Below are 287,629 nucleotides of genomic sequence, written 5' to 3' on the forward strand. Positions count from 1 at the left end.
ACGTCATAAAGGAAAACGTCCCTAGCGGGTGGAACAGATATGACAGCTGGTTACACAAAAGAAAAGGGGCTGGGTTTGAGTGAAAGAACAGGAAGACTGAGGAACAAAAGGCAAAGCTGTGCTATCGTAAATACAGTATCTTATGCATTCTAAATTACCACCCATTTGGAAAAGGAAAATGCAATAAATATTTACTCTGAGCTGCGCTTTGGTAGGTTGGTGATAGATGGAAGGCTGTGTTGCCCAACCGAGTCCTTTTGTCCTTTGAAGAATGTCCCTGCTGGTAAATTGAATATGTTGTAGTAACGTCGTTGTGTGGTAGACGGGATACTCTGTCTGTTCCTTCCTAACCCTCGTTTGCAACGGCTGTTGCTAACTCAACGGCTAGGAGGTATCACTTCTGTAGTGAATAAGAGTTCAAAGGTCATACCATTCGCAACCAAAGCTCATGCTGATGTTGGCTTCGTTCTGTAGTTATAATCTGAACCATTCTGACATCGGACCGTCATCCTCACATCCTCGGAATAGGAGGTTATATTGTCGTCAAGGGCTTATATAGGAAGGGAGAGGAGGGAGTGTTTGAAATGTTTTATAGCAGGGGCAGGCCACTGATTGAGCAGAACCATATCTTATGAAAACCCAAATCTCATATTTTAGAAACTAAAATCACATTTCATCCCATCTACACATCAAATATTTCAATTGAACAACAATTCCATGTGAATCCGATAACTCTGATGTGTAGACTTTTCACTGTAGAGTTTATGTCATCTTATCATTGATGAGAATGTCTCAGATGACAACCGAACTGACATCATATTCATTAAGTACCACTGCATATGTTCAATTGTTCGGATCACCAGAATATAGTTCATATCCCCCCACCTTCTGATGTTCCCAGAATCTCTATGTTAACCAAGGGTTTTGCAAATGTAACATCAGTAGGGTAGAGAGAGGAAAAAGGGGGGAAGAGGTATTTATGACTGTCATAAACCTACCCCCAGGCCAACGTCATGACACTGTCAGTCGGTGGCCTGCATTGTGAAAGAGACCGAGAAGAGAGCATCAGTTATGACGGCTTTGATTGACACATGTCACACACGCACACAGGCCCACGAAGAGTCACATACACGCAGAGATTCATACACACACACACACACACACACACACACACACACACACACACACACACACACACACACACACACACACACACACACACACACACACACACACACACACACACACACACACACACACACACAGGCATGCACACTTACAAGCACACCCTCACATGCATGCACGCACACACACACTCCCTTTACACATGCTATTGTAGCCGAGTCACCCGAGGTAACAGCAGAGAGCCGCCTGCCTGCCTGCTGCGTGAATCCGCTCAAGGCCTGAGAGTGGAATCAGAGTGATTTAGTGAAAGATCATCCACTCCCTTGGGGGCCAGGGGGCTGACTCTGGGCAGGGATTGATAAGAATGTCCACTGACGACAGACATATGGCCCTAGAAGATAAAAAAGGACAGAGAGGAGAGAGGAGAGAGAGAGGCCAGATCATTTTTTGTTTTTGTTTTCTAACCAAGCAGCGAGCTCTATCTCTCCTATCTCTCTCCGTTGTCTCTCCTCTGTCCATTTCTACTAAGGGACCCTCCTACCTGACCTGTGAGCCATTGCCACACAGTCACAAACAAACATTTTTTGAATATAATATTTTCTATAGAATCTTAAGATAAGTGAATACTAACATTCATGAGAAATTGTAGAAATGATCAAATGTAGAAAAAAATAAAATATAACACTGAGCTTTGGCTCTGCTGCCTGGTAATTAGTCCAGTCCTCACAATATTATACAATTAGCTTTGTCTATACAATGTAAACATAAGCCCATGGGCTATGGCTGAAGTTATACGTCTTAAAATAGTCAAATAAAACCTATACAGCTGTATGATTAGCTTTGATTCCCTCTACAGCTTGGGCATTGTCAGTATCAGCCTGGGCACCAGTCTTTCTGGACTGTCTGGAAGAAATGGAGAAAGTATGTCACACAGTTAGTTAAGCAGTCATTTATACAAATGCACTTCTGCCATACAATCTTAAATGTTACTAAATGTGTAAAGATTGGAATGTTTGAATTAAAATCTTACCATCAAAATATTCCTCTTCTGCACTTTGAGGCATTACAATGATGTAATGTTACCCCACGTCATGATTTATGCTCATGGCCAGACCACTCAAACGTTCCTGTGACATGGAAGACCTCAGATAGCTTTTGATGAGCATAAATCTCCTCTTTGCCGATGCTACTGTTACTGGTAGGGTGACTGCAATTCTTAGGGCTATCCAAAGGTTAGGATAGAGTTCCTCCAGGTTTTTCTCACAGAGAAAGGACAGCAGCTCAAAGGCAGTCATCGTATCTGATGGCAGATCAGCTAAATTCTGAATCTCGTGTGCCCGATCCATTCCACTGATGTCACAGTCATCTCTGAAGGTTAGAGTGTTTTCAACTTCCATGCAGTGAGCCTTTAAAGATTCACTGGACATCTGAGAGGCAGTGCTGAAGATCAGCAGCACTCCATATTTGGTGTTTCAAATCTCTCATCCATGGATGTCACAGCAGAGTCGACCACAATGTTGAAGTAGTTGACTTCAAGGTTTTTCAGTGCATCAGTCACTGGTACATCGGGAGGCTCGTAGCTGAAATGCCTCTTGCTGATTCTCAGTCTCTTCTCTTTCAGAACAGCCTCCACATTAATTTCTTCACAAATGCTTTTGGCTGTTGTCTGGGCCTCAGAGAATCCAGTTTCCCGGTATGTAGTGAGGGAGGCCTTTGTATTTGAGATTAAATTCACTGTGATATCCAACTGCATTGAGGCGGATTGGAGGAGCTTGTTCACCTTGTTTGTCATTGTCAGTATCTCACACCATACGGCACAGCAAATCAAGAAGCGGTAGGACACAACTTCCTCTGCAAGTGCTCGTGCCTCCACTTTGGCCACAGGATCGTTGATCGTCTGTCTGGCTTCCAGTAATGCCTCTCGATTATCAGAAGTCTGATACCTGATTGCATGAACACTTTGGAGCCTACTCTCCCATCTTGTGTCACTCCATGACTTCACAGTTATGTTCACGTGTTTCTTCAAAACACTCCATCTTTGTTTGTCAGCTGAAAAGAAGGTGAAGAGCTTTTGCACATGCCCCCAAAAAAACAACTGCATCTTTTGAAGATTTGGCAGCATCTGCAATGACAAGGTTTAGAGTGTGTGCTCCACATGGGACGAACACGGCTCTGGGATGTTTTCTTTAGCAGTCTGGCTTGTACTCCTTGGTGCTTACCCTTCATGTTGGCACCATTCGTGTTGCCCTCCATTCATATTGCCCTCTGCAATCTTCAAATGGAATCTTCAGCTCGTTCAGCTTATCTAAGATGACAGTGGACAGATTCAAGCCTGTTGTAACCTCAACATTCACAAAGCCGAGGAAGTGCTCATTGATCTCTGGCTTTCCCTTTAAAGCCATGCTTCTCAGAATAATGGACATTTGCTCCTGGTGACTAATGTCAGGTGTACAGTCCAAGATAATTGAGTCTCTTTCTTGTGTCGCTATTTCCTCCAGAATCTTGTCACTCACAATCTGTATCAGCTCATTCTGTTTGCGCTTCCCAAGGTAATGAGCATGTATCTCTCCATCTTTCATTTTGCTGAGATGATTTTCCATAACGGGGTCAAATTTTGCCAGTAATTAAACCTCTTTTAGGAAGTTTCCATTATTTGGTTGGAAGAGTTTGTCTGATGAACCCCTGAATGCTAGGCTTCTTTTAGCCAGAGACTGGGTGATACTTATTAAACGTGTAAGGACATCCCGCCATCTCTTTCTTACTGTCATACGGATCGGAACAGGTGGACCCAAGAACAGACTCAGACGAGGAGACTAGGCTGAGGTAACCAAGGTATTTATTGAAACACAGGGGGAAGATGGGGTGCAGGCCAGGGGAAGCTTGGGTGGAATGTAGGAAGCCAGGTGCGAAGGCTGAGGCTGGAGCGAGGGGAGTTGGGACTGGGTAAGCAGGTCCGGAGAGGATTCCAAGGAGGCAGTGGAGTTGGGGGTATACAGTAGCAGGACTGACTAGACGTGGGACTGGAGACAGGGGCCAAAGTCAGAGCGGGCAGTAGCGGAGAGGAAAACAGTATCAGGCAAGGGAAAAGGTATTTACTGTAGATACACAGAGTGTACAACACATTACAAAACAGCTCTTTCCATGACATAGACTGACCAGGTGAATCCAGGTGAAAGCTATGATCCTTTATTGATGTCAGTTGTTAAATCCACTTCAATCAGTATAGATGAATGGGAGGAGGCAGGTTAAGAGACAATTGAGACATGGATTGTGTATGTGTGCCATTCAGATGGTGAATGGGCAAAACAAAATATTTAATTGCCTTTGAACGGGATATGGTAGTAGGTGCCAGGCACACTGGTTTGTGTCAAGAACTGCAACGCTGCTGGGTTTTTCACGTTCAACAGTTTCCCATGTGTATCAAGAATGGTCCACTACCTAAAGTACATCCAGACAATTTGACACAACTGTGGGTAACATTGGAGTCAACATTGGCCGGCATCCCTGTGGAACGCTTTCAACACCTTGTAGAGTCCATGACCAGACAAATTGAGGCTGTTCTGAGGGCAAGGGGGGGGTTGTGTATGTGCTGAATGAGATTCGACTCCATCGGTAGACAGAGCAGATACGGTCTTCGCCCCCAGGGGATGGGGAAGGTGTCCGGAAGGCCCTTCTGTGTTTTGCTCGTCTTGTGGGACCTCAGGTTTAAGAACCTCATGAAGATATTGCTTACTTACTCTCTAAATCACACACACACACACACACACACACACACACACACACACACACACACACACACACACACACACACACACACACACACACACACACACACACAGGGCACTGAGTCACACACATGCATGCATTGAGGCTCTTCTAAGGGCAAAAGAGGGGAGGGGTTGTATGTGTGTGTATGTGTGTATGTGCATATGTGCGTGTCTGTGTGGCTACCTGGGTCTAAGCCATCTCTTTACCTTCACACATCACAAAGCGTGAGAACATTTTCGAATTTAGGTAGAAAGTCTGTGAACCCTCTGATTGGCTGGGTTTTGTTGCATCGTCTCCCTGCATCACTTTTCGTCCCAAATGGCACCCTAATCCCCATATACTGCACTACTTTTGACCAGGGCCCACAGGGCCCACCCTCTGATGTTGATGTTGATGTTGATGAAACGGCTATGGACCATGACCATCCGGTGGCACCTTCATGCCTGGCTTCAGCTGCTGTTGTGTTCACTGGAACGATGACAGCAGTTTGAATCATGGCTCAGGAATGGAATGCAATTCACATTTTTATTGCTTTTAACACCCAGAGATAAAAACAAGAACAGGTAATTCTGGGAGATGGAACACTGGTTTCCAACAGCTGGCCAAAATGGAACAGGAACCGAGAGAGACAAATTATTTCAGTGGATTATGACCTTGCTTAGAACACTGATCATCCCTAAAGCCAACACCTCATTTGGCCGCCTTTGGTTCCAGTTCAGTGCTGCCTGTGACTGGAACGAATTGCAAAAATCGCTGAAGTTGGAGACTTTTATCTCCCTCACCAACTTCAAACATCTTCTATCTGAGCAGCTAACCGATCGCTGCAGCTGTACATAGTCTATCGGTATATAGCCCACCCATTTTTACCTACCTCATCCCCATACTGTTTTTATATATTTACTTTTCTGCTCTTTTGCACACCAATATCTCTACCTGTACATGACCATCTGATCATTTATCACTCCAGTGTTAATCTGCAAAATTGTAATTATTCGCCTACCTCCTCATGCCTTTTGCACACAATGTATATAGACTCTCCTTTTTTTCCTACTGTGTTATTGACTTGTTAATTGTTTACTCCATGTATAACTCTGTGTTGTTGTCTGTTCACACTGCTATGCTTTATCTTGGCCAGTTCGCAGTTGCAAATGAGAACTTGTTCTCAACTAGCCTACCTGGTTAAATAAAGGTGAAATAAAAAAATAAAAAAAAGAAATGTCCTAGCAGTAGAAACCTTTGTTTTTGATCTTTTTGCCTCTCAATTTTTAAAAAAAGTACAAAATTACTTTAAAAATATATTTTTTAGTACGGACCCTCTGCACTCCCTTATGAAATGTATATGATAGCATTTTCTTCATACTGTACTGTAGTTATACAGGTACATCTATGGGAAGACATATTAAAGACACCAGACATAACACTACTCAAATATATACAGTATCTCTCTGAAATGTATTTGTGTCTATTATGACATGATAGAGATCAAATGAAAAACCCAGAAAATGTCAGTCAGAAGAAACCTATTGTGGGTTCTCTTATTTTTTCTTCCCTGAAATTTCCCAAAAGGCTTTTGGCTGAATGAGATTCGACTCCAGCGGTAGACAGAGCAGATACGGTCTTCGCCCCCCAGGTGATGGGGAAGGTGTCCGGAAGACGAGGGGGGAGGAGGAGAGGAGCGAAGGAGGGTTAAGGAAGGCCTCTCCGTGTTTTGCTCATCTTGTGGGACCTTATCTCAGCTTTAAGAGCCTCATGAAGATATTGCTCACTTATTCTCTAAATCACAACACACACACACACGCACACACACACACACACACACACACACACACACACACACACACACACACACACACACACACACACACACACACACACACACACACACACACACACACACACACACACACACACACACACACAAAAAAAGGGCACTGTCGCATAACCACCGCCACAGCATTTTCAGTTTCACTCCACTAACTCCCTTCCCCCGCGGCATGGGCCGTATTGAATTGTCTGTAGTGGGTACACACTGTGTAATGTAGTACCAGACTGAATACAACTACTGTCAGAGAGCGAGCGAGGAAATCAAGGAGAGTTTGTTGTATGCCAAGAGGTTTGTCAATCTAGCACATCGTCTCTCACTCCTCTTAGGCAAAATCAGTTCTGAGACCTGGTGCGCGATACACTGCATATGGTCAACTTTATAATTTCCAGCTAATCATTTATACTGAACAAAAATATGAACGCAAAATGCTACGATTTCAGTTACAGTTCATATAAGGAAATCAGTCAATTTAAATAAATTCATTAGGCCCTAATTTATGGATTTCACATGACTGGGCAGGGGCGCAGCCTGGCCCACTGGGGCGCAGCCAGGCAATCAGAATGAGATTTTACCCACAACAGGGCTTTATTACAGACAGAAATACTCCTCAGTACACCCTCCCCCCTCTAACAATCCTGCAGGTGAAGAAGCTGGATGTGGAGCTCCTGGGCTGGCATGGTTACACGTGGTCTGCGGTTGTGAGGCAGGTTGAAAGTACTGCCAAATTCTCTAAAATGATGATGCTTATGGCGGCTTATGGTAGAGAAATGAACATTTAATTCTCTGGCAACAGCTCTGGTGGACATTCCTGTAGTCAGCATGCCAATTGCATGCTCCCTCAAAGCTTGAGACATCTGTGACATTGTGTTGTATGACAAAACTGCACATTTGAGAGTGTTCCAGCAGAAGGTGCACCTGTTTAATGATTATGCTGTTTAGCATATCAGCTTCTTGATATGCCACACTGGTCAGGTGGATGGATTATCTTGACAAATGATAAAATGCTCACCAACAGGGATGTAAACACATTTCTCCACAACATTTAAGAGAAATAATAGTTTTGGGCGTATGGAATATTTCTGGGATCTTTAATTTCAGCTCATGAAACATGGGACCAGCAGTTTACATGAAGTATATACATATATTTTCAGTTTATTTATAGAAGTGTGGTTGTGCTGGTTTCGGCCAACAGAGTGGAGCGCTCGCTCTAGTGGTTACTTCACAAGCTCTCACTGCTGTAGTTCTCGCGCTAAGAAGAGCAACCATATATAAACTCATTGTTTTAAACCTGATTTTCAAGGTGAGTGACTTGTAAAGCACATCATTCTGAAACACTAAGAGGAGCGTAGTTATGTTATTGTTGTGTTGTTTTCATTGTTAAATTAGTTTGTTAGATGTCCGCTAGCATTGAAGCTAACAATAGCTAACGGCAGCTCCAGTGGCAGCGCCATCGTCATCAAGGGGCCAGGGCTCCAGTCTGGAAGCACAGTTTCGATTGCTCCTACAGTTTTGCTCCGGTACTGCAGTTTAACTGACATCCGGCCCAGAAAGCCAATTTTCATAGATGGCCACATAGAGAAGTCCGATTTGTAAATTCCTAATAAGACATCACCTTTGTGCACAAAACATCTTTTGAATTATTAAAATAATTGTCACTGAGGCAATTTTCTACCATCACTCACAGCCGAAGATATTAACATTTTATATTCATCCAATCTCTTCCATGTTTTTGGTTAGTGATGATGTTGCTTGCGCTGCTCCCTGTGCGCACTGAGTGCTAGTGCACATGTGATGTTGGTCTGTATAACCCGGATGCAACTCGGATATAGAAGGTCCATGAATCGGGGGAAATTACCTTGAAAACATTGGTCATACATCTTGGACGCAGTCTCCAGTTCTTATTATACCTCAGTGGTTGTAATGGTAATGGAGGCTCAGTCCAGAGTTGGGCAGAGGATATGAACAAAAGGGGAAACATTGTTTCTTGCTGTGTATTGAGCCCTAGCTGAATAATGAAATTATGAAATGTATTTGTGAGATGATGAAATGTATTTATGAAACTAGATAATTGTATTAGTTGTTTATTCATTGTTTTAATATGTGGGCTGGTTATTTAGTAATTATATAATAATAGAGAAGTCAGTTGAATGAGTGATAAGCCAAAAGTAGCTGTACTACTGACTGAGCAACTAGATATAAACGCATTATTTTAAACTTTATTTCCAAGGTGTCAGGCTCAATCATTCTACTCACCACACCCAATTACAAAAGGGCAACATTGGGATGCAGCCAAAATGTCTCCTGATCCACAGAGCTCTAATCAATCAATCAATGCTTCCACACATTATAGCCTACCACACATCCACAAATCCTTGTCCTGGCAGTTTATCTACACTCACTGGCCAGTTCATTAGGTGTATCCATCTAGTACCGAGTTAGACCCCCCCCTTTGCCTCCATAACAGCATGAATTCTCCCAGAAATGGATTCTACAAGTCGGAAACGTTCCACAGGGATGTTGGTCCATGCTGACGCGATGGCATCACACAGTTGCTGCAGATTGGACCAGCCTGTCCCGTTGCCACCTGGCAGGATGAACTCATGTTGCCTACTCCAAATCCTGACTCTGCCATCAGCATGATGGGACAGGAACTGGGATTCTTCAGACTGTGTGATGTTTTCCCACTCCTACCTTCTACAGTGTTGGTGATCGTATGCCTACTGGGGCTGCTTTTTCTTGTTTTTAGCAGATAGAAGTGGAACCCGGTGTGGTTGTCTGCTGCAGTAGCCCAAGGATCGACGATTGTGCATTCCGAGATGCTGTTCTGCACACCATTGTTGTACTGCACCATTATTGGTCTGTTTGTGGCCCGCCTGTTAGCTTGCACGATTCTTGGCATTCTCCTTCGACCTCTCTCATCAACGGACTGTTTTTGCCCACAGGACTGCCGCTGAATAGATGTTTTTTGTTTGTTGCACAATTCTCTATAAACCCTAGACATTGTTGTGCATGAAAAGCCCAGGAGGGCCGCCATCCTGAGATACTGGATAAGGGCGCGCTTGGCACCGATGATCATGCCACACTCAAAGTCGCTTAGGTCACTAATTTTGCCCCTTCTAACGTTCAATCGAACCGTAACTGAATGCCTCGAAGCCTGTCTGCCTGCTTTATATAGCAAGCCACGGCCACGTGACTCACTGTCTGTAGGAGCGATCCATTTTCATGAATGGACGGGTGTATCTAATAAACTGTCCGTTGAGTGTTTAAGTTATTTTGTCTCTTGTGACGGAGAGATAAGTCAATTTATGTCCTGTGATTGATTTTTTAAGTTGACCCCATCAACTCTGCCCTTCACTGAGGCTACTCTGATGTGAAGGGTGAAGGGTGAAACTCACTGTTTGCTTATGAATGATTTAGGATCAGTTTTGCATTTTAAATGACAATAAATTATATTACATGGACAGGGAGGATCTGATCGTAGACCAGCACTCTTACTCTGAGACCAAACAGCTCCTGAACAGACTGTATTATACATCGTTACAAAGCCTCTGTGGCCATTTGTTTACATACTTACTGAGTACATAGAGTACCACAGTACGAGTGTCACGGCTTTCTTCCTGTGAAGGAGAGGCGGACCAAAACGCAGCGTGGTTGAAGTTGATGGTTCTTTAATATGAGACACTTAACATGAACTAACTACAAAACAACAAACGTGAAAACCATAACAGTCCTAACTGGTGCATAAAACACAAAGACAGGAAACAATCACCCACAAAAGACCCAAAGAATATGGCTGCCTAAATATGGTTCCCAATCAGAGACAACAATAAACGCCTGCCTCTGATTGAGAACCAATCTAGGCAACCATAGACTTACCTAGACAACTAAACTGAACCACATAAATCTACAAAACCCCCTAGACAAGATCAAACACATAAATCACCCATATCACACCCTGGCCTAACCAAAATAATAAAGAAAACAAAGATAACTAAGGCCAGGACGTGACAACGAGTCATAATGCCCATAAAACCTAGCAGTCAAACAGGGAAATGGTTCCAATTGTTTTTCCACCATTCCTTTTTCCCATAGGGGATTTTTTTTTTAGAAACACTTAAAATAAAGGCTATGTTTTGTGTAGGCTTACCCTGACGTGACGTTTTAATAACCGTGTAAATCTCTCTAGGACAAGGTTGGTTTTATCAATATATTTACCTGTATTTACCCCCACAAAATTAAAATCTAATTAGCTACAAATGTCATGATGATCTGGGTGAGACTGCGAATCAAGGCAAAGCTAAGAATCTCTTTATGACATATCTAACCTTAACTAAATGGAATAAATTGGCTATATTTCTTTAAAATGGACAATTCTGTGTCGTGCAAGTTTTAAATTGAAACAATATATGTTAGCAAAGGTGTCAGCTAGAGATGATGTGCAGGAGCTGGCAGGGATTTGTAGTTTTGCGTGATGTCTACTTTAAGGCTAATGATCATTTTTGAATCTGAGAGTAAATAGAGCCGAATATATTGATAAAAGTCACCTTGTTCGAGAGAGATTTACGTGGTTATGAAAACATCACGCCAGGGTAAGCCTACACAAAACACAGCCATTATTTTAAGTGTTTCTAAAATCCTCTATGGGAAAAATGAATGGCGGAAAAACGATTGGAACCATTTCCCTGTTTGACCGCTAGGTTTTATGGGTATTGTGACACCTCATCTCTGGGGCTCTATATTGAGCAGCCGGCAAATTGGACTCACCATGAGTTTAGAAAAAGAATAGAATAAGACGGAAGGAGAGAGAGAGTAGAAGAGAGAGAGAGAGAGAGAGAGAGGAAGAGGAAGAGAAACTGCACTGGCAGAGTGTGTGAAAGAGAAAGAAAGAAAGAAAGAAAGAAAGAAAGAAAGAAAGAAAGAAAGAAAGAAAGAAGGAAAGAGGGAGGGAGGGAGGGAGGGGGAGGGAGGGAGGGAGGGAGGGAGGGAGGGAGGGAGGGAGGGAGGGAGGGAGGGAGGGAGGGAGGGAGGGAGGGAGGGAGGGAGGGAGGGAGGGAGGGAGGGAGGGAGGGAGGGAGGGAGGAGGGAGGGAGGGAGAAAAAATAAAGCAAGTATCCCAGGGTGAGGAGCATCATTACATCCTCAAGCCAGGCCTGAGCACCACTGAAAGCCCATCCCCACACAGTGATAAAGACAATTACTTATTGGTGTTGACTTTATCCCCACCCACAGGCACACATACGGTTGTGAAAACAAAAAAAGCTCTCTCTTACATTCCCAAGTGTGTCCGCTCTCACTACTAACACTGTTAATGCTCTCCATCATGAGAACATCTATTCAGATCACAGTAGAGCAACAGGACAGAGCTAACGTTTTGTGCATATAATACAACATACAATATGAGATTATTTTTTGTCCCCACATTGTTTTGAAGTGTTGTTAAAACCACACACATCTCAGATATGAACATGTTATATTTGATTATGCTTCATGCCTACAGTATGTACAATTTAGTAGAGTCCGCCACAACCTTGTGTTTGGGTATGATAGAATAAAGAGCTAGCACTGTCCCTTCATGACTCACACAAGTAAGTCCCCTTTGGCAAGATGGAAGCATTATGCAGTCAGACATGCACACACCATCTCTCAGTGTGTGCGCGTGTGTGTGTGAGATAATAGACATTCTTCAAGCATGAAGGAGATGGCTTATTCTCTTTAATAACTGTACCTGTCATATGAAAGGTGATGGTAAATAAGACGAGCGTGACTACTCAATACCTCTCAAATCAAATGAAATGTTATTGGTCACATACACATATTTAGCAGATGTTATTGTGGGTGTAGCGAAATTCTTTCCCCTCCTACCATTAGTCACTCAATCCTTTGTCTCTCATCATACAATCTATTCATCTGGGTGAACATTTTTTTTGCGACTGCCAATGAATAATTGGACTGCACCCTGTCTTAATTTCATTTTTTGGATACTGGATTCTAATTTTGTCAGGAGTTTTGCCAGGAGTTTAAGTCTGTTCAAAAATGCCTACCGGGCCCTCTGTGGAAATGGAAAGGTACTCTCTGCATGTTGTGGTGGGATAGTCCAGTTTGATGAGCATGTGACTAGGGCTTATAGGCTTTAAGATATTTATGGTAAGAAAGTTCATTTAAGTGAATGATTTTAGGACATTAGTGAACTTTAGAAAATGTGTAGATCTGTGTGTGTGTGTGTGTGTACAATATACTGTGAATGAATCCAGCTCTAAAATAAAAGTTTTCCTTGCCTAGTTGAATAAAGGTTGAATAAAAATAGAAAATAAATAAACATATGGAATAGGGTGCCAACTAGAGCACTACATATGGAATAGAGTGCTAAATAGAGCATTACGTATGGAAAATGTGTAGGTGTGTGTGTGTGTGTGTGTGTGTGTGTGTGTGTGTGTGTGTGTGTGTGTGTGTGTGTGTGCGTGCGTGCGTGCGTGCGTGCGCAATATACTGTGAATGAATCCAGCTCTAAAATAAAAGTTTTCCTGAAAACTCATTAGATATGTTTCAAATGGTATGCTATTACCTTTATGGTGCACTACATTCTTCAAAACTAGAGCACTACATATGGAATAGAGTGCCAACTAGAGCACTACATATGGAATAGGGTGCCAACTAGACACCTACATAGGGAGTAGGGTGCCAACTAGAGCACTACATATGGAACAGGGTGCCATTTTGGACACATACTAATTCTTTACAAAGTCAGAAATCCCACAGCTGACATTGTAGCTATTTTTTGTTCATTTGTTTCGTTCAAGTTAATTTGAATAAATATGTAATTGGACTCAATGTTTGGCACATTTTGACTTGAGTCCATCTCGCAGTATTAATGCTCACCAGACCAGAGAAAATCCCTGAGTCAAACCTGACAAGAATATTACTGTGAATGCATAAACACTAACACAATACTTTTCATAAAAATGTAGTTGTATTATAGACATGCCTTGGAAGAGTTGCAGTTGGGAACAAGTTATTTTTGTCTGGTACACAAAAACCACAGACAAAAAGGTACCAAAACAAAGAAAAATGTGCCCCTTGAATGTTTACTCCTTCATTCTTAATTATTACAGCTGAAATCCCTGTTTTAATATTTTACCTAGCTAGAGAGATAAGGCACCCTATTCCCAATTGCACTCTATTCCCTATACCCCTTAGGGCCTTGGTCAGTAGTAGTGCACAACATACAGTTGAAGTCGGAAGTTTACATACCCCTTAGCATAATATATTTAAACTCAGTTTTTAACAATTCCTGACATTTTATCCTAGTAAAGATTCCCTATCTTAGGTCAGTTAGGATCACCACTTTATTTTAAGAGTGTGAAATGTCAGAATAATAGAGAGAATTATTTATTTCAGCTTTTATTTCTTTCATCAAATTCATCACAGAAGCTTACATACACTTAATTAGTATTTGGTAGCATTGCCTTAAAATGGTTTAACTTAAGTCAAATTTTTTGGGTAGCCTTCCACAAGCTTCCCCCAATAAGTTGGGTGAATTTTGTCCCATTCCTCCTGACAGAGCTGGTGTAACTGAGTCAGGTTTGTAAGCCTCCTTGCTCGCACACGCTTTTTCAGTTCTGCCCACACATTTTCTATAGGATTGAGGTCAGGGCTTTGTGATGGCCATTCCAAACCTTGACTTTGTTGTCCTTAAGCCATTTTGCCACAACTTTGGAGGTATGCTTGGGGTCATTGTCCATTTGGAAGACCCATTGTGCAATTGCAAACCGAAGTCTGGCTTTTTTTATGGAGGTTTTGGAGCAGTGGCTTCTTCCTTGCTGAGCGGCCTTTCAGGTTATGTCGATATAGGACTTGTTTTACTGTGGATATAGATACTTTTTACCTGTGTCCTCCAGCATCTTCACAATGTCTTTTGCTGTTGTTCTGGGATTGATTCGCACTTTTCGCACCAAAGTCTGTTCATCTCTAGGAGGCAGAACGCGTCTCCTTCCTGAGCGGTATGACGGCTGTGTGGTCCCATGGTGTTTATACTTGCATACTAGTGTTTGTACAGATGAACGTGGCACCATCAGGTGTTTGGAAATTGCTCCCAAGGATAAATCAGACTTGTGGAGGTCTACAATTTTTTTTCTGAGGTCTTTCTTTTGATTTTCCCATGATTTCAAGCAAAGAGTCACTGAGTATGAAGGTAGACCTTGAAATACATCCACAAATTATGTCAATTAGCCTATCAGAAGCTTCTAAAGCCATGACAGACGGCTGCTAGAATCCTGACTAGAACCAAAAACCAAAACATTTGATCATATTACTCCAGTGCTAGCCTCCCTACACTGGCTTCATATTAAGGCAAGGGCTGATTTCAAGGTTTTACTGCTAACCTACAAAGCATTACATGGGCTTGCTCCTACCTTTCTTTCCGATTTGGTCCTGCCGTACATACATACACGTACGCTACGGTCACAAGACGCAGGCCTCCTAATTGTCCCTAGAATTTCTAAGTAAACAGCTGAAGGCAGGGCTTTCTCCTATAGAGCTCTATTTTTATGGAATGGTCTGCCTACCCATGTGGTAGACGCAGACTCGGTCTCAACCTTTAAGTCTTTACTGAAGACTCATCTCTTCAGTAGGTCATATGATTGAGTGTAGTCTGGCCCAGGAGTGTGAAGGTGAATGGAAAGGCTCTGGAGCAACGAACCGCCCTTGCTGTCTCTGCCTGGCCGGTTCCCCTCTCTCCACTGGGATTCTCTGCCTCTAACCCTATTACAGGGGCTGAGTCACTAGCTTACTGGTGCTCTTCCATGCCGTCCCTATGCTGCAGTAGTTTATGTGTCGGGGGGCTAGGGTCAGTCTGTTATATCTGGAGTACTTCTCCTGTCTTATCCGGTATCCTGTGTGAATTTAAGTATGCTCTCTCTAATTCTATCTTTCTCTTTTTCTCTCTCTCTCTCGGAGAACCTGAGCCCTAGGACCATGCCTCAGGACTACCTGGCATGTTGACTCCTTGCTCTCACCAGTCCACCTGGCCATGCTGCTGCTCCAGTTTCAACTGTTCTGCCTGCGACTATGGAACCCTGACCTGTTCACCGGACGTGCTACCTGTCCCAGACCTGCTGTTTTCAACTCTCTAGAGACAGCAGGAGCGGTAGAGATACTCTTATTGATCGGCTATGAAAAGCCAGCTGACATTTTCTCCTGAGGTGCTGACTTGTTGCACACTCAACAACTACTGTGATTATTATTATTTGACCATTCTGGTCATTTATGAACATTTTAACATCTTGGCCATGTTCTGTTATAACCTCCACCTGGCACAGCCAGAAGAGGACTGGCCACCCCTCATACCCTGATTCCTCTCTAGGTTTCTTCCTAGGTTATGGCCTTTCTAGGGAGTTTTTCCTAGCCACTGTGCTTCTACACCTGCATTGTTTGTTGTTTGGGGTTTTAGGCTGGGTTTCTGTACAGCACTTTGAGATATCAGCTGATGTAAGAAGGGCTATATAAATACATTTGATTTGATTTGATTTGGTTCCGCTTGCTGTTTGGTAGCATAGAGAAAAGTCTATGACTAGGGTGACTGGAGTCTTTCTCATTTTTTAGGGCCTTACTCTGACACCGCCTGTTATATAAGATGGCAAGTAGCTTGGCCCCAGTGATGTACTGGGCCATACGTACTGCCCTCGGTAGTGCCTTGTGGTCGGAGGTTAAGATGAGCAGTTGCCATACCAGGCAGTGAATCAACCAGTCAGGATGCTCTCGATGGTGCAGCTGTAGAAACATTTGAGGATCTGAGGACTCATAACAAATCTTTTCAGTCTCCTGAGGGGGAATAGGCTTTGTTGTGCCCTCTTCACGACTGCCTTAGTGTGTTTGGACCATGAAAGTTTATTGGGAATGTGGACACCAAGGAGCTTGAAGCACTCAACCTGCTCCACTGCAGCCCCGTCGATGAGAATGGGGCGTGTCTCGTCCTCCTTTTCCTGTAGTCCACAATCATCTCCTTTGTCTTGATCACGTTGAGGGAGAAGTTGTTGTCCCGGCACCACACGGCTAGGTAGTCTCATCGTTGTTGGTGATCAGGCCTATCACTGTTGTTTCATGTTAATGATGGTGTTGGAGTCACGCCTGGCCGTGCAGTCATGAGTGAACAGGGAGTACAGGAGAGGACTAAGCATGCACCCCTGAGGGGACCCATGTTGAGGATCAGCATGACGGATGTGTTGTTACCTACCCTTACCACCTGGGGGCGGCCCGTCAGGAAGTCCAGGATCCAGTTGCAGAGGGAGGTGTTTAGTCCCAGGGTCCTTAGCTTAGTGATGAGCTTTGAGGGCACTATGGTGTTGAACGCTGAGCTGTGGCGGTCCTCATGAGAGCCAGTTTCATCATAGCGCTGGTTGGTTTTTGCGACTGCACTCAAAGAAACTTTCAAAGTTCTTGAAATATTCCGCATTGACTGACCTTCTTGTCTTAAAGTGATGAGGAACTGTCGTTTCCCTTTGCTTATTTGAGCTCTTACCAAATAGAGCTATCTTCTGTATACCACACCTACCTTGTCACAACACAACTGATTGGCTCAAACGAAGGAAAGAAATTCCACAAATTCACTTTTAAGAAGGCACACCTGTTAATTGAAATGTATTCCAGGTGACTACCTCATGAAGCTGTTTGAGAGAATGCCAAGAGTGTGCTACTCTGAAGAATCTCAAATCTAAAACATATTTTGATTTGTTTAACTTTTTTTTTGTTGGTTACTACATGATTCCATGTGTGTTATTTCATAGTTTTGATGTCTCCACAATTATTATATCATGTAGAAAAGAGTCAAAATAACGAACAACCCTGGAATGAGTAGGTGTGTATAAACAAATATATAATAATAATACAAAGGAATAGGGTGGCGTTTGGGAACCAACCAAGATATATCTCAGAGCACAAAGACCTGAGTCATACCTTGTGAAGAAGCAATGAGCGTAAGATGGAGCACTCTCTAACTGTCCTGCTACTCACTGCAGCGACCCTGATCATTAACACAGCAAGACAACACCAGTACAGAACACTGAGCCATGAGGAGAATAAATACTGTACATTGACATGGCTATCATACATGCCAATGATCAATAAAAGAGGAGGGGAGAACACATTAATGACATAACGAGGCTTGGTGAGCCGGTGGCAAGGGATCCTGTTTTGCTTTGAGAAGCTGTTCAATGGTAATTTGAGAGAGGTTGCATTTGCATACCCCCTATGCCTAGGCTATGTACCAAAATGTGTCAGGGACCCTGTTAAGATGTTGTTGTTTTTTTTATGTGCATATTTTGTACTTTATTGAGGATAGAGACAGTGATAGAAAGATGGGAGTTCCTGCCAGAAGGGCATGGGTCAGAATCAAACCCCCACCGACACGGTATACGTGTGCGTTGAAGGCAGCGGCTCTAACCGCTAGACCAGAATTAGATGTTTTTCAAATCCACGATTGTAGTTTTTTATGTGGAAGAACATTTTATATTAAAAAAAATATGTATTTATAGTTTTTAGTTTACATGTAACACAAGTTTCACAAAAGAGATGTTATCTTTTCCCTCTATATCGCATACTGTCTTTCAAAATGTCCTCTTTTCTTTCTGTTCAAACCAGTTCAAACCCCTCTTCACCTTCTTCAACATGCTCCCGAGGTCAACAACTTGCTCACTTGCTACATTGGCCAAGGTACAAAATCATTGTCCTGAATGCAGGTTTATTATAGAAAGGTGATTAACAAAAACAGATTCTTAATTCAATCCCTGTATACACTGGAGTCTGTCTGCACATTTCCACAATTGTACATGTTGAAAGTCTATGGTGAAGTTTTGATGTCTGAAGAATTGTAGGTTTAGATACATTTTCTTCTGTCCTGCAGCCCTTCATCAATTGTGTTGTTTGCAGGAATCTTGGTTCACACATCATCATTGACTATGAGCATCACTATCTATGCTCTATCACTAAGAGATAAATACTTACAATCACACCATTAACACTATGAAGCATTTTTGTTATATATCTTTTGTAAACGGTTTAGGGCAGGGTTGTCAAACACATTCCATGGAGCGCCTAGTGTCTGCGGGTTTTTGGTTTTTAATTTCAGTTAAGACCTAGACAACCAGGTGAGGGAGTTATTTACTAATTAGTGACCTTAATTCATTAATCAAGTGCAAGGGAGGAGCAAAAACCTGCAGACACTTGACCCTCCGTGGAATGAGTTTGACCCACGTGGTTTAGAGGATGTAAAGAATTCCTCCCTGGGTTGTCCATCTTAACGGCAAACAGGGCTCCTGAAAAGTGAAAAGCAGAAGAGAACTTCACTGGATGAAATTATATTAATGAGTGATTATCGGTTTTAGTTTCACAAAGCTATTGTAGAACTGGATTGGTTTTACAATATCATCTTTATTATTAACAGTAAAATAGAGTAATATCTACTGTAAACAGATTTCACAGTATGTTCAGTAGCCTACGGTGTAGAGTATCTTTAGAGAAAAGCTGAAGCGTGGAGAAGCTATAGTGATAAAGACAGTTGATGATTTACAAGCAAATCTATTAATTTTAATAACTACTGCAAAGTTATATAATTTATGTTTCCATATTAGCTTGCTTTGACAGTATGACTACCGTAGATATCTTCTTTAAGGCAGCGTCTCCCTGTCCATCAGAATTCATGACCATGGGGTAGATTAGATCAACTGAGAACTGACAGTACAGAATGAGGCCCTCAATAAAAAAAGCCTGTAAAATTCTCTAATACCTTTCTGGAGACGAAATTGGGAGATAACCTACCCATCTGGATGATTCTGTAGAAGTCCCAGAGAGAGGGCACGGGATTCTCTGGAAGTCAAACTACAATATAAAGCAAACAAACTTTCTTAGGTAGCTAGCTCAGTTCGAAGCATGATAATACACTACACTACTATTCTTTTGATCACTGTGAAAAGAATAATCAAGATTTTTCAATAATGACAAAAGATTTCAACTCAATTGATGTAGTCTTTCTGCTTGAACATTTTCTTTCTCTATCTCCCTTGCTACTTACTGTAGAGACACAGACAAAAATACACTTGGGCCGAGTTGCCTTGTCATGTTGCCCACATTCTACCAGAGAGAAAATGAGTGCAATAAAGAAAATAAATGGACTCATTAATTTCATGTCTTGCTGTGCGAAGACTCTGTACGAGGTAGGCTAACAGCAATGCCGGGACTTTGTATCACAAACAAGGTGGTTAAGAAGACACACCACCCAGTAAGCTTTAACCCACCAAGCTGAACAATTTGAGGGGTTCCCTGAGGTACCCTTGGCTTCACTTTGAGTTGAAACTGCGGGAATCCAAGTTCAAGATCCATTTTCATACTTACGATGCCTACGGGCAAACAAAGGAAGAGAAGAGAGGTTAAAAGGTAAAGGTAGATAGAGACATCTTAACTTTGTCTCACAAAGGCTTGTTTTGTTCTGTGTAAAAGGAGGAACAATTACCATGAGTTCTTCAAAGCCATTGTGTACAGCAGTCAGGGCTTTTTTGCTCCGAGGGGACCTTCACTCCAAATTGCAGTCATGCAATACTAGAAGTGTATACAGTAGACATCTTAGTGCAGTGTAGAAGCTTCCATAGAGCTTTGAACATGAAAGCATTTCACATTGATTCACATATGGAATTACAGCATCTTTGATGCACAGGATCTCTACTAATCATTTTAAATCATCATGCGATAATTATCACAGCATAATAATCACGTGTCAAGTGATTGTCAGTGGAATGCACTGTACTTTTGCATTGTAAAGGTCTGCCACATCTCAACTGAGCCATTGGATTATGATATACTTTTAAATAATAATTTCAACAGAAAAGCCCATCGTGCTGTGAGTCTGACAACATGTTATTATTTTACTGAAATGTACAGTATGTGAGTGTGAGTGAGAGACTAAGAGTGTGAAGGTGCTTGGGTAACTGTGGGATTCTTTAAGAAGTTTGGCTCATTGGATAGGTCAGTGTATATTTGAAGTTGTTAAGTGGTGTGGAGGTTGTTGGCAATACACTTTTTATTTTTCCTTTATTTAACTAGGCAAGTCAGTTAAGAACAAATTCTTATTTTCAATGACAGCCTAGGAACAGGTGGTTAACTGCCTGTTCAGGGGCAGAACAACAGATTTGTACCTTGTCAGCTCGGGGGTTTGAACTTGCAACCTTCCGGTTACTAGTCCAACGCTCTAACCACTAGGCTACCCGGCCGCCCCACTGTAGATGTATGTGTTCTAAAGTAGAGAAACCCACAGTAGGTACTGTAATTGAAAACTGTCAGTGTCTGCTGTGGCAGGTGGGAAGGTGCAAGTTACCTGAATGTCTTGCATTGTATTTATATTGTATTAGCTTTAAAATATAATTGAGTGGATTATTCTTGTATTTTTTTTTTACAGCATTCTTAGTAGATTTTATCTCTCAATGTCCATCCAAAATGCACCAGATTGATGCATTTAGTTCTTTTTTTCCCTTCTTTTTTTTTTTTGGGGGTTTGACACCCAGACACCCTTATTAGAGTTGCCCCTCTGGCTTTGGGCTAAGCCCCCAATGTGCTCAAATTCCCAGCAATGTTTCTGTTTAGCAGTACAGTGGAAAATAAACACCTTAGTTCCTTTTTTATGTCTTTGTGTTAGGTTGGTCAGTGAGTTGGGGTGGGTAGTCTATGTTCTTTTTTCTATGTTGTTATATTTCTATGTGTTTGGCCTAGTATGGTTCTCAATCAGAGGCAGGTGTCGTTCGTTGTCTCTGATTGAGAATCATACTTAGGTATCCTGTTTTCCCCCATTTTGGTTGTGGGTGTTTGTTTTCTGTCTTTGTGTGTCTGCACCAGACAGAACTGTTTCATTTGTTTCCGCTTTGTTGTTTTTTTGTTCTAGTGTTCAGTTTCTTTATTAAATTGAACACGCACCTTGGTCCTCTTCACCTTCTTCCACCTACGACAGTCGTTACAACACAATTGTACTCAGCAAACAATACAGTACATGTAACATAACTGTATTATGTCATCACTGGAAAAAGTACCCAATTGTCATACTTGAGTAAAAGTGAAGATACCTTAATACAAAATGACTCAAGTAAAAGTGCTAAAAGTCATTTCCGCATGCTTCCACATGGAATTATTACGTTGTCCTTACCTGTATATCTTGTACCTAGACCAGCAGTAGATCAGCAGTAGCGAGTCATTAGACCAGCAGTCGATCCAGAATGAGCCTGACAGGTGGCAGGTAGTTTCTGTGCGTCTTACAACCCCACAGGGAGATACCTGGATGAGGGGATGTTCTTTCTGCATGCAGGGGTGACAGGAGAGGAGAGGTGTGAGATGACATATCCCTACACTGTTCTCAGGGACACTTCAAATTAGACCAGGGAGAATCTCCCCACTGACAGAGACTGTGGCAGTGGATGTGTCCCAAATTGTGCCCTATTCCCTTTATAGTGCACTACTTTTAACCTGGGCCCAAAGGGCTCTGGTCAAAAGTGGTGGACTTTATAGGGCATAGGATAGGATGCCATTTGAGGCGCAACCGGCAACAGTTCCGCCCCAGTGTTGAGGCTGTAGGATTCAGTATGTGGATGTGTGGGGTGGAGAATGTCATGTGCCCTGCCTTGACTGACGTTGTTTTGGCAACGTTGTTCTTGTTTTTTTTAGACCAGGGAATAGTGCTTCTCACAAGCTCTGTAATCCAATATCATCACAGTTACCGTACTATATACAGACATTGATTGGGTACGTTCATGGGAGCCCTTCTCGCTAAAAGCCAATAAAGCCAGAAGGGAAAAGTATCCAACGAAGAAACCCTCAAACAGCTCAAAACCTTTCGTATGCGTACTTACCCTATGGAGGGAACAATGGGAATCGAGAGGCAATTATGGTGAACAGCATGTAACAATGATTATATATGTCTAGATATTGCAAGATAAAGTAGCTGATATATTATTAATCGCTAAGCAACCAGTGCAATTGTAGTAGGACACTGATCCAGCAGCCTTCCACCTACACATTGGGTTCAAAGCTAGACCACAATGGTTATTTGATTTGAACTATATTCATTTTTCCTCTCACTTTTTACATTGATATATGAGATTGCGGGCTCTATTTTCAGCTGGCGTTTAACGCAGAGCTAGTGTCAAACACACACTTGTTGGCAATTTCGACTTATTAAAGCTGATGCTCTGCTATTTTCCAACACTTGCACCAAGGTGGGTAATTTACCTTTCTAACATCAGTTCACTTGTGCCGATGTAGGTGGGGTGGAAATATTTGATGTGTTTCCTTAAAAACCTGCGCCAATGTGCTAATTTTGATCAAAGCAACTAGGAATATTTAAAGACATCCTACAGCGTTTAAAAAAACGTTTACTGTTGAAAAGCGATATCCAATATATAAATACAGCAAAGTACACACACTAAAGAGTAAAATATTTGTTTTGAGCAAAATAGTGTTTTTAAACACAACTACAAACTTCAAGGAGTAGGGCATTCAAGGAGTTGGTCTGATGGGAATCTGTGACGTCCGAGGCCTCCCCTTGCTTGAGGAACAATAGAGAAGCAATATAGAAGAAAAGAGGAAAGGCATCCCCCCCGCCCCCTCCACTTGTGCCATGTCATGACTTACCTGGACTACCTATTGAGATATGCCTTTTAGTAAATCAGGTGTTAAATGAGGTGAAAATGAGTCTGGAGTGCCACTTTAAGACCGACCAAAATCGGGTCATAGCTCTAACACAGGTAATGGATTTGATTTTGAGAGCGAAACCACAGCCTATCTAGCCATGATGCATGGTGCCAATGGAAAGAGAGATGTGCCTTGTACCGGTAAACCTCGTAGCCTATTTAGAAAAACATTTTTTTTAAACAATAGCTCCCCCGCATGTTGTTGAATTTGATTAAAAGCCTCCAAGGTTAATAAGCAGCTTCGCCTAGGTGTGTATTTTTTATCCTAACCAATGCATAAGCCAAGTTGCCTATCAATAAAGGGGTTTTAAATGGTCTACTGAGAGTGGTTTAAAATAGGCAATTTTTTGTTTTTCCTTTTCACAATTCACATACCTGCATACTTAATTTCACTTGTTCAAACTTGAACAAGCTTTAATATTATATGCCCACGGGGAGCAAATGTTTGGCATGCCCATAGCTCAGACATAATGCAAATTACAGTAGGCCTAAAGCCCTTATATCAGTGTGAACGCTATATATTTCGATATTACTGAACAATGTGGACTGCAAACATGTTCAACATATTTAGCAAAGATGGGATAGGCCTACATTTTGTTATTTTGTTTCCGCAGGCTAGTTTTTACAAACTAGGATTTAACGGACTAACAATGGAATTGGAGTTGATGACAAGGAAATACATAAAAGACCGTAAATACACAACTTGAAGCAACCACATATTTAGCCCTGGAGATACGTTCTGAGGGGTGAAGCCTCAACACACCTACAACTTATTTATTCATCAAAAGCCAGCCCTTGCATGCCACAGCCAGCTCTTGTGCTCGTAATTCCCGCTGTGAAAATAGCACAAATATTTCTGACACACCCCTGGACCTATAGTGCCACTGCCAGTGCTAAGATTTACCTTTGCTTTAGGTTTGTTGAAATAGAGCCCTTTATAGCCCCCAACCAGGACAGCCAGTTGCACCATGCCCAAACCAACATGACATTCACTGACTATACAAAACCTTCCTAATATTGACTTGCACCCCCTTTTGCCCTCAGAACAGCCTCAATTCACCGGGGCATGGACACTGGTGTCAAAAGCATTCAACATTTTTATTTGTAATATTGGCCCATCCACCACCCCACCTTTTACGAGGACAAAATTAAACTTTGATTTTACAGCTTTTTATTTTGTTGTTACATTCTATACACATTTGACATACATGCCACTTTTTTCCCCCTCCACAGTAATTGCATAGCAAGAATACAGTTATTTGATATATATTACATCTGGATAGATAGTACGTAAACATGTGGTATACATTTTATATCGTGTACATTATATACTGTGTTTTCAGTCATAACTATTATAGAACATGAGCTTTTAAACCCACCCCTCAGCTACTCTCAGCTCATCCCACCTATCTCCTTAAACCGCCCTCTTATGATTTCCATGTACCATATACTGTGCTGTGATGTTTCACATAAATTCTGAACCTTTCTAATCGCATACAGATTGTAAATGAAAGATTCATAATTTTACTAAATGTATTATATTGTTGATTGTTTGACTATGGCTTTCCAAATCTCCCAACAGAGCTATTAGTAGGGTTCATTTGAGGTAAATGTGATTTTTCAACCATTCCTGAACCTGTGACCAGAAACAAGCTACATAGGGGCCTGTGTTGACTCCAATGCTTCCCACAGTTGTGTCAAGTTGTTTTGATGTCCTTTGGGTGGTGGACCATTCTTGATACACACGGAAAACTGTTGAGTGTGAAAAACCCAGCAGCGTTGCAGTTCTTGACACACTCAAACTGGGGCACCTGGCACCTACTACCATACCCATTCAAAGGCACTTAAATATTCCGTCTTGCCCATTCACCCTCTGAATAGCACGCATACAAAATCCATGTCTCAAATGTCAAAAGTCTTAAAAATGATTCTTCAACCTTTCTACTCCCCTTCATCTACATTGATTGAAGTGGATTTAACAAGTGACATCAATAAGGGATCACAGCATTTAGCTGGATTCACCTGGTCAGTGTATATCATTGAAAGAGCAGAGAGTAAGAGAGGTGGTGCTTGGGTAACTGTGGGATTCTTTAAAAAATAACTCTCCATTTTGTGAGGAAAAACTCGTTCTGATAGGCTGGGCCAGACTCCCCAGTGGGTGGTTCTGGCTGCCAAGGGGGTGGGCCTATGCCCTCCAAGGCCCACCCATGGCTGCACTCCTGCCCAGTCATGCGAAATCCTTAGATTTTGGGTCTTATGAATTTATTGAAATGAACTGTTTCCTTATATGAACTTTAACTCAGTAAAAATATTTGAAATTGTTGCATGTTGCATTGATATTTTTGTTCAGTATATATTTAATGAAGGCAAATTGCCTGGGTTATCAAATTCTCAAGTGCTGTCAGAATAGATTCATGCATATAGCCTATATATGAAAGCAACTTCAGGATATTTTTGTAGAATTGAGAAGATGCCTAAAATTCTTATTTCTGTTGTGAAATATTGTATGACTATGATGACAAAATAGATGTGCTCCATTCAAACAGGCTGACTATTTGTCATGTCCAGCGGCCAAGAAAGAGAGAGGAGGAAAACCTGCACTATTATTCCTGATGCATTTGAGTGAAAAGCCCCAGTGATCAGATAAAAGCAATTTGCTCTCTGCTGATATTTGTAAAGGGCTGTCCTCTGAGTATAATTCACTTCCAGCAATCATCTCTCTCTCTCTCTCCCCCCCCTCCAATCTCTCTATCTATAACAATGAGCCATGGCACACACAAGCCCCAGGCCTAGGGACTCATCAATTAGAGCTGAGGCGGAGTCAAGTCATCCTCCTCAATCTCCCCTCTCGGTTCCTTCTCTGCACATAATATAACACAGGAAACTGAAACAATGTGCCCTCATAGCCTCACAAGCAAAACTGGAGCACTTGTGTAAGAAGCTATTTGGTACAGCCAGATAATCGTGAATAATATAATTAAAATATTACATAATTAATTCAGAAGTTTCTATAGTTCTTTTGGTAATTGTTGCTATCTGTTATAGGTTTGTCTGTGCAGGTATTTTTGAAATTGTTGCTATCTGTGTTTGTTCAGTTATGAGTTGATTCCAAGGTGAACCTGCTGACATTTCAGTAACCAAACACTTCATTTTCCAACTCATGGGGGTCATTGGAGTGTTCTTATCTTGATGTGACTTTAAGGTGTGAAAGTCAAAGGGTATTTTAGGGATTGACAATGAACAGACATAGTAGTATATTTGTCATAGTACTTCAGGGAGACACATTTTATGTGCTGTCATATTTCATCATCACAGTGTAACCCACAAGGTTCTGTGGTTCCTAGTGCAGCAGGTAGCCTAGTGGTTAGAGCGTTGGGCCAGTAATCACAAGGTTGTTAGATTGAATCCCTGAGCTGACAAGGTAAAAATCTGTTGTTCTACCCCTGAACAAGGCATGTAAGCTAGGCTTTCATTGTAAATAAGATGTTGTTCTTTTAACTGACTTGCCTAGTTAAATAAAGGTTAAAAATAAATGTGTACACTGCAAACAAAAATTTAGTTAGGACGTCTGGTCATGGTCTAATTTATCTTATGAAGATAGTGATATTCAGTGATGACTCAAATCGCTACTACAGATGCGTTCTCATGCAGTTAAGTGAATTGTTCAAACTTAAAAGTACCATCCTCTGATCAAACTGTTAAAATCAAATGAAATTGAACTTACTTATGCTGTAAGATGGCGAAGGAGAAGAAGGCAGACGTTTTACGTGACCCCAACCGATTGTGTTTTTTTGCGAGTTTATTTATGTTGTTTGTAACTTTTTAATTTTATTATTTTGTACATAATGTTGCCACTACTGCATCTTATGACCGAAAATAACTTCTGGACATCAGGACTGCCATTACTCACCATGGACTGGCAGAATCCCTTTTTTCTTTTAACGAGTCTGACGAGGCCTATGCGAACGATATACTGCTTTCTCGGGAACAGGCCCAGATCCCCATGATTTATGTTAACCATTTAAAAAGGCTGCCGAAGTTTTATCAACATTTCGACTGTAGTACCCGCGTTGCCAAAACACTTGACCACTGTTACTTCAGCTTGCTAAGGAATATTCAACGCCGGTCTGACCAATCGCAATCCATGCTTCAAGATTGTTTTGATCACCCGGACTGGGATATGTCCCGGGTAGCTTCTGAGAATAATATATATGAATACACTTGTTGACTGAGTTCATCTGGAAGAGTATAGGAGATGTTGTACCAACTTTGACTATTAAAAACTACCCTAACCAGAAACCGTGGATAGATGGCAGCATTCGCGCAAAACTGAAAGGGCCAACCACCACATTTAACCATGGCAAGATGACTGGGAATATGGCAGAATACAATCAGTAGTTATTCCCTCCACAAGGCAATCAAACAGGCAAAACGTCAGTATAGAGATAAAGTGGAGTCGCAAATCAACAGCTCAGACATGAGACGTATGTGGCAGGGTCTACAGACAATCATGGAAAGGAAAACCTTGTGGACACCTTCTTTGCCCGCTTTTAGGATAACACAGTGCCACCCGACTTGGCCCGGTACCAAGGATTGTGGGCTCTCCTTCTCTCTGGCCAATGTGAGTAAAACATTTAAGCATGTTAACCCTCGCAATTGCTGCCGGCCCAGACAGCATCCCTAATCGGGTCCTCAGAGCACGCGCAAACCATCTGGCTGGTGTGTTTACGGACATATTCAATCAATCCCTATCCCAGTCTGCTGTCCCCACATGCTTCAAGATGGCCACCATTGTTCCTGTACCCAAGAAGGTAAAGGTAACTGAACTAAATGACTATCGCCCCGTAGCACTCACTTCTGTCATCATGAAGTGCTTTGAGAGACTACTCAAGGATCATATCACTTCTCATATCATATCATTCTCACTTCATATCACCTCACCTGTCACACTAGACCCACTTCAATTTGCTTACCGCCCCAATAGATCCACAGACGATGCAATCGCCATCACACTGCACACTGCCCTATCCCATCTAGTCAGGATGAATACACATGTAAGAATGCTGTTCATTGACTATAGCTTAGCTTTCAACACCATAGTACCCTCCAAGCTCATCATTAAGCTCGAGGCCATGGGTCTGGACCTTGCCCTGTGCAACTGGGTCCTGGACGTCTTGACATCCCGCCCGCAGATGGTGAGGGTAGGAAACAAAACCTCCAGTTCTCTGATCCGCAACACTGGGAGGGTGGTGCCAGGAAAATAACCTCTCGAACAACGTCAACAAAACAAAGGAGATGATTGTGGACTTTAGGAAACAGCAGAGGGAGCACTCCCCTATCCACATCGATGGGACAGCAGTGGAGAAGGTGGAAAGCTTTAAGTTCCTCGGCGTACATATCACAGACAAACTGAAATGGTCCACTCACACAGACAGTGTGGTGAAGAAGGCACAACAGCGCCTCTTCAACCTAAGGAGACTGAAGACATGTGGCATGTCACCTAAAACCCTCATAAACTTTTACAGATGCACATTTGAGAGCATCCTGTATCACTGCTGTATCACTGCTTGGTATAGTAACTGCATGGCCCGCATTCGCAGAGCTCTCCAGAGGGTAGTGCGGGGGAAAACTACCTGCCCCCCAGGACACCTACATATTACAATGTCACAAGAAGGCCAAAAAGACTTACAACTACCCGAGCCACGGCTTGTTCACCCCGCTATCATCCAGAAGGCGAAGTCAGTACAGGTGCATCAAGCTGAGACCGAGAGACTGAAAAACAGCTTCTATCTCAAGGCCATCAGACTGTTAAATAGCCATCCCTAGCACATAGAGGCTGCTGCCTACTATATACATTGACTTGAAATCACTATCCACTTTAATAAATGGAACGCTATCTTGCATTACCTATCTCATATGTGTATACTGTATCCTATACTATCCTACAGTATCTTATTCTATGCCGCTCTGACATTGCTCTTTCATATATTCTTAATTCCATTCCTTTACTTAGATTTGTGTGTATTGGTTATATTGTCTGTAATTGTTAGATATTACTGCACTGTCGGAGCTAGAAGTACAAGCATTTCGCTACACATGTTATAACATCTGCTAAACATGTATGTGACCAATAAAATTTTATTTGAAAATCAGAATCTCGGAATGTACAGTAAATAGTGGCATTGTTCCAGACAAACAATGGTTGTAGTCTGCCATTGTTCCAGACAAAGGATGTCTGTAGTCTGCCATTGTTCCAGACAAAGGATGGCTGTAGTCTGCCATTGTTCCAGACAAAGGATGGTTGCAGTCTGCCATTGTTGCTCAGACAATCCACTAGCTGTCCATGAAGTAAGCAGACACAACCTCTCAGAGGAGAGGAACTGACAGAGAGGGAGCACTGACGGGCAGAATCAATTTGGACAAAATAAATAGAGTGGCCGGGGTCAATTACATTTAACCCACCTACACACACTCACGCACGAACACACACCACCTGCAAATACTGTATGCTTACACACACACACCCACGCACGCATACACGCACACCCCACCTGCGAACCTGCACACACACACGCACACACACACACACACACACAGTCCTGCCAGAGAGAAAGAGAGAGACAAAGTGAGATAATGAGAGAGAGAGACAGAGTGAGTATGTGTGTGAGAGAGAGAGAAAGAGAGAGAGAGAGCGAGGGTTTGTGTCTGACTACCCATACTTGCTCCCTAAATAGTAGGCTGTTTGAGTATGCGAAAAAATTAAGTTTAATAGTATGCAACATTTTGAAAATCAAGTATACTGTGCCAGGATGTCATACTCATTTAGATTTTGACAAAAGCTGATAAATTAGATATGGGGATGCAGTACTGAAATCAACAAATAGCAAAGATGCATTCTAATAGAATTCAAGGCACACTTTTCCCAAATTCATTGGTAGAGATGGGCTGTGAGTGGAAGACCCGAGATCTATTCAAGTAGAAAACAAAAAAAATAGGCTACTTAATTGGGAAGATGTCGAATAGCGTTTCTTGTTCTCTTGGCCTTCAAATTGGAAATGTGCTGTTATCAGGCTGGTTAATGCGATGCATTTCTGTTGAAATTGGAAAAGTCCACCTGCACTCGGCCTCGCCCCACCTACTTAGCCAGTCAGGAGCCACTACTGTGTTGCGGCAGTTTCATACTACATACTACGTGCATCGATATGTGCTAAATATTATGCGACGATGAGTACATATTATGCCATTGAAGTATGCAGTATGCTACTCAATGAAGATCAGGTTGTGCAGACTGAGGCAGTCAGTCGATAAATGAACTGTCATGCAGGTGCCTCACCTACAACCTTCTCTTAATTGCCATCAGTATTTATAGATAAGGGCCACCATCCTAAGGTGCTGTAGGTTATGCTACAACTGTACCATGTGAAACTGTGCCATCTGTCAGTTATAATACAGGGATTGCTTAAAGGGGGCTGAACTTCCTGATTTGGCCGCGTTTTTCAGCTTGGTCATAATAAAATGCAGGGGTCATGACTTAAGCCATACAAGAGTTGTGTTAGGGGGGGTTTAATGTGGGTGTCTCGTGTGTGTGTGTGTGTGTGTGTTCGCACGTGGCAAGCATTTGCACATTCATTCTACCAAAACACTACACAGTTACAGTCACTCACCTTTCTAGACAATTTGAAACAATATTTTCATGTTGCACATGTTTCAGTTGTCTCATTAAATTATTTAAATATTTGTATATGAATCTCTAAAATGTATAGTTGGTTTGAGGTTTTAAAGTAATTTAAAATTGGATCTATTGACACTTACAAATATTGTCCCATGTACATTGTGTAATTTACTGATGTCCCTAATTAGCCCCATTGGGATATCGCATGTCGAACCAAATTGACCATGGGCATTACGGTCCAGTCACACGCAGCTGCACTCCGAATTGAAGATTACTTGTGTGCTGCTAGCTGTGGGCATGATTGAAATAAACCCAACCCAAGGCAAACTGTTGTGGTACCCTTCATTCCGTGATGTACAATTTTTTTTCTCATCATCTCGCCTATTTCAGTTTTGGACGAGACTGATTTTATGACCAAAATTATCCTATTTACACTTTGTAGTCAATTTAAGTATTTCTGACTCATATTGATGCCACGTAGGCCATTTTCAAAACGAGAAGTTGCTTTTTAGGGGCAGTCGCTCTTCAAATGAATCTCTGCACTGCATAAAGCGAAATCTAAGCAAGAACACATATCTTAAATTCACTGTTAATTGCCTTAAATGTTTTGTTTTTTCTTGTTTTTCTTACCAAGCTAAATTATCTAACGTCATTGGCAGATAAGTTACTTAAAAAAAATTTAAATAAGCTATCTTCTTTCAAAATATTTTCAACATATTTTACTTTAAGATGAGTAGCCCTTTACACTCATTGAAAACTGCAGATTTGATCAAATGTTATAAATGATGACAGCGCTCAGGCTCTGTGCTTCATAGCATTGCATGGGTTTTGACTAACAGACTTTCTGAACTTTAGCACTGCATGCGACAAGTTGGTAATAGAACAAGCTTTCAAATGATGCCCGGCTGACCCAAATAGAGATTTATAATGGGCAGTTTTTGGATTGCATAAACAGCAACAGTAATTGTGTTGTAAGGAAGAGTGGACCAAAGCGCAGCGTGGAAAGTGTTCATGATCTTTATTGTCAAGAATCACTCAAACAAAAATAAGGACCGCGAACAGTTCGGTCATGCAGAGATACTAAACGGAAAACAACACCCCACAAAACCCAAAAGGAAAATAACTTATACATGATCCCCAATCAGAGACAACGATAGACAGCTGCCTATGATTGGGAACCACACTAGGAAAAAACAACAAAGAAAGAGAAAACAGATTCTCCCACCTGAGTCACACCCTGACCTAACCAAACAATAAATAAGGATCTCCAAGATCAGGGCGTGACATGTGTGATGGCAAAATGCAGCGTTGGGTTCTAAACAAAACAACTACAAGTGTGCTCTTGTCCCTCAATGGCACAGCTAGGAAAGTGAAAAAACTAACCTTATTGTTGCAGTCTTATAGTTGAAGACTTACTTGTATTATACGACTGCAATTAAATTAATTAGGAACTGTGCACACTTTGGAGAGGTGTGGCCACTTGCAGACACCAGTTAGTCCTCTTACTCAAACCCTTGTCATTCCTTTGTCTACCCCACATTTTCCCATTAATATTCTTATCATCATGTTATAATGTATTTAGTTTTTTTGTGTGTTATTTCTTACATTACATTATTAGCCCGTAATTCTGTTTCAAATCAAATTTCAAATCAAATCAAATTATATTTGTCACATACACATGGTTAGCAGATGTTAATGCGAGTGTAGCGAAATGCTTGTACTTCTAGTTCTGACCGTGCAGTAATATCTAACAAGTAATATAACAATTTCACAACAACTACCTTATACAGACACAAGTGTAAAGGAATGATTAAGAATATGTACATATAAATATATGGATGAGCGATGGCCGAACAGCCTAGGCAAGATGCAGTAGATGGTATAGAGTACAGTATATACACATATGAGATGAGTAATTTAGGGTATGTAAGCATTATATAAAGTGTCATTGTTTAAGTGACTAGTGATACATTTATTACATTCAATGATTAATTATTTAAGTGGCTAGAGATTGAGTCTGTATGTTGGCAGCAACCACTCAATGTTAGTGATGGCTGTTTAACAGTCTGATGGCCTTGAGATAGAAGCTGTTTTTCAGTCTCTCGGTCCCAGCTTTGATGCACCTGTACTGACCTCGCCTTCTGGATGATAGCGGGGTAAACAGGCAGTGGCTTGGGTGGTTGTTGTCCTTGATCTTTTTGGCCTTCTTGTGACATCGGGTGGTGTAAGTGTCCTGGAGGGCAGGTAGTTTGCCCCCGATGATGCGTTGTGCAGACCTCACTACCCTCTGGAGAGCCTTACGGTTGTGGGCGGAGCAGTTGCTGTACCAGGCCGTGATACAGCCCGACAAGATGCTCTCAATTGTGCATTTCTAAAAGTTTGTGAGTGTTTTTGGCGACAAGTCAAATGTCTTCAGCCTCCTGAGGTTGAAGAGGCGCTGTTGAGCCTTTTCCACCATGCTGTCTGTGTGTGTCAGCGATTGGGTGCAGAGATGTAGCGGAGTCAGGCGCAGGACACAGGTTTGAGCAACACAACTGAGTTTACTCACAAAAATTCAAGCAATATTCCAAATAGGAAAATACATACAAACTAACACCTACAACCACCACTAAGACACCAACAATCACGGACAGAACAGAAATGTATGCCAGAGGGATAAATAAGGAACCTGATATGGGAATTGAAAGGTGTGTGTAATACAGACAAAACAAAACGAAAATGAAACATGGATCGTGGTGACTAGAAAGCCGGTGATGTCGGCCGCTGAGCACCACCCGAACAAGGAGAGGGGCCGACTTCGGCGAAAGTCGTGACAGTGTGGGTGGATCATTTCAGTTTGTCCGTGATGTGTAAAACTTTCCACCAACAGCACCTTGGGTTAAAATTAGCAAATGTATCTGCCAATGACTTTAGATCATTTAGCTTGGGAAGAAATATATATATTTTTAAACACATTTTATGTGAATTATCACTCAACATAAGATATCTAGGCTTGCTTTTTGCAGTGTTCCTGCCTCCATCTGATCGGCCGGCTTTGATAGCTTTGATAGTAATCACTGGTCGTCAAGGGGATCAGGTTTATTGATTAACCGTCACTCAGTGTGTATGTGCATGTGGTCTGGATTTACACTAACACGAGGAAATTGGAGAATATTTCAGGAGCCGTCACTCTTTACCTCAGAGTTGTTTTTTCTCTTCTATGTTCTGGAACAAAGTCCCATTTACAGTCCCTTTTACAGTATGTATATACATTTTATGACACTTTTTCTTGAATAATTTAGGAAATTTGTAGTAACAAATTATTTGTTCAAGTGTTCTGCATTCATGCTGTGTTTTTTCCTGAATGTAAAGGCTAAAGGTGCTCTCTTGTTATGATTTGTACATACAGTATTCTAAATTATACAGGTAAAATACAGGATACTATGAACGTGGCCATATATTTTATGTTACAGTATTTAGCCTTCAGTTAAGCTAAGGACATTCTATTGTAGCAGTTCAGCACATTAAATTAAGCTATTCTCATTCCCTTGGCCTCAAAGTTGTGTCCACTTACACAACAATGCTACCCTTGATGTCTTAGTTCAGTTGATGAAGATTTAAATTGAGCAATCGTTGGATAAATAGGACAAGTCCTACTTATTTGTTTCATCCCTTGACATTCGTAACCGCTGAATGGTTTCTATGGCGATGACTGCGAAAATGTAGTCAGGTTGTCTTGTGAGGAAGGGATCATCTGTTTTTTTTGTATCTCTCTACAATAGCTTGAGGGAGGAGATGATAAATGAGGGAGGGGCAAAAGGGAGAAGAGATGTATAAGCTACAGGGTAATTACATTGAGAGATTGACCGCTTGGCTGGTTTTACCCAATCATTACACAAGAGGAAAGATACTCCTCTTTCCTCTGTCTGTCCCTCTCAGCTTCACTCAATCTCTCCTCTCCCCATCTCTGTGAAGGGTGGATGCTGTAGGAATGGAGAGGAGAGTATTTCATAATTCATATAATATCTTTGTGAAAAAAATGGAATTATAGAAATCTCTAGTCTAATCTTATCAATATTCAAACTCTACAGTGCACAACTCTACTCTACTTTACTCAACTACAGTGCATTCGGACCTTTTCCACATTTTGTTACATTACAGCCTTATTCTAAAAATGGATTTAATTGTTTTTCCCCCTAATCAATCTACATTCAATACCCCATAATGACAAAGCAAAAACAGGTTTCTAGAAATATCACATTTACATAACTATTCAGATCCTTTACTCAGTACTTTATTGAAGCAACTTTGGCCGTGACTACAGCCGCAATTCTTCTTGGGTATGACACAAGCTTGGAACACCTGTATATGGGGAGTTTCTCCGATTCTTCTCTGCAGATCCTCTCAAGCTCTGTCAGGTTGGATGGGGAGCGTCGCTGCACAGCTCTTTTCAGGTCTCTCCAGAGATGTTCGATCGGTTTCAAGTCTGGGCTCTGGCTGCGCCACTCAAGGACATTCAGAGACTTGTCCCAAAGCCACTCCTGCATTGTGTTTTCATCAATAATCTCTCTGTACTTTGTTCTGTTCATCTTTCCCTCAACCCTGAGTAGTCTACCAGTCCCTGCCGCTGAAAATCATCTCCACAGCATGATGCTGCCAGCACCATGCTTCACCGTAGGGCTGGTGCCAGGTTTCCTCCAGACGTGACGCTTGGCACTCAGGCCAAGGAGTTCAATCTTGGTTTCATCAGACCAGAGAATATTTTTTCTTATTCTCTTGAGAGTCTTTAGGTGCATTCTGGCAAACTCCAAGCGGGATGTCATATGCCTTTTACTGAGGAGTGGCTTCCATCTAGCAACTCTACCATAAAAGCTAGATTGGTGGAGTGATGAAGAGATGGTTGTCCTTCTGTAAAGTTCTCCCATCTCCACAGAGGAACTCTGGAGCTCTCTCAGAATAACCATTGGGATCTTGAACACCTCCCTGACCTAGGTCCTTCTCACCCGATTTCTCAGTTTGGCCAGTCGGCCAGCTCCAGGAAGAGTCTTGGTGGTTCCAAACTTTTTCCATTTAATAATATCCTCTTAGGGATCCCATCACCTCCATTCCCATTCGGATCCCGTTAACGGGATTGATTTGACAACATCCAGTGAAATTGCAGTGTGCCAAAATCAAAAACAGAAATACTCATAATAAGAATTCATTAAACATACAAGTGTTGCACATCAAAATACAGCTGAACTTCTTGTTAATCCAGCCACAGTGTCAGATTTCAAAAAGGCTTTACGGCGAAAGCAGAACATGCGATTATCTGAGGACAGCACCCAACATACAAACACAAGAAAATCCTATTTCAACCAGCCAGGTGCGACACAAAAATCAGAAATAAAGATATAATTTATGCCTTACCTTTGAAGATATTCTTTTGTTGGCACACCACACTGTCCCAGAAACATCACAAATATTCCTTTTGTTCGATACAGTTCTTCTTTATATCCCCAAAATGTCCATTTATTTGGTGCGTTTGATTCAGAAATACACCAGTTTCAACTCGCCCAACATGCCTACAAAGTATCTAATAGGTTACCTGTAAACTTGGTCCAAACATTTCAAACAACTTTCCTAATCCAAACTTAGGTATACTAAAATGTAAATAATCGATACAATTTAAGGCGGGATAAACTGTGTTCAATTCCGGACAAAAACAAAGTGAAGCACATTCCAGGTCGCTCGCACCAAAAGACTTGAGTCCCTCTGAGTGACACATGGAAATAACAGGACTACTTCTTCATTTCTCAAAAGAAAAACATCAACCAATTTCTAAAGACTGTTGACATCTAGTGGAAGCCATAGGAACTGCAAGCAAATTCCTATTAAAAAGAGCTTCCCATAGAAACATAATAGAAAACACATTGATCCCAAAAATACATTTCCCTGGATGGATTGTGCTCGGGGTTTTGCCTGCCAAATCAGTTCTGTTATACTCACAGACATTATTCAAACAGTTTTAGAAACATCATTGTGTTTACAATCCAAATCCACTAATATTTTGCAAATCCTTGCTTCTGGGCTTGAGTAGCAGGCAGTTTACTTTGGGCACGCTTTTCATCCGGACGTGACAATACTGCCCCCTAGCCTTAAGATGTTTTAAGAATGATGGAGGCCACCGTGTTCTTTGGGGCCTTCAATGCTGCAGAACATTTTAAGTATCTTTCCCCGGATCTGTGCCTTGACACAATCCTGTCTTGGAGCTCTTCCTTCGACCTCATGGCTTGGTTTTTGCTCTGACATACACTGTCAACTGTGGGACATTATATAGAGGTGTGTGCCTTTCCAAATCATGTCCATTCAATTGAATTCAAGGCAGAGGGATTCCAAACATTAAGGATGGTCAATGGAAACAAGATGCACCTGAGCTCAATTTTGAGTCTCATAGCAAAAGGTCTGAATACTTATGTAAATAAGGTATTTATTTTTAATACATTTGCAAAAATGTAGAAACCTGTTTTCGCTTTGTCATTATGGGGTATTGTTTGTAGATTGATGAGTAAAAAAAGGTATTTAAGCAATATTAGTATAAGGCTGTGGTCTGAATACATTCGGAATGCACTGTATACAGTGGGGCAAAAAAGTATTTAGTCAGCCACCAATTGTGCAAGTTCTCCCACTTAAAAAGATGAGAGAGGCCTGTAATTTTCATCATAGGTACACTTCAACTATGACAGACAAAATGAGGGGAAAAAATCCAGAAAATCACATTGTAGGATTTTTTATGAATTTATTTGCAAATTATGGTGGAAAATAAGTATTTGGTCATCTACAAATAAGCAAGATTTCTGGCTCTCACAGACCTGTAACTTCTTCTTTAAGAGGCTTCTCTGTCCTCCACTCGTTACCTGTATGAATGGCACCTGTTTGAACTTGTTATCAGTATAAAAGACACCTGTCCACAACCTCAAACAGTCACACTCCAAACTCCACTATGGCCAAGACCAAAGAGCTGTCAAAGGACACCAGAAACAAAATTGTAGACCTGCACCAGGCTGGGAAGACTGCATCTGCAATAGGTAAGCAGCTTGGTTTGAAGAAATCAACTGTGGGAGCAATTATTAGGAAATGGAAGACATACAAGACCACTGATAATCTCCCTCGATCTGGGGCTCCACGCAAGGTCTCACCCCGTGGGGTCAAAATGATCACAAGAACGGTGAGCAAAAATCCCAGAACCACACGGGGGGACCTAGTGAATGACCTGCAGAGAGCTGGGACCAAAGTAACAAAGCCTACCTACCATCAGTAACACACTACGCCGCCAGGGACTCAAATCCTGCAGTGCCAGACGTGTCCCCCTGCTTAAGCCAGTACATGTCCAGGCCCTTCTGAAGTTTGCTAGAGAGCATTTGGATGATCCAGAATAAGATTGGGAGAATGTCATATGGTGAGATGAAACCAAGACAGAACTTTTTGGTAAAAACTCAACTCGTCGTGTTTGGAGGACAAAGAATGCTGAGTTGCATCCAAAGAACACCATACCTACTGTGAAGCGTGGGGGTTGAAACATCATGCTTTGGGGCTGTTTTTCTGCAAAGGGACCAGGACGACTGATCCGTGTAAAGGAAAGAATGAATGGGGCCATGTATTGTGAGATTTTGAGTGAAAAACTCCTTCCATCAGCAAGGACATTGAAGATGAAACGTGGCCGGGTCTTTCAGCATGACAATGATCCCAAACACACTGCCCGAGAAATGAAGGAGTGGCTTCGTAAGAAGCATTTCAAGGTCCTGGAGTGGCCTAGCCAGTCTCCAGATCTCAACCCCATAGAAAATCTTTGGAGGGAGTTGAAAGTCCGTGTTGCCCAGCAACAGCCCCAAAACATCACTGCTCTAGAGGAGATCTGCATGGAGGAATGGGCCAAAATACCAGCAACAGTGTGTGAAAACCTTGTGAAGACTTACAGAAAACGTTTGACCTCTGTCATTGCCAACAAAGGATATATAACAAAGTATTGAGATAAACTTTTGTTATTGACCAAATGCTAATTTTCCACCATAATGTGCAAATAAATTCATAAAAAATCCTACAATGTGATTTTCTGTATTTTTTTTCTCATTTTGTCTGTCATAGTTGAAGTGTACCTATGATGAAAATTACAGGCCTCTCTCGTCTTTTTAAGTGGGAGAACTTGCACAATTGGTGGCTGACTAAATACTTTTTTGCCCCACTGTATACACACTACTCTGCTTGGTATAAGTCTATAGTCAATCCCATTCCCAAATCCTCAAAAAAATGGCCCAAGAGTGCCACTGAACTATAGAGGCATAAGTTTATGAAATACGGTTTATTATATTCATCCACCTTCAACAATAGGCTAATTACATTTTTGGAGGATCAAAACAATCTGATGGAAAAACAAAATGTTTTAGATCATATATTTTCTCAGTCTGTACAATAATCAGAAATAGATTACATACTTTTGCATGTTACATTGATTTCCAGAAAGTTTTCGATTTTGTAAATAGGGATATTTTAGCCTATAGTTTGTTAAAGACAGGGGTTGATGGAAAAGTCTCTTTACAAAGTACCAATTGCTTGTGTGCGTGTTAATGAATATCGTACAGTTTGGTTTCCCACACACTCAGGTGTAAAACAACGAGATGCCTTATCCCCGACGTTGTTTGCTTTGTAAATAAATGATTTGGCAAAAGAAAGTAAACAGTTAAATATTGGAGTAAGATATGATGATGAAATGCTAAGTATCCTTTTATATGCTGTTGATATTATTTTGATGGCAGAGACAGAACAAGACCTGCAGAACATGTTATTATGTGCAGTCAATTGGTGTAAAATATGGAGACTCATGATCAAACAGACAAAAAAACAGATAATGCATTTTAGAAGACCAGGTACTAAGAGAAGTGTTTTTCGGTTTTGTTTTTGGTGAAGACATTCTTGAGTTTACTGGCAATTATAAATATTTGGGTCTTTTGTATTGATGAACATATGACCTTTCTCTACGGAACACCTACCCTGGAAAAACAAAAACACTCGAAGATATTGGTTTTGCTACGTATTTCAAACGGTATCAGACACGCGTGTGTCCTGTTCTGGACTATTCAGCAGGAGTGTGGGGTGCTAAGAGGTATTTTAAAAAGAAACCTGTCCATAACAGTATGTTACTTTTTAGGTGTCCACAAGTTTGCACCTACACATGCAATAACTGGGGATATGGGCTGGAAACCCTGTGAGGTGAGATGGAAGGCATGTATGGTGAGACTTTGGAATAGACTGTTGGACATGCCAACTGCCAGAATAGCAAGTACAGTTTTTCAATGGGATCTATCCATAGGGGGAGCCTGGGAAACTGAAATGTCCAACCGTTTTCAAGAGTCTGACTGTGAACATCTGTACGAAAACCAAATTAAGGGAGACATAGATATGATTAAAAAACAGCTGTTGATGCAATATGAAAGAAATGGGTGGAGGAGATTAATCACAAACCCAAATTGAGAACCTTTTGTTTGATTGAGGGTGAATTTGTGTGCGAGAGATGTATTGTGTATAATCTACCTAAAAGCAAGAGATCTCTATGTGCACAGGTAAGGTCATGGATATTGCCTCTGCGTATTGAAACAGGTCAGTATTGCGGTGAAATGGAAGAGGAAAGACTATGTAACTATTGTGACCTCGAAGAAATAGAGAATGTAACTCATTTTATCCTCCATTGCCCTTTCTACCACGATATACGCTTGCTCTTATTCCAGAAAGCCCAACCTGGCATTATGTGGCTGAGTGATGAGGAGAAATTTAAATGTTTTTTTTTGTCCATTGTGTATTTCCGTTTGCGGAATATTTAAATAAAGCCTGGAATAAAAGAAAAAGGCTACCTAAAATTAAATTGTAAAAAAATATATTTTGCTTCTATGCGGTTAATGGCATGTGTATATAGATTGTTTATAGGTTCTTCTCCCATATGAATCTCCTCTTTGTGCCGAACAGTTTTTTGTTGTTGTAAAAAAAAATATTCATGTATTTAATTGAACCTTTATATAACTGGGCAAATCAATTAAGAACAAATTCTTATTTACAATGACGGCCTACACCGGCCAAACCCTGACAACGCAGGGCCAATTGTGCGCCACCCTATGGGACTCCCAATCACGGCCAGTTGTGATACAGCCTGAATTCGAACCAGAGTGTCTGTAGTGACGCCTCAAGCACTGAGATGCAGTGCCTTAGACCGCTGCGCCCAAGTGACTTCTGTTTCTTTTTTTCTCTGTATATGTTATGTTAGGTTTGTATGTATGTATGTATGTATGTATGTATGTATGTATGTATGTATGTATGTATGTATGTATGTATGTATGTATGTATGTATGTATGTATGTATGTATGTATGTATGTATGTATGTATGTATGTATGTATGTATGTATGTATGTATGTATGTATGTATGTATGTATGTATGTATGTTTATTATTTTACTGCTTTAGGGATGTAATTTACTATTATTTATTGAATTGTACTTTTTAAAAATTCACTCTTTATGCAATGTGCAATGCAGAGAACACCAGAATAATAATAATAATAATAATAATGTTAGTTTCAATTAATCCCATAAGTGACGTGTTGCCAATTGGAGATTTGACATGAAAATAATGTTTTATTCATTCATATACTCTACCCTACTCTACTCTAGTCCTACTCTACTTTATACACTACTCTACTCCTACAACATACACCACTCTACTCCTGCTCTACTCTGCTGTACGCTACTCTACTGTACTCCTACCATAATCTATTCTACTCTATACTCTACTTCACTCTACTCTTCTCCTACTATGTTGAACTCCTACTCTACTCTATACACTACAATAATCTACACAATACTATACCCTTCTCCTAGTCTACTCTACTCCTACTCTACTCTACTTTATTCCTACTCTACTCAATACACTGCTCTGCTCTATTCTTCACACTACTATATTTTAGTGCTACTCTACTTTATACACTGGAATACATGACACTACTCCTACTCTACTCTACTCTACTCTACACACTACTCCTACTCTATACACTACATTATTCTATTACTACTCTACTTTATTCACTACTCTAATCTACTCATACTCTACACCTACTACAACTCTATACACAACTCTACTATATACACACACACAACACTACTCTACCCTGTACAGTACTATACACCTACTCTACACTAATCTATACACTACTATTTTCTATACTCTTATCCAGCCCTAATCTACACTACTCTACTCTACACACTACTTTACTCTATTCTACACACTAATCGACTATACACACTACACTACCCTACTCTTACTCAAACTGCTCTATATACACTACTCCACACCTGGTCTACTCTACTCTACCCATATTCTACTCTAACTCTACTCACAACGCTACTCTCCTTCTACTTTATACACTACTCTACTTGACCCTACTCCATTTTATTCACTACTCTAGTCTTACACTATTCTACACACTACTCTACTCCTACTCTTTACACTATTGTACTCTAATCCTACTCTACTCCTACACTACTCTACATCTACTACAACTCTACCCTACTCTAATCACAATTCTACTCGACTATATACACAACACTACTCTACTCTGTACACTACTCGACTCTATACACTACTCGACTCTACTCACATTCTACACTACTCTATACACTACTCACCTCTATATACTACTCTATACACTACATTACGGCTTGGCCCTCCCTTTGGCAGAGGGTAGCTTGGGGAGAGGAAGGACGGGATATGTGAGACTAGGGACGGTGAGGGACAGGCAGAGGTTGATGGAGACTGGCTGGAGCTTGCCGAGGAGTCTTGTTCTGTGCACAGGTCGTGCATGCGGAGACGAACCGCGGAGACCATGGTAGGCCACCAAAAGTGTTGTCGCACAAAGGTCAGGGTCCGCCGGGAGCCTGGGTGGCAGGCAAGCCTGGGGGATTGGAGCAGGAGCAGACTGCGTCAGGAACGAACATCCGGTTGTCTATCCCCTCTATCTAGCCAGGTTGCTGTAACTCCGAATAAATTGGCGATAAAAGTTGGCGAATCACAGAAAACGTTGCAGCTGCACCCTGGACGTAGGCAGGGGGCCAATTCACCACCACTCTCACGTTTCCGTGATCCATCTGTACACTCCCTGCAGAGATGATGTAACCCAGAAAGGGGATGGTGGAGCGACGGAATTCGCATTTGGAGGCGTTGGAGAACCTGTCGGGAAGTTGAGCACGTGTTCTTGGGCGGAGCGGGAGAAGACAAGGATGTCATCGAGGTAGACGAAGATGAACCAGTTCAATGTGTCGCGGAGAACATCATTATCCAGAGCCTGGAACACAGCAAGCGTGTTGGTAAGGCCAAATGGCATGACCAGATACTCATAATGATCGCTGGCCATGTTGAAGGCAGTCTTCCACTTGTCCCCTTCCCGTATCCGCACCAGGTGGTAGGCGTTCCGTAGGTCCAGCTTGGAGAACACAGTGGGCCACGGGAGCGGCTCGAAGGCAGAGGAGATGAGGGGTAGCGGGTAGCGGTTCTTCACCGTGACTTCCCCCGGAAGTCATCTAATCTACTCCATACAATACTCTACTCTACACAGTACTCAACCCTACTCTACCACACATTTACTCCTACACTACACTACACTACTCTATACACTACTTTACTATACTCTACCCTTACTCCTACTCCAACTCTACTTTACTCTACCCTACTATTTTCCTACACAAATTAACTTTACTCTACCCTCTACACTACTCTACCTCACTCCTACCCTACTCTACTCTGTACATAACACTACCTAACCCTACTGTAGTGATACTCTACTGTTTACAATACACTACTTGTACACTACTCTGTTCCTACTCTGCTCAATACTCTATTCTACATCTACTCCTACGCTACTCTAATTTATACACTACGCTACTCTATACACTACTCTATCCTAATCCTACTCTACTCTACACACTACTCTACTCCTCTACTCACTCTTACCCTACAACACCTTACTTCTACATTACTCTAGTCCTACTCTACTCCTACCCTACTATATACACTGATCTTCTATACTCCTACTCTAATCTACACTACTCTACTATAATCCCAATATTCTCCTACTCTACTCACTACTTTACTCCTACTCTTTTCCTAATTTCCCCAATTCCTACTCTACTCACTCTTACCTTACTGTACTCTACTCCATTCCCACCATACTCTATACAATACTCTACGCTTTAAACTACACAATACTCTATACACTACTCTACTGTACTCTACTATGCATTTACTCCTACTCTACTTTGTACACCACGCTACTCTATACACTACTTTACTATACCCTACTCCATCTCTACTTTACTATACTCCAATTCTACTACTCTATTCAATGCACTACTCTATTCTACCCTACTCTTCTCTACCCTAGTCATTTTCCTACTTTACTCTACTCCTATTACTACTCTTCTCAAACTCACTCTTACCCTACTCTACACTACACTTCTCTATACATTACACTACAATACACTACAATACACTACTTGTACACTACTCTATTCTACATCTACTCCTACACTACTCTAATTTATACACTGCACTACTCTACTTCTACTTTACTCCTACTCCACTCCACCTTTCTCTACCCTACTTCTATTCCTACTCTACTCTACACACTACTCTACTCTATTCCTACTATATGTACTACTCTACTCTTACACCAATCTACCATACATCTACTACTACACTACTCTACACTACTCTATTGTACTCTACTCTTACTCTACCTTACCCTTCTCCCACTGCTACTCTACTTTACATACTACTATATTCTACTCAAACTCGACTCGACTCTATTCCTATTCGACTTATACTCTACACATTACTTTACACACTACTCTACTCATATTCTACACAATAATCTACTCTACTCTAATCTCTGCTCTACCACACTACACTATGCTATTCTACTCCTACTGTACTCCTACTCTACCCTAAAAGTAGAGTTAAAAGTAAAGCACTTCAGTAGAGTATGTATAGAGTAGAGTAGAGTATAGTAGGGTAGAGTAGTGTATAGAGTGGAGTAGAGAATATTAGGGTACAGTAGGGTAGTGTATAGAATGGGGTAGGAGTAGGTTTGGAGTAGAGTGTATAGAGTATAGTAGAGTAGAGCAGTGTATAGAGTAAAATAGAGTAGAATATGGTAGAGTAGAGTAGGGTGGAATAGAGTGGTGTAGTGCATTAGTATACACTACTCTTCTTCTACTCTACCCTTTACAGTACTCTACTCATATTCTACTCCACTCTATTTACTATTCTTCCCTACACTATTATCTACCCTACTCTATACATTACTCTGTACACTACTCTATACACTACTCCACTCTACCCTACTGTACCCTAATATACTCTACTCTACTCAACTCTACTCTATACACTACCCTACTCTACTCCTACCGCACCCTACTCATACTCTGCTCTACTCTATACTCTATCCTACATCTACCTCCACACTACTTTGTTATACTTTATACACTAGGCTACTCTACTCTACCCATACTCTAGATTAAGAGTAGAAGTAGGGTAGTTTAGAGTAGAGTAGTTTACAGAGTAGAGCAAAGAAGAGAGGGAAAAAAAGAGAAGAGTATTGTGTAGAGTAGAGTACAGGCATGTCTAGAGTAGAGTAGATTAGGGTACAATAGGTTAGAGTAGAGTCGTGTATAGAGTGGAGTAGGAATAGAGTAGGGTGGAGTAGAATACGGTAGAGTCGGTAGAGTACGGTAGTGTCGGTAGAGTAGGGTAGAGTATAGAGTAAAATAGAGTAGTGATTTGAGTAGAATATAGTAGGGTAGACTAGAGTAGTGAAATATATGAACTCTATTTACCACCCTACTCTACCCTAATATACTCTACTCTATACACTACTCTACTCTGTACTCTACTCTACACTACTCTAGTCTACCCTACTGTACCCTAATCTACTCTACTCTATACACTACTGTACTGTACCCTACTATATTCTATACACTACTCTACTATGCTCCATACACTACTCCACTCTACCCTACTCACATTCCTATTCCTACACTACTTCACTCCATTCCTTTGCTACTCTATACACAAATCTACTCTATACTACTCTACCCTACTCCTACTCTACTTTATTCTGCTCCTACTCTATACACCATTCTACTCTATACACTACACTCCTATACTCTACTCTGTACTCTACTCCACCCTACTCCTAATACTACTTCACTCTACTTCTTTGCTACTCTATAAACTATTTCTACTCCATACCACTCTACTTTACTCTTACTCCTAATCTACTTCTACCATACATCTACTCCTACACTACTCTACACTACTCCACCCTATTCTAACCTACGCATTACACTACTTCACCCTACTCTTCTCACACCCTACTCTACTTCTACTCTACTGTACTCTGTACAATACACCAATCTACTCAACTCCTTTCTTCTCTTATCAAGTCTACTCTACACCGTACACAACTCTGCTCTACTCAACTCAACTCCTATTCCTAATATACTCTACTTAACACCACTCTACTCTTCTATATCCTTCTGTACTCTATACACTACTCTACTTTACACTCTACTCTAAACTACTCTATACAATACTCTACTCTACTCTACTCTATTCTACTCCTACTATCCTCCACTCACTCTTACTCTACTCTACTCCTACTCCACACTACTCCACCCTACACTGCTCTTCACTTCTCTATACATTACACTGCTCTACCCTACTTTTCTCATGCCCTACTCTACTCTACCTCTATACACCACTCTACTCACGCAATACTTTACTCAATACTACTACTCTTTTCACTAGTCTACTCTACTCTATTGTATACTACAATAGATCTACTCCTATACTACTGTAATCTGATTTATACACTACCTAACTCTACATTACTTTACTCTACAAGCGACTCTACACACTACTCTACGATATGCACTTCTCTACTCCTACTCTACTATATACACACACACACACAACTTGACTATAACCCTAATATACTCTACTCCTACTCTCCCCCATTCCTACTCTACTCACTCAACTGCTACTCAACATTACTCTACTATACACACCACATATGCCATAATCTATACACTACTATACTCTTCCACCACTCTACTTTAAACAATGCTCAACTATACTCTTTAAACTACACACCACTCTGCCCTACTTTACCATACATTTACTCCAACACTTCTCTACTTTGTACACTACTACACACTACTCTTCTCTACCGTACTCCTTTCCTACTCTACCCCTACTACAACTCCACACACTACTCTACACCTACTCACTCTCACCCTCCTCTAATCCAGCTATACACCTACTCTACCATTCTCTACACATTACACTACTCACTACTTTACTCTATACAATACACTACTTAATACACTACTCTACTCTACCATATATCTACTCCTACACTACTGTACTCTAATTTATACACTACTCTACTCTATTTCTACTCTACCATACTCCTACTCTGCACACTACCCTACTCTACTATATTCCGACTCTACTATATACACTACACTACTCTAACCCCACTCTACTATACTCCTACACTACAGACTACTCTACTCAACTCTCTACCATACATTTACTCCTACAATACTTTACTTTGTACAATGCGCTACTCTACTCTACTCTACTCTACTCCTTTCCTAGTCTACTCCTACTCTACTCTACTCACTCCTACATTATACTACTCAATCCTACTCTTCTCACACCCTACACCATTCTACTGTACCCTACTCTACTGCAACTATACTCTACACGCTACTCTATACACAACTCTAATCTACTCTACTCTTATCTACCATATATTTACTCCTACACTACTCTAATTTATACACTAATCTAATCTACCATACTCTTCTCTACCGTACTCCTACTCTACTCTAGGTCTACTCTACATTAATCTACTCTGTACACTACACGACAGACTACTCTACTTTACTCCTAATACAGTGCCTTGCAAAAGTATTCAACCCCCTTGGCGTTTTTTCTATTTTGTTCCATTACAACCTGTAATTTAAATTGATTTTTATTTGGATTTCATGTAATGAACATACACAAAATAGTCAAAATTGGTAAAGTGAAATTTAAAAAATGACTTGTTTCAAAAAATAAAATAAAATAATAAAATAATGGAAAAGTGGTGCGTGCACATGTATTCACCCCCTTTGCTATGAATCCCCTAAATAAGATCTGGTGCAACCAATTACCTTTAAAAGTCACATAATTAGTTAAATAAAGTCCACCTGTGTGCAATCTGAGTGTCACATGATCTGTCACATGATCTCAGTATATATATACACCTGTCTGAAAGGCACGGAGTCTGCAACACAACTAACCAAGAGGCACAACCAAGCAAGTGGCACTGAAAACCAAGGAGCTCTCCAAACAGGTCAGGGACAAAGTTGTGGTGAAGTACAGATCAGGGTTGGGTTATAAAAAGATATCCGAAACTTTTAACATTTCACAGAGTACTATTAAATCCATTATTAAAATAATGGAAAGAATATGGAACACAACAAACCTGCCAAGAGAGGGCTGCCCACCAAAACTCACGGACCAGGCATAGAGGGTATTAATCAGAGAGGCAACAAAGAGACCGAAGATAACCCTGAAGGAGCTGCAAAGCTCCACAGCAGAGAGTGGAGTATCGGTCCATAGGACCACTTTAAGTCATACACAGCTTTACGGAAGAGTGGCCAGAAAAAAATAAGCAAATGTGTTTGGTGTTCGCCAAAAGGCATGTGGGAGACTCCCCAAACATATGTAAGAAGGTACTCTGGTCAGATGAGACTAAAATTTAGCTTTTTGGAGATCAAGGAAAATGCTATATCTGGCACAAACCCAACACCTCTCATCACCCGAGAACACCATCCCCACAGTGAAGCATGGTGGTGGCAGCATCATGCTGTGGAGATGTTTTTCACCTGTAGGGACTAGGAAACTGGTCAGAATTGAAGGAATGATGGTGCTAAATATAGGGAAATTATTTCAGTCTTCCAGAGATTTAAGACTGGGACGAAGGTTCACCTTCCATCAGGACAATGACCCTAAGCATACTGCTAAAGCAACACGCGAGTGGTTTAAGCGGAAACATTTAAATGTCTTAGAATGGCCTAGTTAAAGCCCAGACCTCAATCCAATTGAGAATCTGTGGTATGACTTAAAGATTGCTGTACACAGCGGTCCAACTTGAAGGCGCTGGAGCAGTTTTGCCTTGAAAAATGGGCAAACATCCCAGTGGCTTGATGTGCCAAGCTTATAGAGACTTACCCCAAGAGACTTGCAGCTGTAATGTCTGCAAAAGTTGGCTCTACAAAGTATTGACTTTGGGGGGGTAAATAGTTATGCACGCTCAAGTTCTGTGTTTTTGTCTTATTTCTTGTTTGTTTCACAATAAAAATATTTTGCATCTTCATAGTGGTAGGCATGTTGGTAAATCAAATGATACAAACCCCCCAAAAATCTATTTTAATTTCAGGTTCTAAGGCAACAAAATAGGAAAAATGCCAAGGGGGTGAATACTTTCGTAAGCCACTGTATACTCTATACACTACTCTGACACCACTCTACACACTACTCTACCCTACTCCTTTCCTACTCTACTCGACTCTACTCCGACTGCTACACTAAACTCTACTCTACTCGATCCTAACCTACTCTGCTCTACACTTCTCAATACATTACACTACTCCTCTCACACCCTCCTCTACCCCTACACAATACACCATTCTACTCACAACACTACTTTACTTTATTCAATATGCTACCCGTACACTACTCTACTGCTACTCTAATCTACTCTACTCTGCCCTACCATACATCTACACCTACACTACTCAATTGTTATTTATACACTATGCTACTCTACCATTCTCCTACTCTACACACTACTTCAACTCTACTTTACTATGTACACTACTCCACTGTACTCCTACTGTAAAAATATTCTGTACAAAACTCTACTTTTTACACTAATCTAAGTCGGAAGTTTACATACACTTAGGTTGGAGTCATTAAAAACACGTTTTTCAAACACTCCACAAATTTTTGGAAAGTCAGTTAGGACATCTACTTTGTGCATGACAAGTAATTTTTCCAACAATTGTTTACAGACAGATTATTTCACTTATAATTCACTGTATCACAATTGCAGTGGGTCAAAAGTTTACATACCCTAAGTTGACTGTGCCTTTAAACAGCTTGGAAAATTCCAGAAAATGATGTCATGGCGTTAGAAGCTTCTGATAGGCATCATTTCAGTCAATTGGAGGTGTACCTGTGGATGTATTTCAAGGCCTACCTTCAAACTCAGTGCCTCTTTGCATGACATCATGGGAAAATCAAAAGAAATGAGCCAAGACCTCAGAAAACAATTGTAGACCTACACAAGTCTGGTTCATCCTTGGGAGAAATTTCCAAACGCCTGAAGGTACCACGTTCATCTGTACAAACAATAGTATGCAAGTATAAACACCATGGGACCACGCAGCCGCCATACTGCTCAGGAAGGAGATGCGTTCTGTCTCCTAGAGATGAACATACTTTGGTGCGGAAAGTGCAAATCAATCCCAGAACAACAGCAAAGGACCGTGTGAAGATGCTGGAGGAAACAGGTACAAAAGGTTCTATATCCACAGTAAAAACGAGTCCTATATCAATATACCCTGAAAGGCCGCTCAGCAAGGAAGAAGCCACTGCTCCAAAACCGCCATAAAAAAAGCCAGACTTCGGTTTGCAACTGCACATGGGGACAAAGATCGTACTTTTTGGAGAAATGTCCTCTGGTCTGATGAAACAAAAATAGAACTGTTTGGCCATAATGGCCATCGTTATGTTTGGAGGAAAAAGGGGGAGGCTTGCAAGCCGAAGAACACCATCCCAACCGTGAATCATAGGGGTGGCAGCATCAAACATGGGGTTGCTTTGCTGCAGAAGGGACTGTTGCACTTCACAAAATAGATGGCATCATGAGGCAGGAAAATTATGTGGATATATTGAACCAACATCTCAAGACATCAGTCAGGAAGTTAAAACCTGGTCGCAAATAGGTCTTCCAAATGGACAATGACTCCAAGCATACTTCCAAAGATGTGGCAAAATAGCTTAAGGACAACAAAGTCAAGGTATTGGAATGGCCATCACAAAGCCCTGACCTCAATCCTATAGAAGATTTGTGGACAGAACTAAAAAAGCTTGTGCGAGCAAGGAGGCCTACAAACCTGACTCAGTTACACTAGCTCTGTCAGGAGGAATGGGCCAAAATTCACCCAATTTATTGGGGGATGCCTGTGGAAGGCTAACTGAAACGTTTGACCAAAGGTTAAACAATTTAAAGGCGATGCTACCAAATACTAATTGAGTGTATGTAAACTTCTGACCCACTGGGAATGTGATGAAATTATTATTCTGACATTTCATATTCTTAAAATGAAGTGGTGATCCGAACTGACCTAAGACAGGGAATATTTATTAGGATTAAATGTCAGGAATTGTGAAAAACTGAGTTTAAATATATTTGGCTAAGGTATATGTAAACTTCCGACTTCAACTGTATATACACACACACACTACTCTACTCCTACTCTAATTCTACACTACAGACTACTCTACTCTTGCACTACTCTACTCTTACACCACTCTACTCTATACACTCCTCTAATCTACCATACTCCTAATCTACTCTACTTCTTCTCCGACTCTACTCTAACCCCACTCTACTCCTACTCCACACAGTACTCTATTCCTACTCTACTCTACACACTACTGTTCTCTACCATACTCTACCCTTCTCTACCCTACTTCTACTCTACCCTACTCTACTCTATACAAAACACTACCTTACCCTAATCTACTCACACCCTACTCTATACCCGAGTCTTATGGGTCCTGGTTGAAAGTAAGTTGAAAGTGTGTTTTCGGACACAGCCAATATGCGTCTCTGCTGCAGATAATTTATGCATCATAGATTGGAGCTGTATTCTGGTGGTGCTACTCTAAAATGTCTTTTTTTAAACTCTAAACAATACACTACTGCTACACTGCTCTACTCCTACTCTACTCTACTCAGCCAATATGAGACTCAGGCTACTGACTCTGGTGTGTCTCTGCTGCAGGTCATTTATGCATCATGGGTTGGAGCTGTATTCTGGTGGTGCTACTTGAAACGTCATTTTTAACTCACAATTATTCCAGGAGCTGTCACAAATGTCACATTTGTCAGGTGAACTGGCCCATAATGTGGTGCATAAGCAACAGGTGAGAAAGGAAATATTGTTAAAAAAAAAATAATAATACAGATTCTTCATTACTCCCTGTCTGGATCTATTTCATGTTTTGATATGGGTATTAAGTTGTACTTTTGTTTATATTTTTTTCTATTCATAATGAATACAAGACTTACAAAGTTATTACAAACATATGAATAGCTGACTATCTAAAAATGCTCCAATTATAGATAAAATGAATATTGTTTATTCAGTGTAAAACTTTCTGACAGGCATCGTGATTGAACGAGCTGAGACGTGTAAAAACTATTGACCAATGCATACAAGTACAGTAGCTACATCATTGTCCTAAAAAAAAGTGCAATCAATACCATTTTTGCTCTCCATTTCAAATAGGTCTGATACAAACAGGAACAAACAAATCAATTATTTTGAGTTAGATATTTCATTTTGTGTAGGGATAACTGCAATTATGGACATGTTTGTCCTTTCTGGTGTTCCGGAGTGAGAAGCAATCTTGCTTAACAATTATATTCTAATATTTTACCAACTGTTTTCAGTTAATATTGTTATTTTCTTTGGATGAATGTAAAGAGAGTATCAGCATGCATTCATAAAAGTTGTCTTCCCAGAAAATACATTGCCAAGGTAACAAACCCATTTCAAATAATATTGCGATTTCAATCCATTATGTAAAACTGGATTTGAAACACTACCATCAGTGGCAGTTACATAGGCCTAGTCCCAGATTATTGTTTTACATGCTGCACACCTGACCCTTCAGAAAGACTTACTTGATGATTTCATGATATATTCTAGTTCATAATTAAAACATATTCAGCAATCATTAAGCTGCCTATGTCTCTCTCTTTGACCTGGGTTCATATACTATTCAAAATCATATCAAATACACTACATGAAGGTATGTGGACACCTGCTCGCCAAATATCTCATCCCAAAATCATGGGCATTCATATGGAGTTGGTCCCCCCTTTGCTTCTATAAAAGCCTCCACTCTTCTGGGAAGGCTTTCCACTAGATGTTGGAACATTGCTGCGGGAACTTGCTTCCATTCAGCCACAAGAGCATTAATGAGGTCAGGCACGGATGTTGGGCGATTAGGCCTGGCTCGCAGTTGGCTTTCCAATTCACCCCAAAGGTGTTTGATGTGGTTGATGTCAGGGCTCTGTGCAGGCCAGTCAATTTCTTCCACACTGATCTCGACAAACCATTTCTGTATGGACCTCGTCTTGTGCAGGTGGGCATTGTCATGCTGAAACAGGAAAGGGCCTAATTGCTAAAAAGCTGGAAGCACAGGATCATCTAGAATGTCATTGTATGGTGTAGCATTCAGATTTCCCCTTCACTGGAACTAAGGGGCCTAGCCCAAACCATGAAAAACAGCCCCAGACCATTATTCCTCCACCAAACTTTACAGTTGGCACTATGCATTCGGGCAAGTAGCGTTCTCCTGGCATCTGCCAAACCTAGATTAGTCCGTCAGACTGCCAGATGGGGAATTGCAATTCATCACTGTAGAGAACACGTTTCCCCTGCTCCAGAGTCCAATGTCGGCGATCTTTACACTACTCCAGCCGACGCTTGGCATTGTACATGGTGATCTTAGGCTTGTGTGTGGCTGCTCGGCCATGGAAACCCATTTCATAAAGCTCCCGACGAACACTTCTCGTGCTGACGTTGCTTCCAGAGGCAGTTTGGAAGTCAGTAGTGAGTGTTGCAACCGAGGACAGATGATATTTACGCACTACGCACTTCAGTGGTCCCGTTCTGTGAGCTTATCTGGCCTGCCACTTTGCCGGTGAGCCGGTGTTGCTCCTAGACGTTTCCACTTCACAAATACATCACTTACAGTTGACTGGTGCAGCTCTAGCAGGGCAGAGATTTGGCTTGCTGTAAAGGTGACATCCTATGATGGTGCCAGGTTGAAAGTCACTGAGCTCTTCTGTAAGGCCATTCTACTGACAAATTTTGTCTATGGAGATTGCAAAGCTGTTTGCTCAATTTTATACACCTGTTAGCAACAGGTGTGGCTGAAATAGCCAAATCCACTAATTTGAAGGGCTGTCCACATACTTTTGTATATTGTATACTTTAGCTGAGCTTGTTTGAGCTTGCCTGGCGCAATGGAACCAAATCAATAGTCACGCAAATGTGAATACCATTTGAACCCAGGTCTGTTCTGTGTTGGCCTATGGTTTATTTAGTGAGTGCTTCAGAGCTTGTGTCACAACTTGCCTGTTATGCCCTATATAGTGCACTACTTTTGACCACAGCCCAATATGGGCCCTGGTCAGAAGTAAAGCAGTGCACTTTATAGGGAATAGGGTACCATTTGGGACACAGCCTGATTCTATCTTTATTCAAAGCACAGTAATGATGAGTCAAGCCAGGCTGCCAACATCATTAAAGTGTCTGGTGTTGTTGAACATCAACTTTCATGTTATCAGATAATTTATGCATTATTAATCTAACTGAGCTTGGCTTTAGTGTAGAGACCTCCATGCACAACTATTAGACTAGGCGGGGGTCTAAAGTGCGACCAATTTGGTCGCATATGGGACAAATTATTTTGCTATGCGACCTGGAGTTTTATTTTGGGAGCGTCAGTGTGACAGCAACACTCTTCTCTATACTGCTCAAACAAGACAGGCTGAACAAAACACCCAGATAATAATTATTGTAACAATTAGGCTTTGCTTTACCTCAGCCGTCATGTGCCATAGAGTCCTCTCTCTCCCTCTGGTGGCTGCTTGCACAGACCAAGCCCTTCCCCCTGTCACTCAAGTAGGCAGCACACAGTTCCTCCACGCCATGTGTCAAACTCATTCAACGGAGGGCCAAATGTCTGCGATTTTTCTATCCACGCTTGTACTTGATTGATGAATTTCAGGTCATTAATTAGTTAGAAACTCCCCTCACCTGGTTGTCTAGATCTTAATTGAAAGGAAAAAACTAAAACCTCCGTGAAATGAGTTTGACACCCTTGCTCCACGTTGTTTATTATCTCACCATGCTCTCAATTCATGCACTCAACAGATTCTTCCAAAACAAGAACGATGGTGCTTTCCACACTACTTCTAAATATGAATCTGCTTGTTTTCTCTATTATACTATTAATTTGTGTATCTTGCTCTCTGCAAAATGCAAGTTAGTTAGTCTACGGAAGCTGGCATCTACCTAAAATAAGCCAATCGCTAATGCTAATCTCTAACTAGTTAACTAATTGCACTATTTAGGGCAAAGCAAATGTTAGCTCTAATATAGGTTACTACAAGTGGTGGTGTACTGTATATAAGCATGTTTTTAAAATTCTGTATCAGTGCCTATTCTAAAATTGTCTTCTAAATGTAACATTTATTCAAATTTGATTAGGGTCTCCTGGGAAACACTGACCAACACTTTGGTTTCCTACCCTGTCATAACTCATACCTGGCTTTTTCATTGGTTGACATGCCAAAAAGTATCAACCATAGAATTAGAATAATCATTAGATTTCCATAATTCCAACTGTATTAATTTAGAGATAACTGCCAAAAGAAAGAAAACACTTGAGTAAATGAGGCATACTGTCACGTTGGCATTAAGGATCGGGAGACAGGCGCAGGAATGCGTAATAGTTTTTTTATTAAGCCCAAATTACGGCGTGCCGTGGAAAGTACGGGGACAAAGACCAAGCAAACACATAACAAAACACAGGATAGAAACCAAAAACAAAAGAGGAGTACCTCGAATAAATAACACGCACAATGATTAACACATGGGACGAGACCCGTAATCATATGCGCAATCCACAAGGGCACGAAAGCCCAAAACACAGGTACTCACACGCACCAACGGACATAGTAACAATAATCGACAGGACAATGGTAAACCAAGGACACACTTATACAATTACTAATCACTGGGAATAGTGGCCAGGTGTGCGTAATGAAAGTTCCGGAGGGGTCCGTGACACATACAAAGTGTATTGAAAGCAGGTGCTTCCACACAGGTGCGGTTCCTGATTTAATTAAGCAATTCATATCCCATCGTGCTTTGGGTCACTTATAAAAATGTTCAGTTGGCCATTATTTTGGTTACACTCATAGAGTAAAGGTGCTTTCTAGAACCAAAAAGGGTTCTTTGGCTGTCCACATAGGACCACCCTTTGAAGAACCCACTTTTGGCTCCAGGTAGAATCCCTTCCACAGAGGGTTCTACATGTAACCCGAAAGGGATCTTCCACCTGGAACCAAAAATGATTTTCCTATGGGGAAATTCAAACAACCCTTTTGAAATCCTTTTTTCTAAGAGTGTAGCATGGCTAGAATAAGAGATCTCAGTGACTTTGAAAGAGGGGTCTCAAAGGAGCATAGGGGGTTTAAAGGCTGTGTGTGTCTCAGTCACCACATCTCAACCCAATTCAACACTTATGGGAGATTCTGGCGTAGCGCCTGGGGACATATTTTTCCATCGCTTTCAACAAAACACCAAATGATGGAATTCTTGGGGGAAGTTCAGAGTTCCAGACATTTGTAGAATCTATGCCAGGGATACTCAACTAGATTCAGCAGCGGGACAATTTTTTTTGTTGAGTGGATGTTCGGGGTGCCGGAACACAATTACAAATAGTTTGTGATTCAAAAGTAAGTAGGATTCATAAAGGCTCAATCAATGAAAAAAATGTATGTGGTGTTCTTAACTTTTTGAATTTTAGAGCACCAGTGCTACCAATTCCATTGTTTTTTATTTAGAGCCCTGAAACCAGGCCAGGGCAAAAGATTGTCATCCCCATTTTTAACTGAGCAGAAGTCTGTAGAGCAGAAGGGGATCTAGAAAGTGAATACTTGGGTAAAGTCATAGCTAACACCTGCCTGTTCTAAACAGTTATATGAACACAATGGAAGGACACTTTTGTGTTTTGTTTCTAACATACTGTATCTCTGACACTATAATGGCACCAGAAGAGATGGCTGCCATTTTACAGGCTCTTAACCAATTGAGCTATTTTAAGTGGGGTTTTTTTGCGTTGTTTGTAATTCATTTTGTTCATAATGTTTCTTCCACCATCTCTTATGACCAAAAAGAGCTTCTGGATATCAGAACAGCGACTACTCACCTTGAACTGGACAAATATTTTTTATTTAATGAGTCGGATGTGAAGGATTTACTGCAGATACCGGACCAGGCCCAAATCCCCATCATTCACATGAAGAAAAGATGCAGATACAGGGGACGCAGGTCCGGGTGCCTTATGAGAATTAGTTGGCGAGTGGGTAACCCCCCTCCACCATCCTTCCTATTGGCCAACGTACAATCATTGGAAAATAAACTTGATGAGCTCTGTTCAAGACTATCCTACCAACGGGACATTAAAAACTGTAATATCTTTCTTTACCTAGTCGTAGCTGAACGTCGACATGGATAATATACAGTTGGCTGGGTTTTCCGTGCATCGGCAAGACAGAACAACTGCCTCTGGTAAGACAAGTCTGTGTCCATTTGTCAATAACAGCTGGTGCGCGAAATCTAATATTAAGGAAGTCTCAAGGTTTTGCTCACCTGAGGTAGAGTATCTCATGATAAGCTATTTACTCCCTATTTACCAAGGGAGTTTTCATCTATATTTTTTGTAGCTGTCTATTTACCACCGCAAACCGATGCTGGCACTAAGACCGCACTCAACGAGCTGCAAAGGTCTTAAGCAAACAAGAAAATGCTCATCCAGAGGCGGTGCTCCTAGTGGCTGGGGACTTAAATCCATATGACCTAATATTTACCAGCATGTTACAATGTGCAACCAGAGTAAAAAGAAAACTGTAGACCACCTTTACTCCACACACAGAGACACTTTCAAAGCTCTCGCTTGCCCTCCATTTGGCAAATATGACCATAATTATATCCACCTGATTCCTGCTTACAAGCACAAACTAAAGCAGGAAGTACCAGTTACTCGGTCAATAAAGAAGTGGTCAGATAATGCAGATGCTAAGCTACAGGACTGTTTTGCTAGCACAGACTGAAATATGTTCTGGGATTCATCCTATGGCATTGAGGAGTATACCACATCAGTCAGCGGCTTCATCAATAAGTGCAATGATGATGCGTCCCCAGAGTGACTGTACGTACATACCCCAAACAGAATCCATGGATTACCGGCAACATCTGCACTGAGCTGAACGGTAGAGCTGCTGCTTTCATGAAGTGGAACCCGGACGCCTATAAGAAATCCCGCTATGCCCTCCAACAAACCATCAAACAGGCAAAGTGTCAATACAGGACTAAGATTGAATCCTACTACACCGGCGTCGACGCTTGTCGGATGTGGCAGGGAGTGTTAACTATTACGGGCTACAAAGGGAAGCCCAGCCAAGAGCTGCCCAGTGACACGAGCCTACCAGATGAGCTAAATGACTTTTATGCGTGCTTCGAGGCAAGCAGCACTGAAGCATGCATGAGAGTGCCAGCTGTACCTGACAACTGTATGATCACACTCGCTGTAGTCGATGTGAGTAAGACCTTTAAACAGGTCCACATTCACAAGGCCGCATTGACCAACTGGCAAGTGTGTTCACTGACATTTTCAACCTGTCTCTGGCCAAGTCTGTAATACCAACAGGTTTCAAGCAGACCACCATATTCCCTGTGCCCAAGAACACCAAGGTACACAGATGACACAATCTCCATTGCACTCCATACTGCCCTTTCCACCTGGACAAGAGGAACACCTGTGAGAATGCTGTTCATTGACTGCAGCTCAGCGTTCAACACCATAGTCCCCTCGGAGTGTCAAGACCCGATTACGAACTCGGGTCTCCGGTGTGAGAAACAGTCACTTAGCAAACTGCGCCACTAATAGTCGGCAGAACCCAGAAGATGAGGCAGACACAGCAGTACTTGAGACGGTGTTTTAATAAAGTAAAAAGGAAAGTTCAGGCAAAAATATAAATCCACAGTCAAAAGTAATTCCAAGAGAAAAAGGTAATCCTCCAAGTCAAAAGGTAAATCCACAAGGTGGTAGGTACAGCAGAAAAAAGCCTCAAAAGATAATCAAAAATAAATAAACTATAACAAAAACAGAGTACCACAAGAGCGTCCAACTGGCGCAACAAATATTCACAGCATCGCTGAGGCTGGGTGCTAACATTCAAACACAGAGCAAAGAACTGAGGAAAACTAAGGGTTTAAATACATTAAAGGGAAATGAGGCACAGGTGCAAATAATAACTGGAAACAAGGGAAAACAAAAGGGTCAAAAAGCACAATGGGGGCATCTAGTGGCCAAAATCGGAACTATCCTGACCAAATCCTGACACGAAGCTCATCACTAAGCTAAGGACCCTGGAACTAAACACCTACTTCTGCAACTAGATCCCGGACTTCCTGACAGGCCGCCCCCAGGTGGTAAGGGTAGGCAACAACACATATGCCACACTGATCCTCAACACGGGGGCTCCTCAGGCATGCGTGCTTAGTCCCCTCCTGTACTCCCTGTTCACCCATGACTGCCTGGCCAAGCACAACTCTAACACCATCATTAAGTTTGCCGACGACACAACAGTGGTAGGCTTGATCACCAATAACAATGAAACAGCCTATCGGGAAGTGGTCAGATACCTAACTGTGTGGTGCCAGGACAACAACTTCACCCTCAATGTGATAAAGACAAAGGAAATGATCGTGGACTACAGGAAATAGAGGGCCCCGGTTCTCATCGATGGGGCTGTAGTGGAGCAGGTTGAGAGCTTCAAGTTCCTTTGTGTTCACATTGCCAACAAACTATCATGGTCCAAACACACCAATGGAGTTGTGAAGAGGGCACGACAATGCATATTCCCCTCAAAAAAAATTGGCATGGGTCCTCAGCTCCTTAAAATGTTCTAAAGCTGCACCATCGAGAGCATGGTTGCATCATGGTTGCATCACCGCCTGGTATGGCAACCGCAAGGCGCTACAGACGGTAGTGTGTACAGCCCAGTACATCACTGGGGCCAAGTTTCCTGCCATCCAGGACCTCTACACAAGGCGTTGTCAGAGGTAGGCCCTAAAAATGGCCAAAGTGCCCTAGTCATAGACTGTTCTCTCTGCTACTGCACGGCAAGTGGTACGGGAGTGCCAAGTCTAGGTCCAAAAGGCTTCTTTACAGCTTCTACCCCCAAGCCATAAGACTGCTGAACAGCCAATCAAATGGCAACTGAGACTATTTGCATTGACTCCCCCCCTTTTTTACACTGTTGCTGCTCGCTGTTTATTGTCTGTGCATAGTCACTTTACCTCTACCTACATGTACATATTATCTTAATTACCTCAACTAACCTGTCGAGGTACATTGACTCGGTTCCGATACCCCCTGTATATAGCCTCATTGTTCTTTTCTTTTCTTCTTTTTTACTTTAGTTTATTTGGTAAATATTATTTTATTTTAAACTGCATTGTTGTTTAAGCATTTCGGTAAGGCCTAAACCTGTTGTATTCGGTGCATGTGACAAATACAAATGTCTGGATTTTGATTTTAATTTATTAAGCCAGTCCATGCCTGGCTGTGAAGAGGAGATTCTTTGACCTAGTAAAAGTATTTTAGAGTCATAACGTGTTGGGTGTCTAGTAAAATATGAATACATGGGTTAAGCCAAATAACACATGATTGTTTAAAGTTTTCTTCCATTGTGTGCCTAGAACTTAGAAAAGCCTCTGGTGATTGTCAAGCAATAAATGTGAGTTTTACTACCTGAAATATATTGCTTTCAGTGCATTCCTTTATCATAAACATTCAAATGTATCATCACTGTCAAAGTACAATCTATATTTAATCCTTATGCCTATACAACAATACATGATTTATCAGATTGCAAATATCTCTTCCTAAATTCAGTCTTCAGCAGTGTGACAGATAATGTGAGGGGCAGAAAGAGCAGAGACGAGAGAGGGAGGGCAGTGGGGGGTGTTGTGGTGTGGTGTGGTGTATTGCGTTGTGTAGCTGGAAGAGTTGGGCTGTCTAGGATAGCTGGGGAAACACTGTTTTTCTGTAATGTGATGTGTAGGGTTATGTTATGTATGGCCGTGTAGGCTTGCAGGGGAAAACTCTGATCCCTTGGGGCATTGTGTCAGGCACATGCACCAGCTGCCCCCCGCAGACCCAGCCTTTTGTTATGCTGATGGCCGGAACCAGCTTGGCCTTTTGTCCAAGACACAGAGGGAGAGAAGCAGAGACGGAGGGAGGGAGAGAGGCAGGGAGAGACTGAAAGAGAGACACTGAGTAAGATAATGAAAGTAAGGGGACGGAACAATGAGGCAAAGAAGAATTGGTAAGATAATAGGAGGGGAGAGATAGACAGACAGACAGACAGACAGACAGACAGACAGACAGACAGACAGACAGACAGACAGACAGACAGACAGACAGACAGACAGACAGACAGACAGACAGACAGACAGAGAGAGGAGGATACACAAGGTGTCCTACTCTCCTTGACCTATCCCAGCCTCCCAACACAACGTCACAGTCTGAGAGAGACAAAACAAGCAGCCATCAGCTAGGCTCCTCAGTCGCTTTGAACACACACCGCTCGTTTAGAACACACGCATACATACACACTCACACTCACTCATGACCCTGCGCGCCCACGAACTCAGACATACACAGTCAGCGAAACACTCGCCTCAGCTCTCAGAACTCATCCACGTGCTGGTGTGTTGAGAAACACTCTGTCACACATTCCGTCCGTCACTGGCTCCTTGGCTCTGACCGGAGAGAATGCTTCTGCTGTATCGCATATGACTCCATGCCTGCTCTAACTGAAGAGTGCTACAGAACACAGAGCAGAGCGGAAGCAGCAGCTGTGACTGAGGAACAGAGGAGGAGAAATGCTAACCCCCCTCTGAGAGAACAAAAAGCAGCCTGACGTTGTGGCAGCAGCAGAAACAGCCTTTGTCTTGTCCTGCTTGGTTCACATGCTCCCCCCGTAGAAGAAATCAGAAGAGAGGAGACCAGAGGAGAGGAGCCGCACTGACACACTGGCCTACTCTACCAGAGAGAGAAAGGGTTGGCTGTTTGATGTGTGTTATCCTGTTGCTCTTCCCTGTGTGGATTCAGTACTTGGACAGCTCCAGAGCACTAGGTCCGCTCAGCAACACAGTGTGTATTTTTGCTGGTCGTGTCTTACAGTCTATGTGAAGTCTCACTCGTCGAGACTCCATCTCCAGGGAAGCCCTGGACCCCCATTCCCAGCCCTTCATGGCTCTCTCCCTGGCTCCCTGCAGCCCCCTCTCCCTGGGGACAGCAGACAGCATGGCCAGCCTGGAGCACCAGGGGGAGAAGCAGCTCTTTGAGAAGTTCTGGAAGGGGACGTTTAAAGCTGTGGCCACACCGAGACCAGAGAGCATCATCGTGGCAAGCATCACCGCCAGTAGGAAGGTTATCAGGTCAGTTACTGTATCTCGCTACCTCTCCTACTGTAACTCGTTATTTTATCCTTTGTTTTGTATTGAACACATCTATAACTCTCTGAATTCAAGTTATATTTGTGCCTTGGCTTATCTTAGAATAGTGCATATATATGATGATAGCTAGCAAGCAGGTGATTCGATTTTAAATGAAGCAGGTGGTTGGATTTCTTGTAGCTATGTGCACACAGCACTGTCCAACATCAAGAAACACATGAATAATAATCTAACTATTTTGGGGGATTTCAAGGGCATTTTCATTTCATGCATTTAACATATCATATGTAAATAAAGGATTATATCACATAAAGGGAATCCCTCACAGCAGACATGCCATGTAAACATGACAGTGGCTACAGTATAATTGTCCCAGGCAGGCTTTTAAAGGTTACGTGCATGTCTTCTCTTCTCTCTCCGAGCCTCTAATGTCAGCCACGTCCCCTCCAGTGGCATGGTGGCCGTATGTTGCTGCCTCTCTGTGAAGTGCCACCGCCGTGTGTTATGTATTCATGCCCCTTGTCAGTGTGTGTGTGTGTTATCTATTCATGCCCATTTTCATCATTGCAAAGGTTATCCTCTACGATCAGCCCTCAGAGCAGACAGGCAGGCAGGGTGGAAACAGACAGGGAGAGATATGTGACATCAGTGTATCACATTTGATCTATTGTCTCACTCTCCTCCTCTTGTCCCGCTCTTCCTGTTTTCCCCGCTCCCGTCCTCAACAATCAGACACGATCCCCCAGCGCTAACAACTTTATCCCTCACCCTACCGCCCCACCCGACGAAAGGGTTCGTCAAACACTAAGGGCTTTTCACACTACTGAGCCGAACCGAGTCCAGCCAAACCAAGTTGTATTGAGCTGGCCTGGTTATGTTCCAGGTTGCTGAAAAGGCAAAATAGTGAGAAATGGGTATAAATATCTGTAGCAGTGGCTTTTGTGTATGGCCCTAACACACGAGAGAACAGTCACTGTCACAATCAACAGTTCTGAAGTCCCAATCACCTAAGACAACCATTTCCTCTGATAACCTTTGTTGATCTTCGAGTGTGGCTCAGTTGGTTGAGCATAGCGCTTGAAATGTCAGGATTGTGGATTCAATTCCTGCTGGGGCCACCTGTATGAAAATACATGCTTGCACTTCTGTAAATCGCTTTGGATAAAAGTGTCTGCTAAATGGCATATATTACAATAATTATTGTATTGTTTTGACACCCACCATCATAGCTGAATCTTATTTTAATGGGGATTATGATGGTTCATTGCACCTCATATGCAACATGTGTGGGGAACAGGCACATTGAACCATGAAATAGGTCATTGATGGATGTAACATCCTTTTAAGAGGCTATTCCTCATTCACAAAATGAGTGATACTGTATTGCTCTGAGTATTTGGTTTGTCAACCTGTGGGTTATTTTGTGTGTTTGAATATGAAACATACAATGCAACTGACAATGTAACGTCATCATAGCCAGCCAATTCACTGTCTGTCCCAATCAAAATGAGAAAGACAGTTCTCTCACTATTTCTGGATATATATATATATATATATATATATATATATATATATATATTTAAATCCCCCAAATATACCATCACTCATCTAACATGGGCTTATAAGACACAATATATTCAGAAAGGACACAATTCTCTGAGTTGAACTGAGCAGTGTCATTATAATGCCCAGCATTAGAGGAGACTAAAGAGGTTGTCTCTTCTGTTTGAGCCCTTCCATAAAGCACGTCCTCCAGCAGAGTTTCTGCCTCTCCTCTTCTCTCATCTCCTCTGGAGGGGCTGGCTCTGAATGACATTGACATTGACGCAAGCTTCGCACGGAGAGGGGAGATGACAGACAGATTTACAACTAGCTAACTAATGTTGTTAATTCAGCTCCAACCAGCCAGCCAGCTAGAGCCTAGGCTGACACTCGTAATTGTTTTCTCTCTCTTTCTCGCTCTCTCCCTCCCTCTCTCACTCTCCCTCTCCATCTTCCTCCCTATTTTTCCTTACTAGATTCTCCCCAGGTCTATAGCACAGGCAGAGCGAAGTGAAATGGTCTAATGTGCTCTGGCAGAATGTGTAGTGTAATGTAATGAGATAGAACAATGCACAAAGACAACACAAGGAGATTGTAGATGGGTGGAGAAGCATCCTACCTGTGTGCTGTATGTATGCTGATGATGTTCTGACGGTAACTGGGGAATGCTTAACCCGACAGAACACATACCCCCAGGCCCAGGCCTATTTATACACAAATTATTATTCAACATGTCCTCCCCTGGGATTTGAACTCACAACATGGTGTAGCTGGAAGATAGGAATGCTTTGAATCAAGAGGTTGTGAGTTCAAATCCCAGGTGTTGAATAGTAATTACTGTATAAATGAACATGCGCAATGTCATCCTATATGTCAAATATGTAAAAAATACAAATTTAAAAAAGAAGCACTTTGGGTGTCCCTAACCTAAGTTTTCTCCAGTTGCAGCCAACTAAAAATGTTAAGTTCAGGTAATACATTGACTGATCAGTTTAGTAAACTAGAAAAGGCTGTGTAACCAGTTACTGAATAATTATAAGTTGAATCATTAATCTCGCTCTTACCGCCCTCTTCCCCTTCCTCTCTCTCCCTGTCCCTCGCAGAGAAACATCATTATTCACGGTGTATAACCGAGGGGTGATGAACAATCCTAGTCAACTCCAGGGCAGTGACAGTGAGTGTAGAACAGATGGAGACAGGGGGAAGAGGGGAGGCAGATAGAGAGAGATGTTTAAGTTTAATCAGCGTCTTCCCTTCCTCCTCCTTCCCCCCTTTTATTTTCCTTTTATTTTTTCATTCTTCTCTCTGTCTTTTCCTTCTTCCAGCGTTACTGGCGCTTGAGAGTCACAGAGCAGTAATTAGAGCTGGTCATTCCATCTCTTCTCCCCCTCTCTTCTTTCCTCTCTCCTCTCTCTTTTCCCCTCTTCCATTGTCTCCCCTTGCTCCTCCCAGTCTTCCCCTCTTTTTCACACGGGTTGGCAGAGGGAGGGATGAGGTTACTAGCTCTGCAGCTGGAGGGTCACGCCCTTAGCTATTATAGCCCTGCAAGCTGTTTTGTTCAGGAGCTCTCTTCATAAAAAACGCAGGCCGCTGTGGTTTAGAGTTGGGGGTTGTGGTGGTTTTGTGTGTCTGACCTGCATGCCTGTGTGGGCTCGTTTGTGTGTGTTTGCAGGAGTTAACGGACACTTGTCCAGCACTGAGGCAGATGGCAAGCTAGGGGAGCTGTGGGAAGAGTAGCGGGGGGGCAAGACTCTTACCTCAGCCCTCAGCAGATGCTGCCCTAACGAGGAAAGGAAATGAGAGCTAAGGGATTGGGAGAGATTGCATCCAAAGGCATTGGGGATACACTTGCTGACTCACAAAGAAACAGCTACAGCGTAGCCTGTACAGTAAATGAACTAGGAATGAACTGCTGTTGCATCCGAAGGCATAGGGGAAACACTCTGACACAGAGGCATATACACGTGAATGGACATTGATACAGAGGTGGGATAGGAACACTTCTCTCAGCTCTAGACCAGTGGAACTACTCCCTCTTGCATCGAAAAACATAGAGAGGGGATACACTTTCTAACACGCATGGATGCAGTCTCAGTGTAGCTGTAAATGAACAGGGAATACGCCCTGTCTCAGATGTAGCTAGACCAGAGGCAGTAGTACTTTCTGGGGAGAAGCTGCTCTAGTCTGAACAACATGACAAAGATGATTCAATGATGTACGAGGTGGTGCTGCCGGAGTCAAGCCCTGGCTCTGTATATGCGTCCCAAATGACACCCATATGGGCCTTGGTCGAAAGTAGTGCACTATGTAGAGAATAGGGGTGTCATTTGGGACAAAGTCTGTATCATGTACAGTTCTTTCAACAGACGGGATTCGATTCCATTATTGATTTTTTACATGGCCTTTAACATTGAATCAAATCAAGCTGGGGTCTCTTCCCTAACACATTATTTAACATGGCTGTGAATTTGGAGGTTGTTCAGATTATCATTGAATATCATGCTACATTGAAGCATTTAATGGTAACTGTGGAACACAGCTTGCTCGTGTCTGTGCATATAGATGCTGCTGAATCTATACATGTACATACATTGACTCGTTGACATTCTCCTTATGTTATGACTCTGAGGCCACTGTGGTGCTAAACCACTCTGTGCAGTATTGCTGGGACAGGTTGGATTTCCATGGTGTTGGGCTGGAATGCTCCTGGCTGTGCTGCTATGGTACAGTACAGAGCTGTAGAGTGGCTGATACCCAGGCCCTGTATTTTCTCCTCTGTGGACTCTCTCAAAGTACAGAAATGCTCAGGGTTGAGCTGCTATGCTACAGAGCTGTAGAGCAGCTGATACGCTCGTCCCCAGGGGGGTTCTCCGCAGTAATTCCTCCATAATCTAACAGCAGTATTTCACAGGATGAGAGGAGAGGAGAGAGACACATTTAACCCTTTCAGTAGACCACAATGTCACAACATTTTTAGACTATGTTCAATAAATGTATATTGTGGAGTTGTCTCTTGAGTCTATGATTGGTTTTGTTTGAGTATATTTATTATTATTTTTTTAATAGATATATTATGGTTCCACTTAGCTACTGTAGTCCACCCACTTTTTAACCATGGTCTAATTTGGCCTTGATTTCCCAATATTTCAATTCTGCTTTCAAGTGATGCTGTGGGCTCTTGAGTGAAATGTTTCATTCATACATATCAAGCTCCTTGTGAAAGGAAAACACGAGGAAAACGAGTGTGAAGTCTTTGTGAAGAGTGACTGACGTAGCCGATGGGGCTGAGTGTTTTAAATGGGCCCTCTGCAATAATTCTGACAAAGCTTTGACAACTATATTTAATTTGGAGATATGTAAAAAAAAAAAAAAAAAATCATAATAATAATTATGGGCTGGTGAGGTCGCCATTTGTCAGCTCACAGTGCACTTTTGTGTAAAAATCAAACATATTGATATTTAAAGAGTCTCGTGACATTTAAAGGCTGTGCTCTACTAGCATAGGTACCATGAAATATTTGTTCCAGTCTGTCAGTATACCAGCTTCTATATAAACGTAGTTTATAGAAACTAAAGTGTATAAACCCTTATTTTACCAGGTAAGTTGATTGAGAACACATTCTCATTTACAACAACAACCTGGGGAATAGTTACAGGGGAGAGGAGGGGGATGAATGAGCCAACTGGAAGCTGGGGATGATTAGGTTGCCATGATGGTAAGATTGGAAATTAGACAGGACACTGGGGTTACTCTTACAATAAGTGCCATCTTTAGTGACCACAGAGAGTCAGGACACCTGTTTAATGTCCCATCCGAAAGACAGCACCATACACAGGGCAATGTCCCCAATCATTGCCCTGGGGAATTGGGCAATTTAGACCAGAGGAAAGAGAGCCTCCTACAGAAGCAAGCCAGCAGTGGGATGCAAGGTGGTATGCTGCTGGCGCAAAATAAGGGAAAGGAAGACATACCGTATGTCCTTAACTGACACGTTGATATAGACTACAGTCTCTAACCCGCTGAGACATTCTCTAGCCTTCTCAGAACCATATGTTCTCGATGGGGTTGGAAATGTATAAAACTCTGACTATTTTTGTTTGACATTGAACCACCTACGTATTAATCCTCTATGACAAAGTGAAGAAGTTTGATGCTGCTTACTCAAAGGTGATTGTATACCCAAGGACTCTACCAATTTCCTTCTCCAGAGAGAGAGAGAGAGAGGGAGAGTGAATGAGTGAGGCACTTTGTATATAAAAGAGAGCGATCAACTGTGGGCCATTGTGCTTGCTCGCACAACGACATTCACAGACAGAGAGGGAGGGAATAATGTGACTAAAAAGCCATATAAGTATAGGCAGAAAGGGAAAGAGAAAAAAAATTGAAATAAAGAGAGATACATAGAGAGACAGAAAGAGAGGGAGTGAGACAGACCAAAAGAGAAGTAAAGAGAGTAAAAGGAGAGAGAGAGTAAGAGAGGGACGGAGGGGCAAATCTAGCTGGACTTTTAATAAATTGGCATTGGCGCTCAATACTTTATGTAGTGGAGTAGGCCGCAGGGAGAAGTATAATGAGTGTCAAAGAGAGAGAGTGAGGCAGGGATGGATGAGGAAGGGACGAGGGAGGGAGGTAGGGGAGGGAGGGAGAGAGAGAGAGAGAGACGTGGACAGAGATGGAGACAAGAGCGAGAGAGAGATAGAGGACAAGAGAGAGAGACAGAGACCGGTGAAGAGTCATACCTTACTGTCAGAAATGTGAGTGAAAGCATTCTTCGTGTCATCGTGAGTTAAACCTATTTTGAGTCTGGCAATTTGCGGAAATGTTAACTCCACTCAAAGTCATTATACTATTATGTATAAATAAATGTTCCAGTTTCCGATGTGCACATCAATTCATTTTTCTCAGTTTAAAACAGGTTATGACCCCACAGTAAAATGTGTATAGTGGAATAAACTTAATAATGAAGAAATTAAGAGGGTATGAGAAGGGATGAATATCATTTGTCCTTTACTGATATTGCATTAAATTGAAGGTATGACTTCTTCCTTTGAGATATTCATTATGACTAATCTTGCAGTGGTTTAAGGGGAGAGGGAAATCTGGTCATTGTTTCCTATTAGATCTTCATAATCCAAAGAAGACTAGGTCTCTGCACATGTTCTTATCTGCCGCCGAACATACAACCAGCGGTGAATTGCTCTGCTATATACCAAAGACAATTTGCCAAGATGATATTAAGCGTTAAAGACAATATTTGAAATCTTGGTTAGAGCTCTAGCACAGCACAATTATGATACAAAGAGAGTAAATAGCCCACATTTGGTCTCACAATGCGCCCTAACCAAGGAAAGCTTATATTCACACCTCAATTTGATATAGGACATATTGCAAAGGGCTCAACTTGAGTACAGCAAAAATATGTGACAATCCTGAAGATCTAAGGGTCAAAATGTTTCTTCTTTTACTTTTCCTTGAACTACTAAAATTGATCATGATCGGAGCATTTTATGGCCTGTTCTATAGTGGTCAGAAGACTCAGTGGGTGTCACTAAAGGTCACTTGCATGGTGTGACCAATGATGTGTATACGCAAGCCCTGGTATTCACCTGGGATTTATCCGATAGCTCTGATGCTCGTCGGATGTGGCACGGCTTGCAAACTATAACAGATTACAAAGGGAAACTCAGCCGCGAGCTGCACAGTGATGCGAACCTATCAGACAAGCTAAATGCCTTCTATGCTCTCTTCGAGGCAAGCAACACTGAACAATGCATGAGAGCACCAGCTGTTCCGGACGACTGTTTGATCACGCTCTCCGTAGCCAATGTGAGTAAGACCTTTAAACAGGCAAGCTGGCAAGTGTCTTCACTGACATTTTCAACCTCTCCCAGATCCAGTCTGTAATACCTACATGTTTCAAGCAGACCACCATAGTCCCTGTGCCCAAGAACGCCAAGGTAACCTGTCTAAATGACTACTCCCCGTAGCACTCACATCTGCAGCCATGGAATGCTTTAAAAGGCTGGTCATGGACCCACTCCCTGGACCCACATAAATCCACACTGCCATTTCCCACCTGGACAAAAGGAACACCTACTTGAGAATGCTGTTCATTGACTACAGCTCAGCGTTCAACACCATGTTGCCCTCCAAGCTCATCATTAACCTAAGGTTAAGATTAATTACCTCCCTCTGCAACTGGATCCCCCAGGTGATGAGGGTGGGCAACAACACATCAGCAACATTAACCCTCAACACAGAGGTCTCTCATGGGTCCGTGCTTAGTCCCCTCCAGTACTCCCTGTTCACCCATGACTACGTGGCCGTGCACGACTCCAACACCATCATTAAGTTTGCTGACAACAAAACGGTGGTAGAACTGATCACTGACACCAATGAGAGCCTACAAGGAGGAGGTCAGAGACCTGGCAATGTCGTGCCAGTACAACAACCTCTCCCTCAATGTCAGCAAGACTAAGGAGCTGATCGTGGACTACAGGAAATGGAGGGCCGAGTACACCTCCATTCACATCGACGGGGCTGTAGTGGAGTGGGTCGAGAGCATCAAGTTCCCCGGTTTCCACATCACTAAGGACCTATCATGGTCCAAACACACCCACACAGTCATGAAGAGGGCACAACAATGCCTCTTCCCCCTCAGAAGGATGAAAATATTTGGCATTGGCCCTCAGATTCTCAAAAACATTCTTCAACTTGAGAGTATCTTGACTGGCTACATCACCGCTTGGTATGGCAACTGCTTGGGTAGTGCATACTGCCCAGTACATCCCTGGAGCTGAACTCCCTGCCATCTAGGGCCTCTATACCAGGTTTGAAAACTGGGCCGGTCATGGACATCGTCTCACAAGTTTGGACAGCACAGAACAGTGCGGTACATTACAGTGCAGTTGGGCACAGTGGAGCGTGACAGAGAGGAAGCCCCTAAAAAATTGTCAAAGACTCCAGACAACCAATTCATAGACTGTTCTCTCTGCTACCACACAAGTGGTACCGGAGCACCAAGTCTGGGACCAAAAATCTCCTGAACAGCTTCTAACCCCAAGCCATGAGACTGCTGAACAGTTAATAATGTGGGTAGCCATTTAACTGTGTATTCATCCCCTTTCTTTTGCACTGTCTCTGTTGCACTGGCTCTATGCACACTCACTGGACTCTACCCACACACTAACACATACTACACTGACACTCCAACACACAAATACATAATCACACACACACAGTTGCATACGCTCACACACACACACACACAAAACAAATCCACACACACATATTGACACCATTATCAATCTTGATTGCCTGGTCACTTTTACAGCTGCCTATATGTACATATGACCTCAATCACCACAACTACCTCATACCCCCAGCATATTGACTTGGTACCGGTACTAGTGCCCCTTGTGTATAGCCTCGTAATTGTTATTTTATTGTATTACTATTTTTAAAAAATGGTGCGCTAATTTTTGTACTTTTTAACTCTGCATTGTTAGGAAAGAGCTTGTGAGTAAGCATATTACCGTAAAGTCTACACTTGTTGTATTCGGCGCATGTGACAAATGCAATTTTATTTGATTGCTGATGGTATGTATTGACCAATGATAGGCTTTGAAGCCACAGGTTGTGTAACAATGTTCGTCTGAGGAAAAAGGAGTAGACCAAAGCACAGGGTGGTACGTGTTCATATTTCCTTTAATTAACTGAACACTAAATACAAAAGAACAAGAGAATAAATGAAAACCGAAACAGTCCCGTATGGTGCAAACACTGAAATGGAAAACAACTACCCACAACCCATAGTGGGAAAACAGGCTGCCTAAGTATGGTTCTCAATCAGAGGCAACGATTGACAGCTGCCTCTGATTGGGAACCATACCAGGCCAAACTCCTAGAAATATAACACACAGAACAAAACATAGAATTCCCACCCCAATTCACGCCCTGACCAAACTAAAATAGAGACATAAAAAAGGAACTAAGTGTCAGGATGTGACAGGTTGGCCACATTGGCACTCCTCAGAAGAAGCAGTCCTCCATAGGAATGAATGGAATTCTATAGTATTGAAATTAAATGTTTCAAGGACAAAATCGCATGTATTTAAGAATTTTGTTGTCTTGTGGGGACAGTTACAAAAAAATATTATTTTAAGGAAAATGTTTTTTTATTTGTAATTTTATATTTAGCTAACATAATATAATGTAAAAGTACGCATTAAGGTGTCTGTAATATAATACAGGTGGCAAAAACAAAAGTAGACATTAATAAATGCATTTCCATAGCTTCCAAAATGTTTTTTACAATAGTGGGGGAGCGCTAAGATGGAGGCCCGGTGGCTTCAAAACAGCGCTACCTGTCAGTCATGTAGTGTATATATATATATAAATCATTGGGTGTGACCCGTGCCATGGGGGAGTTAATGAGAGCGAGAGGAGAGGAGGAGGAGAGGAAAGAGAGAGAGAGAGAGAGAGAGAGAGAGAGAGAGAGAGAGAGAGAGAGAGAGAGAGAGAGAGAGAGAGAGAGAGAGAGAGAGAGAGAGAGAGAGAGAGAGAGAGAGAGAGAGAGAGAGATAGATAGCAGCACTGCATTGGGAGAAAGCACAATACTCACTATCCTCTGATAAACCATTCCATTGAAACACTGCACAGGGCCCTTACACACATCACTTCCTCCCGAGCACTGCTCCCACAGTAACAGCATGGTAAACTAATGGAAAGTGGAAAGGGATTGGCTGAGATTTAATCTCTCGTGGACAGACTACCTAAACATAACTGGTACAGTAGATCTGTCGGCATGCTATGGAATGCGTGAGATAATGAGCAGCATTACTTCCAAGTCTTGGGTTTTTCTCACTGGTTATTTAGACGTATCAGGATCAGGCGAAGGCGGTGCTAAAACATTGCTTTGACGGATGAGAAACACAGTTGAAAATATGCTTTGGCTGAGAGTTGGAGACTCTCAGCCAATCTCAATTTCTAAGATGCTCCCCACCAGAACCTAATCGAGCATCTGACCAAATTACACAAGATTTTAGTTCCAGGTTAACCGAGATTAGGGAAACGTCTTGAACCACAACAGATGAAACGTGTCAATAAACCAACCCACTTTCCACCACTTTGTCATAATTAAGATCTGGGAATGTGTTTTTTAATGGCTGTCAACTCATCGTTAAGAAACACATTTGCGTCAGTCTCCCATGTGTAATGCAATGAAACTGTCGTGTTGGACAGATCTCCAATAAACGTGGATGCTGAGAAAGTATTAATTGTAATAAGATCAGCAGTGCTTTGAGGAAAGACAGATGATGAGAGATGATGGTTTGTGTCCCAAATGTCACCTATTTCCCTTTATAGTGCACTACTTTTGACCAGGACACATTATTACCATTCAGACTACACCCATGGGGCCCCGGTCAAAAGTAGTGCCCTATAAAGGGAATAGGTTGCCATTTGGGATGCACACATAGTTATTGCCAGTTCCAACTGGAACGTTCCACAAGGTACAGCAGCACCATCACTCATAATGACTGTGCAGTGGAATGACTCCTAGCCAAATAGATTGCACAGAGACCCAAGACTCATTAAAAATACATACACTCTGAGTCGACATATTGGAAAATCCAGAAAAATCCTGCATAATAGCTTGACAGCGCATCTCCCCAGTGGCCAATTCAGGTCTGAAGGACGAGGAGGGTAGAAAAAAATGTATCCGTCCCAAATTGAACTGTATTCCCTGTGTACACCCTAAAGGCTTCTTCGATTGTCCCCATATGAGGAACCTTTTGATGATACCGTGCTGGTTCCTGGTAGAACCCTTTTGGATCCAAGTAAAACCCTTTCCACAGAGGGATCTACATGGAATCCAAATGGTTATACCTGGAACCAAAAAGGGTTATCCTATGGGGTGAGTGTAGTGCACCACTATTGACCAGGGCACTATGTATGGAATAGGGTGCCATTTAAGGCACACACAGTATTTACAACAGGTTTAAACACTGGAGACAGAGAGACAAACCAAACACTCTGTTGTCTCTCAATAGAACAGATCTGAGGATCTGGATCCATATTGTCTCTGTCTGTCAGCTTGCAAACTAAAGCCAGTCCCTACTTGCAGATTTCTTGCTTGGTCCGGACAATATTTTCTTTGTGGCTGTTGAACGGACCCCAGAAGCGATTGAAGAGCCATTATAACAATGCAAACTTATCAAAGTCAAACCCTCGTCACTAACATTAAATCATTTCACTTTATCGTGGTGCCGGGTCTGCCCCACACATTTCCATGTCATATCCATTGTTTTGGTCAAGTTCCATGGAGCACTTTATTGTAACTATCTGATTGTAATGTTTTTTTCCGTAACCAAACATTCTAAATTAATGGGGGAATAGGTTGGGATTAACAATAACTTTACAAATTAATATACATTTCACAGGGCATTGATAAACATTGACAAACAATTAACACAATGAAACAAGTAGTGCACACGAACTGGCAGGAGTCCATGCGCAATAGTGGAGAGTGATGGTGTCTTTAGCCTTTCTTCGCCACACACCCATCCCCTTATTCTGGTCTCAACATTTAAAATGATGCTCGAGACACGTTCCTCACACATATGCAGCAACATCATTAACATTGTCAGGATGTAGCAGTGGTCATTTTCCCTTCAACTGAAATCGTTACTGTTCAGTATTCCTAACCACCCCCCTTAAACACACACACTACCCAAACTAATGGACATGTGACAGCAAGGCAGAATGGCACATTCCAAACAAGCATGTATGGTTCATTGAAAAAAAGCTTAGCTAATATGCTTAATAAGGTAGTGTGAGGATTAGAATAATTATGTAACTGCTATGGGCTAGGACTGCTTTCTTTCTTTTTATTTTCTTCAACAGGGGAAGGTTATTTTCCTCCCCGTGCCCTAGAGAAATCAATGAGAGAGGGCAACGGGAGTTCACATTACACATATGACTGCATAGTTTGTTTAGATCATTATTTTATACAATTATTCAAATAACCAGACCCTATCTCAGTGTCTGGGACCACAGTTTTCTTTGTTGGGTTTCATGGCTTAACATACACTACATGAACAAAAGTATATGGACACCTGCTCGTCTAACTTCTCATTCCAAAATCATGGGCATTAATATGGAGTTGGTCCCCCAGGTCAATTCAGTTCTTTCACACTGATCTCGACAACCCATTTCTGTGCGGACCTTGCTTGGTTTAAAAATAAAATGATTTCGCCTTTATTTAACCAGGTAGACCAGTTGAGAACAAGTTCTCATTTACAACTGCGACCTGGCCAAGATAAAGAAAAGCAGTGCGACAAAAAACAACAACACAGAGTTACACATGGGATGAACAAAAGTACAGTCAATAACACAATAAAAAAATCTATATACAGTGTTTAAAAATGGAGTAAGGAGGTAAGGCAATTAATAGGCCATAGTAGCGAAGTAATTACAATTTAGCAAATTAACACTGGAGTGATAGATGTGCTGATGATGTGCAAGAAGAAATACTGGTGTGCAAAAGAGCAAAAAAAAGTAAATAAAAACTATATGGGAATGAGTTAGGTAGTTTGATTGGCTATTTACAGATGGGCTGTGTACAGCTGCAGCAGTAAGCTGCTCAGATAGCTGATGCTTAAAGTTAGTGAGGGAGATTTAAGTCTCCAACTACAGCGATTTTTGAAATTCGTTCCAGTCATTGGCAGCAGATAGCTGGAAGAAAAGGCGGCCAAAGTAGTTGTTGGCTTTGGGGATGACCAGTGAGATATACCTGCTGAAGTGCATGCTACGGGTGGGTGTTGTTATGGTGACCAGTGAATTGAGATAAGGTGGAGCTTTACCTAGAAAAGACTTATAGATGACCTGGTGACGAATACGTGACGAATACGTAGCGAGGGCCAGCCGACGAGAGCATACAGGTCACAGTGGTGGGTGGTATGTGGGGCTTTGGTGACAAAACGGATGGCACTGTGAGAGACTGCATCCAGTTTGCTGAGTAGAGTGTTGGAGTCTATTTTGTAAATGACATCGCTGAAGTCGAGGATCGGTAGGATAGTCAGTTTTACGAGGGTATGTTCGGCAGCGTGAGTGAAGGAGGCTTTGCTGCGAAATAGGAGGCCGATTCTAGATTTAATTTTGGATTGGAGATAATTAATATGAATCTGGAAGGAGAGTTTACAGTCTAGCCAGACACCTAGGTATTTGTAGTTGTTCACATATTCTAAGTCAGAACCGTCCAGAGTAGTGATGCTAGTCGGGTGGACGGTTGCGGGCAGCAATCGGTTGAAGAGCATGCATTTAGTTTTACTAGCGTTTAAGAGCAGTTGGAGGCCACAAAAGGATTGTTGTATGGCATTGAAAGCTTGTTTGGAGGTTAGTTAGTACAGTGTCCAAAGAAGGGCCAGATGTATACAGAATGGTGTCATCTGTGTAGAGGTGGATCAAGGAATCACCCGCAGAAAGAGCAACATCATTGATATATACAGAGAAAAGATTCAGCCTGAGAATTGAACCCTGTGGTACCCGATAGAGACTGCCAGAGGTCCGGACAACAGGCCCTCCAATTTGACACACTGTACTCTATCTGAGAAGTAGTTGGCAAACCAGGCGAGGCAGTCATTTGAGAAAACAAGGCTGTTGAGTCTGCCGATAAGAATACGGTGATTGACAGAGTCGAAAGCCTTGGCCAGGTCGATGAAGATGGCTGCACAGTACTGTCTTTTATCGATGGCGGTTACGATATCGTTTAGTACCTTGAGCGTGGCTGAGGTGCACCCGTGACCAGCTCGGAAACCGGATTGCACAGCAGAGAAGGTACGGTGGGATTCGAAATGGTCGGTGATCTGTTTGTTAACTTTCAAAGACTTTAGAAAGGCAGGGCAGGATGGATATAGGTTTGTAACAGTTTGGGTCTAGAGTGTCACTCCCTTTGAAGAGGGGGATGACCGCGGCAGCTTTCCAAACTTTAGGAATCTCGGACGAGACGAAAGAGAGGTTAAACAGACCTTCTGGCATGGCCAGAACTGGTTGTCTAGTGTGTTGGGGGCAGAGAATAAAAGATAGTAGAATAGATTCAGGGCATAATGTACAGACAGGGGCATGGTAGGGTGCAGTGGAGGTAAACCTAGGCATTGATTGACGATAAGAGAGGTTGCATCTCTGGAGGCACTAGTTATGCTAGGTGAAGTCACCGCATGTGTGGGAGGTGGGACAAAAGAGGTATCTGAGACATGTTGAGTGGGGCTAGGGGCTCCACTACCCTAAACAACAGTATACAAGCATATTGACATTAGAGGGAGACATAAAGCAATCACAGGTGTTGATTGGGAGAGCTAGCTAAGACAACAACGGATAAGACAACAACAGCTAATCAGCTAAGACAACAACAACAGGTAAAGAGGGTCAGTTAACTACACACGGGGCCTGAGTTTGAGGCTGGGGCCGACGGATAAACAAAATAAACAAACATGGTGTACTGTGATTAATGAACAGTCCAGCAGGCATCAGCTGTGTAGCCAGGTGATCATAGGGTCCAGTCAACAGCAATAGATGAAACAGGGAAGTTGTTAGGGAGTCATTACTACGCTAGCAAGCGGGAGACACAGCGTTCATAAAGTTAGCAGGCCGGGGCTAGCAGAAGCATCTTCACCGACGTCCGACATTGGCCGGTTAAGGGCACATCGGACGGAATTATGTCGGCAGACCAGTCGTGATGGATTGTTGGGGCTCCGTGTTGACAACTGGTCTAGGCCAATTGGCAAAAGAGGTAATGTAGCTGGAGTAATTTTGTTTGCTAGCTGAAACAGGAAAGGGCCTTCCCCAAACTGTTTCCACAAAGTTGGAATCACAGAACTGTCTAGAATGTCATTGTATGCTGTAGCATTAAGATGTCCCTTTACTGGAATTAAAGGGCCTTGCCCAAACCATGAAAAACAGCCTCAGGCCATTATTCTTCCTCCACGAAACTTTACAGTTGGCACTATGCATTAAGGGCAGGTAATGTTCTCCTGGCATCCTCCAAACCCAGATTCGTCTGTCGGACTACCAGATGGTGAAGCATGATTCATCACTCCATAGAATGCGATTACACCACTCCAGCCGACGCTTGGCATAGCACATGGTGATCTTAGGCTTGTTGTGTGGCTGCTCAGCCATGGAAACCCAATTCATGAATCTCCCGATTAACAGTTATTGTGCTGATATTGCTTCCAGAGGCAGTTTGGAACTCGGTAGTGAGTGTTGCAACCGAGGAGAGAGAAAAAACACTGCACTCGGCAGCATGGTTCTGTGAGCTTGTGTGAGCTACCACTTCGCGGCTGAGCCGTTGTTACTTCTAGACATTTCTACTTCACAATAACAGCACTTACAGTTGACGGGGCAGCTCTAGCAGGGCATAAATTTGACAAACTGACTTGTTGGAAAGTGGCAGGCCTCCTATGACGGTGCCACATTGAACGTCACTGAGCTCTTCAGTAAGGCCATTCTACTGCCAGTGTTTGTCTATGGAGATTGCATGGCTGTGTGTTCGATTTTATACAACAGGTGTGGCTGAAATAGCATAATCCACAGATTTGAAGGGATGGCCGCATACTTTTGTATATATATACAGTGGGCCCCAAAATTACTGGCAATGCACAAACAATACTTAAACAAATATAAACAATATAATTATAGAGACAAACTCAAAATACTAACATGCGAAAAATACTGTACTTTATTAATATTTCAATGGAACCCAACAAAATCATTTGTTGATTTAATTAAAAATCAATGTCTTCCAAATCAAGGTTTCACAATTAATGGCACCCTTAAATATTATTGTAAATAACATCTACCAAAATTAAACCAGGAATTAAATTCCACTTATTTAAGTTTATCTAAGTGTTAAGAAACTATTTTGAGCCATTATATCACTTCCTTTTTCACTAGGGTATAAAAATGAGGTAACACGCATGTAATATCCTTTTGTCATCTAACACCATGAAGAAAACAAAAGAACTGGCAGTTCAAAAGAGACAGATGGCCGTAGACCTTCATAAATCTGGTAATGGCTACAAGAAGATCCACAAACGATTGAATATACCACTGAGCACTGTCAGGGCAATTATTTAAAAATTCAAAAGATATGGAACAGCTGAAAACCTCACGGGTAGAGGACGCAAATGCATTTTGCCCCCAGGATAGGGAGGAGGATTGTGAGAGAAGCAACAAAACTCCCAGAATCACTGTGAAAGAATTGCAGGCCTTGGTGGCGTCTTGGGGTCACCAGGTTTAAAAAAGCACCATGAGACTCCACCTCCACAACCACAGGCTCTTTGGAAGGGTTGTCAGAAGAAAGCCCTTAATGACCCAAAGACACAGATGCAAACACTTGGAGTTTGCCAAACGTCATTTAAATTATGATTGGAAGAAGGTGCTCTGGTCAGATGAGACCAAATTTAAATGTTTTGGTCAGATACAGCATCGGCATGTTTGGCGTCGAAACAGAGATGCATACAAGGAGAGGCACCTCATACTTACGGTGAAATATGGTGGTGGGTCAGTGATGTTTTGGGGCTGTTTTAATTCCAGATGTCCAGGGGCAGTGGTTAAGATTGATGGCATAATGAATTCCACCAAGTACCAGGCAATTTTGGCTGACAATCTGGTTGCCTCTGCCAGAAGGCTGGGACTTGGCCGTAATGTGGACTTTCCAACAAGACAAAGACCCAAAACATACCTCAAGATCCACACAGAAATGGTTCTGGAACAATAAATCAATGTTCTGCCATGGCCTTCTCAGTCCCTGGACCTCAATCCAATGGAAAACCTGTGGGCTGAGTTGAAGAGGGCAGTTGATAAGTGCAAACCCAAGATTGTGAAGGATCTTGAAAGGATCTGCATAGGGGAATGGTCAAAAAAATCCCACCTCATTTGGCCGCCTTTCGTTCCAGTTCTCTGCTGCCTGTGACTGGAACGAATTGCAAAAATCACTGAAGTTGGAGACTTTTATCTCCCTCACCAACTTCAAACATCTGCTATCTGAGCAGCTAACCGATCGCTGCAGCTGTACATAGTCTATCGGTAAATAGCCCACCCAATTTTACCTACCTCATCCCCATACTGTTTATATTTATTTACTTTTCTGCTCTTTTGCACACCAATATCTCTACCTGTACATGACCATCTGATCATTTATCACTCCAGTGTTAATCTGCAAAATTGTAATTATTCGCCTACCTCCTCATGCCTTTTGCACACAATGTATATGGACTTTTTTTTCTACTGTGTTAATGACTTGTTAATTGTTTACTCCATGTGTAACTCTGTGTTGTCTGTTCACACTGCTATGCTTTATCTTGGCCAGGTCGCAGTTGTAAATGAGAACTTGTTCTCAACTAGCCTACCTGGTTAAATAAAGGTGAAATTATTATTTATTTTTTTAATTAACCTTGTCAAACAATACAGGAAAAGACTACATGCTGTTATCCTTGCCAGAGATGGTTGCACTAAGTACTAAATGAGGAGTGCCAATAATTATGAAACGTTGATTTTGTATTAAATAATTGTATGATTTTGGTGGTTCCACTGGAACATTAATAAAGTACAGTATTTCTCACATTGGTATTTTGAGTTTATCTCTATAATTATATTGTTTATATTTTTTAAAGTAGTGTTTGTACATTGGCAATTGGTCATTTTGGAGCAACACTAGTGTATGTAGTTCATATATATGCATGACAGACTGAAAAAATATATAATTTCAGCAAAATAATGTTCAATCAGAAGTCAAATAAATGGGAACACAAAAATAAGTAAGCCTTTGAGAATGTTGTCAGACAGAAACGGAAAAAGGGACACCGCTGAGGGTGTTTGTAAAGGGCATGTGTTCTCCAAAGCTGCATGTTACATACAGTAGTGATGGGCCTGGCTGAGGCTCTACAGGCGCAGTGTGACTGTTATTCTCAGTGACGTTCCAGTAGATGACAGATCGTGCTGAGGATGCTTAGGAAGAATGAAGCTGACAGGTTAGCTATCTTCCAGGGCCTGCCTGGATACGTTGGGATACTCTAAGAAGAGCAGTCGTGAGTGGAGGAGGTATGATCAGTTCTTATTGTGTCTGGCCAAATCACATTTAGGCTGGTTTATTAGACACCTATGACACTCAAAAACGGTTTGGATTGGATTTATAAGAGCATGGAACCTCTGTAATTGGTTGACCTCCTATTAAATGGATCTATATGGATCTGATGGTGATTTGGGGATAGTTTGTCAATTATAGAAAAAAGTTTAATTAATGCATCTCATTTAATTTCCATGGCTTAATCATAATCACAACTGAGTTAGAATAGGACGAGGGATGGACTCAATTTCCAAACGTCTTAATAGCCTATCTATTTCATTTTGTGTCAATGGGGAAAAAAATTGGTTATCACACTTTTCTCTCAGTTCATTTGGAAAACATGAAAGCCTTTGCAGATAATCCCGTAATTAAACAGTTATTTTAGGGGTTTCAATTAAAATGTTGAGCTCTGCAGTGTCCTTGTGGTGAAAGATATGGAATTGCTTTGTCTCAGCAACTCGCTTTGACTCTGAACTGAAGACAGTGGCTTGCATCACAAATGACACCCTTTATAGTGCACTTCTTTTACCAGAGCCGTATAAAAGTAGTGCACTATAAAGGGAAAAGGCAGCCATTTGGGATAGAAACTGTTTAAGGACATCAAATTGCGGTAAAACCCCTAGATCTGCCTAAGAGGATAGGCTCAGAATGAATGATGTGGCTTTGATCAGAAGGCAGTATTTTCTGGTGTCCCATCTAAATGAGTTTCAAATTCTTCTCTCTGGATTTCTCTCTCTCTTTCTCTCTCATGCTCTCTCTCTCTCTCCCTTTCTCACTCCCTCTCGGTAGATGTTGAATTATTTAAGCTGAGTTTGAGATGGGAGTTTTTTATTTTCCGCCTTTCTCTGTTGTTCTTTTCCGAGTAAACCTCTGTGAAATGATACACAACAAACCTAGAATAACGTGAAATATATATAAGGCATGGTATGTGCTTCAGCCGTACATATGGACGGGGTTTTCAATGCACTCATGAATATATTGATCAGTCACAGTAGTGAGCACCCAGTCTTGCTTTTGTCAATGCTTCTTTCAAGACTTTATAACATATATTTTGTTAACTGCCAAGTAAAAAGTAAGCAGCATAAAAACTTTAGCTGTGGACTCTGAATGATATGCAGTCGAGTGTGATCCTGATCCCACCTCATTGAATTTAAAATATTCCGTTAGAGTTAGAGGGACGATGGCCTTTAAAGTGATGATGCAGCTAAACTAATGGCTCTTGACTGCTGGCATAATTCCACTCATGATGGCTAAAGGGTATCTATAATAGACTTAGATATCAAAGTCAAGAATGCAGGGTGCACACACATATTCTTGTGTATAATGCAATAATCGAACCCTCTGACTTTTCATGTTTGCATGCTTCTAAATTGCTTTCAACGCCTAATGCTCATACGCATTGCATAACCGTGGGTGCAATGTAGCCTATCAGAAGAGTCGGAGGCGTTGCCTATTGGGGGCGTGACTTTCAATTTGTACCAGCACTGAATTTTAAATGATATCTGATTAAGTACTTTGATACTAAAGAGCCTTGAAAAGTTCCCAATGTTGAGAAGGTCACCATTTGGTTACAATATTGTTGTCAATGTTGGCGTGCGTACAGAGGGCGGAGTCAGGTGCAGGAGAGCAGAGAGTTGTTAACAGGCGCACACTTTATTTAGGCAGGAGAAACCAACAGACGGACGATACTGAGTCAAAACCTCCAGCCAATGCAAAAGTGCAAACGCGCAAACAGTCACAATAATATGCCTCGTGAAATAAAACACGGAAATAAACGCATACCGGTAAAGCGCGTCAACAGACACGTAACCCCAAAACAATCTCACACAAAGACATGAGGGGGAACAGAGGAATAAATACATGTAGAGTGGTTGGGGAATGAAAACCAGCTGTGCAGGGAACAAGGCAAAACAAATGGATAAATGAACAAATGGAGCAGCGATGGCTAGAAAGCCGGTGACGTAAGCGGTGACTTCGACCACCGAATGCCGACTGAACAAGGAGAGGGGCCAACTTAGGCGGAAGTCGTGACAATTGTAACCAGTTAAGGTGAAAGTCTATTGTAAGAAAATAGTTTCTGGAGTCATTATTCATTATTTGATGTTATGGAACAAACATAATATCTTGATAAACAGGAAATGTATTTAATTGCTTGTAACCCCTGTGAGTAAGAAAAATTATGTTGAAATGACATGTAAAATACGCATTTCCAGACGTTGAACTTAGGTTAAATTTTGGTTCTGAATGAAAGATGAAAATATATGTTTTCCGTACCTTTAAAATACATATTTTCCAGGATGTTGAAAAGGCATCTTTTCCGGACATTGAAATAGATGTCTATGATTGGTTTAGATTTTGTTCGGATCAACAAAAAAACAATGTCCGTGTATGTGGAAGATGTCCAAAAGACGGCTCGTGCTTGCTGGGTGTTAGCCTACCATGTCGGGCCACAATTTATTTTTATTTTTATTTATTTTACAAATGGTGGTAGGCCAACCAATTGTAAAACAGGCCATTGCATTGGCTTCATTAGTCCTGATTCCTGTGATTAATCATTTTGGCTATTTACAGAGCATTCGGGAGGTACTCCTTGCTGTCCCCAGTCCACCTGGCCGTGCTGCTGCTCCAGTTTCAACTGTTATGCCTGCGGCTATGGAACCCTGACCTGTTCACCGGATGTGCTACTTGTTCCAGACCTGCTGTTTTCAACTCTCTAGAGACAGCAGGAGCGGTAGAGATACTCTCAACGATCGGCTATGAAAAGCCAACTGACATTTACTCCTGAGGTGCTGACCTGTTGCACCCTCGACGACCACTGTGATTATTATTATTTGACCATGCTGGTGATTTAGGAACATTTGAACATCTTTGCCATGTTCTGTTATAATCTCCACCCGGCACAGCCAGAAGAGGACTGGCCACCCCTCATAGCCTGGTTCCTCTCTAGGTTTCTTCCTAGGTTATGGCCTTTCTAGGGAGTTTTTCCTAGCCACCGTGCTTCTACACCTGCATTGCTTGCTGTTTGGGGTTATAGGCTGGGTTTCTGTACAGCACTTTGAGATATCAGCTGATGTAAGAAGGGCTATGTAAATTAATTTGATTTAATTTATTCAGACCCCTTGAATTTTTCCACATGGTTGCTGTGAGACTCGAAATTGAGCTCTGGTGCATCTTGTTTCCATTGATCATCCTTGAGATGTTTCTACAACTTGATTGGAGTCCACCTGTGGTAAATTCAATTGATTGGACATGTTTTGAAAAGGCACACACCCGTCTATATAAGGTCCCACAGTTGACAGTGGATATCAGAGCAGAAAACAAGCCATGAGGTCGAAGGAATTGTCCATAGACAGGATTGTGTCAAGCTCAGAGACAGGATTGTGTCAAGGCACAGATCTGGTACCAAAAAACGTGTGCAGCATTGAAGGTCCCCAAGAACACAGTGGCCTCCACCATTCTTAAATGGAAGAAGTTTGGGACCACCAAGACTCTGCCTAGAGCTGGCCGCCCGGCCAAACTGACCAATCGGGGGAGAAGGGCCTTGGTCAGGGAGATGACCAAGAATCCGTTGGTCACTCTGACAGAGCTACAAAGTTCCTCTGTGGAGAAGGGAGAATCTTCCAGAAGGACAACCATCTCTGCAGCACTCCACCAATCTGGCCTTTATGGTGGAGTGGCCAGACGGAAGCCACTCCTTAGTAAAAGGCACATGACGGCCTGCTTGGAGTTTGCCAAAAGGCGCCTAAAGGACTCTTGAGACCATGAGAAACAAGATTCTCTGGTCTGATGAAACCAAGACTGAACTCTTTGGCCTGAATGCCAAGCATCACGTCTGGAGGAAACAGAGAGATCCTTGATGACAACCTGCTCCAGAGTGCTCAGGACTTCAGACTGGGGCGAAAGTTCACCTTCCAACAGGACAACGACCCTAAGCACACAGCCAAGACAACACAGGAGTGGCTTTGGTACAAGCCCGGATTTTAATCTGGTCTATCTCTGGAGTGTCCTGAAAATAGTTGTGCAGCCATGCACCCCATCCAGCCTGACAGCGCTTGAAAGGATCTGCAGAGAAGAATGGGAGAAACTCCGCAAATACAGGTGTGCGAAGCCTGTAGCGTCATACCCAAGAAGACTTGAGGCAGTGATCGCTGCCAATGGTGCTTCAACAAACTACTGAGTAAGGGATCTGAATACTTATGTAAATTTGATATTTTCAGTTTTTCATTTTAAAACTTTTGCAAAAATGTCTAAAAACCTGTTTTTGCTTTGTCGTTATGGGTTGTTGTGTGTAGATCGATGAGAAAAATAAAACAATTTAATCCATTTTAGAATTAGGCTGGAATGTGACAAAAATGTGGAGAAAGTCAAGGGATCTAAATACTTTCTGAATGCATGGAAGCTCTCAATATCAGCTACCCAACTTTATCAGGAGTTATCGTAAGCTTATTTGCAATGTGTTTACACCGAGGGAAATGCAAAAGTATTTTATTTGTCACTATGATCAGCTTGTTAAAAATGTCCGGACACAAACTCGAAACCACTGATCCTGACAATGGGGTGAAACTCCTGGACAGCAGGTGTGATTGTCCATTTCATATTGTCCATTTGACTTTGACCTGCCCTGTTTTTTTACACCTTATATCCCCAATTTCGTGGTATCCAATTGGTAGTTACAGTCCTGTCCCATCACTGCAACTCCCGTACGGACTCGGGAAAGGCAAAGGTTGAGAGCTGTGCGTCCTCCGAAACACAACTCAGCCAAGCTTCACTGCTTCTTGACACAACGCCCGCTTAACCCGAAAGCCAGCCGCACCAATGTGTTGGAGGAAACACCGTACACCTGGCGACCGTGTCAGCGTGCATTGCGCCCGGCCCGCCACAGGAGTCACTAGTGTGCAATGGGACAGGAACATCACTGACGGAAAAACCCTCCCCTAACCCGGATGACGCTGGGCCAATTGTGCGCAGCCCAATGGGTCTCCCGGTCAAGGCCGGCTGCGACAGAGCTTAGACTCGAACCAAGATCTCTAGTGGCATAGCTAGCACTGAGATGCAGTGCCTTAGACCACTGCACCACTCAGGGGATCCGACCTGTCCTGTTTTTTTTTGTTTTGTTCAGTTAACATGACAGTGCAGTTTTTATTTGATTGGGCGCCATTTAGGTTAGAGAAACCTTGCATGATGTAAAAAGTGTCCATCTCATTACATTGTCATACATTTTATCTCCAGCCTGTAGGCTACAGAAAAGGATGCATACTCTTTCTTCTCTCCAACATCACCCTGGAGAAGCACCCTGGAGAGGCGTGCTGGGAATGGACACGCAAAATATTTTGCGCCCCTACATTTGACAAAGAGGCCACTGTTTATCACAGGCCAGCATTAGCGCTTGTTATGGTTTTCTTCCGTCGAAGGAGAGTCGGACCAAAATGCAGCGTGGTTAAATCGAGACATCTTTAATGACGATGAATACGAACAATACAAAACAAAAAACGGAAATGTGAAAACCTATACAGCCTGTCTGGTGACAACTAACACAGCGACAGGAACAATCACCCACAAACACACAGTGAAACCCGGGCTACCTAAATATGGTTCCCAATCAGAGACAACGATAATCACCTGACTCTGATTGAGAACCGCCTCAGGCAGCCATAGACTTAGCTAGAACACCCCACTAAGCCACAATCCCAAAACCTACGAAAAACCCCCATATATAAACACAACACAAAATAAACCCATGTCACACCCTGGCCTGACCAAATAAATATATAAACACAAAATACTAAGACCAGGGCATGACAGCGCTCATCTAAAATTACCATATGCCACTGGTTGAGTGAAATGTACATTGTTTTGGGGCATAATTGTGTGAGGTTGTATGTATTGTTGTTGGAGGTGTGTCTTGGTCAGTTTAGCTCAGAAAATCCCGCACTTGTTAATGTTCCGCCATAGACGGCCGACTAATCCTGCCTATTGAGCCGGCCGGCCGTGTTTGTTAATAATGAAATATAACAGTTGGTATTGAATCATATATTTGGTTTCAACAAATATATATTTGCTGTACAGTATGGACCAAGAAGATGGGGTATAGATCTGTAATAGTTAGACGATAATGTGTACATCTGATCCTGTTTAATAAGACCCTTCTCTGGATTCCAAGTTCCCACAGGACTTGGAGATATTGACTTCCCACTGGGCACAGATGTCAATTCAACATATCTTCATTTCATTGAAATGACGTGGAAACAATGTTGATTCAACCAGTGTTTGCCCAGTGCTCTTCATCCCTCAAGTACTTCACAGTGCCTCTCTCCTCCCATCACTGCTTCAGCAGCACCCCATCCTGTTGAGAGCATAGCTTGGGAAGATTGAGAGGAGGAAAGATTAGGGTTGATACGGGAGAGAGGGAGAGGAGGAGAGGAGGTCTAATCTCAGAGTAGCACTATCTAGTATGCAGCGTTCCTCCAGCTCCCTCCCTGCACAAACTGACACGACACTTCAGAGCCATTGAACAGTGTGCGTGCGTACATGCATGCCTGTGTAAGTGTTGAGCCCAATGTTAGGCTCTCTACATCAGATTGAAAGACATCTCTGGCTCTGCTCAGCTCAGTGTCTGAGGATAGGTAGAGAGGCTACATCGACACTCCTCCTTCCTCCGACCGACACGCTGCCGTCTCGCCTATCACTACTCATTGAGACCACCTTGCCACTTCATCATCCCCCCACCGCACACACACAGTCCTGCTCTTAAACTCTCCTTCTTTCATCTGCCAATTCCATGCTGGGTAACACTATTTTAAGGATCTGTAATAAACCATTTATAAGGCATTTATACATTGGGTGTTCACCATTTATTAATCCAAAGTTCCACATTAATGAACATTTACCGATCATTAGCAGTCTTTTTGCAGACCCTAATCAAAAGTGAGCGCTATTTATACTTTATAAATGTTTGGAGTGAGCAGTGTCATTTCTCACAAAAAGATGGGCATGCAGATCCTGGTAAAAGAATAAACACAGGATTTTCTAAAGATGAAATATGTCACTTTTTGGATGATGTGACCAAATTCATATACAAATGTTAGTTATAGAGCTGTCATTCTCATTGAAAGCCTAAGAAGCGATAGATCTGTTCTATGTGCGCTATATCTATGCCTCCCATTCTTTATTTTTTTCGTCTTTTACTTTTACTTTTGTACACCAGCTTCAAACAGCTGAAAATACAATATTTGTGGTTATTCAAAAGTTGTTTCACAGCAGTTTAGATGGTACAATGATTCTCTAAATTCTTTAAACTTGTTTTGTCACAAACTAAAATTAGGCTATTATAATTTTAGCAACCAGGAAATTGCAGAGCAATTTCTGCATAGTGCACTTTTAAGGAAGTAAAAACAGTATACATGCGTGAATAACTAGCTTACTAACTTTTAGAAATGTAGTACTAAATATTAATAAATAGTGAGCAAATGGTTTGTTAATGCCTTATAAATGCCTTATAAATGATTTATTATGGACTCTTAAAATAAAGTGTTACCCCACTCTGTAACCCGCGTGAAACAGAGTGCATCATAGGATATCTCCGGCTCCGAGAGCTCTGCGAGCCTCGCACTCTTTGCCTTTTCTTTAGGCTTTAATACCCTGTCCTAGAGACAAGCTCTTTACGAAAGCAGAGATTTAGGTGTACATCCAGATACAGCATAGAGAGAAAGCTGTCTTATGATCTCGTGGTTGTCTGTCGATTTTACTGTGAGACGATTTAAATGAACCCGTTAGGTAGGGAGATGGTGAAGGAAAAGTCCTGTCAGTTTTGACACCGGGTGTAAGGAGGCTGGGAGGATTTCTGCTCATCTGTTCTGTTTTCCCCACTTCTCTCTCTCTTGCTGTCTCTCCGTCTCTCGTCTTGATGATTATTTTTGGATAATATCGCGCCTACATTCATCTGTCTGTGGGAAGAGCCAGTGGAGAAAAGGAAATTAAATATGTTATTCATGTCATTGTGCCTCACGCTCAGACGCTCACATACGAGGTTGTGTCATTGTTCAAAGCACACTCAGCCTGCATACAGAATTCAAATAGAGTGTCAGGGTTATATGCTTTTTCTTATTGAACTGATAGCACAGTATACATGCTGCACTTTCTGCCTTGAATTGACATTAGCCTGGACATGTTCGATGGCTGGCCAGTTGACCTCAGTCATAACATGCAAAAATCTAATGAATAACTTTCATACTGATATACTAACTTGTAGAAAGACTAAATTCCTACCGCTCTTACCACATATATCATGGCGCCGGAGAAGATGACTGACTGTCATGGCTTACTTTAGGTGAAAGAGAGTCAGACCAAAATGCGGCGTGGCTATTTCGATCCATGTTTTATGAAACAAAGTAAACACGAATCAAAAACAATAAACGTAACACGAAAACCAAAACAGCCTAATAATGGTACAAAGTAACACAGAGACAGAACAAGGACAATCACCCACAAAACCCAACACCAAACAGTCTACCTAAATATGGTTCCCAATCAGAGACAATGACGAACACCTGCCTCTGATTGAAAACCATATCAGGCCAAACATAGAACTAGACAAACTAGACATGTAACATAGAATGCCCACTCAGCTCACACCCTGACCAACCAAAACATAGAAACATACAAAGCAAACTATGGTCAGGGTGTGACACTGACATTTTACATGCTCCTAACATCTGTGTTTTTTAATTCATTTTTTGCATTGGTTGTAACTGATTTTTTGACTTATTTTGTACATAATGTTGCTGCTACCGTCTCTTATGACCGAAAATAACTTCTGGAAATCAGAACAGCGATTACTCACCATGAACCAGCAGAAGCCTTTTTTCCCCTTTAACGAGTCTGACGAACCCGACATGAACGCCATACTGCTTTCCTGGGAACAGGCCAAAATCCCTGTCATTTCCCTGTCGAGCTGCCTTCGGAGAGTTCGTAGGCGATCAAATAAACCCCCACTGCCTTCCATTCTACTAGCTAATGATCAATCATTGGAAAATAAAATCGACAACCTACGAGGAAGATGAAACTACCAACGGGACATTGAAAACTGTAATATCTATGCTTCACGGAGTCGTGGCTGAATGACGATATTATCAACATACAGCTGGCTGGTTATACACTGTACCAGCAGGATAGAACAGCGGCGTTTGGTAAGACAAGGGGTGGCAGACAATGTATATTTGTAAAGAACAGCTGGTGCACGATATCTAAGGAAGTCTCAAGGTTTTGTTCGCCTGAGGTAGAGTATCTCATGATGAGCTGTAGACCACACTATCTACCTAGAGAGTTTTCATGTGTATTTTTCATAGCTGTCCACATACCACCACAGGCCAATGCTGGCACTAAGACCGCACTCAATGAGCTGTATTCCGCCATAAGCAAACAGGAAAACACTCATCCAGAGGCGGCATCCTAGTGACCGGGGAGATGATGTAGTCTGTATGTAGCCTCGCTACTGTTATAGCCTCGCTACTGTATATAGCCTGTCTTTTTACTGTTGTTTTATTTCTTTACTTACCTATTGTTCACCTAATTCATTTTTTGCACTATTGGTTAGAGCCTGTAAGTAAGCATTTCACTGCTTACACCTGTTGTATTTGGAGCACGTGACAAACAAACTTTGATTTGATTTGATTTATTGCAGGGAAACTTAAATCTGTTTTACCAAATTTCTATCAGCATGTTAAATGTGCAACCAGAGGGAAAAAACCTCTTGACCACCTTTATTCCACATACAGAGACGCGTACAAAGCTCTCCCTCGCCCTCCATTTGTCAAATCTGACCATAATTCTACATCGAAAATGAAAGCAGGAAGCACCAGTGAAACAGTCTGATGAAGCAGATGCTGAGCTACAGGACTGTTTTGCTAGCACAGAATGGAATATGTTCCGGGATTCCTCTGGTGGCATTGAGTAGTACACCACATCAGTCATTGGCTTCCTCAATAGCTGCATCGATGATGTCATCCCCACAGTGACCATACGTACATACCCCAACCAGCTGCCCAGTGACACGAGCCTAACTACTTCTATGCTCACTTTGAGGCAAATAACACTGAAACATGCATGAGAGCACCAGCTGTTCCGGACAACCCTGTGATCACGCTCTCTGCAGCCAATATGAGTAAGACCTTTAAACAGGTCAACATTCACAAGGCCGCAGGGCCAGATGGATTGCCAGGACGTGTACTGCGAGGATGCGCTGACCAACTGGCAAGTGTCTTCACTTACATTTTCAACCTCTACCTGTCAAAGTCTGTAATACCAAGAACACTAAGGTAACCTGCTTAAATGACTACCGACCCATAGCACTCACATCTATAGACATGAAGTGCTTTGAAAGGTTGGTCATGGCTCACATCAACACCATTATCCCAGAAACCCTAGACCCACTACAATTTGCATACCGCCCCAACAGATCCACAGATGATGCAATCTCTGTTGCACTCCACACTGCCCTTTCACACCTGGACAAAAGGAACACCTATGTGAGAATGCTATTCATTGACGTCAGCTCAGTGTTCAACACCATAGTGCTCTCAAAGCTCATCAATAAGTTAAGGACCCTGGGACTAAAGACACCTCCCACTGCAACTGGATGCTGGACTTCCTGACGGACCGCCCCAAGGTGGTAAGGGTAGGTAACTACACCAAGCTGATCCTCAACACAGGGGCCCCTCAGGGGTGCGTGCTCAGTCCCTTCTTGTACTCCCTGTTCAATCATGACTGCATGGTCATTCATGACTCCAATACACCATTACGTTTGCCAATGACACAACAGTGGTAGGCCTGATCACCGACAACAACGAGACAGCCTATAGGGAGGAGGTCAGAGACCTGGCCGTGGGGTGCCAGAACATCAACCTATCCCTCAATGTGATCAAAACAAAGGAGATGATTGTGGACTACAGGAATAGGAGGACCACGCACACCCCGATTCTCATCAACAGGGCTGTAGTGAAGCAGGTTGAGAGCTTCAAGTTCCTTGGTGTCCACATTGCCAACAAACTAACATGGTCCAAGCACACGAAGACAGTCATGAAGAGGGCACGACAAAACCTATTCCCCCTCAAAAGACTGAAAAGATTTGGCATGGGTCCTCAGATCCTCAAATGGTTCTACAGCTGCACCATCGAGAGCATTCTGACTGGTTGCATCACTGTCTGGTATGGCAACTGCTCGGCCTCCGGCTGCAAGGCACTACAGAGGGTAGTGCCTTGGCCCGGTACATCACTGTGGCCAAGCTTCCTGCCATCCAGGACCTCTATACCAGGCGGTGTCAGAGGAAGGCCCTGAAAATGGTCAAATACTCCACCCACCCTAGTCATAGACTGTTCTCCATGCTACCACACAGCAAGCGGTACCGGAGAGCAAAGTCTAGGTCCAGGAGGCTTCTAAACAGCTTCTACCCCCAAGCCATAAGACTGCTGAACAGCTAATCAAATTGCTATCCAGACTATCTGTTATTATCTATGCATAGTCACTATAATAACTCCACCTACATGTACATATTACCTCATTTACCTCGACTAACCGGTGCATTGTTGGTTAGGGGCTTGTATAAGTAAGCATTTCACTGTAAGGTATACAGCTGTTGTATTCAACGCATGTGACTAATACAATTTGATTTGATCTTCCCTCTTTTCCTTGTGACATTTATTCAAAACCAAGAGCACTGTACTTCACAACCGAAAGAAGACTAGAGGTTTTCTCACACAGCTACATGTTAGCCCTGTTCTCTCGATGAAACGTTGGATTCCACCACAGAATTAGAACTCATTCTAATTCTATGGATTCAACAAACCCTGTGAACCCAACTTAAACATATGCCTTCGACAGGTTCCTTCTGTTCCGGATATTCTTCTGCTGAATTTGCATGATTGAATACTACTGCAGCAGTGCGTAGTGAATTAATAGTGGCTGAATAAGTGCCGATGAAGCCACCTTCAACTTCCACAAGGATTATCTCCTAAGGAGGTTTAAACCTCATTGACTTTATAGACAACTATTTAATTCAGCTAATACAGGCAATCATTTTGAGTCGCATGGCTTTGATTTCTTTTCAATTAGCTTTCATTACCGTTTGATGTCCACACAGTCTGTTTTTGGGGCATGATCTTAACACAACAGAATGTCAATAAGGTCGCCTACCACCTGGCCCAATGTGTGGTTGGTTCTAAATTAATCTGTTTCGCTGGATATTATTAGGGATTCACAGCAAAACAGTGAAATCTATTGTTATTTTTAGACTTTAAAAAATCATTGACATGGTCAAATAACTCAAGCAGATATTGGCAACGTTTTTTTCTAATTTGGCAAACTAGAGGCCATGAGTAACTTGATCAAAGATAATGGTACCCATTGGCCTATAGGTGGCGCTGTTATAAGCAGTCTCACTTAATCCCTCGTATCTGTTGCCCCGTTTGACCTAGAGACTTTAAACTTTGTATGTAGGTGTCTTTCCTCATGCTGAACAAATTTGCCTGAAGGACCCACAACTAACTTTTTGATATATCTTAGATTATGTATATTTTTCCTTTCCTCAGGCAAAGTCATTCATACCCGTCAGGTGATTGGTTGAGGCTTCTTGGCTGAAAACGTCACTCTGAGCCCTTACCAAAACACCAAACATGGCGGAAAGTTTCTTTCGCCATCTGAATCCAGTAGTAACCACCATCAGAATTAGCATTTCGTAGCTAACTAATACGTGAGCTAGACTGCTTCTAGACTTGGGAGTTCATGGGGGCTTCAGGAGACATTGAGTTAGAATCTAAATCTAGAGACACGTGTAGACACGTGTGCACATTTGCTGATATGCCATGCTAGTTAGTGAATTATTTGCACCATTATATCAGATTTTTGGTCAGCAAACAGGGTTCCTATGGTCATGAAAGTCGAGGGGACAGTTGCTCGAGGAGAAAGGGAGACATTGCAACAGCAGGTAGGCTAGCCTACAGTGCATTAGGAAGGTATTCAGACCTTTTGACTTTTTCCACATTTTGTTACGTTACAGCCTTATTCTAAAATGGACTCAATAGTTGTTTTAATCATCAATCTACACGCAATATCCCATAATTACAAAGCAAAACCCTTTTTTTCATGTTTGAAAAGTATTAAAAAATATGGCAATATCACATTTACATAAGTATTCAGATCCTTTACTCAATACCTTATTAAAGCACTTTTGGCAGTGATTACAGCCTTGAGTCTTCTTGGGTGTCACGCTACAAGCTTGGCACACCTGTATTTTGGGAGTTCCTCCCATTCTTCTCTGCAGATCCTCTCAAGCTCTGTCAGGTTGGATGGGGAGTATCACTGCACAGCTATTTTCAGGTTTCTCCAGAGATCGGGTTCAACACCGGGCTCTGGCTGGGTCACTCAAGGACATTCAGAGACTTGTCCCGAAGCCACTCCTGTGTTGACTTGGCTGTGTGCTTAGGGTTGTTGTCCTGTTGAAAGGTGAACCTTCGCCCCAGTCTGAGGTCCTGAGTGCTCTGGAGCAGGTTTTCATCAAGGATCTCTGTACTTTGCTCCGTTCATCTTTCTCTCAATCCTGACTAGTCTCCCAGTCCCTGCCGCTGAAAAACATACCCATAGCAGGATGCTGCCACCACCATTATTCACTGTACTGATGGGGCCAGGTTTCCTCCAGACGTTGTGCTTGGCATTCAGGCCAAAGAGTTTTCATCAGACCAGAGAATCTTGCTTCTCATGGTCTGAGAGTCCTTTAGGTGCTTTTTGGAGAACTCCAAGCGGCTATCATGTTACCGTCTGGTAACTCTACCATAAAGGCCTGAATGGTGAGGTGCTGCAGATATGGTTGTCCTTCTGGAATGTTCTCCCACCTCCACAGAGGAACTCTGGAGCTCTGTCAGAGTGATCATCGGGTTCTTGGTCACCTCCCTGACTAAGGCCCTTCCTCCCCGATTGCTCAGTTTTGCTGGGCAGCCATCTCTAGGAAGAGTCTTCGCTGTCTTCGCTGTTCCAAATGGAAGAGGTCTGAATACTTTCCAAATGCACTGTATAAAATAAATAATGATAACTGGATAGCCAAATCAAAACATATTGTATAGTCTAGTCTGGCTAGTTATCTCAGTAGTTAACTATTTAGTCATTAGCAGCATGTATTATTGTCTTTGTCATGTCGTATGTTCTGTGTCTGTCCTGTGACTGTCCCTGTTTTACTGCCCTCTCTCACTCACACTCCCTCTTCCTACTTCGGGCACGGAGTGAAGTGAGAGATGAATTCTGAAAGCGCAAGCATATGATGGTTGATCAAGATTTCAAAACGTAATTACAGGTGAAGCATCAGCTTTCTGTGAGTATTCAAATTATTTCTCAACACTAAATATTGAGGAAATAGCACCACTTTACAAACTGAGAACGTAATTGAGATGATGCTCTGGCAGAACGGAGCAGAGCGCTCCATTTGCAGTGAATACATCAATTAGCCTATATAGGGCTACCAATTTACAGTGTTCGTTGGACATAAATATCATGAATTAGATGGCTATCTAGGAACAATATCATATTTAGGGTTAACTAATGTGTTTTGAGTTCTCACTTCCTCTGGTGAACTATGGAGTATATGCACAAAAAAATATGCAGGCAAATTCATCTCTTAACAGCAAAAATGAATCTGATCATTCTGGATCATATGTTGAGCATCAAAATATCCATAATGTATTCCCTGAACATGTTGAAATATGAAATAGCTAACTTCTTTCATGTCTTACTTGGCAGACCAGAAAAGTCAGTCTAGTGTCCTAACAGAAAGTAACTGTGCGTAAAACATATACATTACAGTACCAGTCAAAAGATTAGACACACCTACTCATTCCAGGGTTTGCTTTATTTTCACTATTTTCTAAATTGTAAAACAAAGAAAGCATTACAACTATCAAATAACACATTTGGAATAATGTATCAAACCAAAAAAGTGTTAAACAAATCAGAATATATTTTATATTTGAGATTCTTCAAAGTAGCCACCCTTTGCCTTGATGACAGCTTTGCACACTCTTGGCATTCTCTAAACCAGCTCGATGAGGTAGTCACCTGGAATGCATTTCAATTAACAGGTGTGCCTTGTTAAAAGTTAATTTACTGAATTTCATTCCTTCTTAATGCGTTTGAGCCAATCAGTTGTGTTGTGACACAGTAGGGGTGATATATAGAAAACTATTTGGTAAAATACAAAGTCCATATTATGGCAAGAACAGCTCAAATAAGCTCAGAGAAATTACAGTCCATCGTTACTTTACGACATGAAGGTCAGTCAATGCGAAAAATGTAATGCACGTTGAAAGTTTCTTCAAGTGCAGTCACAAAAACCATCAAGAGCTATGATGAAACTGGTTCTCATGAGGACCGCCACAGGAATGGAAGACTCAGAGTTACCTCTGCTGCAGAGGATACGTTCATTAGAGTTAACGGCACCTCAGATTGCAGCACAAATAAATGCTTCACAGAGCTCAAGTAACAGACACATCTCAACATCAACTGGTCAGAGGAGACTGCGTGAATCAGGCCTTAATGGTCAGATTGCTGCAAAGAAACCACTACTAAAGAACACCAATAAGAAGAAGAGACTTGCTTGGGCCAAGAAACACAAGCAATGGCAATTAGACTGGTAGAAATCTGTCCCTTTGTCTGAAGAGTCCAAATTTGAGATTTTTGGTTCTTTGGTGTCTTTGTGAGACGCAGAGTAGGTGAACGAATGATCTCCGTATGTGTGGTTTCCACTGTGAAGCATGGAGGAGGAGGTGTGATGGTGTGTGGGTGCTGGTGCTGGTGACACTGTCTGTGATTTATTTAGAATTCAAGGAACACTTAACCAGCATGGCTACCACAGCATTCTGCAGCGATATGCCATCCCATCTGGTTTGCACTTAGTGTGGCGATCATTTGTTTTTCAACAGGACAATGACCTAACACACCTCCAGGCAGTGTGAGGGCTATTTGACCAAGAAAGAGAGTGATGGATTGCTGCTTCAGATGACCTGGTCTCCACAATCACCCAACCTCAATCCAATTGAGATGGTTTGGGAGGAGTTGGACCGCAGAGTGAAGGAAAAGCAGCCAACTAGTGCTCAGCATATGTGGACCCGATTCATGAAACTAGGCGTATGTCGCAAGTCGAGACTTCTCAGGAGAGCTGTTTGAACGTAAAACGTTTTTTTTTTAAATTAAAATGTGTTTTTTGGCAGAAATGCCTTCTCGAACATGTGAACTTTCATCTGCCTTAATATCAAACTTGTATGCCATCTGTAAATATGAATACAATTGTTAAATTACGAGCCTAGTTGCTTTACCCACAGAAAAGTGAGCAACCTTCCCGCTAGTTATGATTGGCTGAGATAACGAGTGGGCTGGACATGCCTTGAGATGAGTTTGGAGTGGTCTAACATATAGCACGTGTCTGTCTATTGGAGCTGGTCAGTATGTTTAGGTAATCATGTCGAACGCGGCTTTGAAAACATTTTTTTTTAAATTGTGCATAATATAACTGCATAAACCTAATGTCAAGTTAAAGTGTACTGTTAGCTAGCTACCGTTATGTGTATGCTCGCCACTTTCTGGAGGACCAAGTTTTCAATCAGTGGAATTCAAGTATGATAGCTAAGGAGATGGAGAAAACACCTGTCTGAATTATATTGTCAAACTTAAACAACTATGCATTGCATCAGACAGGAGACGCGTCCAATATGGGTGAGATTTTCAGAAATGACACGTTTCTAAATTTGACAGAAAGTGGTTTAATTTCAAGAGCTAGCTAACGTTAGCTGACTGGGTTGCTAGGTAACGTTATGTGTATGATCTTATTCTTTGTATCTCAGACACATTTGCTTGACTAGTTATAGTCATATAACCTGGTTGGTTAGCTACCTGCAGAATCATGCAGTGTAGTAACGTTGTGAGTTGTGATTATGGTCCATTGTTTAGCTAGCTAGCTAGCTACATGTCTTAACAAAAGACTCCACTCTAATTTTGACAAAGTATTTTCATTTCAAGTTAAAGTGTACTGTCAGCTAGCTACTTAACGTTAGCTGGCTGGCTTGCTAACTAACATTACATCATGCGTTGGGGTTCATTGTTTACCTAGCTATCTATCTAGCTACATTTCATGCATTTTTGAATGCTCAACACCTGTTGAATATGTCCGGTGTCAGTAAATGTCAGCAACAAAGTGTAATTCAATTGTTGCCAGCAGCACAGTTACAGTCACCAACGCACTGGCTAACAGTAAAAGAGCCTAACCAGCTCTGCTAGGGTGAGTAAAATGGTTAGAGTGGGGTGTTCTCTCATCATGTGTCTGGAAGTAGCTAGCCAATATTAGCCAGTTAGCTTGGGTGCTTGACTGTAGTTGTGAGGTCAGAGCTTTCAGAAACAACACTACTTATTGGCCAGAGCATCCAGTGTGCGCTCTGAACGCGAAACCACAGATGTTCAGTGAGCTGTTCTCTCTCTCTTAAGATATCTGGAAGTAGCTGGCAAGTTAGTACAGAACAGTTGGATCAGCCCTTAAAAGAGGGGTGGGGCTAAGGCTTAAGACGGTGTGAACGATGCTGAGTTGGTGTAGACAAAGAAGGGTTCTCCAATAGTTGTGCCAATACATTGAAAGACGGTTTTCTCAAAAGTGAGTTGACAAGTTGATCAACGTTCAAAGCAGAATTCCTTTCCCATTGTTTCCTCAAATGCAGTGTATGATATATCATTTTGTAGCTCTTAGTCTCTACTTTTTTCAAATGTAAAAAAAAAATGAAAGTAAAATGTTGCTTCTGCGCTCTGGCACACAAATCGGAGTAGAGGGCCAGACTGAATTTACAAACTCACCCAAAATGTTACTTTCATAGTGGAGTCTTTTGTTAAGACATTTAGCCAGCTAGCTAGGTAAACAATGAACCATAATCTCAACTCAAGACGTTACTACCCTGCATGAGCCTGAACCTAACAACCATGTTCAATGTTGGCTAGCTAACATTAGGTGAAAACTAGCCAAGTAAACAGCTCTGAGATACGAATATTAAGATCATACGCGTAACGTTAACTAGCGAGCCAGCCAGCTAACATTAGCTAGCTAGCTAACAGTACACTTTAACTTGAAATGAAAACGACATTGTCAAAATTACAAATGTGTAATATCTGAAAATGTATCTAGCTAGACTATCTTACATCATAGTTGGATGCCTCTCCCTGTCACGGATGCCATGGTTGGCCTTAGTTGGAAGATGTAATCCAGAGACACGTGTTTTCTCCATCTCTTTAGCTATCGTACTTGAATTCCACTGATTTCAAAACTCGGTCCTCCAGAAAATGGAGAGCAACACTTATGCAGTTCTACTAAGAAATATATATTTTTTATAATCCTTGTTAGACAGGATTACCTATGCATACTAACCAGCTCAAATAGATAGAAGCCTGCTATTTGGCAGACCAATTTCTTTTATGTGGCTAAACCAACTTGGCGCCTAATTTAACAATTTTATTTGTATATACAGATGGCATACACATTTGTTATTTAGGCATATGAAAGTTCACATGTTCCAGAAAGCATTTCTGCCACAAAAAAACACAAAAAATAAGATTACTTTCAAATGGCTCTTGTGTGAAGTAGTGACCCGCGACATACACCTAGTTTCCTGAAACGGGTCATATTTACACTATACAATCGGCACTAGCCTAGCCACACTAGCCTCGCCCTCCTGTGGGGGCTAATAAGCTAGCAAGCAAGCTAGGTAGTGCTACGTATCAACAGTCATTGTCAGCCAATCCAGTAAGAATTGAACGTTATGGTGAGTTTTGATTGGTCACTCTTGTTGCGATATCGCGGAGGATTTGAATAAAGTTCAGCTTTCCCCAACTTTAGTCCCAATTGATCAGCTCCCTTGCCCATGCTCGCATTGCTCAACGGTTCCCCGCCCGCTTTCCTTCCATTGAAAGTGAATGGCTTCCAATGCCGCTTCCTGGTGTAAATGTCCCGTTAGATGGCTGCACCAGACCAGTTGGTGATACTGTAGATGTCATTGGCACCAGTGGAACCATAGAATACTAGAGCAATAACTATTGATAAAGTGGACTTTGTCTCATGCAAAATAAATATCCACATAAAGGAAGATAGTTCCCGCATGATAGAGTGCTTGCTTTATTATCCAACTGATCTTGTCCTTTCTGTCATCCTGTGAACCCCATTCATTGCTGCTCGCAGCTATCTTTGGATATGCTTTGCTATGATTGCTAAAAAATAAAATAACAAATCGATCAACCTCAGATCAACCTCTGCATTATGTTCACTCACTAATAAATCTATAAATGATAAGATGAATACAGACTCAATCAAAAGTTGCTTAATCAGAGTTGATTCTAATTCTCAAGCAGGTGAACATGAGATCCCCACATTTCTTTGTATAACACCTTTTCTAATAATAGGTTCAGTAAGCATAAACAAACTACGTACCACTCATCTATTAATCGTGTATACTGTATTACTGACCTCACTTATACCCAAAGGACAACAGAGGTCACATGATTAATACAACTGAACCCTCCATGGCTGCCCCGAAGGCCTTGACGTCTTTATCGTTAGCACATTAAAGATAATATAATAATAATATAATAACTAACTTGTCCTTGAGCTGGCAACCTGGTGCGAGTGCGCACACACTCACACACACACACACACACACACACACACACACACACACACACACACACACACACACACACACACACACACACACACACACACACACACATACTGAACTTCGTATTGGGCCTCCAGCAAATTTAATGAACCTCCCTCCCATAAAAATGGTAATAGACTTCCTATGATGGGCCACAAAATAACATGGATGGGAGAGGAGGAGGAGGAGATGAGCCAATTAATAAGTCTGCATCTTCAAGGCGAGAGAGACGCCCTCCCTACTTGGCAGGGATGTGCCTCACGGAGAAGGTCAATCTCTCGTTGATCAATGGTCCCCATAGGGGAAGGACAATTATGTTTACCAACATACAGTAAGAAGGACCTATAGGTCTCCTCCAACCTCATAGTGTACAGGAGAGAAAATCCACTCAGGGACATTGTTTTATCCTAAGGAATATTGTGGAATTTCCATTGCTTTGGTATAAATAGGGACTATTTATCTTTGCCCTTAGAAAAAAAAACAATACAGTATCACCCTGAAATGCAGTACAGTAGATACATGGATAATTTCCATTACTTTATGGTGCATAACATTCCATTTTCCATTCCATTATATTGATTGATCTTAATTTTTAATTTAGAATGTGCATAACAAAGATTTCTATCATATCTCATGTAAAGGCACGGTATTGTACAGTAGCATACAATATGTAGTTGAGATGATGAGTTTTTAGCATTGCCGTATCATTAACAAAATGTTGGGACGGGGATGGGGGAGGTAAGAGAGGTGTCTTGATTGCACTTTGCGGCTGTCTGTCTGACACACACACATAAACACACCGTGGTGTCTGTCTACTCACCCCTGGTCATGTGGATACATAGAGCTGTCAGTGGCACTCATTACATTACGTCATCAGCCTGCTCCTCTATGGAAATAACTAGCCAAGGTCTCTCTGTCTGTGTAGGAGCTGAGAGAGAGAGAGAGATAGAGAGAGAATCTTCTGTGGTTCTCATTAAGATGGTGGCTATATCAGGCACACAGGATCGACATGGGATTAAATCTGCCCCGTCCATCTGCCCCGTTACACTACACAGGTGGCCAGGAGCTGGCAGCTTCCTGTCGGACAGATATAGTCCTGGTACCCCCGGGGTAGACTCAGTTTGTGTGTGTGTGAGAAGTGGGGAGACCCCTGGTGAGAGCTCACCTGTTCAGACAGACTGTTCCTGAGCCAGCCTAGCGTGAGACCAGGTACAATGTGTTCGAAAATACACAGGTGAAGTGTTTGTTCCCGGCCCAGGTGTAGTGTATGTGTATAACAAGGAGGGTCCTATTCAAAACCAGTAATTGGGTTTGTGGAATAAGTCAATATTTGTGGAATAACTCAGGCTCCCGAGTGGCACAGCGGTCTAAGGCTCTGCATCTCAGTGCTAGAGGCGTCACTACAGACCCTGGTTTGATTCCAGGCTGTCACAACCGGCCATGATTAGGAGTCCCATATGATGGTGCACAATTGGCCTAGGGTTTGCCTGGGGTAGGCTGCCATTGTAAATACGAATTGTTCTTAACTGACTTGCCTAGTTAAATAAAAAATATTGTGAATGCTCCTTTAGATTCCTGCACAGGTGCTCAACAAAATGTTTGCAGTGAGTACGTAGACACATCACCTATTTTCCTGTCCAAAGGGGGATGGTAGGTTTTGGCTTTGTGACATACCTTTTTAGGATTTGGGGGCCCTAAGAATGACTTTGTTGAACCTCTCAGGAAATATAAACCAAGCTGTTACGGTATGTAGTGTGTTTAGGATGCATGCAGGACCTAATGAATGATGCAGACCACAGTAGTATTACAAAGCCACTCTCAACACTTTAGAGAGAGAGAGGAGGATGAGGAGAGAGTGAGAGAAAGGATAGGAGACAGAGGGAGAGAGAATGAGAGAGAGCGAGAGAGAGAGAGAGAGAGAGAGAGAGAGACCAGTATAAGGAAAATAGAAAGGGACAGCGAAAGCACTGAAAATCCATTTGATTATTTTGCCCGTCCTCAGTACATGGAATTTGACTTCTTTTTTTCAGTATCAACCAGAACAAACCCCCCAAAGAGTCATTCCCAATGTATTCCACTCCAAAGATGGCACAAACATAAAATGGCTGACATACAATGAAGTAACTCACTCCTTGCTCTGCTCAGTATGTCTTGCATTCGCAAAACCTCCAGCCAGTGCATTTGTCAAAGGAGGCATGCAGGCCTGGAAACATGCCCATCAGAGAGTACAGGAACATGAGAGAAGCAAGACCCATAGAGAAAGTGCGAAATCCTTTTTCCTCAGAGCCAGCAGAGCAGACATCCGTACCCTTCTGAGTGATAAGCAAATGGCAGTCCTACGAGACCAGGTCAGAAAGAGGAGGCAGGTCATAGAACGTGTGATTGATGTAGTTAAAGTTATTGGTAAATGTGTGCTTAGCTACAGAGGACACAGACACAAAGCTGTATGTAACTTAGAGAGAGAGAGAGAGAGAGAGAGAGAATGTTCAGATTTATGGAGCACACCAATCTCTCCCCTCATCCCAACCCACTCTTCTCTCTAAATGAATTTCCTCGGTACTTCCAGCTCCTTGTCAGACTATGTAACTATCTTTCCTACGCACAGCAATCTATTGCCCCATTGAGTTACACTCTCCTCTCTCCCTGCCATGCCTCACTGCAAGCCTGATATGTTTACTGACACAAATTAGCCCATTACCCAAGAACCTCATTACTGCAGAGTTCTGTTGTGTCCAAAGCTGTTTCCCCCACACCGTAGCCGGTGTGTCTGGGCAAGCTTTGACAGTGTGGAGACTTAGAGTGTGGAGTTACCCACAGACTGGATACAAGGAAACGTGATGGGGCATAATTGGGGAAGATTAAAATAAGTAGAAATATAGAATATAGAATATAGAAAAATAAGGTCTCTCTCGCTCGCTCTCACACACTCCCAATGCTGCGGTTTGCGGTTGATGGTCTGTCAAATCGCATTTTAATTTGGATACTGGTTACTGTTACAAATATTTATTTATCTCTTATACAGCTGCTGACAGAATGCTACTTGTCTAATTGAGGGGGGCAGTTTTACCTAGAAAGCAATTCATAATAATTTTATCTTCTCCCTGTCTTCTGAATTTATATGAACAGTCTTTCTGGCAAGAGAAGCATTCATTATATTTCAACTCTGGAATTAAGTATCCCTGCCCAAAGTTTCCCCAGTTACCTCCGACTATCACCATCTATCCCCAAAGCATCCACGTGTAAATGGTGTCCTATTTCAAAAGGAGACAGAAACTTTTCACAAAGAAGCAGCTGACAAGTAGAGCGGTCCATCTCAAGCTCAGCCATCTGCCTGTTGTTAAGTCCTAACTCCCAGCCAGGACAGGACCCCTATTGGCTTCCTAGTCCAACTCTCTAGCCACTCCCTTAGCACCTGTTTGGCACTGGCACTGGCTCCTCCTTAACATGCACAAAATCTCGGAACCAACCAACACTGCTTGCTTTGCTGACACTACACCACTGCTTTCTTTTTTTCTCCCCATTAACCTCCAATCACAGTAAAAGTCCAATCCTCTCCTCTGCCAGACAGCTGGCTCTGGTGTAGTGGCATTCATCTCTGGTGCCACAGTGTTGTAATTAGAGGCAGGGTAGAGCATGCATCAGTTATTTCTGCTTGCTTCTCCATAGACATTAGCACACACACACACACGCACGCACGCACACACAGACACACATCAAGCCGGGGCAGGAAGACAGGAAGAGCTACCATCATCACAAGTTGCAAGCCCTACTAATTAAACACTGTTTCCCCCTTTCCCTTCTTCCTTTTTCTCCTCCTCTCCTCTCCCTCTCCTTCCTTCCCCTCCTCCCCCCTGCCCCTCATCCGCCCTTCTCTTCTCCTCTCTTTCCCTCCGCCTTGGCACAATATAATGCCTAATTACTTATAACTAACTTGATTGGGGGGGGGGACTAATTGACACACTGTTGTATAGAGTTTATAACCCGTGAAAGAGCAGAAACACTTTCATTTTCCCTTGTTAACGATCCAAGCAAAAAATACATACAATGCTCTCTGGTATTTATAGATGATGAAAATAACATAGTTGATTTTGACCTTGATGGCGGTGCCAATGTCAGAAGGGCGAGGATGTCAGAGGCCCATTATGCCTCGGCAATGGGCCTCTGTTAATCAGAACATTTTCATGGCAGAAAGCGGTTAGTCAGGATGCTGATTTGTACCCATTGTTTTTTAGCCAGGAGGAACTGGTTCTAATTCCGCGGCAATCAAATCCCTTAGTTCTTCCTGCTTGGAAGTGGAAACAGGAATCTGGAAATGGATCTGTTGGCCATGTCCTCCTGTTGGAATCATCAACTGTCCCTGCCACTAAATTGGCTTATAAGTCATGGTAGCTTTTTTGTGACGCTAACAGAATGTTAGAAGTCTGAGGTGATAGAGGCAGCCATTTTGGGGAGTTTAGGAGAAGTGCCGTGTCATGAAGTGTCTAGGGCAAAGAGAGAGGTTGAAGTTCCTTGACACCTAGTTTATCTGACTTAATGCAATTATGAGTATTTGGTGAACTTCTACCTTTGCTGACACACAGTGATTTCAACGTTTATTTGATTTGTGAAAAAGGAAGACTTGTCAAGGTCAAATCAGTTCAGAAGTGATATGTGTTATGCAATGTTTATAACAGCGTTTCTCAAATGTCATTCCTCTCTGAAGCCCCTTCTCTCTTCTGCCTGCTCTCAGGCAGTGGTTGGTTTGTAATAAGAGATATCAGAGAAATAACAGCCCTGGTGAATTTTATTTAGGTACCATGGAGAGCTCTCTAAACGCCTCTCAGGGGAATCGACAGCGTTTTGCCGGTGTCTGCTGAAGCCTTTGAACTATGAATCATATATCAGTGTAAATGCATTTTACCAGGCATAGCAATTAGAGTAAAATAGTTTAATCGTTGGTTGGTTTCACATCTTTTATTTTCACAACTCTGATGTGTATAATAGATCTGCGTCCGCGTTAAGAATATTTTCATTCAGATAACTGTACCGTATGATGAATGACGCTGAATTTCAATGTGTTTTCAGTTGCTGGGCAGAATAGGATTGCATTATATTTTAGGACCAAATACAGCATTTTCTAAGTAATTTGAGTGTATTTATTTAGTCCAAACCACCACAAAATGTCCTAAAATAGCTCTATTTAAATGAAACCCCAAAACAACAGAGATCTAATTCAATTCTAATAGGAGTTCTAATATTTAATTCTGTGCCTAAAACCCTGTGTGTTTATTAGACTTTGTTGTGCTGTAGTGAGTAGACCTGATGGAGTGAGAGCTGGGATCAGGTTTGCTGTTCAGCTCTGCTCTACTGCTGTTTTGCTCATGTATCGATCCCATTACTTTTCAGACACATCAGATCACCCAGAGCCCTGATCAAAAGTAGTGCACTATATAGGTAATAGGATGCCATTTGGGACACACAGGAGGCTTACATAACACCGTTGGTTCTGTCTGTCAACTCAGCCGCATAAGAGCTAAGCCCGAGCCAATGACGCGTCCTATTCACAAGCTGCCCAGACAGCACAGTCAAGTGCTCTTACTTAGATAGTTATCTACCTCAGGAGGTTAGAACTTTAGGATCCTCCTGTCTCCTGTACTACAGTATGTAGCTTTGTAGCTATTTCATCATATCACGTAATTTCATTTGGAACTATTATGGTTTTAAATGGATATGAGGTCATATTGAGTTGTGCATGCTGTGAGTTAGAATTGTATTGCAATTTCCAAGACTATGCTGCAGTAGGAAAGAGTTGCTTGAACTGCAGCACGCTACCAAGCCTTCTTTATGGTTAATTAAACACAACATTCTCCATTAAAGTCCCCCCCTCCTCTCCAGTCATGGCAGCAATCCATTCGTCCTTCCTAACTGACCTTTATTTGTCTTGTAGCGAGGAAAGAATACCGTTCTTGAGTAAACAACACTTCCATGGCCGAAGGCCCTGAAGCTAGGCAAGGGTTTGACCTAATTTGTTCTGTTTGGACAGAGGAAGTGATTGCAGGGCGTCTTTCCAAATGGCATCCCATTCCCTTTTTTTGATGAGAGTCCTGTGGTCCATCGTCAACAGTAGTGCACTACAATAAGGTGCCATTTGGGACGGAGCACAATAGATGGAGAGTGGAGGAGACTTGCCTTAATTTGATTGATGTGTGGTTCACAGAGCGGTGTACTTTGTTGTAATTACTCTTTGTGCTTGCTGTGATAACGGAAATTAATCAGGCCATTATGTTGCTCCACTTTATCATCAAGCTGCAATAATTGAATAAACCAACCTCAATTGTCTTCAAAGTCACTTCGCTATCTCGCTACATTGTGCTTTACTGGCCATCTCAATTGTTTAAAAGTCTAGAAAGGGCTAGCATTCAATGCGGCTGATAGTACAGGCAGGTGAGAAGGTTGGATTTGTTTCTTCTACCCAATAACTTCTCTGCCTATTTGCCTCTTATTTTGTTTATGCGTTCTACTTGAATTTTACCCCCTTATTCACCATCTGTTTTCCTTGTTCTTTGTGTAAATCTCCAATTATTTGTTTATCGCTCTTAAAAATCAGTCTTGAAATAAGTCTTTGTATTTTTTTAATGGTTTTGTTTTATAATCATTGAAAGGGGAGGTTATTTTTGTTCATCTTTTAAACCTTCATCATATATATATATATATATATATTTTTTTTTTTTTTTTTTTTTTTTATTTTTTATTCTTGTGTGCAAAAAATTATCAAAAAATAAGACAGAATAGTATGACTGGAGAAGTAAGACAATGGGACGTTTGAAACCAATGTATTTCACAAATCCTCCGAGTTGTCTGTTTATAGTGCATATAAAATAGTTAATATATTATATAGACATTCTTTCTAGCATAAAAGCAGGGCAAATGTCATCACCCTGTCCCTGTGCAGTGATCACTGAACCTCCTATCAAAAACCCTGTGTAGTTATATCTGAATATCTTGTCAAAATCCTTATAAGTAAAACTGGACACAAGGATTGGAGAAAACCCTTAGAGACGAAGAATAACCCACGTCTAGCGACCAGCGATACCTCCTAATTGTGTCTGAGCGACCATTAAATCCTTGATGTCCACTTCTATCATCCTACCTTCCAATCAGGCTGTGCAGGGGTGCGTCCCAAATGTTACCCCATTCCCGATATAGTGCACAACTTTGGACAAGAGCGCTATGGGCCCTGGTCAAAAGTAGTGCACTATATAGGGAGTAGGTTGCCATTTCAGAAACATCCCAGAAGACGGCGGTGGCCAATTTGAGCTTGTCTCGGCTGCCCAGAAGGATTTGCATCCATCCCTGTGAATAGCAATTAATTCTGGCAGCTCGGAGTGTTACTAAAAATCAATTACCCAACTACGTTCATTTGGGATTTTCTCTGAGAAATTGTCTCTTGCAGGAGAGGCCAGGGAGTGTGTGATGAGATTTTTCTCTCCCTGAGACAATGACAATGAAATAGCACTTTTACTGAAACAGACGGAATGTTCTAGATCAATGGTTCCCAACTCCGGTCCTCGAGTACCCCCAACATTACACATTTGTATTGTATCCCCAGACGGCTGCTAGATTGCTAGGTTGCTATGTGGTTGCTAACCATCCATGAACGTAACACAGTAGCCTGTGTGACACAGCACAGGCAATGACAAATATCATTAGTACCAGCATTACAAGTTACTACAATAATATACAGCTCTGGGAAAAATTAAGAGACCACTCCAAATTTAGAGACCAATCATAATTTTTTTCCAGAGCTGTATTAATGTAAGCCTAATGTAAGCCTACTGATACACTAATGATAGTGAGTATGGTAATGAGCGAGTATGAGTATTTTCTTTGCAAAGGTGGAGAAGGAAGCAGCACTAGAGCTTCAGGTGCTCCTGCAGAACTGGAGGTGGTGGTCAGTTCAGAGTCAGACTCAGAGCAGGAACCTTCAGGTACAACTTCAGAGCACAAACCCAAACATGTAGGCTATGACTTTAGATTAGTATGTGCTTTATTTATGAGATTATTAGTAGGACTGTAATCGGGGGGCATACAATCGATGACTGCACTAGTAGTACAAGTTTAAATTGAGGTTATTTACAATGTTACAGTTTTTCTCAATTGCTAAAACACCATTTGTGAAACCTTGCTCCATTTCCTGAAAACATTATACACAAAACCTCATCTTCAAGCACTATTTACATAACCTCTGACTCCTCTTGCAAAATGAAACATTCACCTCAAAACAGTTATACCGGTGTTCAAAATCAAACACTGCTCTCAAATCATAAACAAAGTGATCAAAATGCTATACACTCTCAAGCAGTCAGTAAACAATACACCGAAAAATAGAAAACACATTGTTCAAAACATACAATTCTCAGGGAGAAGTACATTTTTTATCAAAAAAAATATTCATATTTTTCCGTCATTGTCTTTTGATGAAGGAAAACATGTTCTATCATAGTAGCTCAAAATTGATCAGAAATTACTACTCTGCTCTTTGCAATTTTGTTTTTTGTTCTTCCTCCTCCTTGTACCCCTATTTTTACAGTACTGTACCCTGCATCTCACAAACTTGTCCTTTGTCTCTGTGATACTGTAATTCTTGTTCGTTGTTGATATGAACCTGCAACCAGTCAAAATCTATTGAGCAGTCAGTACTGTTACAGTTTTTCCCAATTGCTAAAACACAATTTTGCAGACTAGGCTGGTTTTATCAAAATACTTAACACAACTCACAAAACCACACCCCCAAACTGCAAAATACCTCATATATCCTACAAAATGAAGCACTGCAACCAAAACTACATATAGCATTATCAAAATCAAACGTTTGCACGAAATGGCACACACTTCATTCATATTACAAGATTTTTGTCTAACCAACTACACACTGTTGGACATAATGAAAAGCACTCTCATCTTTAGTATGCTTTGCCATAATACTAAAATAGTTCAAATTGTCAAAAATTCTTCAGATGCACAGGAATATTTGCAGATACACACACATGCTGTTGAAAAATGTATTTCTTTATTTTTCACCAAACAAGTCAGTGCAACATATGCACAGCAGATATATTTACATTGGACTGAACAAAAATATGCTCACAAAAAAACAGTAAACTGAAAAAGAAAATTGCAGAAAAAATGTGCAGAAAAAATATATAGAAAAAAAGAGTCAAGAAAAATAATTAGGCAGCATCTTGCATCACAGCTTGGTCTGGCCACAACGCCACATCACAGGCAATATCTTCCCTTGCCAGACATCGAGGGAAGAAGCGCCTTGAGTGCCTTATCCATCCCTGAATCGCACCCACATCAATCTCATCACATGCCTCTTCCATAGCCTGCACAAGAGGCCTGCGCACAAAGGGCTGCCGGTCGTATACCTTCCACCGCCGTGCCGAAAATAACTCTTCTATGGGGTTCAGAAATGGTGAGTATGGTGGGAGGTATTGCACGAGAAATGGTGGGTGGTCAGCAAACCAGTTTTGGACTGGGGCTGCACGATGAAAGCTCACGTTGTCCCATACTACAACGTACCGGGTTCGTTGATGGTCTGCATCATTCATACGCTCTGGTGGTATGAGAATGTTGTGGAGTCTGTCCAGAAATGTGAGAATATGGGCTGTGTTGTATGGTCAAAAGTTGGCATGACGGTGGAGGACACCATGCGTACTGGAGATGGCAGCGCACATTGCGATGTTCCCACCACGTTGGCCAGGGACATCTATAATGGCTCTGTGGCCAGTGATGTTTCTCCCCCTTCTTCTGGTCTTTGCTAGGTTGAACCCAGCCTCATCTATAAAGATGAACTCATGTGGGATTGCATGAGCATCCATTTCCAGTACTCCCTGAAAACAAAGAACAAAAGCAGTCAATATGGTGTTATCCAGTACACTGGGAAACAATGTTGCGTGTAGTGTACTGCAGTCAATATTGTACTTACATGCACATATGCTCGTCTGACCTCTTTGTTTCTTTGAGAGTTTCTCTCAAACGGCACCTTATAAAATTGTTTCATTCTGATTTGGTTTTGCGTAAGAATGCGTAAAGCCTAAAGATATTTCCCCCACAGTAGAGTAAATTCTACAGGAGATTTGTGCAGTTTTTGTGCAGTGTATGACATCAACCATTCAGGAAGTAAACAGGTGTCACCCAACTGATACACTATGACATGGGGTATACTACATATAGTGTGAAAGAAATGTTGGTTACATACCTGTACTTCAGTCTAAATGTCCGGATGACACAGGCGACAGTAAAACGGCTCAATGCAGAGAACCGTGTGCAGTGCATTTAAAAAGTGCCATTTTGAATTGCAAAATGTGTGTAAAGCAGAAAATGTGTTTAGACTTTTGGAGACTTGAGAAGAGGTTTTGCTCTCTATGTGTCAGTTTAAATAATTGTGCTGTGCATGTAGTTTTAGTGTGTTAGCTATTGGAAAAAACTGTAATAAATGGAAAGCACAATGTTCAGGGCCATACAATTTGTCCATTGTACAGTATACAGCCTACAATGCACTGTACTACAGTATCCATTCTCAGACGTTCTCCTTCCCACCTTCAACAACGTGTTTGCTCTCTGAACTGGCTTATATTGGTTGTGTCGCATCATTTGAAAACAGGTTAAATCAATTTTGAGTGGTTGTGTTCAATCAATGACATATGTTCTCTATTTGAAATTGATTTTTGCCACTTGTGTTTACCAGTATGGATGACATGTGCATTAGAGTGCAGAATGTGTTTTGAGAATGAGTTTAGAGTTTTGCTGAAAAGTCTAAGTGAGATCTGCAAATTGTGTTTTACCATGTGAAATGATTTAAGGTATTGACAACAGACTGCATAATTATCTAAATTAGTCCAGGCAACTGAGAACTTTGTTCAAGCCAATGGGTTTTAGCAATTGAGAAAAACTGTAATCTCATTCTGAAGAGAAACGAGAGTGAAACGAGAGAAACGAGAGAGAGAGAGAGAGAGAGAGAGAGAGAGAGAAACGAGAGAGAGAGAGAGAGACACCAGTATAAGGAAAATAGAAATTGACTTCTTTTTTTCAGTATCAACCAAAACAAACCCCCCAAAGAGTCATTCCCAATGTATTCCACTCCAAAGATGGCACAAACATAAAATGGCTGACATACAATGAAGTAACTCACTCCTTGCTCTGCTCAGTATGTCTTGCATTCGCAAAACCTCCAGCCAGTGGTAGTGCATTTGTCAAAGGAGGCATGCAGGCCTGGAAACATGCCCATCGGAGAGTACAGGAACATGAGAGAAGCAAGACCCATAGAGAAAGTGCGGAATCCTTTTTCCTCAGAGCCAGCAGAGCAGACATCTGTACCCTTCTGAGTGATAAGCAAATGTCAGTTCAACGAGACCAGGTCAGAAAGAAGAGGTAGGTTATGGAACATGTGATTGATGTAGTTAAAGTTATTGGTAAATGTGGGCTTATCTACAGAGGACACAGACACGAAACTGTAAATAACTTGGAAAATATGTTTCTTAAGCTTATATTGTTTGTTAAGCAAATATGATGTCTGCCTACAAGAGCATGTTAGTGATTGCACTGAGAAGATGGGAAGTAAAGGAAGAGGGTCCATGGTAACTATGACGTCCAAAACAACAGCAAATAACGTAATTGAAGTCATCAGAATGTGGATTCAGCAGAGAATTGCTGTTGAAGTGAGAAAGGCAAGGATGTTCTCAATTACAAATGGACACAACTCAAGATTTAACATCCAAAGACCCGTGTGCAGTAGTTCTGCGATATGTCACTGATGTTGTCCACGAGAGACTCATTGTGGTCATTGACTGCGAGTCATCGACTGGACAGTACTTTGTGGACCTTGTGAAACAGACCCTTGTGAAGATGGATATAGATATCAAACAGTGTGTTGGCAATGCAACAGACGGAGCAGCTAATATGCAAGGACAATACAGGGGCTTCTCTGCATTGCTCACAGGAGAGTCTCCTAACCAAGTACACATATGGTGTTACTCACATGTCCTCAACCTTGTGCTAACTGAAAATAATTGATGGAAAGAATTGAAAAGGATGTGACCATAAAACCTTGCTATCTGAAGCAAGGCCCAAGGGTACAAGGATGCTCGCCTAAAGTATGAAACCATAATTACAGCTGAGGTTTTTCTCAGGATTTTTGAGCAGACGTCCCCTCTCTCTAAATGCTTGCAAACAAGTGGCATGGATGTCGTAACAGCACAGCACTTGGTGACGGGAACGGAGGATAACCTGAGAAAGTGTGCCCGAGATTTTGAGGGTGTGAAGAGGGCAGCAGACGACTTTGTTGAGTCGGGCCAATGGCATTCTGGAGGAGCAGCAGGAACTGTGACGCCAAAGCTCAGAATGCTCTCCCAGAGAAGAGAACAACAAAAAAAGAAGCGAAAACCAGGTGAGTTGGCAGAAGACGAGCCCGGTGCTAATGCAGACATGGATGACAAAAATCAAGATCCACAATGTGGTACTGGACACTGTTGTTGAAAGTGTTCACCTCCGGTATGCGGCAGATGCAGTGCTGTGTGCAGATGTCTCCTGCATGAATCTTAAGCATTTTCCTGAGATCAGAGAAAAGGGCCTCCCAATGACAGCCATGAAGGAGCTCAGCAAATGCTTACTGGAATTTGATGAACATGCCATTGTTTAGGCATTGCAGGCTGAACTGATCAGCCTTGCACAACAGTGGGAAAGACTGAAGCAGTCAGCATTGGAGGAGTACAACACCAGGGCCTCCGCCGCCAGTGATGAATTAGGGCAAGGCTTTGAGGATCCTGATGAAAGTGTGGAGTTGGTGAGCAGAAGTTGTACCACATCTAAAAACTGCCCGATATGCTGCTTCTCCTGTCTCAGCACAATCTGCTTGCGGATGCGTATCACATCATTGGTTTGGGCTCCTCACCCTATCAATCACTCAGGTGACTCGTGAGAGGACCTTCTCCAGCCTGAAATTCGTGAAGAACTAAGAACCTCCCTCACTCAAGAGAATCTTGAAGTGTTCCTTTTGATGGCAACAGAAGGAGATTCTTATGGGACTTGACAAAGATGACATCATTGACAAGATGGTGAGTTACTGCGCCGCCTACTGGTTTACTAGTGGTAATTACTTACTGGTTACTCTAAAGTCAAATCAAATCAAATTTTATTTGTCACATACACATGGTTAGCAGATGTTAATGCGAGTGTAGCGAAATGCTTGTGCTTCTAGTTCCGACAATGCAGTAATAACGAGCAAGTAATCTAACTAACAATTCAAAAAAAAACTACTGTCATACACAGTGTAAGGGGATAAAGAATATGTACATAAGGATATATGAATGAGTGATGGTACAGAGCAGCATAGGCAAGATACAGTAGATGATATCGAGTACAGTATATACATATGAGATAAGTATGTAAACCAAGTGGCATAGTTAAAGTGGCTAGTGATACATGTATTACATAAGGATGCAGTCGATGTAGAGTAGAGTACAGTATCAACGTATGCATGAGATGAACAATGTAGGGTAAGTGACATTATATAAGGTAGCATTGTTTAAAGTGGCTAGTGATATATTTACAACATTTCCCATCAATTCCCGTGATTAAAGTGGCTGGAGTAGAGTCAGTGTCATTGACAGTGTGTTGGCAGTAGCCACTCAATGTTAGTGGTGGCTGTTTAACAGTCTGATGGCCTTGAGATAGAAGCTGTTTTTCAGTCTCTCGGTCCCAGCTTTGATGCACCTGTACTGACCTCGCCTTCTGGATGGCAGCGGGGTGAACAGGCAGTGGCTCGGGTGGTTGATGTCCTTGATGATCTTTATGGCCTTCCTGTAGCATCGGGTGGTGTAGGTGTCCTGGAGGGCAGGTAGTTTGCCCCCGGTGATGCGTTGTGCAGACCTCACTACCCTCTGGAGAGCCTTACGGTTGAGGGCGGTGCAGTTGCCATACCAGGCGGTGATACAGCCCGCCAGGATGCTCTCGATTGTGCATCTGTAGAAGTTTGTGAGTGCTTTTGGTGACAAGCCGAATTTCTTCAGCCTCCTGAGGTTGAAGAGGCGCTGCTGCGCCTTCCTCACGATGCTGTCTGTGTGAGTGGACCAATTCATTGGCTACTAAAGTAGTTATGCTATGACTCTTCCTTAAAAGGCTGACAAGGGTGAAAGAAAATTTGCTGTGAGTTAAAGCTTTTGTACAGAGGCATGTTTTTTGAACTTTTGTATTATACTTGCAGTTATGTAGCCAATGTTCAATTTCATTGACTCAGTGTATAGATGTGTTTATTTTTTGTGTTGTTTGCTTAATGGACACCAGTGAGTGAACATTGTAATCTACATTTTTTTGTAGAGGAGTGCTTTTTTCGACTTTTGTATTTTACTTACTTACTGTACATTGTTGTAGTTCATGTTCAAGTTTTTTGATGCTTGAATGTAAAGATACTAACTGAACATTTGAGCTAACTCTGTATATCTCATTCTCTTTTTAAAAAGTGTAGGCTAATAGTTTTGTGTGCTGTTTTTATGTGCTATGATTGGTGTATTTCTAGTGAGTTTTTGGGGGCTATGGGTGAGGGTGCACCCATAGCCATAGCATACCTTAAACTCAGTGTTCAGATATGCTACTTGTTGGTCAGCCCCAAATGTTTGTATTTTGTAATGTGGAAAACTTTCTTCCCCGATGAACATAGTGGCCAAATGTATAACTAGTTTGGTACCCGTTACATCAACAAATAGAGGTTAGCCTACAAAATTAGCAGTCTGGTGGTTTGCGTGAACAGGGTGGCCTGGGATGGAGTCAAATTCACGGCCTGAATTATTGTTTCAATCCGCCCCTGGTCATGGCTCACATCAACACCATTATCCCAGAAACCCTAGACCCACGACAATTTTTAGACCGCCCCAACAGATCCACAGATCTCCCCACCTGGACAAAAGGAACACCTATGTGAGAATGCTATTCATTGACGACAGCTCAGCGTTCATCACCATAGTGCCCTAAAAGCTCATCAATAAGCTAAGGACCCTGGGACTAAACACCTCCCTCTGCAACTGGATCTGGACTTCCTGACGGACCGCCCCAAGGTGGCCCAACAACACATTCGCCACGCTGATCCTCAACAAAGGGGCCCCTCATGGATGCTTGCTCAGTCCCCTCCTGTACTCCCCGTTCACTCATGACTGCACGGCCATTCAAGGCTCCAACACCATCATTAAGTTTGCCGATGACACAACAGTGGTAGGCCTGATCACCGACAACGACGAGACAGCCTATAGGGAGGAGGTCAGAGACCTGGCAGTGTGGTACTGTTACGGTTTTCTTCCTGGGACGGAGAGGCGGACCAAAATGCAGCATGGTTACTTACCTAGAATACTACACTGAACACAACCCCATCAATCTACAAAACCCCTAGACAAGACAAAACACATAATCACCCATGTCACACCCTGGCCTAACCAAAATAATAAAGAAAACACAGAATACTAAAGCCAGAACGTGACAGTACCCCCCCCAAAGGTGCGGACTCCCGGCCGCACACCTAAACCCATAGGGGAGGGTCTGGGTGGGCGTCTGTCCACGGTGGCGACTCTGGCGCTGGACGTGGATCCCACTCCACCATAGTCTTTGTCCACCTCCTTAGCATCCTTTGAGTGGCGACCCTCGCCGTCGACCTTGGCCTAGTAACCCTAACAAAGGCCCCCACTGGACTGAGGGGCAGCTCCGGACTGAGGGTTAGCTCAGGACTGAGGGCTAGCTTGGGACTAGCTCGGGACTGAGGGGTAGCTCAAGACTGAGGGGTAGCTCAAGACTGAGGGGTAGCTCAAGACTGAGGGGTAGCTCAGGACTGAGGGGTAGCTCAGGACTGAGGGGTAGCTCAGGACTGAGGGGTAGCTCAGGACTGAGGGGTAGCTCAGGACTGATAGGTAGCTCAGGACTGATAGGTAGCTCAGGACTGATAGGTAGCTCAGGATTGAGAGGTAGCCCAAGACTAAGAGATAGCTCAGGACTAAGAGATAGCCGTCAACCTGCCTGAGCTCTGGCAGATCCTGGCTGAATGGCGGCTCTGGCGGATCCTGGCTGACTGGCGGCTCTGGCGGATCCTGGCTGACTGGCGGCTCTGGCGGATCCTGGCTGACTGGCGGCTCTGGCGGATCCTGGCTGACTGGCGGCTCTGGCGGATCCTGGCTGACTGGCGGATCCTGGCTGACTGGCGGATCCTGGCTGACTGGTGGCTCTGGCGGATCCTGGCTGACTGGCGGCTCTGGCGGAACCTGGCTGACTGGCGGCTCTGGCGGAACCTGGCTGACTGGCTGCTCTGGCAGATCCTGGCTGACTGGCGGCTCACGACAGACGGGAGACTCTGGCAGCTCTGGGCAGACGGGCAGCTCAGACAGCGCCGGACAGGCGGGAGACTCCGGCTATGCCGGAGAGGAGGACTCTGGCAGCGCTGGACAGGCGAGGCGCACTGTAGTAGGCCTGATGCGTGGTGGTGGTACTGGGCCGAGGACACGCACAGGAAGCCTGGTGCGGGGAGCTGTGTGGAGGTGGCACTGGATGGACCGGACCGTGAAGGCGTACTGGAGATCTTGAGAGCAGGGCTGGCACCAACCGCCCTGGCTGGATCTTTACCTGAGTCCGGCAGATGTGGGGAGCTGGGATGTAGCGTACCGGGCTAAGCACTGCTACTGGGGACACCGTGCGTTCCACCGCATAACACGGTGCCTGACCAGTACCACGCCTGCCACCGTTAGCACTGCTAGGAGCACTGTAGCGCTGAGCTGGCACAGGACGTGCAAGGCTAGGGAGGTGCACAGGAGGCCTGGTGCGTAAAGCTGGCACAATCTTCACCAGACGACTAGCGCGCACCTCAGGACGAGTATGGAGTGCCATCAAATCCCCGACACGCTCCGTCGGGCGAATTCCGTGCCTCATGCACCAACACAGCAACTCCCTCCTCCAATTTCCCCATTAACTCCTTCACGGCCTCTGCTTCGCTCACCTCCAACACCGGCTCTGGTTCTGGTTTCTTCCTTGGCTCCTTACGATAAACAGGGGAGTTGGCTCAGGTCTGACTCCTGACTCTGCCACACTCTCCCTGTGCCCCCCCCCCCAAGACATTTTTGGGGCTGACTCTCGGGCTTCCATCCACGCCGCCGTGCTGCCTCCTCATACCAGCGCCTCTCCGCCCTCGCTGCCTCCAGCTCTTCTTTGGGACGCCGATATTCTCCTGGCTGTGCCCAGGGTCCTTTACCGTCCAATTCGTCCTCCCATGTCCATTCCTCTTTGCGCTGCTCCTGCTGGCGCTGCCTGTCACCATGCCGCTTGGTCCTGTTGTGGTGGGTGATTCTGTTTCGGTTTTCTTCCTGGGAAGGAGAGGTGGACCAAAATGCAACGTGGTTATGGTTGAACATCTTTAATAAAGATGATAACGTGAACAATATACATATACAAAACAAGAAAACGTGGAAAATCCAAAACAGCCCTAACTGGTGCAAAACACAGAGACAGGAAACAATCACCCACGAAATACCCAAAGAATATGGCTGCCTAAATATGGTTCCCAATCAGAGACAACAATAAACACCTGCCTCTGATTGAGAACCACTCTATGCAACCATAGAGTTACCTAGAATACTACACTGAACACAACCCCATCAATATACAAAACCCCTAGACAAGACAAACACATAATCACCCATGTCACACCCTGGCCTAACCAAAATAATAAAGAAAACACAGAATACTAAGGCCAGGGCGTGACAGGTACCAGGACAACAACCTCTCCCTCAGCGTGATCACAACAAAGGAGATGATTGTGGACTACAGGAAAAGGAGGACTGAGCACACCCCCATTCTCATCGACGGGGCTGTAGTGGAACAGGATGAGAGCTTCAAGTTCATTGGTGTCCACATCATCAACAAACTAACATGGTCCAAGTACACCAAGACAGTCGTGAAGAGGGCACGACAAAACCTATTTCCCCTCAGGAGACTGAAAAGATTTGGCATGGGTCCTCCGATCCTCAAAAGGTTCTACAGCTGCACCATCCACCAGCCCCCGACCTCAAGGCACTACAGAGGGTAGTAAGTACGGTCCAATACTAATACAATTTGATTTGATTTGATGCTGCTCTATTTGTGAGTACACTGGCTGCGCTTGGTCTCATCCATATGCAAAATCTAGTACCACCACAGTCCACTTAAATGGCTTGCTTGTTTGCGATGACAAGCAGGTGTATAAGCGTATGTACCTGCATGTTTAATAATGAGTGTGGGTCACGGATAGGTGTGGGTGGGTTTGTGTATTGAGAGGGAGCCTCCACCTACTGTTGTGTGTTGACCTCGAGTGGAGTGACCTCTGTAATCATCGTTGCAGCTCTCCTCCTCTGCTTTCATTAGACACTGACCTAATAGCACCACAGTGGGTACTTACCTCTTCTTCACAAATATGAGCCACTGCATGCTGCAAAAAAAGGGCAGATATGTGAGGGTTGACACAGAGAACACATGGAGACACAGTACAGGGTCGGGTTCAATTCCATTTCAATTCCAGTAAATTCAGAAAGTAAACCAAATTCCAATTCCCCAATTCCAAATGTTCCTAAATGCAAAGCACTGAAGAGAATTGGAATCGGAATTTCACTGAATTGACTAAAATTTAAACGGAATTGACCCCAACCCTGATACAGTAGTATTTCACGTAGACCTATTTCCCACTACTGAGCTGAACCTGGGCTGGGTTAGCCTGGTTCTACATCCACTATAGCTACTGGAAAAATACTGGAAAAGATGTTTCGTAGTATGACGCATTTCGCAGACCAATCCAACTCTACATGAAAAGTGTACAAGTTCGTTATTGGAGTAGTGTAGTACCCCCGGGGCAAGTGTATTCACATCATTAATCTAATTGCTATCTAGGAAAGTCTTTGGGTGATAATTAAGTTGTCCCTAGAATATGGAACTTGGACAAACAATAAGCCTTAATTTAAATAGGGTGTGCTAGTCTATCGGGTGTTTAATTGTGGTGCTAGATCATGTCTCTTACACTCCTAATTACCATGACTTTCATCGCCTATAATAATGATTATCCATTGTTCCTGCTAGCTTTGACATGGGTAATGAACAGCATATTAGCCTTGCTGAACTTCAGAGGAGTGTCTAGGGACCGAATGAATGCTCAAATCACCCACAGCAACTGGGGAAGGAAGATCCCTAAGACACACGAACACACACATTCTCTTTATTTCGACTCCGTTACCATGTCCATATTAGCATGCCAATTTGAATAAGGCAATGTATTGGGCACACAGTGCCTTCGGAAAGTATTCAGACCCCTTGACCTTTTGCACATTTCGTTACGTTACAGCCTTATTCTAAAATGGATTCATTTTTTTTTAAACATAACGACAAAGCAAAAACATGTTTTTAGACATTTTTGCACATTTATTAAAAACAAATACCTTATTTACATAAGTATTCAGACCCTTTGCTATGAGACTCGAAATTGAGCTCTGGTGCATCCTGTTCCATTGATCATCCTTGAGATGTTTCTACAATTTTTATTGTAGTCCACCTGTGGTAAATTCAATTGATTTGACATGATTTGGAAAGGCACACACCTATGTATATATTATAAGGTCCCACAGCTGACAGTGCATGTCGGAGCAGAGACTAAGCCATGTGGTCAAATGAAATGTCCATAGAGCTCCAAGACAGGATTGCGTCGAGGCACAGATCTGGGTAAAGGTACCAGAAAATGTCTGCAGCATTGAAGGTCCCCAAGAAGACAGTGGCCTCCATCATTCATAAATGGAAGAAGTTTGGAACCACCAAGACTCTTCCTTGAGATGGCTGTCCCGGACAAACTGAGCAATCAGGGGATAAGGGCCTTGGTCAGGGTGGTGACCAAGTACCCGATGGTCTCTCTGACAGAGCTCCAGAGTTCCTCTGTGGCGATGGGAGAACCTTCCAGAAGGACAACCATCTCTGCAGCACTCCACCAATCAGGCCTTTATGGTAGAGTGGTCAGACGGAAGCCACATGACAGCCCGCTTGGAGTTTGCCAAAAGTCATCTAAAGACTCTGACACCATGAGAAACAAGATTTTCTGGTCTGATGAAACCAAGATTGAACTCTTTGGCCTAAATGCCAAGTGTCACGTCTGGAGAGACCTGGCACCATCCCTACGGTGAAGCAAGGTGGTGGCAGCATGATGCTGTGGGGATGTTTTTCAGCATCAGAGACTGGGAGACTAGTCAGGATCGAGGCAGAGATGAACGGAGCAAAGTACAGAGAGATCCTTGATGAAAACCTGCTCCAGAGCACTCAGGACTTCAGACTGGGGCGAAGGTTCACCTTCCAACAAGACAACGACCCTAAGCACACAGCCAAGACAATGCAGGAGTGGCTTCGGGACAAGTCTCTGAATGTCCTTGAGTGGCCTAGCCAGAACCTGGACCCAATCGAACATCTCTGAAGAGACCTGAAAATAGCTGTGCTGCGACTCTCCCCATCCAACCTGACAGAGCTTGAGAGGATCTGCAGAGAAGAATGGGAGAAACTCCCCAAATGCAGGTGAGCCAAACTGGTAGTGTGTCGTGGAATTCAGTACTGAGAGAAATTTGGTCATCTCTTCAAACAATCATCTTTCGACCCCCCTTGAACCTTTACACAAATGCAGAGTACTATATACAACTGAACCCTACACTCCTCCTGGCTACACCCACCACATCTTGTCTATGTAATGCAGTCTTTAACTCATTTGTCAGCTCAAGCCATTTCTGGTGACCATAAACCCAGATTAACTGCAGGGAACTAGAGTGGAGACCATAAAAACACAGACACTAACAGGACAGAAATATCCTCCTATTTGATAAGTATTAATTGCTAACTATTAATATCTAACAAAATCGGGTAAATGTGTAATTACCCAAAAAGATTTGAGGCTGTAATCGAGTAAAGGGTCTCAATACTTATGTAAATGTGATAATTCAGTTTTTTTTAAATATAAATTTGCAAACATTTATAAAAGCCTGTTTTTGCGTTATCAGTATGGGTTATTGTTGTTGTTGTGTGTAGATTGATGAGGGGGGGACAATTTAATTCATTTTAGAATAAGGCTGTAAAGTAACATCATGTGGAAAAAGTCAAAGGGTCTGAATACTTTCCGTAAGCACTGTAAGTAATTCTACTGTAAGTGGTATGCTAGGTGGTATGTACTCTATATTTGAACATATCCCTCCAAGTCCCTTTTTCCCCCCATCTCCACTGTGGTTTCAGGGTAATTGTACATGGACAGTGGGCTTCTTTATCTGAGTTTCCATTACTGACTCAGAGTGATTTGTTTATGATACCACTGTACCAAGGCTCCCCCAAAGTCAATGATCATTCATTGATAAAGTGAATGTCACTAATCATTCTCAGACCATCATTTTATATGCAGGATGGGTTCCTGTCACACCATGTTTGTTTTCTGTGCCTAAATTGACTGTTTAACCTACATGTACTATGTCAATGTCAATGAGGAGGACCATAATCCAAATGTTGACATCCAAAAATCTCCTTTGACTTGTCCTCTCCCTGAACGGCTGTGGTTGTGCTGTTAAATGTATTGATCCACCATCTTGTTTTTCCTGTTTTCCCTTCCTGTTTGAGGCTAGATGTATCGATCCTTCCTGGCATCTCCTCTATTAAAGCTCTATTAGACACGCACGGGTCTTCTTGGCAATGGCAGTATGTCCCCTGTAGATGTGCACTGAAACTAAAACTAAAACTTGAATAAACTTTCATTTATATGGTAATTTGGGTATAGTCAACAGTAAAATAATCTGAAACGTTTTACTGCAGCATACTGTAAATGATGGCACCCTGTGGGAAATATTGTGCATGGGGAAAGAATTGCCTTATTTGGAAATGGTACTGTAGTCCTGCAGAATACAGTACCGTACCGCATCTTTGGTCCACCAAAAACCTTGTGACCACTAGTGGGTCCATGGTTTTGTTGTTTCTGGTGCGTCAAAATATTTTGAGGTGTGCCTTGCTATTGCTATTGCTATTGCTATATTTGTTGCACCTGTGAGTAAGAATGCTGTACCAATTTAACTTCTATGTGGTTTTAGTGCCCCATCAAAATAAAATGTATGGGGGAAAGACTGGAATTGCAGCAAGTCTTAAACCTTGGTTGAGCATTTTCCCATGTCCTTTTAATCTGTTTTGCCCTATAGAAGCTGCTAGTTTGGAAGCCATTGTTAAGGCCTCATTAATATGCTGTAATCTGCAAACACTTTACCTGGCAGCCAACCTGCCTGCTTGCATCAATCCCTTGTAATTACAGTAAAATATTGTGAAATACAAACCCCTCCCCCTCAAATAATTTTATTAATTCATTCATACCAACTATGGTAGCGTTTACTTTTCTACCGTATAATACACTACATTTTACGGTATTGTACTGTGTGTCATTACACAGTACTTGCTTTGATACTGTATTTATATCACTGTATAGTGTACTGAAATATGAAATAGAGAATTTTACTTGCCACTCAGCTGCCTGTAAGTTACTGTCAAATTCACAGTAACTCCTTTACAGTGTGTGTGTGTGTGTGTGTGTGCATCCCCGTGTGCACATGGCTCGCATGGCAGCCAAAATTACCCACATCTTGCAAAACAGAAAGCACATCCATTCACAGTGACCATGAGAAGTGGATGAGAAGGACTGAATGGAATCTTACATCCACGATTCATCTCGGCACACCATACCGGCCTACAAAAGAAACATACACAGTACTCACAAAGCCTGGGGGGCATAAAATGTTGTAAGTCATACTGTACTTGGAAGAATGTATGTAGTCACAGCAGGGCATCAGTAGTGGAAGGGAGGGAAGTTGGAACATAATGCTGGTCTAGATTCAGAATCCCTCTTTGTTACATCCTTGTGGAGGCTCCATTCAAAACTCCGCTCCACGCTGCTCCCATCTACCCCGAGACATTCTGCCAAAAAATCACAAGCAAATCATCTGCCCTTTTTCCCTTCACGTTTTGTGTTAACACTCCATTTGGAAGTGTCTGTGCAGAGGGAAGGAAAGAGAGAAATAGACACATGCCGATGCAGGAGGCAATTATGTCAGCTTTTCTTGCAGAGTGGCGTACAAATCTGATTTACTATTTCCTTATAGATTTTTTTTCACACCGTCATTAGAGGTACTGTGTGTGTGTGTGTATGCGTGAGTGTGTCTATGCATGCATGCACAAGAGTGTGTCAGCCTGGCCTCAGAGCCATACGAAACATAATTTACGTATTTCTGAGCAACTCCATGATGGATGATACGTACTAATGGTCTAGTTACTTTAGACAGAAACGAAAGTAGGGAGGTTGGTCGGGAAGGATGGGTGTGCGTAATCCGCGACCGTCTAGCAAAGGTTGCGTGTTTGAGTCGGGGACATTTTAGCAAACCCTTTCCCTAACCCTTATTCTAAACGTAACCCAGTTCACTTAACCTGCCACATAAATTCACCTAACCTTTGTCGTTTTAGTTCTTCTAAGCTTCAACATAAATTATCCTAACCTTTGTCATTAACCACAGATGTAAATTCTCCTTGTAATTCTCCTTTGTTATTATGGCGCAAAAGCAACCTTGTCTCAGACAAATCAAATCAAATTTTATTTGTCACATACACATGGTTAGCAGATGTTAATGCGAGTGTAGCGAAATGCTTGTGCTTCTAGTTCCGACAATGCAGTAATAACGAGCAAGTAATCTAACTAACAATTCCAAAAAAAACTACTGTCATACACAGTGTAAGGGGATAAAGAATATGTACATAAGGATATATGAATGAGTGATGGTACAGAGCAGCATAGGCAAGATACAGTAGATGATATCGAGTACAGTATATACATATGAGATAAGTATGTAAACCAAGTGGCATAGTTAAAGTGGCTAGTGATACATGTATTACATAAGGATGCAGTCGATGATATAGAGTACAGTATCAACGTATGCATATGAGATGAACAATGTAGGGTAAGTAACATTATATAAGGTAGCATTGTTTAAAGTGGCTAGTGATATATTTACATCATTTCCCATCAATTCCCATGATTAAAGTGGCTGGAGTAGAGTCAGTGTCATTGACAGTGTGTTGGCAGTAGCCACTCAATGTTAGTGGTGGCTGTTTAACAGTCTGATGGCCTTGAGATAGAAGCTGTTTTTCAGTCTCTCGGTCCCAGCTTTGATGCACCTGTACTGACCTCGCCTTCTGGATGGCAGCGGGGTGAACAGGCAGTGGCTCGGGTGGTTGATGTCCTTGATGATCTTTATGGCCTTCCTGTAGCATCGGGTGGTGTAGGTGTCCTGGAGGGCAGGTAGTTTGCCCCCGGTGATGCGTTGTGCAGACCTCACTACCCTCTGGAGAGCCTTACGGTTGAGGGCGGTGCAGTTGCCATACCAGGCGGTGATACAGCCCGCCAGGATGCTCTCGATTGTGCATCTGTAGAACTTTGTGAGTGCTTTTGGTGACAAGCCGAATTTCTTCAGCCTCCTGAGGTTGAAGAGGCGCTGCTGCGCCTTCCTCACGATGCTGTCTGTGTGAGTGGACCAATTCAGTTTGTCTGTGATGTGTATGCCGAGGAACTTAAAACTTGCTACCCTCTCCACTCTACTGTTCCATCGATGTGGATGGGGGGGTGTTCCCTCTGCTGTTTCCTGAAGTCCACAATCATCTCCTTAGTTTTGTTGACGTTGAGTGTGAGGTTATTTTCCTGACACCACACTCCGAGGGCCCTCACCTCCTCCCTGTAGGCCGTCTCGTCGTTGTTGGTAATCAAGCCTACCACTGTTGTGTCGTCCGCAAACTTGATGATTGAGTTGGAGGCGTGCATGGCCACGCAGTCGTGGGTGAACAGGGAGTACAGGAGAGGGCTCAGAACGCACCCTTGTGGGGCCCCAGTGTTGAGGATCAGCGGGGAGGAGATGTTGTTGCCTACCCTCACCACCTGGGGGCGGCCCGTCAGGAAGTCCAGTACCCAGTTGCACAGGGCGGGGTCGAGACCCAGGGTCTCGAGCTTGATGACGAGCTTGGAGGGTACTATGGTGTTGAATGCCGAGCTGTAGTCGATGAACAGCATTCTCACATAGGTATTCCTCTTGACAAAGACATATAATACTATACATCCCCAGGATGTATGATAAAATACTTCTTCCAATTCGTATTGCACGACCGGGTAAGACATATGACACTATATGCCCTATAAAGCATATGATATTGCACTATCGCGATTACATTCATAATATAACATAACGAAATATATCATACTAAATGGAGTGTCATAGATTTACTTACAGAACAATACACTGTAATAGATGGTTCATTTCTGTACTCAGACACAATAATGCATTAACGGGCATGTAAGAATGCACGCACACACGCCATCCCCCGAAGCATCCCCCTTCATACACACTCTTTAGCTCTCTCTCTCTCTGACCCTGGGGTGTTTGCTGAGGTGAAAGTAATGCCCCCTTTAAGCTCCTCTCTCCTGTTTGTAATGTAGATTCTGCTCCATCTGTTGTTGCTTCCCCCCTCTTCCACATGATACACCACAATAGCAGCAGTACTACATAACAACGCAACAGAGCACCGGGGCCTGTGCCACTGTTCCAGGAAGCATGAGTCACTCTGATAAAGACAACAACAAAGCTGAGCCACAGTCACAGCCTGGTTATACCCCTTCTATAAGTGTTCCACAACAGCAGAGATTGCATATGATTATGTAGAATATCATTAGAGTATGTCATTAGTATGATAGGATGACTGTGTTCATCTTTATTTGGGAATGTATATGTAGGATATTAAATTTGACACCATTTTTGTTGCTGGGAATTTTCCGGCACAGCAGTAGTGTACTCAAGGTTTAAATTGGCCTCTAAAGTTTGTCATTTCCATTGAAAATGTCTGACTTGATTTGCACAAACGAAAAATGGATCAACCCCTACCAAAGATGTCCATGAATTATAATCTAGATAATCATTCACATTTTCTGTCACATCCTGATCCGTTTCACCTGTCCTCGTGCTCGTTTCCACCCCGCATCGTCCCCGTTATCCCCTGTGTATTTATACCTGTGTTTTCTGTCCGTCTGTTGCCAGTTTGTCTTGTTTGTTCAAGCCTACCAGTGTTTGGTCTCAGCTCTTGTTTGTCCCTAGTCTCTCTTTTTCTCGTCCTCCTGGTTTTTGACCTTTGCCTGTCCGGAACCTTTACCCGCCCGCCTGACCAATGCCTGTCTCTGCCCCTGAGACTGCCTGCTGTCCGGTATCTTTGCTCCACCTCTGGATTACCGACCTCTGCCTGACTTAAGCCCGCCTGTACCTTGGGCTCTTCTCTGGATTATCGACCCCTGCCTGCCTTGACCTGTCGTTTGCCTGCCCCTGTGGTTACAATGAACATTGTTACTTCACACAGTCTGCACTTGGGTCTTACCTTTCATTCCTGATATTTCCTTTTGCTGCAGGATTCATTTCCTGCTGTAGCAAACTGGCTCAAATTAAGAATACAGAATATCATTAGAGTATATCATCATTAGCGTGATAGGATGTCAAGCAGAAACGGATGATTGTGTTCATCTTTATTTGGGAAAACGAATGTCTCGAGGGAATGTATGACCCAAAACTGCCATACCTTTGTAATACCATCTCTGCCAGGGTATTCTGTCTAATTATGAGGGTGGGTCATGTTGGATATCTACATAATAAAGAAAATGTATAGCTCTTCATGGCATAGGAACCTTTTTATTGTTCCTTACTTCCCTATTTAACCCCTAAACAGTTTTCACCTTTTTACAGGTTTTGACCGACTCCTGTCCAACGTATAACTCCTCTTACAGATATTGGATCTTAATTTGACCCCTTTTTGCCGCAGAAGAAAAATAATCCTGCAGCAGGGAGGATTTGACAATATTTTTTAAAAAACAGATCATTCCTACTGGGAAAAGTGTTTTGATAAGCTACACTTAGTGTACAAAACCTTAGGAACACTTTCCTAATATTGAGTTGCACCCCGTTTAACCCTCAGAACAGTCTCAATTCGTCGGGACATGGGACTCTACAAGGTGTCATAAGTGTTCCACAGGGATGCTGGCCCATGTTGAAGTCAATGCTTCCCCCAGTTGTGTCAAGTTGTCTGGATGTCCTTTAGGTGATGGACCATTCTTGATACACACAGGCTTTGCAGCAACGTTGCAGTTCTTGACACACTCAAACCCGTGTGCCTGGCACCTACTACCATACCCTGTTCAAAGGCACTTAAATCTTTTGTTTTGCCCATTCACCCTCTGAATGGCAAACATACACAATCCTTGTCTCAATTCTCTCAAGGCATAAAAATGATTCTTTAACCTGTCTCCATGACATCAATAAGGGATTATAGCTTTCACCTGGATTCACCTGATCAGTCTACAGTATATCATGAACAGAACAGGTGTTCCTAATGTTTTATAGACTCTGTTTAGAGCCCAGCCAGCTCCAGGAAGTGTCTTGGTGGTGCCAAACATCTTCCATTTAAGAATGATGGGGGCCACTGTGTCCAATGCTGCATAAATGTTTGGTACTGTACCCTTCCCAAGATCTGTGCCTCCACATAGTCCTGTCTCAGAACTCTACAGACAATTCCTTCAACCTCATGGCTTGGTTTTTGCTCTGACATGCACTGTCAAATGCGGTACCTTATATAGACAGGTGTGTGCCTTTCCAAATCATGTCCAATCAACATAATTTACCACAGGTGGACTCCAATCAAGTTGTAGAAAAATCTCAAGGATGATCAATGGAAACAGGCCGCGCCTGAGCTCAATTTCGAGTCTCATAGTAAAAGGGTCTGAATACTTATGTCAATAAGGTATTTCTGCTTGTTTTTTTAAACTGTTTTTGCTTTGTCATTATGGGGTATTGTGTGTAAATTGTTGATGATTATTTTTTTAAGTAATCCATTTAAGAATAAGGCTCTAACGTAACAAAATGTGGAAAAAGTCACAGGGTCTGAATAATTTCCGAAGGCACTGTATGTCGTAGTGGAGACCAATATCTATCTTGTGTTAGTAAACTATATAAAATGATGATTGTTGATGTGTATGGCGACATTTGAGATATTTTTTTGTACCTTTGAATGCCGCAGTAGTAGGACGTACAGTAATAGGACATTTATTCTGTCTGGTTTGAGAGAGCGAGAGAGAAAGAGGAATTTGTGTTTTCAGTGAATTTATGTAAATCATGAGGCTCATTTAAGATACCACACCAACAAATTAAGATTGCACACCTGTACCCGTCTTCTACCTGCCTCAGCGTAAACAAATTCAAGGTTCTGTCAGAATTCCCGAGGATTACAGGCCACATAATTCCTCTTCAAATACAAGACAATTCTGGAAAGATATTCCATCACAGCGCCTTCGTAATAAAAACTGGTCCATGACGTCAATGCCAATAGCAATCTAGAGAACAAATAGGGCCTACTTTTTCTCCTAACAGAATGAAAAATAAATGAATCATCATCTAGTTTGTATTGAAATATTCATTCAGCCTCAGTCTCCTTCCCTTGATTCCTTGATCATATTAATCACCCAACCCAGCAAGCGTCAGCTGTCTTCATTTCACCCATTACCTTTAAAACTCACCACCGTGATGGAGACAGCCTGCACTTTTACATTAGTAGTTTGACACTACAGGCCGTACAGGCGGTGTGCATGCCTACATGTGTGTACATGTACACTCGCTCACTGTAATTGCTTGTGAGTGTGTGTGTGTTTTTTTCCTCTGTGTGTGTGGCCCTCAGTCTATAACACCGAGGTGGGAGAGAGAGAAAGCAGAAAGCTCTGAGCGGAGGGAGAGGAGGCAATCAAGTCTTAATCTCAGCTCCTGATTATCTTCTCATTACAATCAGACAGAGACGCTCGAAAGGAGGAAGATGTATAATTACGTTTCAATCTCCCATGACTAAAACACAGTATGGTAATAAGGAAAGGGCACAGAGAAGGCTGTGTCTCAAATGTCACCCTATTCCCTATATAGTGTGGTACTTCTGACCAGAGCCCTATGGGAAAGTAGTGTACTATTATCTGTACAGTCATATTACATAGGTTTGATATTGTGATGAAGCCAAGACTGTAGGAGTCAATGCAACAACAAAAAAGGCTAAATCATTTTCATGTGATTTTAATACAAAATTGCATAGGAAACGGTACAGTAGCTTTGTGTCCAAATCATGATCGTCCATAGTTAAGTGCATAGTTAAATGGAAATGCATGTAGTGGAATGCTGTTATATTCATTCATTACTGGTGTCATTTCCATAACACTGTTTCCATTTTACATGTTGGGAGAATGAAGTGGTAAATCTGTGAGTAATAGAGCATAGTAATATAGCACGGTGATAGAATGTGATTGAATTGTTTGATCTTTTGGGTCTGATAGTTGCTACTATGCAATGAGTATAAGCGGTAGTTTCTTCATCCCTTATGGAAGGACAAACTCAAGGTGCTCTGCCTCTGCCTGTGCTTAGCTGTTCAACTGTTCCACTTGCCAAAGCCTCCCCATTGCTACGCCTGCCAGCCTCGAGACCTCGAGATGCAGCAAATCATTTCAGAGGATGTCAGGTCAACTGAAGCATGTAAATAACTGCATTTCAACTGACAGCTCATTTGAATGGAGAATAGCTGGCCTCTAGCTGGCCTCCAGGAGCTGTAGAGCATTACTTTTGACCAAGGCCCATGGGGCTCTGGTCAAAAGTAGTGCACTCTATAGGGAATAGGGTGCCATTTAGTACGCAGCCAGGGTCTGGATGGGAAAAATAGAAGAAAAAAACATCCTGTGGAGTGACAAAGGAGGAGAAATAAAATAGGTCCTAGAGATGCATCAAACGGTATAATGAAAACAGCTAACAGCTCGTATTCTGAGAATATTTCAAATGAAATGTGTTCCAGAGAGTCACGTGCAGCTGAGAGAAAGAGAGAGAGAGAACTAAATCCATTCTTCATTCTATCAATCCACAGCACGGAGACAACAACCTGCCAGCCACTCAAAGCCGATGAGAGAAAAGGGGAGGTCGCGGACACCAAGGTGGACACAACCACAGACAGAAATGGATGCATTAGAGACATAGGACGACACAAACATAGCAGCTATCATCGGACGCGGTGGTGAGTGCCTCTCTGTCTTGCAGTCGCAGCTCCACCAAATAAATGACTGGATTGTACAAGCATTGCTTCAGCATAGCTTGTATGGGGGCTCAATTTCAATTTGGGATTGGGGGGGGTGATCAATTTAAATTTCAAGCACTTGCCACTTCTATTTCAGCATTTCAAATGGTGAAGAAGGGAAGTCTTTGAAGGTGAACGGTCTTTGTAGATGATAAGGAGGTTTGAGAATTAAACATTTGCCTTCCACTTTTTACACTATTATCCAGCTTTCTTTTGAACAGCCTTGTTTGTGATCAAGTGTTGCATGGGGGATAAAGCTACGAATATCCAGAATACACCTTGGGGGATTCTCTCCCTGTCTACGTCCCAAAGGGTATGCTATTCCTTAAATGTTGCACTACTTTTGACCAAAAGAAGTGTATTATATAGGGAACGAGGTTTGATTTGGGACACAGACCCAGTCTCGCTCTGAAGACAGAGGTAATCTCAGCTTCCTGGTGCGTCGTGCTGAGAGGGACGTAAACATTGTTATCAGCCCCAGCACAGTGCAAAACACAAAGGTGTTGTGAAATATTTTGAGCACAGTGACAGTCGGTTCTCCCCTCTCATGGACACCCCCTACACTCCCTACCCTCTCTACCCGCCACCATCCAACCCACTAGTTTCCTTTACTTCACGCCTCAAGAATAGTCTGTACCTCCCAAATGGCACCCTATTCACAATAGTGCCTTACTTTTGACCCAGAGCCCGATGGGCCCTATTCAAAAGTGGTGAACTAAATAGGGCAGGGATAATTAACTAGATTCAGCCACGGGACAATTATTTTGTTGTGCGGATGCTCATGGGGCCAGAACATAATAACAAATCATTTGTAGATTGCAAACTGACCGCAAGAAGCCCTAACAGATATAATATTTGACTAAAACATAATAATTTCAAACCTTGATAACGTCTGTATACGATCACACATATATATTTTTATTATGTGTTGCTTAAATTTGGCCCGTGGGACGCCAGTTGGAGAAACCTGATATGGGGAATAGGGTCCCATTTGGGAAGCAGACAGAATCCTTTGCTATGTCATTTTAAGGTGAGAAAATCAATTTTGTCAGATATTTTAAAGCTGGAATAAGTCTTCAGACACCTTCAAAGCCGGCGTGGTAATACAGCCGGAGGCGGTAGTTGATATGTAAAACACGGGAGAAGACATCTTAAGTGTTACCAGGATCATAAGCAGTGGAAATCATAGACTGGCTCGTTGAACTTTAAAGAACAGCTGCAGCTGCACTTTGGTTTAAAGCTTATCATAAAGAGAAAAAGCAGTCTCTGATGTGCTTCTGACGATTGTGATCACGCCTTTTACACAAGAGAAGAGTATGAATAAAAGCACTTTGTAGGGCTGTGCTTAAGAACTTGACGTTAAAAAGAGCAAACTGTGTTTTGCATAACAACTATGGCCAGGAGTTTGTCCTGGTCAGGAGGACAAACTCCTGGCCCTAGTAACAGCTAATAAAAAGCCTTGGCCTTAGCTATCCCTGCTTCTGTATTGAGTGTTTTTCATTGGGCAACCAATATCATAGCTGTGCATCAATAGCTGACAGCTAGAAGTAACACACGGGCAGTCCCAATTCACTTCCTACCCCTTCCCTTGGCCCTAACCTTACAATGTTTGCCCATCTGAAGGGTCTGGATAGGTATAAGCAGTGTAGTGATGGTGCATTCACCATATTGCTTCCACATTACAGATTTGCATTTTAAGGGAAGGGCCTAGGGGAAAGGCTAGGGAGGGAATCTGGACCAGTTGTAAACCACACCAGTAGTCTGGATAGGTATAAACAGTGTAGTTGTCGACCTCTCACCACATTGCTTCCCGGGAATAGGGAGCGGCTATAAACCTTGCCCTGGCTGTGTGCATCAGTATCTGACAGCTAGAAGTAATGGCCTCCATCAAAGGCCTGTTTATCCCGACTATGCCCTGAAGGTCAAAGCGCTGAGGAGAAAGGACAGAAGCTAAAACCAAACCTGACACCACAATCATTAGAGTCCCACCCCACCGCACCAGCAAACATCACACAGCGGGGAGCAGGGGAAGCCCGGGAACATGCAGGAAATACACAGAGCTACGTCGGCAAAACTGCTGACTGACATCGACCAACTTACCTCCGAAGAATCTGTTGTAACAGTGACAGTCTGTGGAAATGAGCTCTGACTGCTGTTATTTCTGTAGATGACTAGCTAGCTGCTAATGATATACATATAGCTAGCTACAGTTGAAGTTGGAAGTTTACATACACTTAGGTTGGAGTCATTAAAACTTGTTTTTTAACCACTCCACAAATTTCTTGTTTACAAACTATAGTTTTGGCAAGTTTCTTAGGACATCTACTTTGTGCATGACACAAGTAATTTTTCCAACAATTTCCAACAGACAGATTATTTCACTTAGAATTCACAATTCCAGTGGGTCAGAAGTTTACCAAGTTGACTGTGCCTTTAAGCAGCTTGGAAAATTCCAGAAAAGGATGTCATGGCTTTAGAAGCTTCTGATAGGCCGATTGACATCATTTGAGTCAATTGGAGGTGTACCTGTGGATGTATTTCAAGGCCTACCTTCAAACTCAGTGCCTCTTTGCTTGACATCATGGGAAAATCAAAAGAAATAACCCAAGACATCAGAAAAAAAAAGTTGTAGACCTCCACAAGTCTGCTTCATCCTTGGGAGAAATTCCCAAATGCCTGAAGGTACCCCATTCATCTGTACAAACAACAGTACGCAAGTATAAACATCATTGGACCATGCAGACGTCATACCGCTCAGGAAGGAGATGCGTTCTGTCTCCTAGAGATCATCGTACTTTGGTGCGAAAAGTGCAAATAAATTCCAGAACAACAGCAAAGGACCCTGTGAAGATGCTGGAGGAAACAGGTACAAAAGTATCTATATCCACAGTAAAACGAGTACTATATCGACATAACTTGAAAGGCCGCTCAGCAAGGAAGAAGTCACTACAGCATCATGTTGCAGGGGTGCTTGCTGCAGGAGGGACTGGTGCGCTTCACAAAATAGATGGCATCATGTGGCAGCAAAATTATGTGGATATATTGAAGCAACATCTCAAGACATCAGCCAGGAAGTTAAAGCTTGGTCGCAAAGGGGTCTTCCAAATGGACAATGACCCCAAGCATACTTTCAAAGTTGTGCAAAATGGCTTAAGGACAACAAAGTCAAGGTATTGGAGTGGCCAATCCTATAGAAAATTTGTGGAAAGAACTGAAAAAGCATGTGCGAGCAAGGAGGCCTACAAACCTGACTCAGTTACACTAGCTCTGTCAGGAGGAATGGGCCAAAATTCCCCCAACTTATTGTGGGAAGCTTGTGGAAGGCTACCCAAAATGTGTGACTCAAGTTAAACAAGGGCAATGCTACCAAATACTAACTGAGTGTATGTTAACTTCTGACCCACTGGGAATGTGATGAAAGAAATTAAATCTGAAATAAATCACTCTCTCTCTATTATTATTCTGACATTTCAAATAAAGTGGTGATCCTAACTGACCTAAGACAGGGAATTTTTACTAGGATTACATGTCAGGAATTGTGAAAAACTGAGTTGAAATGTATTTGGCTAAGGTGTATGTAAACTTCCGACTTCAACTGCACATTTTGATTAGCTGTTGATCCTCAAGGACAAAGTAACTATTGTTGCTTCAGTGGAAGGGAATATGAATTTTTCATCCATCTTTATTTTATTCAATCACCATATCCTCCCTCGGTGCCAAACCAGAATTTACACTTAACTACAGGTCTAGGATGAGATTATCAGCCCCAATCCTAACCTTAACCATATGGTGGATGATAATTAATTTTACTGTGGATCAGGGGTTAAGGTAAACTTTCCTCCTAATTTTTACTACTGAGCGAGATGCAAATGGTTTCTTTCTTCTGTAGGGATGGAGTTAGTGGGAGAGAAGTGTTAATGAGTAACAAAGCTTTCTCATTACCGAGACGGTACTTGGGTTCCTTCCCTATAATCAGCCCTTAATGTATTTCAGCTGCTAATGTTTAATGCGATCCAATGCAGCCTCCAACTGACATCGTTTATTATGCTGAGACAGACGGCCGCGTTCCATCTACATGTAATGGTGTGTGTGTGCGTTTGTCCGCGTATGTGTGTGTACGCGTGCACGAGTGTACTAAACGGACAGACACAGCAAGGCTAGGCATTCCCGGAGGGAAGGACGGGGAGATATTGTCTGCCCACGTACGTTTTCATCTGAGAGAAGGAACGATATAGACTGCAGTCGGTCACACACAAACACACAAACACACACACACACAGACTGTGTTGTCATATGATCTAATGGGTTTTCTGCTGGAGTGGCATTTATGTCTCTATCATATCCCTCAGTTGCTCGCAGCATGTTTGGAGCCACTCAGATGCTGTTAGACTACGCGTGTTTACACTATCCAGTAGGTGATGTGAAAGGGAGCTCATTTGTAAATCAACGGTGCTTTGACAAATCTGATCACACACACTTCACATATTTCACATCTATACTGAACAAAAATATAAACGCAACATGTAACAGATTCAAAGATTATATACATCTGTTGGTCACAGTAAAGGAAGGGGCGAGGATCAGAAAAATAGTAAGTATCTGGTGTGACCAGCATTTGCCTCATGCAGCAAAACACATCTCCTTCACATAGAGTTGATTAGGCTGTTGATTGTGGCCTGTGGAATGTTGTCCCATTCCTATTCAATGGCTGTGCGAAGTTGCTGGATATTGGCGGGAACTGGCACAGATCCTTGTTGATAGGGCCATGCATTATCATGCTGAAACATGAGGTGATGGTGGGGGATGAATGGCATGACAATGGGCCTTAGGATCTCGTCACGGTATCTCTGTGAATTCAAATGACCATTTATAAAATGCAATTGTGTTTGTTGACTGTAGCGTATGCCTGCCCATACCATAACCCCACCGCCACCATGGGGCACTCTGTTTACATGGTTGACATCAGTAAACTGCTTGCCCACACAATGCCATACATGTGGTCTGTAGTTGTGAGGCTGATTGTACGTACTGACAAATTCTCTAAAATGACATTGGAGGTAGAGAAATTAATATTACATGATCTGGATACAGCTCTGGTGGACATTCCTGCCGTCAGCATGCCAAATGCACATTCCCTCAAAACTTGACATCTGTGGCATTGTGTTGTGTGACAAAAGTTCAAATTTTAGAGTGGCCTTTAATTGTCCCCAGCACAAGGTGCACCTGTGTAATGATCATGCTGTTTATTTAGCTCCTTGATATTCCACACCTGTCAGGAGGATGGACTATCTTGGAAAAGGAGAAATTCTCACTAACAGGGATGTAAACAAATTTGTGCACAACATTTTAGAGAAATATATTTTTTGTGCGTATGGAATTGTGTTGGCAAATGGGCAGGTATGCGTACGTGCCTGCGTCTGTTTATGTGTGTGTGTCCGTGCCTGTGCGTGATTAACAGTGGCTCACCTGTGACTGCAGTCTCTCTCAGCTCCACCGTGTTTGCCAGACATATTTACGACTCAGCGAGTCCTACATAATTTAACCAGATAATTTCCTCTCCTCCGGACACCCAGATAATGCTCATTTTCTACCTCATTATTGAAGCCAAGGCAAGGCTGCCCGAATAAATTTCAGTTAAAGGCTCTTTCCTAGGCATCCCTCTCGCTATCTCACGCTTCTCTCTATCGCTCTCTCACAATTCCTCCCTTCTTTACCGTCTCTCCCTCTCTATGTATCTCTCTCACTCCCTCCCTTCCCCTCTCCCTCCCTTCTACCATCTACCTCTATCTCTACCTGAAAGGCCAATTTAAGGAGTCTGTAGTGCTTAAAAGGGCCTCGTCACCCTGACGCATTAGCCATTTGCAGAGAGCAAATGAAGTGAACCTTTCAGGAGCATTCATCCTGAGAGGCAGATGGTCTCCGACAACAGTTCCATCTTTATTGACTAATTAAAAGGCTCTGGGTGGAAAGACAATGACTAGGAGAGAGAGCGAGAGAGAGCGAGAGAGAGCGAGAGAGAGAGGGCGAGAGAGAGAGAGAGAAAGAGAGAGAGAAAAGGAGGGAAAGGGAAAGCGAGATAAATGTATTTGAGAGAGAGCGAGAGGGGGGCTATGCCATGCCTGTAAGTTCCTGGCAGAAATGTAAAGCTCAGAATCCATCAGGGCTAAAAAGGTACTACTCCCTAACTTAATTGATTGCTTTTGGGCTCTGGAAGTTGTCAAGTTGTAATACCCAGTTCGGCCACATTTTTTGATGTGCCACTAGTCTTGACTGCTGAGGAGTGCTGTGGCTATGACTGAACTTTGTGTTTACTTATAAATCCCCTTTGACATCATAACGTGCTACCAAATAAAATATTCTTGACATTCCTGTACATGACCATGAAAATAGTGCATTGGCAATGCTGTCATCACTAAATATTAACTATGTCAACAATCTCTGTCTCGTCTCTCTGTCTCCTGTTCCAGTGTGTCATTTGATGACGATCTCTCCCCCTGGCCCCACGCTCCCAAAGGGAAGAAAAAGAAAAGGAAATCGGAGAGAAAGAGGAAGAGGAAAAGGTCCGTACATAAAAGGAACCAGCACTCTGCTGGCCCGGGGGAAGGGTCTATTGTTGTGTGTGTGTGTGTGTGTGTGTGTGTGTGTGTGTGTGTGTGTGTGTGTGTGTGTGTGTGTGTGTGTGTGTGTGTGTGTGTGTGTGTGTGTGTGTGTGTGTGTATGTACGTGTGTGGTCATAACTGTTTATGTGGTTTTTGTCATAGGTCTCCGTCCTACAGCCTGTCACCAGTGAGGAAGAAGAAGAAGAAGAAGAAGAAGAAGAGCTCTAAGAAAAGCAAACGCCACAGGTAGCTACTTTCTATGTAATGTTGTGGTTGATCTGTATTGAAATTAGTATCTTTGGTCTTTTTCACCAGAAGACAGCATGAGCCTGGCATGCAAGATTACTTTGGCAAACACTATAAAATGTATAATATGAGGTTTGAGTGAAGCAGAAGTTTCAATGGTATGCTGTTCTGTCAAAGAAATGGATGAACACACATGAAAGTGTCAACAACAACATTTTGTTTTTGTTTCTCTTTTCCAGGTATACCTCTAAAAAGACAAAGCACAGCTCTTCAAGCTTGAAACATAAGAGGAAGGGTGATCGAAAGCACAAAAAAAGGTTGGTTGATGTAATTTTCCATCAATTCAGAGCTTTAGGTTAATGTTGAGAAGCAACTGCACTGAAACTGCACTGATTTTGTGTTCTGAAAGTGAAAAACACGATTGAAAGCAAGAAACACAATGAAAGAGAAAAATGTACCAAAAGAGAGTAAGAGAAACCAATTTCACGCTATGAACCGACAACATTTATAATTCTGCTGCAGTGAGCAAAGCAGAGCCGAGCGTCGTTGCTGAACATAGAACGAGGTTCAGACGTTCTCTTTCGTTTCCTTTTGCCCTTTTTCCACCACAATATTTTGTCTTCTTTATATGAAATATATTGATTTGGTGCCAGTAATCAGGGAAGCAGAATATGGAGGAGTAAGCAAGTGCAATATCCATCACAGCAACGTTTGGCCATTTCTTCCTTACTAAGAAAATACTCATTCCCTGGTCTCTCTTCTCTCCTCTCATTTACTCTTCCAGCTCGCGGAGTCACACGAAGCGGAGACGACGCTACCGGAGGTCAGAGTCAGAGAGTTCCACCTGGCGCTCCTCCAGCGCCGAGAGCAGGTAAGGCCTAGCCTCAACACACACACGCAAACACACACACACAAACACTGCGACGGAAGCCGCCATTTATCTTTTCAGCGCCGGGCATCCTGCCTGGTCTGGTCTGGTCATGCCACAGTGATGACTGATAGGCCAGAGGTGACTGTCTGATCATAGGAACGAGTAACGGGTGTAGCAGTAGCCTCCTTATCACATCTACACAGGAAATGGCTGGGAAACGGCATCCACAGATCAATGCCCACTCAATTAGAGTGACATATGGCCAGATCACTGAGATCGGGCTGTGTTTGCGGTGGCGCTGGTAGAGTTTGATGGATTTGGTGGATTAATATTGCAGTTGGTGTGAACCAGAGTAACGATTTTGAGGTGATTGGTTAGGTGATAGGATAGGTTCTAAAGGATTTGGGACAGCAGTTTAGTTTTTGCATTTGACTCTTCCATTAGGTTGTAGCCTTCGTTAAGTTTCAATATGACTGTAGTCTGACAATAAACCATTTCATTTTCATCATCTGAATCCTCAGAGACAGACAGAACAATTATATTAGACCTCCCTTAGTGTCACCTCTGCACTACAATAATTAACTCATCATCTGACATAATCCACTCTTTCATACATACACCCCTCATTCATTAATGGATTCATTCATTCATCCATTCATTCTCTCATTCATTTACACTGGTAACATGGGGAGACAGAATTGAGAGCCAAAGGTTTCAAATTGAAATAATCTTAAACCAGAGATGATTGCTTTTAAATCCCTTCTGGATCTCTCCATTATTGGGAGTTTCCCTGGGATATTCAGCAGAGGAAATCATTACTGAAATTGAATAGCGGCAAGCTTTACGCCGGCCGACCGTGCTCCACTGAAAGGTGCCGAGAGTCTGTTTGCGTCGCAAATGGCATCCTATACCCTTTATAGTGCACAGCTTTTGACAGCATATAGTACACTACTATATAGGGAATAGGGTGCCATTTGGGATACATCCTCTGTCGTAGGGGGAGACAAGGGGGGAACAATCAGAATCATTTTCAATACCCAGGGATTCCATACCAACTGTCCCCTGGAAAACGATTATACACCAACTGCATTCCAGAACTGTATAATTATTTTGGAATTGTATAACTGTCAAGTCCACCAATAAAACCCCACTGAGTTCTCCAGGATCGTGTTCACAGCTCTAGCTCTAGCTAGTTTTGAAATGTGAAATGCCATGGTTTGGCAAGGCTGGCTGTGTAAGTTCTCCTTCCCCTTAGCTGGGCTTGTGGCAGTATCTGTGCTAGCAGTGTTTGCCCGTGTCGGAGGTTAAGGCTATATATCAAGCCGGTTTGTCTGAGCTCTGCCAAGCCGACACACACGCACGCACGCACGCACGCACACACACACACACACACACACACACAAGCTGCTGCAGGCATTAGTCTGTAATCAGATAAGGGTTGATCTCTGTTCAGCCTTAGATCACATTCACTATGAGGCTGCTGCCAGCTTCTCCTGTACAGTCTGGGGTATATCCTGATCTGGCCCTCTGTCCCACTGTCCCTACACAGTTTTTCCAATGGCAAAGTAGGCCATAACCAGTTAGAACATCGTTTTGGTTGGTTGGTGAAACAACTTTCATCACAAGATGAGGGGAAGTTGCATTTGAAGACAATTTGAATACAGTTGTTCAAACAGTAAACATTTACCTAGTGAATACATGAGGCCAAATGTGTATTCTCAACAATGCACAAGAAGTGCTATTTTGAGTAAACGGTTTTGTCCCAACCTATCCCTAACGCGCACAGATGCCAATTTAGTCCAGTCAATTGTGAAAATACTGTCAGCTGGCAAGCAAGTTTTGCTTGATTTGTAGACTGATGAAGTAGTGAGGTTTTAACTCCTTCAAATCTGTGTCCACAGCCATCATCTGCACAAATCAGTGAATCACCCTGTGTTGGGAGGCCTAGCAGCCCAGAGGGAGGACCCTAGTACAGCGCCCCTGGACCACAGAGCGTTTGAGTGGGGGTCCGCCGCCAAGTCAGTCTGTAAAACGACTCCAATCTTTCGCTCCGTCCTTTCTACTGGCACCGTAAGTGTTTATCGGGATTCTGAGCCTTAACAGATGTACCAGTGGTGTAGTTTTATTACTCTATTAAGGCCATGTAAATCTGCCTCAGTATCTCAAAAAAACATTCGGTGAAGTGGATTTGTTTAACTTATGACAAATATAAGAATGTATTCAAAGCAACTGGACCGTGTCCTTTCCCAAGATCAAAAATGGCTATCAGAAATACTGTGCTGTATATAAACACACATATAGCACAGATATAGATTGTATTTTTGGAAGATGTGGACTTTTCGAATTCAATTTGGTCCTTTGTGGGTGAATTCCAATCACTTCAGAATCCAATAGATTTTACATGGCCTGTCTGAATCATGTCGTTTCCTTACCTCTTTTCTATGAACACCACATTTAGCGGTAATGTCATCTGTTCTTGTTTTTCCATTTTATCGAACCAACACCATCAAATAAATACAAACATAGCAGAAACAGCACCCGAGGAACTTGCTGGAGGTAGGCAGATATTGGTCATGTGCCGAGGATGCATTCAAGCTGTTTTGGCGAAAAGCTAATGGGGCAAGAGTGAGATGAAATTATCAGCACATTGACTGCAGGCAAGATTACAACACATACTGTAGCAGTTAATTGTTTCTTGAATTCAGCTGTTTTCCCTGAGCTCAAGCCCATCACTTATTGCTGTCATCAAAACAATACTCTTATTGACTGTTTATGAATTGCTATTGGCCCTGCACTGTAGCAGTATTAGAAACTATGTCTTGGGTGATAGTAATTGATCAGGTATTTCAGATCCGAAATAGGTTGGCAGGAGGTTGGCAACATCTAACTTTGCCAAGTGGCGTTTATCTCTTTATTGCTTGAAACTGCTTGGATTTGAAACCCAGCTCAGCTCCGTCCGTTCGTTGACTCATTGTCTCATGCTTGCTGAGGCATGAAATACATTCCATTTCTCTCCAGTGATCATTAAATTATGCTAATTACACCCCAGATTTTTTAAATCACAAACCACAGGTTTTGTAATTTAAATGTAATAAACTAGGCCTACGTTGACGCATGCTTTGTATTCTAAACTCAAACCTTTTTTCTGAGAGGGGTTTCTACAATTGGTTATCTATTATCATTTAACTATGTTAATCACTTTTTGTATTCATTTTATACAGGATTTAATTGAATTAAAGTAATATTGTTGCAGGAACCTATATAAACTAACTCTTTCATAGAATTTATTTTCACAGGTTTTAAGTGAATTAATCATCAGTGAAAGTCTAGTCCTTTCTGTAGTTATATCAAAAGGAACAGAAATTAACTATTTCATAATTGGTCTTAAGAATTCATTATTTGCTAGGGGCAAACTTCGGAACAATCTTTTGAAAGTTATTAGAGAAATGCGTGATGGGCAATGGTGTTCTACACTGCATTTTTTTGTGTCCCACATTTGTTTATATAAAAAACTAAGCCGTTAACAACCCAATATTGTTAATCAACCACGTTGACACTGAAATACTCATGTTATTATAGTAGCCTTACGTTTTTTAATTATTTTTTATTAATGCAAATACTGTTTTATATGCTTATTTTCGCTTATGTTGAATGATTAAACCACTGCACAGAAGGGCAGAATTGTTTTAATTTTTATTAAAATGTCCAGGAAAGCATTTTGTCTTCATAACAGATCCTAATGAAGCTAAACTATGTGGATATTAGGAAGATTGAAGAACAAGATTGGATAGATTGAAGCATATTTGTCAGTAGTCTGTGACGGATGGTTTGGTTTTGATGTTTCCCCTGGGGTTTTCAGTTTTAATCTGGTCTGATGTTGCAGACCGGGGACTCGATTATCTGAAAATGCCTTAGGGCAGTCAGAGTTTAAGTAATCTACTACAAATTATTTGCAATTGATAGGTAAAGAGGGATTATAATCTGTTTGGAGGGAATTTAGTTTCGCTAAACATTCAGTCATTTAGTATCTTATTTCCCATGAGTTTCGTTCCGCAGGAAAACATTTCTGGCATTCCTGTATAGTCCTCAGTGACAGCAACCACTCTTGCTATTTTAGAGTAAAACGAACTCACTTACTTTAGGGGCAAAAAATGAAAAAGCTACAGTGTAGTTTACAAAGGTGGTTTGAATACCTATTCTAAAGTAGTTTGTAATAAAAGGCCTTACAGACGTGCGGTGTAACTATTCCAGATTGAGTGCATAATAGAACCTTGTTATGGGCTTCTAGCCCCAAGAAAACTCCTAAACAATCACACTTAAGGGAAGAAAAAGGAACATGCCAATAACAGTCTAACTGGCTCTGGGTTTGAAGAGAGGGTTGTTGTCTTTTTCTTGCAATTTACAACTCTAATGATGCACTTATGTTGCCCGCTCTTCCCTTTTTCTTACACCTTACCTACTTAAGGAGGAAATCTTGATTGGTAAGTCGATGCTATCCGCAGACGTAGGGATTTACTGTACCTAGGGTTCGCTGCAGGGTAATTATTTTCTTCTTGCAGGGAAAAAGCACAATCATCTGTCCTATTCTGAGGGCTTTCTTAGTTAGACTGATGGGATATCTCTTTGTCTGCAATCCTTTTCATTTCTACATAATACCCATTTTGTGATGTTTGTTCAATGTTCTATAAAACAGGCTTTGTAATGGGGCTATTGTTTTTTGTTATTTTCTTCTTCTTTCTTCTATCTTTTTCTCTCAGTCGACTTGGCTAAAGCCGTTGGTAGTTTTATTCACACATTAGTTTCTCTCTTTCTTTTCCGTTCTTTTGTTCTTCCTTTCATATGTTTGTTTTAGTTCCAAATTAATTTACTTTAAACCTTTTTTGTTAATTTATTTCTATTTGGTTCAGTTTTGTTTTTCTTTCTAACTTATTTGCATGCCACAAATTTGCATGACGTCTTTAATCTTTCCAAGTTCTCTGTCCCAAAATAATAATTTATTCTCTGTGTTTTGAAGGGAAATACGTGCCTTTGTAGAGTATCACAGTGCATCGTACAGGTAATTGCTTGAACCTATCCAAAACATCTCTAGAAGTAAAGCAATATCCTCTTTCTGTCTGTTTACAGGTCTTGCAGTCAAAACCTGGCAGTGAGGTTTTAAACACGACAGTAGTTCACCATCACACTCTGACCAATCAGAGCAAAGGACCACAGGATTACGATTCCGGGAATGACACGTCTTCACCACCGTCGACCAAAACCAGCATTTCACGGACAAACGTCATCGGTGACAAAAAGGTCTTGTGTCAAGCGCCGGCTTCCCCAGAGAAGCTGAAGTTTACAGATGGCGATAACGCATCTGACTCTGGGAACTCTGTGACCAGCTATGCTTCCCTGTGTAAACCTCTGCATGTGGAAGGTGGTTTGTCTACTCCCATTTTCAATGGGAACGGCAAGAGGTGGGCTTCCTATCTTTCAGGAATATCATACTGTAGATGACGTAAACTGCTGCTTGAAGTCAAAGATCAGAAATGTTCCTTAATTTAAGCCTGCCATGTACATACTGTAAGGAGGACATCAACATATTTTTTACAATTGCTGCAGAAATTGATACATTGGTGTAATTCCACTGTTATCGTTGCAGTGAGCCGGTAACAAACTCAGTATGTGGGGCCAAGGTGGGGAGACCTCAGAAGACAGTCTCTTCTCTCTCTCCTTTGAGGATGGTGGCCTCTTCACGTAAGCGGACTAGAACCAACTCGTCGAGCAGCAGAAGTAGATCCTCAGGGAGCTCAAGACACTCCGGACGCTACTCTCGAAGCCGATCACTGTCTTCTGCCAGGTAGGTTTCATTCAGGTTTTAATGTTCTAATGTACTTCACTGATACCTTAAGCAGCCACCTGAAAGATGTGGGCTTCGCTGAGCACCGTTGAAGTAAATCTGTTCTGCTTGTCTTAAGGTCGTACTCCCGTTCACCAAGCTACTTGGCTGGTTTGAGAAGGAAAGGTAGTGAGGGCAGTGGAAGGTCCAGAGGAAGCTACTCCAGATACAGTAAAGAGAGGTAAAACATGTGACACCTATCTACTTGCTCAACTAACTACTTCTGGCATAATGATAGCAGGATGTGCAAGTGTCGTGAGTTTAAAATGTGAATTACAGAATTGCTTACGAGTGATGCCTTACTGTACTTCTTTTGCCATCTAACATAGGATTCGAGAGAAGAAGAGGGACCCCAGCTCCTGTGAGAAGGATGTGAAGCACAGCAGTCAGAAGCGAAGCGGGAAGAGGCATAGACGCAGGTCCTACTCTCCAATGAGGAAAAGGAGGAGAGATTCACCCAGTCACCTGGAAGCCAGGAGGATAACTAGGTATCATTTTCCTTTTCTGTCTGATACACTTTCACATTCCTTACAATACATGCATTGTTTCATTCGTGCGCCATAACTCTTTTATTTGACTCTGTATCAACTTATTTACTCAAACCACGGACTCAACCATGGTTTTCCCGCAGCAGAGTCCCTCTTTTTTTAACCTTCGACAATGGCCTCCAGTTTGCCGCAGAGGCTTTTGGCAAACTGTGCTGTGAAAAGAAGGCCATTTACCAGATACATTTTCTACTAGTCTAAACAAGCTACAATGGATAAAGCGAGACAGCTCAATTAAACAGTTGTGATCGTGATTATGCACTGAAATGTTCCAGGCGTAATGTTGTGTTGAGGTGTGACAGTAATACTATATCTTAAAGAAGTTTATCCTGACATGAACACGAGCTGAAATACAATTTTGTGAAGAGAGTAGCGTAGCAATCCAGGCATGAATACTTAGGCCCCTTGTACTGTATGTTAACAATAAGGTATGGTTTAGAAATCAATATCCAATTAAGCATTCTGAATGACACCGCAATGTTTTTTTTGTTTTTTAAAAACTTTATCTGCAATTGATTGCTTTGGGACTTAAATTACTTACTCTTCACGTATTGATTCACACAGTCTCTTAAATGCTAACCATACTTCCCTAATTTCCGATAGTGCCAGGAAGAGGCCCATCCCCTACTTCCGGCCCAGTCCTTCATCCAGCAGTCGCTCTACCAGTGTATCCTCTTGGAGCAGCCTCTTCACACGGAGTCGCAGCCCTAGGTCCAGTCCTGGCCTCTGCCTCAGTAGTTCAAGGAGTAGGAGTAGGAGCAGGAGCCGAGGAAGAAGTAGGAGTAGGAGCTACTTCTCCTACCGGAGCTACAGTCGCAGCTCCTCTTGGAACTCCATCTTTGGTCGCCGGAACCGCAGTCAGAGCCGGAGTCGCAGCTATGACTCGTTGGACGGTTACAGCAAGGGCAAGAACCGGCACTGAGGTTTTTTTTAACAGACTGAGGAGGTTACAGAGGAGACTGCATTATCATTTCTCAATCTCCCAGCGGAAGTGTGAGGTAATGTTTTCATCTCTTTGCGTCTTTTTTGTGTTAGATGCCTGAGCCAGACCCTTCAAGTAAGTGTATTTTTTTTTGTGTCGTTATTTGTTCAACGATGTCTTGAATAGAGGCAGTTGTCTCGTCCATGATGTATTGAAGACAGAAACCACTGGAAATAGATTGTTTTTTTGTTGTTGAGTCAGCTGTGTCCTCGTCATGCATTATTAGCATTCAAAATGGCCAGAGACTGTTTTTCCTTGTGACACTCTTCCTCTGACGTCTGTGTCTGAAACGAAGGATGGAGGAGCATTGTTCAATTTAACCCTCTGATAAACTCTTATTTTATAACAACTCTTAAGTTTCTGACCATTTCAGATCTGGGATGTGAACTACAAAGTTGCTTTGGGGACAGAGGGAGGGTGAGAGGGAGGGTTTTTCAGGAACATAGGAAAAGGTGTCCATCTCTGATCTCAGCTCTTAACAATGTGGAGCAAAAACATGCCTCTGAGAAATGATGAGAAGGGGGAGGAAGAGGAGGAGGCGGAAGTCCCGATGCCAAACAAACTGCCTATCAGCTCAGATGTATTTATCCTCTAATCAAGTGGAAAACAATTTAAATTGAATTCCTTATAAGATGAATGATCAAACCACTGCACAGAAGGGCTGAAAAAGTGGGTTTTCATAAAAATGTCTGTCTTCATAACAGCTCCTCTAGTGAAGCTCAACTATGTGAGTTTACAAAAGAGATTTTTTTACACTGTTTTAGTAGCTGCTAAGTTGTCATATTTATTTATCTAGGTAGTTATTTATTAATTCATATATTTATTTATTTATTCTGATGATCTGTGTTCTATTTATTTTATTATTTTGAATGAAACTTGAATAAGAGTTTGTTTGACAGAGAGGAGATTCACTACTGGATAAATCTGTTATTTTGTTATTCAGATTTTTTTGTGTAACGGTCCCAAATAGCACTGTTCAATAATGTGTTTGGTATTTCAGAAGCAGAATCAAACACATACTTCACCTGTCTTGTTTGCATATTTCACCCACCAAAGGTCAAGTTTTGAAACACACATTTTTGTGTCATGCATATTTATAACGTGTTTACAGTAATGTTCATGCTTTTGTGTTGCCTCTCAGCAATGGTCTATGTTTCTATGCAATGCCATTATATTGCTGGGTTTATACAATTATGAGTATGTTGCGATTAAATAAATAAAAAAGTTCCCATTCAAACTCTACAGTGGACAGTCTGACTCTAGCCCATGTGCCAGTCTGTTTGTGCTATCATGCCAACTCACTGTCATCCATTGACAGTAACAGAGTTGGCAAGCGAACAAGCAGATCTGCAACAAGGCTAGTCTGACTTTGCACAATAGACAATGTAATAGCATATCGATACAAACAATGTTACTTTGCTTCACTCCATCTCAACTATTCATTCCTCTGTTCTCTTTTGGGGAGAATGCTATTTCTTCAGAGGCTATGCTATAAATAGCCACATCAACAGAGATGACAGAAAAAGCAAATAGGAAAGTACTAAAAGCCTGTGTGGCAGACTTTTAGCCTCAATGGATACTCCTATATACTCTTTCAAGGAGATCTATGTGAGTAGATTAAGCAACAACAAAAAAAATGAAAACATTAGCATTTAGAATAACTGTCTTTGCCCTTATGTTTAATTTCTCCATTAGGTCCAATCTATCACCCTGTCTATCTACGTTCAGAATCTGCTCCAGGCATGAGGGTCTGCTCTCTATGCATTGTACATATAACAGTCTGAAGTTATTTATCTGAATGTTCAGTAACTTGTCCAAAGGTTTGGAGAGCCTGGAAGGAAGATGATGACACAAGAGTTTGACAACACATTTTACACATGCTACTGATGACATGCTTTTGCGGTAGTGCTGAATGATTAACCGAAATGTAGGTTTATTTTCATTTTTTAAATAACTAATTGATCAATGTCAGTTCAATTATTTTAATTCCTTTTATTTCCATTTTTTTCTGTGCGCTCAAATCGTGCTTTGTGCTGTTTCTCTAGAGATTTCTCTCTGGGAGATGTTGTCCAACTATTGAAAATGATAGAGGCCTCTAGTGGCCAAAAGGAGTGCCAAAAGGCTGTATTAGCATGGGCAGCACCATTGAGGGCTTCCAACATTTTAATGTAGTCAACTGGGTGGGACTTCCAAATTCATTGGCTGATCCCTCCTGGTGGCCCAGTTGGAGTCATGTCCAACCGAGTCATCAGGAGAGTTCAGCCAATCGTGAATAAGAAAATTGACTACTTCAAAATAGAGATTGCCTCAATGGCGCTGCCCATGCTGTCACAAAGACTATAATACCATAGATACAAAGATGAGTCCTCTATCGCAATGTGTCAAACTCATAGTTAAGACCAGAATCCATTGCGCCTACAGTTGTCTGTTATCATTGGTTCTTGCCGGGCAAGACTGTGGGGCCGGCAGACCGACCCAGCGAGAAAGAGCAGAGTGATAGCGAGACAAGAGAGGGATAGAGACATCATCATACAATCTTATAAAAAGGGGTTCCAAAAGGGCTGTTTGGTTGTCCCCATATGAGAACCCTTTTTGGTTCCAGGTGGAAACCTTTTTGGTTCCAGGTTGAATGCTTTTGGGTTCCAGGTGGAACCCTCTGTGCAAAGGGTTCTACATGGAACCCAAAAGAGTTCTACCTGGAACCAAAAAGGGTTCCTCAAAGGGTTCTCCTATGAGGACAGCCAAATAACCCTTTAAGGTTCTAGATAGCACCTTTTTTTCTAAAAGTGTACTAAAAACAAATATGTAATTTACACAAGCAAAATATTTTATTTAAGTAAAGTAATGTGAATAAAAGATGGCTAGAGCCCAGTAAAGGATAGTAATAGGCAGTCACTACCATCAATTGTTTTATTCTGTGTTACAGCATTGAACTCACATAATGCATTTATTGTACAAAAACAAAAACATGATTATTTTTCAAAAACTGAACTGACCTAAAAAAACAACAACACTATTTGCTGAGCACTATTTTGAGGTGAACCACTCTCCCTTTTGGGCCTGATATACCATTCCATGATGTACAGTATGTACACTGTACAAATTAATATGAATTATTACTGTGGTGTAAATATGCATCTGCGCTGTATAGATTCATTATATGAGGGATGTGGCATAATTCATTCAGAATTTGTGGAATAGTCAATCAAATGATCAATGCAAAATGATGCACTTGTACGGTATGGTTTCTCTCCTACTGTAAATACTTTGCCTCATTGTTGTCAACTCATCTGTAAGCTCTCTGATTTTAGTGTTAAATAATGTGCATTCATTCTTTAATTTTCCATGTGAAAGAACAATATTGCAAGACTGAGAGACAGGATGCGTTTTCCCGCTGGTGTCAGTGTGAGCTTGACTTGTAATGTGTCAGCTGAAATTGTAATTGTCCTTCCTTTGAATCCTTAAATAAGCCCTTATGCCTCCCCTTCCTCTATCTTGTAAGTCTGTAAAATCCATGTAAAATCCTAAATAAAATGGTATTTCATTCATAGCCTACAGGGTTTACTTGCCATCTTAATTGTTTCAATACCTATACAAAAAAAGCTGAACTATAATGTAGGACGATAGTGGTTGCTTACTGTTTCTTTACTGTTGGGCCAGATACAAAGATACCGCAAATACATGTCGTTTACATACTGACGAATTTGACTCATTAGCAATTAGTTTTATCCGTATGGTGACATCAGCGTGTTTTCCCCTTGCTCTCCTCCGCGTCTCCCCCTTTCCCTCCCTTCGTCTCTCCCCCTCAGGCACGCTTGAAGCCATGCGTTATTTTCTATTAAAAAGATGAGTCACCGGGGAGCGATCATTTCAACAGACAAGAATTTGTTGGACTAGTAACACAACAGCTAATGGCTAAACTTGGACGGAGAGGGAGGGTCTTCTGTGGTCAACTGTTGCGTCGCGACCGGTTGCGCCCAGAGGCACTACTGTGCACATTCACCGCCAGGGAGAAGCCATATAAAACGGTTGACCAATCGGTATAATGTCAGTTCAACTCATAGAGGGTATTAAACTTCTAGGATACTAACTGGAGGGGTAGTTATAAATCAATGTCCTTGGGTTGAAACCGTTCTTTTTGATGATCCAATCCGTAACTGTCATGAGCCCAACACGGGAAATTATCAAATTAACAACTTTCTCTCTCTCATAGACTACTAAATATTTATACAATTCGTAGAGGTGTCAGCTTGGGGAGAGTAAACTTGGAAAGGGTAAACATTTTTTCTTACTTTTCTTCTTTGGGACAACGACCGGTAAACATGGCAGAAGGAGACTTCTACACTCTTGGAAGTAGGCAGAGGGTCCCCCGAGATCCGTTCAGAGAGAGTCCGTCAATCGCCTCCCGATTTATGGACGATGACTTTGGGATGTCCCCTTTCCCCGAAGACTTGTCAATGGACTGGCCCGGCTGGGCTCGGCCTAGCCGGCTCAGCACGCGGCTTTCCGCACCGTTTACTGGCACTCTGCGCACTGGGTTTCAGCCAACGCGCGCATCGACTGGGCAGACGCCAGTGTATTGCACGAGATACAGCGAGTCCCCCCGCAGCTCTCCGACCCAAACACCGGGAGAGCCCTGGAAAGTGTGTGTGAACGTCCACAGCTTTAACCCAGAGGAACTTAATGTCAAAACCAAAGATGGGTTTGTAGAAGTGTCAGGTGAGGAAATCTTCGAAACCATACAAAAGTTACTAATATCGCCCTTATAAATCGAAACTAATCCAACTAATCCAATCCAGAATTGCTTGGAGGATAAATAAGAAATACTAACAATGTTATTTTCATTTTAAATTGTACCCAGCTAGCACATTTAGTTCCTTGGAAATTGTGGAAACATGTGTTTTTGGTTTCACATTGGTTGTGGGAAAGAAGCCATACTTTCCTGACCAAGTTAACATTTGTTCTACGGTTCTGAGAACGTTTTACTCTGGTTCCTTGAAGGTTTTCCTGTGAGGGTTTATTAACACTCTGAGAACAGAAATTATAGGTTATTTGGAGGTTTTTTAATAACTTTGTAAAATAAATCCACTCAATAACACCGCTAGCTTATTTTGTGTAAACTTTTGTGAACTCCTAGCAGAGATAGGACACATGGAAATTAATGCAAATACATGTATTTTTTATTGTGACACCAGTACCTATAATCTTCTGTTCTCTATCCATGGGTTGCGATCCAAACAGTTAAAACACACACTCGTCCACTTACACTTACTTGCCTTATGCCCTTGGGGGAATCCCCGTTGTCATCATGGTTGGGCGGTCCAAATGACTAGCCAAGCAAGAATAGTTTGCAGCGTAAGCCCCTCAGCCCTTGTTTTTAGTCGGCTTTGCGAATGTACAATTATATTCACTCCGGGATGAAACTCCCCATAATTAAATTTGTGACGATTGTACATCTGCTAAGAAAAGTCTGCAAAAACTTAAAAAATACATCAATGGAGAAGTCAACATACACGTGTAAGTAAAAACGAATGCAAATCATTTAGAAATTGTGCTACTAATGCACAAGATGGCACAAAAACCTCTCATATGTCTCTTAATGTATGTTAAAATGTTTTTATTTGGTTATCTTTTGGAAATTGTAGAAATAAAAAAAATTCCTAGGCAGGCTAACGTAAGTTAGCCAATTCATGTGCTAGCTATCATACAGTAGGTGTATATTAATAACTATATATTTAATAAGTAGACATGCACTCATAATTGACTGTAGCGCATATAAAGCACCTACAAGCTACCGGTGGCTGAAAACACAATCATTGCAGGATGAATGAGTGACGAATTTCCGGCCAAGGGTGGTCAATTTAAAAATCATTCCTTCCTCCCTCGCCCCTTGCCCTGCAAGTGTATACTTGTCAGACGTCATGATACGTCATCAGAAGTGTCCACTTAATTTGAGGGCTGAGGGGATTAGGGTGTGTTTTTGAAGTGTTTGGACCTCACCCACGGAGTTAGTCCACTGTGCCACCGGATAGAGCTAGCATGCCATGTTTTTTTATGCATACAATGTTATTTTTTTGTCAATTCAAACAGACTCCATTTCAAAGGAAACAAGCACTCATTAAGATCAGGTGTGGCTAATTAGTGGGTGCGGCCAACACACCTGAGCACACTTAACAAGATAGAGGAGACAGTTTTGTTGATGAGTTTTGTTGATGCTGAACGGAATGTATAGGTTTTTAAATAATATTTTTTAGAACGTTCTCTAAACGCTACCAACATTTTCTTCTGGTTTTTATGGAACATTTTCTTCACATTTTGAGAACTTAATGTATGTTTTTACATTTCTGAAATTCCCACAGAAGAACATTGTTTCTTAACGTTCTCGGAACAATTTGAGAACATGACTTTAAATGGAACAATGAGGAAACCTGTAGGAAAAGTTATGCTGAAGTACTGAAATTCACACAGAAGAATGTTGTTTCTTAACGTTCTCTGAACTATTTGAGAACATTCCCAATGTCAAACCAGTTGGAAAACATTCCAAGGACATTGCCCACATTTAAATACAATGTAACCATGTTTGAAGTTTTATGAAACGTTCTGTTAAACTATTGAAATACAGTACCAAGAAAATAAAACATTTTTGTCAAGTTCCTTAAATGTGCTAAGAATGTTCCAAAGCCAAGCAATTATCCTGCACCATTCCCAGAAAGTTGTGGGAAGGTTGCATGCAAAATTACCATAGGAAAACGATGCTTTCACCAACTCTTATAAACATATGATTATCAGAATGTTGTGTTCTAGCTGGGTAAAGTACCACAATAGATAAAGTAACACAATAGACATTATTGACAAAATAGTTATATTCATATTTTAAATATTTACATAAGTTATTCACATAGTCAGCTCATATCAGCTCATATCAAGGGATGTTATGATATCCTGCTCTACAGTATGGGCAGTAGGACCCATGACTTGCAGATTGCTAGACCAGTTCATCAAGGCTCGGCACCTGTTTAGATTCCTTCAAAATCACTCACCAATGCGCCAGATATAGATTTAAGTGAGGAAGGCCCATGACAACAGTATCTGTCCACAAGAAGATAAGCAACACACTACTGTTAGTGTTTAACACTGGAGAGAGAATGTTCTGGAACTATTACTCTGCCTGGTGATAGCTGACTAGACCCTTCAGTATTTATTCAATCATAAGCTTGTTGTACTACCATGCCCTGATTCTAGGAACCAAAAACATGAAACAGCTAGGTTCTGGAAGTATTATTCCATTTCTGCCCATTGATGGCTAACTACATCCCTTCAGTATTTAGCCAATTCATATACCAGTAATGTTTGAGTTTGTTGTGTTACCATGCCCTTAACTGATTTACAGAACAGAACTGCCCTGATTGTTGAACCTAATAATTTTAAGGGCTATATTAACCTCCTGTCCAGGGCATCCATATAATCGTTGAGTTTGTTATGTATAACCAGGTCCTGATTGTATAGACAAATAAGCGTAAACAATATTACAAGCTCTCCATGGCTTCTTTAGAGAGTAGACTAAATATTTAGGGAACAACTGAATAATGCCAGGGATAACCAGCACCTAGGCAAGGTCTGAGGGAAGTAGAGGCTAGTGTAGGCTACAGAGAGAAGATACTAGGCCCTATACAAGCTTTTTATAAACACATTGTTGGTATGCCAGTTGGGTCATTTAGTCAGCTAGCTGCCTATCTCCGTGGCTCTGCCTCAGTGACCTCGTTCTAAAAGTCTGCCTGTGTGGGCGTGTCACAAGCATGTTCAAGCCGGGGTTGACGTGGCCTCTCCGGGCTTCCTCTCATGTCACAGTTTGTACAAAGCAAAAGTTAACCTAACATTGGCTGAACAAGGTTTTTGCCTCATCATAGTTTCTAGGCTGTCCAAAGCAGTGTGTCCTTGAGGCTGCAGAAAAAACTATGTTTAATAAATGGGTGTAGCCTACTGTATATTTGCAATTAAGGTCTGAGTGTGTCACCAGGGCAGTTTGGAATGTGTCATCTGTACCACAAGGGACTGAGGGAGGATGAGAGGTTCTGGGAGACTGAGAGAAAGCCTGTGGTTGTGTTTGTATTCTCTCCAGACCAGAGCTCACACTGCAGGGGTATAGCGTTGCACATAGCTGGGCAGGACCGAGCAGAGGGGTGGAGGGTAGCGGCTGCTACACTGACATTTAGCATGTAGAGCAGCTGCACAGACAGAAGTCATAAACAGAACTTTATTAAGATGAAGCCTTCATTCTGGGGCTTTCCAGATCTATTTCTTTATCTCACTCTCTCTGTTTGTCAGGAATATATGTGTTTGGGTTGGTGAGGTCATACTTTGAGAAGAAGCAGGGTTAAGATGGGAGGAGATGGAATGGTGTCTTTTGTCATCATTTCTGTGAATATATGACCCACCCTTACACCAGGGACACGACTAAGTATGTACTCTTTGTTTACATCAGTCCACAATCCTGGGAATTAGATAATGACACTGCTATAAATATCTTTAGAAAAATATTTGAGAGATAATTTTGCCAATTATTGCAAGGGTTTGGATTTCAACACCCAGACCCACTTATCAGAAGCTGTCTATTATGTCATAAAAACGATACGGATAATATGTTTTAAAAGCTTTGACAGGGCATATATATACAGTTGAAGTCAGAAGTTTACATACACCTTAGCCAAATAAATATAAACTCAGTTTTTCACAATTCCTGACATTTAATCCGAGTAAAAATTCCCTGTCTTAGGTCAGTTAGGATCACCACTTTATTTTAAGAATGTGAAATGTTAGAATAATAGTTGAGAGAATGATTTATTTCAGCTTTTATTTATTTCATCACATTCCCAGTGGGTCAGAAGTTAACATGCACGCAATTAGTATTTGGTAGCATTGCCTTTAAATTGTTTAACTTGGGTCAGACGTTTGTGGGTAGCCTTCCACAAGCTTCCCACAATAAGTTGGGGGAATTTTGGCCCATTCCTCCTGACAGAGCAGGTGTAACTGAGTCAGGTTTTTAGGCCTCTTTGTTCACACAAGCTTTTTCAGTTCTACCTACAAATCTTCTATATGATTTGAGGTCAGGGCTTTGTGATGTCCACTCTAGTACCTTGACTTTGTTGTCCTTAAACCATTTTGCACAACTTTGGAAGTATGCTTGGGGTCATTGTCCATTTGGAAGACCCATTTTCCACAAAGCTTTAACTTCCTGACTGATGTCTTGAGATGTTGCTTCAATGTATCCACATAATTTTGCTGCCTCATGATGCCATCTATTTTGTGAAGTGCACCAGTAGTCCCTCCTGCAGCAAAGCACCCCCACAACATGACGCTGCCACCCCCGTGCTTCACGTTTGGGATGGTTCTTGGGATGGTGTTTTCTCCAAACATAACGATGGTCATTATGGCCAAACAGTTCTATTTTTGTTTCATCAGACCAGAGGACATTTCTCCAAAAAGTACGATCTTTGTCCCCATGTGCAGTTGCAAACCGTAGTCTGGCTTTTTTATGGTGGTTTTGGAGCAGTGGCTTCTAGGAGACAGAACGTGTCTCCTTCCTGAGCGGTATGACGGCTACGTGGTCCCATGGCGTTTAGACCTGCGTACTGTTGTTTGTACAGATGAACGTGGTACCTTCAGGCGTTTGGAAATTGCTCCCAAGGATGAACCAGACTTGTGGAGGTCTACAATTTTTCTTGGACTTGGCTGATTTCTTTTGATTTTCCCATGATGTCAAGCAAAGAGGCACTGAGTTTGAAGGTATGCCTTGAAATACATCCACAGGTACACCTCCAATTGACTGAAATGATGTCAATTAGCCTATCAGAAGCTTCTAAAACCATGACATAATTTTCTGGAATTTTCCAAGCTGTTTAAAAGCACAGTCAACTTAGTGTATGTAAACTTCTCACCCACTGGAATTGAGATATACAGTGAAATAAACTGCCTGTAAACAATTGTTGGAAAAATGACCTGTCATGCACAAAGTAGATGTCCTAACCGACTTGCCAAAACTGTAGTTTGTTGACATGAAATTTGTGGAGTGCTTGAAAAACGAGTTTTCATGACTCCAACCTAAGTGTATGTAAACTTACGACTTCAACTGTATGTATATGAAGTGATGTTTAGTCTATTAGTCTGTTTTCTGTGTCTAGTAACAGAGATAGTTTCAGGGTCTTATCTTCCTCCTTGACCTGATACTGGCCATGCAACAGAGGTTACACCAATTGACAATGTATTCTTGTTTAGGGTTATTGAACTCTGCTCATTGGATTTCATGTTTTTTTTCCACAGGAAAACATGAAGAGAAGCAAGAGGAAGGAGGTATAGTGACAAAGAATTTCACAAAGAAGATACAGTAAGTATCCATAGCTACATGCAACAATGATAACAACAGCAACAACAGCCAATAAACACATACTCCCTTAGGATTACTTTGCTTAGCGTCCATATCTCACAGGTAATCAAACATTTCAAACACATCATATGATCCCATTTCAAAGTTGTCACTCGTTCCTCGATGAGCAAAACAACAACCTTTAGCCTCCCCACAGGGAATCTATCAGATATTTCAAACATCTATTTTGATACGATCCAATATAACCAAATAACACAACTGATAAAGGAACACCTTACTGCACAATGGGGACTGTGACGAGACACAGCCATTTTATATATCTTGTATGGTCATTTGCACTGTATTATGTATTAGACCTAGACATTGTGTGTATGAACTGATATGCAGGCTATGTGTGACATTTTAAATGTATGTAGTTGAGTCCTTGACCAATGATGTTCTGTACTATGTATTGTGTCATATTTCATGTGGACCCCAGGAAAAGTAACTGCTGCTTTTGTAGGGATCCTAATAAATAGGATTAGTTAGTCAGGATTAGTTACTGTCTCCCCACAGGTAATCCATCAGACATTTCAAACATCTACTGTCATATGATCTCATATCAAAATGCCAGCTAAATGGCCCAGTAACCCAAGGCAGCTAGGGGACAGAAGTTTCCATACGGCCATGCCCCTGTTAATTAGGACTATGGAACATCAAACAGTGGTGCTAATCACATGTATGGGAGCACTGGCTACCTATCAAATGGTACCCTTTCCCTACATACTGCACTACTTTTGACCAGACCCCTATGTGCCCTGGTCAAAAGTAGGGAATATGGTGCCATTTGGGATACAGCCACTGTCTTACAGGCACGGTGGAGGTGGCGTCACGTCAATGTTATTAATTTACTCTTGGCTAATTAGTAGGCAGCTAGTCGGCACCGGCACCAGCACTACTCTCTCTCTTCATATCACCAAGTCTTGTAATTGTAATCCCACAGATCACACACACACACGCACACACACACACACACACACAGACACAGACACAAACACATTCACACACATCGTTCTCCAGCTAAGCGAAACACAAAGCAAGAGACAGACTGAGAAATAGAATAGTGGGTATATAAATAACTGTCCTCAATACAGAAATCCTCTGGCTGTAGAGTACAGTAGGCTACCCTCAGTGGAGAGAGAGGAGACATTCCTGTATTGCCTAACTAATATAATCTATTGTTATAAGTGAAAAGGGCAAGGGGCTTGAGTCAGTCTGTAGCGCTGAAGATCCGCGATTGTAATTTCAAGGTAATTTCCGATTGAGCCAACATATGCAGCATTTACCATGAATGTCTCCGCAAACGGAAATGCCATTTAATTTATTTTGCGCTATACTGCGGATCTTCAGCTCTACGGATTAAATCAAGCCCTAGAGCTTGTTATTAATTTCAGAATATAAAATTCTGCTGTGTGTCGGAGCCAAGCCCAGCCCCGCCCTCCCATAATTTTTTATAAAACACAGCAGCTTGTGCCTTTATTTCTTAATTAACTTATTGTGGTCTTACTAGCATAGGATCTTGGAGAGAGGAGTGCATACAAATCATTAACTATTTAGGATTTTTCTCTGACTCTTCTGTGGTAAAGGTATAGTGCATCAACAAGGTTAACTACTTATGTTATTCCAACCTGGGATAGACGTAGCATAGTAAATGAAAATCCAGGATACTTAAATGAGTATGATATGTTTGGAATTGTATTATTCATTCGTGGGTGTCCATTTTTTTTTTTTTTTACCTTTATTTTACTAGGCAAGTCAGTTAAGAACAAATTTTTATTTACAATGACAGCCTAGGAACAGTGGGTTAACTGCCTGTTCAGGGGCAGAATGACAGATTTGTACCTTGTCAGCTCAGGGGTTTGAACTTGCAACCTTCTGGTTACTAGTCCAACGCTCTAACCACTAGGCTACCCTGCCCCCCATATTGTATGATATGTTACGAATTATAATTCATAAGATATATTACGAATTATAATTCATAAGATATGTTACGAATTATAATTCGTATGATATGTTATGAATTGCAACCTATACAATATGTTACAAGTTTGCAATATGTATGATATGTTATGAATTCCAATTTGTTGTGGCTAACGTTAACTGGGTGGCTAAAGTTAACGTTAGCTAGGTGGCTAACAGTAGCTAGGCTAGGCGTTAGGGTTAAGGTTAAGAACTAGGAGTTAGGTTAAAGGGTTAGAGGAGGATTTTGCTAATATTCTAAGTAGTTGCAAAGTAGCAAATGATCTAAAATGCTAAAGTTGTCCGTGATGAGATTCGAACACGCATTATTTGGGTTTCTAGACATTCGCAATATACACCTACCCATCCACCCCGACCAACCACCCTACTTTAGTTGCTGCCTTAAGTAACCTTCTGCCTTATTTATCCATACCAAACATAACATATCATACTCATTTGAGTGTTCCAGATTTTTGTTTACTATGTTATGTCTAGTCTTTGAGACCAGGCTGGCTATTGTCATAACTCTCCTGAGAAGATCTGAAGGATCAGGTTACAGTCGGTCCGCTCTACAGTGCCCTCTCTCTCTCCCGCAGAGGTGGAGGGGGCCGCTTTATGGCGGTCGTAAAATACTCTGCTTCTGGGCTCTGTAGTATCGAGATTGGAATGTGACTGTGGATCACAGAGAGACACTTGGACATCAAAAGGTTGAATAATTGAACACTATTTCTGTATTCCAAGCAGTTGGGGTGGTCCGTGGACACTTAATGAACAGTCATGTCGAGTTTGTTTCATTTGGTGACCTCATGAAGGACAGGAGACACACAGTACTGCTTCTTTGTTTGTATACACTTCTCAATTATGGGGTTTGCATCTGTCGTTGTATAAAATAAATTATTAAGCTTAAGAATACTTTTGGAAAGATAACAGTGTGATCTTAGTCTTCTAAATGAGAATTGTTTTTAATAGTAACTTAAGATCAGTCAGTGGCCACGCCCCCATGAGCACAGACATTACACGGTGTCATGGAATGGGCCCTTTTCTACTCCTGTATAAAGCCACCGGTGCCAAAATTTACATTAGACCAGAAAACAACGAAGCTGTCGCCTCATGTTGAAGTGGTTGGCAACTCTACCAAAGGACAAGACCAGAGAACGTGGAGATCATTCCCACATTGAAATAGCTAAGAAACCTACAAACTAAAGAATTAATATTCAGGCTGCAGCTGTTTAAGTACTTTAGTCTGGTAAACGCAACCGGTCGAACAACCGAATGGCACTGTGACGTATCCATTATAACAAGCTACAACTACGAAAGACTTTGATCTCTGGGGGAACGCAACCAGAGACTCTCTGATTAACTACACTGCTCAAAAAAATAAAGGGAACACTTAAACAATACAATGTAACTCCAAGTCAATCACACTTCTGTGAAATCAAACTGTCCACTTAGGAAGCAACACTGATTGACAATAAATTTCACATGCTGTTGTGCAAATGGGATAGACAACAGGTGGAAATTATAGGTATTTAGCAAGACACCCCCAATAAAGGAGTGGTTCTGCAGGTGGGGACCACAGACCACTTCTCAGTTCCTATGCTTCCTGGCTGATGTTTTGGTCACTTTTGAATGCTGGCGGTGCTTTCACGCTAGTGGTAGCATGAGACTCTACAACCCAGAGTCTACAACCCACACAAGTGGCTCAGGTAGTGCAGCTCATCCAGGATGGCACATCAATGTGAGATGTGGCAAGAAGGTTTGCTGTGTCTGTCAGCGTAGTGTCCAGAGCATGGAGGCGCTACCAGGAGACAGGCCAGTACATCAGGAGACGTGGAGGAGGCCGTAGGAGGGCAACAACCCAGCAGCAGGACCGCTACCTCCGCCTTTGTGCAAGGAGGAGCAGGAGGAGCACTGCCAGAGCCCTGCAAAATGACCTCCAGCAGGCCACAAATGTGCATGTGTCTGCTCAAACTGTCAGAAACAGACTCTATGAGGGTGGTATGAGGGCCCGACGTCCACAGGTGGGGGTTGTGCTTACAGCCCAACACCGTGCAGGACGTTTGGCATTTGCCAGAGAACACCAAGATTGGCAAATTTGCCACTGGCGCCCTGTGCTCTTCACAGATGAAAGTAGGTTCACACTGAGCACATGTGACAGACGTGACAGTCTGGAGACACCGTGGAGAACATTCTGCTGCCTGCAACATCCTCCAGCATGACCGGTTTGGCGGTGGGTCAGTCATGGTGTGGGGTGGCATTTTTCTCCATGTGCTCGCCAGAGGTAGCCTGACTGCCATTAGGTACCGAGATGAGATCCTCAGACCCCTTGTGAGACCATATGCTGGTGTGGTTGGCCCTGGGTTCCTCCTAATGCAAGACAATGCTAGACCTCATGTGGCTGGAGTGTGTCAGCAGTTCCTGCAAGAGGAAGGCATTGATGCTATGGACTGGCCCGCCCGTTCCCCAGACCTGAATCCAATTGAGCACATCTGGGACATCATGTCTCGCTCCATCCACCAACGCTACATTGCACCACAGACTGTCCAGGAGTTGGCGGATGCTTTAGTCCAGGTCTGGGAGGAGATCCCTCAGGAGACCATCCGCCACCTCATCAGGAGCATGCCCAGGCATTGTAGGGAGGTCATACAGGCACGTGGAGGCCGCACACACTACTGAGCCTCATTTTGACTTGTTTTAAGGACATTACATCAAAGTTGGATCAGCCTGTAGTGTGGTTTTCCACTTTAATTTTGAGTGTGACTCCAAATCCAGACCTCCATGGGTTGATAAGTTTGATTTCCATTGATAATTTTTGTGTGATTTTGTTGTCAGCACATTCAACTCTGTAAAGAAAAAAGTATTTAATATGAATATTTCATTCATTCAGATCTAGGATGTGTTATTTTAGTGTTCCCTTTTTTTTTGAGCAGTGTATTATCCAGCAGACGGACCAGCAATCACAGAGAAGGACAACAAAGGCATAAACTCGTAAATATGTCAATTGCAATTTCTTTTTGAATGAGCGGCTGTTCATGTTTAAAGTATTAGCATTTCCAGTGTAGTTATCAACTCTGAATTTCCCGCTCTTGCGCTGTCCCCACCCCTTTCCTTTGTCTACCAAGCTGTGGTTTCGTCCACTAGGGACTTTTCTTTGTGTCATATGTTAGTAACCATTGTATGACCTACTGTGTGTGTTTATGTAATTCTGTGATTGATTAGTTATTTAGTAAATACATTTTTTTGCCAATTTGTATATCACTGATTCATGATTTATGATGCTAGGGTTCGTGCAGATATCCAAGGGTTTGTCACATTCAGGAATGAGACTGATGAGGTAATAATACATTAATAGAAGACTGTAATCGATAAGATAGTAAATTATCTGTAGTGTTATATTGGGGAAATTGTAACTCTATAAACAACATTTTCCATAGGTGCCCCCACTTCCTGGTTAATTATCATTCCATGATTCGTTTAATCACAGAATAATTACACAACGAGAATTGATTTGATAATATAACAGTCTACCGATTTAATGACAGCAAATGCTACGACACTATTCTAAAAAACAAATACTCAATGGCTCTCTGTGTATCTCTCTGGAATGTAATTCCTATGTGTTTTTCTGTGAAGGTCTCTCTCTGTGCTAGCTATTTGGTTTGTTATTCAGGGCTGTGGGTGGATTGTCATTGTCACTTTACCTCCTGTCTCTCTCTTCCCGCAAGCCCTGTTTCACTGCCTCTCCCCCAAAAAAAGCATATTGGACAGTTTCGGGCAGCCATACAGAATCAATGGGAGAGATAAAAAGCTATGTAGCCAGAGGTGTATAAAATCCCCAGCCGGACAGACACGATTATGCAGTCGGGTGTGTCACGTAATAAGCCAGCTGAGTGATTTGACTTTGTCAGAGAGACTTGCTGCATTTGGCTCCCTAAAAACAGGGGACTGTGAATTGGAGCCTTGAAGCCTGGGATGATTTATTATGGGGTCTTCATTCATTTCCAACGTTCCACACATGAGTATGTATGTCTGTGGTATCTCTTTCCCCTTGATATGCCACTCTTTACCCTTGCTCTCTGGCTTCCTCAGACTCGGACAGGCAATTGTCAGTTATGTGTAAAGATGGTAGAGAGACTGTAGAGGGGTTATGATAATGAAATGGAGGCTGGACTCTAGGTCTGAGTCTGAGTGTCACGCCCTGGTCGAAGTATATTATGTTTGTCTTCATTTATTTGGTCAGGCCAGGGTGTGACATGGGTTATTGTGGTGCGTTTTTGTCTTGGGGTTTTGTGTGGTGTCTAGCATAGTCTATTGCTGCCTGAGGTGGTTCTCAATCAGAGTCAGGTGATTATCGTTGTCTCTGATTGGGAACCATATTTAGGCAGCCATATTCTTTGAGTATTTCGTGGGTGATTGTCCTTATTGTTCATGTCTCTGTGTTTGTTTGCACAAGATGGGCTGTTTCGGTTTTCACGTTACGTTTATTGTTTTTGTATTGTTCGTGTTTCATCTTTATTAAAGATGTATCGAACTAACCACGCTGCATTTTGGTCCAACTCTCTTTCACCCGAAGAAAACCGTAACAGAATCACCCACCACAACAGGACCAAGCAGCGTGGTGACAGGCAGCGGCAGCAGGAGCTACGAAGTTTAGAGTATACGACTTGGGAGGAAATAGACAGGTGGCGGTCGACCCAGAGAGAGTGCCGGAGCCCGCCTGGGATTCGCTGGAGCAGTGCGAAGAGGGCTATAGGAGAATGGAGTCAAAGAGACAAGCACGGCAGCGCAGAAGGAAGCCCGAGAGTCAGCCCCAAAAATTTCTTGGGGGGGGCTCAGGGAGAGTGTGGCAGAGTCAGGGTTCAAACCTGAGCCAACTCCCCCTGTTTATCGTGAGGAGCAGCGATCACAGGACTTCTGGACGTGGGAGGAGATATTGGACGGAAAAGGACCCTGGACACAGCCTGGAGAATATCGCCGCCCCAAAGAAGAACTGGAGGCGGCGAAAGCGGAAAGGCGCTGGTATGAAGAGGCAGCACGGTGACGCGGATGGAAGCCCGAGAGTCAGCCCCAAAAATGTATTGGGGGGGGGGGCTCAGGGAGAGTGTGGCAGAGTCAGGGTTCAGACCTGAGCCAACTCCCCCGGTTTATCGTGAGGAGCCAAGGAGGAGACCAGAACCAGAGCCGATGTTGGAGGTGAGTGAAGCAGAGACTGTGAAGGAGTTAATGGGGAAAGTGGAGGAGAGAGTTATGAGGGAGTTGCTAGGTTGGTGCTTTAGGTACGATATTCACCCGACGGAGCATGTCGGGGATTTGATGGCACCTGGGTCAGCGCTCCATACTCGTCCTGAGGTGCGTGTTAGTCGGCTGGTGAAGATTGTGCCAGCCTCACGCACTAGGCCTCCTGTGTACCTACCTAGCCTTACACGTACGTCCTGTGCCAGCCCTGCTCTCAGGCTCTCCAGTACACCTTCACGGTCCGGTCCATCCTGTGCCACCTTCACACACCAGTCCTCCGGTGGCAGCTCCCTGCACCAGGCTTCCTGTGCGTGTCCTCGGCCCAGTGCCAGCACCACGCACCAGGCCTTCAGTGCGCCTCGCCTGTTCAGCGCTGCCAGAGCCTTTCTCCTCTCCAGCGCTGTCGGAGTCTCCCGCTTGTTTAGCGCTGTCGGAGTCTCCCGCCTGTTTAGCGCTATCAGAGCCTTCCTCCTCTCCAGCGCTGTCGGAGTCTCCCGCCTGTTTAGCGCTGCCAGAGCCTTCCTCCTCTCCAGCGCTGCCAGAGTCTCCTGCCTGTTCAGCGCAGCCAGAGCTGCCAGCCTGCATGGAGCAGCCAGAGCTGCCAGTCTACATGGAGCAGCCAGAGCTGCCAGTCTGCATGGAGCAGCCAGAGCTGTCAGTCTGCATGGAGCTGCCAGTCTGCAAGGAGCTGGCAGTCTGCAAGGAGCTGCCAGTCTGCAAGGAGCTGCCAGTCTGCACGGAGCCGCCAGAGCTGCCAGTCTGTAAGAAGCCGCCAGAGCTGTCAGTCAGCGTGGAGCAGCCAGAGCCGCCAGTCAGCATGGAGCAGCCAGATCCGTCAGTCTGCCAGGATCCGCCAGTCAGCCAGACTCTTCCAGATCTACCAGTCAGCCAGACTCTTCCAGATCTTTCCAGATCTGCCAGTCAGCCAGACTCAGCCAGACTCTTCCAGATCCGCTGCAGTCAGCCAGACTCTTCCAGATCTGCCAGTCAGTCTTCCAGATCCGCCAGTCAGCCAGACTCTTCCAGATCTGCCAGTCAGCCAGACTCTTCCAGATCCCAGATCTGCCAGTCAGCCAGTCAGATCCAGACTCTTCCAGATCCGCCAGTCAACCAGACTCTTCCAGATTCGCCAGCCAGCCAGGATCTGCCGGATCCAACTACCTGCCTGAGCTTCCTCTCAGTGCTGAGCTTCCTCTCAGTGCTGAGCTTCCCCTCAGTGCTGAGCTTCCCCTCAGTGCTGAGCTTCCCCTCAGTGCTAAGCTTCCCCTCAGTCCCGAGCTATCCCTCAGTCCCGAGCTACCCCTCAGTCCCGAGCTGCCCCTCAGTCCAGTGGGGTTCTGGGTGAGGACTACTAGGCCATGGTCGGCGGCGAGGGTGGACTATCCTAGGACGCGAGGGGAGGAACTAAGACATTGATAGAGTGGGGTCCACGTCCCGCGCCGGAGCCGCCACCATGGACAGACGCCCACCCGGACCCTCCCTATTGTTTTGATGTGCGTCCGGGAGTCCGCACCTTAGGGGGGGGGGGGTCTGTCACACCCTGGTCGAAGTATATTATGTTTGTCTTCATTTATTTGGTCAGGCCAGGGTGTGACATGGGTTATTGTGGTGCGTTTTTGTCTTGGGGTTTTGTGGGGTGTCTAGCATAGTCTATGGCTGCCTGAGGCAGTTCTCAATCAGAGTCAGGTGATTATCGTTGTCTCTGATTGGGAACCATATTTAGGCAGCCATATTCTTTGAGTATTTCGTGGGTGATTGTCCTTATTGTTCATGTCTCTGTGTTTGTTTGCACAAGATAGGCTGTTTCGGTTTTCACGTTACGTTTATTGTTTTTGTATTGTTCGTGTTTCATCTTTATTAAAGATGTATCGAACTAACCACGCTGCATTTTGGTCCGACTCTCTTTCACCCGAAGAAAACCGTAACACTGAGTCCCTGCCCTTTAAAAAAAAAACACGTCAAATTTGCAGTTCCACACGTCCAATTTGCAGTTTCACATGTGAAATCACATTTTCACACATGAAATAGCTGTTTTCACATGTTAAGCTTAAATTTCACACAGGAAACCATATTTTCACATGTATTACATTTAGAGTTTACATGTTACCACCACCTTCACATGTGAGGAGAATACTGTGTTTTCACATGTGAAATATGCAGTTTCAAGTGTTAAAAACATTGTGAAAATCGGGTATGCAGATTCACATGTGGGGTTGAAATCATGTTATTCTCCTCACATGTGAAAAGATGGTGTTAACATGTTGCAGTAGCAATGTTTCCACCGGGGATTTAGGGTGACCACATCTAAAAAGCCCAAATGCTGTACAAAGGATTTTTTAAAAACGATAACACGATTAAATAAACCACCTCCCTCTTTCCTGCAATTCTCCCTATCTTCGGTTATGTTACGCTGGCCTTTGCTTTCTCTGCCTTTTTTCCAGTTGTAAGTTTTGGCACATTCATTTCAACAACATAGCACCCTGCATCTCACTGCTGTTTTGCCTCTGAAGCCACAGTAATCAGGGTCAGTCCCGGTCAGTCTCTGGATGGGAGCTGGAAGTGGTGAAATATAAACATATGAAAAAGAATGTCACATGTGGGGAAACATTTTTTTCACAACGGAAAAACGTGAAAAATGTACGTGAAACTTCGCACGTGTCCCAAAACCACGTGTCTGAGTCGTACATTTTTTAACAACAACAAATGATTCAATAATTAATTTGTTTCACGTGAATTCAGTCCTATGTAGAATTTTTTTAAATTGTGTTGTTTACATTGGATAAAAGTAGAAACCATAGAAAATGACACATACACTACAGTTGAGGAACAATGGGAAAGCAATTCTGCTTTGAAAGTTGATCAACTTGTCACCCCACTTTTGAGAAAATGGCCCTTGAAGGTTCTTGGTACACCTACTTCTTTGTCTACACACATTCAGCATCCTTCACACCCTCTTTAGCCTAAAACCCCAACCCATCTCTTTAAAGATTCACATGTGAGGCGATGTGCTAAACAGAGTGAGTAGTGTAGTAAACAACCAACGTTTTTAAGACAAAAAATGGTAAAAGTAGTAGCCTAGAATAAGGAAAGATTCCAGGTAAAAATATATATGGCCTATATCCTAATCTGACTGCGGTGCAGGTCATGTTGTTCTTCACATTACCGTCTCTGGTAAACACACACTCAAATAAAATAAAATACAGAATACAGAAGGTGTAAATGGTACAGCGAAATGGTTACTTGCATATTTGCATAGTAGCGATATCAAAAACAGAAAGCCTCCAGATAATTATTAGATGACGCTTACCCAGACACATTGTCTAAATTGATGGGTCATGTGAAAGAAATGCTATAATCATCCCCCAGGCAGCTAAGTGGATGGGTCACTATTGTCTAGACATGTACACATGTTCATGAAATACAATAGATGGCTGTAATCACCCCCAGACACACCTGGCGGACTTGATGGGTCTTGTAATCATTTGGTGAAGTGGAGTCTTTTTGTTCAGCTAAACAATGAACTGGCATAATCTCAACTCATATTAAACTGATTGTCATAGTGGTAGTATAAATATGCAGGTAGCTAAAGCTAACCAACTATGTCCAATGCTAGCTAGCTAGCTAGCTAACATTAGGCTAATACAAGCAATGCATATAGTTTTCTGATTCTAATAATATTACTACACAGATCATACACGTAACTTTAACTAGCGAGCCAGCAAGCTATCGTTCACTAGCTAGCGAACAGTACGCTTTAACTTGCAATGAATATTACTTTCTGACTAAATTAGAAACTTATAATATATGAAAATGTAGCTAGACTCTTACATGGATGAACGGTTTATGGCAGACTGGAACAATTTAACTCCGTCTGTAGCTACATCTTGTGTAAGGGATTTCCTCCTCTTCTTCCGAAGAGGAGAGGCGAAAAGGATCGGAGGACCAATATGCGGCGTGGTAAGGGTCCATGGTTCTTTTAATAAGAAATAGTACACATGAACAACTGAATACAAAAACAATGAACATGGAATGAACGAAACCCAAAACAGTACCGTGTGGTGAAAAACACAGACACGGAAACAAACACACAGTGAAACCCAGGCTACCTAAGTATGATTCTCAATCAGAGACAACTAATGACACCTGCCTCTGATTGAGAACCATACTAGGCCGAAACATAGAAATCCCCAAATCATAGAAAAACAAACATAGACTGCCCACCCCAACTCACACCCTGACCATACTAAATAATGACAAAACAAAGGAAATAAAGGTCAGAACGTGACATCTTGTTTGGCCAGTATTGTGTCAAGTCACTCCGGTTCACACTGACCTTGGCATGTGCAGAAAGTAGCCCATCACAACTCTTTCCAACTGATCTGTCGATAGCGCCTGCTAAATTCGGGGCATCAATGTTGTTGAGTAAAGTAGCAAAACGTTTGTAATTGTTGATGGCTAATGTTATGTCTTTCAAAAAAGCCGTGTTTGAAAGGATAATCAACACAATCTGAGCAGCTCCCGTTATAGACATAAGCGTGCTACATGGCAGACCAACGCATTTCTGGCCAATATATATATATTTTTTAAATATGTTCAAATGCCTCTCCTCAGGAGTAGTAACGTGCAACATACATACGCCTAGCTTCCTTAAAGGGTCACATATGTGTGTCTGAAAACCATGTTTTTTTCATATGTGATTTTTTTCATGTGTTTCTTTTGTACGTAGCATAGGAACACTTGGCAGCTCATATGGAAACTCCAGCGACGGACAGAGAGCCTTATATGGCCAAGCTGCTTCACAAAGTCCAGAGACCAGTCTGTCTGGGGTCCGTCTTTTATTCTCTCTCTCTCTCTCTCTCTCTCTCTCTCTCTCTCTCTCTCTCTCTCTCTCTCTCTCTCTCTCTCTCTCTCTCATTAAAAGCAAGTCTAAGAAGCGGTAGATATGTTCTGTGACCTATTTCTATGCTTCCCTTTCTCAAGTTTAGTTTAGTTTTCTTTTACATTCAGTTTTGTACACCAGCTTTAAACAGCTAAAATGCAATATTTTTGGCTATAGAAAATATATTTCACAGCTATTTAGATGGTACAATGATTCTCTACGCTATAATTGCTTGTTTTTTCACATAAACTGACATTTGGCACACTATTAGAATTTTAGCAACCAGGAAATGGCGGAGCAATTTCTGCATACTGCATCTTTACTGTTTCGTACACACAATGTATTTAAAATAAGAAAGAGAATGTACGTTTAGATCATGCTTATGAAGTATTATATAACATGTGCTACTACAGTGTCATAAACCAGATTAGACCAGATAAAACTCAGCAAAGGTTAATCCCATGCTGACATTTATTAGGAATTGATAGCAGAGAACACAAGACCTCTAACTTTACCCAGAGCCATATGCTTCTGTCTGGGCTATATACTCCAAGGATATATCCTATCTAGCAACCAAGGTAATCTTTAAATCTCTGTTTGTTTATCTCATATTGGTCCAAACATATTAGTGTTTTGTCCAAAATGGCACCCTATTTCCTATAAAGTGTACTACTCCTGACCAGAGCCCTATGGGCCGTGAATAGGGTGCAATTTCAGAAGCAATCGCTTGTCTGTTTATCTCATATTGGTCCAATCATACCAGGCCTCCTCTCTCCATCCTTCTCGCTTGGCCCTCTACTATTTTCTATTTTTACCAATGACCTGGCATTAAACAAAGCCTGTGTGTCCATGTATGCTAATGATTCAACCCTCTACACGTCAGCAACCACAGCTAGTGAAATCACTGCAACCCTAGAATGGGTAGCCGATAATAAACTGGTACTGAACATCTCTAAAACTGAGAGCATTTTATTTGGTACAAATCATTCCCTAAATTCTAGACCTCAGCTGAATCTGGTAATGAATGGTGTGGCTGTTGAGCAAGTTGAGGAGACTGCAGTCCTTGGTTTTACCTTAGATTGTAAACTGTCATTGTCAAAATGGATTCAATGTTTGTAAAGATGGTGGAGGTCTGTCCATGATAAGAGATGCTCTGCTTTTTTGACACCACACTCAACAAAGCAATTCCAGCAGGTTCTAGTTGTATCTTATCTTGATTATTGTGCTGTCATATGGCCAAGTGCTACAAATAACCTAGGTACGCTGTAGCTGGCCCAGAACTGAGTGGCACGTTTTGCTCTTCATTGTAAATCAGAGGGCTAATATCAATAATATGCATTCCACGCTCTCTTGGCTAAGAGTTGAGGAAAGACTGACTGCATCACTTCTTCTTTTTATAAGAAAAAGAAAATTCCAAATTGTTTGCATAGTCAACTTACACACAGCACTGACACACACACCAGACATGCCACCAGGGGTCTTTTCACAGTCCCCAGTTCCAGAACAAATTCAAGGAAATGTACAGTATTATACAGTGCCATGATTGCATGGAACTGCCTTCCATCTCATGTATGTACTGACATGTGTAACTGATAGATGCAAACACACATGCACACTACATGTTAATGTTTTTAAATGTATGTACATTTTTTAAAGTATTTTGTGTGTAATGTATTTTCCATTATTTGTCGGAGCCCAATAAGACTAGCTGTCGCCATTGGCGTCGGCTAATGGGGATTGTAATAAAATAAAATAAAATCCTCCAGAATCCTCATAAACATTTTGACAGGCGGTAATGATATCTCACTCTCTCGCTAAACTATTTTTCTCTGTCTGTCACTCTGTCCCTGTCTCTTTCTCTCTCCCTCTTTCCCTCTCTCTCAAAACACATTTATGAGGAAGCCATTTATGCTAATTTAGTCATAAACTAGTTCAAAAACCAAGGGGGAAGAGGGAGAGGGAAATTGGTTGTTACCTGTCTGTCTGGCTGTTGAGATGAGCTGATTAGAAAAGTATGCAAATGGAAATTTCAGGTGATAATAAACTTTGCATCAGACAGCCATTTTTAATAATTGGAATCAGCCCTCATTTCTCAATCCTGCACCTGGAGCGAGTATGTCTCTTTTTTCTCCTTCTTCTTTTTTTCTCCCTCACGGCACTTGCGATGATGACGGCAGCCAGAACATTTTAATGAAAACCTGAAAAATGAGCGTTGGTCAAAGAAAGAAAAAAATGCTTTCAACATTAATTTAATCTGGAGCCAAGGTGTTAAATCCTCTGTTTATAACTGGAGGCTGTTATAGGTATCGACTAGATGTCAATCAAATCCATTTGTTAGCACCAAACAGTAGTTGCAGTACTGCTGAGGTAATTCAGAAAAGGTTCCAAAGTTTTTAAAGCACAGTTGTGTACACAATGTTTTGCCTTCCTTTCCACACCTCTTCTCTCTGTCTTTGTTGTTACCAACTTTTTCAAGACCCTCAAGCTTAAAGTTGTATGTACAAGTCTCTCAAATGTTCTTTCTCTCCCTCTCAGGATTCCAATCGACGTGGACCCTCTGATGGTCTTCGCCTCCTTGTCGCCAGAGGGTGTGTTGATCATCGAGGCACGGCAGAGCCCTCCCTACTACCTCTTCAGTAACGAAGGTCCTCATGGAGAGATGGAAGAGGCCAGCCAGAGCCAGGAGGCCACCATGGTCTAGGGTGAAGCCCAGGACCGAGCTCTCTTGCCTGGGGAGACACAGGCTCACCCCTGACCCCCTCGGGACATAATAGAGCATCCAGCAGAGTAGAGAAAGGGCTAACACAGGTTCAAAGCCATTGAGACCTTCTGCGTTATGTTGTTGGGGTGGGTCCGAAATGGCACCCTATTCACTATTAAGTAGTGCACTGAATATGGTCCCAAAGAAGCACTCTGATTTTCTTTTTGAGTGTTAAGTAATCACTCAATCACTCCCCTAAAATATATAATAATAACATGGTGTTTGTGTATCTCTTGGCAGCGAAGGCTATTTGGATCTGTCACAGATTTAATTAAAAGTCACAAACTAAATCAATACTAATCTCTCACAGTGGAGTTGCTATGTACAGTATGCATCCAGTCCCAGATGCAACACTGAACCGACTCCAGATCCTAAACTGAGCAGCCTAGAAGCCAGCTGGGGCCCATTCTGCCTGGATCATCCTGTGATGTCTTGGTTTTCTATCCGTATCCCATTTGTGATGAAAACGTCACTTGACAGAATGCTTCATATACACCATATTATGTTAAATGTGTAACTGAAAGAAGCACATTCAAATGGATCATCAAATAAAGTCATCCCATATGGCTTCATTTCTGAGTGGGAAGACTTAATGAAAGGGATATTCCCATCATTATAGTGTGTAACCTACTGTACGTGTGTTGAAACCGTATTCTACCCTAATGCAGGCCTACTGTCTGTAAATACATTGCACTTAACAGTACGTGCCAACCCATAGACACATCTATTTGAGAGCCATGATTACCCTACCTAGAGGTCTTACAAACGGATGTTCGCTGCATTTTTCTATTTGTGCATGTAATGATGACGCTGTGCTCGTTCTTGGTGCAAAGGGAATGCATTTTTGCTAGACATCTCCACTCCCTCCCCCCTCTCCTTCCTCTGCCCTCCCTCATCACCTTCTCTCCTCCTTTCCCTCATGTCTTTGTATTTGTTTATGCAATAAAACCTCCCATCAATCCCAGTGTGTGTTCACATCTGTGTGTTTTGTTCTGTCTGCCATGTACAGTATGGGCCAGAATCCAAGATGTCTGCCCAACAGTGCCCAACAACAGTAATTGGGTAACAGCTTGGTGTAAGTGTGCATCTCAAATGGTACTGTAATCCGTTTTTATAGTGCACTACTTATGGTCCATAGGGCTCTGGTAAAAAGTAGTGCACTTTAAAGGAAGTTGGGTGCCATTTGGGACGTAGACAAAGGATTGATTGATACAGGAGAGGTCCTGTGTAAACACAAACTCACTTCCTTGGCAACTTCTTTCACAGCAGCATTACTTAACAGCTCTGCGCCGGTCCGCAAAGCGCAAGAAGTATCACTGTCCTGACTTCTACAGAGGCCATATCACCAGAAATGCTGCAAGGCCAATGCAGACATCAGATTGACCATGCAGTGACTTTAATGCGGCCCGGCTGTACAAACATAGGTTACTGTAAGATAATATGTATCAAGAAACGTGTAAACCATGAAACGCCATGATAAAGAATCCATGTTCCTATGTACTCATGGTAGGTAAACAATTACTGTGTGGATGTGATAATCAACCATCTAGAAAAGGTTATTTGGAGGTCAGCATGTCAATATGAGGAACAAGGAATACCAAAGCATATGGAATATTGATTGTAAATCGCTCTGGAAAAGATTGTATGCTACATGACTTAAACATAATGTAAATGAATGTGACACTACAATTGGACATAGCTTTAGCCTTTTTCTTTTGCCATTGGTTTATTGGAGCGCCAAAGTGTGAGTATGTATGTGGGTCTTCACATACATACAGAGTCAGGGTATATTTAGTTATGCAAGCTTTTGCTGCTGGCTGATGATGAAGTAGCCTGGTCCCAGATCTGTTTGTGCTGTCTTGCAAACTCCCTATGGTCATTGTCGGCAGTGGGCAGAACAACAGATCTGGAACCAGTCCAGTCATGAGGAGGAAGACTGCAGAATGTAGGCGCGATGGGAAGGATGATTCGATTCATAGGGAATCCCTGATGGGATGATGAAATGATGGCCATGGCTCTTTTTCTTTTTACTTGGTGTACTCCTGTTGCTCCATATCAGGGTGCTCTTGGGTTTCCAGCTCCTGGGAGTGGTGGGCCACCTCTTCTGGTGGACTCATGCCTGGTTCAGGATCCTCAGGCTGTGGGAGCTCTACTGCCGTCTCCCCTGTGCCCTCCGGGTGCTGGAGCTCTCCGCCATGGTCATGGGCCTGGTCTGTGTATTCCCCCTGGTCAGACGTGACTGTGTCTGGGATGTCTGGGCTGTCAGGAGTCTTGAGGTGCTCAAAGGGCTCTGTGGAAGTCGGAAGACCTTCCTCTTCACTGGCTTCATCATCTGCGGACCCAGAGGGATGTCTCGCCATCTCCCCAGCTGGCTCAGTAGGGGTCCTCTCATCTGCATCTCCTCTCACCTCCTCATGCCTCTCGGGTCCTGCCATGTCGCTGTCTGGTTGAGCCTCTGGGTGAGCCTCTTCTCCAGGGACTTCCCGTGCGAACTCATCCCAGCGCTCGAGTGCCTTAGTTGGTGGTAGTATGCCAGGTTCTGTGGGGGTGAAGTCAGCGGCCTCCAGGGACACAGGAGCCACAGCAGGGGCAGATGGAGAAGGCTGGGGCTCCCGGGTCTCTGTGTCTGGCTCGGTAGTCCTCTCTGGCTTGGCACCACCCTTCTCTCCCTCTTCACTTATGTCCTCCTTCTCCACCTAAAGAGACATATACAGTGGGGCAAAAAAGTATTTAGTCAGCACCAAGTGTGCAAGTTCTCCCACTTAAAAAGATGAGAGAGGCCTGTAAATTTCTTCATAGGTACACTTCAACTATGACAGACAAAATGAGAAAAAAAGTCCTGGAAATCACGTTGTAGGATTTTTTATGAATTTATTTGCAAATTATGGTGGAAAATAAGTATTTGGTCAATAACAAAAGTTTATCTCAATACTTTGTTATATACCCTTTGTTGGCAATGACAGAGGTCAAACGTTTTCTGCAAGTCTTCACAAGGTTTTCACACACTGTTGCTGGTATTTTGGCCCATTCCTCCATGCAGATCTCCTCTAGAGCAGTGATGTTTTGGGGCTGTTGCTCTGCAACACGGACTTTCAACTCCCTCCAAAGATTTTCTATGGGGTTGAGACCTTTAAATGCTTCTTACGAAGCCACTCCTTCGTTGCCCGGGCGGTGTGTTTGGGATCATTGTCAGGCTGAAAGACCCAGCCACGTTTCATCTTCAATGCCCTTGCTGATGGAAGGAGGTTTTCACTCAAAATCTCACGATACATGGCCCCATTCATTCTTTCCTTTACACGGATCAGTCGTCCTGGTCCCTTTGCAGAAAAACAGCCCCAAAGCATGATGTTTCCACCCCCATGCTTCACAGTAGGTATGGTGTTCTTTGGATGCAACTCAGCATTCTTTGTCCTCCAAACACGACGAGTTGAGTTTTTACCAAAAAGTTATATTTTGGTTTCATCTGACCATATGACATTCTCCCAATCTTCTTCTGGATCATCCAAATGCTCTCTAGCAAACTTCAGACGGGCCTGGACATGTACTGGCCTAAGCAGGGGGACACGTCTGGCACTGCAGGATTTAAGTCCCTGGCGGCGTAGTGTGTTACTGATGGTAGGCTTTGTTACTTTGGTCCCAGCTCTCTGCAGGTCATTCACTAGGTCCCCCAGTGTGGTTCTGGTATTTTTGCTCACCGTTCTTGTGATCATTTTGACCCCACAGGGTGAGATCTTGCGTGGAGCCCCAGATCGAGGGAGATTATCAGTGGTCTCGTATGTCTTCCATTTCCTAATAATTGCTCCCACAGTTGATTTCTTCAAACCAAGCTGCTTACCTATTGCAGATTCAGTCTTCCCAGCCTGGTGCAGATCTACAATTTTGTTTCTGGTGTCCTTTGACAGCTCTTTGGTCTTGGCCATAGTGGAGTTTGGAGTGTGACTGTTTGAGGTTGTGGACAGGTGTCTTTTATACTGACAACAAGTTCAAACAGGTGCCATTAATACAGGTAAAGAGTGGAGGACAGAGGGCCTCTTAAAGAAGAAGTTACAGGTCTGTGAGAGCCAGAAATCTTGCTTGTTTGTAGGTGACCAAATACTTATTTTCCACCATCATTTGCAAATAAATTCATAAAAATTCCTACAATGTGATTTTCTGGATTTTTTTTCTCATTTTGTCTGTCATAGTTGAAGTGTACCTATGATGAAAATTACAGGCCTCTCTCATCTTTTTAAGTGGGAGAACTTGCACAATTGGTGGCTGACTAAATACTTTTTTGCCCCACTGTAGCAGTAAAGAACATAAAATAAACATACAGGTTATGATTAAGGGTCATGTATCTATTTGTGTTCTCATGTATGTGACAGATAACAATAAAAAGGACATGGACAGACACAGAGATACAGTTTTGTTATTACTCCAAACTGGGATATACCTCCTATGCTTCCGACTTCCTATTCCATACCGTACTTTATTTTAAGTGTCGAAGGCAAGGAATTGTCCAACACAGACAATTAGTACTATATACAGTTGAATTTCTTGTTTCGCCTCTAGTTAGTTGTTCACCTGACCTGAATGGGAATGATGACGTCAGCAGGGATGGTGGGATCAAGAAGTGAAGCTTCCACAGTCAGGATGCCATCACCAGACAGAGAGGAGTGGATGATCTTAGGATCAATACCTTTTGGGATCCTGGGACAGCACACAATCATGTTATCATACACATACAATGAATACAATATTACAATACATAATGTTTATAATTCATCATGTATATAAGTACAGTACTCATAAGATTAATTTATAATGTCATAAACATTAGTTTTGCTTTATGTTGGTGTAAACAGTAGTGTAAAATTTGTATTCTAAAAACGATGTGTCTCTTCTTGCTACATTAAAATGTATAATACAAACTGGTGAAGCTTAAATACATTTCTCAAATTCTGAATATCAATAAGCTTTCTTGTGTAAACTCACGTGTATCTCCTGGTAAAGCGTCTAGCAATAAAGCCATGCTTGTCTGGTCTCTCCTCGTGTTTCCCTAAGGAAGAAATATAAATTATATTAGCAATATGAATACCCACAGAGGATCTAGACATTAACACTGAGGAGGTGTCCCAAATGACACTCGGTTCCCTTTGTATTCCACTACTTTTGACCGAGACCCATTGGGTAGTGCACTATATAGGGAGTAGGGTGCCATTTTGGAAAAATTGATTGCTGTGCCACCATAGTCCTACTCTCTTAATTTCCCTGAGCTGTTGTGTTCCACTAACTCACTCAAACTCTGTCCTGTGGGCATCCTGTCTAAACACCAGACTGTTTATGGTTTGATTGTATAGAGTGAAGCTTCTCCATACATCTTTACAACACTGAAGCAAATCAGTCTCAGTACACACTATTGTTGTATAACATAACAGCAGTGTTTTGTTCAACACAGCAGCCCTTTACTTTATAATATACTTTGTCTGTGCTATAAAATAAGCATATAATGTCAGTTTCATTACACTGTATGCATCTATTCTGTAACAAAAGAGTAGCATTTCAGTATACATTTCAGTATACATTTCAATAGCTTCGCTACAGGTGTAGGCCTACCTCCGATTTCCAGGAAGCCTTCCCGGGTCCTGAGAGTGATCTCTACAGGGGAGAAGTGACTGACGTCCAGGGTGATCCTCCACTTGTACCCCTCCTCCCGGACCTCTGACAGCCCTTGCAACCCTGCAGACTCTGCCCTGCTCAGCCTGGGGCCTGGCTGGTGCATGGAGGAGGCCGGGACCAGGAAGGAGGGCACCAAGAGGGGGGGAGAGGGCATGTACCCAGGCCAGGAGCTGGCCGCCAGGCGTCTATGGATGTTATCTATCCAGCTAAATTCACGGAGGTCTCCGGCCTCTAGGAATGGTGGCAGGCCAAAGTCCTGGTTGGGGAGGAGGCAACTGGGGCCCGGGGACTGCCACCAGCTCCGGAGGGCAGACCAGAAAAAGTCCTGGGAGTTGTGGGGACGTGATGGTGCCGATGGGGCCGCTGTGTACGCTTTGGTCTGCTCGGTCATGATTCAGAAAAAATATTTGAGGAGCAAATAAGAAATGCAGAAGTCGTCTTTAATGAGGAAGAGTCGCAGGAGGATTAATTCTTATAACAAAGGAGAGGAGGGGTTTCAGAAGAGAAGAAGCACTGTGCAGTGAAGACCAAGAAGTCTCTAGGGCTCTTTATATACCCTCACTGTCTGTTTTAGCACTTATTAAGCACTAATGGTTATCCTATGAGAGGGGAATGTGAGGGTGAGGTGATGGGTGCGCCTCAGAGTCAGGGCCAGGGAGAAGGGGTCATACACTCTGGCACCCTATTCCCTTTATAGTGCACTACTTTAGGGTGCTAGTCAAAATGGCTCTGGTCAAAAGTAGTGCACTATATAGGGAATAGAGTGCCATTTGGAATGCAAACAGAAACAGAACTAATTACAAGTATTTATAACTGTGAGGGGGAAATGGCAAATAGCTGCTGGATGACTCCCGACTCTGTACGAGTTGGAGGAGCATAGTCCTGCCCCGGCTGTGAGAGCTCCAGCCCATCATCTCACGTCTGTGTGTGTGTGTGTGTGTGTGTGTGTGTGTGTGTGTGTGTGTGTGTGTGTGTGTGTGTGTGTGTGTGTGTGTGTGTGTGTGTGTGAGGTGGAGGAGGTCTTGTCCAGGCCCAGCCCCGACTGTGACAGACCTGGCCAATCTTCTCACGCTCTAGTGATCTTTATTCTCTCTATAGGGTCTCAGCTGTATGATGAAAGGTGTGTAAGTCAGGCCCTTTTCAAATACTTCCTTCCTCCCTTTCATCCTTCCTTCCTACCTTACCCGAAGAAATCCCTTATCTGATATGATTGGCTATGTGAACGCTATGTGATAGAATCATTGCTTAGACCTATCCATTTGTGTTAGATCAGTGATTATTTCAAGGTAGGGAGAGAGGAAGGAAGGGTGTGTGTTTCCAACAGGACATCAGTGTGTATCCTCAGAGTTGAGTCACAGCTCATAGAGATGCTGTTTGTTTTGGAGCATGAAATGCCTCCCGTGGGAATTTAGGATCGAAATGTTCTGTGTCATCTAAAATATTTTTGTGCAGTGTGTGTGTGCATGTGTGTGTTCATGTGTGTGTGCTTGTGTTGATTTGGTGTGTGTGCCCTCTGAAAAGCTTATTTTTATTCGTTTTGGCAGTTTTCAGTGGGGTTATTAGCATTCCCATCTTTTATCAGCTATGACAGAGTTGTAATTGTTTCATCTGTGAGACGCCTTGAGATACTGACACACTGTCCATTGGAGCACAAACCCGATAGAACAGATGTCTCTGTCATTCAGCAAGTTTCTACTTCAAGGAGCAGGCAAGATGTTGTTAGCAGAGGTTGAATTGGGGTTTTGTGGAAGATTGCTGCTGTTTACAATTCCCCACTGTCTTCTTCTAGACGACTAATATAAACTCTGGACAAGATTGTGAATGCATGGAGGAAAGTAATGATAGGTATATCTTCAAAAGGATGTTAGAGATTTACAGTGGTGAAAGTCCTACTAGGCATGTGCATGTGTTATTGTACCAACAGTAACATCCTCAAAAAGTCATTGAATAATAAATAATATAAGAGAAAGCTATCCATATTCCCAGGAATCCCATACAAGCATGTGCATTGTTATTGTGTTTTCGAGATAGTTGGGCCTGCCATGACATATAGACTACCACCTTGCACTTTCTGTGTGGGCTGAGTTTCTCTGTAACCACGGGAGACAGGGTCCTACAACAAAAATGCGTGTGGTTCAATGTAGACGCCGGTGCCAAAGTCTAACAGCCCATTCTGCGGTTTCTTATTTTTATTTTCAAAGATAATCATGGCAATTTCAATAAAAAAACATTGAGTGCTACGATATATTTTAAAAACGAGGCCTACACAACGTTTTGTCTACAACTTGAAAGCTTTGTCTGGTGTTGTTACAATGACGACTCATCGAAATACAGCACTAGACCCGCGTCACTTCGTAATAATCAAACCGCTTCCGATTCTTAAACCGTCGGGAGAAATGCGCCAGGCCCGGAGCAGAACGGTGTGGTCCGCCTGTCAGCCGAACAGGGAGCAGGTGTTCTGGGATAACTATCACCGACGACAGTGGCAGCTGAGCCGGCAGGGCTATAGAGCAGCCCCCTGGAGACCCTATGAGGAGGTCGGACAACCGCTCTACCTTGAAACCAAGAGACTCATACTAGAATCACTGGGACAACCTGTGGAAGAGGTGATTGTTTCCCCCTGGCCTTGTATGTATCTGGAGATTGTGTCTAATTGAATAAGAATAATTTAGGCTACTGAGTAGGCCTAGTTTAATTATGTGACAGTTTATGGTAGGCCAGCCTAAATAGCTCTCAAAGTATGCCTAAATATTTATTATCCTTCATACGACTACCATGTAGCCTACTGCCAGTTCCATTACACTAGGCCATGACACTCAATCACAACATGAATTAGCATTTTTTGACACTAAAATTAACACCTATGTTTTTTGCCAGTATATCATAATAATGATGATTGAAGATGAAAGTTTTAGTTATTGGATAAGTAATGTATTATTATTTCATCTTTCTTCCTTCTCTCTCTCTCCCTCGTGCGCACTGTCTCTCTCGCTCTCTCCTTTCATGTACCCTCTTTTCTACCGTTGAACTCGGTTTCCCTGTATGCAAGTAATATTTTCTCTCTGGTGGGCGGTGGTGTGTGTGTTTGTGTGATGTGTCTGAGCACTCATTTCATGGCATCCTGTCTATCTCCTCATTTATCAGTCCTGTCCCCTTGGACTGACCGGGCCATTCAGCGTCTCACACACACACACACACACACACACACACACACACACACACACACACACACACACACACACACACACACACACACACACACACATACCCTCAGGCCTGACACGTAACTCCATTTACTGTTAATGGACAGTGATCCTCTGCGCTGAACAGATCAGTGACACGGAGAGTGTGTCTGTCTGTCATCACAAATCAAATACTTCCTCAGCCCCAGCTCTCATGCCTCAGAATTACATCAAAAACCCTTCTCAATTCTGTCCCTAGCCACCCAAAGCAAGAGGGTTCGGCTCAGTGAAAGATGCAGACACACATTGGCCAGTTTACTTTAACCAGCCTCTGTGGGATTCCAGTAGCTATGAGATTTTCCCATTTAATGTTATCCCATCTAGACCTTTTGTCTATAGAGTGAATATTCCATATCCTGTTTAGATAATGCATAGGCATGGAGGCCCATTGTTTGTCTTCCTCTATACACAGCCTCTCTACATAGTCCCTAATAAATGCATCTGAAGTAAGACATAGGAGGGCGGGCTCCATTTATAAGGCGATTATACCTGTGCTTTAGGCTAGCAGCAGAGGCCATCACAGCAAATCAACAGGCTTTAAGTAGCAGCAGCAGATACATGGGGTATTGGCACCTAACACATCATTGGATAATGTGAAATGGGTGGTTTATTCCTGTGGACATTGCATTCATCATAGTTATCGGGGACGCTCAGTTGCTGAGGCAGCTAGGCAGCTTGCCTGGCGAGCAGAGCGGAGGGAGGAGGCAGAGTCCACATTAAAAGTGACAACATTAAAATGGAGAGGAGGCTTATATTCTTGAATGCTGGAACATTGGTCTCCCCCCTCTCTTTCTCGTTCTCTCTGTCTCTGTCTCGTTGGAGTCATCTCATTCACGTAGTGTCAGAAGCAGTAGGAGACAACGATGATATAACGTTAATCTTACATGAGGAATTGCTATTTATTCACTGAGTTGCATCCCTTGTATTGTGTTAGTGAAGACTCAGTTGTGTGATCAATTGTTACAAAGGCTGTATTGAGCAGTCGTACTACACCTACCATAGGAGACTGATGATGGGAGGACAGCTCATAATAATGTCCGGAACGGTGTGAATGGAATGGCATCAAACACATGGAAACCATGTGTTTGATGTACAGTGTCCTCTTTAATTTGAGCGTATTTTCATCCCATATCAGGATATTTTTGTACATAGTCCCCCCATTTTAGGGGACTAAAAGTATTCGAAATGGTTCACCCGATATGGATGAAAATACACTAAAATTAAAGCTGACAGTCTGCACTTTCACCTCATAGTCATTGTATCATGTCAAATACAAAGTGCTGGAGTACAGACAGATGTTTTAAATTTGGTTTTATTTACAGCAGTGTCTATTAATTGTCCAAATGCATAGGCGCTTTCCCACTCTATATTGCTATAGAATTTTCACAAATGCCTTAGTATACGTAATTCCCAAATATTCTGAGAATTTATGAAAATTACCATATCTAAGTGGTCACTTGTCAGAAAATGTTTTTAAAAGTGTCATATTCTTCCTGGGGTTGTATATGAACAGATTTTAATAAGATTTCATGTTGCTAAAATGCTGTCAGTTCCACTTTAAATACAACAATGTTTCATACACGTAAGTTATTTTTAAAGAGACAACAGTAAGCACACTGCAATAAAAAACACAGTTCCACTCACCAGATGATGATCAATTAAAACTTAACTTCTTGTTGAAAGTTATTCTTGAAAAGGGAGAAGCTAACAAATTAGCAACTTCATCCTCTGCTGCAGCCACTGCAAACTAGCCGACAACAAAAGCTAGCTAGCTAGACTGTGGGAAAACTACTGCTCGCTATTGCGCAGTTACCTGTTGGCCTTCAAGAAAGGAGAAGTTTCCATTCGTTTTCTAAAAACGGTGGCAGCACAAGGGCAGCACAAGGGCAAGCCAGAGTCAGATCCGGGAGGGAGTGGTCTGCGACATGCCTCACTGTGATGAATGAACGACCTGTCAACTCCCCAGTCTCACACCCTGCCTCTCTACTCTCTCAGAAATTAGCAGCAACAGGCTAGAGTTTGAATTAGCCAAAGGGCTTTAGGGCCTATCTTTATCTGTGGAAGTCATGCCTTATGATTTACTGAGAGTTAGGAGTATGATGATATGAACCATCCTCTGGCACCTTTGGGGCAGTCTAGGAGGCGTCATCGACATCTACGTATGCTATACATTGTCCTGCTACTGTATGTGAATGTTGTGATTAACAGACCACATCAGCCCATCCCTCTCTTACAGACGTTTCCTCTTGTTTATTTTATTACAGGCTTCAAAGGCTGATCTCTTACCAGAAGAGGATGTGCCTGTTTGCACCACTCCATCAGATTCCCCAGGAGCAAACAAGGTGTGTGTGTGCGTGTGCGTGTGTGTGCGCGTGTGTGCGTGTGTGTGTGCGTGTTAAGGAAACAAGTTATGCCTGTTCTCAGTTTTAGTTTTTGTTTGTTATCTTGTATATACACTTACATTTGCCTTTACTGCATAATTTTGAGTAGGCTATAGAGCCTTTATATGAAATGCTGCTCGATTATGCAGAGGGATTAATTGTGTGATTATCTGTCATTTCTATGAGCGATGTAGCATTAGCACATTAGCAACACAATATTTTCTCCTGGCCCGCCGCCTGGCTCTTAGCCACCAGAGGTCAGACGAGGAAACACACACACTAGTCGACTCCGCCGAGGCTTTTTACGCAAATAAGGGTTGTTCAGAGCTACAGTGTTAAAAACTGTCTGCTTGTCCTTTTGTTTGTTGTTGATGTTGTTGTTTGATGTTGTTGTTTTCTAGAGCTTGCCATTTCGTTGCCCCCAGGCAGGGAAGAGAGAGGATGCAGTATCTCTTAGGAAGCATCTGGGCCATACCAGGTGAGGCTGGTGTGTGTGTGTGTGTGTGTGTGTGTACATTTTTTTACCAGAGACTATCTATTGACTCTGCCAAATTTAATTTCACATATTTCCATCAGCACATCTCGATACATCACATTTTCTGTAGATAAGCCAGTATTTATCACACTTATACAAAAATGTAATCACTCATATTTTAAAGCTCCTGAACAGTCGTTCTGAAAAATACTTTTTCTCTAATGGCTAACTATCAGGAAGTTTGAAAAGCCAGGCTGAGTGGGCGGGTGCTTATATTCATGAGCTCGCCTTAACTGACAGCTCTTTGAAACACCTACTGTATGTCAAGCAACTTAGATACAGTGAGCAGTGTTGCAGTAAAATCATCTAAAGTAAATTTGGCGATAGCAACTCAAACTCAAAGCAACTCAAACAACATTGACATTGCATCAATTACCTATTTTTATTTTTTACATATATCTCCCGTTTGGCATGTCTCTTGTGATACGGTTCACAGCAGCACTGACGCATGTGTTGACTTGACAACTGCGTCAGAATTTTGAACGACCCTTCCCCCCATTTTGTTCCATGCTGGCTGAAGACCTAGCTAGCCAGTAACAAGCTAGCGCCAGATACAGATGAAAGAGAAAACATATACAGTAAGTATCTTTGCCGGGTCAGCAGGGTAGCCTAGTGGTTAGAGCCTTGGACTAGTAACCGGAAGGTTGCAAGTTCAAACCCCCCAAACCCCCAAGCTGACAAGGTACAAATCTGTTGTTCTGCCCCTGAATAGGCAGTTAACCCACTGTTCCTAGGCTGTCGTTGAAAATAAGAATTTGTTCTTAACTGACTTGCCTAGTAAAATAAAAAACAAAGTAGATGAAAAGGGTAAACTTCCTATTATATTTGCTGACTCTCTACAGTCAATTCTTTGGACCAGTAGAGTAGCTATTAAGCTGTATAAACCACACCTCTAAATTATGTAAGAGAATATCATGTTACCATTAGTGTATTAAAATGAGAGTTAAGGTGATGTGTCACCTTTTATCCCTAGTAATGAATCCAAGTGTTTAACATGGGGGAGGAGACCAGTAACTTTATGATTCAACTTTATCAATATAGAAGCAACAGTCATTTTTCATACTTTGATCATCATACTTTGATCTGGTATTCTTTCAAATATCAGCACATTTCATGAAAACGTGATTTGGACTGTTCATTACCTTTAATACACATCTCTACATTACATAGATAAATGTCATGGTCAGGATGACAATGCATCCACTTTCTTATATCAACAGTTGTGGTCAATGGGCTGTTTTACAAGACCACTAAAAAACAAATTAAATTATGTTTAATTCATCAAACAAACATGTAAATGTAAATGAGGTTGGATGAAGAAACTGCATAGGCAACAAAATGCGACCCAAATGGTACCCTATTTGAAAATATAGTGCATACCTTTTGACCAGGGCCCATAGGGGTCTGGTCAAAGGTAGTGCACTACGTAAGGAATAAATAGGGTGGCAATTGGGGCACAACCATGGTTACTATCAAGTATCATGTGATGTGAAACAGATTTCCCCATTGAAGTGCTGACTGATGTGGCATTTGAGAAACAGGCAGCCCTGTGATGTATGATGTAGATATCTGGAGAGATGCTTGGCGAGCCATGAGAAGATCTGATTATACATAACAAGGAATCCCAGTGGAGAATACATACCACCAGAGATACTGATGTATTCAGTCATACTAGAGGAATAGAAGCTGTGCATATGACTACCATGATTATTAAAGGGTGTGTCCCAAAAGGCACCCTTTTCCTTAATGTAGCGGATTACTTTTGACCAGGGCCCATAGGGCTCTGGTCAAAGGTAGTGCACTATGTGAAGGGACAGAACCCTTTAATAATCACAGTAGTCATATGCAGAGCTTATATTCCCCTGGTATGACTGAATACATCAGTATCTCTGGTGGTACGTAATCATGTGTTTTCTGTCAACAAAAAATGGCAACATACTAATAACAAAATGACCATTTTTGTGATATGATAAGAGAATTACCTGGTACCATATTATATTTCATTTTATGGGGTACGAAACTACCTGCGGTATTTCTTCTGCATACAATATGACAATACAAAAAATAGGGTATAAAGTCTTCCCAGATATAAAAAGACAGTAAAGGGTAGGCTATTGCCACTTAGAAACAAACACTGAAACCCCTCTCTATTATTTGCACTGAGGGAAAACAGACACTATTCATTAGGACTATTTGTCTTTTTCTCTCCCTCTGAAACAGTAACCTTTCCTCTCCTCAAACACCTGTATGAATTATTCAATAATCTGGGTTTTATAAGAAGCTGTCAGAAATGTCAGCCGTTTTAGGGACGCCCTTGGATGTCCTGAGAGGGTGTAGTCTGTCTGCACGCCCTGTGGCGAGGCTGAGAGTTGTTATATACACACACACTCACAGACACACACACACACACACACCAAATGCCACGTCTGGTCTGTGCCAGGTATCTGCTGCCCGCAGGACACAGGGATGAGAATATTCAACTGACATTCTGTTACATTTCAACACTACATTGAGAGGATAGAATACTGGGATCAATTCCATTTCAATTCCTGTCAGCTGAATTGGACATAGAATTTCTCCATAGGACTGCAATTCAATCCCTTAACTACCTATAATGTAGGTGGAATTTACCCCAACCATTACCATTTAGGACAGACCTTGTTCTGAACCAGGTTCTAACTGAAACAAAGTGGATCTTTTCCCATTTCTCCCTTTTACATGAAGAGCCATTTCAGATTGGCCTTCTCTCTGTATAGGGACACAAAGCTTCACTGCCAAATCACTGTATCGCTCCTTCTCAACTTGTCATGTCCTGACCTTAGTTCCTTTTGTATGTCTCTATTTTAGGTTGGTCAGGGCGTGAGTTGGGGTGGGCAATCTATGTTTTGTTCTTGTGTTTATATTTCTATGTGTTTGGCCTGGTATGGTTCCCAATCAGAGGCAGCTGTCAATCATTGTCTCTGATTGAGAACCATACTTAGGTAGCCTGTTTTCCCACTTTTGTTTGTGGGTGGTTATTTTCCATTTCAGTGTTTTCACCATACGGGACTGTTTCGGTTTTCCTTTATTCTCTTGTTTGTTTGTTTTCTGTGTTCAGTGTAATAAATATGACGAACACTTACCACGCTGCATATTGGTCCGATATTTCATACTCCTCAGACGAAGAGGAGAACCGTTACACAACTTGTGAACTACATGCCGTTGGTTGCCTAGCAACAGGCTAACTGCTACCTAATACCTCTTCTGATCTGACCTGTTGAAGAAATCAAATCACTTCAATTTCCCCAACAGTCAAGGAAGAGTAACGCTGCTCATTTACCAACCGAACACTGTGAATTATTTAAACGACTGTAAAGAGTTCCTTTCATACGTATTGGCATATCACCTATATTAAACACCCTTTTTCAATGTTTCTGTCACCTTTGGCATAGTCTCGCCTGCCAGACTCATAACAAACTTTTGCGCTGTTCTATTTTTTTGGGGGTGGGGGGGGGATTTGCTAATATCAGGTTTAGGCCAAGTTTTGAGGCTAGCAAAATGATATTGATTGGAAGCTCAATACTTACAGGATGTTAAACGTACATCACTGAAATCAATGGAACACTAGACCTGATCTGAACTCTGCCCTGTGTGTTTAATAAACAAGCAGCCCTATTAGCCTTCTTTAAGATGCATTTTAAGCATTGGAGTTCCAATATTCTAAAGACACAGCAATATAACCTACACACATTATCTGCATCCCAAAAGGCACCCGACTCCCTAGTGTACTTTTTTGGAGAATAGGGTGCCATTTGGGATGAAGACTAATTGAATCAGCGGTGACTCTCTGGCTTCAACACCTGAGATGTAAGGGCAATGGTAGACTCAGACACTGCCTTTGTCTAGTCAAGGGCACTTTCATACCGTAACACAAAGACAAATAGAGAGATACTTGCACACTGTCCATACACACAACACTGGGCTGTTGCTGTCAACAGTATGTGGGGAACACCATATGGCAACTGATCTGAGAATGTGTTGCTGCTGTGATGCTATGATTCACTACAGATGCTGAGAGATGGATAGAAAGATGCTTTGATAAAGGCATGGCAGCATTCTGGATTAAGACATGGCGCATGGGGATTTGGATAGGGAGAGTCACCGATCTGGAGTGGGCTGTGGTATCACAAATAGAGCAAGCAGGGAATGCTTCAGATTTAAGCAATGTTCAGCCTGAAACAAATTAACATTCAAGAGTTCAAACACTGATGCCCTCCATGAATGTGTGTGTGTGTGTGCCTGTGGGCGTGCCTTGTGTGTGTGCGTGCGTGCATGAACAGTGATGTCGTCCGAATATGCAGCGTTTGTCTGTTTGGCTCCGCTCCTGGGGGAAGTATTGCCAGCCAGCTGCTCACTAGATGAGGAATAATGAATCACACAGGACGGCTCTAACGTATACAAGGAATTGTCCTTGTTGTTGTCCTGTCTGACTTGAAGGAGAAAATTATTCCACAGTGGTGTCTATTTATCTCATCTCGGGTCATATAATGACACAAGTAGAAGATGTTTTGTGTTCAAGATCAGTTAAATCTCCACAAGTAGTCATTTTGGAAAATGTGCATTCTATTATAGCTTTAGTTAAGACCAATGCTTGACCAGCACTTACAGTAGGCCTGTACTGTAGTATATAATTGGAGATGTATACTCCATTCTAGCAGACACACTTATGCAGAGCAATTTGGGTTAAGGGCCTTGCTTGAGGACACGTCATCTGCTTTTTCACTTAGCCTGCATTGGGGTTTGAACCAGTGACCTGTTGGTTACTGGCCCAATGCTCTTAACCACTAGGCTAAATGCTGCCCTCCGTCTTTAAGAAAGGCTAAATGCTGCCCTCCAGCTTTAAGAAAGACTAATGCGTGACCAGCAGTAAGCCTGTACTGTAGTGTACGATTGCGACCTATACTCCATTCTAGCAGATTATTAGAAGCAATAGAATCATGCTCTTCGCCCAACTACCAAGGCTCCTTACTCATGTGTGATGATTAAGGAAAACTGAGGCATATTACAGTTCATTCAGCCGCAAAGTCAAACCATGGCTATGATACTTGTGTGCCTGCATGTGTATCCGTGTGTTCGTGCATCCATGTGTGTGCATGCCTGCGTATCCAAGTGTGTGTGTTTTAATTTCCAGTAAGTAATGACGCATGCAGCCACCGGTGAAAACCAGCAGACATGGTTTGGAAAGGAAGGGAAAGGTTATGGGCAGGTGCTAAATCACTGTAATGAAACCATTAGTTTGCCACACGTCACGTATTTCTCCCCAAATTCTCTATTTAGGATTATAATTTCAGCCTCTGTGATGATTTAGGGACTTGGTCCACTCTGATAGGTGTGATTTCAAGACCTGGCCCACTCCGATTGGTGTGATTTAAAGACCTGGTAACTTCATAAAGCTGTGATCTATGACAGGGTATATGTTGTCTGCTTAGGAATTAATTACACAGGTGATGCACATCCTCAATTGACTGCTGTATATGGAGTCAGTCCTATTCTATTTTTGGGTTGGGGCTATTTTCGGTCACTGTAGTAGGGGATTTAACATATTTGTGACTCTTTTTGTGTAAGTAACAGAAGTGGTTTCTGAGAATGTTGGTGGCATGACTAAATAAAGTAAATATTTTAAGTAAATCTGCCTGAAACCTGAAGAATTGTGTTATCTGCCTAAGTTATTGCCTAGGCTTCAGGTTTTAATACAATCTTGTGACATGTAGATTACCCACTCTCAAGCCCAGTCACATGCTGTATCGGTATGTACAGTATCCATATACTCATCTCGTGTGTGTGTGTTATGTCTCTATCCCCCAGCCGTTTGGTGTCAGCTGTCAGACAGGGCCGGGGTTACTTCCACCTCCTCCAGAAGAAGGAGAAGGAACAGGAGGAGGCGCAGCAGAGGGAGCAGAAGAGGAAAGAGGAGTGGCAGCGTGTCCAGCCCCGACCTCCCTGCTCAGAGTCTGACTCTGACAGCGACCCAGGGAGGAAGAAGGCCCAGTCAGCTCGACCTTTCACCCCCATCCACCGCTCCCTGACTTCCCCTCAGGCCTCTGAGCCAACACAGTGAGTCCTCACCCTGTACTGTACATCACGTAATACAGTGATACCCTTCTTCACCTTATGTTTAAAGGTGTAATATGCAGAAATTGCTCTGCCATTTCCTGGTTGCTAAAATTAGATATTTTCAATAACCAAAACTATTGTAATTTCAGCTGCTTGAAGCTGGTGTACGAAACCAAAAGTAAAAGATGCAAAAACGAAAATGAAGAATGGGAAGCATAGAAATATCGCACATAGAACAGATTTACCGCTTCTTAGTCTTGCGTTCAATTAAAATGACAGATCTATACCTCAAATTTCTATGTGAATTTGGTCAGGTCACCGAAAAAGTTACATATTGCTGCTTTAAATATATGATGATGTATCACTGAGGTTCAAAATACACTTTAGCAAGGTACTATACAGCATCATAGTATTCTATAATATATAGCAGGTGATTAAATGTTTATATAACTTACAGTGCCTTCAGAAAGTATTCACACCCTTTTTCCAAATGTTGTTGTGTTACAGCCTGAATTTAAAATGGATTAAATTGAGATATTTTATCACGGGCGTACACACAATACCCCATAATAATCTTAGAGGAAAACCAGGTTCAGTCTGCTTTCCACCAGACACTGGGAAATGAATTCAGCTTTCAGCAGGACAATAACCTAAACCACAAGGCCAAATCTACACTGGAGTTGCTTACCAAGAAGACTGAATATTCAAGTGGCAGTTTTGACTTAAATTGACTTGAAAATCTATGGCAAGACCTGAACATTTTTGTCTGGCATTGATCAACAAGCTTGAATAATTTTGAAAAGAATCATGGGAAAGTGTTGCGCAATCCAGGTGTAGAAAGCTCTTAGAGACTTACCAAGAATGACTAAAAGCTGTAACTGCTGCCATAGATGGTTCTACAAGGTATTGACTCAGGGGTATGAATACTTATTTAAATGAGATCTTTCTGTATTTCATGTCCAATAAATTTGCAAGAAATACTAAAAGCATGTTTTCACTTTGTCGTTATGGGGTATTGTGTGTAAATTGTTGAAAAAATATACACTTAATCAATTTTGAATTCAGGCTGTAACAAAACAAAATGTGACTTACGTTAATGAGTATAAATACTTTCTGAAGGCACTGCAGAGCTGCTAACTCTCACGCATTGGCCGTGAGACACGCATTTGACCCCCTCCTCATGCCACACCTCTTATATCTCACGCATTAAAAAGTACTGGTTTTCAATTTTCTAATTAGCCCATTGTATAGTCAGTGCGTTAACTTTTCAACTGTGCTCCAAATCGCTTTGAAATCGTAGCGTCTGCGCCTGCAATTTAACATTGTGAGCTGCACCTCCATCGTTGTCCTGTCTTGCCACAACACTGTAAACCATGGCACATTGCAACATATGACTGGTTTAGTTATGTCAGGGATCAAGGGGTTTGGATGCATGTTTTAAAGAAATGCCTCTCAAGATTAGAGTGGTGCTGAATGGAGAGAGAGAACATCCTCTGCTGAGTTTATAAAACTGTAAAAAGAGCAGCACGGTAGCGCTGTGTTATGTACAATGTTGTCAACAAAAGTAGGTTCTGTCCCTATTGCAGAATGCAGCCTTTTTGACAGCATGTACTAAAGTCGATTTAATCCACACTTGCATTAGTCCCCTCATTTGGTGTTTGGCTGTGACAACAATAAGGCAGCAGACAAACCTACAGTATGTTTTAGCAGGGACGTTTGGTAGGGTGACCTGATTTATAGCTAATGAAAAACATTTTTTCAAACAGATTGTGAACCCAGAAGTGTAAATTTGATTCTACAGGGGGGGGGGGCAATAAATATTAAAATCATCCAAATCATAACCAATTATGGTGTAGGGGTAGATTTATGTAATCTTGTGTTAAGGAGATATTATGATCTATTGACTTTATTTAGTCTGATCAATAGAGCAATTCTCATTCTTAACAATGGGCTAAAATGTAGGGTAATTAGTGTGCTTGTCAGCAGGAACACTACTGATATTCCCTACACGTATGTTATTATTCCACTTCTTCCCAATGTTGCCAGTGTAAACACATATTTGAAATCTGAAATGCCTACTTGTGTCTTTGGAAATGGATTACAGTTGAAGTCGGAGGTTTACATACACCTTAGCCTAATACATTGAAACTCAGTTTTTCACAATTCCTGACATTTAATCCGAGTAAAAATTCCATGTCTTAGGTCAGTTAGGATCACCACTTTATTTTAAGAATGTAAAATGTCAGAATAATAGAATAATGATTATAGAATAATGATTTATTTCAGCTTTTATATATTTCATCACATTCCCAGTGGGTCAGAAGTTTACATACACTCAATTAGTATTTGGTAGCATTGCCTTTAAATTGTTTAATTTGGGTCAAATATTTCAGGTTGCCTTCCACAAGTTTCCCACAATAAGTTGGGTGCATTTTGGCCCATTCCTCCTGATAGAGCTGGTGTAACTGAGTCAGGTTTGTAGGCCTCCTTGCTCGCACACGCTTTCTCAGTTCCGCCCACAAATTTTCTATAGGATTGAGGTCAGGGCTTTGTGATGGCCACTCCAATACCTTGACTTTGTTGTCCTTAAGCCATTTTGCCACAACTTTGAAAGTGTACTTTGGGTCATTGTCCATTTGGAAGACCCATTTGCAACCAAGCTTTAACTTCCTGACTGATGTCTTATGATTTTTTCAATATATCCACATAATTTAGCTGCCTCATGATGCCATCTATTTTGTGAAGTGCACCAGGCCCTCCTGCAGCAAAGCACCCCCATAACAAACAGTTATATTTTTGTTTCATCAGACCAGAGGACATTTCTCCAAAATTTACGATCTTTGTCCACATGTGCAGTTGCAAACCGTAGTCTGGCTTTTTTATGGCGGTTTTGGAGCAGTGGGTTCTACCTTGTTGAGTGGCCTTTCAGGTTATGTTGATATACGACTCGTTTTACTGTGGATATAGATACTTTTATACCTGTTTCCTCCAGCATCTTCACAAGGTCCTTTGCTGTTGTTCTGGGATTGATTTGCACTTTTCACACCAAAGTACGTTCATCTCTAGGAGACAGAACGCATCTCCTTCCTGAGCGGTATGACGGCTGCATGGTCCAATGATGTTTATACTTGCGTACTGTTGTTTGTACAGATGAACGTGGTACCTTCAGGCGTTTCGAAATTGCTCACAAGGATGAACCAGACTTGTGGAGGTCTACAATTTTTTTCTGAGGTCTTGGCTGATTTATTTGGATTTTCCCATGATGTCAAGCAAAGAGGCATTGGGTTTGAAGGTAGGCCTTGAAATACATCCACAGGTACACCTCCAATTGACTGAAATGATGTCAATTAGCCTATCAGAAGCTTCTAAAGCCATGACATAATTTTCTGGAATTTTCCAAGCTGTTTAAAAGCACAGTCAACTTGGTGTATGTAAACTTCTGACCCACTGGAATTGTGATACAGTGAATTATAAGTAAAATAATCTGTCTGAAAACAATTGTTGAAAAAATTACTTGTGTCATGCACAAAGTAGATGTCCTAACCGACTTGCCAAAAGTGTAGTTTGTCAACAAGAAATTTGTGAGTGGTTGAAAAACATGTTTTAATGACTCCAACCTAAGTGTATGTAAACTTCTGACTTCAACTGTATTTGAGGCTATGTATTTTTGCAGGCTTTCATGATACGTTTTGAATAAGTCTGACAAATAAGCATTGGATTTTAAAGAGGTACTTCACCCAAATTACAAAATACAAAATGTTTGTGTCTTTACCTTGAAAGCAGTCTATGGACAAGGAGACTGCAATCTATGATTTGGTTACCTACAGCCATCAACCATTAATATTAATATTTCCTGTGTAAAGCCTTGATGTAGTGATAACAATCCCTGGCATGTGTCGCGTACAACCTGAGAACAGGGATCTATCCCTGTTTCCTACCTTGCATCTGTTTCTCCCATTTGCCTGTTTCCCCATCTCATTCATTACTGTGTCAAACCACCCCCCAAAAACAATCATACTTTTTATTTTTTATTTAAACTTTATTTAACTAGGCAAGTCAGGTAAGAAGTTAAGAACAAATTCATATTTACAACGACGGCCTACTTTAAATTTCACCCCCCCAAAAAAAAATCTAAAAGTAACAAAGTCATCGAATTTTGAGTGTACATTTAATGTTACTGTTCAAAGCATCCTAAATACACCTACATTTGTAATTTTAAAATGTTATTTTAAAAGTTAAATCAATTGTGCAGTCTGTCTGCAGTTTTGATGAGAAAGTTTCAGGTTTGTTCATAAGATCTCAATATCTTTGCGTGGGTGTCATGGCGCTGTAAAGCAGCCTAAACAAAAGAGCTCTTTAAATGTTGTACGTATGTTTGATGTTTTTATGTGTTTTTGTTTGTTTCTTAATCAGTTTTTTTGTTTGTGATAAGTTGTTAAGTTGTTGATTGGATATATCTGGTGGTTGTTACCCACAGAATTGCAGGACTGATGACAGGTTGACTTGTCTGGTTTGGCTAGCTAGCTAGCTAGTTTGCGTTTAGAAAATGCATCTCAGCACCGGCTTCTTGATCAATGAGACCTGACTACATTATGAAAATGGCAGAGAACTTGTGGTGAGGAAGACTACTGCTCTGGGCTTTTTTGCGCTGTAGCAGCAGCAGAGGCTACACTTGTGGTTGTGGAGGAGTATGAAGTCCAGGCTAGAGAGAGATTGAGCTGAGGAGGACATTGGGGCCAGCAAGCCAACCCCATCACCTGACAATACAGGCCACAGAGAGGCAGAGGATAACATCAGAGCCAGCAAGCCAACTGCATCACCATGATCTGGCATCCACTGCATCACTGTCATCTGGCATCACCTTCATCAAACTCAGTTTAGGAGCCTGAGATTGCTGATCTACTGAGGAAGTCATACTCTATGTTTTGTTATGTCTTAAATGTGTTACCCAAGTATGCCTAGTAGGATAGGTCTACTATGCTTATGTTTGTTCATTTAAAAAAAAACACGTTATTTATGAGTACCACAGTGGAAATACGTTTTCAAACTTTTTTATGTAATCCTCAATGATTTCAAATGCATGATCCACATGTGCGGCTGTATTGTGTTTTACATTGTCAAATAAATTGATCTATCTGTAACGGCATTGCCTGATTTAAAATGCATGAGAAAATCATTAAAAGGTTTTGGATATCTAGGAATCTCTGCAATCTCGGCACCTCTGCACCTTCTGCTTGTCTCTGTCTATGTTTATCAATTTGTTCTGTGTCAAACAGAACTATGTATGTCTTTCTGTCTTCTTGTCAGTTATCCTTTTATTCCCTCTTTGTTAGTCATTACCACAACAGACCCAGGTTTAACCGGACAAATTGTCAACAGAACATGATAAATAGTTAATATTTCAGTGTCTAATTATTGTCTGACAACTATTCCTGGTTTCAGTCTTTCGGATTCATCTTATCTTTTTCGGATGTCCTTTCATAACAACTTCCATTGATGTGGCAGCTGAATCAGAGTTTGACATTTTGAAAAGCTGTCAGGTTTCTTCTCAGACAATCATTCTGGTTAGATGAGTGGGAATTGATTCATTCACACAAACAACAACTGCAGAGAGATCCCCTTACAATGGCTTATAAGACAACTTTAGCTAGATAAAGCCAGTGATCCTCTTTTAAACAGAGTAGAATTGATTGTATAGATTTCACGATTAAAAAGTAATTAGACAAAAAGGTGAACAAATGATCAAAAAAGTAGAAAGTGAGCTGTTTACATACTACAGAGAACAGGCAGAGTGAATGAAGCCAATAACAGTAGGAAGAGCCATTGAGGCAGGGAATAAAATGAAACCGCCTATCCTTTCACTCACTCTCTCTCCACCATACTGTCACCTGCAGTCAATCAGTAGTCTGTCACAATAACCAGGTTTTCATCCAACCTTTTTATGCGAGTAAAGTACATGTCCGATAAAAAAGATATGTAATGACAGGCTTGATGGAAACAGAAAATTTTTCGGTAAACTTTCCACATGTCGACAAAACAAAATATGCTAGACAAGGTGGGATCTTTTTGTCTTGGTAAAATGAATTATAGAATAAAAAACACGATCTGGCACGCACCCAGAAAAGAAGGCAACAGTGATGCCGAAACGTTTGTAAACACCCAATAAATTACTGGGCGTTTATATATGGAGTGTGCGACTCTCTTTATTTTGATAGTAAAATGAATTATGCCATAAATGTCGGTGGAAACGCTTTTATGTGCAAATATTGATAGACTATAATAACCATCATATTCGAGTACATTTGGAGTCAGGTGATGACATGATGTGTGGTCCTCCCACTACGACTCATCGGGAAAGCATACCGTTTATTAGGTTACAGATTAAATAAATAATGATGAACTTCACAGGGTGGTGAAAGTGCAAGGTGATGAGCTTGATGCTCCTTTCCAATAAATATCGAGGGTCGTATACTGGTGAGATGATAATCAATGCTTGACTGCCGTTTGACAAATACAAATAATCTAGCTCATTTGTCTTAAGATCTGGGACATCTTAATTGGGCATGGGACACAAGCTAAGGTTTGATCACCCTTTAGCTGACCACCTTTGATGAGGGTGTTTAGTGATTAAAGGCCGAAACACCCACTGATTCGAAGGCACACTACTGAGGATGTGTCCCAAAATTGACATCTTAACCCAGTCTAAGAAATAAACCTCCCATGCCACTCTGTCAACATCACGGCAAATCTCATGTGAGTGCATTCCATCTATTGGCACAATGGACAGTTTTTAACATCTCGTCCCGTGTTTTATGATTCTGATCATCTGGCCAGTCCAGTGACTGCTGTGAAAGGACAGCTGACAACATAGGAAAGTCTGTGTGACAGCTTGGAGAGACAGCTGACCGGAGGGAATAGACCCCACTGGGGCTGTCATGGGCTAGCTACCCATGTTGGCAGTCTCCGACGCTGTTTCAGTATGTTGGAGACACCCGCTAAGTGCTACTGAAAGTCAACAAAGGAACATACCCCTAGAGCCTGCGAGAGCTGGGGCGCAAGATGGCTCAACGACTGATCACACGGTTACGGACCCAGGAACGGAAACGACTACGAGTAGGAACACAGCACATGAGACAACCATAACAGCAGCAGGACACACACTTCAGGTGTGCAGCTGTGGTTGGGAGAGAGTAACATCGGCAAGGGGGTTAAGGATCCATCAAGGGAGGAAAAGGTGCTTGGGAGAGCAGAGACAGGGACCTCGCATTGACCAGTACTTCTTACGAAGCAGCCAGTCAAATCAGTCGAATGAAGCACAGCGACGGGACGCAAACCAAAGTTCGCAGAGCATCAGCACCCCTGTAACCGAGGAGGATAAACACAAGCACAGAAATGCCGGTGGGTGAACTCACCCAACTACAGAGACCTCTAAAAGAGGAAAAGATCAAAGGGCACAGACCGAGCGTGAAGTGGCCCAAAGCTGTTGAAAAGAGAGAGTGGGAAACAATCAACAACGACCTGACAAAAATCTTGGAACAACAGGTAGGAACAGCAGAGAAAAAGCTTGAAAGGATGGGAGACATTATCTACCACTACGGAGAAGAGCGCTTTGGAGTAAACGAAAGGAGAAGTGGCAAGACACCACCCGCGCCAGCCAAATCTAGGAGGCAGCAGGAGATCGAGATACTTGTCAGTGAGAGAAGGCAGCTGAGGAAGCAGTGGAAGAAGGCCTCTGATGCAGAGAGAGAAGGTCTGATGCTACTCCAAGCAGACATTAAATGTCGGCTGGCAACCTTGCGAAGAGCGGAAAACTTAAGGAAACTTCGTAGGAAGAAGGAACACTCAAGAACACGGTTCTATAAAAACCCCTTTAAGTTTGTCAAAGATCTCTTTGCAAAGGAAAAGTGCGGAATCCTAAAAACTCCAAAGCCTGAACTGGAAGAACATCTGGAAAAGGTCCACCAGGACATGAAAAGGCATGAGCAGATAATCATCCCACATGACATCCCACCTATTCAATCACCAGAATTCAATCTGGACACTGACCCTCCAAAATGGAGGGAAGTAGAGAACGTTGTCCGAAGAGCAAGAGCAGCCTCGGCTCCTGGGCCTAATGGAGTACCATACAAGCTCTACAAGAACGCCCCGGATGTTCTACGCTTTCTTTGGAGGCTCATGAGGATAGTGTGGCAGAAGGAAATAATACCAAAGGCATGGCGAAGGGCTGGTGGTGTGCTAATCCCGAAAGAGAAGGATGCCACAGACATCAGTCAATTCCGACCAATCTCCCTTCTCAACGTCGAAGGGAAGATCTTTTTCAGTATAATAGCACAGAGGCTGTCCACTTATCTGGAAAGGAACAAGTACATTGATACATCTGTACAGAAAGCAGGCATTCCTGGTTTCTCTGGTTGCCTGGAACATACTAGTATGATTTGGCACCAGATCCAAACAGCTAAGAAAGACAAGAGAGACCTCTATGTCATCTTCCTCGACCTGGCCAATGCCTTTGGCTCAGTTCCCCATGAACTCCTCTGGGAATCCTTCAACATTTTCCACGTACCAGAACCCATCACTACACTGGTAAAGGCCTATTTCCAAGACCTGCAATTGTGTTTCACAACACCTGACTTCACAACAACATGGCAGCGCTTGGAAGTAGGCATAATGGCAGGCTGTACAATTTCTCCTCTGGCCTTCACTATGGCCATGGAAGTCATCATCAGGGCATCGAGATGGGTGGTCGGCGGTGAGAGAACTAAGGAAGGGCTCCGTCTCCCACCTATCCGAGCATACATGGATGACATGACTACACTGACCACCACTACAGCATGCACCAGGCGGCTACTTGCAAAACTGCAGGATAACATCAAGTGGGCCCGGATGAAAATCAAGCCAAGCAAATCTCGAAGCATCTCCATAGTCAAGGGACAGCTTAAAGATGTGAGGTTCTGCATTGGAGATGACCCGATACCAACTGTGTCTGAGCAACCCATCAAGAGCCTGGGTAGATGGTACAACGAAAGCCTCCGGGATAAAGATCAAGTTCAGCAAGTAAGGCAGGACATCGCCGACGGTCTTGAGAACATCAACAAGACCCCACTGCCTGGGAGGCTCAAGCTTTGGTGCCTACAGTTTGGACTTCTCCCCCGGGTAATGTGGCCACTCACCGTCTATGAGGTCCCAATAACAACAGTGGAGAAGATGGAGCGAACCATTACCTCATACGTGAAGAAATGGCTGGGTGTCCCACGATGCCTGAGTAACATCGGCCTCTATGGCAAAGGGGTCCTTGAACTACCTCTTACAAGTCTAACGGAGGAGTACAAGTGGTCTAAAGTAAGACTTCAGATGACATTGAAGGACTCCAAAGACCAGACCATTAGCAAGGCTGCACCTCCCCTACAAACTGGACAGAAATGGACATCATCCAAGGCTGTGCAGCAAGCAACATCAGCCCTGAGACACCAAGACATTGTGGGGAATATCCAGCATGGAAGAAGAGGCTTTGGCCTGGCAGCAAGCAAACCAACGTTCCATAAGGCAACAACATCTGAACGCAGGAAGCTGGTGGTCGAGGAGGTGTGCAGACAGGAGGAGACTGCAAGAAGTGCAAAGGCTGTCTCTCTTGCTAAACAAGGGCAATGGACGCGGTGGGAAGGCCTGGAGAGGAGAAAGATCAACTGGAGAGAGCTTTGGCAAATGGAGTCAAGCAACATCAGCTTCATCATAAGAGCTGTTTATGATGTGCTTCCATCACCAAAAAATCTACATCAATGGTATGGCGAGGACTGTACCTGCCCCCTCTGCCCAACTCCAGCGACTCTCAGGCATATAATGACAGGTTGCAAGACCAGCCTCTCACAAGGCCGCTACACCTGGAGGCACAATCAGGTCCTCAAGAGCCTGGCTGCAGCACTTGAGACCAAGAGGAGTGCAACCATTTCATTACCTCCAAAAACAAGCAATCCCGTCAAAACAACAACATTCATCCGGGAGGGACAGAAAACGCCCAAGTATCCTCCTACGAAGCCAGAAACTGGACACCTAGCCATGGCCCGGGACTGGAAGATGCTTGTCGATATTAGCCAGCAACTAATTTTTCCATCTGAGATTGCTTCTACCAACCTTAGGCCAGACATGGTACTCTGGTCCCCTTCACGAAAGGCTGTGTACATCATAGAGCTCACAGTCCCGTGGGAAAACTCTGTTGAAGAGGCCTACGAACGTAAGAAACTGCGTTACACAGAGTTGGCAGCAGACGCAACTCAGCATCTTAATTGGGCATGGGACACAAGCTAAGGCTTGATCACCCTTTAGCTGGCCACCTTTGATGAGGGTGTTTAGTGATTAAAGGCCGAAACACCCACTGATTCGAAGGCACACTACTGAGGATGTGTCCCAAAATTACATCTTAACCTAGTCTAAGAAATTAACCTCCCATGCCACTCTGTCAACATCACGGCAAATCTCATGTGAGTGCATTCCATCTATTGGCACAATGGACAGTTTTTAACATCTCGTCCCGTGTTTTATGATTCTGATTCTAATAATAATCTCATCATTTAGGCTATATGCGTGATCTAGCCAATCTAACAACGCGCACACAGCCTGTTGGCTAGAATGCACGTGCCATTTTCAGAGTTTGCACACACTATAACACAACATTTTTGTGAGTAAATCGTCAGTAGAGTTGAAAATACGATGGAAACCCATTTATTGTTTTATCCGGTACATGGGAATTTAACTACAACGTGTATTTTCTGTTCACTATGTCATCACGCACAGATTTTGGAATATTCACATAAAAATCTGTCGCCAATTGGATGGAAACCTAGTTACTGACACCTTCACGCCTCAAGGCCGCATTACCACATTCGTTACACTACACCAGGAATGGCAACTCCAGTACTCGGCGGCCTGAGTTTCCCTTTCCTACATTACACAGATGTCTCCTCACACGTCAAACACAATATGGCCGTCTCTCCCCTCCCCATCTCTCTATCTCACTCTCTCTCACACTCTCTTTTTCTATCACCCTCCTCCCCATCTCCTCCCCATCTCTCTCTCTATCTAAGTTATCTCTCTCTCTCTCACTCCCTCTTCTCCCTTTTCGCTCAAATGAGTGGGTGAGGTGGCCTTGATCAGAAAGTGGGGCAATTTTTCATTATCAAGGCAGGGATGTATGTTGGCAGTCCTGGCAGGGAGGGAGAGAAAGAGTGAGAGAGGGCGGGTGGATGGATGGGAGGCAGATACAAATCTTGTAGATTAGGATCCATCAGAACACGGATAACAACCTTTGAAACATTGGTTATTTTCTGGCGGTTTCTCGGCTAACAGCAGGGGTATATTTTCCAGCGACAGTAGGCAGGTTTCCATTGACTCAGGTTTATACGACAGTGTCGCAAAAAACACGGTGACTGGCATGCGTAAGGGAACCAGCAGCTATAGATGTTCTAAAGACAATATTGTTATCCATTCGGCAGCAGTGGTTTTCCTTTTGTAAAACATTTCTTTATTGCAAATAATTCCGATGGAAACGTGTTTTTCAAATAAATGATGATTTTAAGGCACGTGACGTGATCACATAACTAGAAAGCTAAGCTCCACATTTAAATCTAAAAGCCTACTGCTTGCTAAATAAATTGTTCAGGTATAATAATGTGTCTTTGCAGGACAAGGATTTTCTTGACTTTCAAGAATGCATGAATTGCTTCGCGTTTTATGTTTGGCTGGATGCAAGTTTTACCATCAAGTTATTTCAGATCTAGACTACCGGAGTGCAAGTTTCACTATGGCACGGACGGTGGTGATGCGTTGGCACATGATAATTATTAGAATATTGCAAATATTAGCGAATCTATCCCCGATGGCTTTTCCGGTCTAACTGACATTAATCATGTCAGTCAATGCATACAGGCGGTCACCAATTTATTAATGCGCAATTTGACTAAATTGATATTGGAAACACTTCTACAACTTAATATTTATTCGACACAAGGTTTTTGCGAAAACTTTATTTTTAATGTGACGTAATTATGTCCAGCTGCTTTGATCGACACGACAGCAGGCAATTGTCGCATCTATATTCTATGCAAACTGTCTAAATGTCGACAAAAAACAACTGGACAAGTGAATAATGGAAACGTACCTAGTGATGTGAATGTCTAAGGAAATGAAGTTGAACATTTGGAGTTGGGCTATGGGTGATGGATGACTCATAGCCTAGTTCACCACTTTAGGCTCCTGGGGGAAGAACAGCTCTCAATAATGGCTGGAATGGAGCATATGGAATGGCATCAAACACATGGAAACCATGTGTTTGATGTATTTAATACAATTCCATACATTCTCAGCTATTACCACGAGCCCATTCTCCAAATTAAGGTGCCACCAAGGTGCCACCAACCTCTTATGAGCTACACTCTCAGAAAAAGGGAACAGTTAGAGTACAGTAGTGTTCCCTGGGGCACAGAAATATCAAAATACAAATAATGTACCTTCAGAGGTTCCTTTTTGGTACGTTTTAGGGTACATGTGAGGATAATCTAGTACATTTTTGTACCTAATATTTAAAATATAAAGGTACAATGATTATTTATGGCCACCTGTGGTTGGAAGTGTTGTAAAAGTTTAAGTGGTCTATAGTTTTGTTAATTAAAGTTTTTATACAAGCTTACAGGTGTAGGATCTTAATTTGACAACTTTGTTGTTGCTGAAAATGTTCTTGCGCTGCAGATGAGCTTCGTGATTTGCATTAATTCACCAGAAATCCACACCTACACATGGTTTTATTAACACTATTGCACTTTTCAAGTAGCCTAATTTTGGCCAGCTAATAGCCTAACCACCGATAAAGCAACATAATGAACTAAAAGTTAAAATCCTTGCCACCCTTTTCCTTGATGACAGCTTTCACACCTTTGGCATTCTCTCAACCAGCTTTGCATCACTATCACTAGCCATCACTAGCTAAGGGAAGAAATCCACTAGGTTGCTAGCCTAACCTAAGGCCACCATACTTTATATCTGTAACACTAAAACTGAAACTAAATACAATACATGTCCAAATGTATGTGGACACCCCTTCACATTAGTGGATTTGGCTTTTTCAGCCACACCCTTTGCTAACATGCAATCTTCATAGAGAAATATTGGCAGTAGAATGGCCCCTACTGGAGAGCTCAGTAACTTTCAACGTGGCACCTTCATAGGATGCCACCTTTCCAACAAGTCAGTTCATCAAATTTCTGCCCTCCTAGAACTTCCCCGGTCAACTGTAAGTGCTGTTATTGTGAAGTGACAACGTCTAAGAGCAACAACTCCTCAGCTGCGAAGTGGTAGGCCACAGAAGCTCACAGAATGGGACTAACGAGTGCTGAAGCGCATAGCGCGTAAAAACCGTCTGACCTGGGTTGCAACACTCACTACCAAGTTCCAAACTGCCTGTGTAAGCAACGTCAGCACATGAACTGTTGGCTGGAGCTTCATGAAATGGGTTTCCATGGCCAAGCAGCCTCACCCAGGCCTACGATCACCATGCGGCAATGCCAAGGGTCGGCTGGAGTGGCGTAAAGATCACCACCACGAATCTGGGTTTGGCGGATGCCGGGGGAATGCTACCCACCCAAATGATAGTGCCAACTGTAAAGTTTGGTGGAGGAGGAATTATTTTGGGGCTATTTTTCATGGTTCCGGCTAGGCCCCTTAGTTCCAGTGAAGGGAAATCTTAACGCTTCAGCATATAATGACATTCTAGACAATTCTGTACTTCCAACTTTGTGGCAACAGTTTTCCTGTTTCAGCATGTTTCAGCATTTTTAGGTCTGTTTCAGCATGACAATGCCCCCTTGTACAAAGCGAGGTCAATACAGAAATGGTTTGTTGAGATTGGTGTGGAAGAACTTGACTGGCTTGCACAGAGCCCTGACCTGAACCCCATCTAACACCTTTAGGATGAATTGGAACGCCGACTGTGAGCCAGGCCTAATCGCCCAACATCAGCGCCCGACCTCACTAATGCTGTTGTGGCTGAATAGGAGCAAGTCCCTGTTACTGTAATTTAATTATGCCATTGTGTTTTCATTAATTGAAAACCCTTAATCTATTTTATGAGAATTTGTAAGATTCTTGTTTGCATAAAATAGACGGAGATCAGCCATTTCAATAATAGGTAACGCTCGGAGCGCGCTGCCACTTTACCAAAAGCAACAGTTTATATACAATAACATGACGTCATTTCATGGCTTAACATAATACCCTCTTCTCGACCGGGACCAAGTGAGGTTAATTGTTCATTCTAACTTACTAACACACTCACAGGTCACACAACATAACTGAATTAACTTTTGACCCCCCAACATTATCGATCACCACTTAGCTGACAGTTCTAATTAACAGAAACCCTAGGAATGCACTCACTTTCCTATCTAAAAACCCCAGAGCTCAGTTTCGTCGGTTCAACCATAGGTTAACTACATTATCTGTTTACCTAATCCACAGACCATTCCTTTCTTCCCAGTTGGAATGGTGTTCATTAACTTTAATTACTCCTTGTCTGTGTCACACAATCCCTTCTTATGAACTCATATTGTTAATCAGATATAATAAAACAGAGTATAAGTTTACTTAGTTACAGTTCCATTTGAAATTATTTGTTCAGTCATTTAATCATAATTTTCCCAACAGTCCCCGCAGAAATTTTCCAACATCTAGCGGAAAGCCTTCCCAGAAAAGGGTGGGCTGTTATAGCAGGAAAGGGGGGACCAATACCATATTAATGCCCATGAATTTGGAGTGAGAAGTTTGATGAGCAAGTATCCACATACTTTTGGCCATGTAGTGTAATATAAAAACAAAATATGAATAGTTTATGAAACTAAAACTCAATAATACTATCAGGTTTCAGGTAAGATCCAAGTGCAGACTATTGAAGTAACAATGTTTATTGTAGCAGGGGCAGGCAACCGACAGGTCAAGGCGGGCAGGGGTCGATAATCCAGAGTAGTGGGGCCAAGGCATAGGACGGCAGGCAGGCTCAGAGTCAGGACAGGCAAGGGTCAAAACCAGGAGGACGCGAAAAAGAGAGACTAGGAAAAAGCAGGCGCTGAGACAAACCGCTGGTTGACTTGAACAAACAAGATGAACTGGCAACAGACAAACAGAGAACACAGGTATAAATACACAGGGGATAAGTGGGGAAAATGGGCGACACCTGGAGGGGGGTGGAGACAAGCACAAGGACAGGTGAAACAGATCAGGGCGTGACATAAAACTAGCAAATCAGGTCTGAAAACTAACTGAAACTAAACTGAATTTCAAATTACAAAATTGAAATACTAATAGATATAAAAAAGGAAAATAAAAACAAAACACTATAATAACCTTTCCTCTCAGGACTTCTGCATGCACTGTAAGCATTGTTCTTGTTCTTTTAGAGGGCCCATATTCCGCCAGCTGTGCTGTCTGAACTGGTTGCTGGAGGCCCTGACTCTGGACAGGACCGGGAGAGCTGGACCAGTCACGTCCTGCTGGGATCTCAAGTAAGGTAGTTTTATGGACCCCATGCAGCTTGGGTTGGGTTAGCTATTGTGTTGCTGCTACATAGTGAAAGGACAGAGGCCAGGACTGAATCACAGTTTTGACCAGGGTTGGAGAGTAACTGATCACATGTTGTCTGATTACCCATAAAACTGTAACTGTAATCAGTTACGTTTCCAGCAAAAATATTGTAATCAGATTACAGATACTTTTGAAAAACTAGATGATTGGCTTACTTTTAAATTCAGAAAGGATGTTTGTGAAAAAATACATTATGACACATTTCTGTTTTCTCAATGGCATTTAATTCAACATGTAAAAAAAGCCAAAGTTTAAGTTTGTTCCACCTGAGTGAGTCTGGTCACAAGTTAGAGACCACTATGATGGCACACCAAATGCATTTGATGGATCCTTTTTGTCTTTTTCAGATGCCCCTTAAGGGGAAAGTAATCAAAAAAGTAATCAGAGTATGTTACTGAGTTTGGGTAATCCAAAAACTACATTACTGGTTACAATTTTGGACAGGTAACTAGTAACTGTAACAGATTACATTTTGAAAGTAACCTACTCAACCCATTAACACTGTTAACTCTTGACCCCAACCAGAGTAGAGCAGAGCAGTATGTTGTGTTTCAGTTCACCACACAACACACGGCATCTGTAACATATCCAAATCACCTCTGAGTCAGCCACAGAGCCACCGTTCACTTCAGGCTGTAGAGACACAGGCTATGTTACAGTAGCATATCAATGGAAAGAAGGCATACCCAAACGTGCTTCAGCCCATCTTAAAAGAAAAGGGGAAATCAGGTGCCCGACTGAGGGACTTGAAAATCCCCAAAACATTGCTTACCACAGGATACTACAACTGTTGACTATCCAGGACAATCAAGAAAAAGGAGCAATATGTTGCTGCATTCATCAGATTTATTGACAAACAATCGGCTACGTTTCGGCATGAATCGCCTTCATCAGAGCCCTTTTCCCCCAGGATAGTCACCCGTTGAAGTATCCTGGGGTAAAGGAATGTTTTTTGGACAGAAGTTTATCACTTAGAATGCCCAATAAATTGTTTCATTCTACAGTAGGCGCGATGCTAGTAAGGCTATTGGAACAGAGGCTCAGACATGAGTGTGGTTCATATAGGAAGCCTGGGGCTGAGGCAGACAGACAGTGGTAAATGAACTATAAACCAAACCCTCGGGGGGTAGAGCAGAGGGAGGAGATTGCATTCCTCTATCTCCACGTCCCCTCAGGTTCACGATATACCTCCCCTGATACTGACCCAACACAGGAAGGGAGGAGACAGAGATTGAGTAGAAAACCCTCCCTACTCTGCCATGCTGTACAGCACCAAGCTGCATAACCATAACTCAAACCCACTGTCATAACCATATCCATTCCTTTCACTGACAATACTATTATCATGATACACCGAGGATATACATTTCTTCCTCTCTCTCAATCTTATTTTCTCTCTCTGACACTTTCTCTTCCACTCACTCTTTTTTTCATCGTTCACTATCTTGCTCTGACTGCAGCCTTCCCATCTTCTCTCGCCTCTACCTCTTTTTCTTCTTTTCACATTTTCAATCCCTCTATATTTGTCTCTCTTTCCTAATATGGAAGTGGGAATGAGTAGCCTGAAAAGCTAACGATTTGAATGCTCTGCTTCTGAAGGTGTCAGACGAGACACTGAGAGGCAGAATGGATGGATTCAGGAAATGTATAAAGCGCCGTCTCTGTGCTCTTCTCTCACAATGGGGCTTGGTAGAATGTATTAGGAAATCATCACCCATCTCTCTCTGGAAGTGTTGAATTAGTGATGGGAAAGGAAGGAAAAGAGGAGGGAGCGGAGAGGGATGGAAGGCAGAAAACAGTATGTCACAAAAGCGCTCCTCTGAGTATTGCAAGTAACTGCCTTGAGGCCCTTCCGTCCTCACTGACTCTGCTCTGAATCACATTTCCTATCAGTTTAAGCTTTATGGGAGAAATTATACAGTAGACGTATTACAGAGAGAGACTGAAATCACATCACAAGGTTATTATAGTTCTACAGTGGTTTCCATCAAATCAACTTTTATTGGTCGCATACACGTGATTAGCAGATGTAGCAAAATGTTTGTGTTTCTAGCTCCGACAGTGCATAATATCTAACAAATTACACAACCAATAATTTTTTATTATACTAGGTAAGTGAGTTAAGAACAAATTCTTATTTACTATGACAGCCTACCAGGGAACAGTGGGTTAACTGCCTTGTTCAGAATTAAGACTATATACATATGGACGAGCGATGTCAGAGTGGAACGGACTAAGATACAGTAGAATAGTATAGAAAACAGTATATGCATATGAGATGAGTAACGCAAGATATGTAAACATCCTTAAGTTGAATGAGATACCGTAGAGAAAACGGTATATCCACATGAGATGAGCAATGCCAGATATGTAAACATTAAGTGACTATGATACCGTAGAATAGTATAGAATACAGTATATACATTCGAGATGAGTAATGCCAGATATGTACACTACCGTTCAAAAGTTTGGGGTCACTTAGAAATGTCCTTGTTTTTGAAAGGAAAGCACATTTTCTTTCAAGGGAGTACAGGTGGAGACTGAGCACACACCCTTGTGGGGCCCCAGGTAGCCGACTGGTTAGAGCGTTGGATTAGTAACTAGTAAAGGTTGCAAGATCGAATCCCTGAGCTGACAAGGAAAAAATCTGTTGTTCTGCCCCTGAACAAGGCAGTTAACCCACTGTTCCTAGGCCATCATTGAAAGTAAGAATTTGTTCTTAACTGACTTGCCTAGTTAAATAAAGGTAAAATAAAAAATGGGTCAGTGGAGACAATGTTTCCTACCTTCACAACCTGGATGTACCATGTTTGTGCAGTGATTTAAAAAAATGAAGGTAGTGAATTATGATTTGTATAATGGTCAGGGTCTTGCCATTCCAAGGCTGCGTATGTGTGCATGCCTCTCTTTGTCCCCACTCCAAGGCTGGGTGGTGGGGACAAGGAAGGTTGCGGTGTGATGAATGTGTCTCAACTCACACACACCCAACCCCGCTAAACACTTATTTTTTCCTGTTACCCAGGGACCCTGGCCAAGGAAAAACCACCCTAAAGACCCTGAATAAAGAGAGAGCCATAGAGACCAAATGGGACCAGTTTGTGTCTCTGCAAAAGGTCTTCTTTGTCTTTTCTTTTATCTCTCTATGCCTATCCACCTCTTGAGTTTAATTCTGGGGTTGTGTCCTTAAAAGGGTTGTCACTTAAAGTCATATTACCTGCTCAGAGGAGGCAAAACAAGCCGTACAACACACACACACACACACACACACACATACATAGACATTTGTCGCACACTCACACACGCACACAGCCAGACACATACACACTTCCAGCCAGACACATACACACTCCTTGGGGATGCTTGCCTGTGTGTGTCTGTGGCAGTAGAGGACATTAGGAGAGCTGAGAGCTGTTGCAGCTGAAGTCTTGTGCTCCTCTCATCTCCTGCTCTCACACACACACACACACACACACACACACACACACACACACACACACACACACACTGATAGACAGGCTGGAGAGAGGGAAGGGCACAGGGGAGAGAGAAAAAGAGATGGAGAGAGGAAAGGGAGATACGTGACTGTTTCCTCTTCAAATCCTCATACTCTATGTCCTCAGCCAAGGAGAGATGTGTTTGTGTGTGTGTCTGCTTGCCTGCATGCCTGTCTGTCTGTGTATGTACGTGAGTCTCTGTGTGCCTGTGCATATGCAAGGCTCTAGGTGCGCTTTTATGAAAATCTATGCGTGGAAATCCCCTCTGACACCTCCTTCTCACCTCATCCCCCAGCCACGTAGAACAGGCTCCAGGCCCTCCCGCTCCTCCTCTGGTCGTCTGTACCTGTTGAAGGGGTCCTCCCTGAGCGTAGCCTCCTCCTCAGCCCTCACCACCCCTACCCTTCTGGGCAGCCTGTCCTCCCTGGGCCCTGGGATAGACGACACTGGAGCTACATTAACTGGAGCTATAGTGACTGGAGCCAGCCAGGATAGTGCGGAGCAACCAGGAGCAGGAGGGGACTCCGAGACAGAGCTGCCCATGTCAGAGTGTAAGTAAATAGTCTTGTATGTAATATTCAGAGGGTTCTCTGTGGTTAAAAATGGGTGCAATATGGTGAAACCTGAGGGGTATTGTGTGTGAAGGTTGTGTCTGTGTTCAATCGGGTTGGTTTGTGGAGCAAACGCCTCTCTCCTCATCTTTCTGTGTGTTATATTCTGGCTCCTCTTTGGAGCTCTCTGTCAGCTCACTGTGTGTGTGTGTGTGTGTGTGTGTGTGTGTGTGTGTGTGTGTGTGTGTGTGTGTGTGTGTGTGTGTGTGTGTGTGTGTGTGTGTGTGTGTGTGTGTGTGTGTGTGTGTGTGTGTGTGTGTGTGTGTGTGTGTGTGTGCGTGTGTGCGTGTATGTGTGTGTGTGTGTGTGTGTGTGTGTATGTGTGTGTGTGTGTGTGTGTGTGTGTGTGTGTGTGTGTGTGTGTGCGTGCGCGTGCGCTCAGAGGAGGTGACGTGTGTGCCGGGGCCCGCTCGTTACTCCATGTCATCTGGTTCTGCATTTTTGGAGCCAGAATGAGCCGTATCTGTTTCCCATCAGCCTTGTCACTCTGCAGGAACATCTGCGGCGTGCGCACGGAACCCAAAGACCCCCACACACACACAGATCTACACACAGAACCCAAACACCCGGATCCCGTTGTCATAGGAACAGCTCTTCCTTCTGACGTGATCGTGATATGACACACACCCTGGGCTCAAAGTGAAATGTTTGTTTTTGAAGGGATGTTTTCCTCGTACAACACGTCACTTCTGACTCTTACACTGCATCTGATATGGCACCCAAATCCCTCTGTAGGGCACATTGGGCTCTTGTCAAATGTAGTGCGCTATGTAGGGAATAGAGCACCATTTCAGATGCAGTATAGGAGTCAGAAGTGAGAGAGAGAAAGCCTCCAGACTTGTCTGTATTGCGCATGCCAGGGTGGAAAGACTCGCTCTCAGAGCTTTGCGTTGGTTCCTTTGGGTTGATTTCCTCCCAATGCTGTTCCAGCAATGAAGCCCAACACAACACTGCTGCTTTCTACCCTGGTCACTGTAGTCAGGTCACTAAAGGGCCCGCTAGCTGGACGGCTAGCTAAAGCCTCCCTCACTACTCTCACTACTAGCTAAGGGAAGAAATCCACTAGGTTGCTAGCCTAACCTAAGGCCACCATACTTTATATCTGTAACACTAAAACTGAAACTAAATACAATACATGTCCAAATGTATGTGGACACCCCTTCACATTAGTGGATTTGGCTTTTTCAGCCACACCCTTTGCTAACATGCAATCTTCATAGAGAAATATTGGCAGTAGAATGGCCCCTACTGGAGAGCTCAGTAACTTTCAACATGGCACCTTCATAGGATGCCACCTTTCCAACAAGTCAGTTCATCAAATTTCTGCCCTCCTAGAACTTCCCCGGTCAACTGTAAGTGCTGTTATTGTGAAGTGACAACGTCTAAGAGCAACAACTCCTCAGCTGCGAAGTGGTAGGCCACAGAAGCTCACAGAATGGGACTAACGAGTGCTGAAGCGCATAGCGCGTAAAAACCGTCTGACCTGGGTTGCAACACTCACTACCAAGTTCCAAACTGCCTGTGTAAGCAACGTCAGCACAAGAACTGTTGGCTGGAGCTTCATGAAATGGGTTTCCATGGCCAAGCAGCCTCACCCAGGCCTACGATCACCATGCACAATGCCAAGGGTCGGCTGGAGTGGCGTAAAGATCACCACCACGAATCTGGGTTTGGCGGATGCCGGGGGAATGCTACCCACCCAAATGATAGTGCCAACTGTAAAGTTTGGTGGAGGAGGAATTATTTTGGGGCTATTTTTCATGGTTCCGGCTAGGCCCCTTAGTTCCAGTGAAGGGAAATCTTAACGCTTCAGCATATAATGACATTCTAGACAATTCTGTACTTCCAACTTTGTGGCAACAGTTTTCCTGTTTCAGCATGTTTCAGCATTTTTAGGTCTGTTTCAGCATGACAATGCCCCCTTGTACAAAGCGAGGTCAATACAGAAATGGTTTGTTGAGATTGGTGTGGAAGAACTTGACTGGCTTGCACAGAGCCCTGACCTGAACCCCATCTAACACCTTTAGGATGAATTGGAACGCCGACTGTGAGCCAGGCCTAATCGCCCAGAGTGCTTTGCATCAAAGATGGAGGATAGTTAGTCAACGGATCTATTCAAGAGCGATCAGATTCTATCACATTCTGACGAAAGACTAGTTTTGTTTGCCCGAGTCATCGTCAGTTCGTTGTCTTACCCCCCCCCACTCCCCCTACTCCTCATAGGTTAAAGCAATTAACTGCTCTTCTCCATAATCCACAGAGTTATGCCTCAAATCCAGAAATTGGGCACCAGAGATATTCAGCTGAGCTCACTCACTCTGCCCGCCCCAAGGCACATTTCTACCTGAAAAAAAAAAGAAGAAGAATGCGTCCTGAATAGCACCCTCTTCCCTATGTAGTGCACTACTTGTAAACAGGGCTCATATGGATCTGGTCAAAAGCAGTGCACAATATAGGAGAGAGCGTGTTATTTGGGATGCGAAAATTAGGGTGAAGGGAGGGACTTTCTTTTCTTTAATTTTAAAAACTCTTTGATGAAAAAGGAATCAACATTTGAGCACTCATTATTTGAGTATTTTCATAAAAGATAATACATTTAAATTATGAGCTAATTATAAAATTATATTAAATCTAAAGCCAGAACAATTTGTTACAATGATTGGCTATTATCATTTTTGACGGTGTGTTTTGGGGTTTTTCCTATGACGTATCTAGCACATTAATCACCACGTGATTAATTTTGTCTCACATAATATAAGTTGCATAATTCTATTTGGTGTATTTTCATATTTTGATTAATGTATTCCATTCTATTCGAGTGCTTTATGAAGATTTAGTGCAATGTCATTTTATGTGTGTCACTTGTGATGTATTCCACCATAGTGTGTTTCAAAGAGATCTTGTTCTGTAGCCAACAATCTCTGTTCATCTGAACTGACTTTGAATTCATTACTGCATCTGAACAGCAGAGGGAGCTAGGGGATCATTTTTGTCTCATAAAACTACTCTCCTGACATTTACATTTTAGTCATTTAGTAGACACTCTTATCCAGAGTGCATACATTTTAATACCGGTCCCCTGTGGGAATTGCACCCACAACCCTGGCATTGCAAGTGCCATCCTCTGGCAAGTCCTTCTGGCAATTACTCTGAACTGAGGCACACTGTGGATGACAACTTTTGATTTTCTCATTAAATAGCCTACTATTCGACTTTATGATTTTGCTCCTTTAAAAAAAGTAAATCATTTCTTTGTTGAATCGTCTCTAAAAAATAAAAAAATAAAGATAACCCTTTAGCGGTGACACCTGTGAGACGTGAGACCTATAGGCTACAGAGAGAAGAACAAAACGTTGTCAATATAATGTTGTCACTGTTCATGTTTACTGCCTCTCCGCCCAGACCTTCAGAAGCTGCTGGATGAAGTCCACCAGAGTGTCACCAAAGACTTCGGTGATCCAGAGCAGATTCATGGCGACGGCACTTTGACTGCCGGATACCGGTAACGTCCCCCTAGGCCTAGCCACATTCCACTCCCCTTTCTGGTCACTACTCCTCTGGATTTTCTCTTTCCGCTTTCATCCCTTACTCTCCTGCTCCTCTCTTCTCCTTTACTCGGCAATAGATTAAAGGGGTACCAAGACAAGTTATCTCTGGAATTAACAAATTCATAGATGGCTGTGTATGTTGGAATTGAGCTAGTGGCTGATTACGTGATGTTGACTGAGCGAAAGTAAAAGCATTATCATGTCATGCCGACCCAATGGTGACCAGGTTAGCAATGAAACATTTGCATTTCCACGCAGACTTTCAACCCCATTTGTTAACTCCAGACCCCAGGGTGAGAGGGTGATCTAATATGTAAACGCCCAAACTAACTATACGCCCAAACTAAATAGTAACGGATTTGTTCCCTCACACAACAGGCCACCTACCCAACCCACCCCTCAGAGAGGGGACAACACAACACGCCCCAAGACCAAAGACACATCAAGACCCAAAAGGTTGGCTTGCTACACCTAAACTCAAATTACTACTACTTATCTACTGTTCTACCAGCTGCAGAATAAAAATAAGTTCTGTCCTGCCCTGTCTCTTTTAAATGTAAAGTTTGTTTTGGGAACTTTTCCGTGTTGAAAGTTGAGGCGCTTTGCACCAGAAGAGGTCAAGAGGTCAGGTTTGCGAGGTTTGCGAAAATGTTGCCTACACTATTTTACTATACTGCATTACATTGAGTATCATATTGCATTGAGTGAAACTGTGTTGTATTGAAAAAAAGCCCTCGTCTCTGTGTATAGTTGTCCTGCTAAAGCCACTGTCTATCTAGCTCTAGTGACAACAACTCAATCAGTCAATCAATCTATCAATCATGGTATTGTATAAAAAAAATACATATACAGTATATTAAGTTTCCATGCTAAGCCTGCATTGTGTGTAATTTCAGTGCATTCAGAAAGTATTCAGACCCCTTGACTTCTTCTACATTTTGTTACGTAACAGCCTTGTTCTAAAATGGAATACATGTATTTTTTCCCTCATCAATCTACACATTTAAACATGTTAAATGTTCACATTTAAACAAAAACAGAAATACCTTAATTACATAAGATTTCAGACCCTTTGCTATGAGCTCAGGTGCATCCTGTTTCCATTGATCAACCTTGAGATGTTTCTACAACTTGATTGGAGTCCACCTGTGGTAAATTCAAGCGATTGGACATGATTTGGAAAGGCACACACCTGTCTATATAAGGTCCCACAGTTGACAGTGCATGTCAGAGCAAAAACCAAGCCATGAGGTCGAAGGAATTGTGTGTAGAGCTCAGAGACAGGATTGTGTCGAGGCACAGATCTGAAGAAGGGTACCAAAAAATGTCTGAAGCATTGAAGGTCCCCAAGAACACAGTGGCCTCCATCATTCTTAAATGGAAGACGTTTGGAACCACCAAGACTCTGCCTACAGCTGACCGCCCGGCCAAACTGAGCAATCGGGGGAGAAAGGCCTTGGTCAGGGAGGTGACGAAGAATCATGGTCAGGGAGGTGATGATGATCACTGACAGAGCTCCATTGTTCCTCTTTGGAGATGGGAGAACCTTCCAGGAGGACAACCAACTCTGCAGCACTCCACCAATCAGGCCTTTATGGTAGAGTGGCCAGACGGAAGCCACTCCTCAGTAAAAGGCACATGACCGCCCACTTGAAGTTTGCCAAAAGGCACCTAAAGGACTCTCAGACCATGAGAAACAAGATTCTCTGCTCTGATGAAACCAAGATTGAACTCTTTGGCCTGAATGCCAAGCGTCACGCCTGGAGGAAACCTGGCATGAGACTAGTCAGGATCAAGGGTAAGATGAACGGAGCAAAGTACAGAGAGATCCTTGATGAAAACCTGCTCCAGAGCGCTCTGGACCTCAGTCTGGGGCAAGGGTTCACCTTCTAACAGGACGATGACCCTAAGCACACACAGCCAAGACAACACAGGAGGGGCTTCGGGACAAGTCTCTGAATATCCTTGAGTTGCCCAGCCAGAACACAATTGAACATTTCTGGAGAGACGTGAAAATAGCTGTGCAGCGACGCTCCCCATCCAATCTGAGAGAGCTTGAGATGATCTGCAGACAATAATGGGAGAAACTCTCTAAATACAGGTGTGCCACGCTTGTAGCTTCATGCCCAAGAAGACTCGAGGCTGTAATAGCTGCCAAAGGTGCTTCAACAAAGTACTGAATAAAGGGTCTGAATACTTATGTAAATGTGATATTTCGCTTTCTTTTTTTATACATTTGCGAAAATGTCCTTATGGGACATTGTCCTTATGGGGTATTGTGTTTGGTATGATGACAAAATAGAACTATTTAATACATTTTAGAATAAAGCTGTAATGTAACAAAATGTGGAAAAAGACAAGGGGTCTAAATACTTTCCGAATGCAGTGTACATGTGATGTTTTTGTATTGCAAAGTCATTCTGTCTCTCAATTCAATTTAAAGGCTTTATTGGCATGGGAAACATATGTTTACATTGCCAAAGCAAGTGGAATAGATCATTAACAGAAGTGAAATCAACGATAAAAAATGAACAGTAAACATTACACTTTACACAAAAGTTCCAAAATAGTAAAGACATTTCAAATGTGGTATTATGTCTATATACAAGTACAAAAGGGAAAATAAATCAACATAAATATAGGTTGTATTTACAATGTTGTTTGTTCTCACTGGTTGCCCTTTTCTTGTGGCAACAGGTCACAAATCTTGCTGCTGTGATTGCGCATATTTCACCCAATAGATATGAGAGTTTATCAAAATTATATTTGTTTTCAAATTCTTTGTGGATCTGTGTAATCTGAGGGAAATATGTGTCCCAATGTTTCAAGTAATTATATATTTTTTCTCTCTCTCTCTCTGTATAGTTGTCCTGCCAAGCCTCTGTCAGCCACCAGTGAGTTGATCAGCAGTAAGAGGTCCATGCTGTGGGATATGAGGACAGCCTATGAGGAGAGAGCAGAGGATCTTGCCCAGATCTTCAGTGACAGTCTGGACCACAATGCCAGGTGACTATCCCCTCTCTGACCATCTAGATCTGGTCGCAACAACTCCACAAAAGTTTATATTAGTTTAACTAGGCAAGTCAGTTAAGAACAAATTCTTATTTACAATGAGAGCCTACCCCTGCCAATTGTGCACCGCCCTATGGGACTCCTAATCACAACCAGATGTGATACAGCCTGGATTCAAACCAGGGACTGTAGTGACACCTCTTGCACTGAGATACCGCGCCTTAGACCGCTGCGCTCCTCGGGAGCTCCAATCTGACTTTTGTCCTTCTTCCTCAGAGAGGGAGGCCTGCCTGTGTTGTCTTCTAAAGCCATGTTTGTTCAATGACCAATTAATCGCTAGTGCTGGTCAGTTTTTAGTCTCAAAAGCATTAACCACGACATGATTTGAACACGCAACCTTGTGATCTGGAGTCAGACGTGCTACTGTTGCACCACAAAGTCTGGTGGTGTGCTACCAGAGCTATCAGGCCTCTCGAAGTTCTGATCCTCACATGGTGTTCAGTTTCTCATTCCCAGCAGTAGGATATCAAGTAGTCTACTTTACTCAGGACCTTGTGGCGCAACAGTGATGCGTCGGACTCCAGCTCAGAAAGTTGCGCATTCAAATCATGTCAGGATGAATGTTTTTAAGCATGAATGAAAACTGGGCCTGCTCTGACCAACACTGGTCCCATGTGGCTCAGTTGGTAGAGCATGGCACTTGTAATGCCAGGATTGTGGGTTTGATTTCCACGGGGGACCAGTACAAACAAATATTTAAAATGTATGCAGTCATCTACTGTAAGGTGCTGTGGATAAGTGCATCTGCTAAATATGTCCAATGAGATGAGTTGGTCTCTGAACAACCACACCACAAGGTCATAGGTAACTAACCAGGCAGTATGAGACTGTTTCATAGAATTTGCCCATGTCTTTCTCTGGGGAAAGAAGCAGACAACCTAATAATGATAAGTGTACTATAAATCAAATGTTATTGGTCACATAAACATGGTAAGCAGATATTATTGTGAGTATAATAAAATGCTTATGCTTCTAGTTCTGACAGTGCAGTAATATCTAACAATTCCACAACAGATACCAAATACACACAAATCTAAGTAAAGGAATAAGAATATATAAATATATGGATGAGCAATAACAGAGTGGCATAGGTTGTGGGCGGTGCAGTTGCCATACCAGGCGGTGATACAGCCCGACAGGATGCTCTCAATTGTGCATCTGTGAGGGTTTTAGGTGACAAGCCAAATTTCTTCAGGTGATGTTGCGCCTTCTTCACCACACTGTCTGTGTGGGTGGACCATTTCAGTTTGTCCGTGATGTGTACGCCGAGAAACGTAAATCTTTCCACCTTCTCCACTGCTGTATGGTCGATGTGGATAGGGGGGTGCTCCCTCTGCTGTTTCCTGAAGTCCACAATAATCTCCTTTGTTTTGTTGATGATGAGTGAGAGGTTATTTTCCTGACACCACACTCCGAGAGCCCTCACCTCCTCCCTGTAGGCTGTCTATTCGTTATTGGTAATCAAGCCTACTACCGTTGTGTCGTCTACAAACTTGATGATTGAGTTGGAGGCGTGCATGACCACGCAGTCATGGGTGAACAGGGACTACAGGAGGGGGCTGAGCATGCACCCTTGTGGGAACCCAGTGTTGAGGATCAGCAAAGTGGAGATGTTGTTTCCTACCTTCACCAACTGTGGGGTGGCCCGTCAGGAAGTCCAGGACCTAATTGCGCAGGGCAGGGTTGAGACCCAGGGCCTCAAGCTTAATGATGAGCTTGGAGGGTACTATGGTGTTGAATGCTGAGCTGTAGTCAATGAACAGCATTCTTACATAGGTATTTCTCTTGTCCAGATGGGATAGGGCAGTGTTATGGCGATTGCATCGTCTGTGAACCTATTGGGGCAGTAAGCAAATTGAAGTGGGTCTAGGGTGACAGGTAAGGTGGAGGTGATATGATCCTTACCTAGTCTTTCAAAGCACTTCATGATGACAGAAGTGAGTGCTACGGGGCATTCAGTTACCTTTGCATTCTTGGGTACAGGAACAATGGTGGCCATCTTGAAGCATGTGAGGACAACAGACGGGAATAGGGAGAGATTGAATATGTCCGTAAACACACCAGCCAGCTGGTCTGCACATGCTCTGAGGACGCGGCTAGGAATGCCGTCTGGGCCGGCAGCCTTGCGAGGGTTAACATGTTTAAACGTCTTACTCACGTCGGCCACGGAGGAGGAGAGCCCACAGTCCTTGGTAGCGGGCCGTGTCGGGGGCACTGTATTATCCTCAAAGTGGGCAAAGAAGGTGTTTAGTTTGTCTGGGAGCAAGACGCCGGTGTCCGTGACGTGGCTGTTTTTCCTTTTGTAGTCTGTGATTGTCTGTAGACCCTGCCACATGCGTCTCGTGTCTCAGCCGTTGAATTGCGATTCCACTCTATACCCACATTTTGCTTGTTTGATTGCCTTGCGTAGGGAATAACTACACTGTTTGTATTCGGCCATATTCCCAGTCGCCTTTCGATGTTTAAATATATATTATGTATTGGATCACAAAAAAATACAAGTTTTACATTTCCGTGTAGTTTATTATAAAATGGTCTGATGGTGATGTGGATATACTTGGTATACATATCCCAAAATTAATAAATAATCTCACTCCAATACATTTTTATAGAAAGTTACCATAGAAAGGTAAATACCTGTCTATTTGTGGATAAATCACCCTGATTAACTTTTTAGTCATATCCCAGTTGACCTATTTGCTTATGGTCTTGCCTACACCTAGCGAACATTTTTTTAAATTATATGAGAAAACAATATTCCATTTTATTTGGAACGGCAAGCCAGACAAAGTTAATTGGGCCTATTTATATAATGAATATGAATTCGAAGGGCAGAAATGATTAAATATTAAAGCATTAGACTTCTCACTAAAGGCTTCAGTCATATAAAAGTAATACTTAAATCCAAACTGGTTCTCTAGCAAAAACACTATGAATGTCTCACCCTATGTTCAAGAATGGCCCTTTTCCCTTTATTCAGATTACAACCTCTCACTTTCAGTTATTTGAAAAGAAAATAATCTCCCAAATATCGCTATTTTTAAAACAAGCCATAGAAAGTTGGTTGCAATTTAAATTTAATCCACCAGAAAACACAAAACAAATAATACAACAAATATTGTGGTTAAACTCAAATATACTAATTGATTAAAAAAAATCTTCGCAAATCTTCGTCAATTATATCAGAAATAGGTATAGCAGCTAACAAAAACACATGGAAATGTCTGCTCTACCCAAAATTACAACCAACTAATTGCAGCATTACTGCAAAAATGGAAGAAGAGAGAGCAAGGGGAAAAAGGTAAGGAACTTGTCTGTCAGCCCTGCATAAAGGACATCATTGGTTAAAGAAAATTGGGATAAATAAAAAAGTATACTAGTTTCATTTAACGACCAAAAAATTGACAGCCGTGCCATATAGATTGCAAAATAGTTGGGAAGAGAGATTTTTGACGTACCGATTCCATGCCACATGGTTAATGAATTGATATGCAAAATGACGCCGGATTCAAAACTTAGAATTTTTCAATTTAAATGATTATACAAAATTCTTGCAACCAATAGAATGTTATTTATATGGGGGATACAATCTTCCCAGCTCTGCAGATTTTGCTGCAAAGAGACAGAATCATTAGATCATTTTGTTTTGGTACTGTCCACATGTAGCTTGTTTTTGGTCACAGGTCATGAAATGCCTGAAGAATTGCAATTCATTGTACTTGTAATAGGTGAACATAAAATATCAGTAATTGGTAAAGTCAATCAAAAATCTATCTAGTTTATTACAATTTGCAACAGGGAGACAGCACAGAAGCAGAGAAAATGTCTAGCTAGCCTTCTCTGGTCAGGCCCTTATCCTAAACATTCAGCTTCAACTCTAGTGACCATCAACAAACACCTTGAGTGTCCCAAAAACAACACTGGAAATTATGTTTTTTACAGAAACTCCAGGTACCTTATGCTAAACATTGTGTTGATCATTCTAAACTAAATATAAACATAACTAATTTTACATTTCCCCAGTGTGCCTGTTATCTAATTATATGGTTAATGTCACAGGATTAAGTATCTCTCCTGTATGCATCTTATTACAGTATATCCCCTCCCTTTCTTTGCTCTCACTGTGCCCACCCCGTCTCTCTCTCCCCCTCTCTGCATGACTACTCTCTTCTCTCTTCCTTTTCTCTCTGTACTCCCTCTCTGCACAGGAAGAGGCTAGAGAGTGGCATCCAGAGGTTCCAAGCCCTGTGTCATGTGACCCACTCTCACCTCATCCCTCGTCATGTGACCCCACGGGTCACCGGCATGAAACCCCCAGAGACAGACTGCAGCAACAACAACATGTGGTATGACATCTGCAATACCCATCACATGGATTGGAATGTTGGAATGTGTGTTTGTTTTCGCAAACAAAACTTTTGACCCCGACGTGATTTGAACACGCAACCTTCTGATCTGGAGTCAGACGCGCTACCGTTGCGCCACGAAGTCCTGTGACTAACTAGTGTGCCTGATGCCATTTCATAGAATGCACTTCCCTATCTTTCCCCTAGGAAGGTAAATAGAGACCAAGGACATCACTAGAGCTTTTGCTAGTCACAAATTGTTTTTTGCACTGCTGCGATAGTGTATTTTTGGCATATTTCTTTATTCTTATTTTTTCATAATGTATTATTTTGGAGGTTTTGCTCAATCTGATTAGGTGGGCCTGGTAGGGCCTGGTTCCCCAGTGGGTGGGCCTGTGTCCACCCAGGCCCATCCTTGCCTACGCACCTGGGACAGCGCCATTGCACTGCTTTGAGACAAGCATGGAGACTAGGGTGACCACATGTACCAGATTGTGTGGAACAGTCCCGTATTTTGCCCCTTTGTCCCACACACAAACAATCATGTACTGCATTTTATCAACAAATTCAAACACCACAAATTTTGGGGAAAAAGGTAGATTTGTCTCATATTTCAGTCAGACATTCCGACCTCTCTCTTGTCTCTTGCAGTCACGCTTATGAAAATATATACATCATAAGGATGTGGAAGCCTGGCATGCTGACTAGACCGGGCACACGCGTGCGTCTGCATGCGCTATCGTGCACATGTTGATTTGTACATCACCACAAGACAGGCAGATTGAAGTATCAAAATAAACTCTGAACTCTTTGTCCTGGGATATAAACATTGGGTTGTTATTTTACCTGAAATACACAAGGTTGTTTTTTCTGGATCTGTAGAATTTTTACCCGTTTTGAGTTACACAAAATCGTGCGTTCACTACCCCAACAATTAAATTCTAGTTCGTTTCTAGTCATCTATCCTCCTTCAGTAGTCTTCTTCTTCCTCCTCCTCTTCTTCTTCTTCTGTGGACATTATATGTTGGTTGGAGTGTGGACCTCAGTTTATCTTTCAATTAAACCTGAATCAATGTCTTGGAAGATCACGTAATGATTTGAGTGTTTATCAGCATTTATAACTTGAGTCTGATAATTATTTGTACAAAGCAGTTCATCTGATAATACTTGTGGAATATAAAAATATTTGCTTGACATATGTTTTCCAGTTTCTTAAAATATTTTGCAAATGCAATTTATTTCTATGTTAAAACCTCACTATGAACTGCTTTATCTGTTCCTTTTTAATAGACACTCTTATCCAGAGCAAATTACAGTACATACATTTTTGTACTAAAGCCCCATGGGAATCGTACCCACAACCCTAGCATTGCAAGTGCCATGCTCTACCAACTGAGCCACATCATACACTGCATGATCAAAAGTATGTGGACACCTGCTAGTCGAAAATCTCATTCCAAAATCATGGCCATTAGTATGGAGTTGGTCACCCCTTTGATGCTATAACAGCCTCCATTCTTCTGGGAAGGCTTTCCACTAGATATTGGAACATAGCTGCGGCAACTTGCTTCCATTCAGCCACAAGAGCATTAGCGAGGTCGGACACTGATGTTGGGCAATTTAGGCCTGTTTCTCAGTCTGCATTCCAGTTCATCCCAAAGGTGTTCGATGGGGTTGAGGTCAGGAGCTCTGTGCAAGCCAGTCAAATTCTTCCACACCATTCTCAACAAACTATTTCTGTATGGACCTCGCTTTGTGCTCTGGGTCATTGTCATGCTAAAACAGGAAAGGGCCTTCCTCAAACTGTTGCCACAAAGTTGGAAGCACAGAATCGTCTAGAATGTCATTGTATGCTTTAGCATTAAGATTTCTCTTCACTGGAACTAAGGGGCCTAGACAAACAATTTAAAAAAGCTCCAAACCCTTATTCACCCTCCACCAAACTCTACAGTTGGCACTATGCATTGGGGTGGGTATCGTTCTCTTGGCATCCGACAAACCAAGCTTAAAACATGATTCATCACTCCAGAGAACACATTTTCACTGCTCCAGAGTCCAATGGCAGCAAGCTTTACACCATTACAGCCAACACTTGGCATTGCATACGGTGATCTTAGGCTTGTGTGTGACTGCTCGGCCATGGAAACCCATTTCATGAAGTTCCTGACAAACAGTTATTGTGCTGACAATGCTTCCAGAGGCAGTTTTGAACTCGGTAGTGAGTGTTGCAACCGAGAACAGATTATTTTTACGCGCTTCAGCACTCGCCGGTCCCGTTATGAGCCGTCGTTGCTAGACATTTCCACTTCACATAACAGCACTTACAGTCAGAGGTGTGGACTCGAGTCACATGACTTGGACTCGAGTCACAAATTTGACTTGACTTGACTTGAGCCTTATGAATCGACCTGACTTGATTTCCTCCCCAAGCCCAAATATTTAAAATTATGTTAGATTATGTTAGAGAGAGAGAATTATTAGAGAGAGAGAGAGAGAGAGAGAGAGAATATTAAGGTTGGGCGATTATGTACAAGCCTATTGCGCCCCATAGTGATAATCGATCACTGTTGGGGGGGATGTCTTTCTCATGGCTACCCATATATTTCCCAAGCCTATTGCGCCCCGTAGTGATAATCGATCACTGTTGGGGGGGATTGTCTTTCTCATGAAAAGTAATACATATATAGATATTTTTTAAAATCATTCATGATTTGCGTAAATGTAATATACTAACTATTACTCTTGTTAAAAATGTGAAATGGTATTACATTTGGTGAAGAGCACATTGACTTGTTTAGGACTCAAAACTCAAAGTTTAGGACTTGAGACTTGACTTGATACTTGACGGTCTTGACTTGAGACTTGACTTGGATTTTCCTGTCTTGACTTGGGACTTGAGTGCTAAGACTTGGTCCCACTTCTGCTTACAGTTGACCGGGTCAGCTCTAGAAGGGCAGAAATTTGAAGAACTGACTTGTTGGAATGGTGGCATCTTCTGACGGTGCCACGTTGAAAGTCACTGAGCTCTTCAGTACGTGCAATTATACTGCCAATGTTTTGTCTATTGAGATTGCATGGCAGTGGGGTCGATTTTATATACGTGTCAGCAACGAGTGTGATTGAAATTGAAGGGGTGTCCACATACTTCTGTCCATGTAGTGTATCATCACAAACCACTTGATGTCTCAATGTACTCAATTATTGAATTGTGTGTTGTTTTTCTTCATGGTGATGGAAAGTCTACACGTACAAACTAGATGACCAGCCTATGTACAATACAGTAATGTACATTAAGTGGTTTGTAAGGATGGTAAAATTAATACTTCACAAAAAGTGGTTGTTTTGTATTTGATGTGGAGGTTTTGTGTCTTTGCCCATATGTTTGCCCGCACTGCAGACATCTATATCGGTCTGCTAATACAAGTAAAGGCCCAGTGCACTACTTTAGTGAAAATGTTTATTTTTTCAGGGGGCGCTGCAACACCCTCGGCATCCCCACTTCTCACGGCTATGTTTGTATTGCTCTCCGGCACCTAAAAGATTAGCACTACACCATGAGCTGGAGGAGGATTTCTGTGTGTGGGGTGGCCTCAAACTACCATTTTGTTTTGGGGTGGCCTCAAACTACCATTTTGTTTTGGGGTGGCCTCAAACTACCATTTTGTTTCTTTCACTGTGCCTTCTTCAGGGTTTACCCAATAAATTACTGGGAGCTTATATACAGTGTGTGACTCTCTTTATTTTTCCGAGTCGTTACTGTGCACTCATACATTTGTAAACTTTACTGTGCACTCATACATGGGTAAATGTGTGTGTGTACACGTTTTTGCATGTTGGTGTACAATTTGAATGTTTGCACAACAGTTTGTAAATTTGTGTGAAATCAATTGAACTCCTCTACAATGTGCCCTATGTCCCATCCAGGTTTATTTATAGATGATTTATACTGTATGTATTTTTCATCCTATCCATCCAGGCTGTCCTCTCTACTGAGCAATCTCCCTCCAGAGGTGTCTCAGGACAGAGGGGTGAGCCGAGTTCTGGAGAAACTCAGCCGCTTCGCAGATGAGCGGACCCCCAAGGTGCGACCCCATGTCTTCCTGAAGATGTTGGGGGGTCTACAGCCCTGGGAGCTCTGCCTACCTGACCTCTGTGTTGCCATTGAGGTACGGACACATCAAATAATAATGGATTTATAGTGAATTCATTATTATGCTTTATTTGTTTAAGGAAGTTTAATGAAGTGCATTGTTTCTTGGTTGGTCAATTGGTTTAAACATGGTGCTAGTTGTGAGTTTGATTTCTGCTTGGGCCATGTACAATGTATAACATTTTAAAAAGGGGAAATAATTGTGTGTGTACAAAAGATTATTTGAAGACATGTTTCCTGACTGCAATGCCTCTGCCTCAGATAGGGAATATCTTAATGTCATCCTCCTCTCATCCACTCTCCTCATCTACTTCTCAAAACCCATTGGAGGAAGAGGTCCGATGGGAGGAACCTCTGGCTTTCTCATCAAATGGGTTTTTAAAAATGAGACGAGGAGAGAGGAAGCAATGAGTTTCAGTGGTGGAAAAAGTACCCAATTGTCATACTTGAGTAAAAGTATAGATACCTTTAATAGAAAGTTACTCAAGTAAAATTGAAGCATTCATCATGTAACGAGTACTTTTGGGTGTCAGGGAAAATGTAATGGAGTAAAAAAGTACATTATTTTTGTTAGGAATGTAGTGAATTGTAGTCAATTTAAAATGTTTAAAAAAAAGTAAAAGTAAAGGTTGTCAAAAATATAAATAGTAAAGTGAAGATACCCCAAAAAACTATGTAAGTAGTACTTTACACCACTGAGGAGTATGCAATTAACGTCTTCCCATAAGAGAGCTGTCGGTGGCCTCCAAAACTGTGTTAATTAGGTAGCGAAGTAATCTCCATTGCTTGTCAGAGCAGGCCCTGTCTTCACTCAAGCTCAAAAGCACCCACCCCAATGTGAACACACAACCTTCTGCGCTGGAGTCAGATGCGGTACTGTTGTGCCACCCAGTCCTTAGTAACTACTGTAGACAGTGGGAGGCAGTTTTCATTTAATAGAATACACCCCCTTATCTTTCTCTTGGGAAAGAAATGGAAGGGAGGCTTATGTCATGAGAAACTGACCACCTTGTTACAGTGGGAGGCAGATCCTGGATAGCTTGAACAGTACTCGACTTGGACTAGGACAATAGCATCTTACCTCACATTTACATACTCATGAACTGTTTATAGTACATGATATAGTACAACCATGAATTCAATTACAGTCATCATTTTTTGCCCAAGAAACAATTAGTAGAGCATTGAACTGTACCATTCTTCAGGCCCTAGATGACCAGACCTTGTGGTGCAATGGTTACGTGTCTGACTTCAGATCAGTTGTTTTGAAGTTGAAGGAAAACTGGACCCCCATGGACCTGAGGACAGAGAGATGTCTAAACAAACATGGTTTTGGGGGTTTAACACAGAACAAATTGTGGTCAAGTAACATTGTCAGAATCAGAGGAGGCTGTCTAAGGACATGGTTACATTTTAATTTATCAAATGGTCCATGGTTCAAGTCCCTTTTCAGGCCGCAAAAGTTTAAGTACAAGTCACTTTGAATAAAAGTGTCTGTTGATTTACCATATTTCATTTGGATTGTCTATATAGAACTTTTTAAAGTGTTAAAAGTGTTTAACATTGTAAGGCAAGAATTCACCTCATCCACAGCAATTATTCATCACCCACCTGGGTGATGTGCACCCACCTGGGTGATGATATCAGCTCCAAGTGATTTTAATTTGGGAAATCTGTTCCCAAGTATTTCATATACAAATGTAAGCAAGGTTTGAATTAATATGTTTTAGTCAAATATTATATCTGTTTGGGCTTCTTGCGGTCAATTTGCAGTCTACAAATTATTCGTAATTATGTTCCAGTCCCCCAACCATCTGCTCAAGAAAAAATTGGCCCGCAGCTAAATCTAGTTGATGATCCCTGCACTAGACAGAACATCCCTCCCCCCCCCACCATCCAAACCAACATATTGAGACTAATGATTAGGTACAGACTGCTACCCCTCCGCACGCACGCACGCACGCACTCACACGAACGCACACTCACACACACACACCGATGATGACGGCCTTCATGGCCCCTAGCCCCAGAACAGAGCAATTGGAATAAGTTAATAACAGGAATTCAGAGTGATAAATTAGACCGACTGGTTATAAAGATGCTTACCTTAGGGTTGTGTGTGGAGGGGTGGGGCAATATACCCTGCCTGTTCCCCTCCCACATATCGCAATTTGTGCTATCCATAAGTGAGAAACCTACATAGCAAGTATAGACCATATATTGTGTTCCATACATGTAATAGAAAAGAGCAGAAGCGCTGATTTATCCATTCAGACCCCAATCCTACTGTACCTACCTGGACAATTTGCTATTTTAGTATTCCTCCAGTAGTTTTCATGAAGGAGAAATCCTCCACTTCTATGTCAAAGATAGTATAACAAAAACACTATAGTAAATGCGACAGTAATGACCCCACGAACACTCCAGTAAATACTACAGTATACTACAAGCTGTAAAAAAAATGACAATAATTACTATAGTATATATTACAGTTTTATTTTACTGCAGTAGTTATACTATAGTTAACTGTAAATAACTGTAAATAATAAAAACAAACCGTGGATAAAAACTACAGTAAATGTTTTACTGAGTCCTCTTTTACTGCTGTCTGCTCCTCAACAAAATGTTTTTCTACCAATTAAGTTCTGTTCAAACCAAGTGTTTTCTGTATAAACTAAACAGACTTAAGTCCAAGTCAAAAAACACTCCAGTGAAGGCTACGAAAACACTACAGTGAATACTATAGTATTTACAGTATATCATAGTATAAAATAGTATTTTTTGGGCATAGGAGAACCCTTTTTGATTACAGGTAGAACCCTCTGTGGAAAGGCTTCTACATGTAACCCAAAAGGTTCTACCTAGAACCAAAAGAGTTCTATCTGGAACCAAAAAGGGTTCTTCAAAGGGGACAGACAAATAACCCTTTTAGATTCTAGATAGCACCTTTTTAAGAGTGTACTATGCTTTGGAACTGTGTGTGGTAACTCTCTCTTCCCCTCTCTCCCTCTTCTCTTCAGATAGCCAGGGAGCATGTTGTCCAGATGTCCAGAGAAGACTATGACTCGTGGCTCCTCTCCAGGGTCACTCTTCCACAGCAGCAGGACCACTAACCCAAACACATGTGAGTGGTACACATTTTTACTAATACCAGGAAAATGTGACGACCAAAAAATACACGCACACGCAAATACGCTCACACATTTAAATACACACCCACAGACACACACTCACACACGCACACACACCACACACACCACCCGTTCTGCCATTCACCTTCTGTTAAAGGTCCCCAAAGCACACACATCCCAGGGTTGCTCCTCTTTTCAGTTCGCTGCAGCTAGCGACTGGAACGAGCTCCAAAAATCACTCAAACTGGACTGTTTTATTTCTTCATTCAAAGACTCAATGATGGACACTCTTACTGACAGTTGTGGCTGCTTCGCGTGAATTATTGTTGTCTCTACCGTCTTGCCCTTTGTGCTGTTGTCTGTGCCCAATAATGTTTGTACCATGTTTTGTGCTGCTACCATGTTGTACTGCTCCCATGTTGTGTTTCTACCATGTTGTTGTTGTTGTGTTGCTGCCATGCTGTTGTTGTTTTAGGTCCCTCTTCATGTAGTGTTATGGTGTCGCTCTTGTCGTGGTGTGTGTTTTGTCCTATATTTTTATTTTATTTTTAATCCCAGCCCCAGTCCTCGCAGGAGGCCTTTTGCCTTCTGGTAGGCCGTCATTGAAAATAAGAATTTGTTCTTAACTGACTTGCGTAGTTAAAAAAATAACACACACACACACCCTGGCCATGGATGATGATGAAACACACACATACACAAATATAGTTGCCCATAGTCTCTGAACTGACCTAAGGTTAGGTTTTGGGGAGATTAAGCTGATCCTAGATCTGTGATCCCACAGGCAACTCCAATCCAGAGTCTTCCTCCTTTATATCCACTGTGGGAAGACGGGCTCACATTTCACATCCACTTGTTCTCCGTTTCCCTTTTGTTTACGTTTCAAACCTACTTAAATCATGTCTCCCATGGGAGGATAAGCTTCACTGAGCCATCAAATACCTCCCTGTCCTTGTGCCGTCCCCTTATCCCTTTCTCCCTCCCTCCGCCAGTCCACTCCTCCTCCGTTCTCTTCCATTCCCACACCAACCTTTCCCTCCCCGTCCTCCTACCATCCTCTTATCCCCCCATCTCTCCAGTTCCCATCACATCCACCGCCCTTTCCTCCCCACAAACATCCCAAACAACAATAATAGATAGCGTGTTGTCTGTTGTTGAAATCAGCCCAGTGCCACGCCCATACAGGCTCTGCTCCAGCCTTACCCCAGCCCCGGCCTTGTCTGATGGATAGCCCTTTTTTATTGGGGAAATAAAGAGCCTGACCCAATGCTCTTTGCCTCCTGTTAGATAAAGATAATGAACTCTGCCTGGAAACAATTGTTTGTGAAGACTTTGAGCAGACTAGGTTAAGAGTTACTGTGAATGCAGTGTTTCAACAGCTGTCTGTAGAGGATTTCACAAAATCATGAATGTGATCATTAAAACAATAATGATTAAAAGGTTACAATTATGTGATTCTGTCTGTGGCGCTATATGTCATTCATCTGTAGAAATATGACTAAATGCTGCGATGGCAATAAAATAACTGTTATCATCATGTGTGTTTGTTGCAATGTTTGTTGTCAGCAGATAACTGTCTAGCTTTCTTATCTTCTGTGATAAGCTGTTGTGTTTTTTCTCTTTTGGATGGTCGGATTGAGGGAGGGAGCTGGAGCGTACACCCCCGGGTTTGTGTAGTGGTGTCAAAGGCTTTGTAGACTCCCAGAGGGGAGAGAGGGAGAAGGGCGAAAGAAGGGGAGAACAGGAGACAGGGATGGGGGAGAGAGGGCGAAGGGGGGAAAACGGGTGTCGATCACACATTTCAGGAATGCCACACAGTCAGAACCCCAGACCTTAACCTCAACGTATGGGTCGGGGAAGACACATGCTCTCTTATTCTAACCTCATTCAGGTTAAGTTATGAGAAAACGGTCTAATCCACACTGGTAAACTCTTAGAAAAAAAGGGTTCTAAAGGGTTCTTTGGCTGTCCACATAGGATCACCCTTTTTGGTTCCAGGTAGAACTATTTTGGGTTCCAAGTAGAACCCTCTGTGGAAAGGGTTCTACATGGAACCCAAAAGAGTTCTACCTTGAACCAAAAAGGGTTATCCTGTGGGGACAGACAAAGAACCCTTTTCGGTTCTAGATAGCACCTTTTTTTTCTAAGAATGTAGTGTCAAGCATTTGTCCTTGATCATGTGATCTGATCTAGGAACAAAGTCTGATGTTTTGTTTTACCAGTCTAGGTCATGAGCTTAAAAAAACTACTTGGAAACCTACACATTGTGTGTGCTGGTTGGAGATATTATAAGGTACTGGAAATTGCAATGTTAGGGTCTGCAAAATTCTGTCAGTCTGTGTCTTTGTACATTTTTAGCCCACATAGCACAACAACCAAGCCAGCTGTAGCCTAGTGGGGTAGCCTAGTGGTTAGAGCCTTGGACTAGTAACCGAAAGGTTGCAAGTTCAAATCCCGAGCTGACAAGGTACAAATCTGTTGTTCTGCCCCTGAACAGGCAATTAACCCACTGTTCCTAGGCTGTCATTGAAAATAAGAATTTGTTCTTAACTGACTTGCCTAGTAAAATAAAACAATATTTACTTTGCAATTACCTGCAGGCCACTCTATTCCAGGGGTGTAGGCACTGAGGAGCAAGGCCCAATCACTCAGATTGAGCAACAAAAAATTATTTAAAAAATGTAAAGTATTGTTTTATACTCTTTACTTCTCAGTATTCCAAACATTTGTATTTTGTATTTTTACCTAAACATGCCAACACAATGGGTTAGAATTCATAGCAAGCAGTGCACTGAGTTAGTCAGATTTGATGAACTGGAATGACATTCACTCTCACAGGATGGGTTGCCAAAAATAACTAACTGAAAGCCACACCCCCCAATAAGCCACGAATATGACTGTATTGAAGCAAACAGTATGTCACTCTGCTTCTATGGTTATATGCACCATGCAACTGCCTATTTAATTTGTTCATTTAGCGAACAAGATGGCTCATAATCCAGTGCCTTTCCCACAGTCAACACACCTATATTTTAGCTTTATTTAGATTTTAAAATGCTAAATATTCTCTCAGCCTCAAGGCAAACTGTAGAATAGCATATGATGAGCTATAATATTGCATGTTCCTCTCTGCCCCATTGTAAAATGTGTATAAATGCAGGAAATTAGCTTTAAAACAGCAACATTTTCTCTCAGCCTCAATGTCTCTCAGCCTCATGTCAAAATGTGTAGAATAGATTAGCTACAGAACTACACATTTTTCTCTTTGTCCCATGGCAAAATTGCAGGAAGATGGCTGCCAACACCCACATTTCGTCAGGCCCACCCACCAATGAATTTATGACCACACCACTGCTCTATTCATGCTTATAGTTGTGAAAGTATAGAGAGAAAGGCATATGTTTGTACAGAGTGGGGAGGTTACAAAATCAAAAGACTGGCCAACGGTGATGTGAACTGTAGTGTTGTGTCAAATATATTTTTTCCATAAACTACTGATGTTTGGTGAAAAACAAACATTACTCTGAATTTTAAAAAGCATTTCTATAAGAAATGTGTTGGTTGCAGTAAACGCCATTTTATTCATGTGTAATCCTACTGAAATGAATGGGAATGGGTGTGAACCCATAGAAACAACCATATGGATGACAAACTGTATAGTAGAGAGAAGATGACTTAATGGCTCATGCCTGTGTCACAGTTCATATGGTATCATGACCATAGTATTATCCAGTACAAGTCAAAAGTTTGGAAACACCTACACATTCAAGGGTTTTTCTTTGTTTTTACTATTTTCTATGTTGTAGAATAACAGTGAAGACATCACAACTATGAAATAACACATATGGAATCATATAGCAACCAAAAAAGTGTTAAACAAATTAAAATATATTTTAGATTCTTCAAGGTAGCCACCCTTTGCCTTGATGACAACTGTGCACACTCTTGACATTCTCTCAACCAGCTTCACGAAGTAGTCAGCTGGAATGCATTTCAATTAAGAGGTGTGCCTTGTTAAAAGTGAATTTGTGGAAGTTCTTTCCTTCTTAATGCATTTTAGCCAATCAGTTGTATTGTGACAAGGTAGGGATGGTATACAGAAGACAGTCCTATTTGGTAAAATACCAAGTCCATATTATGGCAAAAACAGCTCAAATAAGCAAAGAGAAATGACAAGCCATCATTACTTTAAGACATGAAGGTCAGTCAACATTTCAAGAACTTTGAAAGTTTCTTCAAGTGCAGTGGCAAAAACCATCAAGCACTATGATGAAACTGGCTCTCATAAGGACCGCCACAGGAAGGAACGACCCAGAGTTACCTTTGCTGCAGAGGATAAGTTCATTAGAGTGAACTGCACCTCAGATTGCAGTCCAAATAAATGCTTCAGAGAGTTCAAGTAACAGACACATCTCAACATCAACTGTTCAGAGGAGACTGCGTGAATCAAGCCTTCGTGGTTGAATTGCTGCAAAGAAACCACCAGGAAAGGACAGCAATAAGAAGAAGAGGCTTGCTTGGGCCAAGAAAGTCCAAATTTTAGATTTTTTGTTCCAACCGCCATCTCTTTGTGAGACAGAGTAGGTGAACGGAGGATCTCCGTATGTGTGGTTCCCACCGTGAAGCATGGAGGAGGAGGTATGATGGTGTAGAGGTGCTTTGCTGGTGACACTGTCAGTGATCTATTTAGAATTCAAGGCACACTTAACCAGCATGGCTACCACAGCACTCTGCAGCGATACGCCATCCCATCTGGTTTGCGCTTAGTGAATTTGTTCATTTGTTTTCATTTGTTTTTCAACAGGTCAATGACCCAAAACACACCTCCAGGATGTGTAAGGGCTATTTGACCAACAAGGATCAGATGACCTGGCCTCCACAATCAGCTGACCTCAACCAAGTTGAGATGGCTTGGGATGAGTTCGACCGCAGAGCAGCCAACAAGTGCTCAGCATATGTAGGAACTCCTTCAAGACTGTTGGAAAAGCATTCCTCATGAAGTTGGTTGAGAGAATCCCAAAAGTGTTCAAAGCTGTCATCAAGGCAAAGAGTGGCTACTTTGAATAATCTAAAATACAACATAGATTTGGATTGGTTTAACCCTATTTTGGCTACTACATGATTCCATATGTGTTATTTCATAGTGTTGATGTCTTCACTATTGTTCTACAATATATAAAATAGTACAAATAAAGAAAACCCCTTGAATGAGTACTGTAGGTGTGTCCAAACTTTTGACTGGTACTTTATGTTCCATGTGTGTAGTTTCATTTTCATGGAAGGCCTTTTGGCCCAATTGATGAAAGGTTCCACTCCATGGGCCCTTTGCACAGGTAGACTTTATCTTATCACTACTAACAGAGTTGAGGGCACTGTGGACTGTTCAATTAATATTTACTCACTGGCAATGCCTGCATTAACTTCCAACCAATCTAAGCATTTCATGAGGTTTTCCATGGACATTTAGTAACGGAACACTGTTCTGGAAGTATTGGGGAATAGAATGATTTTGACAACCAAGTCCAACCTAATGTCACAAATGTCACTTTTATCCAAGTTCAAAGTGACATGACGGTCATTCTAACTAGCTAGCCAGGAGCCATTGACCTGAATGCTGTCTTCACAGCCATGAGACTGAAATAGCCTTGTTAAAGTAATGTACACGTGCCACATTCATGGTCGAATTGCTGCAAAGAAACCACTATGAAAGGACAGCAACAAGAAGAAGAGGCTTGCTTGGGCCAAAAAAGTCCAGATTTGAGATTTTTCGTTCCAACCGCCATCTCTTTGTGAGACAGACAAGGTGAACTGAGGATCTCCGTATGTGTGGTTCCCACCGTGAAGCATGGAGGAGGAGGTATGATGGTGTATAGGTGCTTTGCTGGTGACACTGTCAGTGATCTATTTAGAATTCAAGGCCCACTTAACCGGCATGTCTACCACAGCATTCTGCAGCGATACGCCATCCCATCTGGTTTGTGCTTAGTGGGACTATCATTTGTTTTTCAACAGGTCAACAGGTCAATGACCCAAAACACACCTCCAACGCTGTCTTCACAGCCATGAGGCTGAAATAGCCTAGTTAAAGTAATGTACACATGCCACATTCATAGCTGAGATAGGCAGACAGAAACCACTGTTGTACAACAGCTAGTATGACGATATACTCTGTGACACTAACAAATTAAAACAAATTAACCATATTTTTTTTGTTCTTAGGTGGTGCAATTGCATGTTGTTTAGTAAAAGCAGAATGTTTGGATTTGATCTTGGCTTAGTTTTTAAACCTGTAGAATCTGATACCATTGAAATCCTTCCGGTAAGAGTTGTTTATGTTTAGTGCCATTCCAAGTCATAGATAAAGCAGATCATTAGTCCAAAGAGAAGACCTATTTAGCTTTGACTCAAAGTAGAATTGTTTGATATTGCAACAGTTCGTTGACTTACAAACTGGGGCATTGACACAAGCTAGTCTCTACAGGATGTGTCCTGTGATGTTAGTGGGTGGTCTAGATGAAAATGAAACAAAGATAGAAGAAATATGAGGCAAGCAAATATCATTGAAGAGCCTATCTTTATTGAATAAATTATTGTGTGTGTGCGCACATATGTGTGTGCGGTGGTGTGTATGTGTGTGCATGTATCCTGTGATTATGTTGACTGAACATAACTGTCTCCATGTGTTCTTCACCACAGGCAGAGACAAGCACTCAAAAACAAGCCACGGGGGGGGTTTCTGTTTATAGAAACAGTGAATGAGAGAGAAAAGTGGAAAAAGAAACAGTGACCGGCTGTTTCTCGCCCTCCATCTCTGTCATTTGTTCAGTTACTTTACTGCCCTGTTGGTCAAACAGTCAAGCAGCTTAGCCTAGAGGTAATTATATTTTTCTAGATAAAAAGATAACCCAGAATGTGAATCTTGTTAATTTTGTGTGTGATCTGATATGGTGCTAGTACTTCTAGGTATGACAGTTGGAGTTGCTGTAGTACGGACTGGGGGTTGGAGTAACTGAAAGTTAAAATACTGTTTATATCAAAACACATTTAGTTGGTGTTTAGATATGTGGTTCTTATCCCCAATGATAGAAGATCATGTAGTTTTGTGTTTTTGTTAGGTGGTTTTAGCTTTCATGTTGTAGGTTTCATCAGGACAATTATAGCCACACTGTTAGTATACCAGAGAAACTCCACTGTGAGGTAGGTTTTAAAGGGATATGTTGTTATACTGTGGGGGAAGTTTTGGTTTGAGGAGAGATGCTGTAGCTTTCCAACAGACAGACAGGCTGCTTCTCGTTCTAGCAGAGTAAACTGCCACGTAGAAAAAGTGAAATCATGGCGATGCAGGAGTGTGTATTAGAGTGGCCTTGTCCGGAAGTGACTTCACAATTCAGTTTCTGGATTCAGGTTCAATCAAACATAGTTTTAAGCTTTGTTTTATTATTGACAGTTACAGCTGATTTTTGGACTGAATATCGATTTGCTCTCCTAAATATGTGTCATCTGATGTACTTTTCACCACCAGCTCACGGGCTGGCATGTAGCCTAGTGGTTAGAATGTTGGACTAGTAACTGAAAGGTTGCAAGGTCAAATCCATGAGCTGACAAGGTAAAAAAAAAAATGTCATTCTGCCCCTGAAGGCAATTAACCCACTGTTCCTAGGCTGTCATTGAAATTAAGAATTTTCTTAACTGACATGACTAGTAAAATATCAGGGCTTAAAAACAAAGCTATATGAATCACTCCAATATATTGGTATCACTCCACAGCGGAGGGATACATCCGAGGTGATTACAGCTGGGGTCTACCCCTATATATAGACCCCATGACACACGTTCTCTACAATATTTTTTGAGGCGCCTCTAGCACCGTAGAGGATTGGACTGATCCATATAGCTCACATAACCGTGGTTACACATGTAACCTTTGTTATGTTTCACTATATTGGATCACTCCAATATATTGGTATACCCGTACCAGATTAGTCGGTGCTAGAGGGACCTGGCCAGCCAGAACCAACCGCAGAGGGAGGTACCACATTTACACGATAGTACCTAGCAAAAGGTGCAAGAGGAAGCACAACTGGCCGCAGCACAGATCTCAGCGAGGGGCACTCCTCTCAGTAGAGCCCAGGACGCAGCCACACCCCATGTTGAATGTGCAACCACAGATGCCAGCACTGGGAAAATGAATCCCAGATCCCGCCGAGAAAATGAAAGAGAACGTATGTCTCAGCCATGGGGTCTATAGATGTGGCAGACCCCAGCCGTGACACAGGTGTACACAGGAGTAAATCTGTAAATCCTCACTTCGGATGTATCCCTCCGCTGCGGAGTGATATCAATATATTTGAGTGATCCAATATAGTGAAGCATAACTACAATAACTGTACTGAGTTAGCCTAGTGCTCATATTTTCTGGATTTTTTTCTTCTCATTTTGTCTGTCATAGTTGAAGTGTACCTATGATGAAAATTACAGGCCTCTCTCATCTTTTTAAGTGGGAGAACTTGCACAATTGGTGGCTGACTAAATACTTTTTTGCCCCACTGTATGTGACAAATAAAATTTTATTTGATTTACAGTACTTTCATGTCATGACATTTGATTTGTCAGCTCAAAATAGATAACACATTTCCTATATTCAAATGTGTGGTGCCTCTGAGTGACTGTTTTTACCCTCACCAAAACCACACCCACTGAATATTGTTTCCTTGTTGTTATCGCTGATAGTATTCCATGAGGGTTTTGTTATGGACGCAATTCAAAGCAATATGACAAACGTCTCAGTATGTGATCATGTTTCAACTATGAATTGATTTCCTTTCCCAGTGTGGTGGTTTGCCTTGGCTAATGACACTGAATAGAAATAGCAGTCAAGACAGTGAGAGGTCTCATTGTTGCCAGGGGTAACAGTGGATAAGGGGCTCTTATTGTTGCTGTTTTTGGTGAGGGGGCTGGAGAGTCTGCCAACTTGTCAACACGCATGCACACACACACACACACACCACCGCTCATATGGGGGCCTTAGTGTCACGTGATTCTTCTCTCTCCCCAGGCTTTCTGGCCCAGTTTTAAATAATTAGCCTCTCTGTTTGATCTCCCCCTCTGACTTGGTGAAAACATGTTCTTCCTCTCTGATTCGGGGAAAACCTTGTTCTTCCTCTTCCGTCTCATTTTTGGGAAACCCTTGCTACGAGTAAGGCAAAACAACTTCACTTCCTCAAGCCTCTCCGAAGCTTTTCTGCAGCTGATGTGAAGGGGACAAAAGCTCTACCGCTCTCACTGCTGTTCTGAGACAAATGTTTTCTATTAGACCACACTCTGAAAAGCTGTTTGAAATTGTTGTCCAAAGAAGATCTTGAGAGGATCTTGAATGCTCACCATGGAGAATGAAGATGGTCATTTACCCTAGCCAGGCAGCTGCCCATGGTGTGTAGACCGCGCACACACACACACAAACACACACACGCACACACACACACACGCACACGCACACACACACACACAGAGAACATGAGCCCTACCGTAGGATTAATCCAAACCCAAGCAAATGTGACCACAGTGTCATATTAACAAGTCAAATTGGTAGGCCTCTAATTTAAGCATGACCTTTAACATCCAGCGCTGTGACATCATACTGTACACTGAAAGACACAGAGGTCATGGGGTCCACCTGCTCTTTAAAGTCTCCACAAAAGGCTAACCATTAAAAACTGACCCTGTTGTAAGCTGGTAGTAGTATCTTCCATGTGTGTTGTGTTGAATTCAATTTTACAGAACTTGTGGACATCAGAGCACATAAGGAAGAATATGAAACAACCCTAGTTCTGCTTAAACCAACTTGTCGTTCTCTTGCTAAACATGGCCATGACATAATGTTGTTATTTACAGTAACAGTCAAACATTCAGGCTGTCAACAACTGATTTCACCACAATAACATTTTAATGAAAGCGAGAATTGGTAGTTGTTTTTTTAAACCTTTGGTTTCAGTAGAACAGCTGTGAGCTAGTTTTATTCTCTGTTGTGGTTGAGAGTAGAAGAGGGGAAATGTGCTCTGCCTCTGCTGCTAACCACACTCTTCAGAAGAAGTCACTACGTGTCAAAAGCACCACTAGTGGTTCCACACACTGCAGCCTAGTAATAGGCTAAGGTACGACAAAGGAAAAGTACAAAATGGACAACGTTCTGAATAAGAAATTACCCTTGCTGTAAATTACATTTTCTAAATGTCTGCCTCTTTATAGTACCAGTGTTGTTGTTAACCCACAAGGTGAATATGCCCCTACAGGTGCAGATCTAGGATGAATTTGCCCAGAAATCCTAACCTTGGGGGAAATGCTTATGCAAATCAGATGCAGAACTGACCCAAGACAAGCAGGTGCTACACTGTTGTTGTTTAACCAGTCCCCTCCCTCATCTATACTCGTTCACAAGCAGCAGGAGTGCATTTTGTACAATTTTGTACGTAAATCTGTGACACTCCATTCAGTATGATATGTTCTGTTTCTTATGGTATGTATTAGTTTGCGGATGTCCATCACCCATTTCGTATATGTTACGAATTACAGTTCGTATTATATTACGAATTTGCAAAACGTACAATATGTTACGATTTTGTAAAAACGTGTGCTGTTTGCTAGGCTAGGGTTACGGGTTAGGTTAAGGCGTTAAGGGAAAGGTCAACTAAAAGGGTTAAGGTTAGGGTTAGCTAACATGCAAATGAATTGCAAAGTTGCTAATTAGCGAAAATGCTAGTTGTCCAACATTTGTGTTGCTAGACATTCGTGTTATATGCCCAGTCATCCACCCGACTAATTTTTTACCTTAAACTAATGATTGTCCCGGATTTGTTTACTATGTTTACGTCTCGTCTGAGACCAGGCTGCTTCGAAGGGGGTTGTCTTCTCTCCCATCTAAGCATAGCAGCACAAATAAAGACACACCGAAAGACAGCACAGAGGACTGAAAGACTTTGTGATGAGATGTCACCCTAACAGCTTATATATATAAAAAAAGCCAGACTGACCCTGTAAGGATAAATCCCAGGGAAGATCCCTGTGTCTCAGGTACCTCCATGTTCTTAGTTATGTAATAGATGTGTCCATGTGCAAAAATACAAACATTTGTTTCACATGGCTTCCCTTAAGCCTTCTGACCTTGGGTCCGCTGCACTGGAACCTAGTCAGAGATCAGTGACATGTAATCATTAATCTCTACTACTTCTGCCATCTTATCTGCTCTAGAAGAAAACACTGGGGCCAGGTGGCAATTGGATATTTACCCTGAAGACATGAAAAATGCCTTGCTAGTTATTTTAAAACGATCTGTCTGAAGAAAAGCAAAACCACTGGGCACAGACATCAATTCAATGTTGGTTCATTGAAATGGAAACATTGAGTCATTGTGCCCAGTGGGAAGGTTGAGTCCTGCATTTTACATTTGAGTTTAGAAACTTCTCGCTCAAGCCACATTTTGAGAGAAACTAGTGAGGCCACGTTTCTTGCTTTGCATTTCCTATGCAACCTTTGAGGCTTGAATCAAAGAAGCCAAATGTTGGCTCCTTGGAGAAAGCAATTGGATTAAACTTAAGCTTCTGGTCAATTGTATATTGTAGACAATTGAGATACCACAGTAAAAATATATTCAAGAGACCCAGGCTTGCACTGTCTGAGGGTGTATTCCCTGCCTACCCTCTGATTGAACACCTGGTCTGTAAAACCAAGAGCCAGTGAAACCAAGAGACGGTAAGATGCAATGCAAAGTTTTTTTAATGCAGTAATTTTGATCTACAAGGAGAGTGTTTAACAAAATTATACAGGAGGTAAAGGCCTTTATACATACGGAAACAGATTATACAGAAGACTCCGGAGCAGAATACACAAATAAATACATTTGTCTTTTTAAAAACAGTCAGTCCCAGTCCCCCAGGGAAATATAACTTAAAGAAATACTGGATATTTCACCCATTGGATTTCTCCTTAACTCCAACAATGAGTGGAAAGATTTAAAGCAACCTTACAAATCCACTAGCTGTCAATTAGTGACGCCAAATTAAAGTGTCAATAACTGCATCTCCCACAAGCCAATGCAGGAACGCAAAATCGTAGACCTGTAAAAGGAGATTAACTAACTTTGGTTTGAACCCCCAGATGAGGTACACGCTAGCTAGCCTTGTCTCCGATCAGTTTATGCTGTATAGCCATTGGTAATCGGCACTGCTGGGACAGCCTATCAATATAAAGCATAATGTACTGTATTCACTTAACACTACACTAAATAGCAGTGAGTTCATAATAGGTTGGATCATTGATTAATGGGATGTGAGATCCCAATGGGATGTTCAGAATCAGATCAGACACTGATCAACTGGGGGAACAGTTCGTTGGCGAACACGTCATCCCAGGACCCCTCTGAGCAGAGGGGGGATGACATGTCGCTGATGGGGGAAGGGGACCGCTCGTATCCGGAGTCACTGTAGGCATCCATCAGGTAGGCATCAGTCTTCTCTAGGCTACCCATGGCCAGGTCAGAGGTCAGCGAGGCCACAGACAGGAAGTCATCCAGAACCCCATGATTTTTAGGGATGATGACCACTTCTTCCGGCTCATCTTTGACACACACGGCAACCTCATCGGCCACAGAGAAGACCTCAACCATCTTTATCCCTGTCACACTCTCCTCGTGATTCACTTCCTGCTGCCCGAGGACACACACCACCTCCACAGGCTTGGTGTAGATGTGGTCAAAGTGGATCAGTTCATTAAGGGCCTCCAGCTTAACTGGTGTGGCCCCCAGAGCTGCAGGTGAGGGGGCAGGTACTCCACCCCCCCCTCCGACCAGCAGCACCGCCTGCTCCTGGATCTCCTGCTCACCACACTCCCTGAGGAACAGTTCTGGGTGAAGGATGTCAAGAATGCCCAGCAAGAGATCAGACTGGAGGGGAGAGGGAGCAAGCAGGTTACAACTCTGAACAGGGAATGGCAGAACTAGAACTTACCAATAGGCAAGATGAGCATTATAAAAGCACTTTGAGCTACTGGAAAATGGACTAGATTAAATGAAGCCAATCAATGTCTATAGAGTGCTGAACATCCATCTCCATTTGATAAAGCCCTTATCCATAGCTTACATTACAGTGGTCATGCATTAGCTGTAGCAGACAAAAATGGTGTCCATAGTGGTCTTACGTGTCTCACCTCAGAGTCTGTAGAGTCAAGACTATCTGTATCCATTGGGAAATCTTCAGATTTGAGAATTGCTGGGCCTGCACCTGCTGCAGAGGCACACATAGCCTGAGTACTGCAGACTCAGAAGACCCGATCCCCAAAACTGCATCAATCCCATTGGACTCCAACACCTGAGCCTGGGGTGGGGGGGGAGAGGAGTGAGGAGTTATAAACTACTGGCTCTGACAGCCAGGTGGCGCAACTGCCCCCCCTCCCCCAAATCTTCTGCATTACCAATAACTCAAATCTGCTTACATTCTCTTTGGCCTCAAGGGTGTCCAACCCCAGCCTCTGTCTCAGTTCCTTGTTCTCGTTCACCATACCGCACATCTTTTGCCGTAACAGCCTGTTTTCAACATGAAGTTTCTGGTTCTAGAGAGGAGAGAGAAAGAATTATAATTCTAACACTTTAGTCAGTTTAGGAAAAAGAGCAATAAATAGCAGTCATTAACACCATGACAATTTATGGACAGAATTTATTTACCTCCAGTTCCATCACCAGAACTTGCTCTTCCAGCTCACCCATTTTGGCTTTTTTTCTGTCCCTGGCCGTTTGGGCTGCAACCCTGTTCTTGAGTTTCCTGAAGAGGAAATATTATCTTTTGAAGTTGCTGACAAAGCAAGATGACTGACAGGAATGGGAGAGAGTTCTTGGTTATTGCACAATCAGCCGCCATGTTCCTGTCATGCAGGCAGAACAGGTTCCAAATTTCCAGAAATAGGGTGGGAGCAATAGGCTGACTCCTCAAATCTGTTGATATGCGAAGCCGGGTAACATGATAGGCCGAGTCGACGAATAAAAAGGTAAATCTACCATAGTCTAATTTTGAATGTGCAGGATTTATTCTTAGCACAGTTATTGGAAAGACATCGATGACATTCATGGGAATCTGTCAATTTGTGTGGCGTAAGGAGTAGCCGGCTCACTTTGGTCAACCAATCATTTCACAATTGTTCACCTTTGGTGTCACGAGATCGATTTGATCGCACCTGATTTCAATAATAATTCATTTATATAGCCATGAGAATAACGTTACAACTAAATACACCAAATTGGCTATTCATGAAACTAACCTGCGAAGTTGCTTTTCTTCTGGGCTCAAATGAGTGAGTCTCTGTCTTTTTCGCAGGGGTGGCCCAGTTGTCGAATTTGAGTCGGAATCTGACGAATTCGCTTGGTTTTGCGACGGCAAAACGACAGAAATTGACCGGCTGTAGCCCTGTGGTGAGCTAGAAGAGCCATTCTGTTGCCCAGATATCAAGAGGACTTTATGTCCCGCTGTCCCCACGACCATATTATTTATCCTTATAGACTTCAGAAATATTGGGGTAGCTTCAAAGAAACCTAAGGTTTATTTAGGTCTTTCTATCCCAGTCAGTTCTCAAATATAAAAAAAGGAGTTCCGCTTCCAATCTATTTCTACAGTCGTGGTGAAATCTGATAGGCTGAAAGACATTGCAATGCTTTCACAGTATGCTCTATGATTGGCTGCAGGGCTCATGCAATTTGCATTCAACTTTCACCCTGCGTTCGCAGTAACATGCCTGCCTTTTGTTCATGGAAGGTGTAATTTCCCATCTAACCTACGCTTGGCACAAATAACAAACCCGACCCATTTAAAATTCCCAGCAAAAATACTTAGAGCCAAAAGCATTGAGGTTATTTCACCCTGGGTTATTACTTTATTTTTCTAAACGAACTTTAGTTCTCAAAATAGCCATACAGTAGATGTACTTGTATTCAGTGGTGGAAAAAGTACTCAAATGTCATACTTGAGTAAAAGTAAAGATACCTTAATAGAAAATAGTAAAAGTGAAAGTCACCCAGTAAACTACTACTTGAGTAAAAGTCTAAAGGTATTTGGTTTTAAATATACTTAAGTATCAAAAGTAAATGGAATTGCTAAAATGTGCTTAATTAAGTATCAAAAGTAAAAGTATAAAGAATTTCAAAATGTTCTGTCAAATGTAAAGAGTACTTTTGGTTGTAAGGGAAAATGGTATGGAGTTAAAAGTAAATTATTTTCTTTCGGAATGTAGTGAAGTGAAAGTTGTCAAAAATATAATTAGTAAAGTAAAGTACAGATACCCCAAAAAATGACTTAAGTAGTACTTTAAAATATTTTTACTTAAGTACTTTACACCATTGCTTGTCTTCTAACATGTAGGACAATAACCTGTTGACCTCCAAAGTACACTAGCTTACAATTACAGTTGTAAAAGAAGACTATATTACGATGGTGTCACGCCCTGACCTTAGAGAGAAGTTTTATTTCTCTATTTGGTTAGGTGAGGGTGTGATGTGGGGTGGGCAGTCTATGTTCTATTTTCTATGTTTTGTATTTCTTTGTTTTGGCCGGTTATGGTTCTCAATCAGGGACAGCCATCTATCGTTGTCTCTGATTGGGAACCATACTTAGGCAGCACTTTTTCCCACCTGTCTTTGTGGGTAGTTAACTTTGTTTGTGGCACTGAAGCCCTGTAAGCATCACGGTTCTTGCTTTCGTTTGTTGTTTTTTGGCAACATTTTTAAAATAAAAGGAAAATGTACGCTCATCACGCTGCACCTTGGTCTTCTTCAAGCAACGGCCGTGGCAGATGGACTATTGTATAGGTTCTTTATAGAATAGTCATTGCAGGAGATTGTTGTTTTCACCTTGCCACTACAATCCCATTAATTTTGTCCTCCCCATTCAATAGCCAATACCGTTTGCATATCCATATTGAATTTTGATTATGTCCCTGCCATTGCACATCTGGCATCCATCTCACTCATAGTGGATAACTTTCAGGTCAAATAATGGAAAATAACTGTTTTGTAGCTTGTGATGCAAAGGATTTGTGATTTTCATCATGTATCCTACTGGGGGAATTCATATGAATTCTTATTGTTTTTGTTTTATTATTCCCCATACCTTATTCATAGTGGGACATATTCAACATTTCTTCAAAGAAGGTGTGGCTTGGAATCCAGTTTTATATACAGTACCAGTCAACAGTTTGGACATACACTACTGTTCAAAAGTTTGGGGTCACTTAGAAATGTCCTTGTGCTTTTCTTTCAAAACCATTTTTTTGTCCATTAAAATAACATCAAATTGATCAGAAATACAGTGTAGACATTGTTAATGTTGTAAATGACTATTGTAGATGGAAACAGCTAATATCTACATAGGCGGACAGAGGCCCATAATCACCAACCATCACTCCTGTGTTCCAATGGCACGTTGTGTTAGCTAATCCAAGTTTATCATTTTAAAAGGCTAATTGATCATTAGAAAACCCTTTTGTGATTATGTTGGCACAGCTGTAAACTGTTAAAGAACTAATAAAACGGGCCTTCTTTAGACTAGTTGAGTATCTGGAGCGTCGACAATTGTGGGTTCGAGTACAGGCTCAAAATGGCCAGAAACAAATAACTTTCTTCCCAAACTCGTCAGTCTATTCTTGTTCTGCGAAATTAAGGCTACTCCATGCAAGAAATTGCCAAGAAACTGAAGATCTCGTACAACGCTGTGTTCTAGTCCCTTCACAGAACAGCGCAAACTGTCTCTAACCAGAATAGAAAGAGGAGTGGGAGGCCCCGGTGCACAACTGAGCAAGAGGACAAGTGCATTAGTGTCTAGTTTGAGAAACAGATGCCTTACAAGACCTCAACTGGCAGCTTCATTAAATAGTACCGGCAAAACACCAGTCTCAACGTCAACAGTGAAGAGGTGATTCCGGGATGCTGCCCCCCACCCGACAACAAAATGAGAAAGCATCATTCTGCACTAACTGTAATTTTTATTCAGACATTTGGAACTGCACAAATAAATAATCTGAACATTTAAAACTATATAAATATAAAAATATATACAAAAATAAGACTCATATATATCAAAAGAAGTACCAAAGACAAATAGAAACACATTTTTGTTGATTTGGCACTCGAGCATCAATACATTACCCATCCTCCAACACCATCAACCAAGAGTCAATACTAAACCAATTCACCTTGGTGGTGTGCAGACTGGTTTTATATTATTCTTAACGATTTTGCACAAACCAGAAAAAAATGCAATAATATGTCTGTGAAACTATATATTGACAGTATTATGAATGAATTGTGGTTTATGTGGTAGCATTTCATAGTGTGACTGATTTGACTAATTATACTAATTTACTAGTTGTGACTGATTTTATAGTGCTGTACAAAGTTAGAGGTGTGATATTTGAGAGATTCCCCCGCTCCCCCTACCTCGGGCTTCCAGTGGGGAGACCTGAGGTCAACCTACCCCCGCCCCCCTCACCATCTTGTACTTCTGAGTGGGAGACCTTCCCAGGCAGTAACCTGCCTAACTCACAAACTAGAATCTACATAGTAGAATAATAGTGAATACATTAAAATGATGAAATGACACATATGGAACCGTGTAGTAACCAAAAAAGTGTAAAACAAATGAACATATATTTTATATTTGAGATTCTTCAAAGTAACCACCATTTACCTTGATTACGGCTTTGCACAGTCTTGGCATTCTCTCAACCAGCTTCATGAGGTAGTCACTTGGAATGCATTTCAATTAACAGGTGTACCATGTTTCGTAGAAATTCCTGTATACTGAGAGAGACTTGAACCACCATTCAAATGATGAATCTTTATTTAACATTGATTAATTATTGCAATAATGAGACTGGTCGACCCCACATTGTTGTTTGTTGGACAGAGAGCCTAACCTTTTCAGAGAATGCTGGTTCTTAAATAGCTGACACTAAAATGCTTAATCATGGCTGGTTCTACCCCTCCCATGCAGATTGGGGGCATCATAAGCCACTTTGGGGTACTATTGTGGTTATCTGCACCTGGTGTTGTTTTAACCACCACCCAGCTTAGTCTCCCAGATGCAAGAATGGGTTTGAGACAATGAGAGATTGTTCTACTCCTAAACTATCCAGAGTAAAACATATTCTTGACCATATGCCCAGATTAGCTGCAGGGAGCTAGAGTGGAGACCATAAAAACACAGCGTCAGTAGAACAGAAATGTCTTACTATTTGTTAAGTATTAATTGTTAACTATTAATATCAAACAAATTAGGTAACTACGTAATCTTTCTCTCACACTTGTTAAAAATTCATTTGTGGAATATCTTTCCTTCTTGGTGTGTTTGAGACAATGAGGTGTGTTGTGACAAGGTAGGGGTGGTATACAGAAGGTTGCCCTATTTGGTAAAATACCAAGTCCATATTATGGCAAGAACAGCTCAAATAAGCAAAGAGAAATTACAGTCCATCATTACTTTAAGACATGTAGGTAAGTCAATCCGAAAAGTTCAATCATTTTGAAAGTTTCTTCAAGTGCAGTGACAAAAACCGTCAAGCGCTTATGATGAAACTGGCTCTCATGAGGACTGCCACAGGAAAGGAAGACCCAGTGTTACCTCTGCTGCAGAGGATTAGTATATTAGTTACCAGCTTCAGAAATTGCAGCCCAAATAAATGCTTCACAGAGCTCAAGTAACACACACATCTCAACATCAACTGTTCAGAGGAGACCGCGTGAATCAGACCTTCATGGTCGAATTGCTGCAAAGAAACCACTACTAAAGGACACCAATAAGACGAAGAGACTGGAAATCTGATGGAAATCTGTCTTTTTGTCTGATGAGTCCAAATTTGAGATTTTTGGTTCCAACCGCCATGTCTTTATGAGACGCAGAGTAGGTGGTTCCCACCGTGAAGCATGGAGGAGGATGTGTGATGGTGTGGGGGTGCATTGCTGGTGACACTGTCGGTGATTTATTTAGAATTCAAGGCACACTTAACCAGCATGCCTACCACAGCACTATGAAGTGACACGCCATCCCATCTGGTTTGCGCTTAGTGGGACTATCATTTGTTTTTCAACAGGACAATGACCCAATACAACTCCAGGCTGTGTAAGGGCTATTTGGAGAGTGATAGAGTACTGCATTAAATGGCCTCCACAATCACCCGACCTCATCCCAATTGAGATGGTTTGGGATAAGTTGGACCCAAGAGCGAAGGAAAAGCAGCCAACAAGTGCTCAGCATGTGTGGGAACTTCAAGACTGTTGGATAAGCATTCCAGGTGAAGCTAATTGAGAGAATGCCAAGAGTGTGCAAAGCTGTCACCAAGGCAAAGGGTGGTTACTTTGATGAATCTAAAATCTAAAATATATTTTGATTTGTTTAACACTTTTTTGGTTTCTACATGATTCCATGTGTTATTTCATAGTTTTGATGTCTTCACTATTATTCTACAATGTAGAATATAGTCAAATATAAATAAATAAGGAAAAACCCTTGAATGAGTAGGTGTGTACAAACTTTTGACTGGTACTGTATATTAAATTGATTGGACCTAATTTAGAAAGGTAAACACCTGTCTATATAACGTCCCACAGACCAAAAACCAAGCCATGAGGTTGAAGGAATTGTTCGTAGAGCTCAGAGACAGGATTATGTCGAGGCACAGATTTGGGGAAGGGTACCAAAATATTTCTGCAGCATTGATGGTCCCCCAAAAAACAGTGGCCTCCATCATTCTTAAATGGAATAAGTTTGGAACCACCAAGACTCTTCCAATAGCTGGCTGCCCGGCCAAACTGTGCAATCGAGGGAGAAGGGCCTTGGTCAGGGAGAGCTCTAGAGGTCCTCTGTGGAGATGGGAGAACCTTCCAGAAGAATAACCATCTCTGCAGCACTCGACCAATAATGCCTTTATGTTAGAGTGGACAGACGGAAGCCACCCCTCAGTAAAAGGCACATGACAGCCAACTTGGAGTTTGCCAAAAGGCACCTAGAGACTCTCAGACCATGAGAAACAAGATTCTCTGGTCTGATGAAACCAAGATTGAACTCTTTGGCCTGAATACCAAGTGTCTCGTCTGGAGGAATCCTGGCACCATCCCTACGGTGAAACATGGTAGTGGCAGAATCATACTGTGGGGATTGTTTTCAGCAGCATGGACTGGGAGACTAGTGAGGATTGAGGCAAAGATGAAAGGAGCAAAGTACAGAGAGATCCTTCATGAAAAGCTGCTCCAGAGCGCTCCGGACCTCAGACTGGGGCAAAGTTTCACCTTCCAAAAGGACAACGGCCCTAAGCCCACAGCCAAGATGACACAGAAGTGGCTTCGGGACAAGTCCCTGAATGTCCTTGAGTGGCCTAGCCAGAGAGACCTGAAAATAGCTGTGCAGCAATGCAGCTGGGAGAATGGGAGAAACTCCCCAAATAAAGGTGTGCCAAGCATGTAGCGTCATACCCAAGAAGACTCGATACTGTATTCATTGCCAAAGGTGCTTCAACAAAGTACTGAGTAAATGGTCTGAATACTTATGTAAATGTCATTTTTCAGTTTTTTTATTTTTATAAAATAGCAAACATTTCTAATAACCAGTTTTTGCTTTGCCATTATGAGCTATTGTGTGTAGATTGATGAGGGAATACAAAAAAATATATTTTATAATAAGGCTGTAACATAACAAAATGGAAAAAAGTCAAGGGGTCTGAATACTTTCCGAAGGCACTCTATAAATTGTTGATTAGATGAGTTTATTAGTCACATACACAGGGTCGCAAATGTGATTGCAGGGTACAGTGAAATGCTTAAGCTCCAAGCTCCAACAGTGCAGGTCAAAAAGAGAAGTGAATGAGATGGAGTTTTGGCCTGCATGGTGACATCACCAGGTGGTAAATTAGTTACTAGAACAATAAAAAATAGAGTTCTAAATCTCTCAGCCAATAACAGCTAGTTTTCTGTTTTCCCCTCCCCACTCAGACCACTCCCTAACTAAATTCTTGCTTAAGAAATTGCTCTTCGCTATAAGAAGCTATTTTTGTGTCTTTTTGACCATTTTAATTGAAAACAATCACTGTAAGGTACTTTTACCCATAAATGATTTGATATTGATTTTTTTTTTTAAATGATGCATTATGACCTTAAATGAAGTTTGAGATGTTTTTATATTTATTTTTCACAAATGTGGTGTAGATTGTGTAGATCTGTAGGGAAAAAAATCTAATTTAATATCTTTTTACATTTTTAAGGTAGCAACATGTGAAGACTGCAAGGGTTGTGTAGACTTTCATTAGGCACTGTAAGTATACAAGAGAGGGCTCTTCTGTGGAAGGACATAATGAGAACATTGTAGCTAAGTAAGTAAGCCTTGTCTGAGCCAGAATGGCCCATAAGGCAGGAGCCTATCTCCCTTTTCTATAGCATGGGGCAGCTTGATATAGAAGTATACACCCTGGACAGGGTGAAAAAAAAGTGTTACTTGTTAAACAAAATATTTTTCTCAGAACAATTTTCTAATTTGGCAAGTGCGCCAATAATTTACACAGTCTTTTTTTTTCTCAAGGGTGCCAATCATTTTGGTTGTGACTGTACATCCTGTATCGGTGGGTACCTACCAGGCCATCTTTCTAACGGTTTTGTAAAGTCAATAATGATTAAGCAAATTTCCGGGTGGGGCAAAACACAAGGGTGAAGAGTTCCAGGGAAGAGTATGTGATATACAGGTATTTAGTATGATATATTTTTTGATTACTCATTGCTTCACAGTTAGGGACCCAACTTGATATGCGTGTGTTTCATTCACTTTGAGAGCCCTTAGTTTTAACTCATATTTTCATGTGAAAAAATGCATTGGTATCCATGAGAGATTGTTGTAATAATTGCAGTCAAGTTAGGATTTAGAGCATGCTGATCGTGGTGTGGTCAGGAGATATACAGAGTTTACAGAAGTTAGCACAATTAAGCCACTGTTTTGTGTGAAGGGATACAGTATGTAGCTAAAGGAGCAGTTAAAAGAGCACTGTCTTACACAGAAGGCATTGAATGTGTTTAGCCTAAAGATCCAGGGCTAGGTTAGTCTACCATAGAGAGAGAGGCACTGAGAAGCACTGTGTCAACAGTAAAACTAGTGACCCGCCCTATAGCACCCAGACCAGACCAGACCCAGCCTATAATCACTACGTACAAGCACCAGGAGGGAGGGGGGGAGAGACCCCAAACCTCCCCAGGCCGGAACACACCAGAGGCAAACTCTATGATTAGGGGATTTGGGGGTCTGAATTACAGACCACTATTCATATAGGCTTAGTTAACCCCCATAAATAAACCTCACAGAGAGAGAAAGAGAGAGAGAGAGAGAGAGAGTGCACAAGGCATTTATGTTCATTTATAACCCAGAGAGAGCACAAGGCATACATCATTATTGTTCTGTTCCATTCCAGAACACATATGGGTTCCAGATGCCCTCATTTTCCAGAAGAGCAGCCTAATGTTTGAATGACATGGTAAAAATCAACAAGGTTACGTGTGTTAAAGTATTTTTTAAATAACTATTAAAAAAGGCTAGATAAAATCAGACCACAACAATCAATCACATTTATTTATAAAGCCTTTTTTTAAACAAAAAGATCTTTCTGGATTTGTTGTAGCCTATATTTTTGCTTTTGTCTGAACTAGATTGATATGTTTTGTGTTTTTTTGTGGATCCAGGAAGAAAAGCTACTTCTCCTGCAAAAGCTAATGGGAGTCTGAATAAACCAATGCCCAATGATCCACCAATGTACTGTATTCCAGTTTATCCTGGTTACTACAGTATAGGCATTGGATGCAGGATCTCTAGTTTAGTTGGTAAACATTGACGCCCATGTGTGCCTAGCAGGGCGGGTTCTGTCCTGGCCTCCCCAGCACCACTGATAATGGTGTGGATAGACAATAGGGGGTGATCAGGGTCACACCCTGGCCTAACCCTGGGATAGTGGCCATCTGTGATGGGGCCATGATGTTTACCCACCTGATCACACTCTGCACTACAGCACACACCCTACTATGGTGTGGTCACCGGCTCTAGCCTTCCCAGCCACCTCCATCTCTCTGAATCTCGCTTTCTTCGGGTTTACGTCTTCATCTCTTTTATCCTCTCCATCTTTCTCTTTGTATTTCTGACTGTTTCTCTGTCTTTCTCCCTCCCTGTCGCTGTCTCTCTCTGTATTTCTCTTTTTCTCTGTCTTTCTCTCCGTGTCCCTATCTCTGTATTCCTCAACATTTCTCTTGCAACACTTTCTACGTTGTGAAATTCACCAACTGACACACCCGCTGACGCATTGGGGCTTATAATTTCAAGTGAATGCTTAGTATGGGTGTGTGCATAACCTAATATGCATGTGCACATACTGGTATAACCTGGATTTTTTTTAAACCTCCCCTGTAAATACCTGGTGTCAATCACACAGCTTTTTAGTTTTATGATAAATTAAGTCTAGAGGATCCATAGTTGAATATTACCTTAAGTTGCCCTTATACCCATGTAGCTACAAAGTAATAGCTTTATATACCCCTGAACTCCATTACCATGTAATTACATAGCAGTTCCTATGGAAAAACTATCACTGTTTAGCTACCTATTACATTTTACAAGTATAATAAGCGTCGTGCCGTGTGTGTTATGCTCTTCTTCTCCTTACACCTTCTGATAAGATATCCACATTTTGCATGTAGATCCCCAGTAGAAAGAAGTTAGTGAACCAAGAGACTCAGTAGCTCGGCATAGTGCTTATAACCACTTACTGCACTTAAGTGCTTATTAAGGGTCTTTCCAGACTTGAAAATTATGATATAGGGCTAGTTTGCATCATCCGCACTTGTCATTTCTGGACCAGGCCATATTTGTGTATGACAACCTAATTAAATAACCAGCAAAGCCCTTCGCGTTCATCTGTCAAATAGTTTCAGGTCAAAGATGACATTTCTTGCAGTTAATTGAGCATCGATTGCTGGGAAAAGGCGACGCTTTAGATCTAAGACAATTTGCTGTGTAAATGTATCTAAATCCACTAGTGGAATAGTGTTCATTGTCAATCCCCCATAATTGTCTTAGGGTCTCTGCCAGGGCTTTCTTAGCCAGATAAGCTGTGCTTTGTTCGCCGAAGAGCTGGTGTAGCGCTCTTTTTGTTGCTGTGGGTCATCACATTTTACCCTGCTCTCTGTAGCTGTATACGGTCTGACTCAAAGACAACAACCCTGACAACACCAAATGATTAGACACTGTAGGGTGAGACCCTAAAGTCACTTAGTCTCCATGAAATGGTCATTTATTTTAAGATAGAGGGTCACTAGGAAATATACAGCAACTGGAGACTTAATATAATGGAATTACTGTACTCCATATGTGTTTGTACATGGGGCACCAGGTGTTGAGGATCTGCCACTGAAAACCTATAGGAGGAAACGGTAAACCAACATGGAAAACTGTGGGGTTTCACATGTGCACTCATACAATATCTGCAGGATGTATTGGAGTATATTTGCGTAGATAGAGCATATTACTCAAAGCAAGGTTGGTTGTAGCCTACTGCATATCATGCTACACCATATGCTGGTGATAATGTGGTATCCGTGTACAGTATGGCACAACGCATGGCATTTTGGGTTAGCCCCACAAACACAAAAAGACTACATTGAAGAATGTCTTTGGAATGAATAGTCCATCTGATCAGATATTGATGCTGTACTAAACCATTCTAATGCAACATCATTGTCTGATGCAACACCGTGGCAAAAAAAAGGAGGAAATTCAGCTTTCTGACTCACTTATGTACCAATAATTGTTAGTAGAATCTTATGTCATAAGTGTCAAATCCAGTTCCTCAAATTACTATCAGGCAAAATAAAAGCTGTCAAGAGAGGCTAGTTTTAAGGTGACAGTGGGCCCTGGTCAAAAGTAGTACACTATATAGGGAATAGGGTGCCATTTGGGGCAAATTCAGTGTGAATTAATCTCCTGCTGCTTGCCACCCAGTTGAAATGTCCCTTTGAAATGTGTGGCTTACAATACAGAATGCTTTGAGTGACCCCTGGTGGTGGTAACAGTGAGATTGGGGTGAATCTCAATTGTTTTCCTTCATTACTGCACCCTCTCTCTTCATGCCTGTCGCAAAAATAATAAAGTTTTCCTCTAATGCGTTTAGAGAAGAAGAATCAAGGATAAACAATCGTAATACACCGTTGTTTTCGTATACAATTTGTATGACTACTTTAATACTATATTTTTATTGAATACTTTTTTTGTATAGATGTTGCGCTTTTGAGAGAGCTTGCGAGAAAGCATTTAATTGTACTGTGCAGTAGACTATGCATATGAATAAACTTGATTGATTGATCTCTTTGGGATGCTGATCCCCTCCCACTAGATGGAGATGGAGCAGAAGCAGTCTCATTTTCCAAAATGTGTTCCATGCCAACAGCGACACTGTCAGAGTGTTCTCACATCCAAAACACAAGTCATATCCTGTCTCTCTCATTTTGTCACACCCTGATCTGTTTCATCTGTCATTGTGATTGTCTCCACCCCCCTCCAGGTGCCGCCCGTCTTCCTCATTATAGTTCTCTGATTGTCCGTTGCCAGTTTGTCTTGTTTGTCAAGTCAACCAGCGTTTTTCTCAGCTCTTGCTTTTCCCTAGTCTCTTTTTCTCACTCTCCTGGTTTTGACCCTTGCCTGTCCTGTCTCTGAGCCCGCCTGCCTGACCACTCTGCCTTCCCCTGACCCTGCCTGCCGTCCTCTACCTTTGCCCCACCTCTGGATTACCGTCCTCTGCCTGACATGACCCTGCCTGCCGTCCTGAGCCTGCCTGCTGTTGGCTGAACGCCATGACCGGGCGTTGGACAGTTTACTGGAGCAATTCCACAGGTTGTCAGGGAGGCCACCTACCATGGTGGTAACCCCACAGCTCCTCAGTGACTCAGCTGCTAGCAGCGCCGTCTCATCGGTCACTCCACCTTCTCGGGAGCCCCGCTTACCTGTTGGGCGTTCCTAGCTCAGTGTGCCCTCGTATTCGAGCTTCAGCCCTCCTCCTTCCCCTCGGATCGCTCCAAGATAGCCTACCACATCACGCTGATGTCCGGGAGGGCTCTCACCTGGGCTACTGCCATGTGGGAACAACAGCCTAGTCTGGAGGGGTTCGTGGGAGAAGTGAGGAAGGTTTTTGATGCCCCATTCTCCGGGAGAGAGGCCGCCCGGAAGCCAATCCACCTTCGGCAGGACTCCTGCAGTGTAGCAGATTATGCAGCGGATTGCTGCACGTTGGCAGCAGAGTGCTTGGAACCAGGAGGCACTGTTCGATATGTTCCTGCACAGCGCCTCGGAAGAGGTCAAGGACGAGTTGCAGCCCGGGAGTTATCTACAGATCTCGATTCCCTCATCGCTTTGACAATCTGTATCGATGGGTGATTACGGGAATGACGGAGGGAGAGGATATTGGATTTAGCTCGCACGCCCAGGGATCCCACCGTGCCTCAGAGTCATTCCAGAAGCTCCCAATGGGCTCGTTACCGAGGGAACCAGAGGCTTTCCGACCTGCCCCGAGGGTTGCCGAAGATGGCTGAATCACTGCTTCCTGAGCCTATGCAGCTAGGCAGAGCTCGGCTGTCGCCAGCGGAACAGCAATACAGGATTGACACGAAAAGTTGTCTGTATTGCAGGACTCTTGGTCATTTCATGTCCTCTTGTCCTTTAAAAGATCAGGCTCACCAGTAGGAGCGAGTACTCTGGTGGTCCATATGGAGAACGTTCCTGCTTCCCCTGCTCGCACTCTTTTTCATGCTATTCTGCTGTGGGGAGACCAGTCCTAATCTCTCCGGGTTCTCATTGACTCTGGGGCCGACGAGAGCTTTTTGGACACTACCCTGACGTCCGAGCTGAACATCCTCACTCAGCCCCTCTCCATTTCCATGGACGTTAGAGTGCTGGACGGGCGCTCTATAGGCCGAGTCACCCACAACACCACTCCCATCAACCTACGTGTGTCTGGGAACCACAGCGAAGCCATCCAGTTCCTGCTCACCAAGTCCACTCAGATTCCCGTGGTATTGAGATTCTCCTGGCTCCAGCGACACAATCCCCTTATTAACTGGTCTACTGGTGCCACGCCCATTGCCTGAAGTCAGTACAACGTGCCCCGGGATGTCTTCCCGGGGGCTCAGAAGGTGCCACAGGCCTCTCCGCCATTCCTGCGGAGTACCAGGACCTCCGGAAGGTGTTCAGCATGGCCTGGGCCACTGCACCTGCTGCACCGACCTTATGACTGCAGGATTGACCTTCTCCCTAGCACGACACCGCCCCGGGGATGACTTTACTCTCTGTCGGGAACAGAGACAAATGCGATGGAGACCTACATCGGGGACTCCCTTGCTGCAGGATTCATCCGTCCTTCTTCTCGCGCCGGGCATCGACTACCGGGATCTCAACGACAATGCTGAAGAACCACTACCTGCTACCAATCATCTCCTCGGCCTTTGTACCGCTCCAGGAGGCCACCGTGTTTTCCAAGCTGGATCTACAGAACGCCTACCACCTGGTGCAGATACGGGAAGGAGACGAGTCAAAAACCGCCTTCAACACAGCCAGCGGTCTCTACGAGAATCTGGTAATGCTATTTGGCCTTACCAACACCCCTGATGTGTTCCAGGCTCTGGTCAATGATGTTCTCTGCGACATGTTGAACCGGTTTGTCTTTGTCTACCTAGATGACATACTCATCTTCTCCCTTTCCACCCAAGAACATGTGCTCCATGTCTGACGGGTTCTCCAACGCCTCCTGGAGAACCAGCTGTTTGTAAAAGCAGAGAAGTGCGAGTTCCATCATTCCACCATCCCTTTTCAGGGTTTCATCATCGCCGCAGGGAGTATGCAAATGGTTCCCGGGAAGGGGAGAGCGGTGGTGGATTGGCCCCAGCCTACTTCCAGGGTGCAGCTGCAACGCTTCCTGGGGTTCGTCAACTTCTATCGCAGCTTTATCCGGGGTTACAGCAACCTGGCTTCCCCCCTGTCTGCACTCACCTCGCCCAAAGTTCTGTTCACGTTGTCTCCAGCTGCTAACCGGGTGTTCCGGGACCTCAAACGTCGCTTCACCACAGCTCCCATCTTGGTTCATCCGGACCCTTCCCGTCAATTCATGGTGAAGGCCGAGGTTTCTGATGTCTCCCACCAGCTCAAAGCCATGGAAAATAACTACAATGTGGGGAATGGTGAGCTTCTCGCTGTGAAGATGGCGTTGGAGGAATGTAGGCACTGGCTGGAGAGGGCGGAACACCCATTCATCATGTGGACCGACCACAAGAACCTGGAGTATCTCCACACCGCCAAGCCTACTCAACTCCAGGCAAGCCAGATGGGTCCTGCTGTTCACACGGTTCAACTTCTTCCTCTCGTACCAGCCAGGATCCAAGAATGTCAAGCCGGATGCACTGAGACCATCCTTCCCACCTTGTGCCTGGTGACGACACTCAACTGGGGTAGAGAGAAACAGGTTCGGGAGACGCAGCGGTTCCAGCCGAACCCTGGGGGCCCTGAGAATTGGATGTTTGTGCCTGACGCTGTCCACTCTGCGGTCCTGGAGTGGGCCCACTTCTCCAGGCTTGCCTGCCACCCTGACCCTGTCCTTCGTGCAACAATGCTTTTGGTGGCTTATGATGGTTCTGGATGTCGCCGCGTTTGTCTCCGCCTGCACGGTCTGTGCTCAGAACAAGACTCCTTGGCAAGCTCCGTCTGTCCCTCACCAACCCTAGTCCCGCATATCCATGGATTTCGTCACGGGCCTCCTCCCATCTGAGGGCAACACTGCCATCCTGACTGTGGTCGATCGGTTCTCCGGGCTGATCACTTCCTTCCTCTCCCCAAACTACCCTCGGCCAAGGAGACGGCCCAGCTCATGGTGCAGCATGTCTTCCGGATCCATGGACTGCCCATAGACATGGTCCCTGGCCGGGGGCCTCAGTTCTCATCCCGGTTCTGGAAGGCATTCTGCGTCCTCATTGGGTCGTCGGCCAGCCTGTCCTCTGGGTTCCACCCTATGTCCAATGGCCAATCGGAGCGAGCCAACCAGGATCGTGAGACTACTCTGCACTGCCTGGTCTCCGCCAACCCCACCTTCTGGAGCCAGCAGCTGGTGTGGGTCGAGTACTCCCGCAACACCCTTCCCTGCTCTGCCACGGGCCTATCGCCGTTTGAGTGTTCCCTGGGGTATCAGCCCCCGCTATTCCCCGAGCAGGAGGAAGAGATTGGCATACCTTCTGCCCAGATGTTTGTCTTCCGCTCTCGTCGTACCTGGAGGGGAGCCGGTCGGCCCTCCTCAAGACCACCTCCAGGTATCGACGACAGGCGGATCGCCATCGGACCCCGGCTCCCTGGTATCGTCTTGGGCAGAAGGTATGGCTATCCACCCGGAATCTGCCCCTCTGGGTGGAATCCCGCAAACTCTCCCCCCGGTTTATCTGCCCATTTCCCATCTCCAAGATTATTACCTCTGCTGTTCGTGTTCTGTTGCCCCGTACCCTTCGTATACATCCCACTTTTCATGTGTCCAGAGTCAAACCTATGTCTCACAGCCCTTTGTCTCCTGTTTTCCGTGTATTTATACCTGTGTTCTCTGTTTGTCAAGTCAACCAGCATTTTTCTCAGCTCCTGCTTTTCTCCAGTCTTGTAAGTATTTAAATAACAAATACACATGTATTTGAACTAGAGGTCGACCGATTAACAGGAATGGCCGATTAATTAGAGCCGATTTCAAGTTTTCATAACAATCGGATATCGGTATATTTGGGCGCCGATTTGCCGATTTAACTAGGCAAGTCAGTTAAGAACACATTCTTATTTTCAATAACGGCCTAGGAACGGTGGGTTAACTGCCTTGTTCAAGGGGCAGAACGACAGATTTTCACCTTGCCAGCTCGGGGGATCCAATCTTGCAACCTTACAGTTAACTAGTCCAATGCAATAACGACCTGCCTCTCTCTCATGGCACTCCACAAGGAGACTGCCTGTTACCCGAATGCAGAAAGCCAAGGTAAGTTGCTAGCTAGCATTACATTTATCTTATAAAAAACAATCAATCATAATCACTAGTTAACTACACATGGTTGATGATATTACTAGATATTATCTAGCGTGTCCTGCGTTGCATATAATCTGACTGAGCATACAAGTATCTAAGTATCTGACTGAGCGGTGGTAGGCAGAAGGAGGCGTGTAAACATTAATTCAAACAGCACTTTCGTGCGTTTTGCCAGCAGCTCTTCGTTGTGCGTCAAGCATTGCGCTGTTTATGACTTCAAGCCTATCAACTCCCGAGATGAGGCTGGTGTAACCGAAGTGAAATGGCTAGCTAGTTAGCGCGCGCTAATAGCGTTTCAAACGTCACTCTCTAGTAGTTGTTCCCCTTGCTCTGCATGGGTAACGCTGCTTCGATGGTGGCTGTTGTCGTTGTGTTGCTGGTTCGAGCCCAGGGAGGAGCGAGGAAAGGGACGGAAGCTATACTGTTACACTGGCAATACTAAAGTGCCTATAAGAACATCCAATAGTCAAAGGTTAATGAAATACAAATGGTATTGAGGGAAATAGTCCTATAATTCCTATAATAACTACAACCTAAAACTTCTTACCTGGGAATATTGAAGACTCATGTTAAAAGGAACCACCAGCTTTCATATGTTCTCATGTTCTGAGCAAGTAACTGAAACATTAGCTTTCTTACATGGCACATATTGCACTTTTACTTTCTTCTCCAACACTTTGTTTTTGCATTATTTAAACCAAATTGAACATGTTTCATTATTTACTTGAGGCTAAATTGATTTTATTGATGTATAATATTAAGTTAAAATAAGTGTTCATTCAGTATTGTTGTAATTGTCATTATTACAAAAAATATATATATAAAAAAAAACATTTATAAAATCGGCAGCGACTTTTTTTGGGGTCCTCCAATAATCGGTATCCGCGGTGAAAAATCATAATCGGTCGACCTCTAATTTGAACCTAGGTGTGTGTACAGGCACAGAACAGCAGTGACTTCAGTTCTAACTTTGGCTGTCAAGCCCAAAAACTGCAGTGTGTACTCAGTTAATCATAGTCTTTGTCTGGCCTGTAGTTAAGTTGCATGGTTTGAAATATTCCACAGATGCTTTCCTCCAAAAATGGTCTTCCCAAAAGAGATGTATCCCAGACTTAAGACATCACTTCTAATTGAACTGTTGTGAATTAAGATGAATTAAGATGACAAGGTTAGGAAGAAAGATGCCACAACATGATTTACTTGAATAAAACTGTATATTTTACAGATCTTTGTACACTTTAATTACAAAACTGTATGATACTACATTTTTTAAATCAGTTTTTGGTCAGAGAATATTTAAAATCGTCTTATGTGCAATTACCATGTATTTACAAAGTCTCATGTTAGTGATTTATCAAAGAAAGCAACCAAATAACAACTCCAAAATGTTCATACACAACATAAGACATGGCTTAAAGATAAATATATTAGTAAATAAATATTCAGAGAACATATTTCCATTTATGAAATGTGCTGCTATACAGATACAGAAATATACAGATTGATTTCTAACCTTTTTAAAATGGTAATGATGGAGAAAATAATTATATTTCTTATTGTTTTTAAAAAGCATTTTTTTTGTACACATTTTCTTTTTATATAATCTTAAGTGCTACAAACAATTAAAACAAATTAAATAGTGACTTGCGTACCCCCAAATTTTCATTTGCAACACATCTCTATGCAAAGGCAAGATTAGATTCTCAATATCTTTAATTTATTAGGGCTCTGGGTTAACATATAAATATTGTTATTTCAAAACAAATGCCTCTGTGAAGAGAATGGGTACATTTCATAGAAACAGTAGAATACAGTCTGTAAAACAAACAAAAAGAAGGTATGAATGAACAAACAACGTTGATATTGTTTGTGAGCATGGTGTGTATTGTGTGATTTAATCATTAAAAAAAATCAAAAATCAGATGTGCTGCTTTTTTTGTAACTGTGTTGTAAAAAAGACATCAACAAAAACACACAGCCACAGTATAAAAGAGATCCTTGTGAATTATACTTTTTTCCTTTGGCCTATTTTTTTTAAGCAACACAAGAGCCTCATACGACCATCTACAATAGAGCTTAAGTGTTGAGGAGGCTAGATGAGTAACTGCCCCCCCCCCCAAAAAAAAACCATGAGCTTCTAAACTAGAAATAGTAACTAAAATGGATATGAAACCAATCCTTTGAAGATTTCCAAATCTCTTATGAGGAACTCAGAGAAACATTGTCACTATGTGGACCTCTATTCAACCAAAAAGTGACACAGTCCCGCCCCAGATAGTAAGTATGGCTCGCTGGCCTAAGGCTTGGTGTTGGTCTGAGTATACCACCAACAGACAGAACTGTAGAGTAGTTTGTATAGCTTAGCTTCATCTTCTCAATGAGAGAAGTGGGTGACTGACTGACACTGGCTGTCCTCCAACTACCAAAGATCCGAATCCCCAACAAACCCCCTAAAAAAAGAAAAAAGGAAAGGTTTTGGTATTCTTACATAACCTTTCATCTGAGTTGGTTGAAGCTTATTATCCAAGCTGTATAGGTAACTGTATGTCATAAAAGAAGTACAGTACAGTACACACATAGTCAGGTCTAAAGGTGAGCAAAAAAAAGACTTATTTTATGCTAATACTATTGCTCAGAGGGAGATTTAACAAGTAATACAAAAAAAGATAGGGGTCAAAAATATTGGTACCCCTCTTTTCAATACTTAAGCACCCTCCCCTTGTGAGGATAACAACACTGTCTTTTTCTAAAAATGTTTTATGAGATTGGAGAACACATTGGGAGGGATCTTAAATCACTCCTCCATACAGAATCTTTCCAGATCCTTGATATCCTTCATCTGCACTTATGGACAGCCCTCTTCAATTCAAACCACAGGTCTTCAATCGGGTTCAAGTCCCGAAAAAATAATATAGCTCAGTATTTGTATTATTTATTGTATACAGTCTTTTTTGCTCATCTTTAACAAGGGTGCCAATCATTTTTGACCTGACTGTACGAATAGTGCATACATACTGCATGTACATCCAGGCATTTGTGTAATAAGAATTAACAAAGGGAAAAAAAGGGAAAGAAATCCTCAAAAGTTTTGCACAAAATGGAGTTTCGATATCATGTGAAGAAAAACAACTCACCAAATCAGAAAATACAATCTCACAAACTGGGCCCAGCTAACACAATTAGTTGATCTTCTAATGGGTCTCATGACTGACCCTGGCTGGCACTGATGGTATGTGGTAGTAGCCTACATGTCGTGTTGTGCCCCTGCCAAACCAACCACTGAACTTCCACCCATATGTCGTAGCCTGATTCTCTATCACAGCCTGTAGAAGCTGCTGGTGGGGCCACGAGGTGGGCTGAGCCACAGGAATGAACTGGATAGGCCTGGTTACACCAGGCAGGCCATCATATAATTTTCAGTAGAAATCCACACCATCACCATATAGGATTATAACATTCAGAGCTCAGCGAGCAAGGCTTACAACAAGGCAACTGAGGGTTTGTTGATTGACTGACTGAACGACTGACTGGTTCGGTACCAAAGAGGCTGTTTCTGGGCTCCACACCCCCTCATATACCCCCAAGCCCCTCATCTGTAGCTTTACTGTTTCCCGACGCATCGTGGTTAGTGGCGTTCCGGGGGTGGAACAGGGCCCTGGTCTCTTCCTCCTGGGTGGGGTAAGTTTGACCTCTGAACTGTCCTGAAGTAAAGTACCCACCTTCACCTGGCTCTACCCGCCAACGAGTCCCAGTCCGCCCCTCGCCCCCTTGCCCTTCCCCCGTGATGATGCTGCCTAGCAGTAGGCTGCTCTGGGTCTCCGCCCCCAAGCCCGGCTCACAGTCTGTGTCCTCATGGATTATGGGTATTCTCTGGCTGAGCTCGCCACAGCAGCCCTGTCCGGAGCAGGCGTCTGAGTCTGCAGCGTGGTGTGCGTACTGCACGTTCACGGCATAATCCTCGTTATAGCGCCCCCCTGTGGCCCGGTGGACCTTCATCTCCTTGTAAAAGAAGCAGGGCAGGCCCTCGTAACTCACCTGCTCCGACGGAGCTAACAGGTGCTCCCCCTGGCCGTAAAAGTTCTGCTGATGCTGAGAGGCGGAGCTCTGCTGATGGAACTCCGCCCCCCTGTGACAGCCACGCCCCGAGGAGGCCAGAGACCCAGCCGTGTCCGAGTCCTGCGCCTGCTGACCTATGCACTCCATGTTGGGTGGGAGTACCTCGAAACAGCAGCTACACGCCCCTGCTCCTACTCCCCCCAGGACATGATTCCCCCCTATCTCCTCCCCTGTCTGCCCCCCCTTCCCTCTGTCAGCGGCTCCCTCTAGAGGGCCAGCTGAGGTAGTGCTAGTGGTGCTGGTGTCCCTGGGTTGCTCCAGTGACGAGCGGCTGCTGTAGTTGGGCTCCAGACTGCAGCTGGAGAGCTGGTCCCCCGAGCCGAACCCACAGGCTCCTGGAGGAGGCTGTGGCTGCAGGCTGCAGCCATCTTGGCCCCCCGAGGGAGCTGGGGTTAGGGAGTCCTCGGCTGTGGAGGGACAGGTGGTGGAGGCCCCTGCGGCTGTGGCCCCTGGCTCCCCTTGCGAACCCCTGCAGGGGCTCTTACTGCGGTAGACGTAGGGGTCGTAGTCAGAGCTCAGGGAGCTGCGGAAGGTAGAACAGGAGCCGTACACCCCCTGGTTGCTAACCTCGGTGCAGTCCAGCATAGAATCACTGGATGAACAGTGGCACTGGCCCGAACTGCTGCTGCTGCTGTCGCTGCCCGGACAGTCGGCCAGGTAACCGCTGCACACAGAGTGGTGGCCATGGTAACAGCCCAGGCCTGAGGCACCGCTCCCTGCCTCCCCTATCCTGGAGCTGGTAGCAGGGGCCATGTGGACCACCGTGGGGTAGAGCAGACCCCCCTGGAAGGCCCTGCTGTGGTGGCCCTTGTGGGGCCCGGCACCCCCAGCCACCCCCACAACGCCTGCAGCCCCCTCACCCTGCTGGGGGAAGGTCAGGCCCTGGAAGTAGTAGTGTTGGTACATGGTCTCATACTGCGAGTAGCAGGCAGCACGCGAGAAGCTGCGCCCATGGAATTTGGGCCTCTTGAAGGCTCCATGGTGGGGCCCGGACTGCTGGTGCTGGGGGTAGGTGGGGGGGTTGAGGCCCAGGCCGCGGTGTTGGTGCTCCAGGCCACAGTGGTGGGGGTTGAGGGAGTGGTCCAGGTGCATGGTAGTGTGGGGGTGGTAGCCCCGGAGGAAGGCCCCGGCGTGGGCAGACTGGGGAGTGTACAGGCCCTGGGGGTCTGGGTGGTGGTCCACAGTGAGCATTGTGATGGGGTTACCATGGGGGTCCATGGAGGTGCGGGTGGGGTAGGTAGTCACCTGCCCAGCACGGTGCACCCTGCCTGGGTAGTGGACGGGCAGGACTACCCTCTGCTGCCGGCTGTGGATGGGATTGCCATCCATGCAGACAGGGCCGGGGTTCCCCTTCTTTTGCTCTGAGAAGAGGGTTGTGAAAGAGGGAGAGTGTTTGATTAAGGTTAACCTAGAGAGTCAAAGAAGAGTCTTTCAAAGGTTAGCTTTGTTACAGTTACAGTTTTATGTGTTGTAATATTTACTTTATTTCATGAAAAGGGTATTTTACATCAACTGCATTTTGCTTGAACTGTTTTTAGTGTTTTGTGTCATCTAACAAAAGTGCTGGAAACTCTTATTAGAGAGCCACAGGTGCTCCCCCACTGGCACCCTGTTCCCCATATAGTACACTACTTTTGACCAGGGCCCATAGGGAGTAGTGTGCCATTTGGGATGCGGCCAGTGTGTACCAACTCACCGATAATGTTGTGTCTACAGTGAGGGCAGGTGTGGTGCTGGAGGAGCCAAGGGTCCACACACTTCTTATGGAACCTGTGGGCACAGGGGATGACCCGCAGCTCCTGTTGAGGGGAAGGAGAGCAGGAGAAGAGGAGGAGGAGGAAGGGGGAGAGGAGGAGAGGGGGAAGAAGAAGAGTTAAGGTTAGTTAAATGGCTTATGCCATCGAAGGACATCATTGGCGTTTGATGGATGAATGGCCAACAGGTGGCAGCAAAGCAGCAAGAAGGTTTCTCTTCTTCACTGGTGTCACATTATACATCAGTATACAGCTACACTGAACAAATCCAACCTCACCATCAAACCCAAGACTACACTACTCATCATGACAGCACAGAGCCCTCAAACTACACCAGTCACCCTTATTCTCAAACCTGACACCATGCCGTTGGCCGAGCCAGAGAGAGCCTTATACAGAACACAGCAAGACTCACTGACACAAAGAAGGATCGTTATTATTCCGTTCTTGGACAGAGATGGCTCAAGTTTTTCCCTCCGTCTCTCTCGCCGTTTCCCTCTCTCCCACTCTCCTTCTCTCCCTTCCTCTCTCACTGCCCCTTAGCATGACTCATCTCCTCTTTGGGCTCTCTCCCTCCCATCTTTTGTCTTACTTCACTGCTCAAACCCCTTTGATGCCATTCAGCCTTTTATATCACGACTATGCTTTGTTGTGTGTTTTCTTCCCCTGGTTTCCCAAGACGACACATAACACACTCACTGACTGGGTCCCTTGGGGGCCCGGGGCTCTGGGTTGATCCCCTGACGTCTCCAGGCTGGGCCATGATTAGCAATGCTGTTACTGTAAACCTTCAAAGGTCCCAGATTAGGGTCTAGGAAACATCTTTCTACAGTGACTTCCGAAATTCAAGTCAGTTTGACCATGTGCCTTAAACTCACCACTTTCAAATACCACTCCAACTAAAATGCCACTCTGATATAAGGATCTTTCTTTATGAATAGTATTCAGTGTGTGTGTGTGTGTGTGTTCGCTCTCGCACCTCTCCGTCGATGTACTTCTCCAGGCAGATAGCGCAGTCGGAGGTGGAGCTACTGCTCAGTGAATCCGATGCCCCGCAGCTGCTCTCGCGCTGCCCTTTGACCTTGGCCTTGAACTTCCTGGTCTCCATCTTCTCCAGGGCCTGGATGGCCATCCTGTTCAAAGAACTCTGGAGATGGGGAGAGGGAGGAGAGAGAAGGGATAGAAATGGTCAGGCTGGGAATAATGGTACACAACAGGTACATAAAGAGAGGTACAGTATTGGTAGATAGTGTTGGTAGACAGGTACAGTGCTGGTAGACAGGTACAATGTTGGTAGACAGGTACAATGTTGGTAGACAGGTACAGTGATGGTCATGTAGCCTACATAGAGTCGGCAAAATATGTTGAGGACAGAGTGTCCTTAGCATGCCCCAGTGTGAACTCAACTGGAAAGAAGTTTCGTAACGTGTGACAAACTGCTATTTTAATTAACACTTCAAGGAAGTCGATATGGCTCATCAGGAACACACACACGCAAACAGAAACACGTGTGCACACACACTGGCAGGTTTCTCTATATTAATCCCAAAAGCAGTCCCCTGGAGTGTGTTCCTATGTCTAACACACACACACAGGTGTGCTGGCAGGATTTCACCTGCTACTGTGCTGCTCTCCATCAAGGTTAATTAGATGTTAAAACCTGTTTTGAAGACTGGTTTTTGTTCGGAATTTCGGTGACTGACGTGCCCAAAGTAAACTGCGTGTTACTCAGGCCCAGAAGCTAGGATATGCATATACTTGGTAGCATTGGATAGCATTGGATAGAAAACACTCTGAAGTTTCTAAAACTGTTAAAATAATGCATGTGAGTATAGCAGAACTGATATGGCAAGCGTAAACCCGAGGAAAATCCTTTTGGAATATTTTTTGTTGTTGATGTTCACAGGCCATTTCAGTGCTAGCCTATGGGAAATACAAATAGATAGGACCCAGATTGCAGTTCCTATGGCTTCCACTAGATGTCAACAGTCTTTAGAAAGGGTTTCAGGCTTGTTTTTCGAAAAATGAGCAAGTAGTTGGACTAACTACAAGGTGTCTCTCATTAGAAAAGTAGCCTTGTTGGCGTGTGAATGAGGTGCGCACACTTCATTATTTATCTTCCCTATTGAACATACTATTCTCCGTCTTAAATATTATCTTTATTTAGATATTAGCTTCTTATGGCTGGGGGCAGTATTGAGTAGCTTGGATGAATAAGGTGCCCAGAGTAAACTGCCTGCTACTCAGTCCCAGAAGCTAAGATATGCATATTAGTATATTTGGATAGAAACCAAAGTTTCTAAAACTGTTTGAATAATGTCTGTGAGTATAACAGAACTCATATAGCAGGCAAAAACCTGAGAAAGAATCCAACCAGGAAGTGGGAAATCTGGTTTGTAGGTTTTCAAATCATTGTCTATTGGTCATATTGCACTTCCTAAGGCTTCCACAAGATGTCAAGAGTCTTTAGAACCTTGTGTGCTATTCCTACGGTTTAGGGTTAAGGTTAGGAATTAGTGTTAGGGTTAGAATTAGGTTTAGTTTTAGGGTTAGGAGCTAGGGTTAGGTTTTTGGGTTAAGGTTAAAGTTAGGGTACAAGTTAGGGGTTAGGGAAAATAGGATTTTTAATGGGACTGAATTGTATGTCACCACAAGGTTATCGGCGCAAGACTGTGTGTGTGTGTGTGTGCTCTCGCTCACCTGGCTTCTCCTCTGTTTTAGTTTGATCTTGATGAGCAGTATGAGGCAGACCAGAGATACCACTACGAAGAAGGCCAGGAAGATCCCCATGTCAAAGTACTCCGTAGGCTGCTGTCGGGAGGGAGACATGTGGAGAAGGGTTTGTTAAATTATGTATATTACAGCCCAAGGCAGACATCTCACACACATGCTTGCATACACACGTGCAGGCACACCGGTACTGACGCACAGGACTGGGCATAGATGCACCCCTGGCACCGTCCATTGATAAAACGACTGTGTGAAAATTGTTGTGATATAACGAAGAATAGAGAGCGAGGGAATAAAGGAGAGGCTCAGATTTCTCTAGAAGAATGTCTTCCCATGTCTGTAACTGTTAGCTGCGGGACTAGACTCAGTATAGTGCTTTGTGAAGTGTGTAGGGTTTAAATAAGAGCTATGATCAAAATATGGTTTGGCTAGTCCATTCACTTGCAGTTGTGTGTGTGCGCACACACACACACACACACACACATCTAGCATCTTCCCAGTAGTTCTGGTTTGGCTTGTCTGGCTCTTACCCTTGGTGGTCTGTGCTGGATTCTGGCACGGGCCACTTTCTGCTTGTTGACTATGTTCATCAGCTTAACAGCATCGGCCCCCTTCACATAAACCACTGGCCTCTTCAGAGGGTCCTCCGCTACCTGGTTCAGCTGCAGGAAAGGAGAACACACAACAGGTCAGCTATACAAGAGAACACACACACACACACAACGGGTCAGCTATGTAGGAGAATACCGACACGGCCAGCTTCCACATTTGGCCCGGCCCACACCACATTAACCTTCAGTATTGTAAATGAAGAATAAGAACTGTGTCCTATCATCAACATACTCATTTTATTTCCCTTTGAGAAAATAACCTGTAGGAGAGAGAGAGATGTGGAAACTGTGGACTGCCTCCTCCACTGAGCTCCTCTTTCTCCAGTTTGCTGTCGGCCTCCCTCCCTTCCTGCCCTCTCTAGTCCATGTGTCAAACTCATTCCACAGAGGGCCGAGTGTCTCTGTGTTTTAATGAATTAAGGTCCCCATTTTAGTAAAGAACAACCCTCACCTGGTTGTCTAGGTCGTAATTGAAAGGATAAACCCAAAACCCACAGACACTAGGCCATCCATGGAATGAGTTTGACACCCCTGTTCTAGACTGTCCGTCAGCCTCCCTCCCTCCCCCTCCTCTCTAGTCTCTCCAATCAGCCTCCCTCCCTTCCTACCCTATCTGGTCTCTCTAGTCTCTCAGCCTCCCTCCCGGTCCTCTCTAGTCTCTCCATTCTGTCGTCTCCCCTCCCTCCCTGTTCTCTCGTCTGTAATTTAGAAAGGCCAGGGGAAATACCAGGGATATTCACTTTTCAATTTCTTCCCGTCGTCATGTTACCAAGTGAAATATGCTCTCTCTGGTTACAGTATAGCAAATGGCAATTTCACATCTCTGCCTCTGCTTGTGTTCTTTCCCCCTGCAATCTACAAAGTTAATCTACACTAGACTCTCAAAAGTGCCAACACTGCTAGCAAAGTTATGCTGCATGTGCTTGAATTGAAGAACAAAGTGAATTTGAAAGATGAGATACTCAACCACTCGAAGTCAAATGGAACTTAAAAAAAGTGCTTCTCTATTATCAAAAACCATCATGTTTAATTCTACATTAAATTAAAGCCTTCGTAAAAGTAGATAGATCATGTAAATGGCAAGAACAATTTAAAAAAGAGAGGTTAAAAACATTAACTTTCTAACCCTCTCTCTCCCTCCTAATTTCACCCGTAGTACGTTAACTCTAACTCTCCGTAACCCCTCCTCCCTGCCCCTCGGCCTTGTGGGTCGTGTCTGTACCGATTGGGCAGCTGCGACTGGAAACCCTCTTAGGGGAATTTAACCCCGCGGGCCACACTGCCTTTCATGTGGTCCCTTCTCAAGCCTTTTATCTCTGTGGGTCGCTGCTACACTGCTGCTGTTGCCTACAGCCTGGAGGCCTGAACACAGAGAAACCTGCATGTCCGGGCCTGGTGCTCTGGGCCTGGCTGAATACCACGGGAGAATTCTTCTCTCTGACAAAGCTGCTATCGACGCTGCACCGGTGGAGGCTAGAGGGCGGAGGACAGACTTCTGTATTACAGACAGGGAGCTCACCAGCCAACAACATAGAAACAGGAACTAGCTCAGGTAGAATGGAAGGAGAGAGACAAAGAGAGAGAGGGAGAGAAGGAGAAAGAAGTAGAGAGAGAAAAATCAGCGAGAGAAGAGAAAGAAAAAAAAAGAGTCAGAACGAGAGACTTGGATTATTCGGGGTACTAGGGGATGAGGTAATGTGTTGGTGTGCAGTAGCAGCTCTAAACTACCTCTGCAGTTATGAGCTCCACAGAGCACGGTCATGGTTGAGTAAAACCCTAACCTGAATATCAATTTAACGTCCCTCTCACACAGTACACTGTTCTTAAAGCAGACAGGGTAGGACTCAGTGTGCATCCTAAATGGCACCATATTCCCTATATAGTGCACTACTTTTGACCAGAGCTCCATGCACCATATAAGGAATAGAGTGCCATTTGGGATGGGTCCTTAGGCTAGACTCAAAGCCCCTAATAGTTGAATGAGCCTGCTTCATCCACATGGGTTTGACCAGAAGGGGAAAAAAGTATATTGTTGGGCAAACACACAACCTGCTTGTCATAGCAGGGCATGTCTCAGTCAGTTGACAGTGGTCTGTTAGGACAGAAGGTCTTTGAAAAGAGAAGAAGACTTTGGGTGTTTGAATGGAGAGGAATATATTTTTAGCCTTAGCATGTTGGCTTAGCCTCTCTGTTTCCTCCATTGAATAAGTGGAGACTTCGAATGCGAGTGCTATGTGTGTGTGTGTGTGTGTGTGTGTGTGTATTGACCTGATCGATGGCATCAGGGTTTTCGGACACGTCGAAGATGACAGCCGTCGCTCCCCTCTGAACCGCTCGCTTCGCCTGCAAGAAACAGAGAGAAACACAATCATTAGATATGCATCAATCATTCAAATGAAGGCACTACTTTCACTCTCTACTTTTGTTTACAAACATCACCTTGAACTCAAATAAGTACATCTGAAACGGAAATTGAAACCGAGAGCCAGACAGACAAGATCTTTGAGGTCGAAAAACAGACGTGTTGGCACCAAAAAATGATGCACGCGCATCAATGTGGCCGGAAGGTGTGTGTTGTTACGATTCTGAACGGACAAATAGCTTGCAAAGATGACAAGAAGCTGCCTTGTGGGGAATCCTAGGTGGCTCGTTTCAGCATGTTGTATCTTGTTATAGCTAGCTAACCAATGTAATTAATTGAATGTAATTGAACAACAAGTGTGTGCAAATGGGTTTGTGTTTTCAATAAACATTCGGAGACGAAATATAGTTTACATGCTGTCAATAGTCTAAGACAACCCAGTCTGTTTTGCCCCATAGTTGCGCACTCGTCAGTTTTGTTGCTTAACATCCAAAGTGTGTCTACACTGAGTGTACAAGAAATTAAGAACAGAGTAGCCGAGTGTTGGGCTAGTAACTGAAAGGTTGCTGACAAGGTACAAATCTGTCGTTCTGCCCCTGAACAGTTAACCCACTGTTACTAGGCCATCATTGAAAATAAGAATTTGTTCTTAACTGACTTGCCTAGTTAAATAAAAGGTAAAATAAAAAATAAATACAATTTCTTCAGAACAGCCTCAATTCGTTGGGGCATGGACTCTACAAGGTGTTGAAAGCGTTCCACAGGAATAATGGCCCATGTTGACGCCAATACTTCCCACAATTGTGTCAAGTTGGCTGGATGTCCTTTGGGTGGTTGACCATTCGTGATATACATGGGAAACTGTTGAGCGTAAAAAACCCAGCAGCGTTACAGTTTTTGACACAAACCGGAGCGCCTGGCACCTACTACCATAACCCGTTCAAAGGTACTAAAATCTTTTGTCTTCCTATTCACCCTGAATGATACATACACACAGTCCATGTCTCAATTGTCTCAAGGCTTCAAAATCCTTCTTTAACCAGTCTCCTCCCTTTTGTCAATACTGATTGAAGTGGAATTAACAAGTGACATCAATAAGGGATCATAGCTTTCACATGGATTTACCTGGTCAGTCTATGTCATAGAAAGAGCAGGTGTCCTTAATGCTTTTTAGACTCAGTTGTTTCAATGTATTTTCCCCCCAAAGACATTGTACTCTCACTCCCAGCCACTGGAGGGGGTTGTGTGACTTTGAATGGCCTGACTCCAGCAGCAGCTAGGCCCAGCAGCTAGAGAGAGAAAAAGAGAGACAGAGAGAGAGAAAGCACGAGCGAGAGATGACCGAGGGAGTCGACCCCAGTCCATGGAGAGGTAAACAACACGATGATAACTTTGGAAGGACGAGCACATGTGGTCTGTCTCTCAACTTTCTTTCTTACTACATGGTGTCACGAGAGACAGACCAGTATACCAAATGACAGCCTATTGCCTATGTAGTGCACTTCTTTTGTCCAGGGCCCAGGTCTCTGGTTAAAAGAAGTGCACTATAAAAGGGAATAATAGGGTGCCATTTAGGACATACTAAAGAGCTGCCTGTTTTGGTGGGATGGTGTTTTGGCCTGCTTGGTGACATCACCATGTGGTGAATTAGTTAACAGACCAATAAGACAAAGAGTTCCAAAACTCTCTGCCAGTAACAGCTCGTTTTCAGTTCTGTTTGAATTATTCATTTTGATATCTCACATTTGGGGTTCACTAAGGATCGCCTACTCTCGAAAGTATTAATCTAAAACACTCTGTTGGTGACAGACAGGCAAAGCGGCAAATGAGGTGACCCTCAATTCCATCAAAGGATCAAAGGAGACACTCTCCCGCCCTCTGGTTATTCTCACTTCTCTTCCTCAACCGAAGTGTCACTACTCTAGTTCTCATATCGACTGGATACCGGTTGCCAGCTCACAAGTGAACCGTGAAGGGTATTGCTGCCGAGCATAGGTCTTCAGACCCTGTTGAGAGGTTGACTTCTAACCAGGTTTTTGATTTAAGTAGAAATGTCTACTTCTCAGTCTCCGTTAGTAGCTAGTGTCACTGCTAGCTATTGAGACTCAGTTAGCCCATGCTGCAAGGCTTTGGCTAACTTGGCTACCTTGCTGAGAGGCAAGCAAACCTCACTAGCATACCCTAACTGCAACACGGTAGCTTTGCTAGCTCCCTTCTATTGTCTAGTTAAGCTTTGTTCACCCATTGTGTTAGCTAGACCGACCCTCTCTGCCTCCACGGCACCGTCGGTCACGGGAGCATTTTTCTCTGAATGCTAACTCGGTCACTCGGTTTCCTTCAGCCAGCACTGAGCTAGCCACAGCACACCTTCACCATGAGGTGGCTGCTAGCTAGCTTACGCCCCACTAGCTTCGCAGCTATAGCGTTACAGAGTGCTCAATATTGCTTGTGCTATGCCGCAAGGCTCCTAACTAGCTAGCTTGGTGTCGCTGTTTACACAAGCTACTCTTTTGCTAGCTTCTAACTAGCTAGCCTATGCCGTCTGCACGTTATTTTTACAACAGGCATTGTTCGGTCCCCCTTATCCGATGAAATGGCCACTGCTATCCCATCCCAGGACGAGCCTATCCCAGCACTCTAACCCCCACGTTCTTGTGCTTGCGGCTTCATGATAGCGGGGAAAGATTCCCTCCCTCTATGCATTAATTGCTTGGGTAGGGAACATGCCTAGGAGGCGCTCGAGGACCCAGAGTCCTGTAAGCACTGCAGATTGCTTACTACAGCAGGTCTGAAGAGGAGGCTGAAATGGGCTTTTATCTCGTTAGCCCCCTCATGCCTCTGAGCCAAAAGCGACAGCTGAGGCTCAGCTCCCCACAACCGAGCCCAGTTTGGGCAAGGTCATGGATAGCCTCGACTCCCTCCCCTGACTGTCGAAGTAGTGTCAGGGGAAAGCGAGTTAGGGGACATCGAGGATGATGATGGGATCAAGTCACGGAAATCCTTGAGATAGCGCACAGGAGTTGGGGACTGATGACCCCATTCTCCCATCCTCCAGTGGAGTTTGGGCTCCTTAATGTCTACAAGCGGACCGTGTCCAGATTCGAAATTGAGTGCCTGTCTTCTATAGGCGCTCAAGGTCTGTCAAGGTCACGGGGACCATTATATTGATTTATAATGGCAAGGGTGCTTGGAAGGGCCCTCTCCTAGAGGAGTTGACCTCTTGGCCACTGTTTTTGGGACATGTCTCATTGTACTGAGATTGGTCCATGTATTGGGCTTTCCCTCACTTTTTGAGGTTTTTCCTGACGGGTTGTCCCTGCATCTTCTTGGTCCGTACTCCCTTAGTTTCGGGACCTCCGAGGGTTGCTATGTAGGGACTTCCCTGGCTTCAGAGAGCATGTGTTGCGATACGCAACTTGACCATATCCCCACATGTGAGATATATTTGAAAAAGAGAACTTAAGAGTACCTGTGTAACGTCAGTTCTCTGATATTATGAGTGAGATATCTCACAGCATTTCCCTGCGCGCAAGAGAGTGAGGAAGAGAAGCATGCTTGATAATAATCAGAGGGCGGTCCTTAGCGAACCCCACTCAAAATATCACACTCATAATATCAGAGAACTGGGTTTCCCCTCCCCACTCAGACCTCGCCCAGACAGTCCTAGAGCAAATTGATCTTTGCTAAGAAGCTATTTTTGTTTATTTTACCATTTTAATTAAAACAATCACAGTAAGAAGTTTGCTAAGACCGTCTGAGAATGGTCTGAGTGGGGACGGGAAAACTGAAAACTAGCTGTTATTGAGGTTTATAACTCTCTTGCTTGTTGGCCCTATTAACCTATTTAACTCATGGTGATGTCAACAGGCAAGCCAAAACCTCATCCCTCTGTACCCACTGTTTCTTGAATAATTTTACTTATACATTTTGTAAACAAACATTGGAAGGGGCGGCAGGTAGCCTAGTGAGCGTTGGGCCAGTAACCGAATGGTTGCTGGATAGAATCCCCGAGCTGACAAGGTAAAATCTGTCGCGGGCGCAGAAGATATGGATGTTGATTAAGGCAGACCCCCGCACCTCTCTGATTCAGAGGGGTTGGGTTAAATGCGGAAGACACATTTCAGTGGAAAGTAAATGTAAACAAACACTGTATAGCCTCAAAATATGGTTAAAACTATCATTTTTATATCAGAGATGGTAAGTCCTTGCTCTGTCTATGGATTTGAGAGTGATTACATTTCTCCAGCCCGATCCCTCAGCTTTTTAACGAAACAGTGACATGTAGAACGCTTTTTTATTGTTTCAACTGCTGATTGGCCCTTTAACGCATACTTTCCCTGACCAACCAACATCCATTCTGTCTGGGCCCTGGGGTGTATTCTTTACGCTGAATCTGTTGCAAAAAGTTTCGCAACAGAAACTGTTTCCTCCAAGCGCTATTGAGTTGAACTGTTTTGTTCTTCAATTAAAGTTGGAGTTAAGCAAGCTGGAAGAAGTTGGAACAAACCCCGCGGACTTCATTCCACTTTAGAGCACGGAAGAATCGACAATTTATAGGGAAGGGAAAGGCGATACCCAGTCAGTTGTACAACTGAATGCATTCAACTGAAATGTGTCTCCTGCATTTAACCCAACCCCGCTGAATCAGAGAAATGCGGGGGGGTTGCTTTAATCGATAAAACGTCATCGGCACCCGGAGAGCAGTTGTTGTTGGGGGTTAAGCGCCTTGCTCAGTGGGCAGAATGGCAGATTTGTCCAACTTGCCGGCTCGGGGATTCGAACCAGCGACCCTGTCTTTCCATACGATAGATGTTCTATCCCAAAGATGAGAACTTGCAGAAGCCACCGTGTAGGGGAGAACGGGGAAACCCTTGGGACTCGTGTTCCCTACAACCAGGACGGATTCTTCTCCAATACTGTACAACCGGAGAAAGATCAGTAGAAAGACTAGCGAGGGAGAGCAGAGAGCAGTCATAGGCTCTTGTCAAAAGCAGTGCACTATAAAGGGAATAGGCTGCCATTTGGAACATACTGTGCTTGATCCCTCCCTCTCTCTGTATTCCCATCATCTATATACAGTACCAGTCAAAGGTTTGGTCTACCTGTGTAAAGGGCCCATGGAGTGGAACCTTTCATCAATTGGGCCAAAAGACCTTCCAGGAGAATGGAACTACACACATGGAACATAAAGTACCAGTTATGTTCCATGTGTGTAGTTCCATTCTCCTGGAACGTCTTTTGGTTTGGACACACCTACAGCACTCATTCAAGGGTTTTTCTTTATTTGTACTATTTTCTACATTGCAGAATAATAGTGAAGACATAAACTATGGAATAACACATATGGAATCATGTAGTAGCCAAAAAATGGTTAAACAAATCAAAATATATTTTTTATTTGAGATTCTTCAAAGTAGCCACCCTTTGCCTTGATGACAGCTTCGCATACTCTTGGCATTCTCTCAACCAGCTTCACCTGGAATGCTTTTCCAACAGTCTTGAAGGAGTTCCAACATATGCTGAGCACATCCCAAACCATCTCAATTGGGTTGAGGTCCGGTGATTGTGGAGGCCAGATAATCTGATGCAGCACTCCATCACTCTACTTCTTGGTCAAATAGCCCTTACACAGCCTGGGGGTGTGTTGGGTCATTGTCCTGTTGAAAAACAAATGGTAGTCCCACTAAGCGCAAACCAGATGGGATGTCCTATCGCTGCAGAATGCTGTGGTAGCCATACTGGTTAAGTGTGCCTTGAATTCTAAATAAATCATAGACAGTATCACCAGCAAAGCATCCCCACCCCATCACACCTCCTCCTCCATGCTTCACGGTGGGAACCACACATGCGGAGATCATCCGTTCACCTACTCTGCTTCTCAAAAAGACACAGCGTTTGGAACCAAAAATCTCAAATTTGGTCTCATCAGACCAAACGACATATATCCACCGGTCTAATGTCCATTGCTCGTGTCTTGGCCCAAGCAAGTCTCTTCTTCTTATTGGTGTCCTTTAGTAGTGGTTTCTTTGCAGCAATTAGACCTTGAAGGCCTGATTCACGCAGTCTCCTCCGAACAGTTGCTATGTGTCTGTAACTTGATCATTGGGCTGGGCTGCAATTTCTGAGGCTGATAATGCTAATGAACTTATCCTCTACAGCAGAGGTAACTCTGGGTCTTCCTTTCCTGTGGCGGTCCTCATGAGAGCCAGTTTCGTAGGTAGGTGCGTCCAAACTTGAATGGTACTGCACATCTGGCCAGGCCAGGCTGACTGGCAACCCTCCACCTCAATCCACATTCACCTTCATTTTGACTAGAGGAAGTGTGCAGTGAGCTGGCACTGTGTGCGTGTGTGTGTGTGTGTGTGTGTGTGTGTGTGTGTGTGTGTGTGTGTGTGTGTGTGTGTGTGTGTTCTTTAATACAGGTTCTCACAGGGTAGAAGGGGATGAATGATTCACTAATGCTTCACCATCGATCAACAACAAACTGACTCACAACAAAGTAGTACTCCACATACGGAATGCAGTATGCAATCCACACACAGAGACCAACGAGTTGATTCTAATGGGGTTAAATAGAACTCTTTGACTAGGCCTTTCTTTAGGTCTACAGTCGTGTCCACTTTATAGGCACTAACACGTTTCTTTTTTCCCCAACTGCATAAATGTGTTTAAACTTCTGAGGCGAAGACTGAATTATCTTATTCTGTTATCTGTGTGTTTCCCTCTCACCCAGTTTCAGCTCTCCATTGCCAGGCTCTGGCTGTAGTCCATTTAATTCAGACACTTTGATGTTAGCCATCTACGTTAATAATTAATAGCTCTTGGTAAGACGCTTCAAGAAGAAAGAGATCCCTGCTAAAGAATCTCCATTTGGGCATGCGCTGCAGTGTAGGGAGTCGCCTGCCTGATGACAGCAAAAATGTACCTACAGGCAAGCGCAGCTCCCTCTTTTAACGTAAAGCACACACACACGAACACACACACACACACACACACTGAGAGGAATGATGAGGATTGGGCTGTTTACATCAACAACAAAAAAAACTATTTCCCCTGAGCAGAGCAGAGTGGAGTAGAGCACAACAGAGCAGAGTTGAGTAGAATGGAGTAGAGCACTGAAAAACAGAGCAGAGTAGCAGTGTGCTCAAGTCCCTATGAAGAGGGAAAAGGCCGACACAACGTCATATGTCTTGTCACACTAAAACCTTCTACTCCTGCTCTTTCACACACTGTTCAAGGGTTTCTATGAAGTAAAAAAAGAATATGGTGGTGTTGTACATGTGTAGCATCGGAAAAAAAAAACAATGTTCTGATCAGTAATTCCATTTGCTTCATTAATTCAAAACCGCTCTGGAATTTCAAGTAATGTTACTTCCACAGCTACCAGATAACAATGTGAATCTCCATAATATATTTGTAGGAGAACTATAGAAAGATATGGCCTTGTCTTTGCGTAAGTAAACGGATGACTGAAATAACAATGTAAAGTTGCCTCTAAAGTACATACAGTACGTTTTAAAGTAAACAAAACATGAAACAGGTCAGAAACTCTAAACTCTAGCTGTCTGCCATGCCATGCATATGGCCTGTCTGTCATAAACACTTACACTTACCCAGAGCTAGTCGGAGTCTCAAAGAGCACCCTACTCTCTACATAGTGCACTGCTTATGATCAGAACCCTATGGTGCCAATTGGGACACAGGCACTGACTTAAAGCCAGAGCCACAGTGTGCGGCCCAGCCGCTGGCTCAACGGGCTACATGTTGGCCCTGAGCATGAGAAAGAGGGTACAATCCAACCCAAGTGGACAGAAACCACAGCCTACAACGAGGAGAGGAGGAGAGCCTGGCGTCTAGACAGAGAGGAAGAAGAAGCCTATGTTTAGAATGGGTACGTACATCTGCCAGCTTTTTTTTAAAGGAAAGAAGATTTCACCATGCAGTCTGGAAAGTGACTTTTCTCAGGATAGATCAGCATGAACACGAGGTCCAACTGTTAGATACTGTATGTACACCAGTGGAGGGCGGTTCAGAATAATGGCTGGAATGTAGACAATGGAATGGTATCAACCACATGAAAACCACGTGTTTGACACAATGCCATTGACTCCATTCTAGGCTATATTATGAGCTGTGCTCCCCTCAGCAGCCTCCTGGTGTACACATAATGTGTGTAATCTGTACAGCTTCACTCTCTCACACACACACACACACACATACACATAAACATGCACCCAAGTACACACACACAAGCTGCGTTTACACAGGCAGCCAAATTCTGATTTTTTTCCCCCAGTAATTGGTCTTTTGACCAATTAGATCAGCTCTGAAAAAGATCTGATGTGATTGGTCAAAAGACCAATTAGTAGAAAAAAGATCAGAATTGGGCTGCCTGTGTAAACACGGCCTTAGAAGCATGCACACACACACACACACACACACACACTAGGCTGTGTATACACCTGTAACCTGTATACTTAGCTAAGCTCTCATCAGAGTTTAACTCTCTATTTCTCACTCTCTCCTGCTTGCTCGCCCTCTTTTTCTTTCCCTTCCCCCCCCCGCCCTGCTCTCCCGCTCTGCTCACTGCTATAATTAAGTGAATTAAGTCTTCAGAAGGTTCTCCTCTCCTCTGCTATTACACAGTCATTTCATGTAGCCTCCTGGCTTCTCCTCCCTTTATTAAAAGATAAAGGCATACTTTTCTCCCATGGGTTTTCTTACATGTGGTCAGCTTTTTTTCCTCTCCCTCCTTTCTTTTTTTAGAGACCGTGTGCCAGGGCATTATTTACATTCTGCTAAAATAAAACGCTCTGTTCTCAGAATGACTCTTCATCCGACACATATATGTAGACATCTTTGCCAATGGCATTCAAACCAACTGAACTTCGTTTCCCATATGTGACTAATGAACTACTATCCACCGACTATAGGAGATGACATCACAACTGAGCAACATATCTATGCAGTATACATCCAGCAGGAGACCGAAAAAAAATCCTTAAAACGCCACGCAAACTAATGGCGCGAGCACAATAGTTTACCTCAATAACACCGTGTGAGACGACACATTTAGCACATACAGTTGAAGTCAAGAAGTTTACATACAAAATACATTTCAACTCAGTTTTTCAAAATTCCTGACATTTAATCCAAGTAACAATTCCATGTCTTAGGTCAGTTAGGATCACCACTTTATTTTAAGAATGTGAATTGTCAGAATAATAGTAGAGAAAATGATGCCATCTATTTTGTGAAGCGCACCAGTCCCTCCTGCAGCAAAGCACCCCCACAACATGATGCTGCCACCCCCAGTTGGGATGGGGGTTCTTTGGTTTGCAAGCCTCACCCTTTTTCCTCCAAACATAACAATGAGTTTTAAACAAACAGTTCTATTTTTGTTTCATCAGATCAGTGGACATTTCTCCAAAAAGTACAATCTTTGTCCCAATGTGCTATTCCGAACTGTAGTCTGGCTTTTTTTATGGCGGTTTGGAGCAGTGGCTTCTTCCTTGCTGAGCGGCCTGTCAGGTTCTGTCGATATAGGACTCGTTTTTACTGTGAATATAGATACTTTTGTCCTTTGCTGTGATTCTGGGATTGATTTGCACTTTTCGCACCAAAGTACATTCATCTCTAGGAGACAGAACGCATCTCCTTCCTGAGTGGTATGACGGCTGCGTGGTCCAATGATGTTTATACTTGCGCACTATTGTTTGTACAGATGAACGTGGTACCTTCAGGTGTTTGGAAATTGCTCCCAAGGATGAACCAGACTTGTGGAGGACTACCATTTTTGGTTGATTTCTTTTGATTCCCCCATGCTGTCAAGCAAAGAGGCACTGAGTTTGAAGGTCGGCCTTGAAATACATCCACAGGTACACCTCCAATTGACTCAAATGGTGTCAATTAGCCTATCAGAAGCTTCTAAAGCCATGACATCATTTTCTGGAATTTTCCAAGCTGTTTAAAGGCACAGTCAACTTAGTGTATGTAAACTCCTGACCCACTGGAATTGTGACACAGTGAATTCTAAGTAAAACAATTGTTGAAAAAATGACTTATGTCAGGCACAAAGTAGATGTCCTAACCTGCCAAACAATAGTGGTGGTTGAAGAACACGTTTTAAGGACTCCAACCTAAGTGTATGTAAACTTCCGACTTCAACTGAAGCTTCAATAGCACACTTCGGTTTACTCTCATAACCAGTGATCGAGGCAGAATAAAAAATAAAATAACCTTCACTGCTAAATCACAACTTGCTACTTATGAGCTATACACATTGTCCAACCAATCGCACAGGGACATACCATACAGTGCACACGCACATTAACCCCTTTCTCCTCATCCTCAGTGTCGTCCCTCACGACCATGAAATCCCACCCTGAAACCTCCACAGTGACTCTGTACGGCTCTCCAGTTCTATAGGGGGTAAAAACACCACGTCCAGACTCCTGACTGCATGTGGACTTTGAGTGCCCTTGACTTCTAAGTGACATTCTTTTGAAAAAACTCCACTCTCCCTCCGTCCGTAATTCTCCTTTTTAATATCACTGGGGCAGCCCGTTAAGTTGAGTGTTTTACATGAGTTGAGGGGACGTCAACGATACAATTTCAAAGTATTTTTGGAGGATGTAAAAAATGTTTATGAAACACATAAAAAGCCACTTGTGTGTCCACTAGCCTTACAGCCCTCCTGGTGTAGGACCCAAATATCACCCGGATCCCTTTATAGTGCACTACTTTAAACCAAGGCCCATAGGGGCCTGGTCAAAAGTAGTGCACTAGCGTGCTATTTGGGACACATTCCTTGTGTAAACTAGCAGTTTACTGAATGTAAATACGGACACGGGATCACTTGAACCACTCTGGGAGCCACGGCAACAGCCATTCATAACCCTGTTCCAGACGTGAGGTATACTGAGCAGAACAGAATCGCTGGTTTTGTTTGGGTATTTTTAACATGTATCCGTCCTTCGTCTCTTCCTTGAAGTAATCACTAATATAAGACAAAGGAATGGGGGTTAGTACAGGTTTAAGTACATAGTTTTTATCTATCCATTATAGTCGGATCAGTATTTACTTCAAGGCAGGGTGGGGGATGTTTTGTTTTGTTGTGACTGGGGGCTCTGCCTCTTTAATAGGAGCTAGGCCCAGGCAGGCAGCTACAGTATGACGAGGGAAGATTCCCCTGATCAGTGTCATCTGCTCAGTCCAACTTGTAGTCAGTCAATCTGATGGGTCTCATCAATAAGGAAATGGCAACGTCACAGAATAGTTTTCCAAAATTCTTCCAGCTTCACCACCTGATCGAGGCCCAGAGACAGAAATGAGCCAGCATTAATTCTGGGGCCACCCCATCACCACATGTGTGTGAGGGTATGTATGGAACCTTACTCGGAACACAGTGGGTACGGAAGGGTACGGAACCTCGATCGGATAGAGAGACATAGAGAAAGAGAGGACCTCACTAGTAGAGAGAGAAGGGTACAGCACTTTGGGGCTCTGGTCCTCGGGTCTCACACCGAACACAACATAGCCAGCTACGGGAGTGTGTGTGGCTGATGTCATCAGTAAACACGCATTCTGTGGACAACACCATGTTAGATGCTTATGCAAGTTTCTACACTAGATGCTGGCGCAAGGTGCTAATACTATGTGCTACGCTAGGTACCACTAGACGCTAATGCTAGAACGTCAGAGACTATGCTAAATGCTAACGCTAGATGCTAATACCAGGTGCTCCCCTCTTCCCCTCTCCCATTTCTTTCCCATTCAGTCTCCCCCTATCTCATTCCCTTTCTCGCCCACTCACTCTCCTCCTTCCCTAACTTTTGGAAGACTAGCCCAAAGTAGGCAAAAAGAGATCCTAATAGATCTTCTCAATCTCTCTCCCAAAACTCCTTCCCTCTGTGTCTCTCCCTTTCCCCCTCTTTCCTTACCTCCCTCTACCTCTCCTAGGTCCCCCCGCTTTTCCTCTGTCTCTGCCTCAGCGCACAATGATGGGGGTTGGCCATTCAGCCAGTGTTACATAACCAAAATGATACAATTGAGTTGCACTGTGAGTGTGTGTGTGTGCGTGCGTGCGTGCATGAGTGTGTGTCTGCATACTTGTGCCCGCGAGTGCTTGAATGACTGCGTGTGTGTGCATGAGCACCGAGTAGGTGTGTGTGCGTGTTCATGTGTGTGAGGTGGGGCACCTCAGAGGGCCAGCCAGAGCAGTGTGACTTGGCAAACAGCAACAGACCCATTAACGCCTACAGTTCTGCAGGAGAGAACTCTCTCATCAGACAATCTTTCGCTCTACACCTCTCTTTACCTCTCACCCTGCCCGCTGTCCTCCATTACACCAGTCCCTCTTCCCTACCTCACCACTGAGTGTACAAAACATTAGAAACACCTGCTGTCCATGACAGACTGACCAGGTGAATCCAGGTGAAAGCTATGATCCCTTATTGATGTCACTTGTTAAATCCACTTCTAATCAGTGTATATGAAAGGGAAGAGACAGGTTAAATAAGGACGTTTAAGCCTTGAGACAATTGAGACATGGATTGTGTATGTCTGCCATTCAGAGGGTGAATGGGCAAGACAAAATATTTAAGTGCCTTTGAACGGGGTATGGTAGTAGGTGTAAGGCTGGGTTTTTCACACAACAGTTTCCTGTGTGTATCAAGATTGGTCCACCACCCAAAGGACATCCAGCCAACTTGACACAATTTTGGGAAGCATTGGAGTCAACTTGAGCCAGCATCCCTGTGGAACGCTTTCGACACCTTGTTAGAGTCCATGCCCTGACGAATTGAGGCTGTTCGGAGGGGAAAAGGGGTGCCATTCAATATTAGGAAGGTGTTCCTAATCATTTGTACACTCCGTGTGTATACCCATCATCCCTATGCTCTCTCTGTCTGTGTGTGTGTGTGTGTGTGTGTGTGTGTGTGTGTGTGTGTGTGTGTGTGTGTGTGTGTGTGTGTGTGTGTGTGTGTGTGTGTATGTGTGTTATCCACTACCCCGTCCTTAGTTTTACTTAAAACACAGGACCAAATCAAGCACCCATCAGCCACTGCTCTTCCCTGTGTGTGGGTTCTGCCCTGTGGAGACCAAAACGGACAGAGAATGGACAACCGCTAATTAAATATCCTCCACTTTTTCTCGTCTCAATCCCGTTTTTGTTTTCTTTGCTTTTCCAGCCTTTGTGATCCGCAGGAAAATAAACAACCCTTCTGGTCGGATGGTGGGTCAGACTCGGGAACGCTGCTGCCTTTTATAAAAGTACGCCCATCAACCAACCAACTGACCTCCTCTACTTCAGAACTGAGTACTGTAGGATCTCCAACGGGGAACCTGTAGGCATCCAATCCCAGGTAAGGGATGCATACATCTCCCAAGCTGCTATGAGCGTATCATTGATCTACGGAAGTAATACTAATTTACTCTTCCACGGGTCTCTGGAGATTCCTCTGCAGTGAATGTATTACTGATGCTCATTTTCCACCATGTGTGGCTGAGCCAATGCTAAACAAAAGAATCACATGACTAATTGCTGAAATAATACCAACTGGGCTTTTTTGCTCACAAATCTACCAAGTCAACTTCTTATTTTTTTCTTTTTTTTGAAACTCCCCTTAACTGTCAGTACAAAACTGCAGTGCGGCATTACAGTTGAAGAAAGAAGCGCTACAAGGAACTATGCTATTTACTCGGAACATCCTAATGCAAGGACACTCTACTACAGTCGGTCAATATTTCTCATCAATTTGTAACAAAAAAAGGCCCCACAAAATCTTGAATCAATGACATCCTTGCGGGAACGTCCTCTTGGAAACATTTAAACCTGTTTTATAGTCGAGAATTGAAGACTTGTCCTTTGGCTCATCAGTAAATAGAAGAGTGGAGAGACAGAATTGGAGGAAGTTAGAAAGTGAAACACTAAACAGGGACGTAGTAAGTCAGCCACTTATCAAAAGGTACACATCAAAACGACTGTGTTGTATTCCAGTGAAAAGGCTAAGACTACTAGGAACTGGAGTTGGGTTCCTTTTCTTATTAAAACAGGACGTGTGACAAACAAACGTCTTACGTCATGTACAGTAAGATAACATAATAACCTTATCTAAATAAAATGTTTAAAAAAATAAAAACATGACTGCAGGACAGCAGAGTGATGCAATGTTTCCGGGCATTACATCATCAACGTGTGCCACAGTGTAACTAACTAGCTACCACAATCACACAACACGCAACGTTGACCAACCGTTACAATACCTCACTGTTAGTTATCATAATAATGGAGCATTTAGTCATTGTCAGATAAGCATCCACTTGGGTACCTTTAGGGAAGGGAAAGGGGAATACCTAGTCAGTCGCACAACTGAACGCATTCAACCGAAATGTGTCTTCCGCATTTGACCCAACCAGTCTGAATCAGAGAATTGCGGAGGGCTGCCTTAAATCAACATCCACGTTAATTAATAAATAGGATTTTCTACAGAAATCAGAAGCAAAAACCATTTCTATAATCCTAGGATCTCAACTACCTCATCAGAACTGACCAATGCGAGCAAGTGTTGTCCACCTCAAGCATTTTGCCCATTAAGCTGGGTCGGCAGGTTGCCTAGTGGTTAGAGCGTTGGGCCAATAACCGAAAGGTTGCTGGATCAAATCCCTGAGCTGACAAGGTAAAAATCTGTCATTCTACCCCTGAGCAAAGCAGTGTTCCCTGGTAGACTGTCATTGTAAATAAAAATGTGTTCTTAACTGACCTGCCTAGTTAAATAAAGGATCCATTTAAAAAAAAGCTCTTCATCTGCCTCCGTCCTTTTCTCTCCCCCTCACTCCCTCCCTTTCAGGAGACAAACCAAACCCAGCAGTCGTAAAAACACAAATAATGCATGGAGAGCAGAATTAGTACGATACCTGCTAATGATCAAAATCCAGAAAAGAGCCGTTAAATTCTACAACCACCTAAAAGGAAGCGATTCCCAAAACTTCCATAAGAGATGAACCTAGAGAAAAGTTTCCTCAGCCAGTTGGTTCTATGGGCTCTGTTCACAAACGCAAATAGACCTCACAGAGTACCAGGATTAGACCCAACCAAATAATGAGAAAAAAAAAGATAATTGCTTGTCACATTGGAAAAAACTAACCAAAAAAACAGACCAAACTGGAATGCTATCTGGCCCTAAACAGAGTGTACACAGTGGCAGAATACCTGACCACCGTGACTGACCCCAAAATATGGAAAGCGTCGACTATGTACAGACTCAGTGAGCATTGCTATTGAGAAAGTCTGCCGTGGGCAGACCTGGCATTCAAGAGAAGACAGGCTATGTGCCCACTGCCCACAACATTTGGTGGAAACTGAGCTGCACTTCCTAAACCTCCTGCCAAATGTATGACCATATTAAAAGACACATATTTCCCTCAGATTACACAGACCCACAAAGAATTGGAAAGCAAATACATTTTTTAGAAACTCCCATATCTATTAGGTGAAATACCACAGTGTGTAACAGTGATAACACCAAGTAAAACTGAAATGATAACTTAAAAACACAAAATATAAATATTCATTAACAAACGTATAGCTTATTAGACACATTTCTACTTCCTGAACACATATTACTTAAATAAAAAGCATACAGCCTTTTCTTAGTAAAACACAAAAGTAAAAAATAAATAAATACAGTAGTCTTTCCACCATATAGTCAGACACATTACAGCAGCAAGATTTGTGACCGGTTGCCATACAAAAAGGACAACCAGTGGAGCACAAACACTATTCTATATACAACCTTTATTTATCTGTTTATTTATTTTCCCTTTCGTACTTTAACCACTGTGTAGCCATGATATAACATAATATAATCATTATTCCGAAACTCTTGTGAGTGTTATGTTTACTGTTCATTTCTGATCGTTTATTACATTTTTGTTTATATCACTTGCTTTGGCATTGTAAACATATGTTTCCCATGCCAATAAAGCCCCTTTGAATTGAATTGATTCCCCCCCTCCACTGGCAGCCCCTTCAGACGAGTAACAATAACTGGATGTAACTTAGCTCTCACTACTGCCCCCCCCACACACAAATCCTCTCCCCTTCTATCCCTAGCTACGGGCTCACATAAAGAGCTCCCAGTCAGTCTGTCTCGCTCAGCCTCTCTCCCCATGGCTGCCAGGTGTGTTACTCACCCCCCACCCCTCAAACTGTGATTCTCTTTTTCAAGAGCTCTTCTTCCATTAGCTCAACCTCTCAAGGCATGGCTAGCTCCAATGGCACTTCTCACTCTCTCACACTTACACACAAACTCTCAGGAGGGTGAACCAAACCCCACCTCTCTGAGGAGCATAAACTTCTTAAACCTCTGGATGTTCTCTCACATGGACAGAGGAACCCGCCACCACACCATGGAGAGGACAGACAGCTGATCAGATCGAGTGTGTGTATGTGTGTAGCAGAGAGAGGCCCCTGGCTGCATGGGGCCCAGATCAGGCTCAGGCGTGGTGGGCCTCGGCCCCGAGCAGCTCAGGCTCAAAGAGAACAGGGCCATCACACACAGAGCAGCCCAGTATGGAGGAACTCTCACAGAGAGGAACAAACGCACACGGGCTTAGCTATGTGGAGGCCCAGGGAGAGAGAAGAGAAAAGAGACGCTTTGGTGTGGGAGCCATGTCTGATCATATCACTGTGATACGTTTTTTACATTTTATTTTATCCATGTTACCTCTTTGGATAGCTAGCCGTTGTATTTTCTGGCTAATAACAAAAACGGTCAAAACTCACTAAATTAAATATATTTTTTTAAATCACAAAAAAATGTAAACAAAAGAAGTCGACTTTTTAACCGTTTACAATTACATACAAATTCAAGCATGTCGAAGAATTTATCATCTCAAATTAATCCATTTAAAAGACCCCCCCCCTCCTCCTCTGTGGTGCTCCGCTCTTTCATTTCCACTCCCCTCTCTCTCTCTCTTCTCCCTCCCCCTCTTTTGCGCTCCCTCTTCTTCTTTCTCTTTTCTCCCGCTCCCTCTCTTTCGTCTTAAGTCCCCGGGGCTCCTTTATTCTCTCTTTAAATAGGGGCCCGACCAGGGCTGTGAAGTGTAATAATGGTCATTTTTCCTCTCCATTCAGCAGCGGGTAATTCCACCCAGGGACGGCTCACTTTGAGCCACATCACACAAGGAGCTTCCCAGTGACCATGGCAACGTGCTCAGTGGGATCCCGGGGCCGTGAAGCAGTGATTTGGGGGATTTGGTGGGGTGTAGGGTAGCCAGGGTGGCTGGGGCGGTGAGGGCCTGCAGAGGAGGAACAAAAAAGAAAACGCTGTCCAAAATGGAGAGAGAGAAGAGAGAGGAGAAGAGAGAGAGAAGAGAGAGAGAAGAGAGGCCCAGTCTAGGTGTAGAGAAAGCCTCCGACCGAGCGAGCGACACCCCACCAGGAAGAGAAGCCAAGATACTATCAGCAAGTTGAGTCATACAAAACATGAAAGGAGCACCCAAGAGGCAGGCCTCCCTCATGGTGCAGGCAGCTCAACGCTTCACAGGGTTTCACTCTCTCCTGCTCTCCTCTCTCCTCCCTCCCTCCCTCCCCCCTTTTCTCCCCTCTGCCTCCTTCCGCCATGGTATGGCACTGTTTCTGTGATGTGGTGGTGTGGGGAAGGAGGGAGGGAGAGAGGGAACTGAAGGTAGCATGTGAGTTTTATTGTTGGTGCCAAAGTCTATTGATGAACTGATGCTTTCATTGATCATAAGGGAGGATACCTTGGCCTTCTGTTCACCTCTTAAAATCCACCCCAGCACCAGTACATTCACAGGGCCCTCCCTCCCTAACCCTAGAATGTGTGTAATCCACTGGTTAGTTATAGGGGAAACGCTGGATTACCGCTTCATAATAAATCGTCCTACTGCTACTGCGATGACACCAACCACCATTTCGGTCTTCATCACTTTAACGACCACAGCGTCTGACAGTAACATGCTCTTCTGTGGACAAGCTATCCTCATATGGCATGAAAAGAAGTAGGCCCTTAACTCCACTTGTGCGCCCATCTCTGAAAGGAGAGAAAATAGTCCCATCGACCCACCGCTACTCCATCTATTCCCTTCCGCCAGCAGAAAGCATTCTTCCATAAACGCTAGGTAATTACGTTGGAATAAAAAGCTGCAGCTGCATCTTAACAATGCACTA

At 42.8% G+C, this 287,629-nt stretch overlaps 6 protein-coding genes and 2 non-coding genes across 9 annotated transcripts in view; 4 read left to right on the top strand and 4 right to left on the bottom strand.

Annotated features, from left to right (window-relative positions):
* The first annotated feature begins 61,965 nt into the window (after positions 1–61,965).
* On the top strand, positions 61,966–148,749 carry srrm4 (serine/arginine repetitive matrix 4). Its single transcript, XM_024418237.1, has 12 exons — positions 61,966–62,821; positions 131,265–131,411; positions 137,939–138,031; positions 138,233–138,316; positions 138,556–138,633; positions 139,101–139,187; positions 141,089–141,257; positions 144,312–144,643; positions 144,829–145,026; positions 145,145–145,246; positions 145,395–145,553; positions 146,214–148,749. The coding sequence occupies exons 1-12, from the start codon at positions 62,634–62,636 to the stop codon at positions 146,530–146,532; spliced, it is 1,956 nt and encodes a 651-aa protein (XP_024274005.1). The 5' UTR covers positions 61,966–62,633; the 3' UTR covers positions 146,533–148,749.
* Positions 148,750–150,564: 1,815 nt separating this feature from the next.
* On the top strand, positions 150,565–172,810 carry hspb8 (heat shock protein b8). Its single transcript, XM_024418238.2, has 3 exons — positions 150,565–151,311; positions 156,910–156,973; positions 171,621–172,810. Exons 1-3 carry the CDS (start codon positions 150,915–150,917, stop codon positions 171,784–171,786), a joined length of 627 nt encoding a protein of 208 aa, XP_024274006.1. The 5' UTR covers positions 150,565–150,914; the 3' UTR covers positions 171,787–172,810.
* Positions 172,811–173,551: 741 nt separating this feature from the next.
* Positions 173,552–178,024, bottom strand: LOC112249725 (heat shock protein 67B1-like). The gene is made up of 4 exons (XM_024419501.2): positions 177,442–178,024; positions 176,821–176,884; positions 176,415–176,535; positions 173,552–174,542 (listed from the first exon to the last, which is right to left on the bottom strand). The coding sequence occupies exons 1-4, from the start codon at positions 177,893–177,895 to the stop codon at positions 173,874–173,876; spliced, it is 1,308 nt and encodes a 435-aa protein (XP_024275269.2). The 5' UTR covers positions 177,896–178,024; the 3' UTR covers positions 173,552–173,873.
* A 1,603-nt stretch (positions 178,025–179,627) lies between these two features.
* Positions 179,628–229,240, top strand: LOC112248871 (coiled-coil domain-containing protein 60). Its single transcript, XM_024418239.2, has 14 exons — positions 179,628–180,110; positions 183,011–183,088; positions 183,529–183,605; positions 189,507–189,755; positions 205,193–205,297; positions 208,399–208,489; positions 209,166–209,421; positions 212,884–212,983; positions 213,408–213,485; positions 215,895–216,035; positions 220,310–220,447; positions 224,424–224,613; positions 227,618–227,721; positions 228,513–229,240. Exons 1-13 carry the CDS (start codon positions 179,817–179,819, stop codon positions 227,708–227,710), a joined length of 1,890 nt encoding a protein of 629 aa, XP_024274007.1. The 5' UTR covers positions 179,628–179,816; the 3' UTR covers positions 227,711–227,721; positions 228,513–229,240.
* On the top strand, positions 216,708–216,783 carry trnat-ugu. The gene has a single exon. It is a non-coding gene; the product is annotated as a tRNA-Thr (tRNA).
* trnaw-cca lies at positions 220,521–220,592 on the bottom strand. Its single transcript has one exon. It is a non-coding gene; the product is annotated as a tRNA-Trp (tRNA).
* Positions 229,241–239,479: 10,239 nt separating the features above from the next.
* Positions 239,480–242,354, bottom strand: xbp1 (X-box binding protein 1). Its single transcript, XM_042320769.1, is given in 6 exon segments — positions 239,480–240,662; positions 240,926–241,009; positions 241,012–241,092; positions 241,211–241,327; positions 241,440–241,536; positions 242,030–242,354. Coding segments are annotated over 6 exon segments (1,182 nt in total). The 5' UTR covers positions 242,251–242,354; the 3' UTR covers positions 239,480–240,080.
* An 18,369-nt stretch (positions 242,355–260,723) lies between these two features.
* Positions 260,724–287,629, bottom strand: part of znrf3 (zinc and ring finger 3) — a 111,820-nt gene continuing 84,914 nt past the window's right edge. The window contains exons 3-8 of one of the 2 annotated variants that reach the window (XM_024418242.2): positions 269,343–269,417; positions 266,994–267,125; positions 266,434–266,541; positions 264,713–264,880; positions 263,676–263,778; positions 260,724–263,340 (exon numbers count right to left, since the gene is read on the bottom strand). In XM_024418242.2, coding sequence (XP_024274010.1) covers positions 261,434–263,340; positions 263,676–263,778; positions 264,713–264,880; positions 266,434–266,541; positions 266,994–267,125; positions 269,343–269,417 — 2,493 coding nt within the window. In that variant the 3' untranslated portion in view covers positions 260,724–261,433. Of the gene's footprint in view, positions 263,341–263,675; positions 263,779–264,712; positions 264,881–266,433; positions 266,545–266,993; positions 267,126–269,342; positions 269,418–287,629 lie in introns of both variants that reach the window. The other variant, XM_024418241.2, reaches the window with a different exon arrangement.

This window comes from Oncorhynchus tshawytscha, linkage group LG04, assembly GCF_018296145.1.
Source record: "Oncorhynchus tshawytscha isolate Ot180627B linkage group LG04, Otsh_v2.0, whole genome shotgun sequence".
Lineage (NCBI taxonomy): Eukaryota > Metazoa > Chordata > Actinopteri > Salmoniformes > Salmonidae > Oncorhynchus > Oncorhynchus tshawytscha.

Coding starts and splice junctions, on each gene's coding strand:
- srrm4 (XM_024418237.1), top strand. CDS start 62,634: ATGGCTCTCTCCCTGGCTCCCTGCAGCCCCCTCTCCCTGGGGACAGCA. Junction 138,317..138,555: donor AAGAAAAGCAAACGCCACAG/GTAGCTACTTTC, acceptor TCTCTTTTCCAG/GTATACCTCTAAAAAGACAA. Junction 144,644..144,828: donor TTCAATGGGAACGGCAAGAG/GTGGGCTTCCTA, acceptor TTATCGTTGCAG/TGAGCCGGTAACAAACTCAG.
- hspb8 (XM_024418238.2), top strand. CDS start 150,915: ATGGCAGAAGGAGACTTCTACACTCTTGGAAGTAGGCAGAGGGTCCCC. Junction 151,312..156,909: donor TGGGTTTGTAGAAGTGTCAG/GTGAGGAAATCT, acceptor TTTTTTCCACAG/GAAAACATGAAGAGAAGCAA. Junction 156,974..171,620: donor AATTTCACAAAGAAGATACA/GTAAGTATCCAT, acceptor TCTCCCTCTCAG/GATTCCAATCGACGTGGACC.
- LOC112249725 (XM_024419501.2), bottom strand. CDS start 177,895: ATGACCGAGCAGACCAAAGCGTACACAGCGGCCCCATCGGCACCATCA. Junction 176,885..177,441: donor AGGCTTCCTGGAAATCGGAG/GTAGGCCTACAC, acceptor TTTCTTCCTTAG/GGAAACACGAGGAGAGACCA. Junction 174,543..176,414: donor ACGTCATCATTCCCATTCAG/GTCAGGTGAACA, acceptor ATGTCTCTTTAG/GTGGAGAAGGAGGACATAAG.
- LOC112248871 (XM_024418239.2), top strand. CDS start 179,817: ATGACGACTCATCGAAATACAGCACTAGACCCGCGTCACTTCGTAATA. Junction 209,422..212,883: donor AGAGCTGCCCATGTCAGAGT/GTAAGTAAATAG, acceptor CTCTCCGCCCAG/ACCTTCAGAAGCTGCTGGAT. Junction 224,614..227,617: donor ACCTCTGTGTTGCCATTGAG/GTACGGACACAT, acceptor TCTTCTCTTCAG/ATAGCCAGGGAGCATGTTGT.